This window comes from Pipistrellus kuhlii, unplaced genomic scaffold, assembly GCF_014108245.1.
Source record: "Pipistrellus kuhlii isolate mPipKuh1 unplaced genomic scaffold, mPipKuh1.p scaffold_m20_p_1, whole genome shotgun sequence".
NCBI classification, from domain to species: domain Eukaryota; kingdom Metazoa; phylum Chordata; class Mammalia; order Chiroptera; family Vespertilionidae; genus Pipistrellus; species Pipistrellus kuhlii.
In genome coordinates this window covers 106,485,589-106,729,381 of record NW_023425404.1, presented here as the reverse complement: position 1 = coordinate 106,729,381, position 243,793 = coordinate 106,485,589, and the positions used below count along the sequence as shown (strand labels likewise).

The 243,793-nt window shown below is 40.8% G+C and overlaps 2 protein-coding genes across 8 annotated transcripts in view; both read left to right on the top strand.

Moving 5' to 3' along the window:
- Positions 1-1,976: 1,976 nt before the first annotated feature.
- RSU1 (Ras suppressor protein 1) lies at positions 1,977-182,245 on the top strand. Of its 7 annotated transcripts, XR_006742796.1 has the most exons (10): positions 1,981-2,135; positions 2,375-2,486; positions 21,736-21,786; positions 40,617-40,737; positions 46,911-47,029; positions 50,853-50,935; positions 51,215-51,329; positions 96,133-96,265; positions 175,007-175,213; positions 181,974-182,033. XR_006742796.1 is itself a non-coding variant. In XM_045587807.1 (9 exons), exons 2-9 carry the CDS (start codon positions 2,378-2,380, stop codon positions 146,007-146,009), a joined length of 780 nt encoding a protein of 259 aa, XP_045443763.1. In that variant the 5' UTR covers positions 1,978-2,135; positions 2,375-2,377; the 3' UTR covers positions 146,010-146,024. The 7 variants fall into 7 exon arrangements, 6 of the variants coding, with proteins under 6 accessions (XP_045443762.1, XP_045443763.1, XP_036315009.1 ...); XM_045587807.1 differs by lacking the exons at positions 175,007-175,213; positions 181,974-182,033 and adding an exon at positions 145,961-146,024 and having other exon boundaries at positions 1,978-2,135; XM_045587810.1 differs by lacking the exons at positions 175,007-175,213; positions 181,974-182,033 and adding an exon at positions 115,557-115,572 and having other exon boundaries at positions 1,984-2,135.
- A 57,134-nt stretch (positions 182,246-239,379) lies between these two features.
- The window catches only part of C1QL3 (complement C1q like 3), a 10,027-nt gene continuing 5,613 nt past the window's right edge, over positions 239,380-243,793 (top strand). The window contains exon 1 of the mRNA XM_036459082.2: positions 239,380-240,929. Within this exon, the coding sequence (XP_036314975.1) occupies positions 240,342-240,929 (588 nt within the window). The 5' untranslated portion in view covers positions 239,380-240,341. The remainder of the gene's footprint in view (positions 240,930-243,793) is intronic.

Below are 243,793 nucleotides of genomic sequence, written 5' to 3'. Positions count from 1 at the left end.
CTATGGAGGGGAGTACTTGACCCAGAAAAGATGTTGTAAAGATGGTGTCTATGGGCAGTGGAGGTGAGACTCAGCACAAGGACCAAGTGGCTATCTCTCTAACCCTCTCCTTGGGAACATACAACCCAGTCCTGCTCTGTGTGACTCCAGTCCTCTCAGAGCTGCTTTTCTCCGCCAGAGCCCTGAGCGAATAGCTGAGAATGAGATTATGTGTTTGGCATGGGAAGGTAGCTAGGGGTGACCAAGCCTGCAGGGAAGGGCAGTTGAAGGTGACAAGGCCAACAGGGGAGGGAAGTTGGGGGAGACCAGGTCAGTAGGGAAGGGCAGTTGGAGGTGACCAGGCCTGCAGGGGAGGGCAGTTAGGTGCAATTGAGTCGGCAGGGGAGCAATTAAGCATTGATCAGGCTGGCAGGGGAGTGGTTAGGGAGTGAGCAGGCTAGCAGGCAGAAGCGGTTAGGAACATTCAGGCAGGCAGGCATGTAAGCAATTGGGAGCCAGTAGTCCTGGATTGTGAGAGGGACATCCATCGAGGGGTCCCAGATTGGAGAGGGTGTAGGCTGGGGTGAGGGACACCCCCCCCCTCCTTGTGCATGAATTTTGTGCACTGGGCCTCTAGTTTTTATATAATGATTTTGCATCCTGCTACTTTACTGAGCTCATTTAATAATTGTAACAGTTTTTTAGTATAGTCTTTAAGGTTTTTTATATATAAGCTTATGTCATCTCTCATTAGTCAGACCCATCTCATTTCTTCTACTTCTGCTTTACATTCAACTCATTCATTTATAAATGTTTATTGAGCATTTACAATGCTCATAATTCATTTATCTCCATCAGCAAAGGCAAGTCTTATGATTACATAGAGGCATAACACTGAGTTCTCACTTCTAAAGACAAGCAGCCCAGGGAAAATTAATGCTGATCAAGGAGGGAAACAAACACACATCAACAACAGAAGAGCTACCACACCAGGTATCTAGAAAAACCTGCTCAGACCTGCATGTTTGAATATGAAATAATAACCAAGAACCATCAGACAGAGAATTACACTAGCAAGAATGGGAAAGAAATAGATTAAACACGCATTAAAAGGGACACTTGAGGGGTCATAATTTACTAAAAAAGAGGTACCCCAGCAAGATGGATACAAAGAAATGTCGGTGGAAACCCAGAAATCAAGTGAAATCAGATAACCCCTCTGCAGGAAAGGCAGAATCAGTCAAAGTTAGAGCAGCAAGTGAGTGGGTTCCTAACCTTCAAGAATAATTCATTGGATTTCAAGCCATAAAGATGAATGCAAAGCTGCAAGATCGTGGAGGTATCTTGAAGGTTACAAGGAAAAGAACACCAGTTAGAAACACTAGTCAAAGAAATGAAAATTGTACAGTGAAATCACTATTCAATGCAAAGCAAAATAAAATATGAAACAATTCTGAGAGTAGTAACAGAAAAAGAGTGGTCGTTTGTTTATCTTGGTATTTCCCTCCTCCTGTGACACAGAGGTCCTCGGTTGGGCGCCGAGGCAGTCCGTCTCCCACGAGCTCACTCATGGGTCAGGGACTCGAGGTGGTTACTTCCGGTGAGTGGCCGCACAGCCACAGAAGCGGGACCTGAGGAGAAAAGGTTCAGGTCCAGCTTCCCCAGGATCAAACTCACAGGCGCTTCCTGAGCTTCGCCGCGTCCATCCGCCGCGCTCCCACCCCACTGAGCCTGCGCCAGCCCGAACGCGCACGCGCCAACTCCGGCCCAATCAGAATCGCAAACCCAAATTCCAGGTGGAAGGACTAAACGCGGGGCGGGGCGGGGCGGGGCGGGGCGGGGCGGGGCGGGATCTTCAGGCCGAAACGCGGACGTGATTGGCCGGTGGAGGGGGACACGGGTTCTCATTTAGGCGAAGCCTCGCCCGCCGGCCGAGTGGAGTAAACTGTTCTCCTAATTTGGGAAGCGGCCAGCGCGGGCCTGGGCGGGGCGGCGCCGAGCGCGCCTGCGCAGAGCGCCCGCCGCCCGCCGGGGCGTGTTCTCTGTTTGGGGATTGCCTTAGCTCGGTTGGGGTGCATCCCTCGCCCGCAAAACGCGCCCTGCGGGAGCCTGCAAGTTTCCACGAACAGCCCGTTAGTTAGGGGCTGCCCTCTGAGGTGAGTGTGTGCGGCGTTGCATTTGGCCTTGCCCGTCTCCGCGCGGGTGGAGGGGGTGCTGGACCCTTTCCACTTCCCCGCCCCGCCCATCCTCGAGCTGGCGCCGGGTCCTCGCCCGGTGGACGCCCACTTTCCAGGGCCAGGGGGGGGAGCCGAGGGTGCCCAGCAGAGTTCTCTCCTTTCTGGTTCGGCACCCTCCTGCCTTCACCCACGTGCTGTGTTGTTGTCGTTCGGTGCAGACCATGTCCAAGTCTCTGAAGAAGTTGGTGGAGGAGAGCCGGGAGAAGAACCAGCCGGAAGTGGACATGAGTGACCGCGGCATCTCCAACATGCTGGACGTCCACGGCCTGTGTGAGTGCCGGGCCGGCCGGCCCTGGGAGGGGCTGGAAGGGCTGCAAGTTTCCCAAGTCACTGCCGGCCACGGTGTGCGAGGTTGGAATGGCTTATGGTCCACCCTCTGCTTGTAAACATCACTTGTCAAGACCTTAGCTCAGAAAGTTTGCAATCAGAATGATGGAAACTTGATCGCTGAAAAACGCGCGTGGGGACCAGGGCAGGAGTCACACAGAGACAGGGCTGCTGCTGTTCCCCAGCAGTTGTCTCTGCGGATGTGTGGCATCTGGGGGTGGGCTGTCCACACGGTTTACTGAGTAGCCACTTTATTTTTTAATTGAAAATCATTTTTTTTTTTTTAAACTCTTCTTCTTTTCTCCTAATATAGTCTTTGGCCCTTGAACAAATGCCGCACAAATGTTACATGATTAAGTGTTCTTGTGCCTGGAGTGTGTTAAACATTTCTTGGCTCATTACCATTTTGTGGGTTTGCTCTCTTTAGTTTAGACTTTTTTGTCATTTCCAGCTTGTGCTATTGTGATGTCTTCCTAACTTTACCACTTGCCTCCAGGTTTACGGACCCTGTGGTCTAGTCTCTATTGGTCGCAGTGCTATTTTTTCCTGTAACACAGGTCTCTTGTGTTATTTTGTCCTTTAAATCAGGGAATCAAGGAATGCAAACTCAAAGGTGGTGGTGGTGGGGTAATCATGACCTCTTTAATAGTATCCCACCTACTGCTCAGATCCAAACAGTTGTTACCACCTGCAGAAGTTTCGTCAGTGTTGCCAGAATGTTTTTGTTTGTTTGTTTTGTCTTTTAAGAAACCAAGTATCCAGCCGAAACCGGTTTGGCTCAGTGGATAGAGCGTTGGTCTGTGGACTGAAAGGTCTCAGGTTCGATTCCGGTCAAGGGCATGTGCATTGGTTGCGGGCACATCCCCGGTAGGGGGTGTGCAAGAGGCAGCTGGTTGATGTTTCTCTCCCTTCGACGTTTCTAGCTCTCTATCCCTCTCCCTTCCTCTCTGTAAAAAATCAATAAAATATATTTAAAAAAAAAGCAAGTATCCAGGTGATATTTACCAAATTTCAGAAGTTAGTGATTAATTTCAGTATTTGAAAAATACTTTACAAAGGTGAAATAATATACTCTTCAGGCTGAATGTAGCCTCAGTTTTGACCTTCTCTCTTAAACACCTCTGGTTGCTCATTACCAGCAGTAATGCTCCAGTTTCCTTGGCATGACATGCAGGGCCTTCCTGTATCTGACCACAGCCTACCTTAGGTCCGTCCCCTCCATGCGTTTGGTGAACCAGCCATTCTTCCTCACTGCCCTTCCTGAGCCAGGGCACACACTTTCAGGTTTGTATCCCTTTACAAGTATTGTTTCCTCCCTCTTCACTCTTCTTTACCCAAAATGTTTATCAAGAGTCAGCACAGACGTCCCAGCCTAGGGAAAGCCTCTGTCTGTACCAAGCTGACATACCGTGTTTCCCCGAAAATAGAACATCCTCCGAAAATAAGACCTACTTACAGGTTTCCTTCTGAGTGAAATATAAGGCATCCTCCCCAAAATATGCCCCCCCCCCCCCCCCAGGCTCTGTCTCAGAATGCTTTGCTAAACATGAGAGATTTGGTCCACTGATTCTGAAAGAAATGGAGTCACAAGAAATTCACCAGGAAATTCAGGAATTGGATTGTTATGATGATGTTCCAGAAGATGATGACATGCTTGTCATTGAATAAAGGAGTAAATTCTTGATACGGTAGGATTCACAGTTTGTCTGGTTTGTGTTGACAACTACTGTACTATCGTACCATATATACAGGTAATAAATTTCCTTCTTCATGGAAAAATAAGACATCCCCTGAAAATAAGACCTAGCGCATCTTTGGGAGCAAAAATTAATATAAGACACTGTTTTATTTTCGGGGAAACAGGGTAGTTAGTTAACCCTCTCTTCTATGGAGTTAGACATACCTGGTTTCATGACCCTTGTTACACAGGATTGTAACATGCTGTTTCTCTTCCCCACTGGGAGCCTGGAGGGGCTTAGCGCTGTGCAAAATTCATATTTGCCTTCTTTCTAATATTGCCTGGAACACAGTAGATACTCATAACGGTTGATGGATGAAAGAAAGAAGGCTGGATTAGGCCCGTGAGTTCATGAGATCCACACTAGTTTTTGTCAGTGGAGAATAAGGGGGGTGGTCCAGGAGACCCCAGAATATAATGGATTGCTTCTTAGGCCTGGAGAGAGCAGAGTCAGATTTACTGTGACTCTGTGGTTTGTGCCTGGGACAGACATGGGGCATGGTGCCATTGATACATCTCTGAAAAGTTGATGAAATTTGTAAATTCTTAGGAAGATACCTGCCATTAGGCTTAGCTTTTGTACTAATTAGCATCTCAGCCTCCTGCTATGTGTTGGCCTCTCTCAGTGGTGATGGCTTCCCAGGGGCAGCAACGGAGCAGATGTCTCTGGTGCTGAATTGGCACTTGTAGGCCTGGATGTGTCCCCGAGCTGGTCCTGCTGATCACCGGGGACACCGCCGCAGTGGAGGGAGGAGGTGGGGAGCGGCATGCATCTTCTCATGGGCTTGAAGAAAGAGGTTGCTTTCAGCAAAAAACAAAAAACATATTGCTCAGCTTTCAAGAGGATTTTTTTTTTCCTGTAATATTTATAAGTAAGGAGAGTGGTGTAGCTATATTGGTTCAGTTGTGTTATCTCTCTTGAGGCCTTGACTTTTACCGAAGAGAAAAGAGCCACTTGCTTCCTGAAAAAGGTGTTTCCGTCATCCTATGAGGAGGTGGAAAGTAAGATCATTCTTAATTTTTCCAGGAGAGCATACTAAAGGAAGAATGTACTTCCTGGCGAGTTCAGTGGAAGTGAGTTTGGCCGCTGGAGTGTGTGTAGACCCAAGGAGTGGCTGCTTTCTGCGATAGCTCCCTGACTTCTGGCTCTCGGAGGGTTCTGAATGCCTTCCAAAGCCAACTCCTCCTGGGATCCCTTTGTCTGCACATCTTATTAAAATATTTGATGAGATTATGTTAATTGCAGCATGAGAAGTCATAGCCTTTTACTTGTAACATTTTTTAGCTTCTTATCATGTAGTTTTATGAATAGTTTTATTGGTTTAGTGCTAAGATAAGCCTCTTATCTTTGGAGAAACTGAAAAAAGTGTAAGGACATTAAAGGGAAACTATGAGACACAATAACCATTCTCTTTCACTGAACTCCCCAGGAAGTATGTTCATTCTTATCTCCACAGATAAGAATGGATATTTGTACTTATTCTCTTTTGAGCTGTCCATCTGTCTGCCTGCCTGGGAGAGTTGTGTCTTAGAAGGGCAGGACTTCCTCTGAGACAGTACCTGGCTTTAAAAAATGTTTTCAGGAGCTTAGAGACCAAAAACTTTCTGGTGGAGAAAACTTCCTGGGCCAGCAGACAGGTTCTAGAGTTTCCTGTCTGAAGCTGGACACTCAGAAGTGGGGCCTTGGAGTGGAACAGAGTGGCTTCAGATTCTCCATCTTCTATTTATTACTGTAGAGAAGCTGCTTAACCTTTCTGTGCCTCAGTTTCCTCATTGTCAAATGGAGATGTAAGTAGCCATTTGGTTGGATTAGTTTAATGTAGTGGTTGGCAAACTCATTAGTCAACAGAGCCAAATATCAACAGTACAACTATTGAAATCTCTTTTGAGAGCCAACTTATTTAAACTTAAACTTCTTCTTACGCCACTTCTTCAAAATAGACTGGCCGAGCCCATGATATTTTGTGGAAGAGCCAATCTCAACTGGCCAAAGAGCCGCATGTGGCTCGAGAGCCGCAATTTGCCAACCCTGGGTTAAGTGTTAAGTACACTGATGTATGTCACTATGCCTGTACATGAAATGTTAACTATTAACCTGTTAACCGAGCGGGACCTATAAATACGTCAAACGTAAACAATATTGGGAACGGGTAGGACGTATGAATACGTCCTTGAAATATATGATGCGCCCCGAGAGGGATGGTGTATATATATATTTTTTAAAATATTTTATTGATTTTTTACAGAGAGGAAGGAAAGGGGAGGGATAGAGAGTTAGAAATATCAATGAGATGAGAGAGAAACACTGATCAGCTGCCTCTTGCACACCCCCCACTGGGGATGTGCCGGCAACCAAGGTATATGCCCTTGACTGGAATCGAACTGGGAACTTTAGGTCCGAAGGCCGACGCTCTATCCACTGAGCCAAACCGGTTTCGGCTATTTTTTGTAATCTTTATCATTGTTTGTAAAATTTATAATTTTTTAATTCGACGTGTCCATTTTTTTCTGTCGGTATTCTTTTCAATTTTTTTGTAATTTTGTATTTTCTTTTGTGCTTTATATATATATAAATAAATGAAAATATATATATATTTCATTTATTTTCATTAAGTATAAATAAAAAAAATAATATGAAATTACATCCTCCGGGCGTGACGTACTGACATGTCCTAGTGAAAGAGTACGCGCCTGTTACAGGTTGCGTCATTAAAAAGGGAACTCCCCGGTTAACAGGTTAATGGGAAGTTCCAGATGGAACTTGGTAAGCCTCAGCTATCACCAGTTCCACCATATTGGCCTGAACCAAGAAGAGCATGGTTAATTAGACAGTGAGGGATTTGCGCCTTGTGGGGATTTTTGTTTAAATCTTTTTTTAAAATTGATTTCAGAGAGGAAGGGAGAGGGAGAGAAAGAAACATCAATGATGAGAGAGAATCATCTATTGATCGCTGCCTCCTACGCGACCCCCCTACACAACCCAAACATGTGCCCTTGACTGGAATTGAACCTGGGACCCTTCAATCCACAGGCTAACTACTCTCTCCACTGAGCCAAACCAACTAGGGCCTGTGTGGATATTTTTTACATGGCTTATTAGGATCTGGAGGGTATGGTACTTTTGCCTAGAGTTGTTATAAATTTAGTTGTTATAATAATTGCTGTTATTTTTTTAATTACCCCTCATTTTTTCTTTTTCTTCGTAGTTTTCCTATGTGATGTAATCTGCACACATGTTCTCTTTAAAGCTTCCAAGTGTAACGGCACCGATTTTGTTCTTTTTATTGAAGAACTTTCACTGCAGAAACTCTCCCACACAGCAGCTGTCTTCACTGGATGCTTTTGAAGGGTCCTGTAATCCGCTTCCGGGAGCGAGAATCCCATCAGGATTCTGCAATACTTGCCCCATTTCTTTTGCTTAAGTCTTTTGTGTCGTTTTAATCTCTTTAAGTTTATTACCTTCTGGGTGTTCAGGCCTTTATCAGTTTTTATTTTCAGGTTAGTCTGAAATATCTTTCAGATCTATCTTAAAAAAAATAACCTGCCTCAGAGGTCTTTCTAAAGGAGTCTATAAAATAATCCACAAAAGTACTCATAAATTCTCTGGTTTCAAAAGCTGTTAGGAATTACCAGTTACGGACATATCTTTTTTTATTGTATAATACTTCACAGATATTGCTAATTTTTACAAATTGAAGTCAAAGACCCTCCAGCACAAAGGGATTATAACTATTTATTGTGATACTGGCTTATGGAGGTAGTCTGGGACTGAACCCGCAGTATCTCTGAGTGTGCCTGTAGGTTGTCTTTGAGGGGAAGGTTAAAGAGCTTGGAAGACCATGTCTTGTTAGCTGTGATCTTTATTAAGACCTTTTGTATTTCGACTCCTCTAAGTTGCCTGTATATGCCCACCTTTGTGTTTCTTTGCGGTTTCCTTTTTGTGTGTGTGTTTTAAATGTTCATCTTTACTGTTGTAAGTATTACAGATGTCCCCTCTCTTTTCCACATTGACCCTCTCCACCCTGCAATATCTTAGCCTGGGCAGCCCTTTTCTCACCCCAGCTAACTAATCCCTCCCTTGTCACTTAATGCTTATAAAAGAAAGAATGATTTCTCTATCTACATAACTCCATTGAGAGGCTTCCCCACCATCCCAGTTCAGTGGCTCTTTTGGGCCTAGTGTACTTGCTTCTGTTATCTCTGTACTTGGCATTGTGCTTGGGGAAAGTTGCTTGAAGAAGGAGGCTATTGCATTAACTAAGAGTTCAGATGAGCTAGGGTGGAGAGCACAGCACAGCGGAGGGGGTGTTGCCTCTGTGACCCTGCCACAGACTTCTCCCCTACTTTTCAGAGGGAACAGTTTGCAACCATCAGGAACATGATAGAACTGTTTAGTGCTCAATTTTTTATTTTAGGACAGAGTAGAAGCAAAATGTTTCATCCAGGTAGGAAATAAAATGAAAAAATTGTGACCCCTTTGATATAACTGAACTAACAATGAATGACCTTTTACAATTTTTCAATCATTGGGCATTTTGGTTCCTGTCATCCATAGCTTCTTTTTGGTGAGCAGCTTTATGTCACCAGCAGTTTAACCTTAGGAAAGTCACTTAACCTCTCTGACTTTGCATCTGTGAGATGAAAATAGTAAGAGTAGCTACTTGATAGAATTGCTGAGTCATTATCTGTGAAATGCCTTGAATACCATCTAGCGTGTCTTGGTCCATTCATTCGGGCTGGGTGGCTTATAAGTGACAGAAATTTATTTCTCATGGTTCTAGAGGCTGGAAGTCTAAGATCAAGGAATGGGCAGATTCCCTGTCTGGTGTGGACTCACTTCCTGTTACATAGATGGCCGCCTCACTGTGTCCTCACATGGTGAAAAGGACAAGAAGTCTCTTTATAAAGGGCACTAATACCTAATTCATGAAGACCTCATCCCCTCCCAAAGGTCCCCCTCTCCTAATACCATCACAAAATGGGGGTTAGTTTTCAGTATATGACTTTTAGGGGAAACCCAAACATTCAGTCTATCTCATGGCACATATTATTCTTAATATTCAATATTATTAATATTTCAAACTTTGATTATGTAAAATATGCAAAAACAGTGTCTGTTTAGTGTTTTGAATTCTCGGTCATGGCACTTCTCCTGTGGTCTTCACTTCTTGTCTCACTGGTTCATGGAGTCTGGGCACCCAGTGCCTCCTTCCTCATCTGACTGAGGTTTCCTGGGAGACATTAAGTGGGCATGCCAGTGTGATGGTGTCAGGAGCCAGGGACAGTGTGGGAGGTGGCTGGGCAGCTGGGTGTTTCACAGGATTTTAGTTGTAGTGTGCTCCTGTCTGTTGAGGATGACAGGCATTAAAACTGTTGGCAGTTTTTCAACTAATAACTAAGATACAGTATGTCACCCTATAGCTATTTATTGAATGTATTTATTTTTGTGATGGGCACCATGTAAGCTGAGTCTTTGGGTGCTTCTTTTCTGTTGAATCTTTAAATTACCCAGTGATTAATTAATATTTGCTAAGTTAAGAAAACTGTAAGCTGGTTAATGGATTAGAAGTAGCTAGATTCTTATAAGAAACTATAACACCCATTGCTTTGCCATTATAGCCAGCTTTAATTGTGATAAAAAGTGCTAGAGTTGATATGGATAATAATTGCAAACCAGATCCTAGGTCCTCTTCATGAATTTACAAGAACCTGGTTTAAAGAATTCGATCTAGATAATTGAGATACATTAGTACAAAGCAAAAACTAGAATTGATGTCTGTACATTATATAAAGGTCTCTTGCTTCATTGAATAGCAAGTTTGTACAGGTTGATTTATTTATTTACTTTTTTTTACTTTTTAAGGCAAAAGCATAAAAATGTGGCCTAGGAACAGTCCGTGTAGGCCAAGTGCCTGACCAGCATGGGGCAGTGTGGAGCCTCTGCGGTTTCCTCAGGCCTCAGCTCACTCTCTTCATCGTTCCCTCCTGCTTGCGCAGTTGCCTCCTCTTGCCCCGTCATGCTTCTTTCTTCAGGTGAAAGGACATCCTCTTTTATGGTACTTCATCCTAGAAGCTTATAGCCAAAGGAACCTCCCCTTGCCATGGTCTGTCTGCTCCAAAGCATCTTTATGATTGGGGCATTTCATAACTGCAGTGCAGCCTGAAGCCTCTGCTGGAGGCACAGGGGCTTCCGAATAGAGAGGATTGAGAGGCACTAATCTTGAGTTTCCCAGTGACAGGGCGAATGGAATTTGCCATCGCCCCTTGGGGCATATTTCCTCAGTGTGTGATGTTTAACAGTGCTGGGGCTACCATGCACAATACCACAGATGGGATGGGAGGGGGGGGGGAGGACAGGGGACTTAAACAAAAGACATTTTCTTACAGTTTGAAATGCTGGGACTCCAAGATCAAGGTGTAGGCAGGGCAGGTTTCTCTTGAGGCATCTCTCCTTGGCTTGTGATGGACGCCTTCTCGCCGTGTCCTCACATGGTGTTCCCTCTGAGCATGCCTGTCCCTGGTATGTCTCTGTGAGTCCACTTTCCTTGTCTCATACGGATACAGTCAATTTTCATTACGGCTCACCTTAATGGCTGCATTTTAACTCGTTTAAAGGTCATGTCTCCAAATACAGTGACATTCTGAGATACTGGGGGTTAGGGCTTCTACACGGGAATCTTAGGAGCCATAGTTCACCCCATCATATCTATATTAGAGGTTCTGAATGGTTCATGCGTGTCTACTTACACTGGGACAAATACTTCTCACTTACAACATCACCCCTTGCTGCAACGTTTACAGATGAGCAAGCAGAAGGTGATCTAGAGGCTGTAAGTCCCAGCATTACACAGTTAGTGACAAAATCAGAGTTCACACTTAAGTGTCTCTAACACTTTTGCTCTATAATAACTGTGCTGTGTTGTTTCCCATCCCTGAAGTGTAACAAAGGCCTGGCTCAATGTTAAAGAGTAGGATTTCTGGGGTGCCTGGGACAATAGGCCTTGCTACAAAGCATTCATGTTCATAATTCTTGAAAACTCTGGACAAACAAAAAAAAAAAGAGAGAAAAAAAAAGAAAAAAAAAGAAAACAAAGAAGCATCATTTGGGTAGCCTGCAGCCTGGAAACTTAAGTTTATCATATTTTTTTCTTTATTTTACTTTTGTCATCCCCATTTATTTCCCCTTATACCCTGCTACATTTCTGTCTACCCTCCCAGAATCACCCGTGTTGACCATGTCCATGAGTTTTCTCTCTCTCTCTCTCTCTTCCTCTCTCTCTCTCTCTCTCTCTCTCTCTCTCTCTCTCTCTCTCTCTCTCTTTTTTTGCTCAATCCCACTACTCCTCCATCTTCACTCCCAGAACTGTCTGCCTGCTCTCTGTGAGTCTGTCTTACCATATATATTGTGGCAGAGCTTTAACTGTGGAGGAAAACACTAGAAGCAACTTATTCTCTATCTGGTCAGTATTAACCGTGAACCCTTCTTTTTCCTTACGGTTTTCAAAAAACCTATTAATCTTAACTGAATTTAGTGATCAGATGAGAGATGACTTTGCACTGCATATTAGTTCATTTTTTCTGTCTTCAAACTTAGAACATTAGTTTAGAACACTTTATGAAGTCTGGTGCTACAGAAGATTGTGTTTGGGAAATATTGGTTCATATATATATATATATATATATATATATATATATATATATATAAAAGCCCAGCGACCAGAAAGGCAAGAGAACCAGAATGACTGGTGGCTGTGACACACACTGCCACAGCCAACCAGCCTGCCCAGGTCGACCCCCAACACCCTGATCAGGGGTGAGGCCAGCAGCCAGTCACCTATGGCTCCTCCCCCCAGCTGGCCCTGCCCCTGATTGGCCCCCAATACCTTGAATTGGCCAGCCTGCCAATTGCCCCTGGCCCCTCCCCCTCACCAGCACAGACAGATGGGTCCCCATTGGGGCAGGCTGGCTGGACCCCACCCATGCAGGAATTCATGCATTGGACTTCTTATATATCATAACAGGATAAACCTGAATTACATCAAATGGTACAGTTAGCTATCATTTACCTGTGTTTCGTAGAGAATCTTTCATTTAATATATTTTTCTGAACATCTGTTAATTAATCTTCTAGGTCCAGAATAGATCTCAATTTTAAGTCCAAATTGGGCCACACGATAGACACACATCAGACCACCTAGTTAACAAAGTCTTGGCCTCTTGTTTTTTTAAGGCATAGTACAGATCAGAGATTGGTAACCTGGTTTGCAATCTCAGTATACAAAAGACTGTTTTGCCAATGTTCATATGTAAGTTGGTTTTTTAAGTCTTCAGGCTATGTAAAAGTTGCTTATTTAACCTGTTATGTATTTGTATCCTATAAGGTATGCCTTCTTTATTAGAAGCTTAAGAAACAGATAATATAATTAAAATGCCATGTATAATGGAATATATTAATACACATGCACAAACACACATACGTGCCATTTGCCAGACTTTGTACTCTCATTATGGTTTATTTCTTTTGAAGCTCACAATTGCATTATGATTATTATCATCCTATCCTCATCATCTTCCAGGTTATACCTGAGGAAAGGGATTTCTAGAACTTAAGTGACCAGATCTGAGTCACACAGCTAATAACTAGTGGAGCCAGGCTTTCAACCCAGGCAGTCAGACTTCAGAAGCTGTGCTCTTAATTTACTCTATCTCACCTTATTTATGTCACTGACATTTTTGACAGGCACATGCACATGTAAAGATAAAACGGCTAATTCAGTAAGTGTACACTGATCTGGAGAGAGCAGGATAGGGTTGCCCCCGGCAACGGAGGAAGCAAAGCTTTCCACCTGCTCTGGCCAGCCTAGGCCTCCACACCAGGCTACAAAGTTTCAATTATAGAAGATACATAAAACCAAACAAATGGCTAAAGGCAACAGAGCATGCAGGAGGTTTGACTCCCCTCCAGGCTACAAAGTTCCAATAGTAGAAGGTAAATAAATTCCAGATACCAGGGCCTCTGCTTGGGTCCGGCAGGGTGGGGGTGGGAGGGATGGCCAGCCTGCAAACCACCACAAGCCCCTCACCCAGGCTGCCCCACACCCCAAGGGAACCCCCACCCTGATCCGGAACACCCTTCAGGACAAATCAGCTGGGCCCCACCCGTGCACCAGGCCTCTATCCTATCTAATAAAAGAGTAATATGCAGATTGACCATCACTCAACACACAAGAATGCTGCCCCCATGTGGTCAAAGGTCCTGGCCCCATGTGGACACAAGATGACCACCACAAGATGGCCAGCAGGGGAGGGCAGTTGAGAGTCACCAGGCCTGCAAGGGAGGGCAGTTGTAGGCAATCAAGCCTGCAGGGGAGGGCAGTTAGGGGTGACCAGGTAAGCAGAGGAAGGAAGTTGGGGGCAAACAGGCTGGGTGAGGAGCAGTTAGACATCAATCAGGCTGGCATGGGAGTGGTTAGATGGTGATCAGGCTGGCAGGCAGAAGCAGTTAGGGGCAATCAGGAAGGCAGGCAGGCGAGCAGTTGGGAGCCAGCAGTCCTGGATTGTGAGAGGGATGTCCGACTGCCCATTTAGACCGGATCCCACTGGGCAGTTTTACATCCCTCGAGGGGTCCCAGATTGGAGAGGGTGCAGGCTGGGCTGAGGGATACCGCCCACCCGTGCACGAATTTCATGCACCGGGCCTCTAAAATAAATAAATAAATAAATAAATATTTATTTATTTAAAAGAGGAAATACTTGTAAGTTTTTTCAAGGTTAGTAAAATCTTTAAAATCCAGAGTCAGTTTTAAAAAAAAAATAAATATTTTTTTATTGATTTCGGAGAGGAAGGGTAAGGGAGAGAGATAGAAACATTAATGATGAGAGATAATCATTGACTGGCTGCCTCCTGCATGCCCCCTACTGGGGATCAAGCCTGCACCCAGGCATGTGCCCTTGACCAGAACAAACCTGGGACCTTTCAGGCGGCAGGCAGATTCTCTATCCATTGAGCCAAACCAGCCAGGGCCAGAATTAGTTTTAGTCTATATCTACCTTCCTCTCTGCTTTCCCCTCCTTCTGTGGGTTGTCTATATTGACTAATATTTCTTGCTTGAACTATTTTATCTGTGTAACATAAAATAGGTGTATTTTTAGGAACCAGTTCTAGAATCCCAGAAGTCAAAAAGTTAAGCTACCCATTTACAGGTAAGGGAACTGGGATTTTACAGAAAGGTAAAGTGAGTTTTCTCAGGTTCCACAGGCACTAAAGTCAGAACGAACTGCAGCCTAGGTGTCCAGATTCTAGATCTTCAGCGTCTTTCCAATATGGGAAAATACTGTCCACATCGGGATGGAGTATTCTCTTCAAGATGGTGGAAATTCCTGTTTTACCAAAATGAGGATTAACCTGAGTGGGAAAATTCATTTATATTTTGAATGAAATATGACAGTCACATGAAGTAACTGAAGTAGCCTAAGACCCAGATTGTAGTCCCATGAGACCCTTATAAAAATCCCTCATTTCTCTAGAGCACACCTTCCCCATTTTGAAGATGAAAACCTGAATTCCATTATTTGATTCTGTGAAACAAATTTTAAAAACGAGACAAGAAACAACTAATATTTTTGTGATGTCTGCTACATCAGAGTGGCAATAAAGTAATAAGCACTTTATTGACACTCACTGGAATAAAAAATGTTAAAGTAAAATATGGTAATACCATTAATAACTAATGTTTACCAATTTAAAAAAAATATGTTTTATTGATTTTTTTACAGAGAGGAAGGGAGAGGGATAGAGAGCTAGAAACATCAAGCCTCGATGCTTGAGAGCCCCTGTGCCACCTGTTCTCACCCGCACCCGTGGTTTGGTCCTCACGGGCTGTTCATGGTTGTTTTTACCCTCGGCTTTCAGCTTCTCCCTATGACATGCCTTATCCTGACCTCCAGCTGCTTCCTTCCCCAGCCTCCGATAACTAGTTTCCCCGGCTGGACACCCCGCTGTTCCCAGCTCAGACCTGGTATGCGTTATTTTTCTGACCAGCTACAGGGTTCTTAGATCGTCTCCTGGCATGATGTCTGTCCCCACAGTCCAGCTCCAGCTTGTTCCTCCACCCTCTCCTCTCGCATACACTGATGTGTCCCCAATGGCCCCACAAACCCACACCTCACTCCAGAGACCATTAAACTTCTCACTGCCAGCCTTCTGCCCGGCAGAGCTCCAACAAGAAGATCACAGCAGTCTGTGCGTCAGCAGAACCAATGCAGAATTTCCTAATTATTAATAAACATAACCACCATTTTTTGAGAACCTACTCTGTACCAGATACTACTGACATCATTCTTTATTTAAGGAGCAGCATAGTTTTTTCATTTTACCAATGAAAAAAGTCATTATGTATTAAGAATGGTAATCCTTTGCCTGTCATAGGCAGTAGTCACTTCTTATATGCAAGGGATACAGGCCAAGATCCCCAAGTGGGTGCCTGAAACCACGGACAGTACTTAATGTCCCAATTGATGCAATCCCCCCTTCAATGACCAACTCACGGATGTTCTCACTTGTGAATCTCTGCTCTTATTTATGTATCAAAAGTATCGCTCTTTTTCAGTGATCACATATGATAAATTGCTTTCTGTTGAGTGAAAGCAATTAATTATGGTTGATGGACCCTTTATCTGTAAATAGAATTCAGTCAAGTAATCAGTTTTAAACACTTGCTACTAAAGAATTTCCAACTCTTCAAAGTAATTAGATATGAAGTAAAGGAAGGTTTTTGTACCATCCTGGTGATTTTTTTTTTTTTAAGTTTTAAGTTATGAATGAAATGTAAAAAAATGTTTTTTCTGATTCTGAGTGTATTGATGAATATGATATTTGTATTATATCTTAGTACCAAACATTTTATTGTCTCTCTTCACTTTAATATATTGTCAGAAGCTGCATATTTAGGAAGATCTGAATCTATAGCTTACTACCATGGGTGAAATAACTTCAGCCATGCAACATGGCAGGCATTTTAATCATGCATCCTGGAGACCCAGAACCCAACTTGGTCAGCGTTGCTTCCTGGTGCTGAAATCTGGCCACTCCCACATGCCCATGGAGTCTCTGAGTCAGCATTGTGTAAGGCTGTTGCTGTGTCTAGCCTACTGGGGAGCCAAAATGGAATAGCCATTTGGACCATTTTTCAACATAAAGAATAAAGTTCAAATTAATTCTTTTTGGTCTGCAACTTGGGAGGAAACAACATAGGCTACTGTATGCAGTGTAATTTGAGGGGTAGCACAGAATTTATGTATTTATTTTAATTTCAGAGAGGAAGAGAGGGAGAGAGAGAAACATCAGTGATGAGAAGGAATCATTGATTGGCTGCCTCCTGCAAGCCCCACACTGGGGATGGAGCCTGCAACCCAGAAATGGACCCTGACCGGGAATCAAATTGTAACCTCCTGATTCATAGGTCAGTGCTCAACCACTGAGCCACACCAGCCGGGTGCAGTACAGAATTTGAACAGTGCCCCCTGTGGTTGTCAAACAAGGTGGCCCTCTTTGAATATCCAGGAGGTACGGTGGTTCTCCCAACATGGCAATATTTGACACATACAGGAGCTGTCAAGAAGGAGTGACCATTGGCCTTCTGATGAAAGCAGTGTTTTTCTGATTGCTTCCATTCAGAGTGCAGTCCAGTTTTTGTGACCAATGTTATAGAACCTTTCGTTTGTAACCCAAAGATGGCTGTTCCGACCCATGACAAGATTGCAGACACTTGCAGGCCTCATACCACTTTGTGTATTTTCAAGTCTCATTCCCCTAGTGCCATCCTGGCCGTGTTTTTCTCTGGATGTAAATGTCATGCTGTAAAGCCAGAACTTTCTACCTTCTCTGAAGTACTACCAAAGGGATCATTTGTTTTCTAATTTACCAAAATGAAACTAGAGACAATTTCCAGTGTGCCACATCTTGGTGATATGTTGGGTTATTTTGAAAGCAAATCGATAATTTCATCTTAGGGGGCTGTGGATTTTATCATGCTTTTTTTTTCTCATCTCATGCTACCTACTTTGTGCTGCAGAAGAAGGGGGAAAAAACTGAACCTATTTTACATAACATCTGCTTCCATTGTGTTATCTAGAAAAGGCAATTCTTTTTCTAGTAGTGTGTAGTTCGTCCTTTTAGTTTTCTGAGTTTATTTCATTAAGATATTGGCTGCTCCCTCCTGTCCTGTACCTTCCCTGTTTTCCGTCTCAGATGTGGAAGCTGGGATGGCTTCCATACCCCCAGTTTCCATATGTCTTCCATGTCCAGCTTCAGTGCCTGGTGCACCTCGGCCCTGTAGTCTTTTGGCTGTGTCATTCACCCCACAATAAGCAACATTTCCTTCTCAACTGCCATTATCCCTGCAGATAGATTTCTTTCCTCATCAATCCTTCCATACCTCTCATTGTAGGGTTTACCTTACGTTTTAAGATTTTTGGGCATGCTCACTAAATTGAGTGACTAAGTAATTTGTCATCCTAACCAGCACAGTTCTGAGAGGAACAGCAGACAGTCTCAGACTGTTCCAGGCTAACCAGAATGTCTGGTCAACATTACTTCTACAAGGATCTCCAAGACAGAGACACCTGGACACTCAGGACATTCAGTGTGCTCAGTAAATATCCAATAAGTGAGGCCTGGACTTGTGAAATTTCTGAAGCAACCAGGTCCTCTTTGAGCATTTTCCTGCCGACAATCAATGGCCATAAATCACCTGTACAGTGCCAGCAACCTCACCCCACTACCCTTTCCCTCAGAAACACATCCCTCCCAATGGTTTTGTTTTCCACTGTTCATTTTGGCCTTAAACAGTGTTCACTCAGATCCCATTTCTAAAGGCTTGAGATAAAATGGTAGTCAAGGCATGCTAGCACTTAACTGTGTATGCCAACACAATGCTTAGTTATTTAGTTGATTTTGAAAATATTCTACTTTCAACCATACTTCTTAGTTATTTAGTTGACTTTTGAAATATACTCGTCTTTGAAAATGACTGGGCAAAGCATAGTTTAATATTGTTGTAGGCATTTCAGTAACAGTCCTAAGTGTTCTGTCAGTGCTCATTCTTGACAGTTAATGGCTAGCAGGACCATTAAAGTGTGTTATTCACACAGTGGAAGGTCTCCCAGTGTGTGATCCAGGTCAGGGTACAGCCTGCTCCCATTTCCCCAACGTGTTTGACTAGAGTGGCTTTTGTACTTTTAAATAATCCATTCTATATTGGTAGACCGTTTCTTCCCTCCTCCCCTTTTTAAAGAATTTTTATGAGTTTATTTGAGCCAAGGTGATGACAATTGCCAGGAAGTAAAATCTCAAAGGACTGAGAAAACGCTCCTTCCTTCTTTTTTAACAGTGCAGTTTCCTTAGGAGACTCACAATGAACTCAACATTGCCAAGTGGGAGGGAGCAGTGGCTTTTATGAATATTCCTGTCCCTACTTGGTCTTTGCCTGTACCAGGCTTTGTGATTAACTCTGACCAATCTTACTGCTCTCCCTGTAGGCCCAGCCCAGAGTCCTTTGTTGTCCTAAATATTTCCTGTAAGGTCTTTTATTAACTTTTCTTTTCTGCTCTAATTTTTCTCCCTCTTACCTACTTTAGCAGGTAGCCCTATAACAATAGTGAGAGAGAAAAAAAAATACATTCTAGTAATATGATTAGCTAAAGCAACAACTGGACTTATGTTCTCTATTTTTTTTTAAAAAAAGAAACTTACAAATTTCACCAGTTTATTTCTTGCTAAATGCTTATTGAAATGACACAATAAAGTGGTTGAAGAGAACCAGCTTTTACTAATTTAAATCTTTCATGGTAAATGTTAGTTGGGAGGAGAGCAAAATTTCTTTGTTTTTAATTAGCTAGTTGTGTTATTTTAGGAAAAATTAAGGCAGGAGGAGATAGGATTGTTAGTTTTCTTTATAATAATAGTTGATTTCTGTGACAGTTAATTGGAGTAGTTTGCTATTGGGAGAGGTTGTTGTCTGCTAGTTTCAGTTTGCCCCATCTTTCTTGATAATAAAACCCCTAATTTTAGCTGGCAGATGGTCACCTGGAATATAGACTGCATTTCCCTGCCTCCCTTGCAGCTAGGCATGACTGTATTATAACATTTTGATTAATTGCTTATAAGTAGGAGTGCCATGTGCAACTTCTTGGAAATTTTCTAAAGGAGGAAGGCTTTTTTTTTCTTTCTTTCTTTTTTCCCCCTTTCTTTCTGTCCTTCTGAAGGGAATGCAGACATGATGGCTAAGCTCAGGCAGCCATTGTGGACCATGAGATGGGATCCATGCATTGAGGATAATAGATACCAGGAACCTCTGGATTGCCTGTGTGTAAATAAGGGAGAAACTCCTGTTATGTGTAACCTTTGTTACTTGTGGTTTGATCTCACATGCGGTTGATCGTAGTCTCAACTGATCTGTCTGTGAATCCATTTCATCTTGTTTGGTTGGAGGGCAGCTCTTTCATTTTTTTTTTTTTTTATCAGACTATATAACATAGAGATAAAGGAATGCTGTGTTTGGTGGACAAGAAAATCTTAACTTTCATAAGCAAAAAATGTATGAGATCCTCTGCAGTGTCTAAAATCTTAAATGTCACGTGACAATTACACATCACAAACATGCTTTTCTCCTTCCTCTTTGCCTTTTTCTTCCCCCTTCTATAGTTGTTCAGTCCTAAAGCCAGTAGGTGGGACAGAAAAAGAGAGGTGTTCAGATTTGGGGACATGATGGCCCACAGCAGGTGTGGGAACCTGAGTGGGATGAGGGGGGCATCTGTGCAGGGTGGCAAACCTGGCTTGAGTGGTTTGAAGTGAGGCAGGGTGAGGACGGTGAGGGCAGATGAGGAGGGTGAGTCTGAGCAGAGTGTGATGGTGGAAGGAGGAGATGGGGGGAGATCAGTTGCTGCATTCCTACATTGAATGGCTGAAAGAACTCAGAAGTATCCACAACGTACATGGTTTAGCAGGAGTAATAAAACATGGTAAGCCTCAGGGGTCTGGGAGGTTCACTAGTGATTCCCTAGGATGTTTTTTTTTAAGCTGCTCAGAACATCTTTTGTCTCCAGATATGAACCATCAAGACATGTGGAAGAATCAGGGTTTCAGGGAAGCCCAGCCAAAAATGTCCAGCAGTGTCGTTATGCCCGACTGGTCATATACCTGTAGCCAGGTGTAAGCCATCAGTCTGCATGTCCCTCAACATGTATTGTAGAAGCTGGCTCTGGGGGCTTCGGAGGCAATTTCAGCTTTAAATGCAAAGGTACACATCTCTAGCCAACCTATTGTCCTGCTTGTGACCAATAATCTACCAGACTTCTGGTTTCCCTGCAGATAAGGATAAGCTATAAGATAACTCGATGCAGTTATGTATAGAAGTATCAATGAAGTAAGCAAGTAGGTTAAAGGTAATGTAAGTCAGAGGTCTCACTATTAGGGAAGGGGATTACAAACATGGAAAGGAAGAAAACTTGAATGAACTGTGTCCTGTATTGAAATCAGATTTGTTGGTGTGAATTCATGGTTTTCAATACTATAAATAGTGAAGTGAACACAGGTGTGTGTGTGTGTGTGTGTGTGTGTTCATTCATGTGTTCTCTAGTTCTGTTCACTGAGAGGGGCTGAGAACATTGAGCTCCTATATGGCAATGAGCACATCTAGAGCCCAGATTATGGCTTAGTATGTATGCATTTTCCACAAAAAGGAACTAGAGCTCATTCTAGAAATGGCTGATTCCGGGGCTTTGACAGTAAAGTATCAGAAGAACTCGAATATCTTGTGCAGAACGCAAGGGTGTGCTCAGAGGGATGGGACTTGCCAAAGGGGCTTAGCAACCAGGTTAGAGGGGCACACACTGGCCAACTGGGACAGTTCAAACAACATACATACTGCTAGTAGTAATTTTAAATTATAACCCATTGACTGAGGTAGGTCAAAGCCATACAAGAATAAGTAAGTAAATCATGATTTTCAACAGCAACACCATTGACAGTTTGGATTGGATGAGCCTGTTGTGTGATCTTATTGTCTTGGTGTGATGGTTTGTTAGCTTGGGTGAGGGCTTTGTGCCTTCCACACTCTTGGCTGGTTCTCTGACTGGCACAGTTACTGAGATGGATCACTGAGGCTGGGCCAGCAGAAACCAGCTCTGCAAGCAAAGCTGACTGGCCCTTGGAATGTCTAATCTCGCTCATTAATCTCATTAGCTCCAACTTGCTGTGCTGATTGCTCTGCTAATTGCATGACTTTTTCTTAATTTGATTTAACATTTACCGACAGTGTTATATGAATCCTTGAGTCATTTTTGTGAGAGGTAACACTTCAACCTGTGAAAATAATTTAGCACTTTTCATTGTAGGAGTGTAACTATAATTTGGGTACATTAACTAATTGTGTAATTTTTTCTTTTCTTTTACAGTCTCCTTATCCCACATCACACAACTGGTCCTCAGCCACAACAAGCTAATAAGTGAGTTGACTTTCCCATTTGTTTCTCAGTGTCTGCCTTGTAGGAAATGTGGTGATACTGCTGACTCTCTTGTTCCCTTTAAAGACACATGTTTATTTGGGGAATTCTAAAGTTTATTTTGGTGACACTAAGATACAAGAGCATATTGTCTTCCCATATTTTGTACATTGCTCTATTTTGAGGATTCTTTCCTATTGAGTGTATAAGCTGAAGAAAGAAAGTGACATTTTGTTTCTGTGGAATTAGTCCCATTTAGAGATGATAAATGCTGCAGTGACCTGAACTGCTGTGCCATTCATTAATATTTCATGGAAAAAAAAGTGTAAAAACATAATTAGAATAAGAGTTTTTTGCTTTCATCTATATTTCCTTTTCAAAGGGGAAAAATTTACCTGTTGATGTACTTTCCTTCCCTGCTTAATGTGTGTGTGTGTGTGTGTGTGTGTGTGTGTGTGTGTGTGTGGGCTTGGGGGGGAAGGGGGAAACCACAGAGTTGCATGAATTATATATATTTGAATCTGCATTTTAAACAATTCTGGAGTCTGGTTTCTATTGGACATCAGTAGTATCATGGTATAGTTAACATATGGTAGGTTTAATACCGGCTCTTATAAGAATATCTTGCATGAATGATATGGGCCATTTTATTTTTAGCTTTGGCTTTAAAGATTTTTAATGACAGCGCCCCACTCTCCTTTTTCATTCCTAATTGACTGTCACTTATTTGTGCTTGCCATATTTCCTGCAGCCTTGAGTGATTTTCTAATCATGTGGCAAGAATTTGTTCGGGAGCTTTCTGAGTCCGATGAAATTGAGCAGAATGTCATCCTGAGGGATTTGTGTCATGAATTTATGGGCAATATGTACAGCTTGAAGCAATGTCACAGAGCTGTTGATTATTGAGAATCAGGAGTGGCAGGGCTCCTCATGTGCAGGAGACAGGCAGATTAGTTCATTTTTAGCAAAACGTGCATGTTTGTAAGGCAAAGGCAGAGTGGAACAATTGTCACATTTTAGTAGTAGGGGCCACAGAAGCTGAAAGTGAGGGCGACAAGTCCCTTGGGGTCGTTTTTGTATCAGGTGACATGCAGCTGTCTTTATTGTTTTTGTAGCAAATGGACCTGCTGTCCACTGAGAATCTAATCCCAGTCAGAGGGTGTTGCTGTTTGTTTAGAAGGGTGGACGGCATGATCCCTGATTTCCCCAAGATTTTGTGAGCAGAAGTCCTAAAGCTTTATACTCCGTAGTTCATAAAAATATTTCTTAATTGCCACTCTTATCTTATGCATCATCATTAGAATGAAACACTTTACATTTAAACAAGAAAGCAAAACTTGCTTTATTCATATTATTTAATTAATTGATGTATTCTTTTAAAATATCTTTCAAATGGTTATAGTTTATTTCTTATATACTTCCACAGAGATAGAAATCTCATGTGTCCATGGATCAGTTTTTTCTCTAGGCATTTGATAGGAGATTAACTTAGAGACATAAAAATATGAACTTAAAAGGTTGACTTTGAATGGATCCAAACTTCATATTTCTTCCTTCCTGTTTTTTCCCCCCCTTCTTCTTCTTTCCTCATTTGAGACACTCTTATCCAGTAAACTCTAATTAATCATCTTGGTAAATTCTGTTTCATGCCATTGTGAGTAGTGTCAGTGACACCCGGTCTGTCCCACTAAGGTCAAATTAGCATCTTTTACTGTTTTTCTGGCATTTAAATGAATGACTACAGAATGGCTTTCCAAGTGTTTATAGTAAATATGTCCATTTGATGGCAATATAAATATGCATTATGTGTATGTGGCCGAGCACATCCTCCTGTCATGTTTTATTGTAATCAGTGTCTTTCACTTTCTGTGGTTTTTAATAGGGGCCTCAGTAGTGCTTTTATCTTGCAAAAGTGTTTGTGTTTATCTCTTTGCATGCCAGTTGCACTGAACTCTAAAATTCCCACTGTGGACTTATGGGATGACTGACTGGCTTACTCAAAGTGGGGCCCTGGGCCGGGCCACCGATTCACTGCACGCATTTGAGTTAGTATCTGTGGGGACACTGTGATGCTGCGTTAGTTAACTTTCTTTCCCTGCTGCTAGTTTTGATATTGACAGGCACACTTGACACGGTACCAGTGAGGCCGTGAGGAAGGTGAAAGTGGGCTGATAGTCTTTAAATTCCTCAAGATTTTATGAGCATAAATTCTTGATGCTTTTTAAATTACAATTCATAGAAATATTTCAAAATTGTCAAGGTAATCACTGATAGAGTTTCATCATTACTACAGTGACACTACTGAAATTTAAACCTGGGGCATGGGGCAATGCTGATGAGTTTTGGAAACAGGGAAGTCAGTGGCAAATGGCCTTGCCTGCAGCCACTCTCCTTGATGCATGCATGACTAGGAGGGGGGCGGCAGAATAGCCAAGGACCATTTCCTTCTGCTATGGCTGGACAGGTACAATCTCAGAACCCAACAGTTTCCTTTCTGGCCCAAGGGGAATGGTTTCAGAGTAAAGATGAGGTTTACCACTAGACCAACCCTTCAGAAACTCCACTTTCCCTGCGATACCACACATATCCTGTAGAAGGCACTGCTTGCCTTCCAAACCAGTTCTGCTCTGGCGCCCATCCTAGCCAGCCTTTCCTCACTATGTGCTGCCACAGGAAGATTCCTCTCCCCCTCAGGTGCCTAGCCCTGCTCTGTTGTAGGCCAGCTTGCCCTTTCCTCTCTATTCTGCAGTGGCCTTGCCCCCACCCTCCTCTCCAGGCTCCCCGACTACCCTGGCCAACTGGAAATCTTTCTTCCCCAAGCTCCTACCTACTCTTCATAGATTCTTTAAACTAATGTCGAACATCCCATCTGAGTGTTTCATGTTCCTTCTCTCTTTCCAAAAATCTTAGGCTTTATTGAAAGCAGGACTGTGTCCTCAGCTTCTTTCATGTCTTGTTCTTGCTGAGCACACAGTGGCCTCCCAGTAATTACCTGTGCAGAGCAGCTGATGATGGTGGCAGTCTGTGACGGGGAGGAAAGCTGGCCTGAGGTGAATGGTCAGTGTAGGAACTGGATGTTTTCAGACTTTCCTAGTAAGTGTGGTCACCACAAACTTCTATTTCTAAGCCATGGGCCCATTTCAAACATGCTGGACTGTGAGAGCTGTAAAGAAACTTTACCTATGTCCTGGAAATTGGTGTCACATCATCGCATCATCGTTGTAGTCACTGGGGCCCTTGCAGTCCTGAGGAATGATGTGTGGGATGGCGTTCCTCACAGACATCTTAGGATCCGGGAGGGCAGGCTGGCACCGTGCCGTGCTGCTCCTGGTTCTCCCCCCGCAGCGACCTCGTGGGCCTGCTTTTACTACCCTAGGTCTCGCTTCTTCTAGGCCCAGGACTCTCACTTAAAGTTAGTTTCATATTCTGTATTTAAGGTCCCAAGTTAGTTGCTAATTTCTTCATAGAATTAACTATTTTAGACGTTTCTTGAGGTGAGGAGCCCTGTCTGATGCTATGTATCCTACCCCCCACAAAAGTGCCCAAAGCATGGTGAACATGAAATACCGTGTTTCCCTGAAAATAAAACATCCTCCAAAAATAAGACCTACTTACAGGTTTCCTTCTGAGTGAAATATAAGGCAACCCCCCGAAAATAAGCCCCCCCCCCCCCAGGCTAAACATGAGAGATTTGGTCCACTGATTCTGAAAGAAATGGAGTCACAAGAAATTCACCAGGAAATTCAGGAATTGGATTGTTATGATGATGACATGATTGTCATTGAATAAATGAGTAAATTCTTGATACTGTAGGATTCAGTTTGTCTGGTTTGTGTTGACAGCTACCGTACTACCGTACCTTATACAGTAATAAATTTCCTTTATTTTCATTTAACAATAAATGTGTACCGTATTCTTCTTCATGGAAAAATAAGACATCCCCTGAAAATAAGACCTAGCGCATCTTTGGGAGCAAAAATTAATATAAGACACTGTCTTATTTTCGGGGAAACAGGGTAGGTTCTCAGTTCATACTGATGGAGCATTAGATTGGTAGCTGATGGGTAGTGCCAAGTCCCAGCAGACTGAGATGATGCCCCAGGGCAGCTTTGGGCTTCTAAAGAAGGGAACAAAGCAGCTATTCTAGTCTGTCTTCCTCAGTCTCTGCCCTGCTGCCTTTGTGATGACCCTCTCTTGTAAGCCAGTGCTATCGAAGTCTTTTCAGTGTACTCTTTAATCTTATCCTTGCTTCTTCTTACAGTGTTTGGAAACCTTAGTTTTGTAAATGTTTTCCTGCTCCTTTTCAGGCATAGAAAAAAATTTTGAAACTATCATTTCAACACGTGTCCACTAGAGGTCACTGTTGAGATAGGTATTTTTTCCCCCTTTCTGGTCTTGGGCCTAACTAAAGATTAAAAATCAAAATGGTATCAGATGAAATTTTTTGCAAGCTTTTTAGCGCTGTTCAACAGGGCATGTTGCTCTTTCCATTTACATTATAGTTTACCATAATTAAAGTAGACTGAACGATGTTATTTTTCTGTTTTGCTCCTAAATTTGTACATTCATTTTCACACATTATTTTTTAGTGTTATAATGGCTACTCTCTCAAGTTAGAAACTTTTTTTCCAATATCTTTTCATTGGAAGGATTTTGCCTTCTGCAATATTTTTGTTGAGTATATGTGATTTTTTTCCCCCCTGTAAAAGAAAGTTTAAAATATGTATATATGTATGTAATCAGATTGAATTAAAAAAATAACCATGTGAAAATCAGGAAAATGCATATTTATATTGATTCTTATATCAATCATTATCTAAGAAAAAATACTGTACATTATGAAATGAATTATATTCTGCATCAGTAATAAAATAATCACTGAGCATTAATTTTCTTTTTTTTTCAATTTTTAAAAAAATATACTTTACTGATTTAAAATTTTTTTTTTTTTTTTTACAGAGAGGAAGGGAGAGAGAGAGAGTGCTAGAACGTCAATGAGAGAGAAACATCGACCAGCTGCCTCTTGCACACCCCCTACCAGAAATGTGCCTGCAATCAATGTACATGCCCTTGACCGGAATAGAACCTGGGACCTTTCAGTCTGCAGACTGACGCTCTACCGTTGAGCCAAACCGGTTTCGGCTGAGCATTACCATAATTTTCTAACATGATGCTTTACTTAGTATTAAAGATTATTTATTCTCATAGCAAAATCCATATATAGATATTGCTAGAACCTTAAATATGACAACAATATTTTTTTCGTTTTGTGACCCATGTATTGAGGAAGAATCACTCATTTTGTGCAAGAAATACAAAGGATATATTTTTTGCTCTGTGCAAACTGTTAGCAGTTCACTCTGTGTAAACCTTTCCTAAATGTTAGTCTCTGAATGTAATTGTGTGGTTTTATACTTTGAACTTTTAACTGCCATGTAAAACCTTTTCTTGAGGTATTAGCAGTTTTGCCTGCAGTTTCAGGCCTTAATGGGACCATATCTTGTCATTTAATGTATCGGAAATGGCTAGACAGGCAGTAAACAGGTTTTATGGCAAAACGTGTGTTTTTAAAGCAGATTATTTCCTATTACTTAGCTAGTGTATGAATTTGAAATTATAGCGAACAAGAAATGCTAGGTGTGTTTTTTTGTGATTTCAATAATTTCTTTATCAAAGATAATGTTCTAAGTACATAGAAGCTAATGAAATGTTTTGAAATTTTATGCAGATGCACATATTGATGGGATTTTCATAAGTGTTACTATAAATGAATTAAGCACCATGATCTACATAAAATAATGCATTCTCCCAACATGCAGATCCAATTATAATGAAGAAAATTAAGCAGTTTTTTTAAAAGCATAATAAATTGAAACACTTTCCTACAGACATAATTGATTGTTGAGATGAATGAGAAAACTTAACTATTCCAATTCATAAGGATGACCTTCACCAGTCTTTCAACACCTTCCTGTTCTGAAGTTATTTCCTCTCTCACAGATTATTTGTCATGCCATATGCAAAAGTTCTTGTGCATGGCTAGTATGAAATTAAACTGTGAAGGGAATTTGCAAAATAAATCATTTCTCTGTCATGAATTTATCTGGGGACAATGTCAAAACAACTTGCTGTTTGCATTTTAACAAAGTATTACTGTATTTATAATACAGAGGCTTGATCAATAGCTTATTTTTTAAATTAGTATACATTTATCAGTTTGATATCTTGCCATTATTTGAAAGACTGGATTTGAAAAAATACATACATAGCATTTTCAAGTTGGACAGCTTTGACACCACTGTTGGATGGTACCAGTGGTTAGGTTATCATAAAATGTTGCCTATAGTTGGCAGTTTGGTGTTTTTGGTTTTAGTAAGAAAGCATATAAAGTCATCCTGTGAAAGAATCTGTTGGGTTGGCCAGCACAGCCAAGTGAGTGGGTGACATTGGAGAAATAGGCCCTCAATGGTATAGTGTCCTCGGCTCACAGCTGACGTGTTTCTTGTCAGCCCCACCAGCCACAGTGGACCTCTTCTGGAATCCCTTTCTTGGAATCCTGCTGTGCTAAGAGGAAGCTAGCTAGGTGTGGTGTGTTATCCTTACACTGTGTATTTCTAAGTGGAAGACAGATAATTTCAGAATGCTGGTATGCTGTGGGGAAAATAACGTGGGAGCAGGTTGAATCTGTGCCTTTCCAAATCATAACTAGGTCCTTTGGGGAGCTGATGCTGAAGAGAGTTTCCCTTACTATTTACAATAGAACTCTCAAAGAGAATTGATTTAATAGCAAAAATGTATGTTCAGTCATCTCTTGGTCCTATATAGAGAGTGTGTGTGTGTGTGTGTGTGTGTGTACACAAGTGTGTAGTGTTGAGGAGGCTGGGAGAAGATTCTAAAAGGTGCCCTTCTTGCCTATATACAACATTCTTTTAGAGCAGCTCGCTCTTTTTAACATTTCATAACTCACTGACCTTTATAAAGAATAGGGTGAAAGCTGTGTTATGATTCTTAGAAATGTGCACATAATGGTTATGATTTCAACCAGTTTGTAGATCCTGTTAAAATTATCCATGAATTCTTTAGGGGTGCATGTAGCTCCAACTTAGAAACCCTAGGCTAGGGGAAAGATACATTAGTATACAGAGCAGGGCAAAAGTAGTTTTATAGTTGTGAGTACCTATTATCTTGTCTTTGTCTTACCTATAAATTACTGTATTATTTTCCAAATGAACAACTATAAACTTACTTTTGCTCAACTCTGTATTTGTAGTGTAGATACACTAATGCTATTTCCTAAAGGAGTGTTTCCTGGAAATTTGTACAATCTTTAAAATGATAATATTATATTTAATGTAATGTGAAGTTCATCGTTGATAGTGTTCTAAAAATGTTTATAAGTACCCCTTGTCTGCTTCAATTAAAATTTTTAAATTTAAATAAGAGTTTAAATAAGAATTGGTAACCTTGAGTAGAGAGTGTGTGTGTGTGTGTGTGTGTGTGTGTGTGTATCTTCCAATAAAACCTTGAGAATCTTTCCCATTTCATTTTTTTTTCCTCTTTGCTACTTAACTTAATAGAACAGAACACCACTCTGATAAGGTTGACCACTAGTATGACTCTTTGACCTTTTTTCCCAGCTATTTTCAGTGAATCCTCTTTTGTCTAGTGTTTTGCTATTTCTTTACTCTTTTATCCTGCCTATATATTCTTTGGTGTAATCACCTGATTCTTCTCTGATCAGAAGTGCCCGCCCCTCTCTCCTAATCCTGCTCTTCTCATCAAGAAATTGAGATGCATCCTCACCTTTCTCCAGGAAGCATGGGAGCCAGCACTGGAAGGCACCCCACAGTGTATAGACTCTGAAGGACCACTCTCCAGACATATCATGATTTTAGGTGAAAGGATGGGGAGAAAATAATTAGTGTTTACTAACACCTCCTCTGTATCCATGGGAACAAAAGGCTTAAAATGGTTCTATAAAGAGGGGCAGGGGTGGGGGGCGGCTTTGTATGGCTCTGCCTGCCATTCCCCTCCACCTCTGCCAGTGCGGTAGGTGTGCCTTTTCAGGCCCACTGAGGCAAACCTTGAGTGAAGCGTTGGCCCTGGGTCTTCACTTGTCCAACCAGAAGAGCAGGGAGGATTCCTGAGGTTCAGAGAAGGAGTTAGCAAAGCTACTGAGTGGATTTTCCCAGCAGTGGGCATCTCCCTCCACCCCCACCCTTCCTTCCTTCCTCATGTAATTACTTCCTGCCTGAGCATCCAACATAAGGCCAGGAAGGAAGCTCAGCAACCCACTGTGGCCTCAAGCTGAAATAACTCTTAGCTGTAAAAGAAGGCAGATACTATTGGCATAGCGTGTGGGTGTGTGAGAATTCGACTTGTTTACTGTCTTCCTCTTACTGGTGATAATAATTAAGAATTGAGAAATTGTATGTATAAAATAATATATTTTAATTGTATTTATTTATTTATTTATTTATTTACCTTCAGAGCCATTTTTTATGACTTAGCTTGCACCCCTATTGGTGGAGTGGAAGTTTTCCATGTTCTCCATTTACTTCTCACACTTTCCTGTGTTTTAGAGCTTCTTAGGAATGTTTCCTAGAGGAGCACCTGTCAATTTCTTGCCCTTCACCAGATGTCACTTCCTTCCAGGTCATCGAATGTCATTGCTTCTTCTTAGTGCTGCTTCTTCAAACCTGCTCCCAAATTATTGAGTGTTGTATTGCTGCATGGTCTTGCTGGCAGGGTAATTTCAAATAAATTTATCTTTATTATTGAAAGTTATTACAAATGTCCCCTTCCCCCCACCTTTTCATTGGCCCCTTCTCCCCACTTCCACCCCCCTCCCCAGGCCTTCGCTGCCTGTCTGTGTCCATGTGTTATGCATATAAGTTCTTTAGTTAATCTCTTCCCCTACCCTTCCCTCTGAGATTCCTCAGCTTTTTAGATTTGTTTGACTCTGTGTGTATACTTTTTATATTTTTGCATGTTTGACTAAAAATCTGCCTACTGCTAACTTGTAAATTTTCTGCCTAATTTTTGTATAATTGATTATTCTCATTGTTACTGAAAAAGTAGGATCATTTTTTTTTCTGTAGTGAATTAAGTCATGGATATTTTTGGTTAAAATTACTTAAGCTGCAGAATCTTAGGAGTCTCATGATGGACTGCAATAAGTATGCACTTGTAGGTGTGAGTACTAGTAAGCACTGCTGAGTAAAGGAAAGTAGCATTGCTATTGTTATTTATAAATTTAATAAATATTTAGGGGGGGTGCTGGGCCTTGCTGGGTGGATGTTTAAATATTTTGCTACTTTATTTTTACCTTGAGGACCATGCAGATCATTTTAAATGAGAATATGCTTTATTGTCTCATAAACTTTGTTTTTAAATGACCCATAACTAATGTAATTCACTGTTTTAATACCTGCTTTGGGGGAAATCCCATAAAATTTGCAAAGTTATCATTAGTATATACTTTTGAACTTCAAATTCTTATGCTAAGATATCATTAGTTCACTATTTGCCTTGTGTATTTTTGGCCAGACAACAAAAGCCATTAGTCACTGTAAGTATAAATGAATTTATTTGCATATAAAATTCTGAAGAGCATAATTATTTATATGTGAGCATGAAGAAGTTTTTCTTTTGCATGTTATCACTGAAATGGCATTCAAGACTATGATCCTAATTGGCTGGAAGGATTGGCATCTGTATAATTAGTCTAGACATTAGCCCTGTGGTGTGAATAGACTGTGTCTGCTAGCTATTGTGTCTGAGGAGCCAAAGGACTGTCCTTTCACTCTTGACAATGTCTCAAGTCATGTTTTATGTGGTTTCGCTTATTTGGCTGCTTCCTACCTTGCCTCATTCAGGGCAAAGGGGGGTGGTTGCTATCCAGTATCCCATTCATCGAATATTGAGGCGAAGCAATGTTTGCTTTCACCATTTTCTCTTAAAAGGTCTTCCTCCCCACTGTATGTATGATGAATAATCTCTCTCATTTCCATGTGTTCTCATGATTTTTCTAATCACTTTGTTGTTAACAGTGTAACTTAGGGGAATCTAACACCCAGTCTCATTTTAATATCCTTTACAGGCCCTCTCTATAACTTTATTCTTTTCTGTTAAAAGAAAAATTTTAAAGCTTTTTAAGTTAAAAAATATTTTTTAAGTCAACAGAAGCATGTGAAAATCTGACCGGACGTATTTATTTGTGAAAACACACAAATTTTTTTTTTAATTTAATTTATTGGGGTGACATTGGATAATAAAATTAGATAGGTTTTAGGTATATACCGTATTTTTCGGACCATAAGATGCTCCGGACCATAAGACGCACCAGTTTTTAGAGAAGAGAAATGAAGAAAAAAAGATTCTGAAACAAATAGTGTCCTAAAATATTTTATGTGCATTAAAACCCAACATCACAGTCATAAACACATGTAATCAACCCTGTAAAGTAAACAGCAGCATTTAGAACCATTTTAGAGCCGGGCAAGCACACAGAAACCACACAGAGCCGGACAAGTAAAAAAACTTTTTTTTAAAAGTATATGTGTAGGCTATATTTGGACCATAAGACGCAGGGACTTTTCCCCCCCCACTTCTGGGGGGAAAAAAGTGCGTCTTATGGTCCGAAAAATACGGTAATTCTACAAAACATCATCTCTATAGTGTATTGTATGCTCACCACCCCAAGTCAGTTATCCTTTCATCACCATTCCCCACCCCCTTTACCTCCCACCACCACCCCCTTTCCCTCTGGTAATCACCTTATTGTTGTCTGTGTCTATGAGGTTTTTTTAATTTATTTAATTTCTTTAGCCTTCTCACCAAGCCCCCAACTCTTTCCTCTGACAGCTGTCAGTCTGTTCTCTGTATCCATGAGTCTGTCTCCACTTCGTGTTTTTTAGGGTGTATGTGTGTATGTGTTTAATAATTGAAGTGTTTTAAAAACATTTTTATGTGCAAAGAGCTAGCATTCTGCAGTAAGGTAGATGTCTTGAATGACCCATTCACAGAAGTCATGCCAGATTTGGGGCAGCTGTGCTATTCACTGCATTTCGCTTTACCTTACCCCGTAGATGGCATCTGTAGGCCTTGTTGGGCCCTGGGGGGTGTAACCCTGGTGTTTCTGGAAATGTTAGCAGTGTTTCACCATCGTAGCCTAGGGAGCAAGTCTCTCGCCGGTTGTGTGCTCCTCTCAGCCTTTGCTTCCCTAAGTGTCCCTCTTCTTCACAGGTTGCTTCCCAGGCTTTCCTTTTCTCCTGGTTGTCCTGAAGGGGCAATGGCTGAAGCATGAATTCAAAGAGGCATGTGGGTAGCATTCCCTGGTCCTCATGTCCCAGCCTAGCACCTCTCCTTTGCAGGAATCACCAGAGCTAACAACAGTCTGAGTGCTTCTGCAGAAATAGTTGGGCAGGGCAGAGAGTACTTCTAACTGCTCAGAAGGCTGCTGGAGGTGATGATGGAGTTCACCTCCAGATTTCATGCCCGTGTTCTGAGCAGCTTCTGGCTCCACAGGAGCCGTGGTGGTAACATGGTGCCTGGTCTGTTACCACCCTTTTGTAGCTGAAGGGGACCTGACTGCTGGTGCCGACCATATGGCTCTCAAGACCGATGCGTGCCCCTCCGGCCCTTCTGTGGGCTGCACGCCAGTGAGCTCCTGTCCTTATGTCTTGCTTGGTGCCTGCTGCTACCAGAGCCTGTCACTTCACAGTTTTGTTTCTTTGCCTCAGGGGCCACAAGATGCTTTTGGTCCAAAAGCCCCAGGATCAGCTGCACCCAGCTGGCCTGCCTGCTGTCGCTGCCTCCTAGGATTCTACAGTTAGGGCTCATGTTTCAAAGGCCAGAAGTACAATCAGGGGCACCTCACCGTGTGGTCACCCTTGGGCATGATGAAGTTGCTGCAGAGCGACTTAATGCAGTGGACGAGGGAATTCAGTTTTGTTTTTCCCCTTGAATGCTGTCCATGCTTCTCCATAGTGATTCACCACAGAGATGTATGTGGGGAAGTGAGTCCATTGGGAATGGTTCAATGACAGCCTGTAGGTGGGGTCATCATGAGCGTATCCATTTTGTGTTTTACTATCATCCTGCGGGTTCAGTAGCTCACTGAAGTGACAGAGGAGTCTTAATTTGGATAAGATTGTTATAATCTCATTCAGCATTATTGTGTATAGAAAGGGACATATGTATTAGGTATTAATTGATGTCACCAATGAATTAAAAGTTTTCCGAACCCAAATATTGTCACCAGGCCAGCAGCCTCAGTATGCCCTGGATACTTGTTGGAAATTCAGATTCTCAGGCCCCACCCCAAACCGACTCAATCGGAAACTCCTATGCCAGTCTGTATTTGAACAAACCCTCTGGTAACTGTGATGTACTTGAAGTTTGTACACTGCTTTAGAGCAGCACTCTAGATATTTCTGTAGCGATGGCAGTGTTTTGTTGTTTTTTACATGTTAAGAGGTATTAATATTTTTATATTTTTTATTGTTGAAACCAGAGGCCCATTGCACGAAGATTAATGTAAGAATAGGCCTTCTTTCCCCTGGTTTTGTTCCTGGCCACCTGGGAGCCTGCAAGTCCTCGCTCCTGGCTGCCGGGGAGCGTGCAGGTCTTTGTTCCGGGCGGAGCACTGCTCCTGTAGCTTCCTCAGCCCCCTGCCCTCCCCCTCATAGGAGGTGCCCTGCCCCGCCTGGAGCTCAGCACCTGCACATGCAAATTAACCCTCCATCTTTGTTGGGTTAATTTGCATACTCCTGACTTGCTTATGGGTGTCACAGAGGTACAGCTAAGCTAATTTGAATATTTTTCTTTTATTAATGTAGATTATTATATGTGTCTCCTTTTTCCCAATTGAAACCCTCCCCAGCCACACCCACCCCCAGGACAAACCCCCACTACCCCAGTGTCTCTATCCATTAGTTATGCTAATATGTTTGCATACAAGTCCTTGGTTGATCTCTTACCACCCTGCCTTCTTGCTGAGATGGACAGTCTGTTCATTGTTTCTTTGTCTCAGGATCTATTTTTGTTCATCAGTTTATGTTGTTCACTCTCCAGGTCCATCCATGCTGTTGTAAATGGTAAAAGTTCCTTCTTTTTTATAGCAGTGTAAAACTGTGTAGATGTACCACAGTTTTCTAATCTACTCATCTGCTGATGGACACTTAGGCTGTTTCCAAATGTTAGCTATTATAAATTGTGCTGCTATAAACATAGGAGTGCATACGTCGTTTCTGATCGGTATTTCTGGTTTCTTGGGATATATTCCCAGAAGTGGAATCACTGGTTCAAAAAAAAGTGGGAGTTCCATTTTTAAATTTTTGTGAATCTCCATACTGTCTTCCACAGTGGCTGCACTAGTCTGCATTCTCACCAAAGTGCAGGAGGGTTCCTTTTTCTCCGCACCTTGCCAGCACTTGTTTGTTGATTTGTTGATGATAGTCCTTCTGACAAATGTGAGATGGTACCTCATTATTGTTTTGATTTGCATCTCTTGGATGATTAGTGACTTTGCGCATGTTTTCATAAATCTCTTGGCCTTCTGTATGACCTCTTTCAAAAAGTGTTTATTTTGGTCCTTTGCCCATTTTTTGATTGGATCGTTTCTCTTCCTTTGTTAAGTTTTATGAGTTCCCTGGGATTAAACCCTTATCGGTGATATCATTGGCAAATATGTTCTCCCACACAGTGGGCTTTCTTGTTGTTTTGTTGATGGTTTCCTTTGCTGTACAGAAGCTTTTTTATTTTCATATAGTCCCATTTGTTTATTTTCTCCTTAGTCTCCATTGCCCTAGGAGTTATGTTGGTAAAGATATTGCTACGATAAATGTCTGTATTTTGCTGCCTATAGAAGTCTTGTAGGACTTTTATGGTTTCCTGTCTTACATTTAAGTCCTTTATCCATTTGGAGTTTGTTTTTGTGTATGTAAGTTGGTGATCTAGTTTCATTTTTTTTTTTTTTTGCATGTATCTGACCAAATTTCCCAGCACCATTTATTAAAGAGACTGTCTTGACTCCATTGTATGCTTTTGCCTCCTTTGTAAAATATTAATTGAGCTTAATGGCTTGGGTCAATTTCTGGGTTCTCTGTCCTGTTCCATTGATCTATATGTCTGTTCTTGTGCCAGTACCAGGCAGTTTTGAGAACAGTGGCTTGATATCTAGTATTGTGATCCCTCCAACTTTGTTCTTCTTTATCAGGATTGCTATGGCTATTTAGGATCTTTTTTTTTTTTATTTCATATGAATTTTTGGAGAGTTAGTTCTAGATCTGTAAAATATGTCATTGTCATTTTAATGGGGATTGCATTGAATCTGTAAATTGCTTTGGGTGGTATGGACATTTTAATGATGTTGATTCTACCAATCCATGTACATGGCATGTTCTTCCATTTGATTGTCTTCCTCTATCTCTTTTTTCAATGTCCTGTAGTTTTCTGAGGACAGATTCTTTACCTCCTTAGTTAAGTTTATTCCTAAGTATCTGTGATGGCAGTGTTTCATATACATGCTGCCTTGGATGGTCGTCAGTAGCCAAATGTGGCTACCAACTCTTGAAATGTGGCTAGTGTTACCAAGGAGTTATATTAATTAATTTTATTTAATTTCAACTAATCTAGATTTAAATTTATTAAAAATTTCTATTTCTTTTTAAATACCTTTGTCCAGTTCCTTCATCCCCCCCCCAAGCTCTGCTTCTCATAACTACAAATCTGCTTTCTTTTTCTATGAATTGTTTTTGTTGTTTTAAATTCCACATATAAGTGATATTATACAGTATTTGTCTTTCTCTGTCTGACTTATTTTTCTTAGCATAATGCCTTCAAGGTTCATCTATGTCACAAATGGCAGGATTTTTTTTTTCCTTTTTGTTTTGACTAAACAGTATATATATACATTCATCTGTTGATGGACATATAGGTTGTTTGGCTAAATACCTAGGAGTAAATTTTGCTGGATCATATGGTAGCTCTATTTTTAACTTTTTGAGGATCCTCCATCTGTTTTTATAGTGACTAGACCAATTTGCATTCCCAATCCAGATTTAAATTCAACTAGTGGTTGCATATTGGACAACCCACCCCAGAGCATACCTTGCTATTTATTATTGTGTGGATAAACTCCTAAAGTGTTTTACAAATAAGTTATTGGTTGTGGAATTATTACATTTATATTTCAGAATTAAATGCTCCTAGAGTGATCTGCAGTTGTTATTAAGAATAGTTTATTAGATTCTTCTGTTGGAGGAGGTGCTTCGCTGTTGCAGGCTGCAGGGGGAGTGTGTTCTAGCATGTAACACTGACTCAGGCCTGTTCTTCAGCTGCACAGGGCCTGGGAGCAGTGCCTGCTGTAAATGTAGGACAGATCTCTAGGCTTCTAGAAGTCATGCTCTTCCTCAGGAATAGAGCTGGGTCAGAGGTTTCTTTCAGGTGGAGCTCAGGTCTATCCTCTGTGTCCAGCGAGTGTTTTCTGCCTGGGGGAGCTTTTTAAAAAGACTTTAATGTAGGAGATTAGGTGAGTCCCCTTTGTGGCCCCCACTTCTGAGTTCTGGTAGGCACTTTGGGCTTCTTGCGGAACCATTCAAAAACTGTTGGAGGGCTGACTGCTGAGTCTGGGCCTGCAGGAGACGGGACTCTATCTTGAGTAGCCTTCAGATTCTTAGATTGCCCGAAGATACTTTGAGACCCGTCTTTGGGCATAGTTTTGGGGGTGACATCATCACATCTTTGTCACCTTTTTAAAACATAGTGGAGTGCTTCTGTGACCAGAAAAGGAGGCATTTACAAGCTAGAGGACACCTGCAAGTAGTCAGGGATTTTTCTCCCAAATCTAGCAACCGAAATCAAAGCAGACATCATTGTTAGGCAGAATTCTTTGTCATAGCAAAGTTCTACAATACATGACTGAGCTTCTTGATTGAGGGCCCTGTTTGTTGCATTATATAAATCTATATCCTTGATTTTCATAGTCTAGCTCTTCTTAGAATCATAGAATGTCTAAGCCAGGAGGTAGAGAATTTAGAAATGGTCACAATCCGGCCTCCTCACTTCAGCCTGATGGAAGCAGAAGCCCAGAGAGGTTGAGTTGACTGAGGACACAGGAGATTTTAGGGCTGATCAGGTTATGCCAAAGCCAGCCTCAGTGCAGGAGGGCCTCCTGTGTTCCTACGCTGTGCTGCCTCTCATTGATGTGCTAAGCTCCATGTTGTCTACAGGCTGTGTGTGTACTGCTGGGGTCACCGTCAGAATCTGGACAGATTGATAAGAAAGGAACATTACAAACCCATAATTAGAAATAAATGGGTACTCGTTGTTTAGTTAATAGTTTAAAATACTACTCTTGCTAATGTGTCACATAGGTATCTTGAAAAATTTCACCAGAATATTCTGACCAGTGACATATTGCTGCCATCTTTTCATGAACAATTTCATAAATTATTCCTGCCGTGTATGTGCATGGTTCAGTTATTGCACCAAGTTTTTATGTTAGTTGGTTATTTTTTAATAGGCAATTTTGCTGTAGTTTGTTCTTGAAGCACTAGGCCTATTTCCATTTATTGACTCTGTTACTCCTTTTGTAGGTTACTTTCTTTATATAGTATGCCCCTCTTACTTTATTCTCAAAGTATTGAAATGCTAGGTGCTACAGGTATGGTGCTGTGCACATAATAAGCATTTGCTAAATATTGGTTGAAAGAGCGAATGTTATCCTATCTACACAGGTTTGAATGTTAATTTTTTTGCTTTTTACTTTGGTCATGGGAAAAACTCTATGGTTTAGGGAGAATATTAGGTGTGTAATTTTTTCCCCCTGTCTAGCTTGAATGGGGTCTTAAACACACAATTCACATGCACACCAAAATTCTGGGAGAGGTTTAGTAAATTGAATGTGGGGTTATTGTTTATGTCCACAAAACAGAGCCCTGAATCACATTTCACATAATTTGTGGCTTTAAATTGGACTGATTTAGCAAGGAGAGTGAAATAATCTCTCATCCTGTCAAAAAGGCGATACCTTCAGACCAACATTTAATTGCATTGGCAAAGTAACTTTGGAAAGGCAGCAGTAATTCTGGCAGCATTATTCTTGGTTTGTGGCTAAATTGGGATCATCATTTTCTCCTGATTGCGCTAAGTTTCTTTATTGCTCTTCAAACTAATCAGATGAAGGCAGGAGAGAAACTTTGTGGTAGCTGGAGGGGGAACAGGAGAACGGGTGGATCTCTGAGCAGTGTTGTCATCTGTGGAGCTCACACACTTCATGATCCAGGTTTAGAAAAGGTAAGCTGACACCTGGCGACTCAGCAGGCACAGCCTGATTTTGTTCATGATCATTTACATAAAGTGAATGCCATTCATTTGCATAAAATTGAGTTTTTGACTACACATCTAAAAATGTGCTTTTGTAGTAAAATTGTATAGGCAGGGCTCACATGCATTCATATTGGTGTCCAAGTGTGGTTTTCCAGCTGCCTCGATTATCCCCTTAAAATCTGTCCTCTTGTCCCATCCCTACCACCAGCCACTTCAGAAACAAATCCACATGCCTTGCTCATTTTCCATCTGGATCACTGCTTCCTAATCCCTTAGTCTGGAATGATTTGTATTTACAGTCCCTTCCTCCAAGGAAAGCATTCCCCTTGTCTCTTACCAAGCCTCCTCCCTCTAAAAGAAATCATGGCATCGATACCTTAGACATATAAAGTTGAAATGATGACCTCAAACTAGATTGAACATATTCACAGAGTTACACACAGGAGTTCTTGGAATGGCGCTCTCTGTAAGTATTTTAGATGTCTGTTTGGGATTTCCCACACACCTCTGTAGTGCTTCTCAGCAGTTTGGAGCATTCCCTGGAGGGAACTGGTGGGATGCAAGGTACATGTACTGACATGAGACAGAATTCTTGTGTAGTGCCCAAGGCCCATGTTAATGGCTTCAGTTTCCTGCATAGAATTGGGATTGGTGCTTGCATGAACCATGGACAATAAGTTCATGGCCAATAAAATATTTATAGGAAACTTGAATCAGCAAATGGATACATGCAATACAATCTATGGGAAGTATTTCTACTATCAATTGAGAGTTAGTACTTTTGAGAGAAAGAAGCCTTTGCTTTTAAATTTGTATTTGCAGGTATATTGTAAGGAAAGAAGAACCTGTCAGGCCCTGAATGTTATATGTTAACCTTTGACCTGCCTATTACTATTCATATCATGCTACTGAGCTGGTTTTTCCTATTTCTGTATAATAACAGTGCATTGATCTGTTGCTAAGCTCATGTAGTGTGTGTGTGTGTGTGTGTGTGTGTGTGTGTGTGTGTGTTGATCAAGGTGCAAAGGTCTGGGACAAAATAAGAGACTGGGTAAGTTGAATATTTTATCATTTAAGGTCGGTCTTAAATTGTGGCGGTTTAGTGCAATGTGAAGAGAACAGCTTCAGATACCATATTATTGAAACAACTTGATGAAGGTATCATTAAGAATGGGACTTGGAGCTAGCTTGCTGCAAGGAAACCAAAAGGAAGGAAAAGTGCACGTATCAGACATTGTATGACGATTAAAAGTTTATATGCTTTATATAGGATGTTTGTGGCACAGACATTCTCTTTGCCTTTTGAAGAAACATTTCCCTTTCTACTCAGTGGTGAGTTACAATCTAAGAGTTACAAATATACAAAATGTAAGTATATGTGAATTAGATGATCATACTGGATAATTCTCCTTTCACATGAAGAAAAATGCAGTTTGTTGCTGGCATTCCTGTGAGGGGTGAAGGTTCTGAGTTAACAATCAGCATTTTTGTCTCCATAGCTGTGCCTGCAAACATAGCAGAGCTGAAGAATTTGGAAGTGCTTAACTTTTTTAATAACCAGATTGAGGAGCTGCCCACACAGATCAGCAGCCTTCAGAAACTGAAGCACCTGAACCTTGGGTGAGTATCTTTCGGGAGAAGGAAGTGAGGAGGAGGTGGAGGGACTGTGGCGTGGGCAGGGGTGGGGGCATCTATATTCCCGCATGGGAGGAGCTGATTCCTCATTTCCTTTTATGTTTTAGGTTTTTTCTAAGTTTTATTGTTTTAATACACCCCTGCAATGGCCTACATTAGTGCAGATCTCTTTGAGAACTAATTGAGAAGCTAATTGTTGGTGCAATAAGGATTGTGTTTTTATTTTTTTATTTTACTGTACTTTGTTTCCAATAAAATTTTATTTCAGTGATATTGATCCTGAAGGGACTTATTTGCTTAGCTTTAACTGTCCAGGCCAGTTGTAATGTGGTTGACTCTGCTCTCTGTGTCAAGTAGAGGTAGTTCACAAAGCACCTTCCTTTTCTGAGGAGAGGGTACATTTCTTAACATGGCTTTCTTGATTCTTGCAATTCTATTATTTAGTCAAGAGGTTCTAATCTTATGTCTCTCTTAATACAAAGATGAAGGGAGGAAGTTTGGTTCAGTTGAGGTTGCAAAGGCAGGTATCAATGAAGAATAATCCCTTGCTCCATATATTACTTTATAGTTTTCAAAGTCCTCATGCCAGCATTTGGCCCTCTCAGCCATGACAAGGAAGGGCAGGCAGGTACTCCTGCTTTCATGTCCAGGAGAGGAAGCCAAGCCCTTTCCGAGAGGTGAAGAGACTTACTCCCGATGGCCCCCACGCTTAGGGGCCTTGCCGGGCAGAGGACCCCGTCCATCAGACATCATAGATACCACCCAGAGTATGGGCTTCTTAATGCCAGCTTCATTGTTACCGCTCTCAGATAAAACTGCCCACTCATACTTTATTCACAGGGCCAAATAATATATTCATGAAATCATAGCCATTAAATGCTCTAGTAAGGTAGTGATTTACATGGACTGGTAATAGAAGCTGGGCAGGTATTTATCAATTTAATAAGAAGCAATCATGGGGGAAAATCTCATTCATAGAATGAGTTTTAGTTTAGTTCATTCTTTCCACGGGGAGTTTTTGGTTAGATACTATTTTGATATTCATTCTGGTTGTGAGATTATCTTTTTAAGATCCATGATCATTTTTTCCCTAATGTCAGAGGGGAAGTAGTGTTTAAAGAAGGGGAAAGAACACTTTCGATCAGATGGGATTTCCCCCATCGATGAGACTATATACCCAAAGAAAGGATCTTCCCTTTAGGTCTTTGTTTTGAAAATTAATGTCATACTATTTAATTTGCACCTGTAAAGAGTCTAAAACTCGATACATATACTAGATATAAATATACAATATAAAACTATATGTATTCTTATTAATTTTTTCATATATTAAGTTGTTATTTACATATCAGTGCTAGGAACAGTACATGACACATAGTAAGCAGTACATAAGTGATAACTATTATCATCACCATTTTTTTTATTCATTTATTTTGTGACTATGTAAGTGCCTTTTCTGCATCAAGAACTTTGCTAGTGTTGGGAGCCAGTGGTGAAAATCACAGTCCCTGGCAGTAAAAATAGAGGCAGAGCTGGCTGTTAGCAAACAGTGACAGGGTGCAGCTGGGTCACCGGTGTGTGGCAGGTTCTAGAAGTGCAGTGGGAGTGGGAGCAGGGGGCACAGTAATCTACAGGGAAGGTTCTCAGGGGAAGAGATTCTGTAGGGATAGTATTTGAGCCCAGACTTGATGCATCAGAAGGAATTTCTCAGAGTCCCAGCAGTGGGAAGACATCTCCGATTGTGAGAATGACATGTTTGAAAGCTCAGAGCCCTGCATGTTCTGGGCATTGCAGGTGGTTTGGTGTTGCGGAGTAAGAAATGTGAGGGAAGTTGTGGTATGGGAAGAGGGGAGAAGAGAAGCATGAATCTCTGCTCTTCACTTAATGGGTATTTCTTGAGCTTCCATACCAGGCTGTGTTGTAGGTAGTGGCCATCCAGCCCATGTAGGGCATCCATCACAGTTGGGAAAGTAGGCTGTAAACAAATAAATCATCAGCAAGGAGTCAATGTGCTAATGAAGGTAAACAGATAAGTCATCAGCAAGCAGTCAATGTGCTAATGAAGGGCCTGTGTGTCAAATAAAGGTGCTCCAATTTTATCATGCTGACCATTGAGGACTTTGCACAGCAGAGTGGCAGGAAAGATATGGGTTCAGATTTTTGTATGAAGGATGTGTGAAGAGAGGCTGCAGGGAGGAATTGCTGGAGGTCAGGAGACTCGTGAGAATGCTAGATTAACATTCCTGGAGAACTTGGACAGTGTGAATGGAGGCTGGAGAGGGATGATGGTATGTGAAAAATACAGAGGAGCTAAAAGTGGCAAGACCGTTATGAATGAGATGGGATAATACTTAGATATCTGCTGTGGGCAGCTGAAATAGAAACACAGGTGAAGCCAGGCTCTGGAAGATCCTGAGCTCAGAATTTGTTTGGCTGGGTTCCAGGTGCCTTAGAATGAAGTTGTAAAGGTTCTTTTTTATTGAATGTATCTTAGTCACCTCTTTATTGTCCTAGGATTTGTTTGCATATTTCCAGCTCTCAGTGCTTTATTGATTGTGTAAAGTTTTCTGTATTTAATTACCTAGCTATCAATATATACAATAGGGTTGTCAAAGTTTGAACTAAATTCTTAGTTCTCTGGGAAAGGAATTAAGATGAGTTTCAAGAAAGGATACTCCTGTCTTCAATGGCATACTGTATTACACTTGCACAGGTCTGTTTATGGCAAGCTATATAGAGCACACTCCTTAGGCTAAGCAGCCTGAATGAAATGTACACACTGAGATGCTACAGTTAAGCCACAAGCGTGCCTAATCTGAATGGCACTCTCAACCAGACTCTGCTTTTTAAGTGTATATAGTATTTGCTGTTTTTTCCAGTGAAAGGATATTTAGGCCATCTGAATAAATAAAGGAAAGTTGAGTTATGCTTTTAATTCTTTAAATGTATCTCATTTTATGAGTTATTTCCAAAAAATTGTAAAGGCACCAGAGGGTACATGTTAGTAATTATTTCAAGGATAATCTCATTTCGAGAGGACCGTGGCCAGCTGTTCTGGTATAACTTTCCACTATGAGAGGCTGGAGCTCATCTCATGAACAGTTAGGCATTCTCACCAAGCACAGTGCTGAGTGTTCATGGATTTGGGTTTTTGATGTTTATATTTCCTGCTAAGCGTATGACCAGGTCACTGTGGAGGTGAGAGTCTTGCCTTTAGCTAGGAAGGTTTTATTGAATTAAGAGGAGCTCAGGAGAACCTCCAGAGAGCCAAGTGTTCCAAAAGGGAAGCGTTAGTATGGGCTTTCCTGTGGCTTTTGAGGAAGAGAAAAAAAATCTGATTTTTAAGTTTCTCCTTCACATGCAGGCATTTTCCCCTTTTCAGTACATCCCATGTTTGCATTTGGAAAATGTTCACATGCAAACATAGAATCGATGCCATTTGGCATGGTTGAGCCACAACCTTGAAGTGACTTGGGTAAGCTGGTTTGGTGCAAATAGAAAAACCACCCTTGATAGTTGAGGTTTCTACCGTGATCTCCTACGGTGAGCTTACCTTTTGGGGCTGAGTCATAATGCCTCTCAAACCTCCTGAAGTACAGTTGTAGATATAGCTGTCATTTCTCAAGAATGCACTTAGGAGCCAAGGATTGTATTAAGTGCTTCATGTGTTTTCTCTCATCCTCCTGGCGATCCTGCCAGGAAGGTTTTACTAGCCTTATTTTACAGATGAAGAGGAATTGGGTCTCAGAGAAGCTGAATAACTTTTCCAAGTTATTGAAGCAGGTGCTAGATCTGGATTTCAAATCTAGATCTGTTCTTCCGCTGCCCCTACTGTAACCTCTCCTGGACATCTTGAGTGGCAGTGCTCGGAGGGGACCCTGAGGACACAAATCCCACCCATGTAGATGGAGGTAGATATTAGCGCCCAGTGTGGGGGAAGCCTCCTGCACACACTGTCATTCTGCAGAGAGAGAGAGACTTTCTCTGGTTCTTATGGATGTGCTTGTGTCCAGGGAAGCAGCCAGTATCCTTACGGCTTCTTGCATTGTTTGTAGCTGGGGCTGTTGGCAGCACCACTTCTGGACCTTCAGAGTCATTTCAGTCAGGGCTCGCTTTCCACCTACGAGGTCAGTGGGCCTGCTCCTGCCATGTACTGCTGTCAGTTGTACAGGGCTATGCTGTGTTCCTCACCTTTTGGGGGGGATTGGTTTACTGCTCGAAGAGAAAGAAAACCTGCAGTTTAGTAGGTTCAGGTTCACTATATGAGGAGATGGGATGGGGACTCTCTTCAGTGAGATGCCCCTGGCTTCCAAGGCAGCAATTTTTGCCTGGTGTGCCACAGGAATTTTTAAAACATGCAATGCCTGCTAGTCAGGGCACTGAGCTCTTTCCCCTAGATCATTGGTCAGCAAACTCATTAGACAACAGAGCCAAATATCAACAGTACAATGATTGACATTTCTTTTGAGAACCCAATTTTTTAAACTTAAACTTCTTCGAATGCCACTTCTTCAAAATACCAGGCCGTGGTATTTTGTGGAAGAGCCACACTCAAGGGGCCAAAAAGCCTCATGTGGCTCATGAGCTACAGTTTGCCGACCACGGCCCTAGATTGTCAAATAAAAAAATAACAACAACCAACAATAACACAACAATAGCCAGCAGGTGTGAATGAATAAAATTTATGACTATTCTGTTTTTGTTGGATTGACAAAAAATATTTCTTCTGGTGGGCTGCATAATTTTGGTAATTAGTTTGTGTGCCGTAAGAGGAAGAAGTTTGAAAATCTCTGACTTTAGGTATACTTCTGTGCACTTCCCATTATTTTGGTCCTTTTCTTCAGTTGCATTGATGTCTAATGATTAGGAGTGCCTTGCCTTCCAGGAGGTGCTGGGTGCTCTCAGACACCTGTCACCTCATCAGCTGAGTCAAAAGTCCTTGGTCCTTAACCTCTCTCAGCCTATTTCCCCATCTCAACATTTCAGAGATGATTATAAGAGCTGTCCTGCCTATATTACACGATAGTTTTGGTGATTCAAGTGAAATACATGGTATAAATGTGCTTCGCAAATTGTGAATTCATGGAGGATATTTTGCTAAATGTAAAGTTAACCTTCTCTACGCATTCAGAGGTAGTCACTCTTTCTTTCTAGGCCTGGTTGGTGGGTGTGGTCAGGATTGTAGCTCATATGAGAAGGATGGATGTCTAAGATTATTTGTAGTGTCACAGTTCTTCCCACTTTTCCACATCTGCCAGTCTGTATTAGATTAAAAAAAAAGATTTAAAAATCATTTATAACTATGCACAAAGTTCAGAACTGTGTTAAGAAAAATAGGTTCTTAAAAAAATGAAAAAACAGAGTAATAGATAAAAATTTCCTTACATTTTATTGGAGACTATATATATATATATATATATATATCTAGGGCCATGGTCGGCAATTATATTAAAATACACAATTATATATTTAATATAATTATATATTTAATAAAATACACAATTATATATTTAATATAATATATCAATTATATTAAAATACACATACCATAAATTTAGCCATTTTAAGTGTATGATTCAGTTGTGTTAAGTCTATTCACACTGTTGGGTAGTCAATCTCCAGAAATTTCTCATCATCCAAAGCTGAAACTCTACACCCATGAAACAACTCCCCATTTCCACTCCCTCAGTCCCTTGTAACCACCATTCTAATTGGACATCCCTTTGAATGTTAGAAGCTGCAGAACAAAAAAGAGATTCCTCCTCTTTCCCACCCCCCTCCGCTTGGGAGGAATAAGTGAAATAAAGTCAAGTCTGAAAACTACTAAGTTTACTGTGTCTCTTTTGGGGTGTTATTGCTACATCCATAAGGAAGTTTTCTCTAGAAGACAGATATTTTTGTGAAGATTTAATTTTCTGTGTAAAACTGATTAAGCATCACCATTGGAGAAAATGACAATGAAGACATTTTCAAATATTTCATGGCCTGGACTATATAATACTAGGTTTGTTAAATAACATAGTGATCATAGAACTAGGACCTCTTTTAAGCTTTCAACCCCTCACATAGGGCTCTTAGGCTTGTGACATAGGTGATCTGAGTATTCTGTCTAAACATATGTTTTGTACGTGATGTCCTGTTTTTTTCTCGACCCACAGGATGAATAGACTAAACACTTTGCCTCGAGGATTTGGCTCTCTCCCAGCTCTTGAGGTCCTTGATTTGACTTACAACAACTTGAATGAAAATTCCCTTCCTGGAAACTTCTTCTACCTGAGTAAGAAACTTCTACTTCTATAATTCTCCTTAAAATGGTACTTTGCGTTCTAAAAGAGGTATTTATTTGCCAAGGTCCAAACTCCAAGAGAAATTGGGCATATAGATTTTTTTCTTTACACATTCCTTTTGAATTTTCTTTTGTAGCTCAGCAGTATGTGTACTTGATTTATCTGATACCATTGCACTGAAGTGGTCTTTAATAATGTCATACTAACTTTCTAATAGATATTATGTATCTAAATGAGATATTGAGCTAAGGAGTTTGAGTTTCTTTTTTTAAAGAACATGCAAAAATGTAATAATATATGTGTTGCAGGTAACTTTTTATAGGATATTTGCCCAAAGATGTTTCAATCACTTACTTATAAAAATATCTAGCAATAAACCACTGACAGAATTTTTAAAATGTCCAGCCATGATTATTGTTCTAATCCTTTTAAAAAGTGCTCTTAATGCCCTAGCCTAGTGGTCAGCAAACTCATTGGTTAACAGAGCCAAATATCAACAGTACAACTATTGGAAAAAATTTTTTGAGAGCCAAATTTTTTAAACTTAAACTTCTTCTAATGTCACTTCTTCAAAATATTTCGACTCACCCAGGCCATGGTATTTTGTGGAAGAGCCACACTCAAGAGGCCAAAGAGCCTCAGTTTGCTGACCACAGCCCTAGCCACTTTAGCTCAGTGGATAGAGTAGGGGTGTCGAACTCAATCAGAGAAGGGGCCAAAATCTAAAATCCAGCCTAAATTGCGGGCCGAATGGTTTACTGAACAGTCATAAACTGTCATTGTGATGGAAACGCAGCGGAGTGCAGTGATGACAGCGCGGTGCGGGCCACATTGCAAGGCCTGGCGGGACGGATTTGGCCCGCGGGCCTTGTGTTTGACACATGTGGGATAGAGCATCGGCTTGCAGACCGAAGGGTCCCAGGTTCAATTCCTGTCAAGGGCAACATGCCTGGGTTGAGGGCTCAATCCAACATGCAGGAGGGAGCCAGTCCATAATCCCCTCTCATCATTGATGTTTCTGTCTTTCTCTTTCTCTCCCTTCATCTCTGAAATCAATAAATATTTTGATTTATTTTTAAAAAGTGCTCTTATTGATGAATTCTATTTTGTTGATAGTATATAATTAAACACTCTTCAACTTTTCATATTGCAAACAGATTCTTGTTGCAAATGCTTGTAAATATTAGGAAAAACTTATTTTCTCAAGAACTTGTGAAATATTTTGGAAAGAGTTACTTTCCTTCAATGAGTGTTCTATTTGTCCAAATAATGACATATGTGACACCCAGAAATACTGAATTTTCCGAGCTAGTTTCTAAAGTTTCATTTTTTTTTTTTACCTTATCTATACCTTCTCTCAGACTTCCTCAAGTATGTGAAAACAACTCTAAAATATTTTCTTGGGCGGTGGAATAAATTGTTTTATTATGTAAATTAATATACAATTCTGTCAAATTTTAAAACATTAGAATGTAAATGGTTGCAACAAGAAAACATACTTCTGCTTATACTATTTTTGGTTGAGGATAAAAAGATTCATTGGGGTTTTTGTAGTTTGGATCATGTTTCCATTGTGTAATACTGTGAACAAATTTCTGATTATTGGTATTCTGCCTAAGTTAGTGTTTTCTCTATTTTTAGACTCCAGGTCATTATTTTAGCCCCTTTATCTTCATTTATCTTTGTTGTTAAGGCCATAGAAACAAATAATAATATAATTGACTCTTGAACATACACACTTGAACTTCAAAGGCAGGTCTACTTATATGTAGATTTTAAAAATAAATACAGTAAATATATTTTCTCTTATGATTTTTGTAATAACATTTTTTTTCTCTTGCTTACATTATTGTAAGAATACCTGGTATGCTATATACTACACATGACATATAAAATATGTGTTAATCGGCTATGTTTTTAGTAAAGCTTCAGGTCAACAGGAGGCTATTAGTTTTTAAGTTTTTGGGGAGTCAAAAGTTCAGTAGTGATCTTTGACTGTATAGGGAATCCTTGCTTTTTACCTCCTCATGGGTCAGGGGTCAACTGTAATGAGTCTGATTATGGAAACAATAAACAGTGATTATGGCTTTCACCACCAGAAAGCCTTTTAGTAATGGATTTATTTTTAACACTACAGACCCAGTGCACGAATTCATGCACAGGTGGGGTCCCTCGGCCTGGCCGGCAATTGGGACAAATTGGGGCTGTCTCGTCTAGTCCCGATCAGGGCCAGCCGGCCAGGGGGAGGGACTGTGAGAATTGGCTGGCTGTGGGAGGTTGACTATGAGAGTGCACTGACCACCAGGGGGGCAGCTCCTGTATTGACTATCTGCCTTCTGGTGGTCAGTGTGTCATCATAAAGACCGGTCATTCAGTTGACTTGGTTGTAATAGTTGCTTAGGCTTTTATATATATATAGATTAGAGGCCCAGTACATGAAATTCGCTTACTATGTACATGGGGCATGTCCATTAGCACAACTACACCCTCTCCAGTTTGGGATCCGTCTCACAATCCCAACTGCTCGCCTGCCTGCCTTCCTGATTGCTCCTAACCGCTTCTGCCTGCCAGCCTGATCACACCCTAATTATTCCCCTGCCAGCATAATTGATACCTAACTGCTCCCCTGCCAGCCTGGTCATCCCTAACTGCCCTCCCCTGCAGGCTTGATCACCCCTAACCACCCTCCTTGCAGACCTGGTCCCTCCCAACTGCCCTCCCTTGCTGGCCATCTTGTGGTGGCCATCTTGTGTCCAAATAGGAGCAGGATCTCTGATCACATGGGGGCATCCATCTTGTATGTTGGAGTGATGGTCAATCTGCATATTACTCTTTTATTAGATAGGATAGAGGTCTAGTACGCGGGTGGGGGCCAGCTGGTTTGCCCTGAAGGGTGTCCCAGATCAGGGTGGGGGTTTCGTTGGGGTGGGAGGCAGCCTGGGTGAAGGGCCTGCGGTAGTTCGCAGGCTGGCCACACACCTGGATGACTCAAGGGGAGGGCCTGGTATCTGGGATTTATTTATCTTCTACAATTGAAACTTTGTAGCCTTACGAGGAGGCCAAGGCAGGCAAGGGCAGGTGAAAAGCTTGGCTTCCTCCATTGCCGGGGGCAACCCTAGCTTCCTGCTCTCTCCAGCTCCGTGGCTGCCACCATTTATGTTGGGATTTATTTATCTTCTATAATTGAAACTTTGTAGCCTTGAGTGGAGGCTTGGGCCCCCAGGGTGTGTGGAAAGCTTGGCTTCCTTCATCGCTAGGGAAACCCAAGCCTCCCTCCTGCTTGCTCTGTGGCTGCAGCCATCTTGATTGGGGTTAATTTGCATACTTGCTGGTGGGCGTGGCTCGTGGGTCTAGCGATGCGATGGTTAATTTGCATATTACTCTTTTATTATATAAGATAGTTCTCTTTACATGAAAGAACCCTTTTGCCTTAAGTATTGATAAAAGTGACAGTGGCTTTCTTTGTTTTACTTTGGATGCAAATGGAGTAAGAAATGTGAATTGGAAGTAATAGGAGAAAAATAGCTATCTTTTCTGATGGTATATTGACATTTTGTGCCAAAAACTACTGGTGCCCACAATTGTTAATTGTGTCAGTCCTCTTGGATATAGATGTTTTCCTGAACACACCAGCCCCACAATAAGCCAGTAAATCTAAGTTTGACCTGCTTGTTATTATTGTGAGCCCTAGGTATGTCACAGGCTTCTCACCAAGCCAGGGTTATTAATCAAAGCTGACTCCCTTGTATTGATCAGACTTCAAATGGTTGAGTTCCATGTCACCCTGTTTATATATTGCTGTTTAATTTGCAGCCACCCTGCGTGCACTCTATCTAAGTGACAACGATTTTGAAATCCTGCCGCCAGATATTGGGAAGCTCACAAAGTTGCAGATAGTAAGTAATTTATCTAAATTCTGAGAAAATCAATTCACTTCTGCAGCCTCTGTTGGAGTAGAATCAAGTCAATTTGAGCAGGAGTAGGGTTTGTTCTACAGGAATAAACCACTCCTCTCGGTGCTGTTGCTTGTTCATCTGTAGTCACTTGTAAATAAATTGAAAGGATTGAGGTTTAAAGAAGAGAGGGCATGAAAGAGGACAGAGTTTATGTTGAACGCCCCTTTAAGGGAATTTATGTGAAATCGTTTTGACAACTCCTTGTTTTCTTGTATTTAGCTCAGCCTTAGGGATAACGACCTGATCTCGCTGCCTAAGGAAATCGGGGAGCTTACTCAGCTTAAGGAGCTTCACATTCAGGGGAACCGCCTGACCGTTCTGCCCCCAGAACTAGGTAAGGTTGCTGATGAAAGAGCTTACTTCTGGATTTAATTAATACTGATTACTCAAATGCAGCAATTCTGAACAACCCTCTCTCCTCTTGTTGGCAATACCCTCCACCAAGGCATCCAGTTTCGATCATTTACTAGCGTTTGTCATTAACCAGCATTCAGCTGTGCCGGGTTTGACCTGCCCTGGCTCTGCATTCAGTGGCTGCTGCTGCATTGTCTCAGAAATGGCTGATGAGAGATGACCCAGCCCAGCTGCCTGCCCCTGCAGTGAAAAGAGCCCAGATCGTGGCAATTCTCTTTATCTATGGCTCCTCCTTTACTAGCTGGGGTGGGGTTTTAATCAAACCAACACTCTTACTTTTTTTAATCCTGTATTTTTTTTAATTTAACTTCTTGAAAACTTACCAAATAGTTGTGTTTCTTACAGCTGCTTAAATACCTTTTCCAGTCATGAATTTGTTTTTCTCCTGATTCCACCTCCAGTGGGAATTTGAAATGTGTTATAGCTGGGAATTCCTCTGTCCTATCCTGTTTCCCATTGGCAGCTGAATCTTTCTACTCTGCCTGGTAACTCAAGTGGCCCCTGTGGCTTCTTACCTTCCTCGGAAATAACATCCAAAGCTGTTCTTCTGTTACTAGGCTATGCTCCTCTTTCAGAAAAGGCTCATGAGTTCACTTTGTTTATGCACACCCTCGGCATCCTTTCATTTCTTCTATACATTAAACTGCATTGTTTCTCAAACTAAGACTTTGCTTTTCTGCCCCAAAATACCATCATTTTAAAAAACACACTTACCCAATGTAAGCTCACTCAGAGCAGGGCTTCTATATTTGTTCTCCCCTGCTTGCTGTGAACATGGGGCATGTGCTCAAGGAATATGTCCTGAATGATTAGTGAAGTGAGACCCTCGGATAAGCCAGCAAGGTTTTGGAAAGGCTACGAGCAGGCAGTCTGACTTCTGTTCAGAGCTGTGAACATAATTTAATGTTCAACATGCAAGCCACGAGCCACATACCAAGTGTTCAGTAGCCACGTGGGGAAAATGCAGATAGAGGACACTTCCATCAGCACAGGAAGTTCTGTTGGGCAGCTCTGTTCTAAAGGAAAAGCATTCATATGCTTCCATGGAACAGATGGAAAGTTATATCACCACTTTTCCCTTATCCTTGAGCTCCTTTGTCAGTGTCAAAGATCTAGAGAGAGTTGTGCTGCTTTTCAGCATCTCCCCTTCTCTGAGTTATAAGTAGCCCAATCTCACTTTAGGATCAGGCTACAGGATCCAGAAAATATCCTTGCAAACTGTTTAAAAAATACATATTTTTATTGATTTCGGAGAGAGGAAGTGAGTGGGAGAGAGAAAGAAACATCAATGATGAAAGAATCATTGATCAGCTGCCTCCTGCACACCCCATACTTGGGAGAGAGCCCACAACCTGGGCATATGCCCTTGACTGGAACTGAACTTTGATCTCCTGGTTCATGTGTCAAAGTTCAACCACTGAGCCACACTGGCCTGAACACAAATGTTTTAAGGCAGAAAACTTCTTTCAAAAGAAAGATTCTGTACAGTGATTGGTAACCACAGGTGTTAGCCTTGGTACTACCAGGCCAGCTTTTGCACAATAGGAGTACCTTCCAACCTGTGAAATAAAAATTTCCCTGCAGGAGACTAGTTCTTGTCTAATTTGGTAAAGCTCACTTGGTGCATCCTCGATTAATCTTACTACTCTGCCTCGTCACTCAAGTGGCCCCTGTGGCCTCTTACCTTCCCTTGTCTATTAGGAGAAATGAAAAATAAAGTGCCTTTTGTTGTTTTACCTTCATTTGTCAAGAAGTGAGGCAGTGTAGGCTATTAGATTAATCAATTATTTATATCAATAATATTTTAGAAAAAAATCTAGTTGAACCTATACATATCTATGTATTTATATCTTAAAATCTTACATTGCTTATCCTATTTAAATACTGCATGTTATCATATTTGTCTTAATATTTCTGTTAAACTCTCTGATAACAACTTACATGTTTTTTATACAGCAGTGAAATTAAGGAGACGGTCTGTAAATAACTTTATTTTTTTTGTGTGAGCCATATCTAGGAAAGCTTAATCTTAATATCTGCTTGGTAGTAGTTTTCCCTAATTATAGGTAAACACTTAGCTGGAAATAAATGATAAACCCCTGGGAGTTTCTATTATAAATATAGCCTCAAGATGAAAACAGATATATTACTTATTTTTAAACACTGATTTAAAAAAAAAATCAAGTGTGATAAATAGTGATATAATAATATTACTAGCCAGCATGTTCTCTCCTGTCATCGTCATAAGAGCACAGTAAGCTGACTTTTTAGAGGTGAGGAGAGGTGGCACGTTCTTAGGGACACAGTGAGTCACAGGTGTGATCTGAACTCTGACGACTGTCCTCCAGGTCCACATTCCTAACCTGTGTGTGATCCTCCTTCCCATTTGTGCCCGTAGAGGGATTCCTAGGAAACGGTTTCTGAGTGTGAATACTATGTGGCACTGCTCTCTGCCCCAGGCTGTGGCAGGGGGACAGATGACACATATGGCCAGTCACATGGCTGAGCAGCGGGGCTAGGGTAAACCTGCAAAATGCTGATGAGATGGCCTCTGGGAAACAGATTCTGTTCCCCTTTTCCACTCAGTGCCAGCTGCACTGCACTGTCGCTGTCCTTCTTTCCCCAGAGAACACCCAGCCCCAGCAGGAGTGCCTGTCTGTGTGTTGGATGCACAAGGTGCTCATATGGCTCAGGGCCAGTAAGGGACCTGCTGTCCTTGCACCTTCCTGTATCTGTCCCACCAGCATCCACTGGCTGCAGGTTTGCTCTGGGTGCATTTTAAAGTGTGGATAATGGTCTTTTCCCTGTATATTTTTTATGTATCTGAAAAGCAAGTTAAGTGCTTTGGAGATTTCTGTGAAATTTCCTTGAAAAATAAGTTGAGAGTTTATTAACTGGAAACCTTGTTGGTTAGAGTATTGGGGCCAAACAAGGGAATCCAATTGGGTTCTGACCTGTCAGATATAAGAATATTCACGGATACAGCAAAATAAAGTCAGGGGCTTGAAGGGAGTTTCACATGTAATTTTATTACGTTCCTTTTGTTGTGTAACCCTGAATAAGCTACTTTAACTGTTATGTCTGATTCCTACACAGTAACTCACTTGATTTGATGTTAATCCAGTTTATCCATTGAAAATTAGATTTGAATTGGATCTATCATTTACACATCCATTTATCCATTCATTCATACATTTATTGAGTTCCTTCTTTAGGCCAGGTCTTGTCTCTAAGGAACTTACTTTTTGAATAAAGTAAAATTCACATATCCAACAACTGTTTATTGAACCCTAGTTTCATGTTTTATTTTCTGGAGATACAACAAGAGATGAAGCATACCTTGTGGCATTCTAGTTGGAGAGGATGAATGGATGATGGATGAATACTGTATTAGATATAAGTGCTCTAGGAAGAAAAACCAGCATGGAAGGGAATGTTTATATTGGGCGTAGGGCGGTGTTGCTCTATTACAGAGTCAGCAGGGAAAGCTTCACTACTATGATGGTGTCATTTAAGCAGAGACCTTAGGGAGGGAGCTTCTCTGGCTGAGGGAATAGCAAGTGCCAGGGAATGAGGTATCCCTTTACCATGTTGAGGGATAACAGCAAGATTAGTGTAGCTGAGACTGAGTGAGCCGAGGGGAGAGTTGGGAGAGATGAGCTTAGATAGGAAGTGGGGACTACATCTTGTGGGAACTTCTGTGCATTGTAAGGTCTTTGGCCTTTACTCAGGGTGAGATAGCGCAGGAGCATGAATAATGGCCCAAAGATGCCCTTGTCCTAATCACCAGCACCCGGGAATATGTTACCTCACATGGCAGGCGTCTTCAAACTACGGCCCACGGGCCACATGCGGCCCGCAGAGGAGTCTGATCCGGCCCGCCAGGTTTTTTGGGCAGTGAGCGCAGCCGAGGTGTTACAGTAGGAATTAGTAGTTCATATAGTCCGGCCCTCCAGCTCTCTGAGGGACCGTGATCTGGCCCCCACTTTAAAAAGTTTGAGGACCCCTGTCACATGGTAAAAGGACTGTACAGATGTGATTTAGAATCTTGAGGTGGGGATATTATTCTGCATTACCCCGGTAAGCCCAGTATAGTAATAGAGTCCTTAGGGGAGGGAAGCAAGAGGGTAAGAGAGAGTACAAAGTAGATGTGATGACAGAATCATGAGAGTGGAGTCATGCATGGAAGGGGCCATGAGCCAAGAAATGCAGGCAGCCCTCAGAAGCTGAAGAAACCACGAGAATGGATTTCCCCCTGAAGCATCCAGAGGAATGCCACCCTCTGCATTCATCCAGCTGATAGTAATGGTCAGATTCTGGACCTGTCTTTAAGGCATGACGGACAGGAAATGGTGACAATTTAAGTGAGGGGTGTAAAAGTGAGGAATTGGACCTGGGCAATGGAAAGGATGGAGAACATCATGGGAAGGGTAGATTAGGAGATGGGGAGAGGAGAGGAGTTAGACATGGGCGGATTTTGGGTGTCTTAAGTCTGAGATGCCTTTTGCATTTTTAATCGAGAAGGCAATTGGGCATTAGAATCTGGAGTTCATAGGAGAGGTCTGGCTGCATAGGTAATTTGGGGCAGTATCAGCGGACTGCAATGCCCCTGATTGGATGTGATTGCTCCTATGTGACTGTAGAGGTTGGAGGATTGGTCTGTGCAGAACTGTGCTTCCTCAGCACTGAATCCAGAAGGGCTGGGTACCTGACTGGGCCAGGCTGGCTCCCAGGCAGGCATCTGTGCCTTCCCCTGGAGGCCCCACGACGGCTCCAGGGCTAGTGCAGTGGGGCGCTATGCTTCATAGGAAAACTGCTTTTCCCAACGTGTGTAGATAACTGTGCCAACAAAGGAGTGAAATACACACAAGTGACATTTCCTGAGTCTGCCTAAGTCCAATGTCTCTTTTGGGACCAGTATTCTCAGCTCACAGCCAGTCTCTTCCTCTGGAAAAGCAGCAACATGCCTAACTGGAGTTTCACCCACTTTTAATTAGCTGAATGGAGAAAAGGCATTGGTAGGGCAGGAAGGAAAGGCAGGCATCCCCACCTAGCCTCAGAGTAGATGAAGCCCCAGAATAGACAGACTACCGGTGATGTCAGAGCTGGAAGCTCTGTGGGCATTGCTCTGTTCCACTTCTGTATTTTCCTACACATGAGACAGTTATCCTATGAGATGAAGATGTGCAATGTGTTTGCCTGGTCTCTTCCTTAACTTCTCCAGGGTTCAGCTGCTTGTTCTGGATGGAATCATCACTAGTTTTGTGGCTTCTGCATAGTCACGGGACCTCTTCTTCTGCAGGTGTTTGCCCTTGGAGGAGGAAATGGCATAGGTTGGCTAGGCATGCAATGAAGCACGTGTTTTAAATATCAGCCTTATCTACATGAGTAGGAGCAGTGCAATGCTACAGGCATCTGGGGCCAGCCGGCCTAGTGTCCCATCCATGGTGCCAGTATTCAATGGCAGCTTTTGTTACAGAAATATGAGGAGCATATGTATTGAAACAAATATTAATCACATTCAGAGAGTAAGTGTTGTCACAAATCGAGAATTTCCCTCCAATTGTATTCTGTAGAATGAACAGAATTAACAAAGAGTAGATATACCAGTCTAAATTTCTTCCTATTATACTTCTTAATCTTTTTCTTTATGGTTGTTAAGAAGCTAAAGAAAAGTACTTTCTCTTGGAGGCGAGCAAGAAGGAAATGAGTATTTGCTTTTTGGTCTTCAAATTTCTGATTTAAAATGTCTTATAGTCTCTTGTGTTATTGTCATTCTGTCAATTGATTCCCAGTTATCTTATCCAGGTATTTAAACACAGGTTTTTGTTTTGTTTGTTTGTTTTTTTAAAATATATTTTTATTGATTTTTTTTTTTTACAGAGGAAGGGAACGGGATAGAGAGTTAGAAACATTGATGAGAGAGAAACACTGATCAGCTGCCTCTTACACATCCTCTACTGGGGATGTGCCTGCAACCAAGGTACATACCTGCCCTTGACCGGAATTGAACCTGGGACCCTTCAGTCCCCAGGCCGACGCTCTGTCCACTGAACCAAACCGGTTTCCGCCACAGGTGTTTTGTTAAATTAAATGGATTGGGATGACATTGGTCAACATGAATATATAGGTTTCATGTGTGAGTTTCTGTGTTATAAGATCTGTATATCCAAATGTTTTAACACATTTTAATGTAAACAGTAGATTGTAGAGGTTTGACTCATCATAGAGGTTTGGGCTCAAATCTTACTCTTTTCCCAAAGTTCATGCTCTGAGACTGTGGATAAGTTATTTTACCCTCTCATAGTTGTCTCGTGTAGATAGAATGAGGGTAGTAATAGCCCCTTCTCCTAGTTTTTTTTTTTTTTGTTTTTTTTTTTTTAGATTTAATAGAATAACCTATGAAAAGAACTTTGCCTCATGCCAAGATTAAATAAAAATGCTCAGTAAATGTTAAGTAAATGAATGTGTACACTGGTGTGTTTGTGTGTAGGTAAATACATACAGGATTTTATACTATTAGGCTGTATTTAGAGGCTGGCTTTCTGAAACTCTTGGGCTCTTCTAAAACAGTCTAAGCCTAGAGGTTGCTCAGAGTCCCACACATTTGACAGGAAAAAAGAGCAGTTAGTGGCTGAGCACCTGGTGAGAAAATTGTCCTAGAAGGCCCAAGAGCCAGTCTCTGTCACACACTTTGGTCTGTTTATCACACAGATAAAAGAGAAGTTGTGAATTAGCTTTTTGTGTGAAAGCTGAGAAGACTCATTGGAGGTGACAGAGAGCTAGAAGGAAGGGGGCAAGAAGAGAGTGAAAGTCAGATGGGAACTGCTCCACATGCAGAATGCTCAGGGCCGACACGAGGTCCCAAAAGATGGGTTTCACTATCATCCTTTCAGTTCCATCATCACAAATTTAATGTCGCTATTTTAATTTCATAAATGACTTTTCTAGTTTATGCCCATGGTCAGCAAAATGCAGCTCGTGAGCTACATGGGGCTCTTTGGCCCCTTGAGTGTGGCTCTTCCACAAAATACCACGGCCTGGGCGAGTCTATTTTGAAGAAGTGGCATTAGAAGAAGTTTAAGTTTACAAAATTTGGCTCTCAAAAGAAATTTCAATCATTGTACTGTTGATATTTGGCTCTGTTGACTAATGAGTTTGCCGACCACTGGTCTGTGAGTTTTAGATTGAGGCTGGGAGAAGGTCAGCTGGTTCTTCTACCTAGAAAGTTCTATAGTTACTTTCTGATTGGACCATTGGTTGCTTGCTTCATTTAATGGTTTCCTTCTTTACTTTTTGACATCCTTTGTGTGACCATTAACTTGTCCCTAAGTATGGAATATGTCTTGCTTACACTGATTAGACACACTTGTTAAAACATGTTCAGATCTCTACAAGTGGCAGCTTTGTTTTCCAGTTGTTTAATTTGTCACTGTCTTATGTTACCTTGTGTGACAGTGCTCATTTCATTGACAGTTTTGTTCTCCCAGAATTTCTCAGGATAATCACTGTTCTGAACTAATTATTTTCATTTTTTAATATAACTGATGTGTACATACACATAGTCCTTTGTCTGCATACTAGTAATTTACTTCATATTTAAAGCATACTATATGAATCCATTTTTCTAAATGTCTTATTTTGTTATAAATTAAAACCACTAAAAATTCATTGTGAAGTCTGATTGTTCTGGAGTTGGGCAAGTTTAGCTACCACCTGGAATCTCTTAAGTCTTAAGAAAAAAAAGGTAATGGCAGTTATTAACCACCTCCAGAATAATCAGGCATAATAAGTTTAAAAAGAGGTTGTTTTTTTTTTTTTTTTTTTTTTAGTCTAGATTCTCCATTTTAGACAATTACCTGCCATTATCCAAGGCATATTTATTTATTTATAATTTTATTTTTTAATCACAGTTTACATTCAATATTATTTTATATTGGTCTCAGGTGTACAGCATAAAGCCATCTTTATATTACCAGAATTGGTTTTCTCTCCCTAAATCTAGCTACTTGTGAAAGGTAGAGCTGAATCATGTTTGTCTAATTAGGTTTCAAAGTAGCACTACTGAATTGGCCATCTTTTCTATTCCTTTTTGTTGTTGTTGTTAGTCCTCACTGGAGGATATTTTTTCCACTGATTTTTTTTTTTTTTTTTTAAATGGAAGAAAGGGTGAGAGAAAGACAGATAGAAGCATCAATGTGGGAGAGACATACATGGACTGGTTGCCTCCTGCATGTGCCCTGACCTATGCTGGGAATCGAACCTGCAACCCTGGTCCTTGCCTTAGACTGGGAGTCAAACCCATGACCGGCCAGGACCTCCTTAGTTTTGTTGATGTGTCCCTCTTAATCTTGTGAGTGAAGTCAAGATGTGGGCAGCATAGTTGAATGAAGTATGTGGCATCCTTTATGTATTGAAGAATGGATGACCTTGAGCAAATCACCTGCTCACATGTTAATCCCTGGCTGTAGCTGATAGCATCTGGCCTCTTCCCAACTGGGGTACAATTTCTAGGTCTCCAGAACCTCAACTGAGTCACTTTGATTGTTTACAATTCCTGGTAAAATGAAAATGAAGAAATTATATAACAGGGCTATACAGTGTTTTGTGTATATTTTTTAATTTAAAAGTCAAAAGTTTTAATATATAAAAATATGACATCCTCTTATTCACTGGACAATTGTAGGATTTATAAAATTCAGTTTTGAGTGCTACTGGCCATGTCTAAACAGTGGTACACAAGTGTATGATTATAGGGTAAATATAGTCTCATTTCAAGCTCTCTTTTAGCAAATGTCAAGAATGTCTCTTAAAGGTTGGCCAGAGTGGCTCAGTGTTGAATGTCAACTTGTGAACCAGAAAGTCATGGTTCGATTCCATTCAAGGCATATGCCTGGGATTTGGGCTCGATTCACAGTAAGTGGTGTGCAGGAGGCAGCGGTCAATGATTCTCACTCATCATTGATGTTTCTATCTCTCTCTCCCTCTCCCTTCCTCTCTGAAATCAATAAAAATGTATTAAACAAACAAAAATGTTACCTTGAGACTCTTCTGAAAATGCTAGTAGTCTAGACTCCTTCCTCACATCATTGTTCCTTTTGCTCCTCTTACTGCATTAATTTCACTGGCCACTGTGTACAGTTGAGTTTGAAAACGCTGATTTTATTTCTGGACCCAGGAGCCCAGTGGCCAGCTGGCAGGAAGCATTGGGTGCCTGTTTACTCCATAACAGTTGCTCTCCCAGTACTCACCTCCTTGTTATATCAGCATATTCCTCGTCTCTGTCTCTGCCTGTGAGAAGTAGGGACTGACTCTGGCTGAGGTGCACCTGTTGGAGCCTTCAGAGAAAACTGCGGTCAGGCTTGGGTGTGGCGGGGGCGCCTGCACAAGGGCTTGTGGTCCACAGGGAGAAGTGGGTGCAGGTCCTCTGAGAGGAGCCCAGGGAGGAGGAGGAGAGGAGACAGGAGTCCTGCAATGGAAGCTAGGGAATGACCGAGCACCTATTTGTAAGTTGACATTGTTTATGGGTTAGAAGTTCTATGATTTTGTTTTTATTATTTTAGTTTTTCTGCAATGATATGAAGAAGCCTAAAGGATATAAGGGGGAAAGGCTAATATTTATGGAGCCCATAAATTGTCCCATTAGGCATTTTTATATGTGTCTTCTCACTTAAATCTCAATATCTGGGGATGGTAGGGGTTTCTCATTTTCTATGCAGGGAGCATGCGATTCTGAGAGGTTGAGCAGCCTCCTGAGGTCCCACGGCTGGTTAGACTGGGAGCTGGGCGTAGAACTCATGTCACGATCTGTAATAACGGTGCCCGGTTAACCCAGGGAAGCACCATTTGCTGCTTTTGTTTTATGCCAGGCCAAAGTAAAATATAAACTACTCTATGTAAAGAAATAGTATTTTATGGAAAAAAGGCTCTCTGAATTAGAAATTAATGAAGATGCATATTCCAAAGACGTAACTGTTATTCTGTGAAATGGTTGTGAAGTGCCGTGATATTTTAGGTTAAGGGAGCAGTAAGTGATATGGGATTATAAACCTTGCCACTTGTATTGTACAGAATTGAGTTTGTCAATTGATAAGAAATCTTTTTGAAGTCACTTTTGAGCTAGATAGAATTATAAGTATCTCAATTTGTATACAAAAGATGATAATTTATAAAACGGATTCGTAGACTTTATCTCAGTTCTATCAATGTGGGGAAGGAGAGTTCTTTGGCCACTTTTTAGAGATGGCGAAACCAGTGTTTAGGGGAGATTGTGACTTGCCCAGAGCTACAGTATTGACATGGCTTGTTATTAACAGAATCAAATTTAAATTCAGATCTTTTAATTTAAAAAATAATTATTCCTCTTAGTAGGATATCCATAAATGTATCAATACTGAGCCAGTAAAAAGGCATCGTTTATCTTTAAGTGACAGATTGCAGTGTTTCCAAATATCTGTCTTGTGTGTTTTTTCTTTAAAAAATAAAATAAAAATGAGGGATAGGAAGTCTTTACCCAACTTTAAATTTTGACTTGAATTATATGACATGCTGTTACATTTTATTTTTGTGTTAACATTCCTTTTGCCGTACTTCACACAAAATTATATATTACTAGAGGCCTGCTGCTTGGACTTGTGCACCAGTGGGGTCTCTCAACCGGCCTGTGCTCTCTCGCAATCCGGGACCCCTCAGGGGGTGTCGGGCTGCTGATGCCAGCTGTGAACCTGGTGTCTGGTGCCCGTTGGTCAGCTGAGCGGTGCTTCCGCCGTGGGAGCACACTGACAACCAGGGGCCAGCTCCGGTGTTGAGCGTCTGTCCCCTGGTGGTCAGTGCATGTCATAGTGACCAATTGTTCAGTTGTTCAGTCCCTTAGGCTTTTGTATATATAGATTCTTTGTCCCCATTCTTCTAGTTGATAATCAAAAACGACTCCTGTCAGGTCTCCTACATAATCTTTTTTAACAAGTTCCATTTTCTATATATTCATTTCTGTGAATTTTTAGCCCCAGAAAATGCTTTAAGTGTGGATTTTAAAAATGCTAAGTGAATTATATTTCTACCTGGTGATTTATTGCCTTAAAGAGGGTAGGAAGATGCAGCACATAAAACGTTTCCATTCGGTGTGATGGGTTTCAGGAAGCTCAGTGTCGGGATAAGTGTGATTGAACATGCACATCAATCTGTGTTAACACCTGCTGGTAAAGCATGCCTCCATTGACAGTGGACCCTCCTTTGATTTAATAGAACACTATACGTATTCCTGCCCTGGGAGAAATGCTGGTGATATGAGATTCTAGATTAAATTTTATTTTTTATTCCAGAGGTATATCTGTAAATACAGTTTCTATCACTTGCATAGATATATAATATCTTACATTTATGTAGCATCTCCCTCAAAGCATCTCCAATATATTATGCCTCTATAAAAGATAAGCAATATTATTCTGAGCTAGACTCAAGTGGAATTGCATGTGTGAATGTGGGTTTCTTTTGGGGACTGGGGCTGAGGAAAGGGTGGCTTAGGGGATGATTTATCAACACCAAAATTTAGAAAGAGACTCATGATGGTTATGCCTTATCATAACTCATTATGGATCAGTCATCCTGCTCATCTTTATTTAGACCTTTCCAGAATTGTTCACATTTTCAGTTCCATAGGCTGATCACTTACTGCACAAAAGCATCTAAATGGTGCCATTTGTGCTTCTATAAAGTTTTAGAGAGTAGCCACATTCTAATATTAGTAAACAGGCCCTTGCTCATTCTCAACATATGTTTAATGATTTTAACGGGCCTCAGTACCCTCGCTGTTACTTTATATTTGCTGTTTTATAAAGAAAGGCTCTTCTCCTTGGACAAGACTGACCATGTCTGATTCTGACCTGTGGCCCCATATGCAGTGTTCCTATACTCTGTTGGGTTAGGAGAACAGGGGTAAATGAAATAGACATAATCTCTGCCCTCATAAAGAAAATCTTTGAAAGAAACAAATCTTTAGAATGTCTGTCCTTTCCAATCTATTCTTCACATAGCCAGCAAGGTGATTTTATAAAATCACAAATTGAATGGAGTTCAAAACATCAATTAGTTGCCTTCCCATAATGCTCCTTCCTGGGAGTCAAACCCACAGCGTTTCAGTGTGTGGGATGATGCTCCAACCAACTGAGCCACCTGGTGAGGGCTGTGCTTAGAATTCTTTAAGGTACTCTTTTTGAGCTGTAAGAGCCCTTATGACCAGGTCTCCATGTGTTGTTTTTTGTTGTTGTTTTTATTGTTTTTTGCTAATTTTCCTCCTCATTCACTCATGGGCAACTCCCGGTGGCCTCCTCTCAGTTCCTTATGATCTTTGCTTTCTGCTTAGAATTCTTACCTACTGAATATTTGCAGAGCTGGCCAGATACCAACTTACATGTTTATTTTTTTCCTCCATGAGCCCTTTCTTTGCCATTCTCAAGAGTCCCTTTCTGTTATTTTCTACTATGGCTCCTGTGTTGAGTGTCTGTCCCCTGGGGGCATTTTCTAAAAAAAGGGATAGCTCTTTTATTTAACAAATATTTGTTCATTACCAGCTGTGTATGTCATGTACTATTCTAAGTCCATTGTGAGATATCAGTGTGTGTTGTGGGTAGGAAAGAAAGAAAGATCCCTGCCCTGTTGCAGGTTTAGAAATATAATCATATCAGATAAAAAATTTTATAAGATATGAGATCAATTTTTTCTATATAAATAATTGCTTCGGCACCATTTATAGAAAATAATTTCCTTTTTCTATTGAATTGCTTTAGTGCGTAGTCAAAAACCAATTTACTATATAAGTGTGGGTATAAAAACTCATTTACATATGTGTGGGTATGAAACCAATTTACTATATGTGTGGGAATATTTCTGGACTATGTTCCATTTTTAAACCTTGATAGCAGGACCACACTGTCTTGGTGACTGCAGCTCCGTAAGAAGTCTTGAATCACATAGTGTATGTCTTCGAACTTTTTCAAAATTACTTCAGCTATTCCTTATTCGTGGACATGCTTATACGTTTTAGAATTAGCCTGCGGGATGATGATTGGGATTTGACAGCATTGACAGCTTTGAGGAACCTTGCCCTGGACACTTGCAGTTACTCAGCCAGACTCATGAGACCCCTATGCCGTTTTCTGGGTCTCTTGCTTCCTCACTTTTCCTACTACCTTCCCCACACACCCTACTCCCTCAGTAGCCTCCAACTCTGACCTCTCTCCTTTCAGCTCAGTAATGCCACTGTGTTGCTACATCTCACACTTCCTGCATGACTGTCTGGAAAGGCTTCCAGGAGAAATAGGGTGATCGTGGGGTTCTACTTACTCAGCTCCCTTCTCTCAGGGATCATCATCCCATGCTGCCGATTGCCCCATAGCTACAAGCAGTTATATCATTAATTACTTTGTCCAGTTACTTCATTATTGCTAGAAGCAGAATTCTGGATTAATTTTTGAAAACTTGCAGTTTTTTTGCCTCTTCCTTGCCTATTTATTTATTTATTTATTTGTTTGTTTTTATTTTTGTTAATCCTCACTTGAGGATATTTTTCCATTGATTTTTAAGGAGAGTAGAGGAGAGAGGGAAAGACAGAGGAAAACATCCATGTGAGAGAAACACTTTGATTGGTTGTCTCCTACTCGCACCACGACCAGGGCCTCGGCCTGGGAGGAGCCTGCAACCAAAGTACATGCCCTTGACCAGAATCAAACCTGGGACCTTTTGATCTGAAAGCTGATGCTCTATCCCCTGAGCCAAACCGGGTAGGGCCTTGGCCATTTATTTACATAGCCTCAAGAAATTATTTTTACTGTTTTTCCTTTCATCCTTATTTAATGGTTGGTGCGATGGCAGACAGGGACATGTTATCATGCATATCAATCTCTATGTTACTTACCATGCTCATTTAGACCATTGCCACTCTCATTTTTGGTATTACTACATTTTAACCCTCAAAATTATCTCTTCGTGTTTGTTGCTTTTTAAATTATCTCTTAATCCACTGTTGCAGCTAAGATCACCTGTATAAATATCTCAGACTGTGTGGTTTAAACAACAAACATTTATTTTCTTACAGTTGTGCAGGCTGGAAGTTCCAGATCATAGTGTCAGTAGAACTGGTGCTTTCTAAGGGCTCTGAGGAAAGGATCCATTTTCCTTGGATTGTACAAGGCCGTTTTCTCTTTTTGTCTTCACATCATCTTCCCTCTGTGGGTGTCTGTGTCTTCATTTTCTCTCCTTGTAAGGATGCTGGTCATAGTGGAATAATGTTAACTCTAATAACCTCATTTTGACTAACTCACCTTTATAAAAACCTACCTCCAAATACAGTCACACTGAGGCACTGGGGGTTAGAACTTCAACATGAATATTTTGGGAAAGGACACAGTTCAGCCCACAATACTAACCATTTCTCTTATCTCTTTTTATTTTTAAACCTTGATGTAGAGTTTGATGTTTCTTGATATTGTTTCATTGTTTAGATCCTAATTTATGCCTTTAATCCTTTTTATTTTGCAACAGTAGATTTTTATTTTGCACCATTATTTTTAATCTTTCCAAGAATTACTGATTCCTTTGAGAAACCAAAGAAATCTCTAGAGCTATATTCTCTAAAATACATATTTTTGCATGTCAAGTTTTGCTTATAATTTGGCGAATTTTAAGTTATCCTCAAGTTTATTCATAGATGTTTCAATATGAAATTTCCACCCCAACTACACTTAGTTTTAAACCCTTTGTTTTAGATTCTACTAGCTGAGTATCACAATCATCATTTATATGTACCTCCTAAATTATTTTCTGAATTACATGCAAATAAAGAGCAGTGTGAGCCTAGGACACGGGAAGGGATTATTCATTAAGTTCTAGCTATCCAAAGAGAAATCCATCAACTCATTTGATTGGTTCTCTTTTGAATCTAGTTCATAGGATATAGTGGTAGATGGTCATATATAAACTTTAAAGAGGTGTTAGCTTTTCTCCCCTTTCATCTAAGATGTTATATGCTACAGTGTGAGATAAATAAATCATGATTCAGTACAACAACAGCATTGCATTCAACTATATAAATTGCCAGTGAAACACTAAATCTGTCACTTGTGTGTGTTCTGACCATTTAACAATTGGAATAGTGTTGGAAAGGAGGGCTGACTGAGAACAAAAGAAGCAAATATAGTGGCAGATGCAATTAGCAAGATCAATGGTTGGTGTTAAAGGTTCATTGTTTGGTCATTTCTGGTGACTCAAGTGAAAGCAATTGCTAACCAAAGCCTTTCCTAGCTATAATTTTCTGTAAAACAATGCAGAAAAGTGAATTGCTCAACTTTACAACATCTTGGAGAATGTTATTTCTCAGCTTACCATATTCCTAGGACAGTGACCAAAAGATCAGCCTTGTTCTTTTGATTCATTCTTTTAATTGATAATGCAGAACTGCTTACTCGTCATCCTTTCTTTTTAATTGATTTTTTTTAACTTCAGCTGTTTACATAGTTATTTCACAAAAATCTTGTGGTCTGTGTTTGCATCCTTCACAACAATTATTTGAACCTCAACTTAATCACTTTTTTTTCCCTTCAGATTAGCAGATTTTGCACTGTCAAATGATAACCTCAAGATGAGTACCTGGACTGCAGCAAACACCACTGAATAACATTGAGTTTTGTGTGTTGATAAGATTTTTAAAAATAATTTTGCTTTCATTGTCTTAAATTGATCAGTTTTTATAAATGAATAAATTTTAAAATGTCAGTAATAATGATAATTACCATTTATGAGTGTTTATCTCTTCTAAATAAGATATTTGTTTCAAATAACACCACTTCACAGGTATACAAATATTGAAGTGTTGTTGCAATTTTATCCATCTTATAGATGAGGAAAGTGAAGCTTAGTGAAGGTAACTTGCTAAAGTTATACAGGCAGAATCTTTATCTGTCAGATTCCATGCTTTTAACCATTACTCATGTTCTGGAACAGGTTAGGAATCTATTAAATGTTTATAAAATGAATAGTATCTAATATCATTGCAGGCCTTGTGAAAGACACAAAGTTCTCTTGTAACAGAGCTATTAACCAAAATGAAATCTGAAGAACAATGAGGAACTGTATAGTTGGGACACAAACTGTAATTGCAGTAGAATTGCAGGCTGTGCAAAATTTATCATGGCTTCAGATAGTCAGAAAAGGCTTCAGTTAGGGCTGCTTTGATAGAAATGCCTCATACTAAGTGGCTTACATAACACTTTTTTTCCCCCAAAGTTCTGAAGGTTGGGAAGTCCTTTCCAATCAAGGTGTCGGTTAATTCAGTTCCTGGTGAGGACCCTCTTCCTAGTTTATAGGCATATGCCTTCTTGCTGTGTCCTCGTGGCAGAGAGGTCATCGCTCTCCAGTCTATTCTTCTAAGGACACTAATCCCACTCATGAGGGCTCTATCCCATGAGTTATTCAACTCTCAAAGCCCATCTCCTAATACCATGACATTGGTAGGTAGGGCTTCAGTTACAAACAGTCTATTTATTAGTATAGCAAGCAGAACTGATACTTTGGCTGGCCTTCAGCAAATCAACAATAAGAAGAAGGAAAGGGAAGGCAATAGTATATATTAAATTTCATGACTTAAATACAATTTAATTTATATATTATGCCATCATCCCCATTTCCTTGTAAACTTTCCTTTGGCACTCATCAAAATGTCTGCCTTTTATTCACTTAGGTAGTCTGTGACTGGTTGGGCACATTTTAGTATCTCAATGATGAAACCTGCTCCTATTGTTCTTTCTCATTTAGCCCAGTTGTTGTTGTTTTTTTTCAGTGTTTATGAGATCATAGTACATGTAAGGAAGCTGATGAAAGCTATGGGTCCTCTCTTGAAAAGAATGTATATGCATGATCTTTGGACCTGGGGTTAAAAATCTCTGCCTTGGCTCCATAATATCAATTTATCTTAACTGACCTTAAAGGTGTTGGCAGAGCTACTTTACATACCTCATTGTGAAAAAATTAGCAAGAAAAGTTGTTCTACAAGAGAATATTGATGGCCAATGATATGGAAAATGGGTATGGGTCAACTTGATTAACAGTCAAGCAAATGCAAATTAAAACAAGATGCCATTTTATAGTGTAAAAATTAACAAATATTTTATTTATTTATTTATTTATTTATTTTTTAAAAATATATTTTATTGATTTTTTACAGAGAGGAAGGGAGAGAGATAGAGAGCTAGAAAACGTCGATGAGAGAGAAACATCGACCAGCTGCCTCTTCACACCCCCTACTGGGGATGTGCCTGCAACCCAGGTACATGCCCCTAACCGGAATCAAACCTGGGACCTTTCAGTCCACAGACCGACGCTCTACCACTGAGCCAAACCGATTTTGGCTCAATTAACAAATATTTTAGAAAGTTATCCAAATGATGTGAGGGTTTAGTGAAATTGACATTTTTATACAATGCTGTTGGGTTGTAAATTAGTGGTTGACTTAGTCTGTATTTGAGTCATATATATCCAGTTCTGTGAAAACTTTCCCCCTTTTATGTCATGTTCTTTTCTGGGAATCTGACCTCAAGAAGTCATCAAGAACTCTTACAAAAGTTTCTATGACTATGTTTTGTTTTGTTTTCTCCCCAGCAATATTTATAATAGTGACATTTTAAAACCACCTTTAAGTCCAATGATACAAGAATGGATAAGTGAACTGTGTTAAATTATCCTATCTAATAAAAGAATAATATGTAAATTGACCATACCTCCACTACAACCACAAGCCACAGCCATCAGCCAGTCAGCAGCGAATATGCAAATTAACTCAACCAAGAAGGCTGCAGCCACAGAGAGAGCAGGAGGGTTGGGTTTCCCAGGCAATGGAGGAAGCCAAGCTTTTCACCTGCCCTGGCCTGCCCTGGCCTCTGCTTAAGGCTACAAAGTTTCAATTATAGAAGATAAATGACAACAAAAATGGCAGCAGCCACAGAACTGGAGAGAGCAGGAGGCTTGAGTTGCCCCTGGCGGTGGAGGAAGCCAAATTTCCACAGCCCTGTCCTGCCTTGGCCTCTGCTTGAGGCTACAAAGTTTCAATTATAGAAGATAAATAAATCCCAACATAAATGGCTGTGGCTACTGAGCAAGCAGGAGGCTTGGCTCCCCTGAAGGCTACAAAATTTCAATTATAGAAGATAAATCCCAGATACCAGAGCCTTCCATTGGGTCACCATGGGGCATGGTCAGCCTGCAAACCACCAAGGGCTCCTCGTCCAGGCCACCCCACATCCCAAGGTAATCCCCACTCTGATCTGGGACAACCTCAGGGCAAACCAGCCAGCCCCCACCAGTACACCAGGCCTCTATCCTATCTAATTCTATCTAATAAAAGAATAATATGCGAATTGACCTCCACTCCATCACACAAGATGACTGCCCCCATGTGGACACAAGATGGCCATCACAAGATGGCCAGCAGGGGAGGGCAATTAGGAGGGAGCAGGTCTGCAAAGGAGGGCAGTTGGGGGCAAGCAAGCCTGCAGGGAGGGCAGTTAGGAGTGACCAGGCCTGCAGGGGAGAGTAGTTAGGGGCAATCAGCCTCGCAGGGGAGCAGTTAGGCATCAGTCAGACTGGCAGGAGAGTGGTTAGGTGGTGATCAGGCTGGCAGGCAGAAGCAATTAGGGGCAATCAGGAAGGCTGGCAGATGAGCGGTTTGGAGCCAGCAGTCCTGGATTGTGAGAGGGCAGTGGGACATCCCTCAAGGGGTCCCAGATTGGAGAGGATGCAGGTTGGGCCAAGAACCCTCCCCCCCTTGCATGAGTTTTGTGCTCTGGGCTTCTAGTGAAATATAAAATTACATGGAAATACTTATCATGTTATAAAATTGAATTTACAGTGTGAGTCTAATTATAGAGAATATTTACACAGCTACATAAAATGAGTTAAAACAGTATTTTTTTTTTTTTTAATGTTTTTGTCTGTTGGGATTTCAGGTGATCTTTTATCTATTTGTGTGTTTTTTTCCTCCTCCAAATTTCTATGATGTATTTTTGTTAGTTTTATAGAGTCTATCAAGTTATCTCTTCTTGCATAACAAACTACCCCAACACCTAGTGGCCTAAAATAAAGCCATCTTATTTGTTCACAATTCTGTTGGTCAGAACTATCTCAGCTGAAATTTATTGACTCTGCCATGGGTTTGGAGTAAGCTGGGGGCTGGATGGTGGCTGATGACCCAGGTTGGTTTCACTTCTATCACTCCCATGTCTGGTGGCTGGCAGCTCTCAGCCAGGGCTCACCAGTGCTTTTCCATGTGACTTTCATCTTCTGGAAGGTTAGTTTGGGTTTATTCACATGGTATGAGCCCAGGTGCACAAGTACTTTGTAAGTCTCCACTTGTTCACATTTGCTAAGGTGTACAAGTCATATGACTAAGCCTAGAGTCCATGTGAAAGGGAGTAATGACTGGTTGAAGGGAGATGGCTGCCATCTTTGCAAGCTATCTTTGACATAAACAGTGAAATAAATGCCATAATTTTTTTTTTTTTAAACCCCTGAAGTCCTGACTTTTCAACTTCAAGAGTCTTTATCATTTAGAGCAGTGGTTCTCAACCTTTTTAATGCCGAGACCCTTTGATACAGTTCCTCATGTTGTAGTGACTCCCAACCATAAAATTATTTTCATTGCTACTTCATAACTGTCGTGACCCACAGGTTGAGAACCACTGCTATAGAGACCATTGAAAGACCTGATATTTATTTTATGATTCATTAACAGTAGCAAAATTACAGTTATGAAGTAGCAACAAAAATAATGTTGTGGTTGGGGGTCACCACAACATGAGGAACTGTATTAAAGGGTCATGGCATTAAAAAAGTTTAAGAACCATTGATTTAGAGACATTGACTATGTCCTTATCTTTCCTTTTCTGTGGTTATGATGACCAAGGAAGAGTTTAGTGAGCAAGTAACTGAGATATACTTAATTTCCCTCTAGTCTTTTTGCCTTCATCTCCCTACCACTCCATTCCCCAGCCTGAGTAGCCAGGAACTCTGACTTATCCATTAATTTTTGTTTTTCTCTTTAAAATAAATAAAATAGGTTTTTATTGATTTTATAGAGAAAGGAAAGGAAAGGGAGAGAGAAGCATTAATGAACGGGAATCATTGATTGGCTGCCTCTGCACACCCCCTATTGGGGATCAAACTCACAATCTGGGCATGTACCCTGGCTGGGGATTGAACTGGCTTCCTCTTGGTGCATGGGAGGACATTCAACCAACTGAGTCACACCAGCTGGGCAATTTTTCTTTCACTTTAACTGAAACTTCCTACCATGCACAGAAGAAGAATCAATAGCAAGAATGACATGAAGGTGAATGGAAATTTAACAGAAGAATGCCCATTTGATGGGTTTAATATGGAAGTATATTTTTATAATGTGGCCAATAATGTTTTATAGCCTTCTATGAAAAAAAAAGTGTATTTGAAAATTTTTGTGCTGAGATAAAAAAAAATATATATATAACTATGTAACAGAAGGCAACAATTTTCATAGACATTTATGAATTGTGCATTGAGAACTTGAAACGTTTCCTACGTTGAAGAAGGTGACCTTGTGAATACCTGAAAGAGAGAATGTAGTAAGCACCCAGAGTGCTCTTGTTTCGTAGTTTCCCATTGCTGCTATTACAGGTTAGTATAGCTTAGTAGCTTAAAACAGCACCAGTTTGTTCTCTGACTGTTCTGGGGTCAGAAGTCACTAGATTAAAATCAAAGTATTGGCAGAGTTGGTTCCTTCAGGAGGCTCTAGGGAAGAATCTTTTTCTTGCCCTTTTCAGCTCTAGTGATTGTCTGCATACCTTGGCCTTGCTCCTCCTTTGTTTCTGTCCTCACACTAGTTTCTTCTCTCACACTAGTTCCTTATCTCATACTAGTTCCTCCCACCTCTCTCATACAAGAACAACTTTGATGAGATCAAGCCCACTCAGGTAGTCTCCCTTCTGAGGATCCTTAATTTGCAAAGTTCCTTTTGCCACGTAAGCTGATATTCCCAGGTTCCAGAGATTGGGATATGAACATATTGGGGAGTAGGGGGAGCACCAGCCTATCACACATAGTAGTGGTGCACACATGAGCTGGATAATGTGGTCGGATTTGTGAAAATAATTTATTTTAAAGCCACCTTAAAATCTTGGTGGTCCCACATCTCATACTCCAGGATCATGTAAACTGGCTGGTTTTGTGGTTCCCCTTGACTTTGGATGCTACAATAATTCCACTCAGATTTGGGTCTGGGTTTGATGAAGAGCGTAGGTGTATGTGTGACTGATTTTCATGATTCACATAGGGGAGAAATAAAGCCTATATTGCCTACTTCCTTCATTCTATATATTGATGTTATGATTAATAGATTTTGACCTAGAACTGTTTTAAATAGGAATCTTTTATGACGTATTTTGACAGCAGTAATGTCATGCTTTTAGCTTTTCTAACAAGAGTGAATTATGGGGACTCCTAGGTTAATATTTCCTACCTGAGTAATCAACCAAAGATGGCATGGCTGGAAATATCACTAAAATGTCAAGCACAAATCCTCTAAAATAATCTCATTCAGAGGACTTGAATCTTCTTTACTTGCAGTTTTGAAATATCAGATGTGTTAAAGACAGGGAGCCCTAAATTATTTCTTTTTCAGAGATGCCAGATGGATGTTGAATTAGGTCCAGTTTTTAGTTTTTTCTTCAGATAATTTTTTAAGTGTGTGGTGGTGTTTTGGATCGTTATCAGTATATCGAGTGTGCTCCTCCTCCAGTCCCCCACAGCTCCCACAGCCTGGCACCAGCGTGGTTGCCTTGGTACCTGTTCCTGAAGGATGTCTGCTGTGAAATTGGGTTGTTTAAATAGCACAACTTGTCAGCTAAAAGTAGAAGTCATTAGCACGACATCGTTTGGCTAGTGGTGTTTTGAACACTGTTTTACATTTTTTCTTATTTTATCATTTCACTTTAGTGTTTACTCATGCCACCGCTGGTAATTTCAGGGCCCAGCTCACAATATGGATCTGGAGTGAAGAATGCAAAAGTTCTTATGAGTCTCATGAAATTTTTGCCAAAATAGTGCTTGTATTAGATGTTTTGTGTATTTTGAGATTCAGATTTTGAAACTCCAGCTCCATTTTTACCTTGTGTGATCAGTAATACTTAGATGTTTGTAGCTATAATCCACAATTGAACAGCCTTCTGCTGTTTAAACATTATTTCTAAAGTTCTTGCTAACTTCTGTTTGAATTTAATTGGCCTTCATTGTGATTGTGAATTTGTTAGAAACACATATTTATCTCAGTAAAGATAATGCTTGTTTTTGTTTAATATAAAAATTGAATTGGATGCTGTGGGAGGACTTGTCTTCATTCCAGTTATCTAATCCACATAATTATTACAAAAGATGCAGCCAGGCGGAACATCTTTATTCTTCCCACCCAGGTGATCAACTTTGCGTGGACGGCTACCGTCACTGCAGGTGAGAGGGTAGCAACCCACTCCTTAATTGGTGGACATTTCGACGGAAACCACCCAACAGCAGCCTGTGTTGGGAGGGATGTGCATTAATTAGTTGCTTGAAAGTCTTCCCTCATTAACTCTAGATAAATTGTTAAGAGAAAATATTCTGAAGTTTGGATTGTTGGTTTTGATAACATGAAAAAAGTTGTTACCAGAGTATGTCTTTTTTTTTTTTTTGTAAAATAGTCACATTATATACAGTTTCTTTCCTTAGGGAGATACCATTTTGTCATTAGGGTTCTGATCTTTCTTGAACCTTGGAGTTCACATCTTGGGTACAGATTATAGAGAACGAGGTCTATGTTTTAGGCACATTAAAACTTGTGGGGAATGATGGGTGGTGGGTAAAGGAGAAGGGATACCACATTTTAGTTTGGAAAAATATATTGTACTAGAGGCCCAGTGCACAAAATTTGTTGTGCTATTTAAATTACACGAAATTAGTTGTGCTATTTAAACAACCCTCAGCCCAGCCTGCACCCTCTCCAATTTGGGACCCCTCGAGGGATGTCTGACTGCCCATTTAGGCCACTGGGATTGGGCTTAAACAGGCAATCAGACATCCCTATCACAATCTAGGACTACTGGCTCCCAACTGCTCATCTGCTTTCCAGCCTGATTGCCCCTAATTGCTTCTGCCTGCCAGCCTGATCACCCCTAACCACACCCCAGCCAGCCTGATCAACGCCTGACTGCTCCTTTGCTGGCCCGATTGCCCCTAACTGCCCTCCTCTGCAGGCCTGGTGCCCCACAACTGCCCTCCCCTGCAGGCCTGGTCACCCCCAGCTGCCCTCCCCTGCAGGGCTGGTCACACCAGCTGCCCTCCTCTGCAGGGCTGGTTCCTCCCAACTGCCCTCTCCTGCTGGCCTGATCACCCACAAATGTCCTCCCCTGCCGGCCATCTTGTGGCGGCCATCTTGTGTTGGAGTGATGCTCAATTTGCATATTACTCTTTTATTATATAGGATTGCTGTCATATAGTAATTTATATTCATTATTTTAAAGAACTAAAACTTTCATAAAGCTTAAAAACTTCACTCAAAGTCCACCAACTTGAAATTACAATTACTATGTTTCGGTGGCCATTATTCATGATATGTGACACAACAGAATGGTAAGTCAAAAGGCAGAAAAGCAAATATTGATAAATAGAAAATATACTTTTAAAAATATTGTTTTATTTAAATTCAAGAAATAAAAGTTAAATGAAATTACTAAAGTTTTACTACTTGAAACCAAGAATATTAAGGTATTAATTTCTTAATGCTTACTAATATTGTATTTTATATTTAATATATAAATAAATATATGAGTATTTAATATTCTCTTAACAATCACTCTAAAAATAAAAATTATTGACAACACTGAGTTATTTTATACATAGGTATACATTATGTATAATATATGCTTTATACATAAATATATGTAACCAGATTTTGAAACTACATTTTTCAAAATATTTTGATGGCTTTTTGATTTGTTGTTTAATTAGCTGGATTTAATCATCAAATTGTTTTTCAAAGAGGTTATTTTATGTCCTAAGTTTTTATATATTTGAGAATATGCACCCGTTCTTATTTGATAGATAATTTGTCTGGGTATAAAAGTCTTAAATGAACTTTTCTTTTCTAGAACTTTATAAACATTGTCTTTTGACATTGAATCTTGCTAGGGAGACATCAGAGGTCAGCTTAATTTTTCTACTTACTGGGTGACTTGTTTTTTTCTATTAGGATGCTTATAGGATTACTTAATTTATTTCCTCTCACCCTCTTCTTTTTTCTTTCCCTCTCTCTTCCCCCACTATAGTTATTAAACCATAATAGACAGACATAAAAATTCATAAAACATAAGCTTATAGCTTAATGAATTATCAGCCTGAAAAAAACTCAAGCTACAGCTGCACAGGTCAAAAATGGAATACACCAGTCTCAGGGCTCCTCCCCACTAATCAGTAGTCCTCTCTTTCTGCCCCAAGGTAACCATTCTCTTAACTTCTAATATGATTACTTAGTTTTAATTTTTTTTAATTTATGTAAATGAAACCATTTAGTAAGTATTCTATCTTTTTTCTCTTGACATTATGTTTTGAGATTTATCTATATATTTGTCTTTAGCTGTATTTCATTCATTGTCATTGCTTCTATGATATGACTTAGCTATGCATTAGCCCCATTTCTCATTTGAGCTATGTATTTGCTCAACATCGCTTTTACTTTTCAATCCTTCCCCATTGGGGCCATCAGTGGAAGGTAAGCTCTCAGGATGCTGATGCAGCACCATCACTTTCCCTCAGGCAGTGACTTACCCTGTAGCTTACCCTAAGCTCCTCTTCTCTTGTTTGCTGGGGGACAGGATTTCTCTGCGGATAGTCACTGCTTCTGTTTTCTTCTGGTAAGCCTGCACCCTTAATCATCAGTGCTTTAACCAAAGACTCATTTGATTGGGTTGTTTAAAAATTGAAGTATAATTGACATATACCATTAGCTTCAGCATAATGATTTGATATTTGTATAGATTGTGAAATGATCACCACAATAAGTCTAGCTAACAGCCTTCACTACACTTAAAAACATTTTTTCTTGTGATGAGGACATTTAACATTTATACTCTTAGCAACTCTCAAATATACAGTACAGTGTCATTAACTATATTCTCCATTCTGTAATTACTGTCTTTAATGTCTTTAGAATAGAGACATTCTAACAGGTATGAGGTGATACCTCATTGTGGTTTTGATTTGCATTTGCCTGATGATCAGTTCTCTAGGACTGTTCTAAAACTTGACATCGTGTCTGAATTCTAAGGAACTATATGTCATTTACAAATTTTCTCCCTCTTTTTAGTCTCTATTTCTCTGAATTCAGCTACTGTTCATTATTATTTATGATATGAAGCAGTGAATTTTTACTTGTTTCATTTAAGAAATCATTCTCTTCCTTCTCCCATTGGGTTTTAAGGCAGGAGAAATATAGAAAAAAAAAATGCCTTTATTCCATCTTAATTAACTATGACTCTTAAGTTACCTTAGGAGTAAGTATTTTTAAAATCTAACCTCAGTAGTACAGATTTACTAATATGGAAGACTAGTGGACCAACATTCAGGTTCCTTTCAGTGCCATCTTGGTCTGCATTCTTTCCCCTTACTCACCCCAGCATGGCACCTGCACCCTCTGTGTCCATCTCTTCACAGGCCTGTCTCTCTTCCATCCTGTGTCAGCCCTGACACCTGACATCCTATCTGAAGCTTCCCATTCTTCGTTGAGGCTGGTGATCTCAGAAGCATGCTTTAACCAGAGTGGGTAAATTATAGTTAGAGTTAAGCTTTATGTTCCTTGATAGGTTTTTAATATCAGGGAATGGAGAATTATTGTAGGCTGCCTTTGAGTAGGAGCTTAATATTGTCATTCATCATCGGGAAGCATCTGAAAACTGCCATTGGAGCTCCTGCGCCTGTGCGTCCTTGGATTGTATTGAGGTGCTTTTTGTTCTGTTGTGTATAATTTGGTGCCAACATGGCAGCCCCTTGAGATGGAGCCGTAACTTTTACAAAGGAGAAGTCCTTCTTTCAAGAATATACACAGCTTAAAGATTTAAAGTGACAGCGACATTTTTTATTTAAAGGATGGAAATATTTTATTTAAAGGATGAAAAAATAGTGCATATTATATGAGAAGTTTAACCTTTATATCTGATTGTATCCTTTTTCCAATCCACCAAAACAGTACCCCTAGTTGAAAAGGCCAATACAAACAATGAAGTGATATTGCCATTCCCTTTACTTCCCTGCTAAATTGTTAATTAATAAAATTGTATATTTTATATAAAGATATAGTAGTTTGAGATATATACAAGTAGTGGGCTCTTTGGAAAGCTTGATTTTCTCTAATCTCTCTTGTCTAGGATATTTGTGTGTTTGGCCCATCTGTAAATGTTATATGGGCACATTTCTTAAAGATGCTTAATTTTAGTTGTGAATCATTTAACTCCATATCCTCAACCTAACTACCCCTCGTGACTGCTGTTCAGGCTGTATGTCTGGCTGCCTGGTGGCTCTCTCCACTTTGGCATTCCACAGTAACATTACATTGAACATACCTGTCATTGTGCTCTTTGCTGTTCTTCCTGATTTCTGGGATGAAGTTAGTGACACCACCATTCATACATTTGCTAGGTAAAAGCCCCAGAATCAGTTCTTATATTTTTTCAAATCAGTTTTCTAGATCAGAAATTCTCATCTTTATCTTTTTCGTTATAATAGAAGTGGTAGCGGTAATAAAATGTTTTTCTTGTGTACTTGCTTTGTTCCAGGCATTGTTCTAAAAGTCTTACATTTATTAAACACTAGAGGCCCGGTGCACAAAATTCATGCACGGGGCGAGGGCTGGGGTGTCCAGTGGGATCAGGCCTAAACAGGCAGTCGGACATCCCTCTAACAATCCAGGACTGCTGGCCCCCCACTGCTTGCCTGCCTGCCTTCCTGATTGCCTCTAACTGCTTCTTCCTGCCAGCCTGATCACCCCCTAACCACTCTCATGCCAGCCTGATTGATGTCTAATTGCTCCCCTGCCAGCCTGTTTGCCCCCAACTTCCCTCCTCTGCCGGCCTGGTCACCCCTAATTGCCCTCCCCTGCAGGGCTGATCACCTCCAACTGCTCTTCCTTGCAGGCCTGGTGCCTCCCAACTGCCCTCCCCTGCTGGCCACCTTATGGTGGCCATATTATGTCCACATGGGGGCAGGATCTTTGACCACATAGTGGCAGCTATCTTGATCTTGTGTGTTGGAGTGATGGTCAGTCTGAATATTACTCTTTTTTTTTAGATAGGATAGAGGCCTGGTACATGGGTGGGGGCCAGCTGGTTTGCGCTGAAGGATGTCCCAGATCAAAGTGGGATTCCCTTGGGGCGTGTGGTGGTTTGCAGGCCAGTCATGCCCCCCAGCGACCCAATTGGAGGCCCTGGTATTTGGAATTTATTTACCTTCTACAATTGAAACTTTGTAGCCTGGAATGGAGCCAAGCCTTCTGCTCCATCTGTGGCTGCCACCATTTCTATTTGGTTTTATGTATCTTCTATAATTGAAACTTTGTAGCCTTGAGTGGAGGCCTGGGCCGGCCAGAGTGTGTGGAAAGCTTGGCTTCCTCAGTTGCCAGGCAAACCCAAGCCTCACTTCTGGTAGCCATCTTGGTTGGGTTTATTTGCATATTCGCTCTGATTGGCTGGTGAGTGTGGCTGGTGGGCGTGGTTTTGGGTGTAGTGTAGTGATGGTTAGTTTGCATATTACTCTTTTATTTAAAAGCACTGTGAGGTAAACACAACCATCATATTGCAGACAACACACACAGCTGACACACACAGAGTATCCATGACTTGTACAAAGTCTGTGTTAGTAAATGTTGCATCTGGGATGTGAGTGGAAATGTATAGAAATGGATAAGGAACACCAGAGCATTGTTTTCCCATTGCAATTACAGGCATGTTAGCTGTTTCCCACCCATTTCTCAAAAAGAGTGTGAGCATGTTGACATTAAAGAGTTAGTCCTGGATCTAGCCTGATTTATAAAACACATTTTATAAATCATTCAGCTACCTTTAGGAACAAATTGCTTGGGAAGCAGCTTGAGGCCACATGTGAGTGGGCCTGTGTAGCAAAGACTGCCCCTCTGTGCAGGCTGACTGAAGTGCTCTATCAGAAAGCAGCGTCAGACCTGCTGATGGCCAGGCTTTGCCCCTTTCCTGGCTTCATAGCATGTATAAAGCCCATGCTCCTTAGTGCGGCTGCTGGGGCTGCTGATGATCTAGCCCTTGCCTGCCAACCTGGGGTCATCTCCCATGCTTCCCAGTTCTCGCTGTCATTTGCTTTTTGCCTGTAGAACTGTCTCCCTTTCTAGAGATGCCACTAAGGCTGGGGTTAAATATCACCTCCCCTAGGCAGCCATTCCTAACTTCTGCAGCCACCTCCATTCTGGATCCAGTGCCTGTTGTGTTCTGATCACTTATCCACTTGAACCACTAAGCCACGAACACCTTAGAGACAGTTCCTTCTTGGTCTTTGTGACACAAACTGTACTAAACAAATGTTTATGAATGAAGGAGTACCTCGATTAATTAGAACCAGATATGCAGGGCAGACTTTTTGCTTCTCCAGTTACTCAGCTATGAAGAAAATAAAAGAGTCCTGGCTGGTGTGGCGCAGTTGGAGCATTGTCCTGTATTCCAAAGGGTTGTGGATTCAATTTCCGGTCAGAGCACGTACCTAGGGTGCAGTTTTGATCTCCTGTCAGAATACTTATAGAAGGCAACCAATCCATGTTATCTTTCACATAGATTTTCTCTCCCCCCTCTACCTTCCTTCCCCTCTCTCTAAAATCAATAAGCATGTCCTCGGGTGAGGATTAAAAAGAAAAGAAAGAAAGAAAGAAAGGAAGGAAGGGAGGGAGGGAGGGAGGAAGGGAGGGAGGGAAGGAAGGGAAGGAAAGAAGGAAGAAAGAAAATATAAATAGTAGCTCTTTTTAGAGAGGCGATTAAGCTAAAATCAGGCCCTTAGTGTGGGTCCTGATTTAGTTTGCCTGGTGTCCTTACAGAAAGAGCAAATTTGGACATTCCGAGAGATACGAGGGCTGCGCTTCCATAGGGAAAAGCATGAGAGGGAGAAACCATGGAGGGAGAAACCAGATCTGCTGGTACCTTGCTCTTAGACTTCTAGCCTCTAGAACTGTGAGATAATAAATTTCTGTTGTTTAAGCCAGCATCCATCAACCGGTCATCCACAAACCACTGGTGGTCTGTGAGATCCAAAAGGTTGGTGACCGCTGGTTTAAGCCACCTAGTCTGTGACTTAAAAAATTTTTTTTTATTGTTGAGAGAATTATAGATGTCCCCCATATTTCCCCTCTTTGCCCCCCTCTACGTGGCTCCCGCCCATTACAGGCCTATGGTAGTTCTAGCAAACTAAATCAGGGGCATAGAAACAAATTCTAGAAACCAATGTGATATTTGAATATGTATGTGCATGTATGTGTGTGTGTGAAAGTACAGGCATGAAAGAGAGTGTCAGTCCTTAAAATAATTTATTTTCTATCTACTAGTATGAGAAACTCCTCCAGTATGTGAGAAAATGTTTAGAAAGAATAAAGATAACTTTCTGCTTATGCTGAATTATCTATAAAATTAATAGGGCTTTTCAATTATGCAGATTGTTTGTAAAATAGTCAAAGGTGATTTATGTAATTTGATAACTTTAGTGATTTGATGATTTTCTGCATTTCTATTAAAACTTTATTTCTATTTGTAGATATCTTTCTAAAATATATGTTTAGTTGCTATTTGGGATATTTTACATGCTGCATTATATACTTTGTTATAATAGGATTGTGCACTATTGAGCCAGGTGTCCTGATTCCAGCATACATCAAGGTCTATTTGCCATTATCAGTCCTATTTATTTATTTATTTATTTACTTATTTAGAAGGGAAGAACTGGGAAAGAGTCAAAATGGGCCAGAGTTGGGAGGAGGGAAGAGAATGAGCAGTCAAATTGGTCCTTTCTGACAATTGACCATGTCCTGTAGAAAGAAGGATGCCTTAGTGTGAATCTCAGCACTATCATTCCGTGGCTCTGTGGCCTTTGGAATTCTCTCTGAACCTATTTTCCTTAACTGTGAGGCAGGTTCCTTTGCAGCCTGAATTTATATGTATACAGTAAAGCATCTAGTCTGGTCTCTGATACATAAATGTAAAAAAAGAATTTTTGCCATTTTGGAATTATTAGATTATCACTTAAGCTAGAAATTTTTTTTCTTTCTTTTTTGTTTGGGTGGAGTTGCACTTATAAACAAACACTAATAGTCATCTAGTTTGATGACGTGATAGTGCTGTGGCAGAGCTTTCAGCCTCGATTCTGTGTCCTTCCAAGCCCAGTTCACTCACATCTCTGTTGTGTCACAGCTGTCAGTTGAGGCGGCAAAGGGGGCATTTCAGAATTTGTTGAAGGGTCTGGGTAAGGTTAGGTAAACTAATGCAGTGGTTGGCCAACTCATTAGTCAACAGAGCCAAATATCAACAGTACAACAGTTGAAATTTATTTTGAGAGCCAAATTTTTTAAACTTCTTCTAATGCCACTTCATCAAGATAGACTCGCCCAGGCCATGGTATTTTGTGGAAGAGCCACACTCAAGGGGCCAAAGAGCCACATGTGGCTTGCAAGCTGTGGTTTGCTGACCACTGAACTAGTGTATAGTTGTTTTTAAAGCCCTTTCCCTTGGGATCATGTGAAATACGCCTTTAGAGGGATCAACTTCCATCCCAGTTGAGAAGTGCATCCCTATTGTGTGAAAGACACCAGGGAAAATGGGAGAGTAAGAGAAAATGCCCATCCTCCTTACTAAGCTTGGTTGTTGATGGAGGACAGACAGCACAGTGAGTACTGCCCTGGGGAGCATGGGGAACACCAGAGAAGGGCGTTAGAAGTGGTGCCAAGCACAGAACACGACCGCATGGCCTCTGTGTCCGTGGAGCTTACGGTAAAGTTATAGAAACCAAAGAAAAAAGAAAGCCAACAAAATAATTGTAAAATGTAGTAAGTACTACAAAATATACATGTGCTGTGATATTCCAAGATAAGAGGGATCAGGCTTCAGTGGGGAAGTCAGGGAAGGCTTCTCTGAAGAAGTGACATAGAATAAAGTTACCTTGTGCAGAGAAGTGGGCAGTTGGGTAAGTTCAGAAGCAAGAAAGCCCTGGTGAGTTTGGGTCATCACAAGTAAGTCACACATTGTCTGGAAAAGTGAGTTTGGTTGCCCTGTGCATGATAGTTTATGAAGTATAAATGTTTAAATATTGAAGCCATGGCTCTGACCACTGTAAAGAGCTGAGTTTGTTTATCGTAGACTTCATTTATTATTTTACATTTACATCATTGACTAGGGTACCTGGCTTTTGACGAAGTCATATAGGACACCATTTTATATAATAAAAGGCTAGTATGCAAATTGTCCCCTCGGGAGTTGACTGACTGGGAGTTCGACTGCTTGCTATGATGTGTGTTGAACACCAGGGGGTGGCATGGAATGAAGAAAGGCCCCAGCTGGCAGAAGGCCTAAATCTGCCCTAATGGCTGGCCAGGTCCAGGGACGCTACCTGTGTACCAATTTCGTGCACTGGGCCTCTAGTTTGTTTATATTTGTTGATGTCCAGTTACTACCCCCAAATTGTCTCTTGTGAAGATCTCTCTAGTTCTCCAGATTACAAAAGTTAAATAAAGTGACATATATAAACAACTTATTTACTAAATATTGTTATTTTGTAAATTGCAATTGAAAATTCACTAATTCTGATAACAGTGTTTATGATATTAAGGAATAGTCTGAAATTTGGGGACTGATAACACTTAAACTAGTAGCAATAGGAAGAGTTGTTTAGAAGTGCCAGTGCCTGGAGCCACACCAGTGCTTGGCTAATAATTTGAGCTCTATATTTTTAAGTAAATAAATTGAGCTTCTGAAACAACTTTACATATTGAAGATGATTTTGTATTTGCTGATTGTTTTTCTCTTGAGTAGAATATCATAGTACTTTCCTTTTTTTATTGTGTTAACTGTGACAGTATATTTTTAACCCAAGATACTTGGCTTTCCAAAAATACTGGGAACAAATTTATGATGTAATCCTCCTCACCCGAATCCCAGAGCGTGGTAAAGCTCCATTTTCTCTCTGTTATTTATAGGCAATGCTGTTTCATATGTGAGGACTGGCGAATTGTCTCGGGAAGCGGGGTAGACTTGTTTCTCTGAGCAACATAGTTATTTTGCTTTAGTTTTTTTTAAGCTTTATTGTTAATGTTTTTAAACATATTCATTTTTGTCTCTGGGCTTTTCTTAACTCTGGGTTAGCACAGAGAATAAGATATTATTGTCTATATTAGTTTGGGATACTTATTGGCCTTTTATCACTTATACCAAAAAAAGTACATAGTTTTCTACAAAAGTAGGAACATCAACTTTTTTTCTACATTTTTCCCACTACATTCTTTCTGCAATAATATGTAGTGTTTGCTTTTATTGTATTTCTGCAATATACACCCACATCCACACATCCACTAGGCTGTGTGGATGTGGGTGTATATATGCGTATTTACACACATGAAGATACTACTTTCAGATAAATGTTTTTTTCTTTCCATTGTCTCTTCTCAGCTCTTGCTGTTAAACTTGAAAATAAATGAAAATAAGTTTTATGAAAATATATTAAAATAGCTTGCTAATACCTAACTTAAAAAAAACATTTGGCACTTTTTAATGTTTATAATTTTGAATTTACTGGAAATTAAGTTACCATTTTTGCAGGTTTTTTCATGGAGACTTAGCATTTGTGTCACTCAGAATTCTTAATTATCTCAGTACATATTTTATGTAACATAATATCTGCACTCTTACCATCTACAGCCTCTTCAGAGAGTGTAACACATGGCACCAAAGTAATAAAAATATAAGCTCTAGAGTGGGAAGCAAAGCCGAAACAAGCCATCTTTACATATAACTTAAGTTTAGGTTCTGTGTAGTAGGTTGATCCCTTACTTAAACTTTAATAAAATTGGATTCAAGGGTATTTATATATAAATAAAAAATAAAGTTAATTTTGTTTCGTACTTCTATGTGAGCAAGTGCTACTAATGCATTACAATGCCATTTAAACTTCAGTATTACTCCTATTGGTTGAAAAATTGGCATACTTTTTTTGAATGATAGGCATTAAAAAGGTAAGTTGTCATTTGGGGAGGTTATTAAGATGGTTATTAAGTTTATGTACTCATATTCACACTGATTGAATCAGTCTGCATTTGGCATTTTTTAAAAAAATACATTTTATTGATTTTTTACAGAGAAGAAGAGAGAGGGATAGAGAGTTAGATAAGAGAATCATCGATCAGCTGCCTCTTGCACACCCCCTACTGGGGATATTCCAGTAACTAAGGTACATGCCTTTGACCGGAATCAAACCTGGGACCTTTCAGTCCACAGGCCCATGCTCTATCCACTGAACCAAACAGGTTTTGGCTTGTCTGGCATTTTTATCTCCTATGAACTTAGCTAAGAAGTTGTTTCCTTTTTTGACATAATTTGGAAATAAAAATCTGGATATGTTGAACACTTTATTCCCTCCATCCCCACAATGGAGCAAGTTTTTTAAGACAAAGAACCAAAATAAGAGGTTAAGACAGCAATCATCTTCTGTATCAATTAAACGTAGTACAGGCTTACCTGATACTTTCAGGATGACCATGGCTCCTCCCTTTGATGTTGATGTTTCTTCTGGGAATCTCTGAGGATCCTGAGCCTCTTCAGCTCCCTGGCACCATTTGTGGAGCGGGCCCTCCCCTCCTCCTTGGGGATAGGAGACGGTTCCTTTTTAGGCGCCCTTTTCCTTGCATGGGACAAGGTGTCTTATGCACTTTTGGGCTTTTGCTCTAGTGGCCCTTTTCAGGACACTCTTGGCTCCAGTGGTCTGGGCTCCCACAGGTGTAACATATGCCCTTTCCTAGGGACTTCTGGGGAGAGAGACCTGAGGGTAGTCCTGAGGTGACCCTTCTGCTCCTCTCAGCCACTGGAGGGAACTGCTCGGAGGGGCATATACAACAAAAAGGATATAAACTGCAACTTTGTCATGACCTCCTGCAAAAATCAGGAATGTGGGACCCTCACATAAGGAGTAAAATTGAACTAAAATACTAGTCAGCCAGGGCAGCAGAGGCGAAGCAAGGAGAGTGAGATGACATTAGAAAGAAATTTGTTAGAACTTCCCAGTGCCTCCAAGTAATCCTATCAGGGATTGACTCGAAGTTTGGGCTCTGAGTTTTGCCAGTGAACTATGTTCTTTGGTGAACAGTGAATGAGTTTGTCTTGATCCTGGCAGGCATCCTTGTGCATCTGGCCTGTCTCCTGACCAGTTATCCTCTCACAAAGAGACTTCTTTATTTGGTGGCAGGCGCCCTAAGGGCATTTAAATGCCTGACCATGCCCACCATCAATTTGTGGCTTGAAATTACCTGAGGCTAAATGTGGAAAAAGGAGACTGAGAGGCAGAGGGAAATGGAGGTGGGGACAGGGATGCAGGGGATGGGTCTCCAGGCCCCAGATCTTACCACTCCAGCTGCTGCTCCCTCCTGGCTGGCTCACCCGTCTGTTGCTGATGAATGTGATAGGTTCTTTTGTAGTGACTTGAGAAAAGAATTCCAAAAGATTGCATGGATAACTTTAGATGTGATGGTAAGATTTTATTGTGAATTAAGGGGAATTAATACAGCCTCTGGGACCTAGAGGGTGGGCCGGCTCTAAAAGCACTGCCCGGAGGCTCTTGTTAATCCTCCATTTATCTTCTTGTAAAGGTAAAGGATAACGAACCATTCAAATTATACAACCCAAATTCCTAACTTTTTCCTGCCTGGATTGGACCCTCTTCCCAATTATTTCTGTTGGCCTTTCATGTCCTCTACCTAATCTAGTTACTTTTCCAATTGTTCCTGGTTGGCCCTGCCCCTCTGTTTTTTTTTTTGTTTTGTTTTTTTTTTTTTGCGCCTGTCCAAAAGTTCTATTTTTCATTGAGTCTCTATTGCCTAAGAGCCCCGCAGATGAATTTCTTGTGGGATGAGGCCTAAATCTGCAGTTGGACATCCCTCTTACAATCTGGGACTGCTGTCTCCTAAGCGCTTCTGCCTGCTAGCCTGATCACCCCTAACCACTCCCCTGCCAGCCTGATTGACACCTAACTGCTCCCCTGCCAGCCCAGTAACCCTCAGCTGCTCTTCCCTGCTGGCCTGGTTGCCCCTAACTGCCCTCCCTTGTTGGCCTGGTTACCCCAACTGCCCTTCCCTGCTGGCCTGATCGCCCACAACTACCCTCCCCTGCTGCCCATCTTGAGGTAGCCATCTTTGACCACATGGGGGTGGCCATCTTGTGTGAGGGCATGAGGGTCGATTTGCATATTACTTAGGATTATATTATATAGGATTGTTACATAGGACTAGTTATCTTCCTTATATCGATAACTAGCTATCTCTATCTGTGGAATCTCAAAGTGTATATTTGGGTGAAAAGGGAGGAGTCTCAGTCTCAGAAGTGCTTGGTTAAACAGGTCTTCATGTGGTGCTGATATCTTGGTGTGATGGGAAGTGACAGAAGATGGGAGTGAAGTGGGGCATAATCCCATTACCTCGAATTTCTAGCATTTCCCCAAAGCAGCATTTGAAAACTGTCAGAAACATGTGAGACCTTTCAGAAGTGCTTATAATTAGCCACGAATAGTTTGGAACAGGAATCATAGCTGTTTCTCTGCAATAACGTAGAGGTTCCCATTTTTAAAAATAAACCACTCCTGCCCCCAACATTAACATTCTGGCCCTGGCACCGCCCTTAACCTGCCCCTGACAGCTTATCTGTAGTGCCCTTCCCAGGCTCAAACCAATCCTGCCTTTTCCTGTGATCAGATTCCCCACTGGGTAATCAGTTCCCATAATCATGTAGTGATTTTCCTAAACAGTTCTGACTAAATGAAGTTTTATTCTTTTCAAAATAACCGTTTGTTGAATGTATAACTACATGATATTTTATTCTTTTTAAAAAACTGTATAAAATTTATATATTTTTAATTTAATTAGTTTTAATTTAAACAAAATAATTTTTTGACTGGGTGGTGTTTTGACTTTAATAGGGAAATGCATATTCTATATTGCTGCAAAAATATTTTAAATATATATTCAAAATTTTTAACACTTCCTCACTCTAAACCCCCTGTTAAAAATATTCATAGTCACGACAGTGACAGTGTTATCACCATAACTTGCTTTTCTGCCAGGGCATTTTAATTCAAAAAGAAAATTCCTGGAGGCAACTGAGGCTTTGGGCTTTAAGAAAATTATTCTGATGCTAGAATTCTGGGCTCTGTTGAGTGGTAAGGAAGGGGGGAAATGCTTCAATAGTACTCTTTACACCATGACATATTATTGACTATTTCAACACTATTTCAATACGTTTTCACATTCGAAGAAATATGTAAGCGTCATGTACCTGAAAGACCCAGAGCTTTGGATGAGCCAGATTAATTGTCCTTTGAATCCAAGCTCTGCCATATGCTACTTATGTGACGTTGTGTGTGGGTTTTAACATCCCTGAATGTTAATTGTTGTGTTTTATTTTTTTAATGAGATATTAATAATCCTTCCCATGCAAGATAGTTGTGGCTTCTTGGAATAATGTAAAGCTCCTAAACGACATCTATACTTAATACATGTTCTACAAATAATAGTATTTATGACAACGATGGTAAGTATTCATTGGTTTGTGGGTTTATTCTTGATACCTTTAATAGAATTGCTAGTATTATTGAAAAAATTCAGATATTTTTGGCCTTCAGTTTGTAAAAAAATGCAACATCTGTAAAGCAGAATAGAAGGAGGTATTCCTGTAGATATTGAACTTAAACAGCTATGGTGAAGGCTGCTTGGATCCTGTAGGAAGTGATACACTTTGAACATCTTTTTATGTTTTCTTCATCAGTGACTTCTCCTTTGGGTCTCCTGTTTACTGGGTGACTGATATCTTCTTGGTGCTGATATTTCCAGCATCGCAGGTGGTCAGAAGATGTCCTGAACTCAGCCCCTGTGGACTGTGAACTTGAGAGGAGTGGGGGTTAGGGGGAGGAAGTGTACTCTGGGGACCAACCGTGAGGGATGCTCTGGACTGCTGCTGTCCATAAATCTTTCAGTCTTCTAAGAAATGAAATTAATTCCTAGTTCTGCTTTTGATTATGGAACTTTGAGAAGCTTATGAAGGTGTAGGGAGGGGGAAGAGGGAGAGGGGGACTTTCCACAGAAGAGTGCCACCTTACAAAACACTTTGCATTCCGTTTCAGGAGATTATAAATTTATTGAGCAACCCCTGTTTCAGGCAACTTGTTTTCAAATATATATTATCTCTCCTTTGCATATCTCATTTCAAAGGATAATGAATAACGTAAAGAATAGTATATATTTATAGTGATTTACGGATTACAAAACCAGTATATATGCTTTTGTCCACCATCCTGTCAGTTAGTATTATTATCCTTGTTAGGTCCACACCAAAGGAGCCAGCCCAAGAGACACTGAGAGAGTTTAAGAAATGTATTGCATTCTCTCACAGCAGGCTGGGACCAGTGTGGTGGTGTCAGCCCAGCGGGGCGGTTAGGTCTCGTACATAGAGTAAAAGTATGCCATAGAGGGTCAGTATGCGGATGCACGGGTCTGGGGGGAGGGGAGTTCTTATTTTGGCTGTCTGTCCCAAGCTAAGGGAAAAGCTTATAACAATATATATTTCAGAAAACATGCCCAAGCAGGGAGCTTAGGGGTAGTTCGTCCTCACAACTTTGGCCAGCGAGGAAACGGAAGCTCAGGTGTTTACCCAAAGTCTCTTGGTCTTAAGTCCATGAAGGTACTTGGGATCAGGAACTAGGCCCCTGGCCAGATCCACTGGGATTTCTCCTTACTTGATAGCATTACATAAATAAAGAAAATCTGGCAAGCAAAAATAAGATGACCTCCCATATTTAGAAGAATGGTTTGGAAATCCTACATGAATATCAGATTTAAAACAGGAATTATTTAATATCCATAGAAGGAGACTTGCAAGATAAAGTAACTGAGGTGGTATGCATGTGCGTTGGGAGTGCCCACTGCTTTGTTATAATTGATGAAGAGTCCCTTCTATTCCATTATGGAACACAGATACTAAATGGCCAAGAAGAACGTCCCAGGGAAACTATATAAAACACTATTTTTTCCTCATTGGTAAATATATTTCTGGTCCCTTTCATATCAACATGTACATTAAGTCATATACTATTTTTTTTTTTTTGAGCCATTTGGCAGGGTGGTTTTTTTGTTCTTGTTGTTTTTAAATCTTTTTTATTGAACTCGTGTTCTCCCTGCCTAAATCAAAAGAGTAACACTTCATTTAGGTATGTTTCATAAAGCAGCAATGCACTGTAATTGTTAAATGAACAAAATGCCCATTTTAAAAAATGTGATGCCAGAAAGGCTAAGCAGACACTTGCCAGAATGACAATGTGGACTGGAATTCCCCACAGAATAAGTTTGAGAGCTGTCATGAGACTCCCAGCTTACTGTGGTTGCATTGTTGATGCGCAGACAGAAGTAGCCTCAGACCTAGGCTTTCAGTCCTGTTAGGGCCTCATAGACTGTCTTCCATAAAGCATGGCTTTCACTGCAGTAGGATGATGCCGCTGTAAATAACACACTCTTTTGTACTAATTAATTAGTGTGTGCCATGTATCTCGGATATGTTTTTTAATCCTCACCAGAGGATATGTTTTACTGATTTTAGAGAGAGGGGAAGGAGAGAGGGAGACGACAGACAGAAAGAAACATCGATCTGTTGTCTCTTGGAAGCATCCAGTCTGGAGATTGAACCCATAACCTTTTGAAGTTCATGGGACAACATTCCAACCAACGGAGCCACACTGGCCAGGTCTTGAATTTGTGTGTTTTTGTTGTTGTTGTATGTTTCCTTTCAGTGTACTTTATTCTTTTTTTTTTTTAATTATAAAAAATAACCCATATTTGTAATCACATGTAGTTTTCAAAAGAGAAATTATGTTTACCTCTCATTCTGCTGGTTCAAATTCCTTTTCCACCCAAATTTCCCCTCTTTGAAAAAACCAACATTTACAATTAGATATATATTCTTACTGTCTTTCTCTTTTCCACAAGGGTATTTCTTCAAATACATATATGGGATTTCTTTCTTCTCTATTTTTCCCCCAAAAATTAAATCATAGCAAACTTAGTTTAAAAAAAAAACAAATCTTTGTGTGTTTTTTTTTTAAATTAAATTATAGCTCTCTTTTTAAGGCTGTATATGCAAACAAATTTATTTCATTCATTTTGATTACTGAATAACATTTTGTTGTAAGGCTGTAGCAGATATAATTCAGCTTCTCACCTGTTCAACATTCTGGTTGTTCCTACTGTTTTATTATTGCAAACATTTACTATTATAATATTAGTATCATTTTGTAAGCCTTATGGTCATTTTCTACTCAATAAAATATGTTGATAAAGAAATGAAAAAGTAGAAACCTCCCATCTTCAGCTATTTTCTATAATCATGCACTTCCATAATTAATAACCTGTTACCTAGTAATAAGAATTATAGAGATTCTCTTTATATCTGGAGCAGCTGCCGACATAGCTTTTATTTTGTGTGGGAGTCATTAGTGGTTAGCTTCTGTGTGGATTCACTGCAGAGCAGGGGTGATCTTTCAGCTGTCAGCACGTCCCATCTAGATGCCTTCAAGGGTGAATGATTCCTGGGTTGGGGCAAATCTAGTAATCTAATGATAGACTGCCCACTCAGCCAGGGTTTGCTGCTTTTACCTTCTCAGGCCGTGGCCTTACATTTTTATGAGTGAGAGAGCCGGGCTTATAGAGAGAATTAATTTTTAAAAGAGCTCTGTGATATTTTAGAATTAGGAAGGAAGGAACTCCTGCTTTGATGATGTGAAAAAATTTGCCCAGACAACCTTAATTGCTTAATATGTGATCAGTAATGTTACTGGCCATATGTTTCTGGATTTTTGAACATTCAGGTAGAATTCTTAATCATGTGGTTATGAAAACAACCAGTTTCTATAAGTGAAAATGAGCATGCTTATTAATGCAATTGCCTATTGCATTCAGTCACATTTATAACTCCCAAGGAGACTGATTGTTTTGCATGATTTAGTGTTTACAAAATTACAGTCGCTCGGCAAAGCTTACTGTATTTGAAGCATATGTGGTCCTTTTGCAGGTAATAAAATGGAAAATCCAATTTGCAATTGCAGAATAAGCCTCTGAATGATATATGATCTTCATAGTAGCATCGGTCAGAGGGTCATCGCTAATCACGGCGCTGGCTTGCTTCCCCTGTGGCCGGGCCATCCCGCTGAAGAGTGCGCAGAGGGAATCTCTGTCTGGGAGGCAGCCAGCGTGGCTGTAGGGGCACCACTTTCTAGCTTATTAGATCCTCTTTGTCACAGTGCTTAATCCTCCTGCCTGATCCTTGTTAGAACAGCACCGGAGCGCTGCTCAGGCTTCTAATAAAGGAGATGGGTGAGGGCTCCTAACTAGAGGCACTGAAGCGTGCAGCAGTTCTGGCGATTGCAGCCCGACTGACGGTGGGGTGAGATGCTTCCTGCATGTTATTACTTGAAAGGGAACTTACCTCTGACAGCTGACAGATGAGCTTTGCTGAGGCAAGGGTAACTTGTTGCTAGGCCAATATGAGACGGGTGTCATCTTTTCACACAGTATAATGGCCTAGCTTTACTCTAATTATATTAACCCTCTTCTGAAAAGGCTGCATTCCAGGCTGGTGCTGAGTGAGGCAGGAAAGCCAGAGACAAATAGCTGGCTGGAGGATTACGGCTGCACAGAAGCAGGTATTGTGTTCTCCACCAGTGACATTAAGTTGAAAAACAAAATAAGCATACCCTATTACAGCAAGCCAGTGATAACTCTGAAGAGGCAGCGCTTGGTTTGGCTTGCACGGTTTCCATCTCTGTCATCTGGAATAGTCGCCTGCTTCAATGTTTGCTATGGACTTTAAACACGGTTTTCATTGCTCTTTGTTAAAAAACACACACTGTCAACGACAAAACTATTGTTTGGGTTTTTTTTCTTCTTCTTCCAGTGAACCTGAATCATTCTTTTCCATTAGGCTCCCTATTTCTGGTCACTGTGAGACATCCCTGTGAATGTGATTATGTAGCATTGTTTGAGACTAAACTAAACAGCTGGAGTTATAGATGTGTTTGAAGTGATGTCATTGAAAATGCTCATGAAGAGCCTGTGGGCCTCTCTGTGTGCTCTGACTTTTCAGACATCAGTATAAGACTCCTTTTGCCTGAAGGGAGCGTGTCCAGCTCGCATCTAGCGTTTCCTGCCTGCTCCAGTTAGCAGGAGTCATTAGCAATCCCCTATGCTGCCTCTGTCTCCATTGACAGGTCTTTAATAGAGACATTGCTAGGGATTGACAGATCTCCAGGGGTTGGAGGCTTCAGACAAAAGGGCCCCCGAGAACGTGGCTGACCTTTCTTGGCATTACTCCCCTAGCTCTGTCTTCCATGTGTTGCAATCAGGGAGCGTAGAATTGAGTACATCATTTTTAGAGGATTATTACCCAAAAGGCTGCAGGCTTAGTAAGACGCTGTTAATACGTTAACAAGAGGCCATGCACATTCCAAAGTGGGTATGCAGGCAGTTGGTAGAGTACCGGCTCTTCTTTTCCATAGGAATGTGCATCTGTACCTTAAATTCAAGGATAATTACAACCTGCATCACTTGTAACATGGCTGAGCTTTTGGATTATTGGGCCTGACTGGGAGGGAAGAGAGTTCTCTTTCTCTCACTGTCCCCTGGAAGTCATCCCTGGACAGATGTGGACTAGCTGAGGCTTGTCTGTAGGGTCTTTCCCTGAGTGTTTCCCTGATCCCCGTTGCTCTTAGCGGAGCCAGTACCCTGCATATGCAGCATGGGGAGGAATGCTCTGTGTTCCAAATGTAGCTGTCATCGCTCTTTCCTCTCTTCTTCCCCAGAGTAAAACAATCAGATTCTCGGGTCCCCATCTGAAACAGATGTTATTATAAGAAGAAAGCCATCCATTTCGGTTAATTCATCGTAATGTGTGAATGATGCGAGTCCCAGAAGCATGTGCAGCTGATGAGATTCTACCCATTAGGAATTTAGACTGTGTTTCTCATTAGGATGACTTACTTTGGGGGGTAAGGAGCAAAGGTGTTTAGGTCACAGGTAGCCACCAACAAGGAGATCCTTTTTGCTTAGGAAGTAATTAATTTCTTTTCTTTTTTTTCCACTTTAAATTACATATATTTTTCCAAAGGTCTTAGTAAGTTTTCATAGCTGATTCCATGCTGATGTTGGTGGGCAGGGTTTAGAAGTGGAAAGATGATCATACGTAAGCATATGTTGTTAATTAGATGAAGGTTTTAAGAGAGATGTATGTACTCATCTCTAGAGCCTCCACGCCCAACTGATTAGTGAATTGCTGCAGTGCGCTTCCTGCTTACTGTCACCTGGTACACAGCCCTTCTCAGTGACCACGCTTCCTAGAGAGTGGGTCATATAGACACTGTGCATGTGAAACAGGACACTTTAGAAAGAGACTTGTTTCTTAAATGGAAGACTTTGCCAGTAATTTCTATTATATTCATTTTTAGGAAAAGTGGAAATGGGAAAAAAAAGAAGCAATAGGAGAATGAATGATATGGAAGAGAGGACATAGACTATAGCAGTTGAGATCCAAGAGAAAATAAGAATTATACAGAAATTTAAGCAGATCGGTTTTATTCTAAAAACCCCCTCTTTAAGTAAAGATAAAAGGCAAGGTCACACCCAGGTAAGATAGCCAACTAAGCAGACTTGGTGCAACTCTTGGATTTTCATTTGCACTAGGCAGTTTTCTGATTCATGGTTTAGAGAATAAAGCCCATTGATCTCCCAAATGATTAAATATCTGACTAATGATGTTTAACCATTAAGATGAGGAAATTGACATTATTGATAATCTTGGAGAGAAATGTATCTGCTTATTTTTGTTCTTAACACCAACAGATTCTAAGTAGCTTTGGAAACACCACCATGAATTGCTCCCTCTTGATATTTAGTAGTATCTGTTTTCTTTAAAAGCATTTTATGAAATTGTAATCACTTTTATATTTGTCTTTTCTTTCTCCATTTTTTAAATAGTTACAGGTTCATATAACAAAAAGAATATGAATTCAAAGAATCAGTTCTTTTGTTTTAAGGAGAAATATTTCATCATTCTCATAAAAATATTAATTTGTTTTCATTTCTAAAAGTCAGATCACCTAGGAAATTTTGTGCTTCATGGTATATACTTACATCTTAGAATGTGTTTTCGTTATCCTGAATTATCAGTTTGACAGAATTTGCAGTAATACCCCAGAATAGGACAAATCATCTTACTCTGGTTGCATCTTGGGAAGAATAGTTGCTGGATGTCTGTGTTTAAAAAAACCTTAGATTGTGGATAGGAGTCCGAAAAAGACTTCCTCAGTAGGACTTTTAGGGAAAGACCTTTGATGAGGCTGGTATCAAGTAAACCACTACCTTCTCTGTCTTTGTCCCTTTCATAAGCAGACAAGTTATAGGAAGCTCTTTCACACACTGCCCTTTACATGTTTCAATATACCAATAAATAAATAAAATAGTCGACTGATCATCAACAGATGGTGGCACTTACTGGCTTTTTGATGCTACTTCATTAACTCATCTTCGGTTGATCTAGACTGATGTAACTTGATAATTTCACCAGACTTTATAAAAAGAATATGAGATTTGGAGTTAGGAGTCAGGTTCATAGCCCCACTGTCATTTTCTGATCTTGTTAACAATTTCCACACATTTCTATTTACTCACCTGTAAAGTGATGTTAATAAGTGGATTCGGGATTGCTGGAGAATCAAATGTAGAGATGCTTTGAATGTGTAAACTGATGAGGACTATACAAATGTGAGTTTCTGTGATAACCACGTTAATTAAATCCATTTGGTGCTGATTCTGAGATGTTCTTATGGTACCTGAGAAACGTAATAATAATTTTATTTGGGCAGTATTTTTATCTTCATTCATATTGTTCTTTGGCTGATGAAAAACGGTGATGTTGATCGGATGGATCTAGATCAGGTTGAACAAGCAGTGATTCACATTGTCAATACAGAATTTCAGGAGGTTCTAATAGCACTTCATTTTGGATGGGGTCATTTTAGTTAGTCTCTGTAGCAAATAACTAGGAAAAATAAAGCATATACTACCTATGTAAGAATTCCTTCCAGGTTTACCGTCTTCCTACTTGCTTCCCTCTACTCCCTCTCTCCCTCCTTCTTTCCCTTGTTCTTCATTTCTTGGTCTATGGTACTATTATAATTACTTGTTTATCAGTAATGACTTGGGATAAGCAATTTTTAAAAACAAATCAAGTGAACCAAAAGGTACTTAGGCTTGTGCTGTGGTTACTATTCAGGACTTCTTAGCCCTGATCTGTGTAGGGTGAAAGGGCCTTCATCTTTTTCTTCTCTATCTTTTTCAGGAAACCTGGATCTGACTGGTCAGAAACAAGTATTCAAAGCAGAGAACAATCCTTGGGTTACCCCGATTGCTGACCAGTTCCAACTTGGCGTGTCCCACGTTTTTGAATATATCCGTTCAGAGACGTATAAGTAGTAAGTAGACTAGTTGTTTTCCAAAGTAGTACACTGTGGCTTTATAGTATTTGTAATTATGCCATTTTAAAACTATCATGTGACGTTGTTGCCTTGGTGGCAGTTAATTCATAGTATTCTTACATGTTTTATTAATAACCACATGTAGTAATTGTCTTGTAGTGATAGAGTATTTTAATTGATATTATCAAAGGGAATTTATACCAAGTTTGTTTAGAAAATTTAAATTGTTATATTAGTTGAATATTCATGACACTAAGAAAATTGGTCAGACACATTAAGATCAGAACATACTTTTTTTCTCCTTTGAATGCAAAGTATAACAGCTGTTCTGAACAAAATTGTTAAGCAGTTTATTTATAAATGAATAGAGAATACTAGAATACACCATTCTATTCTAGAGCAGCTTTTACTCTGGGGATATGGAATTATTTCTAAGAGAAAATGGAAGGAAGGGCAGAAAAAGAGGAGGAGTCAGCTAGTTTAAGTCACAGCATTAGTATCCCTCAACTCTTCACCTCAGATCAAAGGAGCCCACCCTAAAACCTGGCTGGTTTTACCTTTCTTCCCCAGTGTGTCCTGGTTGGAAGGAACTCTCTTGGCCACATCTGCTTTGTTAATCTTCTGTCATTATTTCCCTTCATCCCACTTCCACTCCATATTGAGATAATAATTTATCTTATGCCTCAGTGGCACCCTAATGCTGAAATCTAGTCACCTCTAGTTTCAAGCAAATGCAAAAGACATAAAAATCCACAGTCAAATTTAATCTGTTTTTGTGTTTGTTACCAACATTAGAGAATTTAACATTCCAAATATTAGAGAAAAATTAGAGAATCAGTGAAGGTCACGTTCAGGTGGGTGTCACTTTCTCTCTCTCTCTCTCTCTCTCTCTCTCTCTCTCTCTCTCTCTCTCTCTCTCTGTGTGTGTGTGTGTGTGTGTGTGTGTGTGTGTTAGAAAAATGCCCCACACTCAGTGTGGACTGTAGGTAGTGCTGACTGACAGGGCAGGCTCCCTGTTTATAAATGGCCAGTGTGGCCTTTTAGCCTCTTCCCCGGACACCATGCTGCTGGTCACACAAGCTAGGGCTTAGCTCGCTCATATTTCCCATATGACAGAATCACAGAGAAGATGAGCTCTGAAGAATGACAACATTAAAACTAAATAGACTAAAATTGCCAAAATGATAACATACCTTCTTATGTGGAAAAGCTTAAGTCATGGTTTAGATTTTTTATGACATTGACAATATATCTTTAGACTTACCATTAGAGTAAAGTGAGAGAAGTATAGGATGTGTGTTATGTTTCACAAGCCACAAGCTATTTGCAATATATAGATTTATAGTTTATTTAAGCATGAATATAGCTCATTCTTAGAAATTGGTTTAATTAGTTATGAAAATGTGTGAAAATGTAATTGCAAAGTAGAAGATTATTGTTCATTTTGTTCCTCTTAAATTGTTAATCATTGCCATCTTTGAGGTAGAGGTTTTATTTTTGTTAGTAAAGGGGAGTCTATTTATAGATTGGTTTGTAAGGAGTCATTTTAAAAAATCATTTTATATATTTTAACTTATAACAAATTACACAATGAGCTCCTGTTAATCCAGAATTGGGGGGAATACTGTTTATTATTCTGGTTAACCATTTTTATTTTTATTTTTATTTTTATTTTTACATACTTGATAATTTACAGAGAATTAAAATATATTGAATATAAAATGGTTCTAATTTCTTCATTTTAAAAGATTAAGTTGTGAATTTATTAATTCTATATTACCTCAGTCATTAATGGACAATTAGTCACTATTAGAGGCTATTATAGACGATTTCTATTTATTGATGATGGTTAGGATTCTGGATGAATGAGAGGCATGTTTCTTTGATTGAGTTAATTATTATGTTATTTGAAAGGGACTGTATGACACTGTATTTTAATCAATAACCAGTTTGATGTATGTATATTCTTATCTTTATTACTGATATCCTATATTTGGGAATTGGAGTAATCTAAGCAATTTGCCTATTAGCAGGCCTTTCTGTATTTGATTTCCTCATCAAGAATTATATTAGCTCTTATACAGTTAAACCTGTATTAAAAAGCTTTAAAAAGCTTAGGAGAGTCGTTGTCCCATTTTTAGGAGGACCAGTTGTACCCTGCTCACTGCTTTTAGAGGAGTCTGTGAGCCTCTGCTGGGAGTAAGCACTTGCGGTGAACTCAAGGGTCGGTCTTTGGAGCCCAAGAGATCATCTCTTCTCTTCTGGGGAAGGAGAATGTTGACCACTTCCTGCATTTCAGCCCTTCTCTTCTTCACCCATTCTATCATAGTTATTTTCACTCCTTTATCAAATATACCCGTGGACTAGTAACTAAGTAAGACACTAATCAGAATCTTAATCTTTTAAAAATATTTGTATAAAAATGCCATCATTATGTTTCCCTGATTTTTAAATTTTAAGGTCATCTTTTATATGAATACTAGAGGCCCAGTGCACGAAATTTGTGCACAGGGGCAAGGGGGGGAGGGTGTCCCTCAGCCCAGCCTGCACCCTCTCCCATCCCGGTGGGATTGGGCCTAAACGGGCAGTCAGACATCCCTCTCACAATCCAGGACTGCTGGGTCCCAATTGCTCGCCTGCCTGCCTTCCTGATTGCCTCTGACTGCTTCTTCCTGCCAGCCTGATCACCCCCTAACCACTCCCATGCCAGCCTCATTGATGTCTAACTGCTCCCCTGCCAGCCTGTTTGTCCCCAACTTCCCTCCTCTGCCAGCCTGTTTGCCCCCAACTTCCCTCCTCTTCCAGCCTTGTCACTCCTAAGTGCCCTCCCCTGTAGGGTTGATCGCTTCCAACTGCCCTCCTTTTCAGGCCTGGTCCCTCTCAACTGCCCTTCCTTTGAGGCCTGGTCCCTCTCAATTGCCCTACCTTACAGATCTGGTGCCTCCCAACTGCCCTCCCCTGCTGGCCATCTTGTGTGGCCATCTTGTATCCATATGGGGGCAGGATCTTTGACCACATGGGGACAGCCATCTTGTGTGTTGGAGTGATGGTCAATCTGCATATTACTCTTTCATTAGATAGGATAGAGGCCTGGTGCATGGGTGGGGGCCAGCTAGTTTGTGCTGAAGGATGTCCCAGATCAGGGTGGGGGTTCCTTTGGGGTGTGAGGCCACCTAGGCGAGAGTCCTGTGGTGGTTTGCAGGTCAGCCACGCTCCCTGGTGATCCAAGTGGAGGCCCTGGTATCTGGAATTTATTTACCTTCTACAATTGAAACTTTGTAGCCTGGAGAGGAGCCAAGCCTCCTGCTCACTCCATGGCCAGCAGCTATTTCTGTTTGGATTTGGTTACCTTCTATAATTGAAACTTTGTAGCCTTGAGTGGAGGCCTAGGCCTGCAAAGGCAGACAGAAAGCTTGGCTTTTTCCATTGCCTGGGAAATCCAAGCCTGCTCTCTGTGGCTGTAGCCATCTTGGTTGGGTTTATTTGCATACTCACTCTGATTGGCTGGTGGGCATGACTTGTGATTGTAGCAGGGTGGCGGTTAATGTGCAGATTACTCTTTTATTAGGTAGGATAGTATGTATATACCTATTAATGCATATTAACTACACTGGTTTTTAAAATTCAAGTTTTTTTTAAAAAATACATAAAAAAGTGTATTGTCATGTAACTGGAACTCAACTGAACTTTTTAATGTTGTTAAGCAGCCACTTCATAATTAGAGGATTTTTGTATCCTTTTCTACTATCTTAAAAAAATTTTATTTAATTATCAGGTACTTGCCTACTTTTAAAATGTTATACCTATAGTGACCTTCAAAAAGGCAATGTATTCATTATACTCATAATTTTTTAAAGCAGATTTTACATTCAATATCCAGGCGTCTTCAAACTACGGCCCGCGGGCCACATGCGGCCCGCAGAGGAGTCTGATCCGGCCCGCCAGGTTTTTTGGGCAGTGAGCGCAGCCGAGGTGTTACAGTAGGAATTAGTAGTTCATATAGTTCGGCCCTCCAGCTCTCTGAGGGACCGTGATCTGGCCCCCACTTTAAAAAGTTTGAGGACCCCTGCTGAGTCATACTCTACTCTAAACCTTGTGGTTTCCAATCTTCACTTCTATGTCTTTTTATAAAACCATAAACACCTCCATCCAATAAAATTTCCTTTTTGTATTATGTAGATCATCAGATTATCATGATAGTATATTTTAAATTTGTCTTGGCACTGAAAATACTAGTGAATCTCCTTTCTTTAAAAAACATTTTTTTTTCTGACCCATTAGTTAAATAAAAGTAGTAAAGAACTTACTAGCAGGTTTCATTTTCATTCATGTCTGTAGTCGACTTTCACAGTGACCTTCATGTTCTAAGTAGATCCTCAGAGGCCGTCTGAGTCTAGAGTAGCAACAGTCAGAGAAGATGGATTATGTGATTTCCAGGCTCTAATGGACTCCAGGAGAAGACGTGGACATTTGAAACAAAACAATGAAGTTAGTGCTGAGGAAAAATTTAAACACTGTGAGGGTATTGAACTTAATGTGGAGATGCACTTGTGCAGTTAAGCTCTAGAAGATGTGGGTGGGAGTGGCTGGGACCATGCTGGGTTATAGTTCCTCAGAAGTTGGCTCTTTGGAGTACATTTTGGGCATTCATCATAATTTCCTCATCATTTCTCAATTGGAGATTACTCTGCTCACTTATTGTACTATCAGCCAAGGGAACATACTGGCTGGAGTCACAGCATTGCCCATTCATTATGGGTTACTCCCTCTGTTAAAGCAAAATAACTTGCTTGGTTGGGTGGTTGAGGGTCAAGCTCTACAAGCACATTACTGTTTTCAGGCTGTTGGGGAGAGATACAGACCTCTTAACTCCTTATTTGATAGTCCTCCTCTCTATATGACCTCTTTTATTCCTGTGAAGCACAATTATGATAGAATAGTCACCGCATGTTAAGTTTTCAGAAGGTAGATTTTTTCCCCCTAGGAGGAGAAGTCAGATTGGAGTCAGGATTCTTGACAAGATTCTTTGTGAAAGGGAGTAACGCACACTTTTCCCATTTCTGTCAAGGAAGGTGGATACAAGCCACAAGCCATTGTGCAAGCTGACAGGTTAACTCTTAACAAAAGGAGAGGTTTGACAAATGTTAGGCTGAAAACGTGTCGGTGGATGAGGCATTTGGAAAACAGGAATCCTCATGAAGGCTGCAATTTGTAAAGCATGGCAGTCCTATTTCCAGGGCGGCCTAACTCAGCAGGCCTCTCTGTCATTCTTCCTGTCTGTGCCTTCCCTTCTCCCAAGAGAGGGGCCATGCTCCCTCCTTGTTTTGTTTTGATTTTTAGTCTTTAATGAAGACTGGCTATTCTATTATTCATGTTAATTAATAGAAACATTTTAACAAAGCAATGTTTGGTGAATGGTGAGCAATGATGAGGAAAATGCTGACAATTTCTCTTCACTAGAAATCTAGCAAAATAAATCATCCTGTTTGATTTATAAGGAAGGATACTTTTTGGTTATTGTTTCTCAAATTGTTTTACTTGTAGTATTAAAACGAATGTTTTCTCTTTTTCTCTGTATTGTGTGCAAACCTGTTAGAGGTTATTATGGACATAAATGGACTATATTAAATAGCTGCTGTACCCTCTAATGGCTTCTGAGACAGTGGCCTAGAAGATCCTTAAAATAACAGATTTATCTGGTCTACCAAAAGGCTGGAGCATTTCAACCTAATTGCTGATCCCATTAATTTTACGACAGCCCTTTGCAGAAGAGATTTTGTCTAACAAGACCGTGTAAACCTTATTATCTTCTGGTGAAGTATGAAGGGCTGCACAGAGCTAGCAGATGGTTTTTATAAATATCACGGAAAGATGGAGGAGAGGGTTAAACTGCCAGGGCCTTTCTATAGCAGAGAGGGAATTTTATGTAGTGACAGTCGGTAAGCAGAACAATGTAGACTTTTCTTTATCTGCACTACATCTGAAAATAGTTCAAATTAAGCCAGAGAAAAACAATATTCCTGTATAGTAGACATAAAAATGAAGAACCAATTTTGTTCCTAAAGCTTTTGACATAGAAATTGTTTTTATATTTACAAGTGACTATGTATTTATTCCTGATAATTTATATTTTCTTTATATTTCCTCACATATATTTTGGTTTCTTTTTTATGTTAACAAATGTTTATTATATTTTTTCTATAATACAAATTGTGGTTAAAACTTGATATCTCTGGACCTATTTTTATGCAAATATTTTGCATATAACTAACATTGCTAAGAAATGTCTAAGAGAAAAGGTAAACCCATGAAATGTTATATTTTGGGTAGTATTGTGTCATATTCCTTATTTCATGCTTACTTAAATGGTAAAATTACATAGCATTCCTTTTCTCCAGATAGTATATTACCAGTACACAGAGTTGAAGAATGCTTATTTTGCTATTGAATAGATGTTATTCAGGGTGTAATAGCAACTGTTGACCTTTGACGCAGTGACCCAACTCTTCCCCAGTGACACCATGAGCTATTAATTGCCCTGGTAAATTAATATTTCTCCTTTTCAGGTAACAGGAAAAAAAAGCCAGACTATTTGAGGAAGAGTTCATAACAATTTTCTACCTCTTTCAAGTTTTTTTTTTTTTTTTAGATTTAAAAGGATTTCTGCTTTTTAACTTGTTTAGCACTATTATTCAGAGATAATTCATTTTTTTCTGTGTGCATTTTCACAATTTTGTTTTGATACATAAATATTTTGCAAGCTTTCAAAGCTTTACTTTCTGTAGTTGTGTAGCTCATACAGAATGCTTCAGTTTTTAAAGGGAAGGTGTTCTTCCCATTTGGCATTTCCAGTACACTTGGATTCTGGGGGAGTTTCAGTGGGGAACCTCCACCCACTCTCCCACCTACCTACCCCTACACCAAACCTGTTAATGGAGGGGATGGTCCTCATCTCTCTGCTGGCTTAGCGGTGATGATTGCTTGCAGTATCACAAGAAAAATAATTTTCTGACATCACATGGGAAAACAAGTGAATTAAATCCCCGAGTTTCCAAGGTTTTGTTTCCTCCAGTCCAGCGATAGAAATGCAGCAGGGGCCTCAGCAGAGCTAAAATCAGTCAGTGTCCAGCATTTCTTTTACATGTTGGAGCTGGGTCCTGTCCAGTGTCAGGCTAACTTAGCTTGTGTTTCCAGATTCAGTTCATTTGCCCATTGCATGTGTTGTCCACAGGGCCTCATGGCTGTGGAAGAACCCAGGGACAGAAGCAGGGAAGCCAAAAGTGAGTCACCAGAATCGTGAGCCAGGGGTGCCAAGAGAGTTCATTCCTTTGTTTAGGGGCTTATATTTTCCCAAATTTTTATGCACTTGCAGTGGCTATGCCCATTCTGGCCATTATTTTTGTTTCCAGGTGTGATTGACAGGCATGCATCTATCTCCCCTCTGTCCATTCCTCTTTTCCCAGTGTTTTGCAGGGAATAGGCCAGTGGTTCCCTGGGGAATGTAAAGTTGCAGCTCCCCGGTGAAGCTGCCCAAATGGCATACCTATAAAGTCCCCCTTTGTTCCTTTCATTTAAGTAATAACTAGCTAATTACAATGATATCACTCTGAAGGTCAAAGGTGAACCCTTTAGGGTTTAAAAATCAATTTCAGGAGGCTAGCTTGCTATTCCTAAAGAAACTTTAGGAACCTCATCTCAGAAACCTCATTTTATGTGTATGCTGGAATGTTTTTCTGCTCTGCTGTACATTAGATATAAACCCAGACTTGGACAAGGTTCCCTCATATGTTTGTGTGCATTCTCTGGCCCTCTAATGTGGTCACGCCTCAGGCTCTGTGCTGGCCTGTGAGCTCTGCAGGGACCTGGAGGATCAGGCTGGACCAATGAGCAAGAGCCATGTCAGTCTTTCTGCATCCTACTTCACTGACTAGTACACGTATCGTTAGAGTTCTGAATAAATTCGGAGGGCAAAAGGGAGACAGACCAGTAGCTGCAGCAGGGGGAGAAGAGTTTACTCTGAACCTTGCACCACAAAAGGCTTTCACTTAGGGCTTCAAAGAGCACGGTGTCTCTCTGTCTCCCTCCGACCTTCTCTCCACCTGCCTTGTCTGTTGATTGGCAAGCTTGCATTCCGCATGCTGTGTACAGCCCTGTGGTACAGTATAACACATTGCAGTATCACTTTAGGGTAAATAAAATATCATTTGTCCCACTTACCAAAAGGAAAAGTGTTGGGTTACTTCCTCTTCCAGAGAAGCTGTTTTGAGTTCCATTTTTAGATGCTACTCATTTGATGTAATTATATTGAACTATTTAATATTGACCTATTCAATGAGATGAAATTGTTTAGCCCTACATATTGATAACCTTTATTAACTCCTAATAATCTCCGAAAATTCAATGCTTGATGTTTTCTCTCCAGCTAACATGAATTATTGCCAACATTTGATTTTTTTTATTTGAGAGATAAATTAACAACTGTCGTTTTTATAATCAAACAAAACTGTCTGTTATTTCTATTCTCTACAAAGTAATATCTTGTTTTATTATGCTGACTTTTTATTGAGCTCTGATCTCTTATTCCAGTCAGGCATTGTTGTTGGGTAGGCAAATTCTGTTTATTAGTAAATGTGCTCAAATACTCTCTAAGGCTTGATCCCCCAGCATATGCTTGGCTTTCTGAGTTGTATGTTTTTCCAAAACATGCAGTTCACCAGTGTTTCATTTTAGGAACACACTGGGTGGGCCGTTGTTCTTGGGAGAGGGGTAGGTAATTTTACTTCAAATCTTTTAAGAATGGACCATGTTAAAACGAGCTAGTTAGAATTTGAAGGCCCTTTGGGAATGGAAACACCTAATAAAATTCCCTGTTTGGTCCTATTTAGCTAGAGAATTGAAGAAGAGAGGGTCACCCAGGGACCCGTCTTTATTTCTTTCACAAGATCCTTATGGAGGGAATCAGCTGTGTGGAGGATCTTGTGACGGGATCCCCACTGGGAGGCATGGACTGTCCCTCTGACTTGGTGTCCTTAGTGGTAGCTGCTGGCGCCTTGCCTTGTAAAATGTGGAGTCAGGACTTCCTGTCTCATCTTGGAGTTCTAATAACCACATCTGGAGCCCTTTATCACTTGTTTAATTTTTCTACCTTGTCTCAGGAGAACTCAAGACTACTAATAATAGGGCACAGAGATCTCTTCTCATGTAATTAAAGCTGTTTGCTTCCCCAGAGGAGAGGGGGACATCGGAAATGTGGTGTGTATTTTCATGTGGTGTACATGGCACAAAGACACAGCCATGTGCTCTGCTTTGAAACTGCGGGAGAAGAGGGGAAGCAAGGCTGTTCTTAGAGATAGCTTCCCGTCCCAGTCCACCAGTGCCAAGTGACCTCACCTCACCTATGTTCAGCTTCTCCAGCTTGAGGGCAGGAGGGTCAAGCTAGATCATCTCAGAGTCGCCCCCAAAATGGTTTCTAATTCTGAATTCTTTATTTTTCTGGCAGACATGATTTATGGTGTGTATCTACTCATTATTTTTTAAATTTAGTTTAATTCTTGAATTTTTCCCCATCTGGATTTACTTTATTGATTTTTTTTCTTTTAAAGGGAATGGAAGATGATGATGACCCTGAATATAAATTGTTACAGGAAAATGATTACAAGATAAAATGATCAGATCAACCTTTTTATTCTATATTTTATGGAATACCTAATATATGTTAGGCAGTAACTTAATAGTACACATGAATTCCTGACACTTTCGATTCTTCAGACTTATTAATCAGAGTAGTCAGCACCAGAGCAATTTTATGAGACTTTCCAGTCATCAAAAATTTATTATAAGATAAATCAAAGAAACAATGAGCATCTTAATAGGTTAGAGAAAGTGGCATGTAAAGGATCATTTAAGACTATGCTTTTTGTCAGTTGTGTGTTATATTTACAAGTAGTGTCAGAGAACTTACTCATAATATCGTGCAAAGAGTCAGAAGTGTGATAGTTATCTTCTTACGTAAAATCTCCTGTTTTCTTCAGTGGAATAGTGTAGACTGTGAATGCTAAATATACAGATGGTAGGAAACATCATGTTTTAATGTTAAACTTAGAGTATTTATTTTAAAACAGTGTCTACATGTTTTTCAGAATTTTATTATAGTAGTCATCCAAAGTTAAGAATTATCAAACTCAGTCCTTTCCTTTCAGACAAGATTGCTAAACTTGAACTCTTTGCTATGGCTTGGAAAATAACAATATGCAAATCCCCTTTTTGTGGACATGTTCCATATGGACCTTCTAACAAATGTAAGGACAGGCTTATGTCTACCATATTCCTGTCACAGTTTTTACAATTTTCTGACAGTATAATAAAGACAAGTATATCTTCATTGTATGAGATTAGTTACTTGAGGGAAGTTTTTCCATCTCTCTGTCCCTGTCCTGATAGTACTGAGATCTCACTATCTTCCAGGACACAAAGTTGCAGCCTATTTTCCAAAGATCTCCATAAGTGCTATGTTTTCTATCTGGTATGTTCCTTCTTCCCACATTTACCTATTGAGTGTCCAGATATTCACCAATTGTCAAGGTAAAGATTGCATTCTCAGAGACCTTGTTCCTCGGGTCTCTATGTACAATACTCTAGGTCCCTTTTCCCTTCTTTCTGCAGAGCCTTTACTTTTTTTTCGTAGTAGTTTTAATAATAATAATGGCTGTCAGTGACTGACATTGTGCTAAACTAGTATGTGCTGTTCATCAGTTTGTAACTCAGTGTTCATTTCTGTGAATACTTCTTTTTAGAGGGTGGTCTTCAAATACATGTTTTCTTTCCTTTAGGAAACTGGAATCTTTTGAAAGCAAGGCCCTCCTGGGCTTAGCATGGGGGATGCCCTCGTGTCGTATGTAAATGACCTGTCTCATACAGAGGAGCCTCTGGCAGGTTGCCCTGATTTCTGAAAGAAAACCGTTCTGACATCCAGAATGGACCACAATATAGTGTTAGTTGGTACATAATAAACAATACTCGAAACATTAAAATGTGCTCTCAATAGATTGTATGAAGTGAACATTTTGTCTTCACAACAGTCTTTTATTGCTTGTATAGATCTCTATTTACCACACTACTCTGATATTAGAAATGAAACAGTTCCTTAACTTCACAAAGAAATGAGTTATGTGTGAAAATGAGACTTCATAAGAATATGCAGGCTCTGTGGTCATTTTGTGTGCCTCTCCTTTGACCGTGCAGGGAGTGTTGCTTGGACGTGTGGACTGTGTGGTTGTGTTTGTAATGACTGGTATATTTTTGAGGAAGACACAATAAGCTAGTACTGGTGGTTATGTTTTGGAAGGGAATTGGATTTCTAGAGGCATGAAGGGTAGGGCACATTCTCTTTTATCCTTTGTATCTATTTAACATTCTATTTTGAACATGTATTCTCTAAGACAGTGGTCCCTAACCTTTCGGACCTCACAGACCCACCAGTGGTCTGCGGACCCACCAGTTGGTAACCTTTTTCTACCATACTTTATATTATTTATCGCTTTTGGTCTCCTGATCTCTCTCAGCTCATCTTGTTCCAATGACCAGTATCAGTCTTTCTCTGTGGTCTCTTCTTTGTATTTTTGTTTTCTTTTTAGCTTCAGACTGAGGGTATAATTTATTTGCTTCAGCAAAAACTATTTTCCAAGGAGCTTTACTTATTTTGAGCAGCAATAGCTTTAGAATCCAAAATCTGAAGCCTAGAAGTGTATGTTTTCCAAAAGAGTACCAAAGGTAGAGTGATTTGGGTATGCCAACCACTTGAGTGAGAGCAGAAAAATTAGCTGTGTCCAAAGGAGCATGCATGCATGTTGATGCTTCCCATTTCTTCATATCTTTGGTAAGTTTGTTTTACCCTTGCTCTCTTACTGGAATTTATTAATCCAGTTCCCCCTTTACCAGTCTGCACATACTAAATCATGCATGTGTTTACATGACAAACAGCCCCACATTTTCATGTCTTCATTTTCTTCCTTACTTGACCCTAGACTCATGTGTTCTAGAATTGGCTAAGTGGATATGTTAAGAAATCTTTTTACTGTCTCCAGAGTACTTAAAAATAAAAAGAAATAGTAATCCCCTTCCAGGTTTTACATTAAAGAAACCACAAGTGTGGACCACTCAGTATATAAAGGTGTAGATCACCTAATATCTAGATAGAGTCCTATTATGTTAAGAGACAATGATAGCGAAGCTGGAAAACATACCCATACAGCCTTTGGAAGCTTTGTGCATTTCCTGATCATTTTCTTGGGCACTAATGTGAGTCTTTTAACACGGGTAGCTTTACTTTTGCATTCAAGTTATTGAATGGTTGATTGGATTTTGGTTTGTTCCTCCATTTCATTCAAGTATTTGCTCAGATGTTATCTTCACAAAATACTCCCATATCACTCTGTCTGAAACAGCCCACCACCCACCTGCCCCTAACCTCACTTTTCTCCTCACACTTCTAGGCCCCCTACTAGACTGGAGGTTCCTCCAGGAGCAGGGACTTTGCTGCATGCACTGCTGTGACCCCAAGAGCCACAAAATATGTAGGTTCCCAAAATAATTGATGAATGAGAGTGATTCTTTCAACCACATTGTAGCCTGCAATTTATACATTTCTACAAGAGGAAATTTTTAAAAAACCTTTCATCACACATTCATTACACATTTTTAGTGTTTCCCTTTTTCTGCTTGTGCCTTGAGTTGCTGAGACTTCACAATATTATTAGCTGCTCCCATCACCTTGAATGTTTCTGTGATGTTTCAGCCTTCACCAGCCAGCTATTTCCCATCCAATCTATTGAAATAGTAGCTCCCTGGAGCTAGACTTTGAGAGAAGCTGCACCCATGGAATTTTAGAGGGTGATGTGGAAAAAATAACAGTGCTATGGGAGGGTATCTGACCTGGATGCAGCCTAGCTGCCTGTTTGGGTTTGATTTTTGAATCAGCCAGGCCTCCATCCTCTAGCTGCTAAAGTCTAGCAGATACCTCTGTGTATGTGTGGAGCCCAGCACTCACTGCTGAGTACCTCAGGATCCAGGTGTAGCTTTTGTCCTCCCTTATGGTGAGAATGAGTCTGTAAAAGGTGAATTGACAGGCTATAGGCTATAACAATTTCTTAGCAGTAAATAGCAAAGGAGAAGACTGAGGAGGGGAGGCAGCTCTTTCTCCCAACCCTCAAAATGTGTTTTGTTGGCAAGTCAGAAAAACTGATCTCTTAACCCAAGATGCTAAATGTGAAAGGACACTTAACGGTATATTTGTACCAGCTCAGTCCCGGGGAACCACAGGACTCCTGGCCAGCTGTGTTGAGGAGTCTTCACCTGCAGCGGGTGGAGTATCATTACTTATCTCCCTCACCTCTGGCATGTGATGTGCCATCTGTCGGGTTGACTAGGGAGACGCCCAACAAAGGTGAGGAGTGACGGAGTGATGGTGTGATTAAAGAAGTGTGTGGCTTAGCCACCCAGAAGGGTCCTGTCAATAGCACCACTGCAATATTTTTACTAAATTCTTCAGAGGTTGCATTAATTTTCTATATTTCAAACAAAAGTCATCCTAGTCAAATTTTCATTGTTAACTGTGTTGAGGATAAAAACATGGCATTTTATGTATTTTTCCTAAGAGTGGAAATACTGTGAATTAGCTTTGCTAGTAATTATGTTTATCAGAGAGACAGAGAGAGCGAGAGCGAGAGAGAAAAGAAAGAGAGAGAGACAAGGGGGGGCGGGGAATGGACAATTGCTTAATTTACATTATGCTAAAATTCCTGCTTTTGAAAATGAGTTCAGCTGCCTCCTTTATTCCTTTATAAGAGACCAGAGACTACTGCAGCAGCCAGTGTCACCCAGCTCTGGTCTCAGAGCCTTGCCAACACCTGGAGGGCAAAACTGCCAAAGGAACTTGGGGACCCTAGAGAAGCACTTCCCTGGGGCCAGAGGACTGCTGAATACCCCTGGGCAATGAAACACATTGTACATGTCTCCAGGAAGGGAAGGCCTTCTCCTTGGAGAATAAGCTAGCTCCAGGAAGCAGGCAGTGTTTCCCATTCACAATGTAAAGGATTGGGTGTTCCTTGATCTGCCTGATTTGAATCCTATTCTGTAGAGTGTTTTTTATAGAGAGATACGCATAATTATTTTGAGAGTCATTGTTACATATAATTAATAGTCCATTGAGTGGGTATACCACAATTTGTTTATCCAGTTGCCTGTCCACAGGCTAGTTGCATTTAGGGCTATTATAAATTAAACTTCTATGAACTTTTGTGTGGAGTCTTTGAACATGCATTGTCACTATAAATACCTAGGAATGGAATGATGAATCATATAGGAGATATAGTTGTTCCACATTCTTAATTTTGTTAAATTTTATTTGTTATAATACATTCCCAAATAGTTTTAATTTACATTTCGCTGATAATGATGTTGAGCTTTTACCACTCCTATATCTTCTTTAGCAACATTTTTGTTCAAATCTATTTTATTGAATAATTTATTATTCTTTTATTGTCTTGAGATTTTTAAATGTTCTATATACAATTCTTTATCAGGTGTATGCTTTGCAAAGCTTATCTCTCTGTGTGATTTGTCTTTTCATTCTCCTACCAGTGTCTTTTGAGAATAAAAGTTTTTAATTTTGTGTAAGTTCATTTTATCAGTTTATTCTTTTATGGATTATGCTTTTGATGCCATTTCTAAGTATTGTTTGCATAATCCACGTTTTTAAGAATTTCTCCCGTGTTTTTTGTCCAGAAGCTGTTTAGTTTTGGGGTTTGCATTTGCATTTAGCTCTATGATGCAATTTGAGTTAATTTTTATATATGGTGTAAGGTATAGATCAAAATTTATATTTCTTTTGCTTATAGATATACAATTATTTTTGTACCATTTAACTGCAGGTTGGTTGATATTGTTGCTTAAATTTTCTATATCCATACTGATTTTCTGTCTACTTGTTCTATTAGTTATTGAGAAAGAGATACTATATTGCAGTCTCAGACTATAATTATGGATTTATCTATTTCTCTTTTTGATTCTATCAGTTTTTGCTTCATATTTTGAAGCTCTGTAGTTATATCCAGAAATATTGAAGCTTGTTTATGCCTTATTTATTAATTGACTTTTTTCATTATGAACTGAAATTCCCTAAGCCCTAGTTTTTTGCCAGAAATCTACTTTATCAAATATTAATATAGTCACCTCATCTTTATTTGGATTAATGTTAACGTGATACGTATTATTTTCAATTCTTTTGCTTTTAATGTACAATATTTGTGCCTTTATATTTAAAGAGTTTTTCTTATAGGTTGCATAGTTTGGCCTTGCTTTTTCATCTTATCTGACAACTTTTGTCTTTTAATTGCAGTATTTTGACCATTTACATTTACGGCTATTAGTGATATGGGCAGATTTTAATCTATTCACTTACTTTATTTTTGCATTTGTTGCATCTGTGTTTTTTTTTCTTTTGTGCCTTTTAGATTATGTACTCATTTAACATATAATTTTGTCTCATTTGTTGGTTTGATAGCTATAGTTCTTTATTCTCTAATTTTAGTGTATGCACTGGGGTTTGTAGTTTACATCTTTGATATTTCACAGTGATGCTATATCAACTCACATGTAATATAGCAACCTTAAAGTGATGGATTGTCATCTCCATGGTTTCACACTTCTACTGCCAAACACTTATTTCTACTAATGTTATAAACTCCACATCACATTTTTACCTTTTCTGTTTTAACAGTGAAGTATCTTCACTAGAAATGTAAATACAAATAAAGCATCTTTTATATTTTGTTATGTATCTACTACTTTTAGTGTTCGTCATTTCTTTGGGTAGATGCATATTTCTGTCTAGCATACCTTTTCTTGTAGCAGAAGGGCTTCCTTGCCATGTAGCTCTACCATGTATCAATTCTTCTGATTTTATATATGTGCAAAGCTCTTTATCCACCTCTGTTTTTAAAAGATATTTTCACTGGATATAGACTCTTGGAGAGAGTTTTTATCTTTCCATACTTTAAATATTTTTTACCACTGTTTCTCACTTGCATTGTTTCTGACAAGAAATTTGTCTTTGTTCCTCTGTCTTTGTTCCTCTGTCTACAACCCTTTCCCCACCATAGCTGCTTCAAAGATTTTCTCTTTACCTCAAGTTTGAGCATTTGATGTACTGTGTCTTGGTATAGTTTTCCTTTTTATTTATTTATTTATTTATTTATTATTTTATTTTGTGTGTGTGTGTATGTTTGGAGTTTTTGAGCTTCTTCATCTGTGAGTTCTAAGTTTTCATTAAATCTGAAAATCTTCAAACATTCTTCCAGATATTTTTTTCTAGCCTCCCCAACCCCATATGCCACCTCTCTTTTCCCTTTATGCATGTTTCATCCCCTTGCAGTTGTTCCACAACTTACTTGTGTCCTATTTATTTGTTGAATCCTTTTTTCACTCTTGAGTTTTATTTTAGATCATTTCTGCTACTTTGTTTTGAAATTCACTAATCTTTTTTTATCTCAAACATCTTTGTCTCATTATTATTTTGGGTCTCTTTTATATCATCTAACAGATTACTGATAAACTCCAGAGGAAAGGGAGATTTCAGGAGAGGGGCTCCATCTTATTCTAGGTGCCCTAGGTGATGGTTACATAGTCATTCATTTTTAAACTCTTGTCAGTTAAATGAGCAAGTATTTTTAATGCACCTTTTGGTAATGGTTGTATTTTCATATTTTAAAAAGTGTTTTAAGTGACTTGAAAATACAGAGATTTGGTAGTATATTCTATTGAATTAAACTCCAGTGACAAAAGAATTGCAAAAGTTAACTTTTTAGATAACATTATTAATAATATTTTTCTATTGTTCTAAAAAAATTGCATGTAGTAATATAGAGCAAATAGGTAATTATGTTAATGCCACTAGAGACTAAGATTTTCAGCAAAAGAGAGAGGAAATAAAAATTAGAGAAATTAATTAAATCTAAAGTTTTAATTTGAATTTGAAAAGCAGTTAAGAATTCATGATGTTTTTCCTTTTTAAAAAAAAAAAAATGTTATTTTTGTTCTGCACCAAAGACGCCTTGAAAAAGAATGACCAACACAGTAGCAATGAACACCCATGTATACTGGATCATTTTTGTAAATATTATTTCTCACCATGAGGACTTTGAAATCATTAGGAAAATGACTAATTCCAGGTCTCTTATCAGGAATCTGAAATACCTTGTCAATTCAGAAAACAAGAAAGCTACCAAAGACTGTCATAGAACTCAGGATGCCAACTTTAAACAAATTTCATTGGCAAAAAAAATGGGACAATTTGGTGGTTATTAGTAATAACTAATATGTTAAAACACTTACAATGTGCTTTCAGAAAATTTCATTCAAAGAAAAAAGGTGTAATTTTTTTTTCAAATAATGAAATTGAATACTGGATATTTGAAGACATAAGGAATCATTAATTCTTTATGAGCGATAAAGTTTGTGGCTATATACTTAAATGTTTATGGATGAATTAATACAATTTCTGGGATTTGCTTCAGAACAAACTAGTTGGGTTGGGAGAGGCAGGTAGATGTGAAAATAAATGAAATAAAGACATGCCCTGGACAGATAATTTGGGGAGCTGATGATGGGACATGAGGAGTTATATTATTCTTTTGATTTGTGTATGGGTGAAGTTTTACAGAATAAAGTTTTAGAATATTTTCAATATAAAGAGAAAATTAATAGCATATATACCATGGAATTGTGAGGAAAATGTCTGTACAGTCATCACATTATTGGACCTTTAAAAAGAAAATAAAAATAGCTCAGATCCCATGCACTGCACCCCAGTGACCCTCCCCTGCCCCAGGCTTCAAAAGATTCTTTCATTTCAGTCCTGCTTGGAGCTAAAAGTCCCTGCGGAGCTATCCATGGTGCTGGCCTGTATTGACCAAGGACACACTAGAAGAAAGGACAGGTTGGGATGAATTATAAGTTTGGTCTTATATACAATGAATTTGAAGTTTCTGAATACCCCTACATGGACAGATATCTAGTAGAGAAGAGGTTTTACAGGCCTAGGGTTCTTGAGGTTCATAAGTTCTCCCAGTGCTTTGACAAGTCACCAGCCTGCCAGCTCCTCATTGATGTGTAGACCAAGATAGGTAGAACACACTATTTTACTGCTTGGATTTTTGCTTTGAAGAAGCAAGATATCATCTGATCAATTCATATCTCTATATATGCACCACTAGCTGAGCTGAGGAAGTTGTTTGACAGAGGTTAGGTGCCTATATTTTCGATCTTACCAGTGAATGAAAAGGAGTCCAGTTATATACCAAGCATGGGAAAGATTGGGTAGACTCTATGTCTTCTCCTTTTAGGTACCATGTCAAATATAGCCCTTGTGCTTTCCTCTTTACAATATATCACAAAGCCCTAGTCGGTTTGGCTCAGTGGATAGAGCATTGGGGTGCAAATTGAAGGGTCCCAGGTTTGATTCTGGTTAAAGACACATGCCCAAGTTGAGTGCTCAGTTGCCAGTGTGGGGTATGTAAGAGGCAGCTGATCAATGATTCTTTCTCATCTTTGATGTTTCTATCCCTCGGTCCCTCTCTAGACTTTCTCATCTTTGATGTTTCTATCCCTCGGTCCCTCTCTAGACTATCTATCTATCTATCTATCTATCTATCATCTATCTATCTATATACTAGAGGCCTGGTGCACAGATTCATGCACTGGTGGAATCCCTCAGCCTGGCCTGCAGAGATATGGCTGAAACTGGCAGTCTGACATCCTCTGAGGGGTCCCGGATTTCGAGAAGGAAACACTACAAGGGAACTTGCAGTGCTGTTTCAGAGTGGGGAGACCTGGATTTGCATCACAGCTCCACTTTCTGGGTGGCCACAATATTTAAGTGCTCTTAGTCTGCCCATCTTTGACACTTGAAGGTCTGCAGGATTATGGGCCACACTCTGAACAACCTTGGTCTAAAATTTGGTTAGTAAAAATAAGGCTCTGATAGCACTAGCACCTCTTAATTATGAATTTTGTGTCACTGTTCATCTTAAACAGTAGAAATTTCAAAATACTTCTAGTTGACTAGAGGTGAAGTAGTGAGGCTTGAATTCCTACTGAAAGCAATACACAGCTGTGTGGAAGGAAAAGTGTATGCCTCTCAATGAGTTGACAATATCTTATAGCCATAAATATATGAAATGTTGAACAGTTTGCTTAATTTAAACATGTATTTGTGTATCTTTGTATACAACAGGCCATTTGATAGGATACAATTGCCTGGAATCATGCCAATAGACGATACTCCTCAAACAGAAAATCAAAGTTGGAAAAGTGTAAACCACCTTCAAAGGCAGAAAATGAGGTCACTGCAGTGTGATTTCTTTTATTTATGGATGTAAGAAAGTTAATAATGAGGGAGATCAGAGCAAGAGGAGTAGAAAAGAGAAAAAAATGGGAATGTTCTTAAAATTTACCTCTAAAGACCTTTTTTGGCTGCATTTAGAACCATGAAAATGAGTAAAATGCTCAAATTTTATATAATTCCAAATATCATAAAACCATAGAAATCTAATTTTTTTCTTAATTTTTCTGATGATGAAGTTGAATCCCAAAATGGTTAAGTGATCTAAGATAACCTAGCTAGTTAATTTCATATTGTGCTCACAGAACCTATTCAGATGATGGTACAAACGCATGTCCGCTGTCTGAAACACTTATCCTACCCAACTTCTTCCTCTCCCATTGCTTGGTTAATTCCCCCTGTCCTGCAGATTTTAGGTCATTTCTCACTTTCTCCCTAACCACTGTCCCCATACCTCATCAAGGTAAAATGTTAGCAGAAATCAGCCACAGTTGTTTATTCCACACTTATTTAATCATTATAACAACTCTGGGGTAGTGGGTCCTATCATATCACCATTTTTAAAAAAAAATATATTTTATTGATTTTGTACAGAGAGGAAGGGAGAGAGATAGAGAGTTAGAAACATCGATGAGAGAGAGTCATCGATCAGCTGCCTCTTGCACACCCCCTACTGGGGATATGCCTGCAACCAAGGTACATGCCCCTGACTGGAATTGAACCCGGGACCTTTTAGTCCCCAAGCCGACGCTCTATCCATTGAGCCAAACCGGTTTCGGCAATATCACCATTTTATAGAAAGAGAAACTGAAATACAAGGGGGTTAAATAACTTTCTTATGGTTACAGTTATTATGTGGTAGAGCCAGGATTCAAGCTGCAAAATCTGAGTCAACTAACCACAGTATTCTACCACTTATCTACTGTCTGCATACCTTATATTTCTCTTAGCAATTATTGCTCTTAATGTTGTATTTATTTGTGAGGTTATATAATACTTTTCTTCCTACTAGATTATAATCTTCAGGAGGTCTCAGATCATGTATTGTTTGATTTATCATTTTTGCTTAGCTCACAAGTACCTAACGCCTAGCTGGCTCATTACATACCTTTTTTATACGTGAAACTGAGTTAATGATAGTATGTTTTATAGTGCTATTGGTTATAAATTGCATTGTACTGTAGTGCCACTGCATGGAGTACTATAATATAGTTGCACTGTTGTGAGAACTAAGGGAGAAAATGCACACATACAGTCACCTGGTAAGCGCTCAGTAAGTGCAGGGCTATGATTGTAACAGGCTAGCGGCAATGTAAGACATAAGACAGAATCTCTACTCAAGTGCTTAGTGCTCTTAACTTTTTTACCTTACTCCTTTTTATAACGAGCATAGTTAGAAAAGTGAATCTTAGAAAATAAATTCTTTTCCAGAGCTGATTTCTTAATTAGACAAAGTACAAGTTTAATTCTTGGCGACTGCTGGTTTCATCCTTGAGTCTAAACCAGATCCCAAGTCTTTATGATCTGGTGCTGGTTACAAGTAACTTTCTGCACCAGTCTCTTGAGCCTGCACCATTAGGAAAGGCTAAAGTCAATTCTCAAATCAACACATTATTTGGGAGTAGATGTCATGTCCTCATTTGTTTATCCATGTATTGCATGTCTTCCTGTATGTATTTTGGGTGGTGCGGATAGGATTTAATATTTCAGGTCATTTCCTTGCAGTTAGTTCAGCCATGTTATCTGAAGGGGCAAGAGATGCATTTGGCAAGTAGTCAGCAATGTATTCTAGTGTGTAGGACTTAGCTCTAGAATAAAAATGGAGCTATAAATTAATCTATACTGTAGTCACAGATAAATGGTTGTTAGACCAAAATTAATCTTAAAACACAAGACAAAATGTAGATATCTTAGAATCCAAAATAGTAGTATTCATGATGATTAATTATTTAATTCCAAGGACAGACACATTATAACTAAAAATATATATTTCAGTTTCATACTGACTAGCTGTTTTATATGGAAGACTACCAGCTTTGCATATTTATTAAAATTATTCATAACTGCATAGCTGCCTAGATGAACTGTTGAGTTCTTATTCTTTGATTCCAGTATATTATATTTCCCATTTTATCATTGCCCTGTAATAGAAATTTGTCTAAATTTTAGAGTGATCCATGGAATATTTTCAGTATCAGCATCTCCTAAAAACCTATTTTATCATTTTCACTTTGCCTAATAAGACCTTTTATATAGGTTTATAAGAAGTCATCTATCTCTATAGAAAAAGTAAAGGTTCTTTTTCTTTAAAGAATAAATTCAGGAAAAAAAATCTTTATTTAACATTTGTTATTATAAATCATTAATATTTAGGAAGGAAAGTATTCCTGTTAACTAAAAATTTAGACAAAACATGAATTCTCTGGAATAGTAAAGAAATAGTGGAAGTTCATGATCTTTATGTGGATTTTATGAAGAACTAATTGCTTTTGGTATTATTCATTGAGTATTTGGCATGTTGCTGTGATCAGTATAACAGTGTAGTTGGCATGGTGAGTTCAAGAGCCAGACTGCCTTTAGGTGATACCTTAAATTTACCACTTGCCATTGATTTTATTTAACTTTTGATGATCAATGATCTGTAAAATTGAATGACAATACCTGCTGTAGATGGCTAGTAGAGAAGACTCTATGATATAAAGCAATGGAGTACTTAGAACTGGGTCAGGAACACAGTAAGAACTGAATGAATATTAGTTAGGTGCTCTAGACATTAATCCCTATATATAAAGGTCAAAAAGCTAAGTGTCCCTATACCCACCCAACCAGTTTCTATGATGCACACTGACCACCAGAGAGCAGACACTCAATGCAGGAGCTACTGTGATGCGCACTGGCCATTTATAAAGAAATAGCACCATGGACCTCGTGTCCACAAAGCAATACTTGGCTTCCCCCAAGTGGGACACAACCCCAGAGCCACCCCCACCAAATCACAGCCAATGCTTCTAAGACCCCGATGGCACAAAATGTGGCCCCCAGCCCAGCCCGCAGACAGTTGCTGTAGGTGCTGGATAATGTTGTCATACTCTTGCTTCCTCTCCCTAGCAACTAGCCTCTTTGCAGTTTCTTCAGCTCAGTAACATGATTTGCTTTATAGCCAGGTGGAGACATTTACACTTTAACCAAATGTCTGAAGCACTTTCCTGTGCCTCATCTCATTTGATCCTCACAGAAGTCCTGGGGTAGGTAGATAGGAGACTTGGTGGAATCCTGTTTTTTTTTCATTAGCTAGAAAATGGAGATTTAAAAATCATAGAAACTTGACCTGACTGAAAAGAAGTTAAGAAATGAAAATGACTTCAGGCTTTCTCACTGCACAGAATATAGTCTTAACACTGCTGCAGTTCAATATTTTACCCTTTGTTCTCCCTGCATGATCTACAATAATAATCTGCTTGATGTTGATATTTACTGCTGTGTTGCTGACAATTACCTGAAAGAGAAGTTGGGGTGTTTCACTGGGCTGGAAACATTTAGCTAAATCAGAAAGCAGGTCTAATTAAGCAAGTTTATTCTGTATCTATAAAAGGCGAGGTTGATCATGCATGTGTGATACATATAAAGCTCTCGCTGGTGTCAGTCACACGCATGTGTTTATATCTGTCATTGTCAACCGTGAATTTGGTTGACACTTCTGTTATAGAGGAAGGGTGAATAGCGATATTAAAATATTTATTCTAATTAATTTTCTTTCAATGTGCACTGGGCCACTAGTATGTCATACATAAAATGCCACAGAAGGTGTGGGTTGGGGTTTTAGCAAGAATACACAGTAAAGAGATGTTTATCTCCAGTAGAATGTCTTTAACTGGTAAAAACTTAGGTTATGTTAAGAAAGAAGATTAGATGCAACTTTTAAATATAGAATATTAATTATAAATAGTAGAATTCAGTCCTGGCTGGTTACTCAGTGGTTACTATTGGCCTTTGGACTGATGGGTCCTGGGCTTGATTCAGGTCAAGGGCATATACCTCAATTGCAGGCTTTTTCCCCAGCCCCAGTTGGGGTGTGTGTGTGGAAGGCAAACCATTGATGTGTCTCTTTCACATCGCTATTTCTATCTCTCCCCCTCTTCTACTCTCTCTAAAAAAACCAAAGGATTAATCCCCTCAAAATAATAATAATAATAATAATAATAATAATAATAATATAGCTTTCACATAAATCTTAGATAATATAGATGAATGCCATCTTTGCACGGGTGGGAAGTGGGGTGGGAAGTGCAGCTCCAGAAAATTTACTGTAAGTGACCTCCCAGGATTACTCAGCCAGTAGCCAGGACCACAGACTCACCACTCCTCACTCAAAATCCAGTTCTCCGTCTATTTTAAAAGATTCACTGAACCCCTATCGGATGTGGTCATTGTTTGAAGAACAAAGTATATGACACCTTCATTATATAGCACTTCCCTGCTCTTCTTGGTTTGGTGCCCTAGTGACTATTGATCCTCTAGGAGTATTTCATGCAGAAAACAGTTCAGTCAGTGAGTATGAGCAGCTCTATCCGGGTGCCTCAGTGGGATTGCAGCTATGGCTCTGGGGAGGGTACAGAGAGGGGAACATTTTTGAAGTCTAGATTTCCCTTGAGATCTCATAAACTCCTGAAGTTAAAATGAGTCATTTCTTCCTTATAAAATGGAGTCATGTGTTCAAAGAGATGCATTAGATGCTTCTGAGCTATAGTTTAATGGGTTCTATAAAATACTCAGTAAAGGTCATAGTTTGTACCATAAATAGTGTTCATGGAGGTATATTTAACCCCTGTCTCTGTGGTTTGCAGAGTGTATAATAATTGAACTCTTCTTTGAAAGTGGCCCTGACCCATCCCCTCCTTAAATGACCCCACTGCCACGTGTTACTAACCCCTGTCTCTGGGGCCAGCCTTTTGCCAAAGGGGAAAATGAAAGCAAGGTGGTTTCATCTTGTTAACAGCATGGGCTTAGGAGCCTCCCTTCGGGCTGGACTACATTTTATATGTGTTGTTGAAGTGAAAAGATTGTCGTCACACCAATTTGTGGGTGGACTCCTGTATTTTGATAGAGACCATGTGTGAAAATAAGAAAGACTAAGGGGTGACCTTTGCAAAGGGACAACACAAGTAGTTGTTCTGCTCAGCGAGTGGCAATTTTTATGACCTTTCCAGTTGTCAGCACAGCCTCCAGCCGGCCAGCCTCCTGCACAGTACAATGGCAGAGCTGATAATGGGCCTGCCCTGCTCCACAGAGCTGCATGGAGGCTTAGTTGGAGAGTATTTTTAACCCATTATCAAGAGCATTAGGAGGAAATGTTCAAAGACTCTGGTTACAGCTCTTTCCATTTAAGAAAGTAGATATATCCAAATAAACAAATTACAGCCTTAAATAGTAACCCATCTTTATTTTCAATTCATTCATCTTTGCAAAATAAATAGTCTTCCGTCTGAAGCATGAAAAGGAGCAGAACGAAGGAGAATGTTAGATTCTTCCTCCCTACGTACATTGCACACATAGCCTGAGCCCACCCACGTATAAAACAGGATGACTTTGGACCATCCTGAACATATTTTCGGAACCGCAGTGAGCATGTCTGACAGGCTGGCCATGACACAGATCTAGCTGGACGATATTTAAAGGTATACAGGCCACGTGGAGTGGAAGCAACAGTCTGAGGAACATGAATGGACTTTTCTTTATGTCATTATTTCTGTCTCTTTTCTCTTTTTATATTGAACAAATATGTTTTCATCCTTTCAAACTTAAGGATTTTCTTGAAGGGTTGCTGAGAGATGTCCCCAAAATCATTGTCATCACCATAGACAACTTGTCAATCATGGATTATAGACAAATTTAATAGTATCTTGAACTTCAGAGCATTTTTTTTTTGCTTGACTTCTTGATTATTTTGTCTTGTAGTCTTAAAATATAGTTCCCAATTTTTTCTTTAAATAAAATAAAATAAATCCTTATGAGTTAGTTTATGAACTATCAGAGAATGTCTAATTAATTGAAATTTGGAAGCTCCTTTGATCTAAATGCATAACATTTTAACGGCACTTTCATTGATGGATTCCTATATTCTGGGATTTTAAAAAATGTATATCAAGTCACCAAAAATACATTTCTCAAGCTGTGACTAAAATTTGCCACAATTAAAACACCTATCAGACTACTAAGAGTTAAAATGGGTTAGATTATGCACATAAAGGACAGTCAAAACTTGGCATTGTAATTTTATTAGGAAAGTGAACATACAAACATCTTTGTGGGATCAATAAGAAGCTACATTGTATATTTAACAAAAATATAAGGTAACATCTCTTTCAAATATATAATAGTTTTTGATGTCTCAAATAAATATTGTTCCATAAGAATTTTTAGTCTTTCCTTTCATAAGAAATTGATTCAAAAAAGTCTCTGATGTTTCTCAAGAGAGGTGTTATAGATACCAAAGGCACATTGGGTAAAATGGTCAGTGAAAACGCTTTGTCCTAAACTTGTGAAAATAGGAATGTCAATGTGATAAATTTGTTAGATTATACCAGATTTATGGGTGTTTGTTGCAGAATGATTTTAGTCTAAATTTTGTTAATTTATAGAAAAGCTATTATTTCAAAGTCTTTCCTGCCAGTTTTCATGGTTAACAAATTTTAACCATCTCTAAAAGGCACTTTAATAAAGAAGAAAAGAAAACAAACGAACACCCATGAAGTGGGGTGTATGGACAAAACAATAACAAAGAAATTATAGTTTATGGTTTTTTCAACATGGACGATAGGTGTAGAATAAATCAAAGAGACATGCATATTATAAACATGGTTGAACTTATAGGAGAGGAAGGCGAATCCCCAAGGGACAAAACGTCGACAATGATATGAAACCAAAGGGTATGGTAGAGACCAAGATTGCCACAGTGCACACCTGTGTAAGGAGTCAGCGCTTCACAGCCATAACTTAGCCCTGGGCTCTGGGGCAGGTTTGACAGCCAGACATGAAACACTCTCACAAAACCGGAATGTTTACAGAAGCTGCACCCTCAGTGAAAGTCAGAACTGGAAAAGAGTTAGCTCTCCAAGCAAAGGAGCAGATGAGGAGGAAGTCTGTATTTGCTGTTGTTCTAAAGGAGGAAGAATAATAATCATATCTCCTGAGAATTTGCTACTGTTTGAGCTTACTTTTGGATGGATGTATGGCATAAATTTATAATTCTTGGAGAGCCATGTAAACCCTACCCTAAAAACGTTTAAATAAGTGGATCCAGATCTGTGTGGGACCACCTGTCATTTGGTGGAGAGATAAGCATGAATTCTATTTTAAGGAACACATGAGCATCCAGTTCCCTTAGATTCCTACAGATTCAGAATATTGATGCTTTACAAGTATCAACAGAAACAATAAATATTTGGATCTTCTAAGCCTTAATGGCACTGGGATGCTGAGTACTGAGTATAAAACAAATGCATGTGAAATACATAAAGAAAAAAATGAACAAGGAATAAAACACCATGAAAAGTGATCAGAAAGATATGAAAAAGAACCAGATAGAATTATAAGAAATGAAAAATATAATGTTACAATTAAACATTCAATAGATAAGTTAAATGGAGGATTACACACAACTGAAGACAAAATTAATGGACTTGAAGATCAAGAAAAACCCAAAATGAAACACACAGGAACAGAGGAGATGAAAAATAGTAAAGAAAGAGTAAGACATAGGGGTGATTAAATGAAAGGTCTAATTTTTATAAATAAAATATATTTTTAAATTTTTTATTTTAATGAACTAGCTTGTTACAAGTTTATGACTGCTGCTTGAAGATGAGACTCCTGGGTCAGATGCGATGGACTCAGTACTCAGCACAGTGGGCAGCATGAGCTTTATGTTGAAGCCAGTTTCTCCTGATCTCCAAGCCCCATGGGTGTTGCAGAGTACATGGTGGGCCCTGGGTGTGCACAGTTACAGTCACATCTGAAGGCATCTGAGCTTGGGCAAACAGTCTTTAAGAAGAGACTATAAGCAGATATGCTCTTTTCTTGGAGAGAGGCATCATCTTTATTCTCTAGGACAGTAAACAAATCTTCCCTCTGTTCGCAGAACCTCCACCTCTGTCTTCTAAGGCTCTTCCCTGTATAGTTATCTTTGAGTAGTTATCCCGGAACTAAAGCTTTTGGTACCTCTGCTTACAAAATATGCAGAAGTATGAGAGTCCTGTGGGAAATCGGTACTGCCAAGGCAATTTGTTTAAAGTCTAGATAGAATTTCCCCAAAATGTTGAAAGATTGGAATTCTCTTTAGTAGGAGCACAATCTACACTAAGCAACATAAACTTTTTTTACACCAGAGGCCTGGTGCACGAAATCGTGCATGGGTGGGGTCCCTTGGGGTGACCTGCAGGGATCGGACCCCAGCTTGCACACCCAGACTCACAAACCCAGCTCACTCCCCCAGCCTTGCAGCCCCTGGGTCGCCATGGCCTGGTGCTACACCCTCACCTGCTCCACCATTCTGCCTGCAGGGCCATTAATTGGGGTTGCCCCCCACCTGGCTCTCTCAGCACCTGGACTTCCACTTCCTGTCCTGGGGCTGCCACCAGAACTACTATTCCCAGAATTCCTGATGCTCCCTGTGCTCTTTGTTTTCCCTTTCTGCTCTTTCTTCATCCCATGGCCTCCTGCTCTGCCAAATCCTCCAAGCCACCAGCTCTCCCTTTCTGCTCTTCCTCTGGTGGTTTGGGGAATCAAGTCCCCCAAGCTGTTCCACTCTCCGCCTGCTCTCCCATTCTGCTCTCTACCCAAGCAGCTGACTCTCCCACTTCGCTCTCTGCCCCATGTGGTGCCTGTGTATGCAAACTGTGTTTTTTAGCCTCTCTGTCAGGTTAATTTGCATACTCCTGATGGGCTGATGGGCGTCATGGAGGTATGGTCAATTTATATGTTTCTCTTAATATATAGGATAACTGTGGAGGAAAGACATGCAACCAGATTGTGACATATATAAATAATCATTTCCAGGTAGATTAAATATTTGAATCTTTAAATTACCAGAAGGAAGTTTCAAAAAGAAAGGAAAACTATAGATCTTTTGATGAACAAGTACAACATCAAAAAAGAAAAAGTAAAAGGATATCTTTATGACCCCAAGCTCTTCGGGAGCTGGAGGAAGCACTGACTGTAAAGGTGATGTTGCTGAATCATCTCCAGCTGTATTTGTGGATCCAGGTCTGTCAAACTGTACCATACATATCCTAACTACTAATGGGGATGAGGCTGAAAATGTAAGACCTAAGCCAAAGCCAGGGCACGGCGAATTTGTCATAGTAGTTTATTTACCACAGAATGACCTGCTGAAGAGATCTGATGCTCTGGTAGATGAAGAACACCTTCCCGTGAACACGAGAGTCTATTCTTGTACTCTGGCATGGAAACAGGCAAACACAAAGCCATGTGAAGGGTCCTTCCTGCAATTTGAAGTCTAAAGGCAGTGTTCAGACATTTTTGTAAACGAGAAACCATCAGGCCTCCTTTGATAAGACTTTGCATTCAGTTTAGTTTAATGTAGATTTGTTGTATAATGTATAATGTAAAAATATATTTTTATTTATTTCAGAGAGGAAGGGAGAGGGAGAGAAAATAGAAGCTTCAATGATGAGAATCATTAATTGGCAGGCTCTTGCACACCCCCTACTAGGGATTGAGCCTGAAACCCGGGCATGTGCCCTTGACCAAAATTGAACCTGGAACCCTTCAGACTGCTGGCTGACACTCCATCCACTGAGCCAAACCAGCTAGGGCTTGAAATAAGTTTTTTGTTTTTGTTTTTTTGTTTTTTTATAAAATAAAAGCTACTCAGAATGTAAAACAATAGAATAAATTAATAGGGATTTTTTTTTTTTTTTTTTTTTTTTTTTTTTTTTTTTTACTTCAAACACAAAAAAGACACAAACAATGAAGGAAAAAATTTGATAAATTCTACATTAAAATAAAATTTTGATTTATCTAAGAATCACATTAACGAATTAAAAAGACAAGCCATGAATGGGTGAAATTATCTGCAACAGTTATATCTGACAACGGATTTAACAAAGGTAAAGTAATTATATGACTAAAATAAAAGGTAAATGCTATGAACAAGCAATTCAAAGAAAAAATATGAATGGCTATTATTCATGAAAAATGATCAACCTCATTATTAACGAGAGACTGCAAATTAAAACCACAATGATGCCATTTTACAGCAGGTTGTAAAAATGAAATTTGGAATACTATTTGTGGGCAAGGATGTGGGGCCATAGGAATTCTCATGTTCTCACAATCGAGTTCATTTAAAAACCCAAGTAGACAAATAGAGTCTGCCTTATGTTTTGTTGTGTCATACATAATGAAAAAAATAATTTAACATATTGTTATTCTGTTTGTTTTAGCCACCACCAAGTTATCTTTTAAACTAGAATGTTCTCTGATCAATATGTAAACCTTTAGATAAACTTGATTTATAATTTCAAGGGGAAGGAAATATCTTTAGAGAAAGATCCACAACAGACCTGATGACACCAGTTTGTTTGATTTTTTTTTTAAAATCTCAAACCCCAAGGTTAGATAATTCAAAAGAGAACATCTATATATATTAAAGCCCAGCAACCTGAATGACCAGAATGACCTGTGGTATGACATGCACTGTGGCAGCCAACCAGTCTGATCTGGGTCTGGGTTGGCCTTCCCCTCCCCCTCCGCCCCAGCTGGCCCAGTTCCCAATTAGCCCCCAACACCCTGATCAGGGCGGGGCTGGCTGGCCAATCTTCCTCAGTTCCTCCCCATCCCCATCAGGGCAGGTCTGCTGGACCCCATTCATGCACTGGGCTTCTAGTTAAAGAATAATCTTCTAAAATACCTTATGGTTTTATTTCTAGTGTAATTAAATCTGATAACATGGCTTACCAAATGAAAATGCAAGCTATACAGTGGTTCATATAATGGAAAAAGCACTAAAATTCCTTGTGTTTGAGGTGAAGATAAATTATGCCACAAAACTAACCAGAAGAATAGGATCAAGTTGGGTCTCATCCTGAGTAATGGGGAAAGGTTACAGGCCCTGATGACGATGGTACAAGAGTTGTCTGTAGGATGACCTCTGTGTGGCTGAAGACTATTGTGGGAGAAGGGAAACAGAGAATTTCCTGAACTCTTAGTTTATACAAACATAATTTTTTTAAAAAATAAGTTTTCATTGATTTTTAAAGAGAGAGGAAGGGAGAGGGTAGAGAGATAGAAACATTAATGAGAGAAAAACACCAGCAATTGGCTGCTTCCTGCATACCCCCTACCCCCAATCTGGGAATGTGCCCTGAATAAGAATTAAACTAGTAACTTCTTGGTTTATGAGTTGATGTTCAACCATTGAGCCACACTGGCTGGATGCAAGCACACCATTTTAATATACAATTATAAAATCTAGTCTGGAATTGTTTGTTATTTTTGAGGCATGATAAAGATTTTATGCTAATATTTTTAAATGACCCCAAACTCCCCACAAAGCTAAAAATCTAACCTAGAATAAAGACATTGACTATTGCCTAATTCTTCACATTTTTAGTTTTAAAATAACTTTTGTTATCTATAGAGGTATATGTATATATACTCTTTGTATTTAATAGCCTATTTATTAACAGTTCTTAATGTTTTAATTAAACTAGATAATCAAGTTAGTTACCAGATTAGGCAGATAAACCACAAGAAGTACTAGAAATTAACATTTCGGGCAGGGGTGGTGGGGATATCCCAGCGTGGATTCGAATACTTATCAAACTGTGTGACAGTATACTAGGTCTGAATCAATCAATATTTCTGCCTGGAAGCCACATAACCTCCATGAGAGATTAATGTGGTTGCTGTTGACTCTGTGTTCTCCATCAGCTAAGTATGTGCACTTGTCATGCATACTTTGTTTTTGGCTTTTACACTAACAGAAAAACTCTTCAGAATAAAGAAGATATTTTTCTGAGCATGCCAAGCTATATTATATATGCGTATTTCTAGGATTTAAAGGGAAAGGTGCTTTTCCTTGAAACATTATTTATCTAGTTCTTCTGCTTATATGATACTAAAAAACATTATTGACAGCTACTTATATATCTGACTTTCCTTCTTTTTCCCTGCTGATAGTGAATTTTGTTGATTAAAAAGTACCAGAAATAAATGGAATTTTCAAATTATATGACACATTTCCAAATAATTTTCAGTAAAACATGTGACTTGTTAAAGCTATTTTTCTCTTTGAATTACGTAATGAATTCATAGGACTACTTTGCAAGCCAATTATGTTAGGTGAGGTAAGTCATTCCAGTTTTACCTCCATAAATGCAAATACTTGACTAGGCATCTCCTGGTGTACACTTGGTTGGTCAAGGATGCATGATGGGAAGGAATTCTGAAAATACCTAAAATCACTTATTTAAATATATTGATTTTTATTATATAAAACAACCCCCTACAACCACAAGCTAAAAGCTGAGCAGAAGTAGAATTCTTTAGCTGGTGTTCATTTTATTTTTCATTTAAAGTAATAATTTTCTTAACAAGTAAATAAGCAAACAAAAAATTAACATCATTTATAATAACAACATTGGGAATAGTAGGGTCCTCCACAATATATAATTGAGTAAATAATTGTTCAACAATATGATCAAAAGCAATCAGCCATTTAAAATTGTTTTGTGTAAGACACAAGTCCTTTTGTGTCTAATGATTTGAAGAATTTTTGTAACACATTACAAATTTAAAAAGCAGACTATATTCCAGTACCTCTTAGCAAATTTGTATTTTTAAAATAGTTTTAAGTGATACACCTTAAATATTAATAGAAATGTTCTCAACTGTCAGGATTGTGTGTCATTTTTATTCTATTCTTTATGCTTTCTATTTCTAGTTTTTCTCTAATTATATGCAATTTTATAATTATTTTCACTTACAGTGGTGCCTCACACAACGAATTTAATTTGTTCCAGGAGCAAGTTTGTTATGCGAAAAGTTCGTTATGTGAAACGTGTTTTCCCATAACAATACATGTTAAAAAAAATAATTCGTTCTGTAGCATAAAATATGCTAAGATGACATAAAAAAAGATAAATTTTTTGTTATTATTTTTATTTAGATACATCTAAAAACATAATTTAAAAAAAAAAAAAACACACATTTTTTTAATTTTAAGACAAAGTAGAGTCTACCGAATCTTGCACATCTTCATCCATTTTCTGCTTTTTGGCCGATGGTTTCATGAAAAACCTGTCCAAAGTCGTTTGTTTTTCTCTTTTCTCCAACATCTGCCGGAAATAACGGACAAGAATATCGGAGTAAAGATCGTTGATCCTGTTTGCTTCAGCTGAATCCGGATAGTGGGCATTGGTAAACTCCTGAACTGCTTTCCATTTGACCAGGATGTTCTTGATGTCAGCAGTTGGGATTGTTTGATTGTTGCTTCCCTTTGAGCATTGTCCTGTTTCATTTCAACAGAAATCACCTTCCTGCTTTTTTTAGAAGCCATGATATAAAAAAATATTGAGTTTAACTTAAAAGGACGACTGCCGTGATACGTGCGTGATTTAATTCGTAATGAAGAACGATTGCCATTAGCTATGTATGATGGTGCCAGTGTCTCCAACCCCTGCCATTACATTGAAGGGGATGGAATTTGTAATTCATATTTGCTGTTGGTCACTGTCTGCGGGATGATCTGCAGGGCGATAGGCCCCTCTCACACCCATCTTGGCCTGGCGCTGTCTGCTCACCTCCACATCCTGCCGTGGTCCCGTTCTCGTCGGGCCCATTGGGGCAGGCAGTGCCTCCACTGCTGCCTGTTGCCAGTACCACATCGCTGGCACCCACCATGTCCCCCTCCCCCTCAGTGGTCAATGCACATCATAGCGAGTGGTGGAACTCTCAGTGGAACATTTCATTTTTAGGCTTTTAAAATACAGGATAAACAGCACACTGGTCAAAGTAGTATCCTCATCTTCAGTTCCACTTTCTGTGGTTTTGCTTCCTGTGGTTTCGGTTACCCATGGCCACCTGTGGTCTGAAAATGTGTGTCTCAATTGGTTGGGTGTTGTTTGTGTACTGAAAGGTTGCCAGTTTTATTCTAGGCCAAGGCACATGCCCAGGTTACTGGCTTGAACCCCAGTGGGAGGTATGCAGGCGGCGGACAGCTAATGTTCCACTCTCACTTCGATGTTTATCTCTCTTGAAAAATCAATGAAAAATCTTTAAAGAAATAGAAATAAACAGATTATAAGTTTTAAGTTGCATGCACTTCTAAGTAATATGATAAAATCTGGCTCCTTTTCACTTCATCCCATTCATGAATATATGACTCATTTCTGTCCAGCATCCACAATGTATATGTCCCCTCATTAAACACTCAGTAGCAGTTGGTTGTCACGTCAGAGGTCACAGTATCACAGTGCTTGTGTTCAGGTAATCGGTATTTACTTAATAATGCCTCAAAGCCCAAGAGTAGTGATGCTGGCAATTTGGATATATCACAAAGAAGCTGTAAACTTTTCCATCAAAGTGAAAGGGTGTGCATGTATGGGGAACAACATACTAGGGTTCGGTACTACCTGAGACCCACCGATGGGTCTCGGAACGCAACTTCTGTGGCTAAGGGGGTATAATGCTATGAAACATTTACACCATCCCCGAAAGTTTGTCTGTGTTTGGGTATGTTTATTTCTCCATATTCTTACTTGATTGTATTGCTTTGGGGCAGACGAATCACCTACCTCTTCAAAATGTCAGTGCCCCTCAATAGCTTCAGAACAGACATGTCCAAAGTAGCCCCTTTTGCTGCTGACATGCTTTTTGAATGGGAGGAAGTTTGCTTGTTTTTTTCTGTATGAATTTTCCTGTCATTTTGCCTGTCTCTCTTCCCACTCGTAACTGCTGCTGGCAATATATTTTGTGGTTTAGCACCACTGAGAGGTCATGGAAGGCCATAAAGGGTTCCATATAAGAAATGTTTTAGTATCATCTCTGAAATGTGTCTTACATCATCTAACCCCTGCTATTACTCAGAATTTATATATTTTGGGGGTTCATAAATGCTTTATACCCTTAAAAAGTTTGGTAACAGTAAAAGTGTGGGTTACGGTTAATTTTAGGAAACTTAACTCAATAGCAAACCATTCCTGTTTTATTTTTATTATTGGCTTCATTTCTTTTTCCCTCTTGCTAATATATGATTCTTGATTAGTTCAAAATTCTTCATTTGTATTTTCAATCAATTATTTATGATTTGGAAAAATGCCTTCCTTAGATAAAAATTATATCCATAAATAAAGTTTTATAAGTACTACTAAAAGTTGCCAGTCATCATTCTATTTTTATTCTTTGACTTAATAGCTAACCTAATACCTTTACAGTAATATTTCAAATAAGCCTTGCTTATTTGAAACTGTTTTGTACAGAAAAGTGTGTTTTCCCACCTTCCCTGTATATTTACACCTCCCCAATTCTACTTTATGAGCAGCAGACACATACTTGTCACTATTTGCTGTAAATTGAAGCTTTTAATAACTATGCCTGTTCTACAACATTTTTCAGCTTTTAGTATTTTGTCAGTAGCATATAAAAATAGCAGGGAAACTCAGTGGCATTGACACTGAGAATTTATTTGCTTATGCTACAGGAAGGTAAAAAAATATAATCTTGAAGAGTGAGCATTTGGCATTTTCCCTTCAAATAATGCAAATTAGAACTGGCTCTTCCTCTAATAAATTTTAGATGAAAAGTTAGCAAAATAAATGAATAAGTTTCATTATTAAACACTAAACATTTTTTTTAACCTGTGGGAAAAACATACCAGAACATCTTTTAACCAGAAAGAAAAGAATAAAGAAGTTATTTTAGATCATTGATTCAATCATATATGCCTTGTTTGACACAAGCTTGAAAAATAGGTTTTATAAATGCATAAAAAGAAACATGATAGCTCAGTAGTAAAAGCTTTGATACATATAGCATTTAAATTTTTAAACTATTTTGTAGTAAAAATTCATGTGCAGAGGATTATCTTGGATATGTTATAATAAAAAATTAATTTACCTAATAAAGATGATTTGAATAAATCAAATCTAAATAAATTCCATAGCCTACATTTTTGTTCATAAATTGCATGTGTCAGTTATAAATATTAAAAATGTGAATGAAATATATATATTGTGAAAAATGCACTGCTTTCTCTGTTTAGATAAAAAGAAAAAGTTTTTTATGATTCCTTATTGTTACTGATTTCTAGATTGTTAAGTTGAAGTCAGTTCTTGTTATTATGCCTTTCTTTTCTGTACCTATCTACTTATAAAAGAGTCTCTTCCCAAAAGATACCTTTATCATTATCTTTATTAATAATAACATTTATGCAGCCCCTACTATGTGCTATATTTGATAGACATTGACAATAGGTCAACATTATCTTGAGTAGGAAGAAAAGTGTTGTTAAAATCATGCCTAGCTGTACTACTGTACATCTTCATTTAAACCTCTATTGTACAGAAAGGTGATTAATGAGATTCGATGAGCCTGTGTGTTCCTGTCAGCCTTGTGATAGGCCTGCAAATATGAGGAATTTAAAAAATAACCTCAGTGAGCTAAGGAGGTTTCTGCTTTTACAGAATGGACATGTCTGTATATTTTACTTTAGTTTCATATTAGCATTTTTCATTACTACATACTGAGCATGATGGAAAAAGTAAATTAATTATTGTCAAAATTAATCAGATAATTGCGTACATGTAATTTTGCATAGCACTCTGCAAATACCTAGTGAAAAAATGTCTTGTCTTGTCCTAATTTATCATTTGAAGGGAATGAAATTTGAAAAGAATTTGAAATGGCAAGATGTGTATTTGGTGTGTGTATGTTTTAAACCTAAGTCCTAGAACAGAGTTAAATGCTATAAAAGTTTTTGACAATGGCAAGTTGGGAACTTATCTTTATGTTTGTGCTTGTTCATAATTCCCAATAAATGTCTTTATGTCTCTTATAAACCTTCAACCAAGATTAGGAGTGATTTCCAGTGAGATGGGGATGTGAGTCCAACATTAATGATTTGTGAAGATAGTGGTATTCTTTTTTGCAGAAGATTTTCATACTGAGTTCAATGAAGAATTCAGTTGTTGTCTACTTCCCTATAAAAACCACTTGCCTATAAAGAACTTAATAGGAAAAACAGGAGACTGTAATCTCACTTTGTCATTTTCAAGATACTGGTAACAAAGCCTTTGATTTAGTTTTAGTTTTCTTTTTGTGCTTCTTCTGTATAGGAAAGTTAAATTTGTTGTTTGTTTTGTCTCCTTATTAGCTCTGATTTTAAATACCTCTTGGGATTTACAAAGCTGTGTCTTGGATTCTTTCTGCTACTTTTCTTTTTAATTCTGATAAGATTCTTGTCCCCTTTCAGTGTGCTTTTTCTTTTTAGTTTTGTTAATTGATTTGGATAAATAAGTTATTCCATTTGTTTGGGTATTGAAGAAATAAGATGCATATCTTGCAGAAGGAAAGTAATTTAATCCTCGGTTTCCACACATGCTGAATATTGTGTCTTGGTGATTCACAAGGGCCACCTTTAATCTTCATTTTTTTAAGGTGTTTGGCTTGTTTATGAGTAAATGGGAGTTAAAACCTTTTGAAGTAAAAGTTTGCATTGATGGTTCAAAAATAAATTAAAAATGAAGATGAGATGGTTTAAATCTTTGAGCAAGTTTATATGGTTCTCATGGCATATTTTAAAGAAATATTTAAATGGATTTTTCTTAACTATTTAAAAGTCTCAGAACAAAACCTCATTTTACAGGACACTTAGTAGAAAGAAAAAGAGGAATATACTACAGAAAAGTCTTTCTCTGTAAATAAATGAAATCTAGAAGTCACCTGCCTTAACTAATGCTTTTAAACTTTATGACTTGGGCAAATTTAACATCTGTTGCCCCACTATTTACTATTTTTGATAGGTTAATAATTAAAAAACAGTATTTTGCCTTTTGAAGTAATTATGGATACTCTTGTTGTAAATCTTCTGTACATATTTCAGGTACATTTAATTCTCTGTAAACCATTGCTTTAAAGTATTAGGTGAATCATTGGATTTTCTATTTAATTTAATAAAAAATGAATATTTGTTGTTTTAGCTGTCTTCCCCCGCCCACTATTTTCTCCTTTTGGCTTCCTCCAGCAAATTCTAAACTTGACTAATTGGATTGCAGCTTCTCCTGAAAGGAGCTACATTCAGAAGCTCCTAACAAGCTTTGACATATCTTTATAGGCATATGCGGGAGAAAACCAATCAGCATTATATCCAGAGAGGCAGCACCTTAGTGAGCATCAGAGAAATCACATTAGCTGACCTTGATAGTTTTAACTATCTTTGAACTGCTTTAGTTTCCCGGAAGTGATCAGTCTTTGAGAAACTAAAGAAAAAAGTGATTCAGAGAGACCTCATTCTGAGGTAAGCAATAAACTTAGTGACCACTCAATTCCTGCTTATGTGCCAATCAAAGAACAGCCAGATGCCATAGAGCTCACCAATTGTTGGGATTTTAATGGGTTTCTTGAAATACAACTCACAAACCATACACTCCATCAGAGGGTACAGTTCAGTGACTTGTAGTATATTCTGAGCATTTGTGCACAAGTTATTGTGGACACATGTCTTTATTTCTCTTAGGTATATACCTAGGAGTGGAATTTCTGGGCCTTATGGTAACTCTGTTTTTAACCAATTGAGGAACTGCCAAACTGTTCTTCAAAGCGTGGGCACTGTTCACATTCCCACCAACTATGTATGATGGTTCCAGTGTCTCCAAGCCCTGCCATTACATTGGTTATTTGTCTTTCTGATGACAGCCATCCTAGTGGATATCAAGTGATATCTCCTTGTGGTTTTAATTTGCATTTCTCTTATGGCTATGATATTGAGCATCTTTTTGTGTGCATGTCATGTTTTAATATTGTCAGTTACTGTATCTTACAAACTGATGCTTACTGCCATGGTCTCTGATGACCTACTGCTCAGAAGTATCTATGTCTCAGTGAGGTACAGGGTAGAAAGAAAGAAAAGCCATGTTAATTAATATCTGAAATAGACTTTGGGGAGCTATGGTGAAAGGAAGCGTGGGCAGAGAACAATGGGAATGCAATAGTGGAAAGGTTGACTTCTGCTAGAGGAAAAGAGGGGGATTGGTCAAGCGAAGAAAATCACAGAGGTGCTAGTGGTTTTCCTGTGAACAATTATGTCTCAGCCATGGAACTAAGGAGGGCGTGAGAGACATGGTCCCTGCCTGTGTTAAGAGCTATCAATGGCCATTGTAGTCTGGACTTTTCACCATGGAGATGTTTTAGAGTACAGTGTAACATGTAACAGCCAAACAAGAGCTATGTCTATTTGGTCCAGAAACTGTTTTTGTTATTGTTCTTTAATGCACATGCGGATTCCTTTTAGTACCCAATTGATATATGGGGGGAGAAATCCTCTTAGGAAAAAAAAAAAAGTGATTGGTAACCTTCAGTTTATGAAATGACCTCCCTACAGCTTTTGCATTTATGAATTTTTTTCTTGTGCTTTTATTATTATTCTTTCTCTTCCTGATAGCTTTTATGATGGTTTTGGAGAAAAATATCAGCTTTTGTGAAGCGTGCAGATAGAACCACTTAATGTACTAAGACTCACAAGGAGCACTTCTCCTTAAACTCTCCTGATGGTCTTCAGAACACACACAGGCTGACTTGTGGTGCTCTTGACCAGTCCAAGTCAGTCCTCCTTTATGCTTACAAAATTTGCGGCTCTAATGTGACATTTTAGGAACCTATATAAAATGCCTGTACCCATTGGTTAGTATGTTTGGTGGCTTAAAGAAAAATAAGATTTGTATCTTGAGACTTCTGGGACCTTTCCAACATTGATGCTTCCGCCTCCTTAAAAAGGTTTCATAGAAACAGAACTATTAAATATGCACAATTTCTTTTCTTTTATTTTCCTGTAGATAAAATTAGATGAGGAACAAAAGGTTTTCTGTGATGCTTTTATGAAAAAATAAGCTATCACGGAAGTGCCAGGAAATAATTAAAGCTCTATCACTAGTGGGGTTTTTATAAGTATAGTAATTTAACATATATATGTTTTTGCTTAAAAATCACTTTTATTAATAGCAGTGTGGCAATTTTATTTCTAGTCCCTCTGCTGTGAGTATTACTCTGGCTCACCACTCATATGCCTTTTCTTTCTGCAGACCATTTAGTGCACATACTCAGAACCCCGCCCCTGCCTGACCGTTCATTCCTTATGCCTCCGAGATCCACGGGGTCTAGTCAGAGCGTGGTGTCACCACTGTGTAGCTCTTGACCTTGAGCTAGTCATTTAACTTCTATTACATTTCAGTTTTCTCTTTTGTAGCATGTAAAATCTGTAGTTGTCCACATCCTGGTAGCACATGAGCAGCTCAGGGCAGAGCCCCTGGCTCATGGCACATAGCCACTGTGTGACCTACCGCCGCTGTCTTTGTAGAGAAATCTGCTTAGTGGGAAAGGAGTGTTTACAATTTATCCCTTAGAGTCTAAGGCTTAGACTATCAAGAAACATTTTTGTGGTGGTGGTAAGTCACATGAAAGCATGAACTTCCTGTCTAATTTGTAGGTTATCTCTATCTGGTTATGTAGTGATAAGTTGTTGATAATAATCACCACAGCATATACACTGTGTGGCCAGATTACTATGATCTCTGAACACATAATAATCTGGCCACTCTGTGTGTGTGTGTGTGTGTGTGTGTGTGTGTGTGTGTGTGTGTATTAGAGCCCAAGTGCATGATTTCATGCATGGGTGGGGTCTGGCCAGCCTGACCAGGGGAGGGGAAATGTGCAGTTGGCCAGCCTGCCTGCTGGTCAAACTCCTGGTTGAGGGGAAAATTTGCATATTAGCCTTTTATCATATAGGATATATACTGAGTGGCCAGATTATTATGATCTTTGAACCCATAATAATCTGGCCACTCAGTGTATTTATTGAGGGCTGGGCTGGATCAGGTACATCTCGGACACAGGGGGACGTAGAGAACTATACTTGTATTTTTGTAATTTAGTTTAACAATGGCCTTGTAAGGCAGGTATTCTTAGTATCTTCATTGTATAGATTTGGAGACTGAGGCACAGAGAAGTTAGATAACTTTCCCAAAGTCACATCATTAATATAGATGCACCAGGTTGATAACTATACAAATCATTTTGTATATCACTCATTTTTTTTTTATGTGAGTGGGAATGAATGATGATACAAAGGCTATTTTAATTCTTGGAAGGAGGCAGAGTAAGGGAACAAGAGTTCACCATATACTTGTATCTAACCTAATTTTTTGTATGATAAATAATTCATGTAATATATTTAATTCATTATCATAAGTGAAACATTACCTCATAAAGTGCTAAGCTAACTAATCTAATGACTTCTTTCATGTCTGAGCATGATTCATATACTGAAAATAATCGTTATCTCTCTGAGTGTCCACTAAAATCCACTCTGAAATGGATAGTCATTACTTTTAAGATGTTGATGGTATATTGTGTCTCAGTAGCAGATGACATCTGTTCTCCTTTGTGTGTTTGATGTTGTCCAGAAAACTGAATGATCCACATGGCCAGGTGCTGTTGGACTGATACTCTGACTGTATTCTGATTCTTAAAGCAGTTCTGTACACATCCTTAACTGTCCTTCATGGTAGTACCTTTGGTAGCCATTCTGTTATAAAAATTTCTTCCTTTCTTTTGAATTTTTTATCACTTTTTTTTTTGTCTCCAAAATAAATAAAGCAGTAAACCCATGAACTGATCAAAAAAACCTTTTTATCTTTTCTTCTCTTAGGATTATTCTTTTAATTTTAAAGCACCCCATAATCTTTATTCTGGCATGTTATTTAAAAAAGAAACATGAGATTTTACTGTACATAAATTATATCCCAGGAAACCTGGCTTTTAAAAAGTAAGGCATAAATATTTGAAATCTTGAGGCTAGCAGCAAAGAAGCATATATAAATTCAAAATAGGAAATTCATAAGGATTTTGTTCTCTATAGAGGTTAGTCTTTTGGAAATAGTTTTAAGTCTAGTGCCTTTATAAAATAAATTGTTATTTCTGGGCCATTTGGAGAATATCTATCTAGATGAGTAGAAAAGAATGTTATAGATAGGGTTTCAAGAATAATGGTCTAATTTTACATAACACTATTATTCCTCCAAAGCCAAGAATGATGTTTCTTTGTTTATGTACCATATGAAAACGTGTCATCTGGGGTATAATTAATGGCCAGAAAAATTTTAGACAAAAGGAAGTGGCTCTTCCCCAGCACACAGCAGCAGTCTGTGAAAAATCACTCATGGGAAATGTTAGAGAGCCAATTCTATTGCTGGTAGTAGATTTTATTGCTGAGCAGAGTGCAAAGTCAGAGGCTCGCGATGGTGCAGTTTCTGCCTTTCACGTGCACTATGTGGATCTCTACGGAGCAGCACTTCATTTTTCTGTAGCAGATCCTCTGTGTTACTCAGGGTGTGGTTTTCCAGACCATTGAATACCATGCTCTTTGCTTCTTTTGCTCCTCCCCTACCTGCCCGTCTTTGCACATTTGATTGCTTTTTTAGTCCCTTTACTAAAGAGAAAGTGAGTATCAGAGAGTTGGCTATGTATGTTAGATGGCAGAGGAAATAAAAAGTAGACTAAAATCAGACTGATATCCAGATCTCTTCCATCCGTTACCATGGCCCTGAAAAGTCAAGAGCAGGAGTTTTTGTGAACATAGAATGCCAAGTTTGCAACAATGAGCTTTATATAGGCTCTTAGCATAGAAAGGAATCACCTAGGACACTTTTTAAACTGAAAGCAGTCAGCTTACAGGAGTCCTTGGGCAGGGCCTAGAAATGCCTGCAGGTTTCTGACCACCTGGAGAGCCAGGTCCATGAACAGGAAGACCCAAGTCCTTGCTCTATGGTTGTTCTAAAAGAGATGTGTTTACCTCAACTCCTACCATATATTAGAGAGAGAGAGAGAGAGAGTGTGTGTGTGTGTGTGTGTGTGTTAACCTTTTTTAATTCTTTGAGGAAAAAAATATTTGAGTGAAAAGTCGTCCTGTCTGATGTGTGTGGTTCTGAGAGCCTTGAATTTACTGGTGGGGATAGTGGGAAGGATGTTCTTCATCTAATATTAATGTGGTGAGGAGACCCATTGATCAGCTCCATTCCTTCAGTCATCTTGTGTTCATTGGGCCTCTGCTAAGGGGTTCATAGGTGGAGATACATGTGTCCCCTGCACATAAGAGCTGGGTGCACCTAATCAAATATCTCATAGGTTGATCGATGTGTGTTATAAAAGGTAGTCAATATAGAAATGGAAAAGTACACTGAGCTCTGAGAGCTTGTACCAGGGGATTTGCCAGCTGAACGAAGCTCTGAAGTGTGGCAGCAGCTAACCAGGTGAAAGAAGAAGGGTGGGTGGATACCAGCATGAAGCAAGTACCCTGTGGCAACAGAGGCCAGGCTTATTTGAGGACATGACAGTGCTGACATCCCAGGTGAAGTCCGAATTCTGTCTGGGCAGGAGCCACCTTGTACTGGTAAGGGTTTTTATCCCAGGGCAAAGGAAAGTGGGAAGTGTGGAAATGTGGAAACTTGCTCTTTGACATGATCACTTTAGACTACACAGATAGAATGGAGTAAAAGGGCCAATAGAATTGGATACCCATTGCTGGGCCATGTGGGAGGCCTACATGAGAGTCACGGTAGCTTGGACTAGAGTTTGATGAAGAGGTTTAGAACATTATTGAAGGTTGAGAAGTTGGTAACACTTTTGTAATGATTGGATAAAGGAAAGGCAAAGATTGTTCTGTTCCCACTGCAGGCAAAATAAGTACAGGTCAAGAATTCAAAATAACCAGAATCCAACAAGCCATGTATTTTGTTTCCTCCCTTCTCCCACCCTTCTCTTCTCTCTCTCTCCCTTTCTCCTTTCTCCTCCCTTACTTTTACATCCTCTCCCTTACCCTTTCCTCTTTCACTCCATCTCCATCTCTTTCTCTCCTTCTCTCTCTCCCTTTTCCCTTTCTTTATAACTTTTTAACGTTTAGCTCAAATCAGAAAGAAAAAAGATTGGGCACTGGTAAGGAAACTTTGGCCAGTAATTTGGAAATGACCAAGTCTTGCTCAGTTTCTATTACTATGAAATGGGGGTTTGATAAGAAATCATTCTAAAATGTATTGTCTCATTCATGTTAAAAGCATACAACTTTTGAACACTTTTAAATCACTGGCGAGATAAAACATGAGCTGGCTGGGTGGTTTCTGGCTGGTGCACTGAATGTCTGCATGAGTTGCAGTGTTGCTGTAAATATTTCCGGGCTCAGACAGGAAGATGCAATAGGAAAAGCCCGAACAAATTCTGAAGATGCCAATATTGTCACAGAGTCTCCATGCAGAATGACGTTATTTGACAAAGTGTTTCCCTGGTGATTTGGCTGCAGATGAAAATGTCTTCAGCAATAAAGCTCTGTGCTTGCGCCGCTGCTCTGTGCACTCATCAGTCAGCAAATGACATATCAAGGATCTTCTTGGCGGCATTAGTTAATATGCTGGCAGAAATATGTGAAACGTTGCTGTGCCCCTGAATTTCTGTGCATGATTTTTGTCTATGTTTGAACCTACATTAATTTACCAAAATATTTATCAGCTATAAATCTAGGACTAATCAATAGGATTGCATTAAAACAGAGATGGGAAGATTTTTATTAAAAGTGTTTTCTTAGATACCAGGATGAGAGGACTTACAATAGGAAGAACTGCTGTTTCCCCATCATTTGCAAATAGTTTCAGGGAGATTTAAGGATTGGAAAAGCGATTAAGTGTGAAGCATATTTTAATTATAGTTATTGGAATAGCTGTATACAGCTTTCTGAATTAATACATTGTTGTTTAATAGGTCACAGTCATGTGACCACACTTCTGATTGTAGCTGGTTTCATTAGCAGTGGTGTTTTATAACTTATAGTAATTTATACCTAATGAGTTCAGAAGTTGTATTTGCGTGATATCAAAGGAATAATTTACCCCATACGTTACCACTCAGCAAAGGAGCAGAATCCAGCAGACTTCCCATATGCAATACTTCCCATAATGAGGTAATTTTACACTTAATTCTGTGGATGCCAACTCTGGTTTCACAAAGTCATTTAAGAAAGTGGAGGGAAGACGAATGACAATCATTTCACATGTATTTAATGAGCATGAATTATCCAGTGAGGTAAACATCCATTATTTCCGTTGTGAAAACTATGCAGGTTTAGAATTTCTGCTCTACTGGAGAGTTTCCTTTTCCGGCACCACCCCGCCCCCAGCCCTGTCAGGCCTTGGTGCGTGTCAGAAGCTATTCTGTGCACTCGATTGAGCTGTCTGTATTTTAATGGCATGTGTGCCGGACTTCAGCTTAGGTTTGGCAAAGCCTCCATGCAACCTCACTTCTGGGTGTCTACTGCCACCCTCGGGGACAACCCACCCTCATCCTAAACTAGCCTTTCTAAGGGCCCCTGTGGGAATACCTCAGGGCCCTGTCCTGGTGCAGAAGCCAAGGAACGCACTAGGTGGCTGACAGCTTTACAGCAGGCACGGGGCTCATTTACACTTGTCATTTCATAAAGGTTTTATTTAAAATCATAGGCCCAATGGGGTTTTAGTTCTGGAAATTCTTTTGAGGCCACCAAGTGATATTGGAGAATCTCCAGGCTAGAGCAATCTGCATAAGATGCAAAGATAGGAATAGGTTCTTAGCTGAAGAGGGTGTTACATTTAAATAAGCTGGCAGAATCTTGGGGAAACTTTTCTCATATGTGAGTGCTCAGGTTCGGTATCCAGCCAGGGCAAAGTACAGTATTTTCCAAATGTTATTGACATAGAACCCTTTTGGGGAGAGTGCCTTACCCTGGGTTTTAACCTCTATAAAGTATATAAATATGTAAATGTTTTAAAAAGAATACAGTTACATTGTGTAGTCCACAACAGATTTTGTCAGGGTAGAGGATATATTGTATGTTCATATGATTTTCAAGCTGTAAAGTGCCATAAAAATGTAAGAGATTATGCTTATTTTTCTCCTTTGATCTTGTTGGGAATAGTGTCAAAAAAGCATGTACCACATTCTTCACTTGTTCAGAGTCCATTGATGTGGAGACTGCCATTTGTGCGTCTGCCCTCCGCACTGGCCAATCACTTCTTAGTTTGAGGGTTTATGTTATTAATTACAGAAAATGGTCATTAGTCTGCGGTTGATCTGAGCATTCATTTTAAGTGGATTTTCTAGTTGTGTTTCCGCTGCCTTCTACATGTTTTCTGTCAGTTCCAAAAGCCTAAAGTGGCTTTACTTTATATTAATGCAGCCCTGCAATTATCTGCATGTTGCCTCAGTTTTCTGCAGTCAGCTTTTCCAGGTTGGTTTAAACTTTAAAAAGGGGAGTCCGGGGAAGTGAGGCTCACAACAAATTCCTGCTACACAAATATGTGACTGCCAGCCTTAGAAGAAATCTCCGTCTGGTTCCAGCTGCCTGATTTTTCCTCTGTAGTTTATGCTCACCATAGCATATTTGTAAATGCTTATTGAATTAATAGGTAACTTTACGTGCCATAAATGCTCTTTTGATTTCATGTGGAGGCAAGATTTAATTTCTTCATGGTTTGATTCGATGCTGTTGATTTTTTTATGCGAGTTTGAGAACATACAGCTTTTCCACAGTGGTTTCAGTGAGCTAATTTGTTGACAATGTAAGTTATTTATAGTGCTTTGGTTGCAGGAAGTAGAAGGGACAAGTTCCACCAATCCAATGCATAGTATTCTTTTGCTGTTTATTTATTCACTTAACCAGTATTTATAGCTCTTACTACTGGCCTGGATACAGCAGGGAAGAAAATACAACCCCTGCCCTCCTGAAGTCTGCATGCTAGTGGGGAGAGACAGTGAATAAACTCCAGGGTATGTGGTAGTTGGTGGTGATAGAGAGGAGGAGGGAGTGTCATGGAGGCTCAGAGACCTGAAGGATGTGCAGAAATTTAGGGGAAGAGGGCTCCAGAGGAGGGCTGGAGGTGCACAGGAGTGAGCCATTTGGGGTCAAGAAGTGACAGGAATCAGAGTTTGGTTTTGTTCTCAATGAGCTAGGAAGCTAGTGGTGTATTTTGAGCAGAAGAGGGACAATATAGGTTATCCATTTAGAAGGACCACTGTTACTTGAAGGTTAAGGAGGGGAATAGAGAAAACAATTTGGAGGCAATTGCAGTGACCTAGGCAGCAGATGATGGTAGCCTGGCCCAGATGGCAGTGGTGAAATGATAAGAAGTGGTTCAACACTAGTTATTTACTTCAAGGGGAGAAGCTGACAGAATTTGCTGATGAATTAGATGTGGGATGGAAAAGAAAGAAAGGAGCCAAGTTTGACTTTACCTTAATAGCTGAGCACCTCGAAGTATGAAGTCGGCGTTACTCAAATGGAGGATCCTCATATGGGGTAGATTTGAGAGAGGGGGCGGTTTGGGAATAGTTAAGGGAAGGTGCATTCAGATAGCCACGGGGGGGGGCGGCGGGTATTCAGTTGGCATGTGGCTCTCTGAGTCGGAGGGAAGATTGGGATCTTGGCTGGAGTGCAAAGGTGAGTGTCCATGGTATATAGAATGACTGGTGGTCATGAATCTGGAGGAGATCATCTGGGAGGGAGCATAAAGAGAAGAGCTCAAGGCCCCCCAGTGTTTAAGAGTCAGTGGGGGGACAGTGAGGGGTGGCAACACAGAAAACTGAGTCATGCAGTGAAGGAAGAGAGTATAGTGTACCAGGAACCATGTGAATGAAAGGGTCTCTAGAAGGTGGAAAATATCAGCTCTGCCAATGTCATTGGTAACCGGAGAAAGGTAAGATTGAGATGGGCTTTTGGGAGTTAACAGTGTAGAGGTCTTATCAAGGCTCAGCACTTGCTTTTGTGACAAAGCGGAGTTGGAATGGGCTCAACATAGATAAATCTTGAGGATTTGCTCCAAGTAAAGGCAGGAAGGTAGGCCATAGCTGGAGGGGGATGTTGAGCTGGGTGGGGGATGTTGGGCTGCGGGATGGTGTATTTAAGATGGGCAGTAACACAATGTCTTATGGTACTGTGAATGGCTGGCAGAATTAGATGTTGTAGGATAAGGGGACAGTTGCTGGAGCCATGTCATTGTGTAGGTAAAGGGCACTGGTATTGGAATGGAAGTGGAGGGTTGGCCTTGTTTAGGGGTCCAGGTAGTTCATGCAGAGTGAAGGGGAGAAAAGGCAGAGTGTGCACAGACACAGGTGGGTTGGGAATTGGTGCTGGAAGTGATGGGCTTCTCTTTGGAGTATTTGTTTTTTCAGTGAAATGGTGAGCAAGGATAAGATAGAAGATGGAGGGAGGGAGGGAGGGAGGGAGGGGGGAGGGAGGGAGAGAGGGAGGGAGGGAGGGAGGGAGGGAGGGAGAGAGAGAGAGAGAGAGAGAGAGAGAGAGAGAGAGAGAGAGAGAGAGAGAGAGGGAGGGAGGGAGGGGGGGAGGGAGAGAGAAGTATACTATACAATAGTTGGCTAGGAAGGAAAGACTGGCCTAAAGAAGTAAGGTTGGATGGCCAGGGGTACAAAGGGCTCCTGATAAAACCCAAGAGAATTGAAATTTTTGAAATTTTTCCTTTCCTTGCCCGGGATATCTACAGAAGTGTTCCATTGTAGAAATATACCACAATTTGTTCCTCCATTTGCCTACTATTGGATATTAATGTTGTCTTCAATTTTGGGCTATTAAGAATACAGCTACTATGAATATCCTTACACAAGTCATTTTGTGGACATGTGTTTTCATTTCCCCTGGGTAATGTTCTAGAAGCAGAACCACTGGGTTGTAGAATAGATAGATATGTAACTTCATAAGAAACTGCCAGTTGTCTCAAGTGGTTCTGCAAAAGTAACCAGGCAAATGCTTCACCCTTGGGTGGAAATAAGCTCTAGGAAATGGAAAGTGCAAGGTAGTATGAATTCAGTCACAGCTTGGTCATTAGTTAATCTTAGGAAAGTCGCTGAATGTCTATGGACCCAATTTTCCCAAAAGCTACATGAAGGACACAAGCTAGGTAATCTACTAGGTCCAGTTCAGATCCCAAACTCTGCATTTTGGTGAAATTCAACTACATGGTAATAAGTAAACAGAAAGCCATATCTGTGCACATTTTTATTCTGTGGGAGTTCAGCAACATTTAATATACTGGACACAGGAAGAAAATCTTAGAACATAAGGTGCAGAGGCAAAATGATTAGGCTTATATGAAGCACACAGTTGCCTGTGAAAATCACATATTCTTTTAAAGAAAACATCATAAGGTGATAGAGGATTCAACTCAAAATTTGATATAAAGAGTTGTAATAGCTATGAATAGCTCCCACTCTGTTTTCATTAGAACATATACCAGGAGATGCAATTAGACGTTCAAGGAAACACACACACACACACAACTGCTTACACATCCAGTGCTTAGATTGTGTGCCTTGCTTTGAAACTAGAGAAATAAAACATTGGCTTCTCTCACTTTTGCAGTACTACTGGGTAAGAGTTCTAGTCATCTGTGCTCCCTCCAGCCAAGAACAAAGTGAATGTCTGTCCTTCCAGCTCCAGGAGTGATGGCCCATGGCCACCTTTCCCTACATCTTGTGTATAAACAGATCTAAATGCACACCGGCAGGTCTTTGTCTGCCACTTCTTGGCTGCCTGTCCCTGCTCCTCAGCACTCATGGTAAAGACTGACGAGTCACGGTTCACTTGGTTGAAGCCGACTGATAAATAGAGGAAGCTAGAAAAGACAGATTGAGCATCAGTGTGAGATCACGTACTTCTGTAATTTGTCTTTGGAGTTAATGAGAATTTGGGGTGGGAAGGGGAGAACCAGTTGGAGATAACTCTGAGCCAGGTGGGGAATCTTGACTCAGCTGTGATTGGTGGGAAAGATAAATGCCCAGTTGGTGTCCCTCACCCTCCCAGGTCCTGGGTTATGAAATCCTGCCCCCACAGGGCAGGCGAATGTCCTCTCTCAGAAGGGTCTCTGAAGAGTCTGAGCATTGCCAGGCAGACGCAGGCCCATGGAGAGTTGGATTTGAGTGTGAGAAAGGTCAGTTATGCCAACCTCTTGTCACATGCGGATTCCCTTCCACAGCCTCTCTGGCCTCATTGCCTTCTGGCCTCCACTGGAATGCCTACAGTGACCGGAACTCCCTGCCCCAGCACAGTCACTGTAGGACACACACATGTGCTGCTCAGACGTTCTCTCATGTGCAGCCTCACCAAGCCAGTGCCATGCAACCTTTCTCCAGGATGTGATCGGAGAATCTAAACACAAAATCAACCCACAGCTCCATGGGTGGCAGTTCTGGTTGATTTTGTTTCTCTCCTCAGGTGGAGATGGAGATGGATCGTGGGCACTATAAACATTTATTTCTGATCTTTCTTGGTGGTCTGAAGAAGCACAAGTAAGGTCATCCCCCCAGCCCCCCAGTCAGGGACCATTGTATCCTAAGTGGCCCTGATATATCCTTCCATTGATCTAGGAAGATGACTCCTTTCTCACATTGGGATTGTATTTTTTCTTATCTGTTCAAAAGTCTATCTATTGTAATTCTAAAGCAGTGATTCTCCACCAGAGCAACCTTGTTTATTGGGGGACGTTTGGCAGTCTTTAGATGTTTCAGTTGCCACATCTGTTGTAGGGGTGCTGCTGGTATCTGATGGTTTGAGGTCAGGGATGCTGCTAAAGTCCTACAGTGCACAGGACAGCTCCCCCCACCAGGCCCCACCCCAGACAATTATCTGACCCAAAATGTCTTCGCACTGGGTTAGAGACGCTGGTCTAAACAGTGGTTGGCAAACTCGTTAGTCAGCAGAGCCAAATATCAACAGTACAATGATTGAAATTTCTTTTGAGAGCCAAATATTTTAAATTTAAGCTTCTTCTAATGCCACTTCTTCAAAATAGACCCACCCAGACCTTTGTGGAAGAGCCACACTCTAGGGGCCAAAGAGCCGCATGTGGCTCACAAGCCGCAGTTTGCCGATCACTGGTCTGAAGGAATTAGACCAGGCAACAACCAGAAGTACAGTCCAGTGGTGGCCAGCATCGTTGACTCTTGCCCCCCTCCATCCCCCGCCCCTGGCACAAAGCTTTATGAGGACCTAGGAAGATTCAAGAGTTTTAATTCATAAGCAGAAGAGCTTCTGCATTTGTATTTGTGTTCATGCTTCTTAGAGAAGAGTTAGAGTAGACTCAAGCAGCTTGCCACAGAAAAGATTCATTAAGAATCACTTGTTGGGGATGTGGTTGTAATATGTTAATGGCAATTCGCTTTGCTTGCTTTAGTCCATAACTGTCCTCATGGAGGCATGGGCATCTTTGAATCTTAAATGGGGATTTATTTTTTAAAGGTCTCTCGGTTTCTAAAGACCTTTCCTATTTACTGCTAATAAACGAAGTTAGTACAGGTTGTTTGTCGTTACCTGGTCAGCTCCGACTCCTGGTGAGCCTGTGCCTGCCTGCTGTCCACTGCATCCTGGACTCAGCAGCCCTGTTTGGCTCCTGCAGGCCCCTGCCTATGGCTCTCTTTTGGAATCAATTCATCTCATATAGGCCAAGCCCAATCAGAGAAGAGTGGGCAGTCAAGAGCAGAGTTCTAATAGTTTCGGTGCCAGCTTTCAGAGAGCATTTGTTTTTTATTAATTACATAGAATTCTAAATCTGTTGTATCATTGATTGTTGGTGGGGGTTTTATTTCAGTGTTTTTATCTGTGTAGGAGGGAAGACAAAAGAAAAAATTTTGAATAGAATCTTGTGAGGTTTTTATTTCCTTCACGTCTTAAGAAGTCAAAATTACTTTGCTATAACAGCATAACAGACATAAACATTGGATCACTTCCCACCGCCACCCTTTTTGGGTAGAACCCCTGCTGAGAGGGGCCTCACAGGAGCTTGTCAGCCAAGGCAGCAGCCAATTAGATGAGCTCCAGTGCCTCCCCGGCAGCTTTCAGACACATGCCCTGTCACATGTGCCATGAGTGTCAGCTCAGCCCCCTCTTCCCCAGCTCGTTTGACTCAAACCAGTCCTCACCTGGAGCTGAACGGGGTAAACATTTACAGGTTCCGCACTCTGTGCTGGACTCCGTGCTGGGTGTGCGTATTAGAATGGGAAACAGGAAACACATTCTTTGGGGCAATAAAAGCAGGTGCAAGAAGGGGGCCCCTGACTCACAATGAATGTAACTATGAATTGACACAGTATAAACAAAGAAATTAATTGCTCCATCAAGTGAGGTCCTTTTTTTTCTTTCTTTTTTTTCCTTTTTCTGGCGTGTAAGCACAATTACTGAATGACCGTTTTTACTTTTAAATGAAAATTGGCAAAACTAAAGTTAGTGAACTGTGTTAAGTAGTGGTGGACCCATTGGAATTTGAAGGTGTTCTAGAAATCCTCCTTTAGTGATGGACACACACACACACACACACCCTTCTCCATTTTCTTTTATTGTGAGGCTCACAGAAACACACAGTGGTGGGCGCCACTGGGCCTGTGTGCTCTCTGAAGAGTGACTGCTCCCTGCTATTCTAGCAGCACCGGCCCCCATGTGCCAGGCTTGTTCCTGGCTTAAATCATCTCGGTGCTCTGAATCCCTCCTTCTGAGCCAGCCCCCACCCAGGATGGCATTGCGCCTCTCATGCTAAAGCTTGTCTTCTGATCCTCCCATGGAACATGACAGTTTCTCTGTGATGGCCGAATTAATTATCGGAAACGATTTCCTGCAGATAGTTGGGTGCTAATTATGATTGGGACCTTGGAAGCTCTTAAGCCCAAATCTGTTGTTTGTTGTTGTTAAAAATGAAAGACCATAACATATTAATAGAATCGTCTTGGTGTTTTGTTTTGTTTTTAACAACTGAAAGTGATGCAGATTAGGCCAGGAAACTTTGTGCTTAACTGTGAGCTGCATTAAAGCTATTTAATCTTTGATTGTGGGGGAAGGGATTTAAGAAGTAGTTGATTAATTGCTTCTTTCTGGTAAAGAAAGGATTGAGTTTGAATATTTCAATGCAAAGCAAAAAAAGCAAAACTGACATTGATTAAAATGGAAGTAACATTTGGGGAGGTGTTCTCAGAATTTCTAAGTTTGATTACCTGATTTGATTGCATGCTTTGTCCCAGGTTTGTGAACTCTTTGTAGCCAGTTCTGCCTGGGAAGAACTGTTTTCAATTAAATGGATCATGAGCACTGGAGAAGGAATCATGAAACGCACCTGTGGTGCGGGGTCATGGTGAGAACAAAACTGCCCAGCTCACAGAGCCACGGTTTAGGGGTGGGCCTGTGCTAATACTGGCCTTGGATATCATTTCATTCTTCCCATCAACAGCTTCGTTAATGAGGTAGAGAGAGGAAGGTGGGTGGGTCCTTCCTGGAGCTCTGTGACACCAGAAGGTGGATGCTTTCACTGGATCTCACTGGGGGGAACAAAGAGGCCCCAGACCCTTGATCATTAGAAGGGATGATATCTATTGGATACTGTTCAAAAAGTAGGAAGAGGACTAAGTATTAATGGGAAAGCAGAAAAGTAGAGAAAATAAGAATAGGAAACTTCCTAGTCAATTCACATAGGTATTTTTCTATTTTATTTTTTTTGTAAATCCTCATCAGAGGATATTTTTAGAGAGAGTGGAAGGGGGGGGGAGAGAGAAAGAGAGAGAGAGAGAGACAGAGAGAGAGAGAGAGAGAGAGAGAGAGAGAGAGAGAGAGAGAGAGAAACATTGATGTGAGAGAGACACTCTCACATCAGTTGGTTGCCTCCCGCAACAAGGTACATGTCCTTGACTGGAATTGAACCCAGAATCCTTCAATCTACAGGCCAGTGTTCTATCCACTGAGCCAAGCCGGCCAGGGCTGGGCTGGTTTTCTTTTGCAGGGCTGCAAGGCTTGCAATGTGATATAGGCAATGTTCCCAGCATAAATCTAGAAAAATCTTGAATAAATATGTAAACAAAAGGCACCCAGAAAATGAATACTTTTGGGAGATTCCATAGTGTTTTTTACAAATAGGGTGTGTGTGTTTTTTCTAAAAAAAAAAAAAAGTTCAGTGATTCATTGTTTTTTGTTAAATCAGGTGGCTGATATAAAATAAAAATACGAAAAGTACATGTATCGTATGTTGCGTCTGAGACATTACTTGTCAGAATGACTGTCTGGCAGAAACATGCACTGCCCTTTAGGTCTTACTTATGGACATGGCTGAGCGTTAGGTCCCTACTCATGAACCACTGTCAGTGCAGAATCATTTCTTGGGGAAATTAACAGAGGTAAAGACAGGAGGATAGAGTAAACGGCAGTGTTGCATGCAGAACAGGCTGTCGTGGGGGACACATTTCTGTATAAGGGGCTATTTTAAAGGCTCTGAAGTTTTCTTCCAATTACAGATTGGTTGAATTTCCTGATACTTTTTCCTGCTTCCAACATAAGACTGCAAGATAAGACAAATGGAAGTTTAGAGAATTGTACTTATTAAATCTCATTTCTCTTTTTCTCTTCCAACTTCTTCTTGATCATTTTAATCTTACCATGCAGCAATTCAGGACCCCAGTTTTCCCTCACACGACCTGGAGGGCAAAGCCCTCTGTGTTTAAAGAGACTCAGTGCCCCCAGTCTGCCCTAGTTCTGCTCCAAGGAAGCTGTGCTGTAGCAGAGCGGCACCTGGCACAGGTAGAGATTGGGAGCTTGGCTCTGTTGGGAAGGGTGAGGAAGGTAAGGGCCAAGCCAGCAGCATCAACACAAGTTTCCTGGATTTGTTCACAAGTTTCCCTGTTCATTTAGTCACACACTTGTTCACTCACTTACGGGCTCACAGTAACTTGCTGAGTGTGAATTGAGTGCCAGAAACTGTACATCCGTTCTTGTGAAGAAGACATGGGCCCCACCAATAGGGTGCAACTCCCCACCAAGCATTGCAGCAACCTTGTGGCCTTATGACCTCACACCAGCAACTTCCATAGACGTGAAGCACGTGGGAACTGGGTTAATACAGCCCAAGAGCTGGGCACACTCTTTTATGAATGAACACAGGAATTACAACTTTACACTCCCCAGTTTTTTAATATTAGAAAACTACAACTAGCACCAGTGGTTTAATCATTGTGTCTGGACACTGTCAGCTTTTATGTGAGACTTTGGGCAGAGTGATGTAGTCATTCTGAAAATATTCTGGAGCAGGCTTCCAGTAGTTTTTTGCTTTGTTTTATTTTGTTTTTAATTCCCACATGAGAATGTTTTCTTTTAAATTGTATTTTTGGGGGATGGAGGGTCAGAGAGAGAGACAGAGACATCGATCAGTTGCCTCCTGTTCTCATATAGGCCCTGACTGGGAATCGAACCCGCATTCTGTTGGTGCACAGGATAACACTCCAACCCGCTGAGCTCCCAGCTATGGCACTTCTAGTAGTTTTGAACATGTTTCTGCCCCGGCCCATCCCTGTCACCTTAGCTTACTGGTGCCCCTGCCAAGGCCCAAGTTTTCATCCTATCTAATAAAGAGGGAATGTGCAAATTGACCATCACAAAGATGGCAGCACCCACAGCGGAGGTGGGGTTTCCATAACACAAGATGGCTGCATCCACAGCAGAGGCTGAGTTCCCATAATGAGCCTTAATGAGTAATCAGCAGTGACCTGAGGCTGGGACGCCTGCCTGGCACAGCTTTACATGTATCCTGAGGCTGCATGCACCCTCTGCCCACCTGGTGGGTCTTGATGGGTACCTGAGGCTAGAACCCCACCCAGCAGGGCTTGACAAGGTGGGTCTGGATCGCTCCCAATGGGGGTGGGTCTGGTTGGGGCCGGGTCTTGAGCATTTTTGAGGTGCCATGGGTGGGCGGGGACTTGATTCTGGGTCCCATGGTGCACTCCAGACTCTGACAGGAGGAAGATTTTCCTATACATTTTACTAATTTTCTTTCATCTCTGACACTTCTGTTATAAAGGGCAAATGGCAATATTAAAATATTTCCTCTAATTAATCCCCTGAATTTAATGGCAATATTAAAATATTTCCTCTAATTAATCCCCAGTGCATGAATTTCTTGCACTGGGCCACTACTTTGTAAAATAAGACTTTTAAATGAAGAAATTTAAGGTCCTAATTTTAAAAATCTATGCTTTTTACTTTAATGGGCAATATCATCCCAGTGATTTTTAAAGTTTAACCCAATGATTGTGTTACCATAATGGGGAAGAAAACCCAACCAAACCCTTTTTCCCCCATTTAGGACAAGATATATTTCAAAAATGTCATTTGAGCTGCCTGAGAAGAAGTATTTTAGTCATAACACCTGCCATTTATTGAACAATTAAAATGTGTTGACCTAAGAGACATGATCTCACTTAATACAACAATTTAGGAGGGAGGTTCTGTGATTACCTTTGTACCATTAGAGTGTTCATACTGTCCCCAATGTACAGATGAGGAAATTGAGGCTCAGAGATTAAGTAACTTCTCAGAGATCAATGAATCTTAAGATGGGGTTTGAATCCAGACCTTCTATGTGCCTTAAAGAACCTGTCCACTCATAGTCTCATCAGCTTTCTAGCCACAGTGCCATCACAGAAGAGAGCTCCAGTGTCTGCCCGGGGGGTGGGTAGAATGAGATTGAAAGGATTTAATGAGATCACTGCAGACATACTTATGTAGCCTTTCTGTATATTTCCTTTTATTGACTATTTTGTGTCACAAGGCACAGAGGAATAAGTGTTTCCAGTGTTTTAATTTTCTTGACAGTGATTCTAGTGATAAACCTTCATTAATTAAAATCTATATATATAAAAGGCTAAGCAACCATCGCATCCAAAACAACTGAACAGGCTGTGTAGGGCAACCAGGCTGGCAGGGGGGTTAGTGAGGGGTGACCAAACAACTGAGCAGCAGGCTGCATGGGCTTACCAGGCCTGCAGACACAGGAGGGGGGGCAGTTGGGAGTGACCAGATTGGTGAGGGGGGAGGCAATTGGGAGTGACCAGGCCAGCAGGGGGCGCAGTTAGGTGCAATCAGGCAGGCAGGTATGTGAGTCCCAGATTGTGGGAGGGATGTCCTCCTGATGGGTCCTAGATTGGAGAGGAGGCAGGCTGGGCTGAGGGGATCTCCTCATGCAAGAATTTCGTGCACCGGGCCTTTAGTAATTACTTAATCCTCTGGCAGCACGATACTTAAGTGTAGTCTCTTGAACCAGCGGCATTGGTATCGCCCACTAACTCCTCAGGGCCACCAAATTAGACTTTGCACGTGCACAGGTTCCCTCCATGTGCAGGGGTTGGGGAGCTCTTCGTGTCTAGCAGGTCCCAAGAGAACCCTGTGCTGCAGGCAGAGAAACACACCACTGCTTGCGATCGCAGTGCTAGTGGCTCTGTGACCAAGGGTGAAGGTGTGGAGAGCAGGGCAGCCAGGAAGAGTGGTGGCCTAAGCATAAGAAAAGCTGTCAGATAAAAATCCATTTCCATGGGCCTTTTTACATAGTTGAGGAAGAAATATTCTTTATTCTTTTGGAAAGAATTATTCTAGTATGTTTGTAAGTTCAAAAAATAAAGTCTAATTAATGAAAAATAAGAATTAATAGAAAGAGAAGATGAAAACTTAGTTATAAAACACTTAAGGCTCTCATTTTAAGCTCACTGCAGGATTTCTAGCCCCTTTTGTTTTGGGTGGGGGGTTTTTTCTCCCCTAAAAATTTACATTTCCTATAAAATAATTCCAGAGTGAAAAATCATACATGTCGTATGAAATAATTACCATATTTGTTGTTAAAAGGAAATACACAGCATGCAGCCCCAAATGCCTTTCCTACCTGTCTCATACACAACATTTTATATTATAACATAGAAGAAAATATATAAGATTTCTTGCAATCAGTTTATTCTAACCTACAAGTCAAAATTGAAGCTTAGCTTATTTAGAGAAGGTAAATTATGTGTTCAGTGACGTTTTTAGGTTTGCATTGAAAAAACTAAGAATTGTGTACAAAACATGAATGGATTATATTGTAAATCAAATCTGTTGTGAACTGTGCAGATGTAAGTGTGTTAAAACATGTGCTCTGATGCGGAGGAAGAGTATTACAGACTCTTTGCCCTCGTGACTTGTGACGTACTGATATGTTACAGCGGGTGGAAGCACCTGGCGGCGTTGCTAGGATTCCCAGAGCGCTCCCTTCCAGCGTCTAGGCGCATGTCCTCCAAACTGCTCATTAATGTAAAGTCAGTTTCATATATGGAGATGTTTAATCGATTGGCAGGCTCCTATCAATAAATATGTCTCTTAAGTGGTTTGTAATAGACAGGCTAATGAAGTCCTCTATGCGTGTCAGAGCTATTGGGAACACCTGTCCTCCTCCTGAGCGTCCTGCCACGCGTTGTCTGTCTCCCTCCGACGCATGGGAAGAATGTCCTTCAGCATCGCTGTCTGACCCAGGGAGGGGGTATCTGGAGAACTAGAAAGTGAACTTCATTTTTTAAATGTATCTTTATTGATCTCTAAAAGGAAGGGAGAAGGAGAAAGAGAGAAACATCAATGATGAGAGAGAATCACTGATCGGCTGCCTCCTGCACGTGCACCCTGGGGATTGAGCTCGCAACCCTGACTGGGAATCGAACCATGACCTCCTGGTTCATGGGTTGATGCCCAACCACCTGAGCTTCATTTTTTTGCCAGTGGTTAGTCAAGCAATGCAAGGGTGGTCACTGGTGAGACAAATGATTTTAATAGTAACATTCCCTGAGCAGTTGTTGCATGCAAGGCTCTGTGCTTAGTACTCCGGCTTCAGTCACCTCAATCATTCAGCCTTAGCAGCAGCCCTGTGAGGGGGGGCAATGTCTCAGACCTCTCAGACCCTTTTTTGTAATCAACATTTTTGTCAGGCCGCTGCAATCCTGAAACAGATTGCGTTCCACGTGACATTGTTTTTAAAATGTCGTTGTCATTCCGTTTTTCCTATCTTTGAAGAAGGAAACGTCGCCAGTTTATCAGTGCTGCTCACATGCGGAGCCAGGGAAGTGCCGCCGCCTCCATCAGAGCACACTGGGCCTCTGCCCTTACCAGCGCTGACCACCTTGGAAGGGCAGTAACTTCTGTCTTGAGATCTTTTCCACTTTAAAATTTCCAACTCCACCTATCCCAAGAGCTCATAGGCCCAGACAGGCAGACCTGGAAAATGCAGTATTAGGTTTATTAATATTGAGCAATGGTGTATTTCTCTGCCTGTAGCACCAGGCATTGTGAGAGTGGACAGGCGGATGCCTGGTGGGGGAAACCCCAGACCCAGGGGACGGAGCTCTTCACAGGTGGACAGTGAGAGAGGAAGCCTGCTTCCTGCTCGAACCTGGTTCCTATCCTCCGGGAAGCAGGCAAGAGAAGGCTTCCTTCAGCATGTGTGGAAGGCTTATAGTGAAGGAGTACAGTGACTGGTTCTGCCTGGATTTCCCCAAGCTCCTCCACTTGTCTTTGTTTATTAATAAATACGGTGCAACTAATTTTCCCATCTGGCAGCGCACAGAGAGGGTCATCAAAATGAAGTAGTGGTTATTGCTCCTAAATACTAATGAAGGTGAGATCCACTTGGCATGGGAGAAAGGTGGGTCTTTATTTTAAAGTTCTTAATTAAGAATTGCCAAGTGACTAATATTAATTAGGAAGCCAGCTGTATCCTTCAGTTCTGCGGTATATTTCTTCTTAGGAACCTTTGAAGGGAGTAATTCTGAGCCTCTTTTAATCAATCAGCCCGGGAGCAGTTATCTATTAAGTATACTCTGTCTGTGGGCCCAGGCCATGCGGACAGAGATTTATAAGGTACAGTCTCTGCCTTCAGAGGAGTGTGCACCAGCAGAGAGGTGTCAGCTGGCTCTGTGTCATAGGGGCTGGCTAAGGAGCGTGGCGGTGCAGTGGGAGGGAGCTCTCACACTTCACGGGAGCCCTCTCTCTGCCAGGGTCGCAGGGCCTGCCGGTCATGGGAAGGTCTGTAACACGAGTGTGGTGGGTGCACAAAGGCTGAGGGCCACCCAGCAGACTGGAAAGTTGGAGTTCAAAAGAAGGAATAAAGATTGTGGGATGAAATAGTGGGGATGACTAGAATGGGCTGCGAAGAGAGAGGAACAAGATTTTCAATGGATAATGAGCCCTGGGCAGCCCCCAGAGGTGGAAGGAAAGGGAGCAAGCCAGAGGGCCAGGAAGGGAAGGAATGGGCAGTGCTGGGACTCGCCCCAGCTCTTCAGAGCCCAGCCTCTGCCCAGCTGCTGGGTGATGGTTCTGTTGTGCTGTTCATGCCTCCACACACGTACTTTCCAATATGGCAATATTTCCAAAATGTTATCATGCTGGACACAGTGCAGTGGCCGTGTACTAATATACTTTTAAATTCCATCTGCATTATTAGCACATTTTCAACCACTTTCTTTAGTCTAGATTAGGGGTGTCGAACTCAATCAGAGAAGGGGCCAAAATCTAAAATCCAACCTAAATCGCGGGCCGAATGGTTTACTGAACAGTCATAAACTGTCATTGTGATGGAAACGCAGCGGAGTGCAGTGATGACAGCGCGGTGCGGGCCACATTGCAAGGCCTGGCGGGACGGATTTGGCCCACGGGCCTTATGTTTGACACATGTGGTCTAGATGTTCAACAGTACCGTATATGAAACCCATGATTTGTAGTGTTTCCCAGTTTCCTACCATGGCCAATCTCAAGCTGCCAATATGATGGCATTGGGCGTGGAGTTGAGAATAGTGGTACATACATCCATTTATTCTATATCTGGTACATTGATCCAGTAGCTGCAAATAACCCCAAGAGCATAGAAAAGAATAAAATGGATAAGCATAGGAAAGTGAGAAGTTTTTGCTTTTTGAGACAGGTTAATGTATGTATAAATTGATTCAAAATAATCTGAACACATTTAAAATGTGATTTTTTTTTAATCTTCCAATGTAGCCTCCTGCAGGGATTTATTTAGCCCCCTGAGCTGGAGGGTGGGGGACTCTCAGGTCTTAGAAGGAGGGGCTTTATATGAAGCACTTCAATCTCTCTGTCCACATCCCTGTGTTCTAAGTCTCTTGACATTGATATGTTAATATCCACCGAATTCTAGTTTTTTGAACCCCTAGCGATTGAAGATGGATTATCTGAAGATGAAGTTGTAAATACTTACTTTTGACTTTGCCACATTTATTTTTTTAATTTATCTTTATTGTTGAAAGTATTGCAGATGTCCTTTTTTTTTTTTTTTTTTTTTTTTTTTTTTTTTTTTCCCCCACTGAAACTCTCCAACCTATCCCCGCCCTTCCCAAGCCTCTTCACCCAAATCTGTGTCCATAGGCTAGGCATATGTGCATATAAATTTCCCAATTAACTCCCCTTCCCTCCCTCTGAAATTTGTAATTCTCTCTTCCTTACATCCTCAGAAGCTCAGATAGCTGAGCTATATCTGGGAGTGAGTCTGTGGGTCTCCTGCATCACTGATCTCACTGAACATCTCTGAGATGGGGGGGATGGTATATCAAAGGGGGCTGGGTGGGGTGAGGGACGCAGCCATTTATCACTGACCCCAGAAATCTGCAGCCCTCCACGCTCCCTCACACTCTCGGGGCAGCTTTCCTTCAGGTGGCCTAGGAGAGCTGCAGGTCAAGACCCCCTAAGTGCGAGCCCAGCCGTGCTTATTCACACGTGTGTTCTCTGTAGACTTGGACTCAGCTTAGGGAGCAGTTTGATGTGCGCCTCTCTGTAAACTGCTTGCTGACCTCCTTCTTCTCCCATCTGTTCTGCTAGTGCTAATTTTCCTCCAGGTTGCATGGTGTGTGCGTGGTGTGTGTGTGAGTGTGTGTGTGTGTGTGTGTGTGTGTGTGGACAGCCTCTACCCTTGGTTTATAAACAGCCGTTTTCACTAAACCCCCATATCCAGAACAAGCTTTTTCCCCAAATAAAACACTTCTCACTGAGGGTTTTCTGGAACCCTACCTGCTGCTGCTTTGGTGAAGTCCAGATCAGCTGCCTTGCTTGGATTGTGGCCCTCATTCTGTGGCTCTGAAATCTTGTTATAACAGACAGTTTCCTTCCCAGGAGAAGCAGCCTTAGAACTAGTGGACCTCTGCTTTTCTCTTTATTTTTTAACTTGGAGAATTTCACTAACTTCGTGTCACCTTCTTCCTCCTATTGAATCTGTTAAAATATTATAGCTGCATATGAGCAGGATCTATACAGAAAACAAAATAAGTACAGAAACACTGTTCATGGAGAGCGATGTTGCCATATCCACATAACCCTGTGTTATAAGGTTTAATGTTTTTCCTGAAATCAATTCACATTCTTAAATTAATTTTTAAAAGAAACTATACTACTACTGAGAAGAATACACACATAGAAATCAAAATGTAAAGCTTGCATCACTGATCTCACTGAACATCTCTGAGAAACATACTGGGGGGGATGCTATATCAAAGGGGGCTGGGTGGGTGAGCGACTTATCCATTTATCCCTTGCTTTAATATTCAAGTTTAATTCACTTGCTAGTTTTGTTTACGCCAGGATGTCTCAGCCTCGGCACTGTTGACCTTTTGGAGCAGACAGTTCTTCGTTGGAGACTGTCCTGTGTGTCCGTAGGATGTTTAGCAGCATCCTTGGCCTGTAGCACTCCCCCAGTGTGACAACCACAGGTGTGTCTACACATTGCCAGCTGACTCCTGGTGGAGGGCAGATCTGCCTGGTTGACAGCCACTGAGTAACACATAAGTCATTATGTTATTTTTACTACTGTGGTGGTTGTGCTTTAGTAAGTGTGTATATTTAAAATACACTGAGACCTTGTTTTATAGCATTCTGGTGACTATGCGTGTAGCTCCCCTGTTATAGGAAAATGGAAGTGGCCGTGGCCTCTCTCTCCTGAGAACGCCTTGGGCACACTTCTCTATTGAGGTGAGCTGCCCCTGCCCACCATTTGTCGGTTCCCAAAGGACTTCTTGGTGAATGAAGTCCATTCACTAGGCGTTTTTCTAGCTTATGTGCAGATATGCCTCATTTTAAGAAAATTCAATGACAAATGACTTTATTTACTATTTACATCAATGAAGGCCTGCATTCTCGTGAGATACTACTTTAAATGTATTGTCTTTTTTATTTTAACAGAAGTCGTTTTTTATTTTCTGTGAAAAAACTAAGCTTAGATAGGTTAAGTGGCTTGCCCAAAGCCACAGTGCCGAAGTTACTTTTCTATTAAAGGGGAATACTGGAAGCTATGTCTCCCCAACAGAGAAATGTTTACATTAATGATGAAATACAGCATGGATTCACAGGTACCCTGTCAGTAATTTTGTTTATGATTATGTGATAAATATCGATGCTGGACTTTTGTTTAAAATAATAATCCTATTATAAAATGATAAACTATGATAATTACTGCTTAAAAAATACTTTAGATGTAAACTTGAAAGAAATTTACGAAGATAATAGTGAAAGGCAGAAGGCATCTGACTTTCTAAATGGGTTGAAGTAAGTTAAAATCAAAGGAAGATATAGTTAAAATTACTGCCAAAGTTTCCTTTTCTTATGATTCTAGCTAAGAAATGTGTATTTTCTGCACATGTACAAATGTTCATGTGTCCATATGTCTGGGGTCAGCATTCTTTCACAATTGATTTAATTTTTGCTTTCTCTCTGGCCAGCTTCCTCTTATTGACAAAAAGAAACTCGAGATATTTCGATGGGATACCCAGCCAAAATAATATGCAATGATGGAAGGGGCAGTGGGTCTGCTCCCTCTGTCTTGGGTGGTTCGTTTTTTTGTTTTGTTTTGTTAATCCTCATCCAAGGATATTTTTCCCATTGATTTCTAAAAAGAGTAGAAAGGAGTGGGAGAGAGACAGAGACAGAGATAGAGACAGAGATGGACATTAACATGTGACACATGGATCGATCGCCTACCACATGAGCTATGACAGGGCCAGGAATTGAACCTGCTCCCTCAGTGCATGCCGTTGACCAGGAATCAGCATGAGACCCGGTGATCTAACTACTGATCCAGATAGGCCAGTGCTGTTTGTTTCCTCTGAGGTGAGACTAAGCCTTACCTCCTGAAAGACAGGGCAAGTTTTGTTCACTCCTAGTGACAGCCATTGCTCATGTTGCTGTCATAGAGGGGTAATGATTGTAGGCCACGTTGTCATCAAATTGATGAGACTGAAGTGCACACATGCCATGCTCTGTTATGTCAGCCAAATAGACACTTGTTGTCCTGCAGGCAGGACATAATACAGGCAGTCCTCGGGTTGCGTTGGACTCGATGTACGTCATTTTGTGATTACGTTGCCATCTCCCATCTATACTAGTAAAAGGGTAATATGCTAATTAGACCGGGAGACCTTCCGGATGTCCTTCCAGACAAAGCCATGTAGGAGGGGCTGAGGCATAGGCAGTTAGGGGCGATCAGGCCAGGAGGGGGGCAGTTGGGGGCGATCAGGCCAGCAAGGACGGGTGGTTGGGGATGAGCAGGCCAGCAGGCAGAGTAGTTAGGGCTATCAGACAGGCAGGCAGTCAGGTGAGCAGTTAGGAACCAGCGGTCCTGGATTGTGAGAGGAATATCCAACTGCCCCCAAGAGGTCCCAGATTGGAGAGGGTGCAGACCGGGCTGAGGGACACCCCACTCCTCCCTGTGCAGGAATTTTGTGCACTGGGCTACTAGTTTATTTATATATATAAATAAAATAATGGAACTTTTATATATTTATATGTTTATAAAAGTTCCATTATTTTAATGTATGTACATACGTGCTTTATTTTTTTTTTATTATTTATTTACCACAAGTAAAGGTCAGGAATAGTTATCTTTTTTTTAAATTGTTTTTGCTGTTTCACTTCATTGCTGTCTACGTGCTCCATGTGAGTAACGTAAGTGCTTATGTAGGTGGGTTCAACTTATGGCAAAATCACGTTACATTGTGCTGTAGGAACGGATCTCCGGCAGAACCCAAGGACCTGCTATACATTTTTTAAAAACTGCATGGGTGTTATTGCACATGATACTTTTTTTTAAAACTTCTTCCCTCAATGTCTTTCCATTCATTTTTAATTTCTTAATACTTCTTTATTGACACATGTGCTTTAAGTGGAGTGTTTGGGTAACAGTCATGAACTTTGTTTTCAAGATTTGCTAAGTATCTTACCTTTAGTCCTCATAACCATTGTGTTAGTGATAGGGAGAAAGTGTAACAGTCCTCACCTCTGTGGCTCTATATGGTGGTATATCCCACAGTGATTTCTTCTGAATATGGGGTAAGTCAGTTCCATTTTAGGTGCTTTCTTTTAGGTGTGTATAGTTCTTGTTAAATGCTATCAATTTCTTCATTTAATATCTGCTAAAAATTTGTAATGCTTTTTGCTTATTGACTGTTTCCATGTGTTACATCTAAATTGAAATTGAGATTTTGGTTAAATAATTGCCTTAGCCAGTTTGGCCCAGTGGATAGTGTCAGACTGCAGACTGAAGGGTCCCAGGTTCAATTCTGGCCAGGTTCACATGCCTGGCTTGTGGGCTCGATCCCCCAGTAAGGGGCGTGCAGGAGGCAGCTGATGAATGATTCTCTCTTTATTGATGTTTCTATTTCTCTCTCCTCCCTTCCTCTCTGAAATCAATAAAAATGTATTTTTAAAAATAATTGCTCAGCAGGATTATTTCCCTTGAGTACATGAGGATGTGGTTTATTAATCTTGTCCCTATTGTAATGGGAGGGTGCATACAGCTCATCTCAATTTTAAAGGAACTCTTAGCCATATTGGAACTCCTTTTTTCTTTTTTTTTCCTGGACTTGATTCTATGCCTACCCTCCCCATAACCACTCAGTTTCCAAGAACTATCACCTGGTGTGAGGTTGTTTTATGTGTTTGCATACCAGTACATGCGGTCCTCACACCCATAGTTGGATATTCTTCTGCATTCACCAAAGCATTGTGTCCTGACTGGGAAAAATTTGAAAATGTTGTTTCTAAAGAGCTGTAGGCATTTTAATAACAGTTTCTTCTCAGCTTTTCTCTGATGTGTCTCAGAAGAAACGTACAGTAACAGAATGTGGCATTACTGCAGCATGCCTATCTGAATAGACTTCAGCCCATCGAGCTAGATTTCCCTGAAAAGGGAGCATTCCTAGCCATGTACCCACTAAAAAGACACCCAGGGTGATAAGCCCAGACTTTTGGCGTCTGCAGGTATCATTTTTTTTATTTTCACTATTTGAAATTATTCTCCAGTGCCATGGCAAACAGGACCAGAGCTCATGGCCTTTATGAAAAGGAGCACTGCCCAGTATCTGGTGGGTGTGGACTGAAACCTCAGGCCCAGTGAGAGTCTAACGTTGGTCTCCGTGCCTTTGTGCAGGCGGCCTGAGGCGGAGCAGTGATGTGGTCTCTCCAGGGACTCACAACCTACTTATAAGTAATTCCAAGTGCTTGAAGCATATGGACATTTCACTCTCAGCTTAATATGCAACATGCAAAATGAATTTTTCACATTGGTTTTTTAAAAATTGGAAAAATTCCAGCTTTCCCTCACTGGTGTGCCTTTTGGAGTTAGCGCCCTTCAGAGCAGCTGGAGAGGGACTGACTGTGATGTAAGCAGAGTGGTGTTTGCAAGTGAGAGCTATGTGAGAGGATGATTTTGGAAACACAGCTTGGGTGTCGAATTGGACAAAGAGTCATTACTGAGGGAAAAATAACCAGAAACACATTGCTAATACTCTCTCGGAGTTGGGGCTGGAGAGCCATACTGTGAAATGAGGGGAAGATACATAAAGAGGAAAACAGCAAATTAAGAGGACAAATAACCTGGGGGGAGGAGGGTGCCCACTGGCATTGGCAGAGAACATATAACCAGCATCTGACGCATTTCCTTAAGATTCAGTGTGTTTGCAAATTGCTCCGTTGCATCTTACAGAATCTAATCTGAGCAACGAAGAGCTGACTAGTGAACATAGTTGGTTGAATTCCCTCAGTACTCCTGAAATATAACAGAGCAAGGAACAGTATAATGAAAAATAACAGAGAGAGTAGCTAGGGGCTTAACTTATGATCAGTGTTCATTACAACAAATGACACTCACTGCAGAGTTACCATAAAGATTATTGACTCTTACGTAATGTGGTTCCCATCTGAATAGATTCGGGAACAGCTTAGCCTGAGAATGGGAGAGCTGAAGCAAGAGGAGGATGGAAGATGCACTCAATGCCCTTAATCGTTTGTTCAATTAGTACTAGTGAGCCGCCCATTCAGAACCCTGGACAGAGCCAAGGCTGGCCCTGCTTCCCCAGGGACTGCGTGGTCCTCTTGGGCATTGACCAGCATGTGATATGAAGACCAGGCTCAGACAGTGACCAAACATTTTCAAAATTATTTTGCAATTATAGTTGACATTCAGTATGATATTTGTTTAGGCATACAACCCAGTGATCAGACATTTTTACATACTTTACGAAGTGGTCAACTAGATACAGAAAGTGACTAAACTTCTTGATAGCTTTATATCCAAGTTTTATATCCATCTATGTTCTCTACCATTTTTTTGTTTGTTTGTTTTTCTCAAGTATACATGTTGCAGCATTTAAAAAATATCTCTTTGGAAAGAAACTGTCATTTATATGATTTCATCCTGCTAATGACTCTGTGAAGTATGTGCTATTACTAACAGTTCCATTATATAGATGAAAAAGTATGCTCAGAGAGGTTTAGTTCACCAGGTTTACTCAGCTGCAAATTATCATAGATGAACTCCAAACTAGGTCTCTCCAGCAGTCTGCCAGACATTCCACAAAGAGATTTATGTTCGTTCGTTCTCTCTCTCTCTCTGTCTCTCTCAATCTCAGGTGAGATACTGCAAAATGGCTGAATGATTTGACCTCTCTTAACAGTGGTTGAAATGAAAAAGAAAGTTTATGTTTAATGTGTGGCTAGACACAGTGCCAAGCTCTTTACCTGATTTCCTCATTCAGTCCTCCCAACTGTAAGCAATGGAGGCCTCATTATTATACCTGTTTCACAGGTTGAAAAACTGAGGCTTAGAGGAGCCCAGGCTGCACAGCCAGTGTTCAGACAAGCCTGGCTCACCGTGGGCAATTTGTAAGTCAGCTCTGCAAATGGCCTTCAGAAGAGAGGCCCCCCGCCAGTAATATTAGCCACAGGTGAGGGCGGAGGCCTTAGGAGATGCAAGCACAGGGGACCCCGATGAGGCTAATGGGTGAGGGGCTGTGTTGTTGCAGGGAAAGGAGCAGTGGCATTTGGGAACAGGTCAGCATTTGTCAGAAGAATAATGAAGGCATTATGGGAGTTCAACAGTGGATGGGTCTTTGGGTCTTCCCATTCTTTAGTTTTCAGTTTCATATTTCTGAGTTTTATGGGGGGAAAATATCTTGAGAAGGAGTGGGGAATTTAAAAATAATGTTACCTCAGTGTAGCCAACAGGCTTAATATATGTCCCCTATCTCTTCTGCGCACCTTGTTCTCTCCTTTGTAAAAGCCTCATGGCTACCCTAGCCAGTTTGGCTCAGTGGATAGAACATCAGCCTGCAGACTGAAGGGTCCCAGATTCGATTCCCGTCAAGGGCACATACCCAGGTTGCAGGAGGCAGCCAATCAATGATTCTCTCTCACCATCGATGTTTCTATCTCTGAAATTAATATATATATATTAAAAGCCTGTGTCCACCTGCAGTGAGATTCTATAGACCTCCCTGCATCCCAGCACTCATACTCTGGCCTTTCAGTTGGAGATGGACAGGGGATGAAGCAGGAGAGGGTGGAGTACCCAGAGTCCAGATTTAGGATTTGCCTTTTCAGAAGAAGCAGAGCTGAGTGCCAGGGTCTGGCTTGCCTGAGAAATGGCAAATCTTATTAATGTGCTCAGCTTATAGCTGCTGCTTCTTGGATTCCTCCTAGCATAAGCCTCTGGAATGTATGCTCTGGCCAATGTCAAGCTGAGCATTTTTGGCTTTTGTGGGTATTTTTATGTTTTCTTGCTTTGGGGAAAGAGAGGGACTGACTATACTTTCCTTCAACCAAGCAGCGTTCATGGGCTTTAGGACTCATTTGTATTGGCCTAAAGACCTTCCCAGGTTCATACTCAGAACTATTATAAACAATTAAAGATATTGGAAGGACCTCAGATAAGTAAGATTACTTTTTTAAAAAAAATTATGTGGTATATATATTCATCATTCCTTTCCCTAAGGCACTAAAAGTAGCCATGTGCCACCAAAACCGGTTTGGCTCAATGGATAGAATGTTGGCCTGTGGACTGAAGGGTCCTGGGTTCGATTCCAGTCAAGGGCATGTATCTTGTCTGCTGGCACATCCTTAGTGGGGGGTGTGCAAGAGGCAGCTGATCGATGTTTCTCTCTCATTGATGTTTCTAACTTTCTATCCTTCTCTCTTCCTCTCTGTAAAAAATCAATTATATATATATAAAGTAACCGTGTGCCAAAAAAACGTCCCTCAGCTTTCAAAAAGTACAAGAAGGTGACTCGATGCCACCGGACTCCATGTTCTCGGTCTGTGTTGTGCAGAACGGTGACCGTGGGGGCCTGTGGCTCCTGAATTCTACTTGTCTGATTGGGATGCGCCTTCAGAGTAAAATATTTACTAGATTTCGAAGATACTTAGTACCAAAAGATCATTACATGTATGTGACATACTTAACAAATCCTTTATCTTTAAATTGAGGATACAATTGATAATTAATTGTTTATATTGATTATAGGTTGAAATCATATTTTGATATACTTGGTTCAATAAAATATATTATTAAAAGTTCATTTTATCTGTGCCTTTTTACTTTTTAAATGTGGCTACTGTAAAATGTAAAGCTATATGTATAGATCTCATATTTTGGACAGAGCTATTGTATAAATATGTGAAAATGTGGACTATGTTTCCATAGATTAGAAGTACTATTAATGTGTATTAAAATAAGATTTCAAAAAATAACTTTTGAAATATTTATGAGGGGGAAATTAACTTGCTGTAAATATTCAATATAGCAGGAATTGCTCACCAATAAGAGGGCTTGTTTTACTATTTGCTGGAAAATATGTTAGGCAGAGATATTCATGGTTATTAATAGCCATTCAGGGAGAATATTTTTCCATGAGAATAATAGGTGAGCTTGAGTCCATTATTGCACAACATGGTTTGTTACTATTGGAAGGAATTACTGTGCATGTGTTTCCTCTGTGACTTTTCACCCAGGCGTTGTTATGTCAGCCACCTCATGAGCACACCCACTGGATGGACTGGAAACCATACCAAAGGCAGGCCCAGGCAGCATTCCATGGGTCCTCTGGTCCTCTGGCACCTCCACCTCATGCTCTGACTTTCACCTGACTCTCACCATCTGTATTTATGTGCTCTCACACCTCCCAGGAGTGTTTTGTGGGTGAGATTCCTAGATGAAACACTTGAGATTCTTGGATGAAAATGTCTGTTGTGACAAGCTTTAGCTCTTCTCTCCCCACCCACAGCTACAGTTGTGCTCTGAGTTGACAAGGTCTCTGGGGGATATCAAATAACTAAGGCTTGAGTCTTGAGAAAGAGACAGACCCTCCACTTGATGCATTCCCAGGATCCTCACCCTGATTTACTGCTGGCTCTTCTAGAATATCATTAACTAGGCAGAAATGGATGGCATAGCTAAACATTTGCTGAATGTATCAGGGTTAAAAGTATTTTTTTAATCCTTAATTCCTTTTGGAATATATTTTTCCACAAAATTAAAAAACATGAAAGTGGAACTAAAGGAAGGATGGAATCCAAAGACTTGAGCTCTCACAGATGTCTTCTCCATGATTCTTTTGACAACTGTTGGCTTGTTGCCAAATACCACTTTGTCCATGAGAACCTCATTCCTCCCATTCTGCCAGCCTCTGCTTACCATTGGCCAGTAGTTCAATGATTAGAATCAGGAATGGAGGCATGGCACAAATCAACTTCATATGTCATGTCCCAGGTATGGGGTTCGGGCACTTCAGAGAGAGAACCCAGCTTATATGAGGGAGTTTGCTTTGCCAGAAAATGATAGGAGGTCATGCATGGATTTTACCTGTAGCTGCTTCTTCCTGACATTCACAGGGTCAGAGCACCAGAGAAGTCCATCTGTAGGTAGACAGATGCTTTCTTGGTTTTGTTTACTAAGTTTATTTTATTTTTTAAATCTCTTTCCTCTACTTGTGAGTGAAATGTGACTCACCTCATAGAAAACCAGTGGAGAAGGGGGATGGGCAAATGACACAGTGCTGTCTAAAATCTCAGGCATCACTCCATAATCTGACCGAGCATACAAAGAACCCTAGAGATGTGAGCCCTGAAGATTTCAGATAACATGATTTTGTTTAAGGTTAAATGAGCTGATAAACATAGTGTTGTATAATTTTTGTATGTAAAGTCTTCCAGTTCCACTCAGATGCCCAGCCCTGACCTGTTGATGCTCTGTCAAAGTGGGTGCAGTCTGATACAGCACCCAGTCAGTGTGTGAGGGCAAATGGAGGTATGCGTACTAGAGGGTTACCACCTGCATAAGGCTACATGCCCCATTTTCTGACTAGGGAAATACAGATTGTGGATTAATTCCAAAGAGCTTCATTCAGTGTTATTTGCCCTGCACTCCGGAACTTATAGGTTTGTACTTAAAGAGATGTTTAACTTCCCACTAACCTACCCGTGAGTCACCTGCTATGGTCAAATCATCAGGTCCCCTGGACTGAGAGAGACTATGAGGGAACTATGGTCGGTCCCAGGAATAGAGTCTAAATTGTTAGCCACAAACAGGAGGAAGATGAGGAGGAGTAACACCTCTATATTTTACCATTTGTCCTTATCTAGAAAAGAAAAAAGAAAAGAAAAGAAAAGAAAAGAAAGGAAAGGAAAGGAAAGGAAAGGAAAGGAAAGGAAAGGAAAGGGGAAAAAGGGGAAAGGGGAAAGGGGAAAGGGGAAAGGGGAAAGGGAAAGGGAAAGAGCCTTCTCTGTTTAGTCAAGGTCATTTCTAGCTCAGTGACACTAACTCTGTATTTGTGACATCATTTATATCTAGAGCCACAGGACAAATATGCACCCCACAGGGTTCCTTTGATTCATGTGACATTGTGTAAGGTTTAAATGCATTAACATATAGAAAACTCCACAGAGCCTTCATGTGGAAATGCTACAGTATAGTCAGTGCTGTGAGAGTTTTGCTATTGTGATCACTAGCTTAAAAATGTTAGAGGTTGTGAACAACCTGGAGCCATTCATGAAGGAACCATGTGTGACCAGAAAGACTCATATATCCATAATAAAAATTGGTTCTGATTTTTAACTTGTCCAAGGGAAAAGAAAACACCCACTGGTTTTATGATGTTCATTTTAACGTAATTCTCTGTTATAAGCAATTACTATCTTCAGCTAGTTCTTACTAATAGCAGATATGATGAACACTTAACAAAAGCCCATTGTACCTTAAAGGAATGTAATGGGAACCCTGGTCACAGTGCTGTGAAAGAGAACATCTATGAGAGGATGACTGACAGGGCTCCCAGTGCCTCACTAAATGGTGCCAAGATGCATTTACTCCATTCCCAGTCCCTACCTTTAGCCTTTCAGACTCAGAGCCCTGCAGTAACTGAAAAAAAAAAAACACACAAAAAAACCAACCACTTCAGAAACTGATATAGGAACCAGACTAGAGCAGCCCCTTGGCCTGCATGGCACACATTCTTTCAGTAGACAGCTGTAAATGTGAAAGAGATATATAATCAACTGATGAGCAGGGAACTGGAATATTGGGAAAGGTTCCTTGGCTAAGATAGTCTCTCAATTTACCAGTAAATATTTATTAGGTAGGCTAGTGTGTGGCAGGTACTGGGGAAACAAAATGATTAAGATAGTCCCTATTTCAGAGGGACTATCTGACACTCATATAGTTGGATATTTCCAATACATCATATAGTCATCCATTCAGTCAACACATATTTATTGTGTGCCAATGGCATAGCAGTCACAAAGGATACTAAATAAGGCAGGCAAAGTTCCTAACTCTCTTGTGATACAAGAAACAATCACATAAACAAAATAATTATATTGTGACTACTATTGTGACTACTGTGTGAAGGAAATGTACAATATATTGTTAAAGATAGATAATGTGGGCAAAAAAAAAAAAAGACCTCTCTTAGAAATTCGTATTGGATGCAGAAATATATTTTATAAACTCTTGGGAGACTTTAAGTGGAAAATTGATAGCATTACAGTCATACTAGGGGACATTGCATCCCACAGACATCACTCGATATGTCTTGAGGGGGAGGGGGAAATCAGTAAGCAAACAGTGACCCTAAATGACACACTAGATCAGCTGGATTTAATTGATGTTTACAGTACATTTTCATCCCAGAGCAGCAGAATATACATTCTCCTCAAGTACATATAGAGCATTCTCAAAGATAGACTGTATGTTAGGGCAAGGAGATTGAAATCACATCAAGCATTTTCTTGTATCTCAATGACATGAAACTAGAAATCAACTACAACAAAAAACATTCAAATACATGGAGGCTAAATAACATGTTATTAAATAACAAATGGATTTCCAATGAGATCAAGGAAGAAATCAAAAACTTCCAGGAAACAATTGAAAATGAACATATAACAAACCAAAATCTATGAAACAAAAGTAGTCCTGAAAGGGAAGTTCATAACATTACAGGCCTACGTAGAGAAACAAGAAAAATCTCAAATAAACAATCTAACTCTACATCTAAAAGAATTAGAAAGAGCCTAGCCAGCATGGCTCAGTGGTTGAGCATCAACCTATAACCCAGGAGGTCCCAGTTTGATTCTCAGTCAGGACACATGTCCAGATTGTGGGCTCGATTCCCAGTGGGGACTGTTCAGGTGGCAGCTGATCAATTATTCTCTCTCCCTTCCTCTCCAAAAACAATAAAAATTAAAAAAGAAAGAGAATGACAAGAAAATCCATAGTAAGTAAAAGAAAGGAAATAATAAAGATCAGAGTGGAAATAAATGGCCTAGAGACTAAAAAACAATACAAAAGATCAATGAAACCAAGAACTGGTTCTTTGAAAAGATAAATAAGATTGATGAACATTTACCCAGACTCATCAAGAAACATAGAGAGAGGACCCAAATAAAATCAGAAGTGAAAGCAGTGAAGTAAAAACTGACGTCACGTAAGAATTGTGAAAAAAAGTATTATGAACAACTATATTCCAACAAGCTGTACAAGCTGGATAGAATGGACAAATTCCTAGAAACAAACAATATTTCAAAACTCAATCAGGAAGAATCAGAAAACCTGAATAAGCTATTAACAAATAATGAAATTAATGTAATAATAATTAAAGAATCTCCCAGTAAACAAAAGTGCTAATACAGAGGGCTTCACAGCAAAATTTAACCAAACATTTAAAGAAAAACTAATAACCTGTCCTTCTCAAATTATTGCAAAAAGTTCAAGAAGAGGGAAGACATCCAAGCTCTTTTTATGAGGCCTGCATTGTCCTAATTCCAAAACTAGATAAAGACACTACAAAGAAAGAGAATTACAGGCCAATATCCCTGATGAACATTATATTAGCAAATTGGATCCAGCAAAACATTAAAATGACCATACACTACAACCAAATGGGATTTATTCCTGGGATGCCATGTTGAGTTGATATTTGCAAATCACATGATCATATCAATAGACAGAAAAAGCATTTGATAAAATCCAGCATCCAATTATGTTGAAAACTCAGCAAAGTGAGAATAGGTTACCATACCTGAATGTAATAAAGGCCATATATGACAAACCTACGGCCAACATCATAATCAATGGGCAAAAACTACAAGTGTTCCCCTTAAGATCAGGAACAAGACAGGGATGGTCTCATTCACCACTCTTGTTCAACCTCATACTGGAAGTCTTAGCCACAGTGATTAGACAAGAAGAAAAAAGGCATATGAATTGGAAAGAAGGAATAAACTTGTCGTTATTTACTGATGACATAATATTATGCAGAGAAAAACCTTAAAGATTCCACTAAAAACTTGCTAGATTTAATAAATGAATTTAGCAATGTAGCAGGACACAAAATTAGCATCTGGAAATTGGTGGCACTTTTATATAACGATAATGAATTCTCAGAAAGAGAAACTAAAAAAAAAATTCAATTTACCCTTGCAACAAAAATGATAAGATACCTGTTAATAAGCTTAACCAAGGAGGTAAAAGACCTGCACTTAGAAACCTATAGGACATTGAAAAAGGAAACGGGAGGATACAAACAAGTGGAAGCATATAGCATATTCATGGATTAGAAGAATTAACATCATTAAAATGTCCATACCACCCAAAGCAATCTATATATTCAATGCATTTCCTATTAAAATACCAATGGCATACTTCACAGATTTAGAACAAATATTCCAAAAGTTTATATGGAGCCAAAAATGCCTGAATAGCCACAGCAATCTTGAGAAAGAAGAACAAAGTTGGAGGAATCTCAATACCAAATGTCAAACTATACTACAATACCATTGTAATCAAAACAGCCTGGTAATAGCATAAGAACAGGTATATATAGATCAATGGAACAGAACAGAGAACTCAGAAATTGGCCCACACCATTATGGTCAATTAATATTTTACAAAGGAGGCAAGAACATACAGTGTAGTAAAGACAGTTTCTTCAATAAATAATAGTGGTAAAATTGGGCAGATATATGCAAAAAGTTGAAACCAGACCACCAACTTTTAGCATACACAAGAATAAACTCAAAATGGATAAAAGACTAAAATGTAAGTCATGAAACCATAAAAATCCTACAAGCAAACATAGGCAGTACAATCTCAGACATCTCATGTAGCAGGATTTTCACTGATACATCTGCTAGGGCAAGAGAAACAAGGAAAAGAATAAACAAATGGGACTACATCAAACAAATGATCTGCATAGCAAAGGAAACCATTATCAAAATAAAAAGGAAACCCAATATCTGGAAGAACATATTGGCCAATGATACATCTAATAAAGGGTTAATTTCTATAACATACAAAGAACTCATACAACTCAACACTAGGAAAACAAACACTCCAATTACAATATGGGCAAAAGATCTGAATAGACACTTCTTCGAAGTGGACATACTTATGGCCAGTAGACATATGAAAAATTGCCAAAATCACTGTTCATCTTAGATATACAAATTAAAACCATAATGAGTCATTACCTTATACCTGTCAGAATGGCTACGGTTAATAAATCTACAAATAATAACTAATGGCAAGGATGCGGAGAAAAGGGTACCCTAGTATAGTGCTGGTGGGAATGTAGATTGGGGCAATCACTGTGGAAAGTGATATGGTGTTTCCTCAAAAAATTAAAAATGGAACTGCCTTTTGACCCAATGATCCTTCTTCTGAGAATATAACCTAAGAATCTTGAAACGCCAGTCAGAAAGAATGTATGCACCCCTATGTTCAGAGCAGTGTTATTTTACAATAACTAAGATCTGGAAGCAGCCCAAGTGCCCATCAGCAGATGAGTGGATAAAAAGCCCTGGTACATTTACACAATAAAAAGTATATGACTATGAAAAAGAAAGAGGTCTTACCCTTTGAGATCATTATATTAAGCAAAATAAGCCAGTGAGAGAAAGACAAATATCACACAATCTCACTTATATGTGGAATCTAATAAACAAAATAAACTGATGAACAGAATAGGTCCAGAGGCATAGATGCATGGAAAAAATCTGGCAGATGTCAGAGGGAAAGGGCGTGGGGGGGATGTGGGAGGAGATTAACCAATGAAGTTATGTGCAATATGCATATATTCATAACCATGGACACAGACAGTAGGTGAAGGCCTGTGGTAGGGTGGGGGCTGGGTGGAGGGCAAGAGAGGAGGGGAAATGGGGACATCTGCAATACTATCAACAATAAATAAAAAATAAAAAGAATAAATTAATATATTGAAATTTTGAGTAGTGCCTCATACTTGCTCTGATTGTTTTGATCTCTCCAGCCAAGTATGTTTTGGTAGAATGTGAAATTTAAAGTGGGTTATGTGATATGGCCATCAGCTATCCACATTTAAGGACCTATTAGGTAATTATTATTTAGCTTTTGGAGGACAGATTTAAGTTAGTGAATTTTAAAGTAGGTAGGATTTTTTGTTTTGTTTTAGGAATCATTTTGAAGGATGTATGCAAATATAAAATTGTTTTTCTTTCTCATATTTATGAATAGGTTTGTATATCTGTATTATAAACACATAAAAACATATGCGGTTGGATCTTTTTATAAAAATACCTACAGTTGCAAGGACTCGATTACTTAGTAATTCTTTTTATAAATAATATTATTTAACCTTCAGATATAAAATCTATTAAGGAAGTAACTTACTTGGGAACTTAAACAATCCATTAGACTTGTTCTTTTTTTCCTTTTAGTTTATTCTGGAAATTGCAACATTTCGCATTTTGCAGTTTAATTTAAAAGGATTGCCTATTTTCTTAAACACTTAAGCAGGGAAGCAAGTTGCAGTTATTGATTTTTCTCTGCATGTATTCTGTGAAAGCTGTATTTGCTCCTTCCCCAGGGACCATACCTCTGAACTGCATGCATGCTGGTGACAGCTCAGACCTCTGATACATAACCAAAGACCTTGCCTAATATCCTTGCAACTGCTCGGGGAATTTTTATTAAGTGAAAGCGTCATTAAAGTAGACAGGATGATGAAGTTTAATGAGCATCTTTTGTGCATGAGATTGTTAGTTTTGGTCTGCCAGAATCCTTGTTTCTGTCCTTCAGTGGGGCAGAGAGCGAGTCTAGAATATATGGCATATTTTAAAATCTGCTTTATATTTTATCTTTTTGTGTAGGTTAACATCTGTTCTAAACAAGCGGTTGTGTGTATATGTGTGTGTGTGTGTGTGTGTGTGTTTTGTGTGTGTGTGTGTGTGTGTGAGTGAGTGAGTGTTTGGCTATTTATGTGGATGCCATTGACACACGTATGGTTATACTTTTTTTTATACTGTGTGTTGGTTATAATGTGAACGTGAAAGACACATATTACTGTTAGTGAATTACATGGAACCTCACTTGGTTTGATCTCCAAAAACCATTGCTTTTTGAATTAATGAGACTTCTCATGAGAATATGCTGTTAATTTTTTTTTTCTTTAAGACTCAGCAGTTTATGTCACCAGCCCCTCAAAGCTTCTAGATGGAATAAAGATATTCCAAATGCTTATTAATAATCTCAGCTTCTCACTCTGTCCACAGATTTATTTGTGGAGATTCTAAATTTAGCACCCTACCATAAGATTACAGAGTATAAACAAAATTATTTCTCTTCTTCATTGTCACTGGCCATACACTTAGACTTTTAAATTGGTTCTTTTCCTGATCAGTGTAAGGACTTTCCATGGAAACCCCTAAAACAAAATGAGGGAGGCCGATGACGTGAGCACATGACTTAAGAACAGCATATTGTACCTCTCACATACCTGGCATCCTGAAACACAATATTTACCTAGCACACATGTGCTTCTAGCAGTTCCTGAGTATACAGAATCCAGTAGCAGTGAAGTCAGTTTGCATGAAAGTGGACAGCCTATTAGGAAGACAGAACAGAAATCTACAAAGTTGGGAAACAAGATAATTTGGTGAATCAAGAGTTTGACCTTTGGGAGTGATTGCCTGGGTGGTTTGATCAGGGCCTAAACTTGCTAAACCTCGGGTTCCTCATTTGAAAAATGAAGGCAGTAAAGCCCCCACTTCGTTGGATTGCTGTGACAGTGAATGTTGAACAAACGGTAGCCACATTTTAATGTGTCCCTGAAAAGGTACTCTTCTGATACTTCGAAATAACAAGCCAGGAGCCGGAATCACTTTATGTATCATCAAGGACTTAATGGTGAAAACCTGATAAATCCCACAGAAATCGAAGGTACAGGGAAGTGGAGGAGACTGTAGAATGCCTAAAAATATGAATGAGATCTGAATTACAGAAAGGACTCAGACAGGCATTCCCAGAAATAGTGACGCAGATCAGCAAAAATGGACCAAAAGTGCAGGCGGCAGGAAGGCCAGTCCCAGGCCTCGGGGTGATTCAGCACTTTTGTGTTTTTCACAGCACTTCAGTGAACTGAAGCAAGGCTGATGGTCAGATCCACCTGAAAAGCAGGCGTGCAGGTACTCCCATTTGCCAGCTAGCATAATAGATATTCTGGAAAGAGATGCAAGTCTAGGTTACTCAACTAATGCGTGGCGGAACTCGCACTCAGTCCCTCTCTCCTGCACTCCACGCTGCCTGCCTCCAGACCAGCCTTACTCTACTCAGGTGTGTTAGTGAGCAGAGGTGAGGTTGGGTAAGTGAAGTGCGACTGTATGCCATATACCAGGCTGGGTACTTGATCCCATGGGCAGGGGCTGCTGATTTTCATGAATAAACCAAAGAGAGAGTATTCGGTCACTTGTGTGTAGGACACATTAGAGGAGGGAATAGAACAGCATAAGGGAGACAAAAATGAGATCCATTATAATAATCTAATGGCCATGTGATAGGGGCCTGGATTGGCATAGACTCTATGCCATAGAGGAAAAGAATGGATACGATCATTTGGTGATGAAAATATGAATATCCACCAGAAAGCAACTAAAATCAACTGAGTTATGAATCTTTTGAGAAGCTAATGAAATGTTCCCCTTCTGCTGAAAAGTTCAGCTTTGCTTGGAGCTTCAGATACTTTCCTGGTGCCAGGCTACGAATGTCTTTTGTAGAGGAAGTGCTGGTCAAACTTGACTCACGTGGTGATGGGGAAAAGAAGCAGATGTCAAAATGACTTCAGTGACTGCAGTTTTGACCCTGAAAGTCTGGAGACATAGAGGGACAGACTAGGAGTCGGGGAAGAGACCTGTTCTGTGCTTTGTTTGCGTTTTAGAGCAACGTGTCCAAGTGGGAAACAAGGCACAGCACGGGTTGAAGGTGGCAGTGACTCAGAGGGCTGCTGCTCAGAAATAATAGTTGAAGCTATAAAATTAGATGGTTGTTCCAGGGAAGAGAACACAAAAAGATAAATGAGGAGACCCAAAAATCAAAGAAGTGCAGCCAGGATAGTGCATTGTAACCAAGGAGGCAATTTTGAAGAAGGAATGGGGTGGTCCATGCTGGTCCTCACTGCTACAGCCAAGAAGGGATTGAGGGTCTGCAAGAGAAATGATAAGGCATACAGATTTTTTTTCTAAAAATGAAGATACATGTAGTAAATAAAATGTACCTATCAATAATAGAAAAGCATGCTTACCATCCTGCTTAATATGCTAATTCTTTGTAAAATGTATTCTGATTTTGGCATACTGAGCAGACTTAGATGAACACAGGCAGAGTGTTCAGCTGCATGGAGCTTAAAGTGGCCAGTGTGCAGGCTGCTGGCACAGGATGCCTCAGGAGGGTCAGGCTGGTGACCCCAGCAGTCCCTGAATCATTTCAGGATGATTCCTCTAGTGGCAAGGAGTCTTGGGGTGACTGCTCAGGGCAGGGCCCATTCCCAAAGGGACAAATAGAGAGCCCTCGGGGCCTAGTGGTATTGGCTCGCTCATGACCCACCGCAAGGGCATGCACACACACACACACCTTGCCTTCTGTATTCTCTTCAGCCACAGGAGCCTGTTCATTGGGCCCCGAAGTGAAATGGACCCTTTCCTGTTGTTTTAGGTTGTTCTTTTTTGGGTTTGTTTTTTTTTTCTCCTCCATCATCTCTCACTGATCATCTAGAAACCTCAGATTTCAGGGGAGAGATTTTCTAGGACTCTGTGCCATAGGTTCCCTTCATTTTCTTGGTTAAAGAGTTTGCCCACTGGCAGTGGCTGCCCTATTAGTGACCTTGAGCCAGGCTCCCTTTGCCAACATTCTCAAGCTGGCATGGCCGATTTCATTGCCCACCAGAATCCCCACTGAGAAGGGATGGATGGCAGAGCAAGCAGCATGCCTGTCTGTGCTCTGTGCATGAGGCAGCGGCTGAGGAGTGGAAGGAACTGGCCGTCTTAGCCTGAGTCATGGGCCTTCATGAGAGGTTAAAGTGGTGTAGCAACCTGGAACACCTGGTATGTGCCTGAATAGATAAGACCTTGTCTATGTCTGAGTTAATCTTCTCCGAAGTTTTGTGAGATAGCTGCAAATTTTTATCCTCATTTTGCAAATGAGAACATCAGACTGTGGCAAGTTAGTCTCTTGCCCAAAGTCACACATGTTCAGAGCCAGACAGGGTTTCGGGAGGAGAGGTAAGTGAAGGCTGGGCCTGTCTCCGGAGATCCTCAGGGCAAGCGGGGCAGTCCACCTGAGCAGAGTGCGGAGGGGTTGTGCTGGTCTGGGAAGGGCCTTGTGCCAGGGTCTCAAGGATGGTTAGCATTTCCCAGGTGGAGGAGGTGGAACAGGTCCAGCACCTGTAGTCACCAAGGCCCTAAGGGGAAACGTACTTCACAAGAGGGAGGGTATGGGTAGTCAGGAGGACAGAAATCCACCCCATAGGCTCTGGGCTCTATTAACTGTGTCTTTTCTATATTTTATGAAGCTTTGACTTATGGAGGTCTTGTTGGCTAGGGAGAGGCTGCCTTTTCCAGGGCTAGGTAATTCCTAGGGACAGTATGCCTGAAAGTGCCTTCCACATACAAACCAACCACTCCACAGCCCGTACCCCTAGCCACCCCCTTTATCTAACGCTCACAGACCAAGACAACACTTCCCCTCCTCTCTGCACTGGACAAGTAGACCAGCCCTGTGGCCCAGAGACACTGACACTATTCCAACTGTCCAGCTCCAAACTCTCCCCAACCTGCCTGCTCTGCCTCACCCACTCCTCTCCAGGCCCTGCTCTCTGCTACACTCCTTCCGTCTCCTGGCCCACCCTCGTACTTCCCCACGTGGCCTGCATGGTGTGATGTATCCCCCTCCTGTCAGGAACTGCCCATAGTAAACCTTCTTCCAGGGAAATGACCTCTCTGTCATTGCTCAGTGACCCTCCATGACCCTCTATAAATTAATCCCAGATACATTCAAAACACGAGCCGGGCGTGTTAGCTTCAGAGAGTAGAGGGGGCCGGGACCATCCAGTCTAAACACAGTGAAGAGGGGACAGTTTGCCAGCCTAGTCCCCTTCTCTTGGTAGAAACAGTCCCCATCATTCCTTTGGGTACACTTCGAGTCTTTTCTGAAAGTAGTTTTTCACTTTCCCTTCTTTTCAGTGCTACCCCAGACTGTTTCTATTTTTTTTTTTTCTGCTTAAATTAAGCAGCATCTTCCTGGTAGGATGCCCTGTGTATGATCCAGAGGGCTTCACTTACTGTATGAGTTCCCTATTGCTGCTGAAACAAGTGACCATGAACGTGGCATCTGAAAACAAATGTATCATCTTATAGTTCTAGAGGTCAGAAGTCTGAAATCCAGGGGTCCACAATGTTGCTTCCTCTGGAGGCTCTAGGGGAGAAAACATTTTCTTCCCTTTCTTGCTTCTGGAAGCCACCTGCATTCATTGGTAGGGGCCCCTTCCACCATCCTCAAAACCAGGAAGGTCACAGGCTCAAATATCTCTCTAACCTTGACCCTCCTGCCTCCCTCTAGGACTCTTGCCATTCCCTTGGGCCCTCCTGGAAAATCCAGGTTAATTTTTCCAGCTCCAGGTCCTTAACTTCATCACCTCTGCAAAGTCTCTTTTGCAATGTAATATATTCACAAGTTCCAGGGACTAAAAGGTGGACATTTGGGGGCCATTATTCTGACTGCCGCACTTCTCAAATGGAGGCCCCATGACTAATCACTGGTAGGGCCAAGAATGGAGTCTGACGCTCTGGATCCTGAGACACTTGTCCTTGCTGCTCTGCCACAGTGACGTCTCCACGTGGGACTGGCCTCTTGGTAAAGCGGTGACTTGCATCTGCCCACAGAGCTGGGGGAGTGAAAGGATCACGCAGAGAAGGGAGGGCAATGTCATGCCAGCTCTGCGGTGACTCACCCAGGAAGTGGGGCTCTGCATTTAGCTCTGCCATAGTTGCTTGCTTAAAAGGGGATTAAGACCTTTCTTCCACAGATGCTTGGGGGTTTGTGTTGATAGAAAACACCTTATTATTTTTTTTCCCCCACAGGAAAAATCCCTTAAGAAGTAAAGTAATCATATAATTATCTGTATTTAATCTCTCTGACTATAACCCTATGTGGGCCCTATTTTTCAACAGGCATTTGCTGTCCCCATGCAATAGGTTTGTCATGGTGACACCCTGCAAGGAAAACCACATCATTTGGTTTTTACAAATGGAGAAACCGAGGCATGGTGAGAGAGAGAGATGCTGATCATTTGACCAGAGTCAACAACCAGGGGGTGACACAGCTCAGATTTAAATACATCCGGTTCAGCTGTGCATCTGGCTCTTCATAGTGTGCAGCCCCAGGAAGTTCAGACACAAAGTGGGGTCTGCATAGAAAAAGGCAGAAATGGAAACTTTGAAATATTCCAGTTCCTCTCTAAAAAGAGGAGCCTTGCTGAGTCCCGAGAGCTTTTGCACCCTCTTCTGAAATGACTTTGCTAGATAACCGCTGTCAGGGTCCAGGTAACCCCCATCCCTTCTGGGAAGCTTCAGGCCTCCAGGGAGGACCTGGTACAGCAGGCCACAGCAAATCTTGCTTCGTCCTCCCGCCTTTTTTGTCATTACCACTTTCTAGCGCCTCAGTGCTCCTGCATTTCCAAGTGAGGTACCATGGCATTGCATTCATGCAGGTTTTTGTAACTTTTAAAGTTTGATGTTGTCTGTGAGTAAGAACATGTATCCTTTTTTCCCTTTTGGGGATAAGGACTCAGTAGAGGAGAGCTGCATGAAGCTATAAGAAAGCTGGAAAAGCAACGATTCTGGGGCCATGTGAATGCACTGAGTAGACTCAGATCTCTGCTTTGTGCCCAATGAGAGGAGACTAGAGACCAGAGGCCTCCCTCCTGGCACATCACACTGAGCACAAAGCCCCTGAGCTTGGGGAGGTCAGGATGGTCGTCCATAAGAATGCTTCAGAGAGCATGTGATCAAGGACTATGATCAACAAGTCTACTTTGGCTCAGAGTTTCCTCTCCCTGTTAGATGCACCTGGGAGGGATCTAGGAGGAATGAGAGAAGGGGGTGGGGGGCGGGGTGTAGGTCCTCCCCGCCCCAGTAATGCAGGATAATATTCCTATCTCAAGATCTTTATTTAATCACCTCTGCAGAATCTCTTTTGCCAGTAAGGTGGCAATCATAGGTTCCAGGGATTGGGACAAGGACATCCCTAGGGTTGAGGTGGCCATGCCAGTAAAGCTGAACTGGCTGGACTTGCCCCTTTGCCTAAACCAGTGGCCCCTGGTGTCCATGATGTAGACTTCAGGGAAACCAGGGCATTTGTAAAGTGTGAGGGAGAGGGGCAAACACAGGTTTAAGAATCTTTTTCTTGGTAGCAGAGCCTCTTGAGGAAGGAGGAGTTTTTCCTGTAGAAGCACAGGGTGGCCCCTGTTGGCCTGGGTAGGCCTGGGCCTCTCCACTAGATTTAGCAAAAAGTCTAAGCACTTACAGAAGTTGAACGCTAATTTGCAGGCTCAAATGTTACCTGCCCAGGACATGTGGTACCTCTTTTACCCAACAGATGGCCCTCTGCTGCACCTGGCTGGGTGTACGAGCTCCAGCCTCTGGCCTGTCCCCAGCCATATCCAGGTACTGAGCTCCTGGAGCAGAGACCTGTCTTCAGATCACTATTGGTCTTTAGACCACTTTTAAGAAGATGCTTGGAAGCTTCTGAAAAGGCAGAATACAGGATCACCTATCAAAACCCTAATGTCCAGCTTTCCCCAAGCACTGGGTCAGTTGTGCCAGGTCCACCCCTCAGCTGGCCCACCAGTGTCATTGAGAGATATGTACATGCCAAGTAGTGCTGCACTGTTGCTGGTGAAATGTGAGCGCCAGGGCGGGTGTCGCTTCCTTGAGTGGGCCTTAGAATTGGGGAGAACTTGAATATGGAGGGCAGACTGTGCGCCAGCCCTCCTCGGTTGGCACAAGTCAGTTGCAACAAGCAGAGTCAGGCAGTACCTTTCCCATAGACACTGGGCACCTGCCGGGCTCCTGGGGACACAGTTATATCAGTAAGGAGAATTGAGGTTGGGCTGTGTTTATTTTAGGGTAGCTATTAATTCAGTTTAATCAGAATTACTCATAAATTATCGATTAATTACTATCTGCTGTTCATTTCAATCCTCTCAGCCGCAGAGCTAGCTTGCTCTGCGACGGATGCCATCGCTGTAATTGCAGGGTTCTCTGTCAACATTTAATCAGCGGTACTTATTAACGCGACACTGATGTGTGGTCGCCACTACAGCCCTATCCATCAGGCCTGAGCAGCCAGCGCGGGCTCGGACACCATTGCTCTCTGTCACATTATCCAGCCCCTGAGCTTTCGGGCCGGGCAGGATGCTCACTTCACTAAATGGATACTCTGTCTCTCCTGTTCTGCCCAATTTTTGTCATTGTCTACTTAAACACTTACAGCCCTCGGAGCTTCTCTCTGGGATGTCTGGGCTAAGCATTATCAGTTCTCACAGCCCTGTCTCTCTCCCTTCAGTGTTTTTGCAGCCCGCCCAATGACTGTGAAATTCCAGAACTGGACCTCCTGGAATGTTATCTGTGAGTGTGTGTGTGTGTGTGTGTGTGTGTGTGTGTGTGTGAGAGAGAGAGAGAGAGAGAGAGAGAGAGACAGAGAGAGAGAGAGAGAGAGACAGAGAGAGAGAGAGAGAGAGAGAGAGAGAGAGAGAGAGAGAGAGAGAGAGAGAGAGAAATGGAATTTTTAATTCTTAAATACAGTGTATGACCCAGAGAGAGAGAGAGAGAGAGAGAAATGGAATTTTTAATTCTTAAATACAGTGTATGACCCAGAGAAAAGCAGTTGATCTTTTGGGGGTTTTTTTTGTTGGTTTTTTTTTTTTTTTTTTTTTTGGCTTAGTGAGCATTCCTGGAGAGGAATCTGTTGTTTAAAGCACTACCGGTACAAGCATGTCTTGTGTTAGGAAGGGAGAGCTCACAATTTCTCTCTCTCTTTTCAGTCTCTACGGCAGACACATGCAGGCAAATCCAGAACCACCGAAGAAAAATAATGACAAATCGAAAAAGATCAGCCGGAAACCCCTGACGGCCAAGAATAAGTAAAGGGTTCGCGTGGCCTGGACTTTGGACTTCTGGTCTCTTTTTTCGTTATTGCTTCTGTTCTCTCTTGCTCTGTCCCACAAGCAAATACAGTTAACCCCTGAACAACACTGGTTTGAACTGAATGGGTCCACTTATTCATGGAATTTCTTCAATAAATACTATAAATGTATTTCTTCTTATGGTTTTTCTTAACAGACTTTTTCTCTAACTTTATTATAACAATACAGTATGTAATACATATATGGAATATTTGTTAAACTGTTTATGTTATCGGTAAGTTTTCTGGTCAAAAGTAGGCTATTAGTATTAAGTTTTTGGGGAGTCAAAAGTTATATGTGGTTCTAGCCATTTTGGCTCAGTAGATAGAGCGTCAGCCTGCAGACTGAAGGGTCCTGGGTTCAATTCCTGCAACCTTTGTTGCAGGTTCGATCCCCAGCCCTGGTTGGGGTGTGTGTGGGAAGCAACCAGTCAGTGTGTCTCTCTGACACTGATGTTTCTTTCTCTCTCTCTCTCTCTCTCTCTCTCTCTCTCTCTGTCTCTGTCTCTGTCTCTGTCTCTGTCTCTGTCTCTGTCTCTCCCCTTCCCTTCCACTCCCTCTAAAATCAATATCTTCAGGTGAGGATTAACAACAACAAAAGTTATATGTGGGTTTTTAGCTGCATGGGAGTTGCGAGGGGTTGACATTTTTCTTCCTAACATTTACCACTTTACCTTTTAATTTCTTTTGGTAGGTGGTAGATGGTAGATTTTTGTAAGTTCTTAAAACCATTTCCATTTTTTTTTCTTCTTAAAATTACCAAAGGTGGGAAAGAAAGCTCTAATTCAACTGCGAATTCCAGAGTAGGCACACGTTTCAGTTCCTTGAATAGGTGTTCACAAAGCTGCTTGTTATCCAAAGAATAATTAAATCATGTAATCATTTAATGTCACAATGAACACAGTTCACTCTTCTGTTTATTCACATAACTCATTCTTTTGCGTTATTAAAAATGTTCCTTCACCACTGAGATGTTATGTTAACTTAACTTACAAATGATTTTAATAAAATCTTGAATTTGTATCATGTGTTTTTTCTTGAATAAAGAACAATCTGCTCTTATGTATATACACATTTTTTACTTTTTACTGCAAATTTTCTTGTCCACTTTTATTGGTTATAGATAATAAATTCTGAAACTTTCCATGAAAAAAATACAAAATTAGAGCTAGTTTCTTCTCACATTGACTTGTCAGTTGTTTTGTTTTTGACTGTTGCTAATTTAGGAAGAAGCAGAAAAACAGATCTCGGGGAGATTCTGCCAAAGGATTTTGGAAAGGAGCATTTTTTAGCTAAAGAAATAGTGACAAATGGTGACTTCTCCCCATGGCTGGCAGTTAAGAGCTGTGAAACGGAGAGAGAAAAAAGCTCAAGTATGTTTCTTGTCACTGCAGAAAATCCACTCATATCAAAGGGGATTTAGTGATGCCAGAGAAGTGTAAATGCACACACTCTACCCCACACCCAGGTAGAAACTGCACTCGCAGAGTCACCCAGCACTGATTGTCTAACAGCTGTGACAGGCAGCTTTGTTCTTATCAACAGTAACACATGTGTAAGTGAAAATATATCCCAGCAGCATTTTTGTGCTTAAGAGGGCTGCCAACACCGGAATGCCTGGAAACAAAAGGTGTGTGAAGATGTAACGTACTCCAGAATGGCTGTGGATCTACACCAGCACCATCGCCTTTCGCAGTGGAATCCCCAAGGCCAGGACCACTGGGACATGTAAAAAGCCAAATTCAAAATACAACAAAAAATCCTGTTACTTAGGAAATGTATGAATGAGGGAGGCCGCCAATCAAGATCTTATTTCTGGATCAGTCCCTGGTGGAACATTGGCTGTGGGAAGAGCAGTCCCCAGTTGCCAACACCTGTTTGAGAGTCCAGTTGATGTAATTTTTCTAGGTGCAGTCTTTGCCTCAGCCTAATTTTTTAAATTGATTTTTTAGCTCATGAAATTGTAAGAGGAAGAACAGTGCTTCACTTGTTGATTGGAAGGACATCTAAAATTAAATTAACAACAAAACAAAATAAAATATATGATACTTAGTTTAATATGATGTTTAACAAAAATATCAGTATACTCCTATGAATAATTTTTTTAAAGCATGAACAATCTAGGTAGAAATATGGGTAATATATATAACTCCAAAAAATGTGCAAAAAAAGCCCAGACTCACTAGTAATAAAAAAATAAAGCTAAATCAAACAATGTGTAACAATGGAATATATGCAGTCATTTTAAAGATAGTATTGATAGAGGACTAACATGAGATAAACATTCTTATACATTGCTATTGGGAATAGAAATTTCCAGATAAATGGTAGCAATTTGGCAATAAGTAGCAAAACTTCTGGAAAAAGGTGGGACATTTCTATTTGAAAATATTAGTTTTGATAACTGGGAAGAATAAAGGAATGGAACATAGGGGTGTGACTATTTCTTTTTTTAAATTCTCTCCCCCTTGGCATCCATCAATCAGCACGTTCTATATATCTGTGGGTCTGTTTAGTTTTGTTTATTCACTTATTTTGTTAATTAATTTTTAGATTTGACTTTCAAGTGGAATAATACAATATTTTTTTTAATTAGTGTTTTTGTTTTCTTTAGATAAATGCTCAAAAGTGGAATTGGTAGATTGTATAGTAGCTGTATTTTTAAATTTTTGAGGATCCTTCATACTGCTTTCCATAGAGGCTGTACGAGTTTACAATCCCACCAACAGTGTATAAAGATTCCCTTCACATCCTTGTCAGTCTTTTTTTTTTTTTAATATATACTTTTTATTGTTGACAGTATTACAGAAATTTCCAATTTGCCCCTCCTCCTCCCAGCCCATACTAACCTATTGTCTGTATCCATGGGCTATAAATATGTGTATAAGTTCTTTGGTTTATCTCTTCTTGTTCCTTGTCAGCACTTCTTATTTGATTTATTGATGATAACCATTCTGATAGGTGTAATTTGATAGCTCATTATGGTTCCAGTTTGCATTTCCATGATGATTAGTGAAGTTGAGCATCTTTTTTTTTTTTAAATATATTTTATTGATTTTTTACAGAGAGGAAGGGAGAGATATAGAAACACTGATGAGAGAGAAACAGCAATCAGCTGTCTCCTGCACACCCCCTACTGGGGATATGCCCACAACCAAGATACGTGCCCTTGACTGGAATCGAACCTGGGACCCTTCAGTCTACAGGCCAACGTTCTATCCACTGAGCCAAACCGGTTTCGGCTTGAGCACCTTTTATATAGGTCTATTAGCCATCTATATGTCCTCTTCAGAGAAATGTCTATTCAGGTCCTCTGTCCATTTATAATCAGATTATTTTGGTGTTAACCTGTATGAGTTTCTTATGTATTTTGTATGTTAACCTTTTATCAGATATATCATTTGCAAATATCTTCTCCCATTCAGTAGGTTATCTTTCATTTTGTTGATGGATTCCTTTGCTATACAATTTTTTTTAGTTTGATGTAGTCCCATTTGTTTATTTTCTTTTGTTTCTCTTGCCCAAGGAGATATATCCAAAAAGATATTACTAAGATCAATGTCGAAGAATTTACTGCCTATGTTTTTGGATGGTAGTTTATGGTTTTGGGTCTTAATTTAAGTCTCTTACCCTTTTTTTTTTTTTTTTTGTATATTTTTGTGTAAGAAAGTGGTCCAATTTCATTTCTTGTGTACTTGTCTAGTTTTGCCAACACAAATTGAAGAGACCATCTTTACCCCATGGTGTATCTTTACCTCCTTTGTCATAGACTAACTGACATAGAGTGGCTTTATTTCTGGGTTCTTTATTTCATTCGCATGTGCGTGCATGCGTGTGTGTGTGTGTGTGTGTGTGTGTGTTTATATGCCAGTACCATACCATACTCTAGCTTTGTAGTGTAGTTTGATATTAGGGAGCGTGCTACCTTCAACTTTATTCTTCCTCAATATTTCTTTGGCTATCCTAGGCCTTTGGTGGTCTATATAAATTTTCGGATTTGGTCTAAATCTAAAAAGAATGATATTGGTATTTTAGAAATTAATTGGATTGAATCTATGTTTTCTTAGGTGTAGACATTTTATCTTTATTCTAATCTATGAGCATTTTTTTGTATCTTGTTTAGTTTTTTTCTTTATTGTCTTTTGTTTTTCAATCTATCATCTTTTTAGTTAAATTCCACATCCTCACCAGCATTAATATCTCTTGGGTTGTTTTTTATGTTCTCCCACACCAGAGAGCATCCCAGTCTCCACATCCACAGAACCAGTCTGGTCCGTCTCTGGAGGCACCGGTTCTTGATGCTTCCACCCTGCATGCTCTGAAGTTGGCATTTTCTGTGAAAAGTTGTGGTCAGCATACCTGGCTGGTTCCTGCCCAGGAGGAAAGCAGGAGGCAGCCCATCCATTCATAACTCCCCCTGAGCACCATCCAAAATATCCCTGCTACGCCAGGCGGCCGGCCGGTCTTGCTGGCTGTGGGCTGCTGTATTTGTTACTGTGCAGCCACTTTTTCAATCACTCCGCAGCCATAAGACAGAGGCTCCCATTACAGAAGGCCCTGCCCAGAGGCGCTGTCTGGGATCCAGATTGTCTAAGCAATTTAAACTTGTGTGGGCTGCAGCTTTGTGGTGGTTGTGTGGTTAGCATCAGCAATGGAGAGGGTTTCGGTGAAAAGCAATAGAAACCACTCTTAATCTAAAAGTAAACAGTTGTGCCGGGACCGGTTGGGCTCAATGGATAGAGCGTCGGCTTGGGGACTGAAGGGTCCCGGGTTCGATTCCTGTCAGGGGCATGTACCTTGGTTGTGGGCATATCCCCATTAGGGGGTGTGCAAGAAGCAGCTGATCGATGACTCTCTTTCATCGATGTTTCTAACTCTCTGTCTCCCTTCCTCTCTATACAAAATCAATAAAATATATTAAAAAAATAAAAGTAAACAGTTGAGAAAGGTGGTTTGAATTGCAGGGGCGTGAAAGCCGTGAAGATGTCTGGGGTCCCGAGGGCTGGGAGGAAGCTGCAGTCGGAGGAGCCATCTGTGTTAGTGGAGGCGTCCAGAGGGGCCCTGGCTTTGGCTTGTCTTGGTCACAGGTTGCCTGCCTTTGGTACTAGGCTCGGTTGAATAGTGTCCCTTCAAAGATTTATGTCCCCCTGGATCTTCAGAATGTGACCTTATTTGGAAATAGGGTCTTTGCAGATACATCAGTTAAGATGACATACTGGATAAGAAGGGCTAGATCCAATAACTGTTGTCCCTAAAGGTCATGTGATGACACGGGGTGGAGGCATACTTGGGAAACATGGCCAGGTGACCAGAGGCAGAAGCTGGAGTGATACAGGTGCAAGGATTGCCGGCAACATGAAAGCTGGAAAAGGCAAGGAAGCCTTCAGAGGGAGCACGGCCCTGCTGACAACTTGGTTCTGGGCCTCTCACCTATGGAACTGTGAGATAACATATGTCTGTTAGTTTAAGCCACTAAAGGAATGCAGGCACTAGAACCAGTACAGAACTGACATGGCTGCTCCCTGGAAGAGGACAACCTTGATTGCCCCTCTCATCAGATGGAAGCCAAAGCAAGCAGGGCAACTGCGCTTTTCACTGTGCTGAGGGCTGACCCAGAGGAGGTGTGGTCCACTTTCTAGGCTCCTGCATGTGAGCCTGGACTGGGACCCCAGGATTGCCCTTGGGAGATGCACCCCATTCCCGGCTGTGCACCCAGTTCCCCAATTAAGAACCCGAGTGATTCCTGTTTCATCAGGTAGCTTCTCTGCCTGCAGAAATGTCTAAAAATGGAATTATCTCTTTTGAGGAAAGAGACCTTTTTGGTTACCTCATTAAAGAATTCTCATTTCTTAATAGGTGTTGTTTGACAGTCTGTATTCATGCTTATTTTCCAGCTCAGAACTTTAAACAAAGACAATAAGAATCAATATGAAAAGGGGCTTTTCTGTGCTGCCAAATTATTTTTTTCTTTGTTGCCCAGCTAAGACTTGATTTATACAGTTTTGTGCACAGAATTAAAAATGCTCCTCTGGAAAACTTTTACAATGGCTTTGTGCTGATAGAGGTGATTCATTAACTCATTCACCAGAGAACACTTTTGGATATGTGTGGAATATGTGCTAATTCTCACAGCATCTCTGGCAGGACACATAGTAATGAAGCAGAGGTTGCCTCTGGGGATGCAAATCGGGGACACATTTTTCACTGTCTGCCCTTTTTAGAAAGTATCTACATGGATTAAATATTTAGAATAAATAAATCTATTTAATTTTAGAATGCCAATGGCTTCTCTAAAATATCTGTTGAGCATGCAGTATATAAGGACACTGTACTAATTACAGAGTATGCAGTTTTAAATAAAGCAGATACAATCCCTGTCCCAGGGAATTTTATAGTCTAGTCCAGCGATTTTCAACCTTTTTCATCTCATAGCACACACAAACTAATCACTAAAATTCTGAAGACACCAAAAAATATGGTTTTTGCAGACTTGGCAAAAAATAGGTATAATTTCAATTCATTCACACCAGACAGCGATTGTTGTGTTGCCTGTTGCCATTTTGTCTTGACAATCTAAGGGAAAAGAGACCAGTGCCCCTGACTAAATAGTCAGGTATTGCATGTTTTAAAAATTCTCTTGAAACACCAGTTGAAAGTCACAGGTCTAGTCTAATGGAAAAAACAATCTATGCATTAATAGTCACATGAATAATTATATAATTACAAATTTCATAAACCTCTGTCAGAAGAATTGGGTGCTACAAGAAAGAATATATAAGGGACAAAATAAGATAAGGGCCTCGCTGCAAGCCTGAGAGAGTGGTGTTTTGTCTGAAGGAAGAAGAGAAATGGAGTTCAGGCTGAAGCCTTGAGCAGATCAGGAACTGGGGACATTTCTCAAACTAGAACAGACCAGAGTGGCTAGAGATGAGTAAAGAGGGCCAGGAGAGGTTAGCAGGGACCAGATCCCACAAGGTTATCCATCCAACACATGACAAAGCCTTGCATGGTCCCAGGACTGGAACCACAGCAGTAAACACTTGGCTCTATAAGCCATCTGTGGAGTCTGGATTTCATAAAAGCTCAGATGGAATCCACTGAAGGATTTGAATTAGACATATGTGATCTGATGTAGACATTTAGAAGACCACTTTGGGAAAGGGAGAACAGGTAAAGACTGCTTTAGCAGCATCTGGGCAGTGAGCTTGGTCAGGCCACTTTGCTGTGTGGATTCCAAAGTGAACAAAACCAGTATTTATTTCACCAGCTTTTGCAAAATGGTCATCTGATCCCACAGTCTTGGTGTGTCCATTCTGAGAAAGTTTCTCTAGGAAACGAAAAACTCAGAAGATGGCATTTAATCTGGTTGTTTTGATGACTAACTTTCAAAGGAGCTAATAAACTTTATTTCTCCAAGAAGATCAATTAGCACAAGTTCCCCATTGCACCATCATTTAACAACCTGTCATCAGCGCAGGGCTGTGTAATGAAGCCAGAACAAGACGAGGCACCAAATCATCACACTGGATCAATTAATGATATTTCTGTTATAACTTTTATTTTGCTATTTTACTCTTCAAGGACACTAACACAGCCCTCCTAGCAAGCAGCTCATTGATTTTTTTTTTTCTTTATGATTTATCACTGCAGGAGAACAGAGAACACCAACTTTATAGAAATCATATGTCTCCAGTATAAAACAGTTCTTAGCATATTTATATTTTTCATGTTTTCCTTCCCAAAAAATGCTTTCTTGCATATAGTTAGCCACTTAATCTGTTATATCTGGAGTAGAGAGATACCAGTTTCCTATTCAGCTAATTTAGTTTAATCAAAGGTTTGGGAAAGAAAATATTGCCATCTTACCTAAAACCCCCAACCCCTTAAAAAAAATAGATCATAGTATGAAAACAGGATGTAAGAGAACCCTGGAGATTCGTGCAGGCACAGTTTTGGAAATCATCTTACCCAAACCCCTGCATTGGACATATGAGAACCTTGATGCCCAAAGAAGTCAGGTGATCCCAGAAATTCAAGAAGATCAAGGTCAACTAGCAGCAAAATCAAGACAAGAATCAGGATGTCCAGATATAGTTTGGAGATCATTTAAAAAATGCTAAAGGGGAAGAAGAGAAGAAAAGCAACAGAAGGTATGCTAACACTGTAATCCCCACACTTGTGGGCCTGAAAAGTGAGAGTGACGCCTGCCTCTTCTCTCTTTTCTGAGGAGTTGAGTTACTTAGAGGCTCTGATGATCCAGGAGTGCTTGGAGTTACCAAAGGTCAACAGCATCTGTGGCCTGAGAACATGGGAAGCATTATTTTGCCCTGGAGCAAAACCCTTAGTCCCACCAGCATGCATGAGCCAAACCTGGATCTACTCGGATCCAAGTACAGCTTCCTGGAAGGCCACATGGCAAAGCCTTTTGCCTGGAATAGAACATAACAGGGTATTTATATGTATAACCCCAGAGATTTGTTTGGGGGGTGGGGATTCCAACCCCCAAAAGCAAAAACAAACCCTCTTCATTAGTTATCTGAGCAAAATAGAGCAACACTCTAAAAAATTATCATTTTGTTGGGGGTGGGGGGGCGGGGAACACTACAGAAAGATCTAAATACAGTCAAGGTATAGTAGAATGAGACTGTGGTTTCATATACATTTTGAAAACTGCCTGAAACAGAAAACTATTTGAGTAAAGATCCATCTAACCTAACTTACCAGAGACATATACCATCCACAGGTCTCTTTGGGCCAATCTATTCAAGTTGGGACTAGATTTCCCTCAAAAGTAACAGAGGTAGAAGACCATCTCTTCTTTTTAATGAAAACGCTCATTTTACCTGGACCATAATGTGAGCCTGGAAATGTGTAAGTTGTTTCACCTAAATTTCAATAATCCCAGCATCATGCATTAGTGCTAAATATTAGCTTTGCATATCTCCGGTTGTTGCTCATTTTCATTGTTCTAAGATGGCTTACTCATTAAACCTGGTTGACATTCACATAAGCATCTTATTGTAGCTTTACCTCTATGTTTTCTCTCTCTCTTCCAGCCCTTTGCACCCTGTCTCCTCCAAGAGATTACAACAAGCCCTAAGCAGCTCCCCCTAAGTAAGGAGGAGCTTGAGTAAAGGAAAAATCTGGGGTGACCAGAATAAATGAGCATCTAGAAGGATGTTCCAGTGAAAACCCTTGAGCAACAAAGCCTAGAACCTAGTACAATAACATTAAGGAGAAACGGAAGCATCGCAGAAAGATGGTCATGAAAAATCCACAATAAAACAATTCACCATTAGCAACTGGAATGAGATTCACATCTTTTTTCAGCATTATTTGAAGTAACAATAAATAATAACTAAGTATCCTTCATCACACCTCTATTTTCAACATGCTAATTAGCCTAAATCACTATTTCATTTCCATCTATATCAACTGAAACCCTCCTGTTAAGGGACACAAAGCTCTTTACAAGTGTAGCATTAATTGTCTTTCAGGAATACATAGCAAAGCAATATGCTTCCAACCTCTTTTCCACAGAACAGTTTAAAATGTAGACGTTTATAGAATGATGTTGTCAACCATAATTTTGGCTTAGATCTGTGTGTGGGGCAAGCAGTTGTTAAGATCAGCAAAGGCTATGGCGAAATTCCACTGTTTATAAAGGTGCCCAGGGGCTGGGATCTGAAGCGTCCCAGTCACAAAAGGGTTCTGTGCTGGTGGAGGTTTCGTATTACGGAAGAGTCTATAATAGATGTGAATCTATTGCTGTATTTCAAAGGCTGTGTTTCTTGAAACATTTTAATGTCCTCCCTCAGTCGGAAGTATCTGTGTCCAAAATAATAAATGGTCCCATACTTTTCCCTTCTGTGCCTCAGGAGGCTTGCTTTTTTGAAGTAGATGGAAATTGGTGTGGAAATCATGAAGGAGGCCCAGGGGAGACTAAAACCAGCCATTCACAGCTGCCAGCCACCGCTGGACCCCCCTCTAAACTGCTATTTCCATGTCACAGAGTTTTTCATTTTAAAACATTCTGGGATATTTTCCTTGGTGGTGTGGCTGACCATTTTTAGTCAGTTAAAAAAATGCCTTTATCACCTCCCACCAGGAAACTCATGGAACACACTGTTGGAGATGCTAAAACTTTGTTCATTTCTCTCCTTTAAAAATATTAATGGCAAGCATTAAAAAAAAAAAAAAAAAAAGGAAAAGTATTTAATTTAGTTTTCTGAAAGCTAAGTTTGGAGTTAAAAACTGTACAGCTAACCGTGAATAAAGCATTTGTGAGTAATCACAATTATTAAACCTGATCATTTCCATCAGCGAGACAAGCACCAGGCCCTCCGTCCAGCGGGGGTGCAGAGAATGTGCCCGGGTGCCCGAGTGGAAGCACCTTGGCTTGGATGGTTCAAATGTACAGCATTTAAAGCTCTGGTTCCCCAAAGCTAGTAGATCTGGTGGAAAAGAATGACGAAGGAAGAGGGAGGTGGGCAGGAGCGGAGGGAGTGAGGGTGCTGAGACCAGACTGCTGCTCAGGTTGGCATAACGAATGAGACTGCTGTCCTGCCGAGGAGCAGGATGGAGAGGCCCTATTAGTCCCCTCTCGTCTTCCACCTGTTTCCATAAATGAAACCCACGGCCCTAGGTGAGAGCAGGAGAGATGGTGCAGATGGCCTTGGTGTTCCCCACAAGCAGCTGAGAGCACTCACTGAACGTTTAATAACTTACAAACTCCCTGCACCTGGGAGAATGTGTAAGCTGTAACAAATATTACGCTTTGTTTACTCTGTGGTCTATGTAACCACATTCCAGGGACAGCAGGAAACAAGGGGGCAACAAATAGCACTTTCACAGGCTCTTGGTCATTGGTTTTCTCCCCCATGTTGGGAAGAAATGCAAATTATTATAATGGGATTTCTTTTCTTTTCTTAAAAAGGACAAGGAAATAAGTGAGATGCCATTGAAGGAGAACAGAGTAAAGGAATGAAACCAGGGAAGACAATATAATCCTATATAATAAAAGCCCAGTGACCAAAATGGCAGAACCACCAGAATGACGAGAGACCAAAACTATCACAGCCCCTCACCTGGGCTAGCTGCCCCCCAGCTAGTGGTTAGGGGCGATCAAGCATGCAGGCAAGTTGTTAAGGGTGATCAGGCATGCAGGTAAGTGGTTAGGGGTAATCAGGTAGGTAGAGGCAGTTAGGGGCAATTAGGCAGGCAGGTGAGTGGTTAGGAGTGATCAGGCAGACAGGTGAGCAATTAGGGGCCAGTGGTCCCAGATTGTGAGAGGGATGTCTGACTGCCGGTTTAGGACTGATCAGGCCTAAACCGGCAGTCAGACATCTCCTGAGGGGTCCCAGATTTTGAGAGGGAGCAGGGTGGGGCTTTCCTCTGGGGAGGGGGGCGATCCATTGCAGAGTCCCAGCTGGGTGGATAGGGCCTACCCCTTAAAAAAAAAAAAGTAAAAAAAAAAAAAAAAAAAAAAAAAAAAAAAAAAATATATATATATATATATATATATATATATATATATATATATATGTGTGTGTGTGTGTGTGTGTGTGTGTGTGTGTGTGTGTGTGTATATATATATATATATATATATATATATATATATATATATATATATAACTTTTTACAGATAGGAAGGGAGAAAGAGAGCCAGAAACATCGATGAGAGAATCATTGGTCAGCTGCCTCCTTGCACACCCCCCACTGGGGATGTGCTTGCAACCAAGGTACATGCCCTTGACTGGAATCAAACCTGGGACCTTTCAGTCCACAGACTGATACTCTATCCACTGAGCCAAACAGGTTTTGGCAGGGCCTACCTCTTTAGGGCAATTGATTGCAGGGCTCCTGGACTGTGAGAAGGCACAGGCCAGGCTGAGGGACTCCCTACTTCCCTCCTAAGTGCACAAATTTCATGCACCGGGCTTCAAGAGCCAGGTATATGCACACTTCCCCACAATGGCTTTCACCTCCTAGTTGATCTTAAATCCACCCATAGAAAGATAAAAGGAGTTTGCTACTTAGAAGGGAGATCTAGTCCTCTCAACAGTTGGCTCATTTCTTACTTATTTTCTCTCTCTTAAAAGGAAAGATCTTTTTAAAAGTATTAGTAGATAAAGACACCTGGACTTATGCACGTTGATGGGTTGAATTTCTTTCCCCCCATATTCATATGTTGAAGTTCTGACTTCCTCCAGTACCTCCAAATATAAACTTATTTGGAAATACAGTCGCTGCAGGTATAGTTCTTTAAGATGAGGTTATACTGCAATAGGATGTGCCCCTAGTCCCATATGACTGGTGACTATGTAAAGAATGCCATTGAAGAGAAAGGCACATGAACAGAGAGGACAATGTGAAAATATTCAATGAAAGGATGGATGTCTACAAACCAAGTAGACAGGTTAGAGCAGAGCCTGCCTTCCTAAGGAACCAATCCTGCTAACATATGATTTCAAACTTTATCCTCCAGAACCATGATACAGCAAGATCTGTTTATTTAAGCCATCTCCTCTATGATACTTTGTTATGGTAGCAGACTAATATAAGCAGTTTTCTGTGGAGCAAAATAGTATAACATATTACCAAAAATAATAAAAGCTAACATCCTTCAAGGAATCACTATATATGCCTAAACCGGTTTGGCTCAGTGGATAGAGCAGACTGAAAGGTCCCAGGTTTGATTCCGGTCAAGGGCATGTTGTGAGCACATCCCCAGTAGGGGGTGTGCAAGAGGCAGCTCATCGATAATTCTCTCTCATTGGTGTTCCTAACTCTCTATCACTTTATCTTCTTCTCTGTAAAAAATAAATAAAATATATTTTAAAAAAGAAAGAAATCGCTATATACCAGGACCTATGCTTTATGTACTTAGTCCTCAAAGTCTCTATCTCAGTTGCCTTGGGATGTGCTGCCCGGAGCTGTGGCCGCCATTTGTGTAGGTGAATATGGGCAAGCCAGTAGACTGAAGCCAGTGTTCTGAGGGTGTCAGAGGGGAAAGACAGAAAGCACCTGGGTCCTTCATGATAAAACTGGGCCATGGAATTAACCGATCCTAAAACCTTCTATCTTGAGACTTTTTATGTGAGATAATATTTTTATTATTTAAGGCACAACTTTTTAGACCTTTTGTTACATGTAGTCAAGAGCATCCTAACTATACAGTTTTCTCCTATCACATGTCATTTTACCAACTTCTTCTGAAGGTGAGGTTTATAATGCTTTTATTTTTATGTTTGAAGATCTACTCACAGGGGTCAACATGCGGAGGTAAAAGTCAATCAGTTTGTTGAATAAGCAAATAGAACAATGTGTCCTTAAACAGATAATATCATTTAACAGATGAAGAGATGAAAACTCCATGAATTGAACCGCTTTTCTGAAGATCATGGGCATGATCCCATGATTCACTGGGCTAGGAGTGGGGAAGGGGGTGTCTTCCTTTGCTTTTGGTGCCATCTGATACGATTACAGAATTTTCTACCCAATACAATTCTCTTCCTCAATGCTCTCAACTTGTATACAATGTGCAAATTTCCTATTTCTGCACTGTTTAGAAGTTTTGATTCGGTCTGTAAATACTTTACCTGTTTGTAAAGTAAGAGTCTAGTAGCCAGGGACCACATCTTTGTGCAATACCTGATACAGCTCAAGCTTAATTTGGCAATAACTAAATCCTTCTAGATAATGATGATATCTGAAAATATAAAATGAACTCCTCAGAGGCATAATCCTCTCTTCTCAGCCTATGTCCCATATGTGCTTCAGGAGGGAATGTCTAAATGAGAAATTAATAGGATTGGAAACTTTTCATACCTGGTGTTTTTTGTTTTGTTTTTAAGTTTGTGAATTCAGTTTCTTTGTACAAGTTGCAATTATATAAAAGAGATTCATGGCTACCTACAAAACCTGTCTCACCATTTTGAGGCCATCCCTGCAAACAGAAGGCACTTGGTTCCTTTTAGGGAAGTGATGGATGTGTCTCAAGCAAGCATGAAGCCTGTTAATGAATACGATCCAGTGGAGATGCCAGACCAGCAACCCTGTTTCCCACCTCAGAGAGGGTATGCCTGGTGGTTGGCTCTAGAAAACTCTCAAGTCATCCCTATAATTCGGTTTCCTTAACAGCTGCAAATAAAAACAAAGGGGAAAGAAAAACCTGTATCCTTGGCGCTGCAACCTGCCGGATCCTGGGGCCAAGGGGGACCTTTGCATCACATGTTGGTTGACAGAGTGAGAGTCAGAACCTTTAGGGTAAACCACGCAAGGAACATTCTATAAGGAAATGTGGTCTTCCGTGGGTGACTGACATGCTCTAACCAACACTCTGCAAGTAGCACAATTCTTGCTCACCCAGAGCACCCAGAGCTCAAACTTGTCATGAAAAGTAATGGCAAGAAATTCCGCAAAGGAATCGATGATGGTACTTGGAAATAATTTGAGTAGAAGGGACATTAAAAAAGCTGCTTTTTATTATTAATTATCTTTTTATAATATAAATGATCATTTGTAATACATTTATTTTAACAGTACTCCAAGACTTTAAAAATATTCTCAGGAATCAGTTATAAACTGTGATAATCAGTTTCTTGGAGATTATACCGATTAAGGAAACTATTCATCTACTATATTTTTTATCTCAGATATTTTTCAAATGTCACTTAAGTCTCTTAAACTTAAAGAACCTTGCTGTTAGCCAGTGTGCACGATAAATGTAAAACTGATGGCACAAATATTATGAATAGTATCTCTTAGGACAAAATTTGATTTGTTTGAAGGCAGATGACATTATAAAGGATAGTCAAGATGTCAGGTGAAGGAGTTGATATGCTACTTGATTTACTTAGAATCTTTGTCACTTTATAGATTGAGATGTGATTGATGGTAACATTAATATAGAAAGTATGTTAATATTAGAACAGGCTTCAAGATTCCCCTAACTAAAAAACTCTCCCTGCCCTCAAGCTGATGTAATTTGGAATGAAGTGCCCTAAGGATACAATTCGTCTTAGACTGCAAGATTTTGGTGTAAGAATTCTTTCATCTTTGTAAGTTAAATCAGTTTTATTGAGGTGTATGTTATATACAATAAAATGTACCAACTTAAAGCATGCATTTCAATACATTTTGACAAATTTATACACAAATGTAATCACCACCACAATCAAGGTATATGGGACCTTTTCATCTCCCCAAAAGTCCTCCTTTCTTTTTTTGTCTTTTCCTAGTCAACTCCCCCTCCTCCTCCAACATAGGCACCCGCTAAACTATTTTCTGTCACTATTGTTATTTTGTCATTTCTACAGTTTTATGTAAAATGAATCTTGTGCATTATGGTATATTGTGTCTGTCTTCTTTCACACAGCATGATGCTTTTGAAATCCATCTACCTTGTTGCATGTATCAGTAGTTTATCCCCCACCTCCTTTTTTTTTTTTTTTTTTTTGGCTTGTTAGTTCTGCAGTACGTGAAGATAGTGCATGTATGTATTCATGCACTTGATGATGGTCATTTAGTTTGTTTCCTCTTTTTGGCTTCCATAAACGAAACTGCTTTATGCATTCATGCGTTATTCTTTCTTTGAATATATGTTTTTACACTGAGTGGTCAGATTATTATGATCTCTGAATGCATAATAAAATAACCTGGCCCTCTCTCTCTCTCTCTCTCTCTCTCTCTCTCTCTCTCTCTCTATATATATATATATATATATATATATATATATATATATATATATATGTACATGTATATTAGAGGCCTGGTGCATGAATTCATGCATGGGTGGATCCGGCCAGCCTGGCCAAGGGGAGGGGACATGGGCGGTTGGCCGGCCTGCCTGCTGGTCGAGATCCTTCTTGAGGAGACAATTTGCATATTAGCCTTTTATTATATAGAATATACACTGAGTGGCCAGATTATTATGTGTTTAGAGATCATAATAATCTGGCCACTCAGTGTATTTCTCTTGGGTAAATATGCATTAGTAGTACGGTAAGGCACGTGGTAAGTGTATATTTATAAGAAACTTTCCAACTGTTTTTGAAAGAGGTTGAACAATTTTATATCCCCACCACCAGTTATTCCCTATATTTGCCAACACTTGGTATTGTCACATCTTTTTAATTTTGGTCATTCTAATGGGGTGAGTGATATCTAAGTGGATGATGACGGCTGATGTTGAGCATCATTTCATATGCTTGTTAGCCACGCACAGGTCTTCTCTGGTGAGGTGTCCCTTCATCTCTTTATCTAGTGTTATACAATTGGGTTGTTCATCTTGTTATGTAGTTGTAAAAGTTCTTTATATTTTCTAGGTATATTTCTTAATTGGATGGATGGATGGATAGATAGATAGATAGATGATAAAGTCTTGCACCCCATAACAATGTTTCAGTCAATGACAGACTATATAAAACAGTGATCTCACAAGATTATAATGGAGCTAAAAATGTGTTATTTGCAGATTATAATTAACAACATAAACTGATGAACAAAAACAGATCCAGAGACAGAGAATCATCAATCAGATGTTCAAACCTCAGAGGGAAGGTAGTGGAAGGTAGGGGTAAAGGCTAGAGGTTAACCAAAGACTTGTATGCATGCATATAACTAACGGACATAGACACCAGTGGGGGATGAGGGCATGATTGGGAGTGGGGTGGTGGGCAATGGGTGGATAAGGACACATGTATAATACCTTAATCAATAATAAAAAAAATGTTATTGCCTAGTGACATCATAGCTATATATAACATTGTTAGGTAGGAAGTTAGACATGAGTGGCTGGGGTGGGGCCTTCCCTGGGGTCCCGAACAGGGGTCAGACCAACACTGCCTTAGAATGCCTCTGTGTGGGTGGCCCAGCAGCCAGTAGACTGACAGTGAGCAGGTTTGGAACGAGCCAGCAACACTGGTCTTGGTTTGGACTCCTAATCTTTCATATCGCAGATCAGGCAGTTTAGACGCCCCAGACCTTTTCTTCCCTAAAGATAACATCCAGGCTTCAGTTGTATTCATCTCCAGGCCCAGAAAAGCACCAAAACCAGACGGATGACACCATGGCTGCCTCAGGACCAGCTACATTGACCAATGAGCCCCTGCCCTGGCACTGACCCATCAGTGGAGACCACAACCTGAAAGAGCACACCTGGAAAGCTGATGAATATTCTATTGAGACCTGCCCCTGATACCTCCCCTAAGATCTCCACTTGCAAAAGAGAAATAAATAGCCAGGCTGGTGTGACTTAGTGATTGAGTGTTGACCTATGAACCAGGAGGTCAAGGTTTGATTTCTGGTCAGGGCGTGTGCCTGGGTTGCAGGCTTGATACCCAGTATGGGACGTGCAGGAGGCAGCTGATCAATGATTCTCATCATTGATGTTTCTATCTCTCCCTCTTCCTTCCACTCTGAAACCAATAAAAATATGTAATTTTTATGAGAGAGAGAGAGAGAGAGAGAGAGAGAGAGAGAGAGAAATGCACTCAGGACAAAGGACACAGGGTGCATTCTCTCTCTAAGGAGTATGCCATTCCCCCACAGACACATATCCCCCCAGAGTAGGGGAGCAATGAGCAGTGGCAACTCTTTCTGGGCTCACCCCCTAAACCTGTCTACAAAGCCCCCTTTTTTTCTAACTTCTCAGTGAGCTAAAGCAACCAGCCATTCATTCTCTCTCTCTCTCTCTCTCTCTCTCTCTCTCTCTCTCTCTCTCTCTCTCTCTCTCTCTCTCTCTCTCTCTCTCTTCTCTCTCCCCTACTCCTCATTTGGAGTGTATCTTCAATAAATCCCATTTTGCTTTACTTTTCATTTTTGTTGACTTAAAATCTTTTTGCGTCCATGAGAAGAACCCAGGTCCTGGCCAATAACCCAAATCTGTTGCAACGCTATAACTGATTACTCACGTGTGTGTGGAGATGCTGGTGTAAGCAAGCCCTTGCTGCCAGGTGCATAAAAATGTAGCACATGTAAATATGTACCCTACATAATACTTGGTAATGATAATATGTAACACTTGATTATAATGACAACCTGTGTTAATAGCTTATGTATTTACTATACATGTTATTATTATTTTAAAGTGTACCCTTTCTACTTATAAAAATAAGTTTTCTATAACATAGTATGCTGAAATAGCAGCAACATTATACATCTCCTGTTTACTGTGTCTCCTGGTTACCTCACTTTTTCTTGTGCTTGATTTAATCTTGTGTTATTTTGTATAATTACATGAAACACAGGTCTGTAGCCTAGGATCAATAGGCTATATGATATAGCCTTGGTGTGTAATAGGCTATTCCATCTAGGGGTCTGTAAGTCACTCTATGATGTTCACACAATGACAAAAATCACATAATGACACATTTCTTAGAATGTATGTATCCCCATTGTTAAGTGGCACATGACTATATCTTATATAATAAAAGCCTAATATGCTAAGTGTCCAGTAGTCCCGTCATCTGTTCTACCAATCAAAGCTTAATATGCTAATTATATGCTAAGGCTGCTCAACCATTCACTATGATGTGTACTAACCACCAAGGGGAAGATAGTTGACCAGTCACTATGACATGCACTGACCACCAGGGAGAAAATACTCCGACCAGTAGGTTAGCTTACTGCTGGGGTCCAGCCAATCAGGATTGAGTGAGACAGGCCAGACACATCCTGGAACTCTCCCATGGTCCCTCTCCAGCTGGCCAACCTCCCGTGTCCCTCCCAGACCCCAACTGTGCACTGGTGGGGTCCCTCGGCCTGGCCTGCACCCTCTCACAATCCAGGGCCTCTCAGGGGATGTTGGAGAGCCAGTTTCAGCCCAATCCCACTCAATGGCAGGAGCTGCTCCCTGGTGGTCAGCACACTCCCTTAGGGAGAGTGCTGCTCAGCCAGAAGTTGGGCTCATGGCTGGCAAGTGCAGCGGTGGTGGCAGGAGCCTCTTCTGCCTCCGTGGCAGCACTAAGGATGTCTGACTGTCGGCTGAGGCTCACTCCCCAGAGAGTGGGCCTAAGCCATCAGTTGGATATCCCTCGAGGGCTTCCAGACTGTGAGAGGGTGCAGGTCAGGCTGAGGAACCCTCTCCCCTGAGTGCACAAATTTTGTGTACCGGGCCTCTAGTATATATACTTTCAGTCCTCACATAATATCATTGATAGGTTCTGTGACTTGAAGTAAAACAACACATAATAAAACCAATTTTACTATAAGCAAATTGACATAAATAAGAGTTAAATTCCTACTGCATCTCATCAATGTTAAAACAAAATGATACAGAATGAAATTATATTATTTGAGGACCCTCTAAATAATATTTTCTCCAATTGACTTATTGCCTTTTTTTTCTTTCTTTCTTTCTTTCTTTCTTTCTTTCTTTCTTTCTTTCTTTCTTTCTTTCTTTTTTTCAAATATTTATTGTTGAAAGTATTATGCATGTCCCCTTTTTTTGGGTGGCAAGAGATTAACCAAAGAATTTGTATGCATAGATATACAGACCCATGGACACAGACAACAGTGTGGTGAAAGCTTGGGGTGGGGGAGTGGGGTGGCCTAGAAAGGATCAATGGGGCCTTTTTATTGTTTTAACGTGGTCACTTGAAGACCAGAAGTTGTGAATTTTGATGTAAAGGGACTCTTTTTAATACCTGCTTTGTGTCTCCTCCACAACTTTGAACTTTGAATAGAGCTCTTTGAACACAAAAGTAGACCCTTAGTGAATCTTTGTTTATTTACAAACTAAGAAAAGCAAAATCATTAGCTCTGAATTGAGAATTCTGTTTTAAATGTTAACATTCTGGCTTCCTGCAAGTAAATTACCTGTACAGATTTTTAAAATCAGCCTTTGAGGTAAAAATAAGACCTATGCTCCCATTTTATGGGAAAATTATTTCAGGGTGACAAACTGACAACTGGAGTACCTGACCCGAGGTGATGGGAGTGGCTGAGCAATCAGGGAATGCAGTACAGCTAATTGGTCACAGTGACGATTCTAATCCAAGCCCTTTAGGGTGACTTGCTTGGTGCCCAAACCCATTGAGCTAAATAATACAGCAAGGCGAGGGCCTGAAGGGATCAACCACTTCTGATGGTACTGATTTTTCTCATTTTATTTTGTGGGTTTTTTTTGTTGTTGTTGTTGTTTTTTAATATATTTTATTGATTTTTTTTTTTACAGAGAGGAAGGGAGAGAGATAGAGAGTTAGAAACATTGATGAGAGTCATCGATCAGCTGCCTCTTGCACGCCCCCTACCCGAGATGCATCTGCAACCAAGGTACATGCCCTTGACCAGAATCAAACCCGGGACCCTTCAGTCCGCAGGCCGACGCTCTATCCACTGAGCCAAACTGGTTTCGGCCTCATTTTATTTTGTTTCTTTTCTTTTCCTACCCTCCATCCCTTCCTTCTTTCCTTTTTTTTTTTTTCTTTCTTTCATTTCTGTTCTCAGCGCCATTGTGTGCTTCATTCAGTTATGCTTAGTTTTGCTGTTCGTTCTGTCTCCCTTTCTTTCTTCCTCTCTTCTCCCTTCCCCCATTTCCCTCTCTGCCAGTCTTAAATGAAAAACTCACTTTTTAAAAATCTCTCTCTCATTGATGTTTCTAACTCTCTATCTCTCTCCTTTCCTCTCTGTACAAAATCAATAAAATATATTAAAAAAAAAAAAGCCAAAACCGGTTTGGCTCAATGGATAGAGCATTGGCTTGGGGACTGAAGGGACCCAGGTTCAATTCCGGTCAAGGGCATGTACCTTGGTTGCGGGCATATCCCCAGTAGGGGGTGTGCAAGAGGCAGCTGATCGATGACTCTCTCTCATTCATTGATATTTCTAACTCTCTATCTCTCTCCCTTCCTCTCTGTGCAAAATCAATAAAATATATTTTAAAAATATATATTTTTATAATTGATAGTGTGACAGATGTTCCCAATTTCCCCCCCTCCACCCAGCTTCTACCCTCACTTAGGCCTTCACTACTCTATTGTCTATGTCCATGGGCTATGCATATAAGTGTATGTCTTTCTTGTTTTTTTCTTCTCATCTCCCCTTCCCCCGCTTCCCCTGAGATATGCCAGTCTGTTCATGCCTCAAAGTTAACAAAGGACCTCAGCCTTTGAGACATGGATAGACCTGGCAGAACTCACTTTTCAGAGCCAAGCAAACCCTGATTTCACAGTGAGCAGAACACCCACTTGTCTGTACACCCTCCTGATGGTGGTGGAACCAAATGCGAAGACCATACTCCCCTCCAGAGCCATGCCAGCTATGGCGGAAGTGCTGGCTGCATGGGTGAGTCAAGTAATACTGAACAAATTCACCTCATTTCAGGAGCAAGCCCTAATTTTTTTTAAAAAACTAACTCCATTAGAAATAATTGTTTCACTATTATTAAGCCTCTGTACAACCGCAGTCATCTAGGTACTTTTTTAAAGGCGTGATCTTTGTATCATACAAATCTTATCATATTTCCCTGTTTCAAACTTGGATAAAGTCCTCAATCCTAATGAACAACCTGCAAGGTCCCACATAATTAAAATCTCTCTCTGTCCTCACCTCATCTCTGGCTACTCCCTCATATTCCAGGGAGAGAGAATGTGTGTGTGTGTGTGTGTATGTGTGTGTGTGTGTGTGTGTGTGTGTGTGTGTGTGTGGTGTTTGTACGTATGCACTTATTTATTTGGTTGGTTGGTTGTGTGTGTGTGTGTGTTTTCACTCCAAGCCCCTCCTACTGCAGGCTGTTCCCTGTAGGCCTCTCCTTGCGTCAAACCCTCTTTCTTCCCATCCAGGTGACCCTCCTCCTATCCCTCTCCTCACCCTCCTTTTTCTTCATAATAACATAATAACTAGGTTTATTTATTGAAAACCATGCATGCTTGAAATAAACCCAGCCAATACAGGGTAGTTGTTCAATATATATATATATATATAATTTATTTCATATATATATATCCTATATAATAAAGAGGTAATATGCAAATTGTCCATCACACCCTCACAAGAGGCTGCCTATGACCAGGCCAGCAGGGGGGTTAATGAGGGACGACCAAATGACTGAAAAACAACAGGCTGTGTGGGGTGATCAGGCCAGCATGGGGGCAGTAAAGGGTGACCAAGCCAGCTAGGGGCGGGGGCAGTTAAGAGTGAAAAGGCTGGCAGGAATGGGGATGACCTGGCTGGCAGCAGGAGGCACTTAGAGGTAACCAGGCTGACAGGGTGGGGGGGGGGGGTTCAGTTAGGGGCAATCAGGCAGGCAAGCAGGTGAGCAATTAGGAGCCAGCAGTCCAGGATTGTGAGAGGGATGTCCTGAATTAGAGAGGGTGCAGGCTGGGCCGAGGAGACCCCTCTTCCCATGCATAAATTTCTTGCATTGGGATATATATCTTTCTTTATTTTCTTTTAAGTTAAAAGTTTTACATTTATTTGAACTTAATCATAAGTAACATTACTTCTTAGAAAATTCTTCTAAAGTTAATAAAAACTCAAGTTATTAATAGAACCATTCTGTTTTATAAACATTTATTAAAATATAATTGCCATGCAGTTAGCTACACATAAAATGTACCATGGTATACAAACTGTACTAATTATACAATAATGTCTGATTTGGTAAGGTTTGCATGTATACACACCCATGAAATTATGACACTCAAGATAGTAAACATACCTTCATCCACAGAAGTTTCTTCATGACCCTTTGCAAATCCTCTCTTTCACCCCTCCCTGCCAACCTTGCCCCATCAAATGGATGTGCTTTTTATCACAGATAAGTTTGAATTTTCTAGAGTTTATATAAATGGAATCATGCAGTATGTGCTCTTTTTTGTCTGGCATTTTTCTTTCTTTTCTTTTTAAATATATTTTTATTGATTTTAGAGAGAAAGGGAGAGAGAGAAACATTGATAAGAAAGAATCATTAATCAGTTGCTTCCAGCACAACCCCCACCAGGGATCCAGCCCTCAATTTGGGCACGTGCCCTTACCATGAACCTTTTTGTTCATGGATTGATGCTCAACCACTGAGCCTGACATTTTTCACTCAGCATAATTATTTTGTGATTTCTCTGTATTGGTGTATACATCAGTGATTCATTCCTTTTTATTGCTACACTAGAGGCTCCCTGCATGAAATTCGTGCACAGATGGCATCCCTAGGCCTGGCCAGTGATCAAGCTGATTGGGGCCGGGCCGATTAGGGCCTGTCAGCTGGAGGGGAATGGACCACAGGTGGTTGGCCACTGGCCCCAAAAGGGAGCCAGCTCTTGACCCCCCTGGAAAGGAGCCATGTTCCCTACCACCCACCCCCTGTTCACCATCTCAGCCCAGGGCCCAGCCAGCTGGGGTAAGGGACCACGGGAAGTTGGCTGGCTGAGGGAGGTTGACTGTGGGAGCACACTGACCACCAGGGGGCAGCTCTTGTGTTGAGCATCTGCCCCCTGGTGGTCAGTAGACATCATAGTGACTGGTTATTCCAGTCATTTCGATTATTCAGTCATTCTGATGGCCTAGGCTTTTATATATAACTAGAGGCCCGGTGCACAAAATTCATGCATGGGGTTGTGTGTCCCTCAGCCCAGCCTGCACCCTCTCCAATCTGGGATATCTTTTTCACAATCCAGGACTGCTGACTCCCAACTGCTGACCTGCCTGGCTTCCTGATTGCCCTTAATTGCTTCTTCCTGCCAGCTTGATCACCCCTAACCAATCCCTTGCCAGCCTGATTGATGCCTAACTGTTCCCTTGCCAACCTGATTAATGCCTAACTGCTCTCCTGCCAGCCTTTTTTCTCCTAACTTTCCTCCTCTGCTGGTCTGGTCACCCCTAACTGCCTTCCCCTGCAGGCTTGATCACCCCCAATTGCCCTCCCTTGCAGACCTGGTCCCTCCCAACTGTCCTCCAATGCTGGCCATCTTGTGGCGGCCATCCTTTGTCCACATGGGGGCAGCAATCTTTGACCACATGGGGGCAGCCATCTTGTGTGTCGGAGTCATGGTCAATTTGCATATTACTCTTTTATTCAAAAGGAAGATAGTATTCCATTGTATGTATATGCAACAATTTATTTGTCACACCCTGTTGATGGGTATTTGGGTTGTTTACAACTTGAAGCTACTACAGTGATGAATTGGACTTCATCAAAATGTAAAACTTATGTCCTTCAAAAGAAATTGTTGAAAGTATAAAAAGACAAGCTATAGACTTGGACTAGCTATTTGCAAATTATGTATCTGATAAAGAATTTGTGTCCAGAATATAGACAGACCTCTCAATCCTCAAGAAAATAAATAACCCATTATAAAATTTTAACTACATATTTTGATTTTAACATGATCTGCTAACTCCTTGCTACAACAATGATGAAATTAGAACTCACACACCCTCCTACAGATTTCCCCCTTTCCTTCCTATTTTTATGGTTATCTTACTCTTTTTATATTGTCAAGGTTTATAACATGTTCAATGTGGTCCATAACCATAATTGCCACTATATTTATCCTTAGTTCATTATCTAAATAGATTCAATGCTTACAGCTAGCTCTTCACCATAGCTGCTTTATTCCTAAAGGTTTAATTTTATTCACTTACGACTGGCTGGATCTTGTCAGCAAGTGACCCTGTTCTGAAAGGGCTCCTGTGCTCCCTGCATGCCTGACTATAGCTCTGTTGCCATTGTTCTTGATCATTTTTGTGTCCACTTACCACTCAGCCTAAAAATCAGTGTCTTCCATGACTTTAAAGCTAATACCCCTGTACTTTTCCTTCCAACTGAACAGAATTATAATTAATTAATTAGTTGTATATTTTTTGTTTAATGTCTTTCCTAGATGATATCAATTTTAAAGATAAAAATCATGTCTGTTTTATGATAATTACACATTCCTAGCACAATATATGGCTCAAAATAGGTACTTGAAGCATTTGCTCATTTTCTGACAAGTATTTATTATTTAAGGAGCTAGAGATATAACTGTAAGTGGAATAGACTCACCTCTCCCCTCAAAAAAATCCCTACCCTCACATAGCTCATATAGCTTACATTGGGGGAGGAAGGGCGGATGGCAGAGGAGGTAGCAAATGAACATATAAGCATGCTTATATGTATATATGGCTTATATTTTTTAAGCCAAATGGAATATTTTAGAGAAAAATACATAAATTTTATAGAAATAATTTATATATAAAATATATAATATGTAGAGAGTTTTAGAGAACATTTTAAAAATATTGGAATAGTAGAGATCATGGTGATTTGAGATAAGGACTGTTGGTGGCCAAGGAAGGCCTATATTACAACAAAGTGATATTTAAGGAAAGATCTGATGGAGGAAGCATTCACTTAGGACCAGAATAAGGATGGCAAAGGGAGAGAAAATCTGTAAATGATATAAATATGAAGAGGAAGAAGACAAGTTTAGAGGGATTAGTAATCCCTTTCTCATCACCCACGTTCAACCAGGAATTTATGGCAAACTAAGGAGCAGACATGTAATTTGGATTTTCTGATTCACTTTTTTCCTTCAACCATCCTTGTTCTTGACTGAGGAAGGGGAAAGTGTTGGAAGGCAGCCTTAGGCCTCTGTTGGACTTATCTTATCTCAATAACAAATTGGGAACAAACCATAACAGTAAACTCTAAAACAAGGAATTTTAATAAAGAAATGACTGAAAGGTTAGGAACTTCTCTTTTCTATTTATTTAAGAATAGGGAAGATAGAGAGGTCTTATTCATCCTCTAAGTGTATTTTGAGCATCTACTATGCATGTGCCATGAGCTGTACTAATTCCTGATGTGCAACATTAAGTCAGCAGGCTCTTCATTGCCTTCATTGAGCTTCTAGCTTAGTGATTAACATTTGAGGATTACATTAAGATTTACACCAGAGAAATTGTCAAGCATACACATCTGAGGTTGTTTTATTATCTGGATTTAAGATTAAGTAAAGAATATTAAAGAGAAAAGTTTGAGAAAGCATTGTGGGTAGGTGGACCAGGAAACCCCTTTGTCACTCAATTTCTTTATTTTTAATGTATTTTTATTGATTTCAGAGAGGAAAGGAGAGGAAAAGATTGAATCATTAAATGACTGTCTCCTGCATGTCCCTGATTGGAAATTGAGCTCCCAAACCAGGCATGCACCCTGACTAGGAATTGAACTCTGACCTCCTGGTTCATAAGTCGATGCTCAACCCCTGAGCTATGCAAGGGGTCTATCATTCAATCTCTTCATCTCTAAAATTGAAATAATAATAGCACCAAGTTCATAATGTTATTATGAACAATCAATGTTTTAATATCTGTGAAGTTTTTAGAATACTTTCTGGCTTATAATAACTGCTCAATTAATGTTAATTACTATTTTAAAAGATTAATTGATGGATAAAATGTTTACTATGCAAATGAAATTTAAAATTGTGTCATATTTGTAGCTAATATATTGAGTAGCACAAAAATGAGGTGGGATTCTAGTATTTAAAATTATTACCTGATTCAGCAGAGAAGTTACTCATGTCATTGATAAATGAGTGAAAATCCAACATATGTCTTCTTTGTTGTTTCATTTTTCTCTTACTCATTAATGTAAATGAAAATATCAACCAGTTTCATGTCAGAACTAAATTCATTTATCATTTGCAGCCATGGCTTGCCTACAGATACAAGAATACATCAAAAGTAAAAAAACAAACAGACATGCTGTAGAATCAATCTGCTCATGTTTAAATCCATTCTTGTCATTTGTTTCTGTCCATAGCATCATTGTGAGTTCAAAATCAAAGGTCAGAGGGCAAATGCTCTGTATTGCCTGTTGATTATAAACAAACATCTCATGTAGGGGCTGCTCTCTCATGGCCCACGGGGGACATGGCAGAGGCTGATTGACACCATAGCGGTAATACTTCTCCCTGGCAAACTTTCATATGAGGAGTTGATTGTACTGATCTTCCATTAGGAGTTGGATCACATTAAATAGTTCTTTCCTTTTGTCTGCCTAATGCTTTCATTGGGCTATTGATGGGATTGGAAAGTCTAATAATTAGGTCAGCATTCACAAACAGCTTTACCTCTGTGAGACACTGAGAGCTGTATGGACACCCATCCACAGTCCAGGCTGTGGACTGGCTTTTAATGCATAACTCATGTTAAATAAAAGAGTGGTACAGCACTGACACTTCTGTTGGTTTACTGAGACTTTGCATCTGAGTGTCTCTTCCTCTGAACATTTTCTTTTTGTAAATTTTAGTCATATCTAGCATAAAGGGGTAAAGAAATTTGAAATTTTCTAACAGTCTGGAATTTACCTTTTTGAGGAAGTGTTTCTATTTAGGGGAATTTGCCAGCATGATCAAATAAGTAGGATTCCGGTTGAGATCCAAGATGGCTGCACCCAGGTGAACACCTAGCCGCAGCTGCACACAACAATTTCAATAAAATACAACTAAAATATAAAATGGACATTGCCCAGAACTAGAGGAAGGTTGACTGACTGGAAATTCTACAGTGAGAAGCAAGGAGAAAACCAGAAGGAGGTGCGGAGGAGCTGGAAAAGCCCAAGGTACGGAGACGCGGTGCAAGGAGAGGATGGAGCCAGAGAGGAGGGAGAGGCCAAGTGCCTGGCAGGCTTTCCCTAGCAGAAAGGAGATAAAACTCCGACTGTGCTGGGCCCCGGACTGCTCTGAACCCCAGTTCTAGACCAGACCCCGGAGACTCAGGCTCAGCCATAGGGAGCCGGGCTGTAAGGCGGAACCCCGGGGAAGTGGCGAAAGGAGGTCCCGGCGGTGCGCACACTGCACACAGAGAAGGGACGGTTGGCTGTGCCGCGGGATTGCCCTGATGGGAAGGAGACTGGGGCTCCAGACTGCTCTGAACGCCACCTCCAACTCCACTTCCAACTGAACTGAACCCCAATACCGGGCTCATTGTGGGAGATCATAGACTGTTTGGCAGCAGGCGAAAATCGAGGGCACCTTTCTCTCAGAGCCGCCACCAGCAGCGAGCACTGAGGGACCCGCATAGGACGGGGCTGACAGAAGCCAAAGCTGCAGGCTCCACCCTGAAACCCTGTCCCATCTGTAACTGCGAAATGCGACAACAAAATAGATCACAAACGAAAGAAATGGAGGACAAAAAGCGTCTGGATATAGAGTTCAAATCTACGCTTATAAGGTTTTTTAAGAATTTCCTAGAAAAGATGGATAAGGCCTATGAGGATATGAAAAGAGATCAACTAGAATTAATAAGGAGTCATCGAGAAATGATAAGGGATCAACAAGAAATAAAGAATACATTGTCTGAAATAAAAAATATTTTACAGAGTCCTAAAAATAGAAGGGAAGATCACAAGAATCAAGTCAAAGATTTGGAACATAAAGAGCCAGAAGACACTCCTCCACAGAAGCTAGAAGGCAAGAGAATCCAGAAAATTGAAGATAATGTAAGAAACCTCTGGGACAACTTCAAGCGAACCAACATCAGAATTATTGGGGTCCCAGAAGATGAGAGAGAGCAAGATATCGAAAACATACTGAAAGAAATAGTGACAGAAAACTTCCCCCACCTGGTGAAAGAATTAGACTTACAAGTCCAGGAAGCGCATAGAACCCCAAACAAAAGGAATCCAAAGAGGACCACACCGAGACACATCATTATTAAAATTCCAAGAGCAAAAGACAAAGAGAGAATATTAAAAGAAGCAAGAGCAAAGAAGGTAGTAATCTATAAAGGAGCACCTATACGATTGTCAGCTGACTTCTCAACAGAAACCATGCAGGCCAGAAGGGAATGGCAAGAAATATTCAAGGTGATGAATAGCAAGAACCTACAGCCAAAAATAATCTACCCAGCAAAGCTATCACTCAGAATCGAAGGCCAGATAAAGAGCTTCACTAATAAAAAAAAGCTAAAGGAGTTCATCACCGCCAAACCAGAATTATATGAATTGCTGAAGGGGGTTCTTTCAGAAGAGAAAGTAAACAAAGATAAAAATTATGAACAACAAATACGTAACTATCAACAAGTGAATCTAAAAACCAAGGAAATTAAAAAAATCTGATGAACAATATTAACTGTTGAATATAATAGAATCAGAGGTATGGAAGGGGAGTGAACTGACTATTCTTGGGGAAAAGGGGAGAGAGGGGCGTGGGAAGAGACTGAACATAAACTGTGCACCTATGGATGAGGACAATGGGGAGAGGGGAAAGGGCAGAGGGTGGGGTGGGAACCTGGTGGGGGGGGAAAAAAAGGAACATTTGTAATAATATGAACAATAAAAACTTATAAAAAAATTACAAAAAAAAAACACACAAATAAGTAGGATTCTGAAATGTCTCATTTTACTATAGATAAAATATGTTGTTAAAAACTGGAATACCTTGTATATCTTTGCTTCTGATACTTGCTAATTCTGGACTTTGTGGATTTAGGCCAGTGATACAAGTCAATATTGAAGACATGAGAAGATGACAGGGAAGAAGGGGAGGGGGCAGAAGTTTCTTCAGACTCCCTTTCTAGACTCAGTTTCTAGTAGGGAAGGCTAAGGATACCCAAAGATTGGTGATGCCACAGATTAGATGGGCTTTCTAATTAACTCAAAGATCTATTTATGAAAGCCTTCAACATGTTGTTTTGCTAAATGCAAACAGCAGTGTTCTTTTAGAAGTTTATTACCAACCTGAAAGCATTCTGGGAGTGGTGATAGTCCATCCACTGAGTCTGTTTGGTTGATTCTTTTACTTAAAATTTTCAGATAGATGATAGATAGATAGATAGATAGATAGATAGATAGATAGATGATAGATAGACAGATGGACACACATGACTCATGGAATATTTTATCAGTCAGGGTCTAATCAGGAATCAGAAATCATTAGAGCTTTTTTTTTTTTATAGGGGCTTTAATGGGAGTGGGTTACCCAAGTATAGAACAAGTGAGAAGCTAAAGGTGGGGCAGTAAGGTGAGCCTAAAATTGGCAACATCGTGGAGCAAGGACAGTGAGAAGAGGTGGCATCACTGAAGACTACAGGCAAGGTGAAGTGTGATGCACTTCTTCTCTATCCCCCCCCTCCCTTGTCTGCTTCCCTTCTCCATAATGACTATAGCAGTTTTTGATATCTCCAACCCCTAGAAGGGGGAACAAGAGGAGAGGCAGTGGAGGACAGTTCTCACCTCATGGCAGCTGGAACCACCATGGGAACACAGTGATTTTCCCAAAAGCTATTTGCAGCAGCGAAGCAGGAAAAATATCCTGTTTTCTCCTAACACCTCCATTTCATACCGTACCTCTTACTGATTAAACCCTGATAGAGCCCAGCTTACACAGGAGCCTGGAAAGCAGACTCCAGAATTAACTCTCCAGTATTAGTTTTCTATATCTGTATAACTGGATATCACAAACTTAGATGCTTTAAACCACACATATCTCCCAGCTGGTGTGGCTCAGTGGTTGACCATTGATCTATGAACCAGGAAGTCACGGTTTGTTTCCAGTCAGGACACATCCCCAAGTTGAGAGCTTGATCCCCAGTACAGGTCATGCAGGAGGCAGCCAATCAATGATTCTCTCTTATCGTTGATGTTTCTATCTTTCTCTTCCTCTCGGAAATCAATAAAAAAATATTTTTAAAAGAGAGAAATTCTATTTAAAAATAAGAACACATATTTATTATTTAATACTTTCCCTGGATCAGAGTTCAGACATGGGTTAGGAATGTCTTTTACTTAGAGTCACACATGTTGAAATCAAGGTGTTGGCTAAGGTTGTGGTCTTATATAAGACTCTGGTCCTCCTCCACACTCATGCAGGCTGTCCACAGGATTAAATTTCTTTTGGTTGTAGGACTGTTTTCTGGTTGGCTGTGCAATCTTGAGAAGTTCCTGGAGGTGGTGCTCATGTCCTAGCAATTAGGCTCTCTCACACCAAGGCAGCTTTCTTCTTTTAAGCCAGCAGAAAATTCCCCCTCTCCAGCCTGCTAAGTCAGAATCTTATAAAACACAACCTAATCAAGGAGTAACTATCCCATCATTTTCACAAGTCCTTTCCCATGAGTGTATATTCCAGCAGTTGGAGATTTGGAGGCCAGTCCAAATTCTGCTACCACAGCTCTGCAATACTGAAGACAGCGGATGAGGCAAAACATGGGTTTGGGGGCAACTAGATTCAGGACTAGTACAAATGCATTATCAAAGCAACTTTATTTCCTGTTTGCTGAAATACCATTAGTGAGGATCCTTAATTGTTTACCTTTGATGAAGATGGTAGCAGACCCATGACCTCTCTGGTCATTCTTAGGCCATAAGACACTGAGTCAGTTAGTGGTGTGAATGTCCAGTTGTGTGGAAGAGTCAATACTTTAAAGATGATCAAAGTTGATGCTTTTCCTCTTTCCATCTGGAGTCCAGATGCTGTCGTCTGGGAAGGTGGTGCGATTAGTTTCTGCTCTGTTTCCTTACTTTGCTCTCCTTCTCCTCCTCCCCACTGCTGCTAAGTGGAGATTCTAACACCCCCACCACTGGAGCAGAGAGGAGGGTGGGGTTTTATAGTGAGGGTGGGATGGGACTGTTAAATGATCTCTAGCCTGGCAGATGTTGAGTGCTTTCTCTTGTGCATGCTTCTGTTCTTTGGTGACATCTTCATGGCTGTCTCACCTACAGTTCCCTGAATGCAGGAAAATGAATCTCTCTTTCCCTAGGGTTTCCTCAACCTGTGTGAAACTGGATTCTGCAGGCAAGGTGAAGTGTGATGCACTTTCAACCAATGAAAGTGCATCACTCTTTCAACCAATGCTCCTTCATCTGCTGTGTGGCCATCTTAGACTTCATTCAGACTGTTGCTGCTCAGCTCTCTACCACATGGCCCAGCTCCAGTCTACAAGCGACACTAGCAAATCCTTTTACTCTGATAAACTTTCATAGACAGGCCCAGCTAAACCATCCTTCTTAGAGCAGCTGGCCTGCTCTCCACGCTTTAGGATGGGAGTTAGGAACCAACCAGCCTACTAAGCCCACCATGTCATTCTAACTGTGGGGTTCCTGGTGGACCCCAGTAAGTTGGAAGTACAGGGTACAGTCTCTCCACCCAGCTCCCTTGGATGGGTGTGGAGAAATAGGGCTTAATGTAACCTAATAGCTCATATTTATACCTGTTTATTCCTTAGATGTGGGTAAGGGCTTAAGAATCTATAATACCTTTAGATTTTCTTTTTGAGAAAACTTGTACCTTTTTCTGGCACCTGACTTAGGAATATCATCTAATTAACTTGATGTCTCAGTTATAAAAAACAAAAACATAACTTAATTTTTTTTCAGATGGAGAATCTTAAAATCAAGAAAAGACATACCCTTGTTTTGAAGAAAGCTGATTTATTTTTCAGCCCCATTCCTTTCTCCCATAGAGAGACTCAAACTGTTCTGAGAAGCTGTCTGTCCCACATATACTCCCAGAAAGATCATTTGATTTTAGAAACTGGAATCCAACACAATATTCAGTAGCTTTCAGACCTATGCAGTCATTTTTAATAAAGTTAATAGCTTGGACATGTGTCTGTGAACATTATAAATCATGTTTCATCAGCAAGCTGTCATAAGCAACTTCAGTTGACTTACAGCCCAAGAAAAAGAATGGAATCAATGTTGTTTCCCTGCAGCATTCTTGTAATGCCACTGGTGTTTCAGAGATTTCTCATGTCCTGGCATTGAAACATCCATCTTGACTAATGGCGAAATTACACCCACGGGGTTTCACAAAAGACAAAAATTTGTCCTCATCTTTACCTGAGTATCTCTTAGAATGCTACAGTCTGGCATCTCTGAAATACCATGTTTCTTTGACCATGTTTATCCATGTGTAGATGGTAGACCCACTATGATTTTTCTTCTCCTTGTTTTACTGATAAAATAGCACATGGAGACATTTTCCATGCTAGAAATTAAGAGAAAAATATCAAAGTTGTATCAGGGGAAGACAAGTTGTTTGTGCAGGAAAACAAGCCTACAAAACTATTATATATATATATATATATATATATATATATATATATATATATATATATATATTTCCACACGTTGAAAGCAGACATTTCACAGTAAACTGTTAACAAATCCTCCTTTCCAAACCCATTTTCTGCCTTTGTCTTATGCATCTCTTATCACTCACAATTTCACATGTTTCCAAATATCCATTTCTATCAGATGTCCCAGTTTTCAAACATGTTTCTGTCTACCCAGAACATCTTTCTCCTTTTCTGATGCCTGATAGCCAAGGCTTAATTCAAACAGCTACCTCTTAACTGATGCTCAATTTCTTGTTATCGCCTAATACAGAGCATGGAGGTAAGCAAACTACAGTCCTGTTGGTCAGACCCAGCCCATCCCCTGTTTTAATCATTAAAGTTCTATTGGAATACAGACACCTCATCTGTTTACATTTTGCCTATGGCTATTCTTGCTCCTAAGATGGAGCTGAGTAGTTGCCACAGGAACATTGTGACCCACAAAGCCTAAATATTCATTATCTGGCCCTTGATGGGAAAACTTTTCTTACCCCTCCCCCAATCTGTATATGTATAATAGGGTCTTTGACATCTTGGGCTAAAACTGTTTGCTTAGGTACTATTTTGCCCACACACATCATCAGCTTTAGCTCTTCAAGATACAAACCTTGAAGAACAGGGGCTCTGGAGGCAGACCGCCTCGCTTCCAGCTGTAGCTCTGCCTCCTGTGATCTGTGTGACCTTGAGAAAATTGCTTCATCTGTCTGGGTCTCGAGTTTCTCATTGGGAAAACAAGGGTGGTAATAATAACCTCACAGGGTTGCTTTGAGGATTAAATGAGATATTACAAAAGTGCTTCAAATAATGGAGAAATATGTCAGCTACAAAGAATCTTGGTATCCCAGGTGCCATTCACATGCTCCTTGCTGTGAGAGGGCCTGGAATCTAGTGCGTTCTCTATGAAGCTTTCTGGCACTTGTTGAAAGGGTGAATGAAGAGAAAAAGACATGAATATTCCTGAGAGATTAAAATAATGGGAAACAACCAATGTTGTAGAATAATTCCATGCCCAAAGAAGATGTTTGACTCAACACACTTAAAGGAGGGACAGTAAATACTGGACAAGGAAGTATTCATAGAAGAAAGAAAAGGACAGATAGGAAAGTTTTTGTGAATAGTAGAAATTATCCTCCAGTTACATGGTTAATTAAATAAAAACACACAGAAGAAAAAGAGAGCAATGTTATAGGAAGGCACCTTCCCATATTCCTTTGAGTGGAAAGGAAGGAATCCCTGACACCAACATAATCTTCGCTTGCAGTGTACGCTAAGAGAGGAGCTTCTGGAAATCCTTATCCCCATGGCTATTTAATGAGCCCAATATGTACTTGCAAGAAATACCTTCACCCGCCCACTAGCTCAATGATTGAGATCAAGATGTGAGAGAGTTGTTTTCTTCTGAGAGCCCCAAGGGGAGAGTTTGTTCTGGCCTCTCTCCTTGGCTTGTAGATGGCCATTTTTTCTCTGTCCTCACTGATCTTTCCTCTGTGTGTCTGTGTTCTCATCTCTTCCTATGAGGTCACCAGTCACAGTGTATTAGGATCCACTCTCATGACCTCATTTGAGCTTATATTTCCAAAGACCCAATCATTAAATAAGAGAAAAGTCAACTTATATCATCACCATTGACCTATGAACCAGGAAGCCATAGTTAAATTCCAATCATGGTTTAATACTCCTCGCTTCCTCTCTGAAATCAATCTATATGTCTATGTCTATGTCTGTGTCTATATCTATATCATCTATATCTATATCTATATCTATATCTATATCTATATCTATCTACATCTTATCTCCCCCTGGCCCCAGATGTGGCAAGGTCCTCCCAGGGCTTCCCAGCCACCTCTTCCCGAGCTAGTGCTTCCCAGGCTCTATGATCCCTCAGCCTCTTAGCAAAAGCCAGAGCCACGGCACTGCAGCTCTTTCACTGCTGAGGGGACCCGTGCTAATTTGCCATGATTAGAAGATCTTTGAAGGTCTTTGCCAGTTTCTATCAAAGCATGAAAAGCGATTATTACAATTAATGCAATCTACCATGTGTTGCTCTTCCAGAGAAGCTATTTCAGGGTAGGTCTGCCATCTGTCCCTTTCAGTTATAAACCTTATCAATTAACTCTGTCCAGAATCCCAGGTTGTGCACGTAAAACCTCAGAGAGCATCCTCAGCTGGATCCACTCCAGCATTTGCCTGTCTGGCTGTCCAAAGTCTCAGGTACATTGACCCAACTCACCGCCATTGTGAAAAAGGCCTTATGGCTGGGCAGGAGGATGGGAGAATCCAGCCTCTAAATGAATATTCAGGCATTTGTTTCTGCAGAGGGAGCCCACAGCCGGCAGAGGGAGCTTAATTTTTGCATCAACAATCCTTTCCCTTAGCTCAACTCTGATGCTGGAAGATGCAGTCTACCATCAAAGCTCTTGAGAACCAGGGAGTGTGGACAAAGCCCCTAGCTGGCACATGTTGTCATCCAAGCCAAGGGCATGGAAAAATGCTTGCAGAGGGATCCAGGTTGTACAGGAAAGAAAGGAGGTGGCAGAAACATGACTCTTAGTTTATATCGGGTGTTGAAAAAAAATAAAACTCGACATCAAAGATCAAAATTTAGCTATCAAAGATCAAGATAAAATGTAAAGCAACTGCTTGTTATTGTTATCCATTTTGAAAAAAATAAAGCACTTGATTTCTGTCTTTCTTTTTCTCTCGGGGACTGTGAAGTGACATCACCGATTTTCAAAAGCAGGGTGTCAACCAAATGGCTGGAAAACTCCCACTTTACCTCTCACCATCTCCCGCATTCCTGGAAAGAAGGTCACCTGTGGAGCTGCCAAGTGGAAGTGGAAAGGAAACAGGACCGCCGTATTCCCGCTAAAGCAGGAATTCTGCAGACAGTGAGGAACAAATCGACTTTTCTCCCTGTTCACACATTTGGTGGAAGTGGCCATTTCTCAGATTTGGCACCTCTTTTCTTTCCCGTCATCAAGCACATTTTATATAAGATATACATAATCTATAAAGTACCAGCTCAATGTGTTTCTAATGACTAAATGTTCCTATGGTTTTTCTAATCCCAATGCTTCAGCTTGTGCAATGACTGTCCTTTCACACTGGGCTCCACGTAGCCCTTGGGTGTGTGGGCGGCTGCTGGGGAAGGAATTGGGTTCTTTGAGAGGACCTTTGGGACCTTCAGGCTTGTTTTTCAGGAGATAAACTTTTCCCTCCTCGCCTCCCTTCAGGTGAGGCCAGGGACCAGGGCAGGTGTAGTAAAGTAGCTGTAATGACGGTGAGTCCTTCTTCAGGCCAGAGGCTGTGGCGGGCAGTTACACTGGCTGTTGCTGGGAACTTTCCATTTTCTCCAAGTCCCTCAAGCCAACACTGTGCTCTTGCTAATGTGGCGAGAGAAATAGAGACCTCACTCTTCCTTGTAAGTTTTTTAAACACCATTTGCCTGACACTGTTTTCACCATGTATTTACTGTAACATTTAGTATTTGCTATCTGGCTTTTGTTTACCAGTGACGATATATGTTAAAAAATTACTATCAAGATGTTGCATTCAACTTAAGATATATTTGAAGTTTTTACACAAGACTGGGTTTTGCCTATACTTGCTTACTAATATGTGCAAATGAAGTATAATTTGCAAAGTAAGTTAAATCAAGTTAATAGATAGGAAAATAACCAATAGAGGTCTTCATTGTTATCTAAAGCTTATTTCCAACCCATATGTGCCATTTCAGACTGTGAACTTAAGTACAACTGAGAGTCAAATGAATGGGATGCAAAAGCAAGGTGTCCCAGACATGCCTGTCATATCCCAGAAACTCCAACTATTTCTTCCAAGAGAGTGGGCTCAGACGGGACCAGTGTGTGCACGTGGCCCATGGTAGCCCTGGAGTCACTGCACAGCCTGTCGAGCCTTGTGACATGGCCCTGGGTAGCCAGACCTTTAGTCCGTGCAATGAGCTGACATGGCCTCATACAAAGGACTCCTCCCAGAGTTAACTATATGAATGAACTAAGCAAAGAAGACAAGGTTCCTCCAGAATCCGAGATTACATAAAGGAATGACCAATAGGACTGACAGGAGAGCTGTGCCCCCACACACAGAAAGTCGGGGAAACAAGAAGGAATACTTCACAGGAAATACAGATGTAAGAAAATCAAGCCCATCCTTAAAGACACCTTACTCCTTGATGTTGCTTCAGCCCATGTATATGATTATGATGCATACCCTTTTCTTTAGTTGTGAAGTGAGCCTCTGTTTCTTCTTTAAGAATGACCCTGGAGCCTTTAGATATGACTATGATGGGCTACTATAAAAGCCTCAATTAATCCATGGAAATTATTGTTTTACCTAATTATCCATTCTTGTCATTCCTGAATAGCTCACAAATGTTCTCTTACACCTATGAAAAACAAAGAGAGCCACTTTCCTTTCTCACTCAGTGCCTTTTTCATTCGGTCTCTAGGACTAGAGTATTTCTGCCACACTAGCACTCTGAGGCGATGAAAGAGTTCTCCAGGGAAGGCCGGACCTGGTGCACACCACCTAGAGAACCAGTGCCCGGGAGACTTCCCTGGAAGAGTGATGAGAAAAAGCTGACTTCTATTTTCTTATGACTGTTCCTTTTGTTTAGGTGTATATATATATATATATATATATATATATATATATATATATATATATATATATATATATAAAACCTTAAAGAAACTATAAATGTTAAATATTAGATTAAAAGAAAACACCAGGAAGCATGTGGCATTTTTCAATCCCATGGAAGATGCGGGCATGAACATAGGACAGATTTGGGATGGTGTGGATGCCCATTCCCTGTGACTTGTTTATAAAAGATAAGAGAAGGCTATAAGGTCATGCTTTCCTCTAACTGAGGTCAAGTGGCAGTGAATTTTGGAAAGGGAACATGGAGTAAGAACCTGGAGTAAGATTTATGTACATGGAATGGTGTAAAGCCACATGCCTATTTAATTTATTTATCAAATATTGAATTACAAGCACAACTTCAGGGACTGAGGTTATAGCAGCGCCAAGAATGAAGTCCCTCCTTCCCAAAGCTTCCATTCTAACTCAGGGTGTCCCACAGTGTGACCTACAGAGCTACCCTGTGCAGGGTCAGTAACAGCCAAAAAGGGAGCCCTCTAATTTTAAGTCTTGAGTGAAATTAAACAGGTTTTTAAATAGCACATCTTCATAGCCATATTAGTTTGCTATATCTTCCATAACAAAGTACCATAGACTGGGAGGGCTTGAGCAATAGACATTTATTCTCTGGAGGCTAGAAGTCCAAGATCAAGGAGTTGGCAGGGTTGGTTCTTCTGAGGCCTCTCTCCTTGGCTTGTAGATGACCAGCCTTCCTGTATCCTCACGGGGTCTTCCCTGTATGTGTGTCTGTGTCCTAATTACTTCTGAGAAGGACACTAGTTATATTGGATGGGGGCCCATGCCCAAAGACTTCATTTTACCTTACTTACCTTTGCAAAATTCCTATATCCAAACTCAGCCACATTCCGAGGTACTTGGGGTTGGGACTTTGACATATCAATTTTGGGAGGAGAAACAATTCAATAACAGTAGCTTGTGAACCTGAGACTTCCAAAATTGTACATCAGACCACACCCATTCCATTCCCCTGTCTATGTAAAGGCCCCTTTAATGAAAGAGGGAACCCTAATATAAACTATGGACTTTAATAATCATAGACCAATATTGATCCATCTTTTGTAACAAATACCTCACACTAAAGCAAAGACATTGATAATAGGGAAAACTGTGTGGAAGGCAAAGAGGCTATATAGGAACCCGGTACTTTCCACTCTGTTTTCTGGATACCCAAACCTATTCTAAAAAATAAAGGGTATTGATTTTCTTTCAAAAAAGGACAAATCCTGTATAAACAGGAAGAAAAAGGACCCCTTGAATCACCAGAGATGTTTCATTACCAGGGACCTGGAGAAGTGGTCTTCTTCCCCTCCCTGACCTGTTTTCCCCTCGCTTCACTCTGGTCCAGCCACCCTTCTGGCTCACCACCATGTAAGGCTTGTTCATAAGGTGGGGTCTTTTGCTAGATGTTTCCTCAGCCTGAATTCTTTTTTCTTCCTCAGAGTTTCCAGGCCACAGCTTACATTTTACTTCCTCAGAGAGGTCCTGGCTCCCTGCTCCCTTAACCTAGGAAAGCACTCAGGGCCCTGTCCCATCACCCGCTTTTATTTTCTTTCTAGAACTCCTCGTTGCTGGGTATGCTTTGTTTCTGGGCCTATGATCGACTTCCTTCCCTGGCCCCTGTTTCTTTGCTCACTGAGCCCTTACTGACCACTTATCACCATTTCCTCTGAGACCGGGTCTAGGCTGCCATCTGCCCTGATCTATTGCAACAACCTCCTAATTGGTTATCAATAGGATACAAATGAAGATGGGTGGGAATCCTTGAAGACGATTCCCACAATTGGTTCTTTCAGTCCACCTGGATTTAATTTTATACACAAGGATCCCCTCACCCACCTCCCCGGCCATTTTCTCTTGAACGGTATAGCTGTAAACATAAGAGAGGGAAGACAAATGACTTTCTTCCTGTAAAGATCTTTGTTTAGCATTTCAGATTTAACATCTTGGAACTGTCAGGGCAACCACCTGAGTTGATCTCAGCTGGTGTCGTTGAGAAAGGTGAGCCTGAGAATGGTGAAAACTTATGAGACAATTTAGGAAAAAATAGATTTAAAAACATTGAATGCTCCTGGTAGATCTGGGAGCACAGGTGTACTTCATCCTATTTGGAAAGAATTGCAAAGAAATGCCATCCAACCCTGACATTGGCCAATGCTTGCCAATGCTCCTCCGTTACCTCAAAGGACATGGCTGTAATGTGTGGTTTGAGAGGTAGGGGAGGGGGGCAAGGGTTTTCTTGCCTCGTTTTCAGAAAGGAATGACCCATATTTTACAAAAAATTATGTATCACAGGGTGAGTGAGTTAATAGTTTGTTTGTTTTTTTTTTTTGTTGTTGTCCTTTTTTGGTTTATCTTTGTGTGTGTATTTTGTTTTGTTTTTATAAACAACAGAAACGAACTCACACCAACTGAAGCAAAGATGGGGGGACTGATGACAGAAGCAGAGGGGTGTCTGGTGGAAATGATGGGCAGAAATAGAAGTGGCTCCAGGAAACGCCTGGCAAGCTCTCATGGCTCCTGTCATGCTGCTCTCTGCCTGACTATGTACTCCTTTGCTTTCTCTGTGAATTGCCTTCTCTTCCCTGTACTTACAGTGGGCATCCACTGCCCTCCTTCCATTGTCTGAGAATATAAAAATTAAGTCATGCAGCCAGAAGAGGCCATGATGAACCTCTTGGTCTCAATCCAAGTTCCTGGGAAAAGTCATCTTACTGGCACAGTGACCATTTCTGGTCCAGTGTCTGTGGCCAGGGGGAATGGGACAGAGAGAGACTCAAAGTAAAAACTCTCCTATTTCACCTCTGTGCTCTGTATACTGTGGACGAGAGATGAGGTGTAGGGAAGTGAGAAAACTCTCAGGGAAGGGGACTCTTTGGGAGCAGAGCTAATATTCCCCCAGGGTTCCCGTGAATGCATATACTGGTCTTTCAATAATTAAGGATTTAATTAACTGCTACTACAAGAGGGCAGAAAGGTGAGCACTGAGGACAATATCTACCCTCTAGAAGCTGGGACTCAAAATATACATGTGTGGAAATTGTCAGGAAATATGCAAACAGGGTAGTTTTGGGTAAATTATTCATTGGGTACCTGCCATTTGCAAGATGCTGCAGAATGTTTGGGAGCAAAGGCACTGATTACTGGCATTCCTCCTGGCCCAAGTTCTAAACCAACTGGGAAACAATATAAAGCAAACAGAAACTGAAGTACAGCATTTGTTACCCATTAAGGCTTGGTTGGGGATGTAGTTTCTATCGGCAGGCAAATGGACACCCTTTGCTAAACCCCCAAATTAGGCAGCGGTGGCTGGGGCCAGGCATGTGGAATGGTATCCCAAACTCCATTTACTGAACAGCAACTATATACCAAACACTACTGTAGATATGGAGATAGAGGGGAGCAAAAGTAAGTTTCTGCCCTTATTTACTTGACTGTTCAGTGGGGGGAAGAGACCAAACAAAGTCAATAGTAATATATACACTGATGTTAGTGTGCTGGGGCTGCCATTATATAATAGCACCATGGGCTGGGTGGCTTCAATAACAGAAACAAATTATTTTCTCACAGTTTTGGAGGCTGCAAGTCTGAGGTCAAGTGTGAGAGGGTTGTTTTCTTCTGAGAGCCCTGAGGGAAGAGTTTGTTCCGGCCTCTCTCCTTGGCTTGTAGATGGCCATCTTCTCTCTGTCCTCACTGGTCTTCCCTCTGTGTGTCTGTGTCCTCATCTCTTCCTATGAGGTCAACAGTCACAGTGGATTAGGATCCATCCTCATGACCTCATTTGCACTTATATCTCCAAAGACCCACTCTTCATATAGGAGAAAAGTCAACCCTTAACAGCATCACAAAGCACAATAAAACAAACAACAACAAAAAGCGGGGTTATAGGATTTCAATGGCAAATGGAACAGTATTTAGATAGAATGTTCAGGGAAGACATTTCTGAGGAAGTAAAATTTGAATGAAAATTTTCTTTTAATGAATAGTATGTTCCATAAGAGCTAGAGCCTTTGAAGATATCCCTAATGGGGTAACATAAGCAAGGACCTGGTCCTGGGAAAGGGTGAAAGATATATGAGCAGAAGGTGAGGAAATAATCTAGAGGATCTTTATTCAGTAGTAATAGAAATTAAAGTCATAAGCAGTGTGTAGGGGGGTGATAAATACACTTAGTGTGAAATTAAGACTTGGGGATTTATCTTGAGACAATTGGGATGAGAATCCTTTGAAGATTCCAGGAAATGGGAGGAATAGTGGAACATGGACTCTTGGGAAGAAAAATGAATGATAATGAATATAGAATGAATGAGGACAGGGACAGGTTTAAGGCCAGGAGATCATGCATGAAGCTATTATGAGGATCCCAGTATGTGGTCAAAATGACCTGTTGTAGATAGCAATTTCAGGAAGAAAGATTCAAAATTAGAGATAATTTTAAAGGAAGAATCCACTAACATAAAATAAGGGGGAGTCATTAAACTCCTTGAAAATGGTAACCCAGAGGAGAGCTATGCCCATGTCTGTAATTCATCTGTTGCTTCATTGAAAATGCAGAAAACCAAACTTGAGTTGCAAATGCTGAGCAGGTGTCCAGTCTCAGGAGATGGCAAGTTCCTGGCTCAGCTAGCGATTAGAATTTTCTTTGTTCTTCTGCTTCTCAGCCATGTCCACATCACGACCACTAGATATGGGCTGAATGATGTTCTCTCCCAAATCCATATGTTGCAGTCTTAACTCCAAGTACCTCCGAATGTGACTGTATTTGGAGACAAGACCTTTAAAGAAGTAATTGAAAGAGGTAAGAAAAAATGAAGCCATACGGGTGGGCCTAATCCAAAGTGACTGGCATCCTTATAAGAAGAGGAGATTAGGATACAGGCACACACGGAGGGAAGACCCTGTGAAGACCCCGGGAGAAGACAGCCATGCATAAACCGAGGAGAGAGACTTTCAGAACAACCAGCATTGCCAACATCTTATCACCTTATCTTGGACTTCCAGCCTCGGAACTATGAGGAGATAAATTTCTGTCATTTAAGCCACCAGTCTGTGGGAGTTTGTTATGGCACCTAGGAAACTACTAAACCATTCTATTCTGATGGCCACATCTGAGCATGCCAGAGAGTTCCAGGAACCTTCCTTGATCATCTAGTTCTCAGGTTTTGCTCACTGTTAATGTGTGACCTCATTGCATCTGTTTGAGTCCATTATCTTTGTTCTGCCCTTGACAGAGTAAAAGAGCTCTGGACATCCTCATCATACCACCCTATGAAATACATAGCCACCATCACTTGTAGTTGTTTAAATCTAACTTAATAAAATTAAATAATACTAAAAAATCAATTTCTCTTTTGCACCTGCCACATTTCAAGTCTCAGCACCACATGAGACTTGTGGCTGCCTTATTGGGCAGCATGAGGACAGGGCATTTCCATCATCATAGAAAGTTCCTCTGGACAGGGCTAGTACAGGAGAGAGCTTAAAGCTCCAACCAGGCTGTACTGACTAAGGTTTTCTCAGCAGTAGCAACATAAACCCACTCTAGATAGAATAAGTTTAAAAAGCATGGGGGAGGTGGATGTAGCAAGGTTGAGCTGGGCCTTGTTGGGGATATAAAATATCTCAACATGATCAGAAGGACTGTTGAAAGAACCATGAGCAATTCCAAGGATGCTGGCTTTTCTGGGACTTTCCTATGTGGAGTCATGAATTTTCACACCTTCCTGTTCTACATATCCACCTACAGCACGAAAAAGAATCTGAGTGGCCCGTTTGAGACAAAGGTACAGAGATGGCATTAGGGTCCAAGAGGATAAAATGACCATAGGATGTCTCCCCAGTGTCTTCACAAAGATCCAGAGGCAAGGAGTCATTGTGGGTGGGGTTGCCATCTCAGTCAGAGTCCACTGCTCTGGATTACAGTGTATCTGTTATCCAGAACATATTGCACATTAAGCATTGCATATACTTTGATCTTTCCATCCAGTAATGTGGAAGCAGCAAACTTGATTGTTCCCTTTACTTATTTTGACAAACATTGAGGACTTGTTTGGTGCCCAGGTGCTTGTACAGATTCTACGGGAGATGTTAAAAAAGGATAAGGTGTGTTTTGTTAAACATCTATCTAGCCCCTTAACAGAAACTTGTCTATGCAGAACAGAATCATTTCAGAATGAAACCAGGAGGCTGGTTTCATTGGATTCTTTGCCCTTTAACCTCACAACATTAATAAATATTTTGATTTGTTAAATATACTTTATTATCTTTTACAGAGAGGGATAGAGAATTAGAAACATTGATGAGAGAGAAACATCGATCAGCTGCCTCTTGCACAACCCCTATTGGGGACGTGCCCGCAACCAAGGTACATGCCCTTGACTGGAATCAAACCTGTGGCATTTCAGTCCGCAAGCAGATGCTCTATGATCACTATGAAAAAACCTCACAAAACAAAGGAGCAAATAGTTCTTAAACCTAAGGTCCAGTCTCATTTGCTTTAAGGAGTTCTTATTGCCAAGGTCAGCTATAATGACATCTTGCCGAACCCTACAATTTATGTCAGTGAGAAAAATCCTATAAATTTCCACTTTCATGAATAGTTCCCCCCAAAAGTTTTCCAAATGAAATTTTGTGCATCTTATTTAAGTCAGTGTGCAGAGAGCCCAGCCATTCTGCAACACCGGGCTCTGTGATTGCAGCTCACGGCCACTCAGGCTTAGAGCCCTTTAAGGTATGCTCTCTGCCATGAAGAGGCCATTCCATTGCAGAGAACTCAGTGCAGAATTATCTCCTACTATAAATTAAGAAAATGGTACACAAATGGATCATTAAAATAATTTCATTTGTGGTTAAAAATTAAATCACGAATGATTCCACAATTAATAATCAGGAAACAATACTAGGGGGAGTATTCTGAGTATATGGCAGCAAAAATGAATCTTCATATCAGCAAAACAGTGGAGCTTTTAATTTGGAATGGCCCCACTCCCAGCTATCCATTCACACACACATTCCTCAAGCTCTGACGACTGTGAAGGACCACGATTTATCATGCCACGAGAGCACTGGCCTAGGGTATCAATAAAGTCTGAGTTGGTCAAAGGAAAGCCAGGCACCTGTATGGTGAATTTTCTGGCATCCTCACATTCCTCCTTATTGCTTATTTTCAATAGCACCCAATAAATATTGTAATTGTTGTTTCAAAGGGATTCCAATTCTTTCGATATGCTCACATTGCTTTGAAGTCTTTCTGTGAACACGATGAAATTTAAACTATAAGCTTCAATGTCTGCCCTACACAAAACTTGAGTTACTCTAAGAAAGCTGGTGTGCAGAAGCCCTCAGAGGAAGAACATCAGCAAGCCATTTTTCTCTCCTTCAGAATCTCCTTTCCTAGTTTAAACCCCCTATATTTATTCTTGCATTTTTATCTCCCTGGCTTCATTCCCTTTTGTGTCCTGAAGGAGTATTCATTTTTCCACTTTTGTATTATGTCCTGTTGGTCACTTTGTAAAAGCAGTTTGCTTTTTATTTTTTGCTGGTGGGAGAATGTTAGCTTTTGAATGGTTTCTGGTCCCCAGTGTTAATGTACCCATCACAGGGATGTATTACCATCCTCTGAAACCACTTCAAGTTCATTTGCATTGCACAATATTTCTTGCTACATTGGTGTGCAGATCTAAAATGAGTTGAAAAATCATTAAAATTTATTCTCTGCTGAATGCTTAAGATCTTCAGAAAATTTATTGATTGTCTATGAGTACTGGATTCTTTCACCATGCACATACTTGTCTACTATATTTTAGAGATTGTGAGTCAATATCCAATGACCTACTATAGGCTAAATGAAGGAGTTACTGGAGTTGAAATAAATACTCTTACTTACAAGTAACCAATTAAATGTGAAGGGAGAAAAGTGATTTTTATATTTATAGTAAGTAAATCAGTGCTTGCAATTCACAGGGGCACAGATAGTTGTTATTTTTTTTTAATATATAGGAGTAGTTTCTGGTATTTGTGAATATTATTATTAATTAGTATATACAATCACTTTCTATTTTCAAAATTGGAGATTTATGTGTGACTTAGTTAACTTCCTAGTTGTTCAAGATTATGTTTTTATAATACCAGCAGTAATACTTTTATATCTATAGTGATTCACTGGTCAAAATGTAGTAGGATTTTGACTTGGAAACAAATCTACCAAATGGTTTTACTTTCTTTGTCTGTAGCTAGTCACATTGGACTGAAAATTACATACTAAAAAGCAGCAGAAATGTGGAATTTATTTGCATCTGTTTTTGCTGAGCTTGGTCTCTCCAGTGATATCAATTACTGAACTTCTGATTTTGACTTGAAAGTCAGTTATCACCTCTTCTGGTTTAAACTCTACTCTCTGTGTTTTTTTTTTTTTTTTTGTGTGTTTTATTGTTTCTTTTGTGTGTGTGTGTGTGTGTGTATGTGTGTGTGTGTGTGTGTGTGTGTGTGTGTGTGTGTTTTATCTCATTCCTTTTGTTCTTGCTCATTGTGTATTTTCTAGGAGTAGTGCTTGCCTCTTATCCAATACACCTACTTTCTTTAATGAATTTCAAGGTGTACTCATGTTGGTGAGCTGAATTAGATTTGGGATACTTTAGCTCCTCATTGGGAAAATTTTCTTAATTTTCTTAAAGTTGCCTTTGACTCTTAGCCATGACATTGGTTAATACCCCTCACATGATAAGCTCTTCTTAGAATTCTGTGGTAGGGGAAATTCTTTCTCCTGAAAGACTAGCATGTTTCTTTCTTCCTTTTTTTAAGTATGTGTTTGTATTTTTTATATATTTTCATTGATTTTAGATAGAGAGAGGAATGGAGAGGGAGAGAGAGACATTGATGTGAGAAAGCAACATAGATCTATAGGCTGCCTCCTTGCACGCCCCCCTACTGGGCGTCAAGCCTCCAACTCAAGCATGTGACCTGACCAGGAATCCAACCTCCCTCCTCTCAGTGTGTGGGACTTTGCTCAATCAATTGAGCCAAAGCAGAAAGGGGGAATGGGTGCGAGGGTCGGGGGAGGGAGGGAGGGGGGAGGTGGGGGAGGGCCGGCTGAGGGGGGAGTGAGGGGCTGGAGGATGGAGGGCGTGAGGCGGCCGTGATTCTGTCAGTTGAAGGAAGAAGGAAAGGACTAAGGCTGGTAAGTAAGCAGCAGGCGTAGAAACCGCTCCCGCCCCCGACCCTCCCTCCCCTCCCTCCTCCCTCCTCCCTCCCTCCCCTCCCTCCCTCCCTCCCTCCTTCCTTCCTTCCTTCCTTCCTTCCTTCCTTCCTTCCTTATTTTTCTGTCTCTATTGCTCCCATCACTTAGGAAATTCCAATGGTTTAGGAGCTCTGTGCCAGATACCTAGCTGCTGATATGAGATAAAGTATCCTTGGCTGTTGGGGAACAAAAAAGCACTTTATTTTCTATATCGCAGCTCCCATCCTTGATGGAACATTTCTGCCACAGTTCTTTTACCCTTGTCTCCGGGCTTTCTTTCAGTCAAAAATCTAGTTCTCTCATTTTTATTTTAAAGGGAACTATTTTGTATGCCGTCTTTTTTTTTTTGTTTCTGTTTTTGTTTTGTTTTTTCTTATAAAAAACTTCAACCACTTATTTGGGAAGAGGGGAAGTTTAAAAGAATTAATATAATCATTCTGTATTTTAGAAAAAAATAGATATAGAGAATACTTTTCCTCAAACCTTAATGAAATGGAGGAACAATGCCCTCTGAGATCCACTGGAGATCCATTGTGGCATATGGTGTAGGCCAGTGGTCAGCAAACTCATTAGTCAACAGAGCCAAATATCAATAGTACAACTATTGAAATTTCTTTTGAGAGACAAATTTTTAAAACTTAAACTTCTTCTACAATAACATCACTTCATCAAAACAGACTCGCCCAGGCCGTGGTATTTTGTGGAAGAGCCACACTCAAGGGGCCAAAGAGCTGCATGTGGCTCTTGAGCCACAGTTTGCCAACCACGGGTGTAGTCTGTATACATGGCCATCTTCTTGGGCACAGTCTCTGAAGAACTCACATTCCCCTTCAGTAATCACAGGCGAATTTCTGCTCCCCACCATACACATTTGGAAAAGGCAGAGGTAGACAAATCTAATAATATTTTCAAACCATTGGAACTGATCCTAAATATCGAGTCTCCAGGCATCCCTTCCTGCATAGTAAGCACATACTAAGCATAACATCTAAGTCCCTAATACATTTCAAACTCTGTCTCTTATACAGGGTCTTCCTCTGTTCTCATCTTTACTTCTTTTATGAGAAATCTATGCTAATCTGGTCTTCACCTAACATTTTAGGCAGCATAAAGAGTGTTTAGTCCTTGGAAATGTCTATCTTCCAACCCAGGCTTGTTCACTACATCTAGATTAGGGGTGTCGAACTCAATCAGAGAAGGGGCCAAAATCTAAAATCCAGCCTAAATCACGGGCCGAATGGTTTACTGAACAGTCATAAACTGTCATTGTGATGGAAACGCAGCAGAGTGCAGTGATGACAGTGCGGTGCGGGCCACATTGCAAGGCCTGGCGGGACGGATTTGGCCCGCGGGCCTTGTGTTTGACACATGTGATCTAGATGTTGTATACCTTTTAGAGTTGGGTTTTTTTGTTTTGTTTTGTTTTGTTTGTTTTTAATGATGCTGTTTATTCCCAATTCAACAATTCAATCAAGAAACTTGTATTTAGCTCCTAGTAAACATGTCTTTAGTACCTCTGAGTGGGAGAGAGGCGTTGGGAGACCACAGATGAAAAGAGCAGGTATTCCTCTCAATAATGGGCAGAAGGACAAGGGCCTCTGACAAAGCCGAAGAAGGTGAGGACTGTCAGAGAAGTGGAACACCTTGTGTTTGAGAAGATGCAGCAGGAGGAGGGAGGGAGCCTGGGGGAGGAGGGATGAAGAAGATAGCTCCAGCATGGGTCTTTGAAAGAGGGTTATGTATGGAGATTAGGAGAGAAGAGAGGAAAGGGGTAGGTTGAAAGGGTAGAGGGAAGGCAAGAAGAAAATGGGACATGACTATGACTATGCCATTTCAGGCATGGTTCATTAATAACAGGACAATGGAGCAAATAGGTGATCATTTGTGAAAATTAAGGCTGGGAAGTTAAAGAGGCCTTGTAGCAAGTTGTAGCAGCACTTGGCATCCCATGTTTATGTGATTGTACTTTCTGTTCATGTGGACAATGGGAAAGGTATTGTTTCTAGACAGAGTGTGACACACTTAGATCAGGGGCTGAAGAAAGATGGTTTAAAGGTCATGAGTGAGATCCTTTAGAGATGGGAGGGACTGCAGGAAGAGGAAATGGACAGCAAATCCACTTCTCTTCTTGCGTGTTTTAAATTAAATTAAGTTTAACTAAAAATTGAACACATTAATGAGAAGGTAATAGAAGTGAGTTATCTAGAAAATTCATTCTAACAAAGTCAGTCAAATAGTAGATAAATCACCAGATTAGGGCTTTCTCTGCTTGTTCTGAATTTCTGGGGGGGAAATTATGTAATTTAGACCTGATGCATGATTTTCTCTGAGAAACATCATACTTCTAAAACTCCTTTTAATTAGTTCCTATTTTTTTCCCCTCTTTTCTGTTCAAGGCCTCTTAAAAAAACCATATGGATGCCACTCTCAGTCCTGGGTGAGACGGGCAAAGGGGGCCAATCAGTGGTCTGTGTAATTCTAGAACAAATGCTCATGTGCCCTGGAATGCCAGCATCATTTCTGCGGCCTTCAACAAAGAAAAACCATCATGGATTGTCTATATCTGGCTCTCATTATCTGGCTATTAAGACCTTCTGCCCACCCACAAAAACAAACAAATACTTAAGAGAAAATGTAAATGAAATTTCAGAGAAAGATAGATAGATAGATAGATAGATAGATAGATAGATTATAAATATAAATACATGATGGCAGTTATTGGATAATAGAAAGGTAACCCTCTAACGTAGTCATTTCTTTCATGAAAACTTAGCAAAAATTCACAGCCATTGCTAATAAAACAAACAATGCTTTCCCGGTCCCTGTGAAGTTGCTGGGTTGCTAGAATGGTCCGAACAAGGTAGCATAGCAGCAGCAGATAAAAGGTGAAAACCCCCAGAATGATTGCCGTCTGTGCAGTGGCTCACACTCAGAGGCTTCCTGTCTGTTGTGAGTGTTAGAAGTGCCTGAGTGAGAACATAGAACCTTGCTAGTATTGATGAGTGAAAGGAGGACCACTTATATCTGGAGCTATATTGGGGAAAGGAAATTTAAAAAAAAAATACAAAAACAAACAACAACCAAAAAAACACACAAACAAACCATAATTGATCTAAGTGGGACCAAGTTTACTTTTTTCCACTTCCCTGAGCCAAAAATAGAATAATTAATTAACTTATAAATTGTTACAACTATGTTCAATGGGAAACATTAACGTATACAATGACTTATATTGAACATTACAACTACCTACACCTGATTAATTGTCATCCCACTCCCTCCTCCCCACCTATTACAAATCTAAACTATCCCCACAACTTATTTTTAGTATTATGGCTTCAAATTCTATCTAATTTTACATAGTTTAAGACTATTCCTGAGAGATTGCATGTATTATGGAAAAGCTGATATGCCTGCCCACATACAAAACCCCAAGGGAAATGATATTTATTCACAGAACATATTCCTCATATTTGAAGGTGAGTTGCACTGGGATTACACTCACACAGGAGTGCTGTTTGTTCATGCCTACTCCAGCTAAATTATTCCTAGAGCCAGATTCTGAAATATTGGCTGCTCTTGCCAGGGTCTGGTTCTGTTGATGGCTTTCTGTAACATCTCCTTTTAGACACATGATGATTCAAATATTTAATACAAAACAAATCCGACAAAACGTTAAGACTATTACAGTCCTTATCACTGCCTACCCAGCAGATCAGTCTGTTGCACAGCTTCTCAGCTGTGTTCCCATCATATATTTCTGCTTGAAAGTTCCCAATAGTCTGCTTTTAGTTCTTAGGATTCCCCGATCTACCTTGTATTACTGAGTTATCATGACCACACTATAGTCCACCCAGTAGTCTGCATGGAATACATTCTCAGACCCCCAGTGGATATCTAAAACTATAGATAGTAGCAAACTCTATATATACTATGTTTTTTCCTATACATACACACATATGATAATGTTGATATATTAAGCACAGTAAAAAATTAACCACAATACCTCATCACAAAACAATAATTATAACAATATCATATAATAAAGAGGTAATATGCAAATTAGCCCTCACCCTCACGCTGTTATGCCTTCACACGATGGCTGTGCACACAGCGGGGATGGGGCTGGCTGCTCCTCATGCCTAGATGCCACAGTTCCTGCGGCCCGCAGGTGGGGAGGTGGGGAGGTCCAGGGGCTGCTATAGGTGTCTGCTGCTGGTGTTCCTGCAGCCATGCCAGGGGGCAGGGTCTGGCGGCTTCCCCGAGTTCCCTCAGCCCTGCCGGGGTGTGGTTCCTGGCTGCTGCTCTGAGGTGACCAGGCCAGAATGGGAAGACAGTTGGGAGTGGGGGGGTGATCAGGCCAGCAGAGGAGAGCAGTTGGGGGCATTCCGTCCAGCAAGGGAGCAGTTAGGAGGTGATAGGCTGACAGGCAGAAGTGGTTAGGAGCAATCAGGCAGGCAGGCAGGCCAGTGGGAGTGGTTTAGGAGCCAGCAGCCCCAGATTGTGAGAGGGATGTCCAAATGCTGGTTTAGGCCCGATCCCTAAATGGGCAGTTGGACATCCATCAAGGAGTCCCTGATTGGAGAGGGTGCAAGCTGGGATGAGGGACACCCCCCAGTGCATAAATTTTGTGTACTGGGCCTCTAGTCTATATAATAAAAGCCTAAGCAACTGTTAATGGTGGAACAACCAGAACGACCAGTTGCTATGATACTCACTGACCACCAGTGGACAGATGTTCAATGCAGGAGCTGCCCCTTGGTGGTCAGTGCGCTCCTACAGGGGGAGGGCCGCTCAGCCAAAAGCTGGGCTCATAGCTGGCAAGAGTAGTGCCAGTGGCGGGAGCCTCTTCCACTTCCGCAGCAGTTCTAAGGAGCTGTGAGGAGTGAGGGGGTCCTGAATTGTGAGAGGGATGTCCGACTGCCAACTTAGGCCTGATCCTCACTGGGAGTGGGCCTAAGCCAGCAGGTAAACATCCCCTGAGGGGTCCTGGACTGCGAGAGGGCACAGGCCGGGCTGAGAGACTCCTCCCTTGCATGATTTTCGTACACCGGGACCTCTAGTGCTGTAATAAAATTTACGGGAATATGGTCTCTCTCTCGCTCTCAAAATATCTTATTATACTGTTCTCATTGTTCTTCTCCTTGAGATGATGTGAGACAATGCAATGCCTACATGATGAGATGAAGCGAGGCGAATGATGTTGGCCTTGTGACATAATAGTGTTAGGCTACTTTCAGGGTTACTCGAACACCAGCGCTGGGGTAGCAGGACCGTTAATCTGATAACTGAGACAGACGCTGCTGAGTGATTAATGAGCAGCGAGTGTGTACAGCATGGATATTCTGGACAAAGGGATGATTCATGTCCTGATGGGTCAGAGCAGGTTGGTATGAGATGCCATGGTGCTACCCAGAATGGTGTGTGATTTAAAACTTAATGTCTTAATTCTGGAATTTCCTCTTTAATATGTTCAGATAAGTGCAACTGTAGAAAGGGAAACCTTGGGTGAAGGGGGACTACTGTAGCTTGGAGGACTTGCAAGGTCAAAGGACCAAACACTCAAGCAAATATCTAATATCATATCCATACTAGTAAGAATTTGAGACCAACTTAAATCCACATATTGTAACCGAGTCTTATGTAATGTACTAATTACCATCTCTATCTGGCTAATTTGATAATTTTCTGACAACAGACCAGCCATGTTAGCCTTCTAACTCACTGTCTTCTATGGTGAGGGCTGTGTTGAAAATTCCCTGCGGAGTGTGGTTGTGACTTAGGTCTCCTTCAGAGCCCTTGTTCTTCTGACTGACTATGCAAAGAGTCCTCCCTGGTGTGTTTGCTTTGTTGAAAGTCATCATCCACAGGAGTGTTTCTGAATGACCACTTCAGTAATTTTTAAATGCACTTGCAACTTGTTAACTTGGGGAACTTTCCCGAAGACAGAAAGCAAGTTCTAATGCTTCTTACTAGGTTGTAAATCTGAAAACTGCAGCAAGTTGAAACAACCTTGCTTTGAAAATGTATATTACTATTTTAGAGGATGGCAAAGTGGTCCTTGTTTTTAGTTTTGTCTGCCTTTGTTTTATATTATCGGCAACTCTCCTGAAAAACTTTGTTTTTCTTTCCAGTTTTGTATAAGTCTATAATACTTATTATCCATTTGATTACCTTTGCATTAAGTCTGACCCTTTAGCTTTAGCTTCCATTAATAAGCTTTGTTTCTACTATCCAAATTATGAACATACACTCTACTCGGTACTCCTACACTATGCTAAGTTGAACATTGACATTTCTTGAGCTCTCACTACACATTGAATGTCATTGTAATGATATGCCCTAACTCAGTTGCCACAACAACCCTATGATTTAGTTTTTTAGTGTTATTCCCATTTTATGGAAAAGGAAATCAAGTGTCAGGGAAATTAAGTAACTTTCATAGCTACTAAAGGAGGAAAGTAGGATTCAAATGAAGACCCATCCGGTTCCAAAGCTTCATGTGATGATTCCATATGCCAGACAGACTGACCCTTTCTGGCTGGAAATCTACAATTCTTCAGTCAAAAACGGTGTTTGGAGAATACAATTGGAGACCCAGAAATTAAAGAGAAATTCAATTTGGAGACCCAGAAATTAAAGAGAAATAGCGAATCTAGTCCCATTTTTTATATTTTTTGTCTGTTCTTCTAGATCAGTGGTTGGCAAACTGCGACTCGTGAGCCAAATTTGGCTCTTTGGCCCCTTGAGTGTGGCTCTTCCACAAAATACCATGTGCAGGTGCGCATGTACAGTGCGACTGAAACTTCGTGGCCCATGCGCAGAAGTCGGTTTTCAGCTCTCAAAAGAAATTTCAATCATTGTACTGTTGATATTTGGCTCTGTTGACTAATGAGTTTGCTGACCACTGCTCTAGATAGCCCTGAACTTGTTATTTTTTTTTTTCCTGTTATAAGAAATGCTATTTCTGTTTAAGTGCTCCTGGATTTGGAAATAATTCTCATGACTAATATTTGTTTGCCTGGGAAGAGCCAGTGTAGAGCTATGCTGCCAGTGGGTGCTCAGTGAAGATTAATGGATGGCCGTGCACGTCTGTGTGGGAGTCGGCTGCTTAAAATATGCTCAGTTCTCCGAAAGAGACAGAAATGGTGTAGGAAGATGAAATCAAAGGATCGTCACCCAACCCAGCTCCTGGAGTTTTGTACTGGACTTTATCACTTAAGGGTCTCAAAGGCCAGGGAATGTGGGGCCTGGTGTTTTCTTGATAAATTATCAGGAAGTGCGGTGAAGAAAAATTAGATACTAAGACCTACTTCCAAAATTAATACTATCAAATATGAGAGAGAGCTTGGTTCTCTGGCAAGGACTGAAGAAAATCAAATACTTTTTTAATTGACACATTTTCTATTATTATATACATGCAAAGATGATGAGTAATATGCCATATCAGATGGTTTATTCAAATTGTCAGAATCAGGGCTCAAGTGTGAGTAACTTTCCAGAGAACCTTCTGAGAAACTTAAGCCGTAGAAAGTGGCAGTACCTAGCCACACTATTCAGTCACCTCTGAAAACCTTGGAATGGGGGAAAAGTTACTTCCAAAGTACATGGTGGGACATTTCTAGAGAAAAAAGAAGGAGACCAATAATTTAAACCTCACTAAAAAAAACAAATGTCCATGCACTGCCTGGGTTTGTGCATTCAACTGAAAGACTGGGTCAGTCCTATGACTTGGGAAATGGAATCTTCACTGAGTGATTACTACTGAGCACCTTTCCAAACCTTGGCAGAACTGTGAGATGTTAGAGCCCTCACTTGCAAAATCAACCTTTGCTTTGGCATCAGAGAAAATGGAAAGAGGAAAGGCTCAATTACTGGGACCGGTGCCATAGGTCTTGGGCTGGGTTGGGATGTGCCAAAACCACCCACGGTGTACAGGAAGTGCACTGGCTGCCTTGGAAATGCTGTGGGTTTGTTCCAAGACCACAGTAAAGTGGATATCATAATAAAGTGAGTCACATGAATTCCTAGATTTCCCAGTGCATACGAAAGTTATGTTTATACCATGCTGTAGTCTATTAACTGTGCATTAATATATTAAAAAAACTCAATATACATACCTTAATTAAAAATACTGTATTAAAATACTGTATTAAAAATACTGTATTGCTAGAGCATGCTAACCTTTAACTTTATTGAGTCACAGTCTTTTCCCTGGTGATTGCCGCAAACCTTCAATGTGTACAAAACTCAGTATCTGTAAAGCTCAGTAACAGGAGGTGTGCCATACCGGCATTGGATGGCGGGACTTTGCTCTGAGCTCGGTCTCAGTCTCACCATTTGCAAAGTGAGCAGGTGGAGACTGGCTTGCGAGGGTCCTTACCAATTGTACTATTTTATGTTATCCTAGGGTGGGGGAGAAAGTTACTTTCCAAAGTGCATGGTTTCTCTATGAGATGAGCATTCTTCAAAGAGGAAACTCCATGTATCTTGAGATTTTTTTTATGAGAATTTATTTATACAATCCTACCTTTAGAAAACTCGATTTTATCCCCCACTGAACCCTTTTTAGCAATAAAGAGATCTCATGAAGTTTGATAATTTGGTGGTATCAGAGAACAGTTCATATCATTAACTCACTGCTCTCCATTGCTGACACTTCACTTTTTACTACCTTGTCCTCCAAAAGGAAGGTGACTTTTGAGAAGCAACCAGAACATGTGTTAGGAAAATAGGTATTGTGTCCAGGACAGAACTTAACTGTACCTGCTGCTTGAACATCCCGAAAATGAGGTAGCTCACGTGAATTGAAATATTCTGAAATACATGTATAATTATACCCAAGACATAGACACACATTCATAAATAATAAAAGTGAAAGGTCGGAGAAGTGGGAAGGAATATTTCCCAGCAGCAGGAGTGTCTCATCAGCCAGGCGGAGGTGCTGTGGAGACCTGGGCCAGGCTTAGCCCCACGGCCCGGCACTCACAGATGCTTCTCCCAGGAATGACCCGCAGGAACCGCTGACATTTCTTTTAAAAGAATAAATGAGTCTTTGTTTCCTTCTGCCTGCTCATTTGACCTTATTTAGTTTGAAAGCTGGAAAGAAAGAGTGACACCAGGAGGGTGGGGTCAGGGTGGCAGAAGAACCAGGGAAGGAGGCGTCCACGCTGTGGAGCCCACAGACAAGACCGCCTCCCAGGGTGTTAGTGTCTTGTTTGGCTGCTGTAGTCTTATTTGTTCCTGCTTCTCATTTCACATTCTCTCCCTGATGTAATAAATCTCCATCCTCCCAGCCATCATCCCCATATTGACAAGCAAATGTCATCTGTGTTTGATTGGCATCCATTGCTCCTGAATGCAAAAGTATGATTTACGAATCAATTCTACTTGTTTATTTCAAGCCGTTCTTGTGTGTCCTGTGTTGATGGGATAACTTGCCTAATATCCACTCCTGGGCTTTCAACTGATATTATAAATCCAGGCTGCTCCTTCTCCTGCTCTCTCATGGCATAGGGCTCTTCCTTCTCATATATATATATATATTTTTCTATTTCCCTCATCTCCCATGTACTGGCAGGAAATGTGCTATGGGGCTTATAGGACTTTTTCCATGTCTTTGAAAAAAAATCTTGCCCAGTACTTTAGTAAATGCTACTGAGACTTTTGAAGTCATTTTGACCAGTGATCATTTCTCATGCATGTAACACCTTCAGGCCTAATGGTGGTATCTCCTGCAAGACTGCGGGAATTGTAAGTAGAGCATGTATGTATACAGTCACCATTGGCAACACTTTTAAAAAGAAACGATCCCTCCTCCCTTTGTCTGGTGGGTGCGTTCACTTAAAATAATTGAGAAATGTCCTTTGGCTTTTCAACACACCTTACTGTTCTCCAAGTAACATCTCATATTCCATTTTAGAAGACTGGTGAGGAAAACCATCAGGTTAAACCACACACACACACACACACACACACACACACACACACACACCTACCATCTGGACAATTCTAAAAGGCCCTCCTTGTGTTAAAAGTGGCCTTTTTAAAAACACCTGAAGCACTGACTGTGGGTAAAAAATATTGTCAACCTAGCCACCCTCCTTTCAACCTTCTCCACCATCTTCTGATTGGGGCTGCTGGCGCAGTGACACAGGGGGCTGAGGTGTGACCCTTGAGTTCTGAAGGCTATTACAGGTCTGTCTGACGTCCAGTGAGAGCGCTGCCATCTCTGGGTTCAGCAAGGGAGTATTCAGGATCTCACTGTTCAGTCCTGTGCGGAGGGGGGCGGGGGGGAGAGAAACCGAAAAAAAAAAAAATTCCCACATTGTCAGAGTAATGCCAAACTCTGCCTGAGTGGGATGAGCGGAGCAGATGCTGCAGTGAGATGCCAAAGCGGCTCCCCTTCCTCTGCGCCTTGGGTGCCTATAAATTGCTCCCGCGCGTTTCCAGCCTCCTCTTCTGCTGGCAGGTGGTACCCGGGCAGAAGTCTACGCTCAGTCTCTCTCTCTCCCTCGGCTCCCGGCCGCGAGGCACTCGCTGCTGCTGCTCCTTAGCTCCTCTCCAGCTCCTGCGCTCCGGCCCCAGCCGCACTGAGCCACCGCGCCTGCCCTTCGGAGCCCCGGGGAGCCGCTGGCCGGCTCGCGCGCCCTGCGCGGGCCTTGGAGGGCGCGCAGCTATTAGAGTAGCGGTGGTTGCAAAGAAAGAAGAAGGGAAAAAAAGCAGGGGAAGAGCGAGCGAGAGAAGAGGAGAAAAGAAGAGGCAGAAAAAGGCAACTTCGCAGGGAAAGTTGGTGCGAACTGGCGCAGTCTGCAAAAACGGAAAAGTCGATCGCGGGCGGAGGCATAAAAGTGTGAGCGGCCCGGCGGGCGCGGCGGCGGCGGCTGCTCTGCCCTCCCGGCGGCGGGCGGCGGCAGCCACAGGTGCGAAGGGGCTGGAAGGAGAGAGAGAGACAGGAGGGCGCCCTGCGCACCCCTCCCCCCGCCTCCGCCCCCCGGCTCGGGACTTTGGCTCAAGTCACTAGGCGTCCGAGCGCCCTCCCCGGCCGCAGCCTCGCGGGGGGAGCGAGCGGGAGCAGCAGCCTCGGAGCGGCCCGCGCCGCCCGCCCGCCCGGGGGAGTTGGGGCTCGCAGGGGGTTGTTTTCGGCTCTGAAGAGGTCCCCGCCCAACCATCAAAATTTTGTCCAAAAGCAGGCAAGAGGATCGCCCCGCGCTGAGCCGGCTGGTGGGCAGCAGGAGGCGCCTGATCGCCGCCGGGGCGCTGGGGGTGGTGATGGTGCTGCTGCTGGTCATCCTCATCCCGGTGCTGGTGAGCTCGGCGGGCACGTCGGCGCACTACGAGATGCTGGGCACCTGCCGCATGGTCTGCGACCCCTACGGGGGCACCAAGGCGCCCAGCACGGCCGCCACGCCCGACCGCGGCCTCATGCAGTCCCTGCCCACCTTCATCCAGGGCCCCAAAGGCGAGGCGGGCAGGCCCGGCAAGGCGGGCCCGCGGGGGCCCCCCGGCGAGCCCGGGCCGCCGGGCCCCGTGGGTCCGCCGGGCGAGAAGGGCGAGCCGGGCCGCCAGGGCTTGCCGGGCCCGCCCGGGGCGCCCGGCCTGAACGCGGCGGGGGCCATCAGCGCGGCCACCTACAGCACGGTGCCCAAGATCGCCTTCTACGCCGGCCTCAAGCGGCAGCACGAGGGCTACGAGGTGCTCAAGTTCGACGACGTGGTCACCAACCTGGGCAACCACTACGACCCCACCACGGGCAAGTTCACCTGCTCCATCCCGGGCATCTACTTCTTCACCTACCACGTCCTGATGCGCGGCGGGGACGGCACCAGCATGTGGGCCGACCTCTGCAAGAACAACCAGGTGGGCGCGGGCGGGAGGCGGGCGGGCGGGCAGGAGCGCGGCCAGGGGCGGAGGAGAGGGAGGGAGCAGACCCCGGACATGGGTGGGGACCCGCGGAGACTGGGCGCCGCCGCGGCTCAGGGCTCCCGGAGCAAAGCTTAGGAGTGCGCTGCTCCACTCGGGGGACTCGGGGATTCGGAGTCCGAAGACAGAGGGGGACTCCCAGCGGCCCCGGGAGGGCGGTTTGGTCTGGGACCCGCACTCTGTGCTGACACCCAGCCTGAACCGGCGCGACCCTCGAGGGGCGGTAAGGGGAGCGGGGAGTCCGGAGCAGCAGTAAGTCCGGACCCAGGCGGTGGGGTCCTTGCGCACACGCTTTGGCGGGAATGGGAGGGCTGGGGGAGTCCAGGACCAGCGTGTCAGGGCGATCAGCCTGCACCGGGGAGGAAGACAAAGGGCCGAGGGAGAAGGAAGGGTCTCCCTGGAGCGAGTTGAAGCCAGACCCTGAGACCTGCAGCGTCCCAGAACGGGAAACACAAGTGGTCAAACCCCACTTTAGTTTTCAGCCAAGGAGAAGAAGGGGGAGAGGTAATGAGTGCTGGTAACAGAAGAAAGAGTTGAGATTCATGATTTAACACCGTAAAATAGGATCCCAAACGCACAGCCCAAACTCCACTTCCTGGACTGGGTCCTAGGACACACAGGCCAGTGGAAGAGGGCAGAAGAGGAGCCCAGGCAGAGACTATGGGTCTTGGCCAGCAAGCCCCAGGGCACCTGCTTGAAGGTCTTTCCAACCCCAGCCTTCCAGCTCACTGGGGCAGTGGCCTTGACCTCAACTGTGCAATAGCCCCCAATTAGCCCTGGGTCAGGAGGGCTTGCTCTCCTGAGCTGGCTGGCGCTACCCCAAGGGCCACATGGTTGCAGTTTTATAATGGGGCAACTTTTCCGTTTGCTTGAGAAATTCGCAGTCACTGCAAAACCCAAATGTGTCTTATCTCTTAGTCAGGAGAGGAAAATAATACCTGTAACTGCCTGAAAGTGGAATCAGACCCTCTGCACATGTTGAATCAGTGAGCATGCAGTTTGGACAGAGCTCATGGGCTGTGACCATGTTTATTGGGTGGTATGGTGAATGACCCCTGATCCTGCCATGGCCAACTTTGATCTAACAAGGTCTGTGGGGTTTGGCTACTTGCCCCCCTGAATTCAGACCTTTTAAACTATAACCCAGGCTTCTATCAAGCAGCATTGAAGCTGGAGTACTTCCAAAAAACCAAGTCATTGTCAGAATTGTTTCAGAAACAAAAGACAAATATCCTAACTGTATAAGAGATAGAAAGGACAAAAATAATAATAATAATAATCTCATCCCTTCCCCTTTCTATCACCCCTCACTTCTAAACGAATTTAGAAGAAAATAGCTTGGATTCAGGACTCTGTAGAACAGCAACAACAAAAAAAGAAGTAATGGCCACCAGGAGGCACTGACAGGGTTGTTTATTATAGTTAGTATGCATGAAAATAATATTAAGCTAAATAAAAATTATTTGCAGAGCCATGGGATAGTTGCAGGTAAATGGCTCAAAAGGGCATGACTCATTGTACCAAGAGAGACCTGTGGTGCCACCCTTAGAAAGGTTCACAAACACCCTCAGCGGGCAGGGATGATGCGCCCACTTATTTACAAATTGGCTGTCTTCGAACTCAAAGGTTAAGTCTGGGAAATACTACCATGCGAAAGAGATTGTTTTTAGATGTTCATTAAACTGGAATAAGATTCAAGTTTAACCAGCCAATGTATAAAAGTGTTCACATCTTTAAATATCTGGAAACGACAATGGCATGAACAACTAGGGAACAATATATTTGAATTACTTTACATGTAGCTATCTAGACTGCTGGGCCCAGGAATGTCACACTGATTCCAAAACAAAAACAAAAAACAACATTCTACATATGTACGTTATGGGCATTTTGTTTTTAAATTATTTCATTGTTCAGAATGTAGAATGCCCCTTTGTGTCACCCTAGTGGGTACATTCTTTGAGGGTCAGGAAAAAGAACAAGGCAAGACGGCTGACCTTAATGGTATAATGCTTTCAATTGACATTATTAAGTTGCTGCTCTGCAAAGGTGTGCAACAAGTAATTGAGAAAATAAATATCACAGCAAACAATATATTTTTGAATTCAGGATGTGCTATTTTGGAAAATGGTTATTACAATGTTAGTGTTAAGGAATTTTATCTCTAGAATAGAAAGAACTCTTTTGCAAAGTCTAGTCTGCACACAGCTGCAGATGAAAAATTTTATAGCATCTTTATCAATATTGAATAAATAGTTTTTAATTATGCCCTTGTCTGATCACTTCTTAGAATGGCAGTTTCTTGTTCTAAACCTGAGCTGACCTAATCTGTTTCCAAAAAACAGAAACTCAGAGACCCATGTCAGTGTAATGCTCTGTGGGATAGTGGGTTAGAGAAACACAAAAATTGAAGTAAAAATTCAGTTCACTCTAGGCTAGGGGAATGCCTCTGGGCCATCACCATTTGAGAAACGTTTATTTATGCTTTGTGTTAATGCACGGTCACAGATGGAAACATCAAAGGCCAGTAAATTAACCTGATGCGCCACTTAACCTTTTGTTTATGATTCCACAGAAGTACAATGAAAATGAAATTATGAGAGCATCAGTAGCAATTAATTAAATTAGCAAATGTTACCATAAATATTGTCTCTAATGATAAATCCTCACTAATATGATAATGCTAAAGCTACACAACCCATTACATTCTTACAAACATGCAACTAAAAGCATCATGGTTCTCATATTTGAAATGAAACCATCAGCCTAAACTTAATCTTGCCATTTGTTGAGACCCCATG

What these genes read in the sequence shown, in the direction of transcription:
- RSU1 (XM_036459108.2), top strand. Translation starts at nt 2,378, where the DNA reads ATGTCCAAGTCTCTGAAGAAGTTGGTGGAGGAGAGCCGGGAGAAGAAC. An exon ending in CAGCCACAACAAGCTAATAA is followed by an intron (nt 21,787 to 40,616) that starts GTGAGTTGACTT and finishes TTGTCTCCATAG; the next exon opens with CTGTGCCTGCAAACATAGCA. An exon ending in TGGAAACTTCTTCTACCTGA is followed by an intron (nt 47,030 to 50,852) that starts GTAAGAAACTTC and finishes TTTAATTTGCAG; the next exon opens with CCACCCTGCGTGCACTCTAT.